We start from the raw sequence: 265,126 nt of genomic DNA, 5'->3' as shown, positions 1-265,126 counted from the left end.
TAAGAATCACTGACCTGTTTAAGAAATTCAACTTTCTTTACTTGTGCAGTAGTAGTAGTAATATTAACCCGAGCATACTTTCGTTGATAGATTAGATATTGATAAATATTTCGTTGATTTTTGTGTATCAGGATCGAAACACCCCTTTTCGCCTTTTTATCTTTTATATTAAAAAAAAGCGATAACCAAGAGAACAAATTGCTTGGCATAATCGGTGCGAAAGAAGACAAATTTAAATCAAGTTCTTCAATTAGCTCTAGAATTCTATTTATTCTATTAGTATTTCTATTGTTTTGAGAGTGTTGATTATGACAAAAGTTTTTCATTTCTAAGGGTATTTGTATTTCCATACTTTAGGAGACAGAATTAGGAGACAGTCTTCTGTTTGCTAATGATTTAGTAGAAATTATTAATTGCAAACTTTGAATCGGAGATGTTTTAAAGGCCCCAGTTGATAGTCTTTGAAGTACTTGATTACTAAGATTTTCTTGTAAGACGGTCTTGCAGAGTCATTAATAAAACATCCATAGTCCATCGGATATTGTTTAGTTTTGGGAAATTTCTTTTTTTGCATAAATATGTTATAGAGATGAAATGTATTATGTATTATAAATGATTTATGTGGGCAGAAACTGAAACCTGTATGCATAGATCATGTATGTAAGTTGTTTTAGCATATTTGAATAACTCTTTCACTGGTTCTAACTACGAAAGAGTAAATCAAAATATCTTCTGGAAAAATGTTGTACGTAATTTCGGTTGAAATAAAGTCTGTCAAAGAGCCCTGGGGGATTGCGTTTTTCACTTTAAAAGTATTTGACAAAGAATTTACTTTGGCATTTAATCGAGGAATCAAGCGTTTTTAATAAGCAATAGAAGATTACCCACAATACTCAATTTCTTCGATTGTAAAAGAATAGAAAAGAAATTGTGTTTGTAACTAATACATCATATGTCTTACTGATGTCAACAGGTGTTTCTTTTGTGCCTGAATATCTATCTCAAAACCTACCAGATGGTGTATTGTAGACCTGTATTGATGAAAAACATACTGGCTTTGCATCTACATTTCCTTTACTTCTAACAACCAGGTAAGGTGACTATTAACCATTCTTTCTAGCTTTTTACATATATGATTTGTCATTGATATAGGTCTGCAGCTACCTATCTGGTTTTTCTGGTTTATAAATGGGAGCTAGACTAGCGAGTCTCCATCTATTTAAAAAAATATTTTCCTTCCTAAAATTTCTAAATTTTTTATGGCAACTTCCTGAAATTCATTTGGGAGATTAGAAATTATAGGAATAAGAATTCCGTCTGGTCAGGGTGCTGCATTTCTTGCTGCCTTTATGAATTTTCTTAGTTCTTCCATGGAAAATGGAAAGTTGTATGATAATATATCCTGAGAAGAAAAATCATTTGGTGTATTTTCACTTGTAGTCTTATAGTGCATGACACTGTTATTCTAGGATCTATCTGATGAATTTACTTTGTAATAATTAGAAAATGCTTGATTTAATAGAATTTTATCCGTGGCCCATGAACCATTAATTAGCAGGCCCGGGATAGAACCAGATGGATGTGATTTAATTTTTCTAATATTCTGACATGCTGCATGATTGGACATAAAGGAGTTTAGTGATGAAGTAAAATTCCTTCAAGAAGATACTTTTGCTTGTTTGATTGATCTTCTTTCTAATGCTCTTTTTTTTAATTTGCACGGTTGGCACATTTTGTCCTTTTGATTTCTGTTTTACATTCCTCAGTTCACCACGGAACTGAAGGTTTGTTTTATGAGAATAATGTTTTAGGAATTGAAATATTATTAGCAGATAGTATTTTTGTTTTATTATCGTTTACAGAAACATTTGTATAGGAGTTAAAAGAAGACCTTTATGCTTGATCTAAAAGAGCTCCATTTGGTTATTTTTGCTGATCCAGTCTATTTAAGTTAATATTTTTTTAAGTCCTTATGTATTTTTAGGATGTCCCATTCGAAATCTAATGCTATTTGAGTACCGGATAAAGAAAGGTCGATGGTAAAAGTGGATCTTGTTGCAGAACTTATGTATTTTAAGCATTTTTTATTGAGTACGACTCTATTTTTTTGGAAATTATGTTTTTTATCATTGTTCCTTTAGTATTTAATGAACCCCATAGAGGGTTGTATGGAAATGGATTAGAAGTTTGTGATATGAGATTAACAAGGTCTTCTTCCTTGACTTAAAAAAAAAACAGGAGGTAGATATACAGAGCATATTGGCTTTAATGATTTCAAGAACGTGGAAATGATAATTGTTTCTAAGTTTAAGTTTAGGATTACTATTTTACATGCTAAGGACTTATATAATTTGACTGTCTATCTGCGATAATCATTTTTTCGTTACGATCGTCCACGAATTTTAAATCTGAGATGGTCTTGACATTTTCAAATCTTTACAAGACAAATCATGTGTCGAGTTAAATAACCCGCTAAATTCAAATATAACATTTTTCTCCCCAATGCTTGATCTACCAGTTTACGGATATACCCCGAGTTCCAGTAATCTACCAGTAATCGATATGCAATTTTGAGTGAACACAAATGATTAAAATATTTTTTTTTCAGTTAATTTTTTAAGAAAAAGTTCTTCCCCAGTTTCCCCCGTCCTCCCCATGGATATAAAACAATGATTATTTATCAAAAAAAGGTTACAAGGAACCCAAAAGTCTCCAAAGACAGATGTGAAAGAAATCTATTCAAAGTATGTACATACGATAAAGATCGTCAATCGACACTTCAAATTGTGTTGTTATACTTGGTTGAGGCACGCTCCTGTAGATCAGCGAATCATGATAAGATCAGGCTTCAGGTATACAGAATAACCGGTCAACCAAAATCTGCCAAAATACCGAGATTTGTCTTTACTAGACGACAATAGTAAACCCAGCCTTTGTTGTACTATTTAACATTTCTCTCGTGGTTATCAGTAACATAAATCGCCTTTAAGACGCTTATTGTTTCCCTTCTTTTATGTATAGTTTCACATTTTGTCACCCCAATTTCTTTTTTAAATAATAAAATATAGGCACATATTAATAACATAATTCAGGTCGAAAGCAATTTACCAGTCATCACATCACTTTGGTCTTAATTATAGTGAAAAGAGTGACTGCTCTGTAATCATAGTGAAAAATGCATTTGGATGACTTGCTACTGACTGACGATGATGATGATGTCTGGGGTTTTTGGCTCAAAAATGACACCGGAGCGCGTGGAAGGGTGGGCCGGGGCTACGCCCCTGCATTAGCCCAAGGCCCAACAGGTAATTATAACCGACTTGCCGACGTCACTGATTCTGATGTTCTTCTGTCAACGGGGAATTACTGTGGAGTGTGAGAGATATGAAGCTGGTTGGAGAAAATTTAACTGTTTAGTTTGGAATAAAATAGAAAGTGGTTTTTAAAAAAGTTTAAATTTAGTTATAAAGCTTCAAAAAATGGAAGCTGCTTGGATGAATAGAGAAAGTTTAAATTTTTTTGCATACAATTGAAAATGATTAAAAAATAAAGTTGTTTCGAAAAATAGAGAAACTTTCAAGTTCAACAGTGGAAAATGGTATTCAAAAAACAGTACATGTACTGTAACATTACTATAACTGCTTTGATCATTGTTCAAAAAATATGAAGTTTTAATCCAGTCAGCATAAGTCGGTCCCTTGAACGTCCCAGTAACGCAAAAGTGGGACATGTAATAAATCCCAAGGATATCCCAGTTACATCTCATAAAATCTTTGGGACGTCCAGGGACGTGCTTTTGGTACGGGTCACAAATGGAATCACCCCAAGTTGATTTCATAGACGTCCTGTGGATACTACTATAAACGTACAGGGGACTTTTTGATTGTCCAGTGGATATATATGGGAAAACAATATTTACGTTTTTTCAATATGTATAGGATATAAAATGATGTAGACAAACTATACAAAGGGGTATATTTCAGAAAAAATCACTTTTATTTTAATAATATACAGTGACGATTTTGTTTTTTCACGTTTTAGTCTGTCAAGGGCATGGCGCAACCACGACATAATCTCAATATCAATATCTTTTCATGTAATTTGTGTAATTTTTTATTTTTTCTAAAATAAAATAATTTTACTTGCATGGGCGTCAGTTTTTATTTTTGAATGAACGGAAAGATAAAATTCAGGTATTTTTCTTATAGCACTATATTGTGGCACCTTAGAATGAAGCTAACGTTGAGGAGGGAAGTCCAGTTCAAAGCCTTCAATTCAGAATCACTTTTGCTTTCTCTTGCAACCATAAAATAATAAAATACCGATATAGCGACCAAATTCAAACTCGCAATATAAAAGTCAGTTATTTATTACAAAAAATTAGTTGCCACTAGGGATCAACCTTTTCAAATCTAATAAGAAAATGGAGTATGCAGAATATCTCAGTCACAACAGCGCAATGAACTGAACGTCGTATCTCTAATTTGTATTGCAATAACAGAGAGAATCGACGATACGAACGACTTCTCCATGTCATGGAGTAGAACTAAACGGAAACGACTTAATAAGGCGCCAAATTTGAATTTTATATCAATTCAAATAATTTATTTTTTTAAGTGCTCAAAATGTGCTGAAATATTCGCGAGACAATAATGAAGTCTGTTTTAAAATTCTTCACGAACATTGGCAAGTGTTTGTCCGCTATAAACATTCGCAAGTAATTCGATCCTTGGGTGAATAGGACTGGGAGGGTGATAGGGCAGTTGACTGCAATACCTCTATCATCGTCGTTATCGACAAAAACAGGCAGTCTTATTATTAACGTAGCAGTGTCGTTGACTTAGCAAAACTGAAACGAAAAAAATCATAAATTATGAAAACCTAGCTATAGAACTGAAGCAAATCTGGCAGTTTAACAAAGTCTCTACAATTCCATTGATAATTTCACCGGCCTTAACACATATGCAGAAGGCAGTAATACTACAAACTTTTCATTTAGTTCATAAATTCCTGAATGATGCCTAAATGAGAGGAACTAAACGTAAAATGTGACATAACAAAAAGAAATGCGATAGAACTGAGAAAAATGTGAAACATTAGTTTTTTCCTAAAGTTTCCTCATTTTCTGATGTGTCTTAGTACGTATGCCGCTTGTAAAAGTTTAGGTAACCATTGGGTCAGGTGAGCAGTCTAGGTAGCTCTTCTATAGTAAGTCTTTTAGAGATTAAATTATGTTTCCTATGCTATTAGACCAAAAGAGCAAATAATAAATCAGACATGGATTGCTAAAAAACTATACGTAATTCAACAAAAACCCTTTTTTTTTACTCTTTAGAAAGAAAAACTCGCTATTGTCCCAAGGACTAAAAGCGTTAAAAGTATTTGAATGAACTGAAAGGGCCTCAGATCGGAGTGGCCATAAAGGGAGCGAATGAGAGAAAGTTATTGTATATCAGTCCTGATTAGTGATAGGACACGATTTAGCGAAGTGCCGATGAAATGCTGACCTGAAAACTTCGATTCATCGACTGTCGGGAGGACAATAGGGCTGACACCGTGCGCTGTAAATTGTCTCTTTAGTGGTTAATACAAAAGGCGGTCGGAACAGTGATGTATAATTTTTTTTAAGGAGAATTTAGTTCATCTATGAGTTTGACGGTGGTCCTAAGGCATTTCAAATGTAAATCAAAAATTAATTTTGGTTTAAGAGTTGATAATAATTTTTGTAGTTCTTGAAACAATTAAAGATATTTTCAAAGAAGAAGAAAAAGAAGAAGTCAATCTCAAAACTTCAAATTTTTATTTAAAGAACTAGTCATTTATTTATTTTCCAGTGACTTTTGTTTTTTAAGTTTTTTCGATTTTTTCCATTTTTTTTTAATTTTAGAAATATATAACATTTTTAACTTTTTAAGAATTCTTATAGCAAAATTCAGACATTTTTTTAAGCAGCATATTTTTTTTAAAATTTCATAGATGTTATTTAATTCATTGAAGACCATTTTTGACTCTATCCAGGAAACTTGATGAAAAAGTTTCTCTATTTTTCCATACGACTTCGCTATTTTCCTAGTAAGCATTTATTATCCTAAGGACGTACTATATTGATGGCAGTTGTCCTGCGTGGTATGGTCCAAATATATATATAGTATAATATATATATACTATATATATATATATAGTAGTAAATATATAAGTATATATTTATAGATAAAAACCAGATCTAAAGAGGTCTGGTATACAGTGTGTTAGGGGTTCGATTTCCGATACTTTACCCACTTGTTGTACGTCCAATTTTATCGACAAAAAACCATATAAATAAGGGTCGTACTCTTCATCCTTCTGAATGGGAGCTATATCAAAATTTTACTTCTCCAATTTTTACGAGTTAACTGAAATTAATTTTTTTATCGCCTTTATGCCCTTCACATGCGTAAAAGTGGTCTTATATTAAATGTGATTACATTTAGCATCCTTTAAAACAAATTTTTTAAATATTTAAAAAATGCCTAAATGGCCTGGCAAAACCAGGTAAAAACTGACAAAAATAATATCCCTATACCGATCTTACCATATTTTTTATCAAAGTTTTTCGTTTATTTATAGTAATCTCTTAGTAAAATTGGTTTTAAAAGCTGGTAAATTTAATCACATTTTAAATAAGCCCACTTCTATGCATGTGGAGGGCATAAAAGTGATAGAAAAATAAGATTCAGTAAACTCGTAAAATAAAATTTTGATATAGTTCCCATGGTTTTTTGTCGATAAAATTGGATCTAGAACACATGGTAAATGGGTTAAAGTATCGAAAACCAAACACCCAACACACTGTATAATTAATAACTAAAGAGGGATATCAATGGTAATTTTGGCTAAAATTTATGGTAATAATTTAAACGATTTTTATTGCACAGCAATTAACACACCAGATCACACTTATTTAAAAAATATTACTGTTCCTGACTCATTCTTCCTTTTAAAACAACAAATATCTGGAGGCATATTGGAAATAAAAACTCTCTTTGTTTTAAATATTAAATAAAGAAAAAAACTTGTTTGCCAGGTAGTTAATGTTAGGTTTATTCGAGGTTAGGTTGAGTCCAAGCAGTTGAGATAATGAATGCAAGGGCTTGACCATAGTTTTCTTGGTTCTTATTTCCTTTCACATCATACTGATAAAAAACATCAAAATAAAACAATGTTTGCGCGAAAAAAGTCAGTAACCCCAATATGAAATCTTCAATTCATGATTTAAATAAGATGACAGTAAGGGCGGTTAATACAGTCCACTTAAAGCGCGGAAAGGGCCCGAATCGAAAGCTCATTAGGGATTTTCGTTGGTGTTAGTGGTGGTGGGTGCCGATGCTGGGCCGCAGCTGGCGTGCCTGGAGCAAACGGCCTCCGCCGATAAGATCGCGGACGCCCTTATGCATTCAGCAGAATTTGAAAGAGATCTCAGATAACATTCTGGGCCCGTGTTTTGGCATGACAGTCGCACGATAACGGCCCCGGCCCTACAATGACTGAGCCCCGGCTCCGAAGGGCTCTTCATCCCTTTGCCCCATTCATTCCCCGTGTTCCCCGTTTGATGTTCTCGTCTATAATGCGCGCAACTACTACGCGACGCATCACTTTTTTTTTTTTTTTGTTGCTGAATAAGACGGGAATAAGTTAAACGAGTTGACCTCAAAAGGTCAAAATAACGTTGCGTATCTTCTGTGTAGATTTGATTGAATTATCTTAATCTTGATGGTCTTTGGTGATGTAATTTGCTTAAAAGGTTTTTTTTTCAATGTGTCTGTTGTAGTTTAACAATTAACTGAAATTAAATTGCATAAAACGTGTCATAAATGGAAGGGCGTTTCGAAGAGAGCATAATAGAGTTTTTTGGAAACTGATAATAACCCAAAACAGGCAATGTACATACACTCTCATTATGCTTTAATATGATGTTTTAATATGGCAAAACTTTAGTTTTCGACATATTAAAGCACCGAAACATTGGTTGGTAACATACAAGGAAAAGTGAAATTGGGAGCCATATAGCACAATGATATACAGTGCTTTCATTTCATAATGAACCACCCTTAATAACTTAAAAAAAAAAAGAAAAACAGATCATTGTCAAATTATGTTTAATAAACAAGAAAAAGCAGACTGTAGGATTTTCATTTTACCTTAACCTACTACTCCACTGCAAGTATGGACTATTTCTTTACTATCTCAACTTTTTCTTTGTAGGTCAGATTATCACAATTCTGATGGATCTGTCAATGATAACTTAATCACCCATTAATTTACATAAAGGGACTTTTGAAATCATAAAAATTATTCACAGGAATTTTATCATTACAGAGCTCTAAGTCTAAATAAAGCCTTCCTCTTCCGTCTCTATTCCGAATAATCACTTGCAATATTAATAATCCTATATTCTCACCATCTGCAAATATCACTTCTCGTATCTCCAGTAAACAAGTTCTACTTAACATCTACCCCAAAAATATAGGTGGAATACAATTTCACCACACACACTTGAACTTATTGTAACTACGACATTCTAGCTATAACTGAATCTTAGCATGATCCATTTATTTCTACTAGTGATTTTATCTCATCTGTCATTTTTGAACTGAGATTAAATAGCACTATACCACCTCTTTCTATAGAAATAGAAAGAGGCGGAGGTGTACTTTTAGCAGTCAACAGGAAAATAATTTCCACTTTGATATCACTTCAACATAAAACTGTATATAATGATTTGTTGCCTGTATTCCTTCTTCTAGCCTAACCACTAATCTTGAATCGGAGTGAATTCTGATTTCACAAGACTTCATCCATCCTAGAGAGGCCTTGCTACTGAATGCCTTGCTACTGAATGACTTTATAGTGACTGCTTATACCAATTATATTGATAATGGTTCTCTGGTAAGTAGCAAGAACTCTTGGATTTCCAAGTCTACTTCAACGCGTAAAAATTAATCTTAGTATAAAAAATAAACTATATTGTAGATATAAAAGATCAAAAGATGCGTCATGCAAAAACATGATTTTTGCAGCACCCAAGGGATATATTATTTATATTGAAGAACAAATTAAAAAAAAAAATCCGAATAAATTCTGGATTTATATAAACTGTAAGCGCTCCACTTTTAGTCGAATTCCTCATACCATGCTGTATAACAGCGCTCAAAATAACTCAATATGATTTTGCAAGATTTTGTTTAGCAGTCTTCTAATACAAAAAGTAACTAAGATACAAATAATCTTATTATTGGTAAGCCACTACTGATATCCTATATTTTTTTGGAAAAAATTATTTGCACTTTGAAATTTATGAAAAATAAAATGACAAGTGGTCCAGATAACTTATCTGCTTTTTAAGCTACTTTCTGCTTCTCAGTTCTATCTGTTCCTAATATCTGGAAGCGCGCAAAAGTAAGTCCTATTTACAGAAATGTGACAAAATGGATTTCACTGATAACAATTATTAATAACTTCACTAAATGTTGAAAATTTTTGTTCATCATTTATTTAGTAAAAAATGAAATTTAGGCGTTATATATACTGACCTATTTAAAGCATTCGATAAATTAGAATATGCCATTTGGTTTTGCTAATAATCTTAAATTTTTAAGGTTATGGCTCTCATAATCATCTTAATTTGTATGTGTTTTTTTCAAGAGACTTTCCTTTAGACATCAGGTTCTCCACATGGATCTTGCTCCATTATTGTTCGAAATCTGTATTGATGATGCGTTAAGAAACTTAATTCAATGATATTATTGTATGCTGATGACCTCAAATTTATTCTTCGACTGTTTAACCCTTCCAGAAGACCTAGATACTTTAGTTCCGTGGCGCTGAAAATGAACATCGATTAATGTCGCGTACATTTGTCACATCAAAAACTAACCAAATTTCAGTGATTTGGGCACAATTTTCAAGTTCATTCTTAAAAAACTAGAAAACAATAATTGCTGAAATAACTAAAACCCTTGCAGACTTAAAACATTATTCTTTTCATTTGTTAGATTATAGTGTTACCTCCGGAGTATATTCACATTTAAGAACTCGAAAGAGTCCAAAGAAGATTTCTTAAGCTCTTGTATTTCAAAACTCATGGTGTTTATCCACCCCTGGGATATCCAGATGATGATTTCCTAAAAGAAGAACCCTGCTTATCCTTTCGTTAAAATGGCACCTTTTCTTTATCAAGAGCAAGAACAATTCCTGATTTACAATTGGATTTTACTTCTAAAAATAAATAAAAAAATATAAGCCAGAGTTTTAATATGTTCTGCTTCATCATCAGATATTAAAGAAACCTTGTTTGCTGCATTTTTTACACTCAAAATTAAAAAAAATCTCGGTTTCGCTGTATCTCGAAGGTGCTAATTTTGGATTGGAACAACAAAGGTTCTTACCACATGAACTATTCAGTCTCTTATTTAAAACATTTATTTGGTATTGTGCCCTTCTCTGCGGGTTTTTGACTGTCATTATATACAGTTTTCTTTTATGTCGTGGGCTCTATTTACTATATGTTACTTCTATTTGTCAGATTGTCAGGGTTTTAAGGTCTTATTGTGGACAAATAGGTCTCAATACGGTTCCAGCTAAGAAGAACAAAGGGGGTTTACCACTCTGGCGTTCTTGCATTGTCGTGGCCTTTTTGGACTTTTGTGTGCGTTTGTATGGGTTCAATATTTAGATGTTCGTCTAAAGATCATGTCATGATATGGTGCTTAAGATAAATTTTCATTTTTTCAAAGGAATATTGTTTATTTAGGTTTTGTATTGGTTTCGGTAGAAGAGGCAAAATCTTGACTTTTTAGCCGGTTTTTCGGCCATATCAGTTAATTAATATCCTCGGTTTCATTCTACAACTGTGATTTTCTATTAAAATTTGTCTAATTACGGATGAAAACACTAATTTTATAATAATTCCTTGCTTATTTTCAAACTGCGTTTAGGTTAAAAATATGATCAGACGAGGCAAAACCTCGACTTTTTTCCGGTTTTTTCGGACATATTTCTGTCTCAGCTCTTTAATATCCTCGGTATCATTCTAAAATTGTGTTTTTCTATTATAGTTTATCTAATTATGTATCAAAACAATCATTTTATAATAATTCTTCGCTAATGTTTAAACTGCGTCCAGGACATAGGTCTTAGGAGAGGCAAAAGCTCGACTTTTTGGCCGGTTTTTCGGAGATATCCCTGTCTCAGTTCCTTAATATCCTCGGCATCAATTTAATATTGTGTGTTTCTGTTGCAGCTTATACAATTACGTATGAAAATACTTATTTCATAATAATTCTTTGCTTACTTTTAAACTGCGTCCAGGACATAGGTCTTAGAAGAGGCAAAATCTCGACTTTTTGATCGATTTTCCGGAAATACCCCTATCTCAGTTCTTTCATATCCTCAGCATCAAAACACTTATTTCATAGTAATTCTTCACTTATTTTTAAACTGCGTTCAAGATATAGGTCACATAAGAGGCGAAATCTCAATCAGACATTTCCCTGTCTCAGTTCATTAATATCCTCGATATGATTCTAAAATTGTGGTTTGCTCTTGTAATTTATCCTATTACATATCAAAACACTCATTTTATAATAATTCCTGGCTTATTTTTAAACAGCGTCTTTTTTCTCAAAATTTCAACGTTTACTATTATATATAGAGGTCATTCGTTTTTATAATTCCATTCTCTATTTCCGAGATGCGTTATTTGCTTTCCAATAGAACACAACCGTGGCTCCCGGTGCATCATTTTTATCTTCATCATTATAATGACTATCCGTTTCACTTCGGGCTGCAGGCCGAGATAAAAATCAAGCCAATTAACCAATCCAATCCGCGGGTAAACGTGCGCCCGATGTAAATCATTTTAAATTTGACAAAAATCTTTCATTTCGAACGGATTCGGGGAGCGACACCTTTCCTTTTCCCGATTACCGATTTTAGATTAGAAATAGAGGACCGAAATAGACGCGTGTAATTGTCGGAAAAAAGATAACGCACCAGATTAGGCTCGCATACCAGTATATTATGAACATTCTCTTTCATTTAATATATTGGACTTTTTCTGTGTTAGATTATTTAGTAAAAAAATATATTTTTGCAAATAAATTGTCATGAATATAGACTTCTTGTTTATGTACCTTTTAACGAAGTTGATTACGAATAACAACCTTTTTGTTTTTAAATCCTTTTACATATTCTTGTATAAAATAAATGAGAAGCTTATCCACCCTAATCACCATAAACCTATTCTCTTCAGTAATGACCGGGTATAAGAGACTCCCGGGCTCAACTTTCTAAATCTTCCGCATGTTTCCCCGCAAAACATAATAAGATCTGGTTGGTTCAAAAAGTCTATAAGGGCATTGTGCGGTCGAGTAGGCACTTCTAGTAAAAAAGAAAAAATAATAATAGAAAATAGACACCTCAGGCGCCAGAGCACAGGTAAGTTTGTTTTGTCCTTTTTTCGAAATCTCCACCGACACGTAATTATCGAATCGTTGCGCCCCTGTCAAAACTTCGGATTAAGAAGTTTCTTATTATGCGCTAGTTTCGGGGGTTTTTAGAGAAACAAGGTGTCGTAGAGAGAGGGATGTACATACTTTGGTTTGCGTAATGATGAAATAATTATCTCAAATATGACATAAATTCTCCAACTTGGAAGAAATAAAACATTTTTCTCAACAGTGATTTTAAGGTCAAGTAGAAAAAACAATTGTTTAAGTATTTGTACGGAAATTGTTCAATATTTATTTAAATTTTATAATATATATATATTTTAGTTATTTTATAATATAATAATAAAAAAAAATTTTATAATTATTATAATAAGCCATGTAGGCAGTAAAAAATTTTATTTCTTATTGGATTAAAAAATGATAAATTTTACATCACAACGCCGATTTCAAAGTGTTACAGTGATTTTGGGGTAGTCAATATTTGTCAACTAAATAGTGATTTTTAAGGTTCATCGATCCAACCTAGTAATATAAACTAGACTTAGTCATGATTTTTTGCAGGTCTGATTTCTATAATTAAAAAAATCAAAGAAATATATTTCTCTGCATTAATTTTATAGTGTCAATAGATACCCAAGCAAAAATAAATTTTTTCTTATAGCTTTTGAAATGATACAATATCTATCTCAATTTAACTATTTTTGGTCACGGTTTCCCTATCGGTTTAATATTTATTTTTGCACTGATTTTTTTGAAAATAACACATTTCAACATTGATTCGTGCATCTGGAACTAACAAAGCTGAGAAATTAAATTTGTTCTATATACCCAAAAATGTATCTCTTTAGTGATTTCTAGTGAGTTTCGATCAAAGTAAGTATGAAAATACTTTGCTAATAAATATATGCTAATGAATATACTTTGCTATAAAATTCTTTATTATTACTATTATTACTAATATTACTATTAAATTCTTTACTTTATTATAGCTTGAAAATGATAAAAACTTAATATCCCAGTTTATCGGCTTAAAACTAGGAGCAACAATATATTTTCTTCAGTAGGTGCTAACCTTAAAATTATTAAATATTTATCACAACAGTGATTCCTAAATGTATATACTTTAAAGTGGTTTTAAAAGTTTCTCAAACTAAAACTTATAAAACATTTCTTGTTTGATAGTTGGACAGTTATGAAATGCCCATTAAAATTCCATCTTATTAGTGATTTTGTATAACAAGCAATAAATTTCAAAATTCGTTACTCTGACAGTGGAACAACATTGCATTCTTATAGGGTTTATTAGAAATGATAAAATATTAATCACAGTTTATCAGCTTACAACCATGAGCAATTATTAATTTTTTTCAGTAGGAACCTTCAAATAATCAAATATTTATCACAACAGTGGCTTTTTAAGATATATGCTAACAAATGATTTGAAAGGCTCGTCAAATTAAATCATAAAAAACTATAATAATAATTAGAACATCTTTAACATGTATATTTTGTATTGATGACTGACTAATATTTAAACACGACTACGACATTAATTTTTAACAAAATTTTATTGGTTCAAGCTGTTTTGTATTTTTAATATGTTTATGTGTTTCGAATGAGCTTTCTTACTTGGATTTTTATTTTTCATTTCTGTTCTCGTCTATATTATATGCAATAATTATTACTAAAATTATATAGTATAGTAGTAAATAAATATATACAGTGTGGTAACTTTAACTGGAATAAATTCAGTTAAAACTAATCAAAATTTATCTCGCAAAATTCCTGAGACCCGTCAATTTTTGTTTATTTTTTTTCACATTTCAAGATAGTTTTTGTATTTTTTCACCTACAGGGGGGGTCCAAATTAACCCCAACTTTTTTTTCCAAATAGAAAGCCACTTTTTTTAAACTCTCATTGAAAAGAGCCCCTTTTCTTGATTAAATTGCCCTATTTACTTTTGTGATTATCTAAAGGAGAAATACGAAAAAAAAAACCATTAAATTATTAAAAGTTGCGTTTAATGTTTAAGATGCTCAAAATGAGCACCATTTACTTGTCGGCAAAGCCCAAGACGATAATAAAATTCGTTTCTGACATTTTCTAACACTTCTGGAGATATTTGTCGGATTTCTTGCCTAATACGTTCTTTGAGTTCGTCTAGGTTTCCTGGTTTGCTCATATAAATTTGACTTTTCAAATGTCCCCGCAGAAAAAAATCAAGTGGGGTGAGATCGGGAGAACGTGCCGGCCACTCGATTGCACCCCTTCTATCAATCCATCTGTTTGGAAAATTGTCATCTAAATACTGGCGTACATTACGGGCATAATGTGGGGGAAGCACAATCTTGTTGCATCCAGATTCTTTCATCATACAAATCTGGATCGAACTGACTCGGATATAAGGCACGTAAGACTGGAACTAGTTCATGTTCAAGAAATTCTAGAAATCTTTTCCCAGTTAAAGTATCATTGAAGAATATGGGCCCTATAACTTGCCAGCCAATTATGCCAGCCCAAAAATTAGTTTTCTGGGGATATTGTGTATTAGTTTCCCTTACCCAGTGTGGGTTCTCGTCAGACCAGTAGCGACAGTTCTGCTTATTAACATGGCCATTTAGGGTGAATGTAGCCTCATCAGAAAAAAGGATCCACTCCAAAGATATGCGATTTTCGTCAATGGCGTTCATCATTAATTCATAGAACTGAATTCTGCGATCTGGATCGTCTTCCAATAACTCTTGAACGGGTTGCTATTTATAAGATCGTTTGTTTGCACTTTTTAAAATTATTAGCACAGATTTACGATGAATTGAGTTTTCGCGAGCTACTCTTCTGGCTGCAGTTACCAGATTTTCTTCCATCGCTAACAATACATTCAATTGGGTGTTTTCATCGATTTTAGACGACCTTTGTCTTGAAACATCCCTCACGTGCCCAACTTCTCGAAATCTGCTTTCGATTTTACTAACCGTACCTTGGTTAATAGGTGGCAAATCTAGATATTTCTGCCTGAATAAGTGGACAACCTCTAGCTGAGTACGACTTCTGTCCCCATAACCAATCATCATTAAGATTTCAATCTTGTGGGATTCAGATAAATAAGGCATTTTTTCAATATAAGTTAACTTATTTAACAACTGGTTGAAATTCACTTTAACAGTGACACTACAACAATGTCAGGAAATGTCTCGATACCAATAAAATAAACAAACACGCCAAAAATTTCAAACACAAAATATTTCGAGACTTTTAATAATTTAATCGTTTTTTTTTTCGTATTTCTCCTTTAAATAATCACAAAAGTAAATAGGGTAATTTAATCAGGAAAAAGGGCTCTTTTCAATGAGAGTATAAAAAATGTGACTTTCCATTTAGAAAAAAAATATTGGGTTAATTTGGACCTACAGGGGTAGGTGAAAAAATACAAAAACTATCTTGAAATGTGAAAAAAAATAAACAAAAATCGACGGGTCTCAGGAATTTTGCGAGATAAAATTTGATTAGTTTTAACTGAATTTATTCCAGTTAAAGTCACCACACTGTATAGTATAGAAACGTTAGGTGATTTGATTTTAATTGCAAAAGTTATAGGTAACAGTAAACATATGTAGGCTTATAAAACATTTCTTATTTAAGAGTTGGAGATAAAAAGTTATTAAATAAATGATTAAATTTTCATCTCAGCACTGATTTTTTAAATTCGCTAGTCCGGAGTTAACAATGTGTAATTTTTGTTTTAAAATGATTTAAATCAATGGCAAATTAGAGATGTTAGAATGATAAGAGATTTATCTTAGTAAATCTCTTTTCCACTGTCAGATTTGTTATTCTGACAGTGGACTAACGTTGTATTCTTATAGATGTTGTTTGGAATGATAAAATATTTATCTCTACAGTTATTTTAAGGTAAATCAGAGAAAAAATTATTTTGTTTTTCTTATTTGTCAGGAAATCAAATATATAATGTAAGCAATAAAAATAATGTTCTTTATCGGTTTGAAAAGTGATAAACTACATATTACAATGGTGATTTCAAAGATTTGAAGGCTTTTTTTGAATATAAACTAGAAAAAATATTTATATTATCTCAGCAGTAATTTTGGGAGAGTCAATATTTCTCTAAATAGTGATTTTTAAGGTTTACCGATAAAATCCAGTAAAAAAACGATTTTCTCATATTGGCTTAGTCATGATGTTTTGCAGGATGTAAAATATAAATATTGGAAAAAAATCAAAGAAATAATTATTTGTTGCAGTGATTTACTTTCAATAAATACCTAAACACTGATCAAACATATTTAAAAACCAGTGAAAACAATTTTTTCTATAGCTTTTGGAATGATGCAATTTTTATCTCAATTTAACTATTTTTTGTCTATCGGCTTAGTATTAATATTTGCAGTGATTTTATTGAAAATTTTGTTGAACATTTTATCAAAAACAACATTGATTTGTGGACCTGAAACTCTAAGAAATTAATTTTGTTGTATGTGTCCTAAAATGTATCTCTACAATGATTTTTAAGGGTTCATACGTAAGGGTAAAAATATTTTGTTTCATTTACTTCTTTGGAAATTATTTAATATTTCTTTATTTAATAAATGTTTGGTTATAAAATTTAAAAAAATATATCATAGCAGTGATTTTAAAAGTTTGTCCAACAAAAATTAATAAAACATTTCTTGCTTGATAGTTAGAGGTTTATAAAATGATTGGTAACACTTATTTTATATTTACAGCAGTAATTTTATAAATTCGCCAGTTTAAAGTTGCAATTGTGCAATTTTTGTTTCAAAAGGCATGAAATCAGTGACAAGTCTGATCGATTATGTCGATGCCTAAATGATAAAATACTTTTCTTAGTAGTAATTTTGAAAAAATCAATAAATACTAAACGATTTATTTAAGGATTTGTTACTCTGACAATGGAACAACATTGTATCCTTATAGACATTGTTTGGAATGATAAAAATATTTATCTCTACGGCGATTTTAAGGTAAAACAGAAAAAAAGATATTTACAAGGTAATCGTTCAATATTTATTGAAATAGTGATTTTAATAAGCAATGTTAGGAATAAACAATATTATTCCTCATCGACTTGAAAATGATAAATTACATATCGCAACAGTGATTTTGAGAGAGCCAATATGTCTCTAAATAGTCATTTTTAAGGTTCATTAACCTATTTCAGGAAGAAAATGATTTTTTTCATATTGGCATGATGTTTTACACGATTGATGCCTTAATTATGATTTCTCGATTATTATCTAATTTAAGCCAAATGTAATTCTTTATATATTCTAAATATTTTAAGTCATTTTAAATTTATATGTCATGAACGAACGCTATTAACTAACTGCTTTAAAGCAATTGATGGTCGATTTATTACAAAGTATAGAAAGTAATCTCTTATATGTTCTATATAAGATGAATTTTCAATATTATTTCAGACATTTTAAATTATTTTAAAATAAGTAAATAATATTGAAAACTGAAGCTATTTCTGATATATTCTAGGCATTTGAAGCCATTTGTAAGCTCTGTCTGGTTTTTGAAGTCATTACTTGAATAACTTTTTTTAAATATTCGATGCATTTAAAACTATTTTTAATCTATACCTAGTATTTGAAGTTACTTCTTTTAATGCAGTTGAAATTTTGCCTAAATTGAGCGAAATAGGAGAAAAAAAATATTAAGAATTTTATTTAACTGAGTCATAAATGTTCCATTTTAAATTTAATTCCAGGCAGTTGAAGTGATAAGTTTTAGTTTCCTCCTTCATAAGTTTAAAGTGCAGTTTTAAATATTTTTTTCGGGTTGTTCCAGACTTTCGGAATCATTTTCCATGAAATTCCAGGCACTTAATATCATTTTAATTTTTTTTTATTATTTAAAATATTTCTTTTCATTCGTTTAAAATTTCTTTAAATTATACATAAATGCAAATAATTTTGACTCATTTTTATTAATTAGACATATCCTCGTACTTAATTACAATTAATTGTGCAATTAATTTATTAGTTTTAATTGGCGTCATTGAGAATTAATTTAATTCATTAAATAGTTTTAATTAGACATAAATAAGTTTCTTACTATTATTATTAGGTTCAGATTAAGCGTTTTCAGTTTAATACTTAACTAAAAACCCATATTATAAAGAGTGAAATAGATGGAATTTTATTCATTGTATTAATTCAAAAAACTGCATTAATTTTTAATTAAAATACAAATATTTTTTAAATTTTATACGGTTTCTTATTTTTTTAAATTTATTCCAATAAATTTTTAAAAGTTTCCTCCCTGTTCTTTTTAGGAACATTTATTTATTCTATATTTTTTGTTTTTTTTTAGCTGTTTTTGTATTTCTTTCAGTGCATGAAAGACCTTTTTTTTCTCTTTAAGGCAATTTTAAGCACCTTCTTCTCCAGGTGCTTTTTTCTGCTACTTGCCAGCCATATCTTCACGAGTTCAATTTCGAAGAAGTTAAGGAATTTATGTACCTGGGAGCGATAATCAAAGACAATCCACTCTCAGCATGAATACGGGCGGGAAATAGGGCGGAATACTCTCTTACAACACTATTGAAGTCTAAACTGTTAAATAGACAATCCAAATTAAGGCAATAATTCGCCCGGTAGTTTACTTATGGCAGCGAAACCTGGAGCTTCTTGTGTATGAAAGAAAAGTTCTTAGAATGATGTTTGGACCCAATAAAAACAAAATAACAAGAGTGTGGAAAAGACGCCACAATGGCCTGACTTGGCGGGAATGTATAGCAGTGAAAACATGGTTGGACACATAAAAGCTAACTGAATAGGATGGGCAGGTGATGTAGTAAGATCGGAAACCACAGATTAATAAAAACACTATTCCTTGAGAGACCAGATAACAGAATATCAATGGGTAGATCGAAAAAAATCTGGAAAGATGCAGCAGTGATAAGTGAAAGACAGGATCGTAGATAAGAAGCAATAATAGATGGGACTAAGACTCACCCTGCCTGAAAGCTAAAAAAACATATTTTCGTTCAATTGCCTGGAAAATATCAAAAACTACTTATTTCTTGATAACTTTTAAAACTTTTGGACCGTATTCGTTGATTCAGACGTCCACTAATGAAAACATTTTCGATTATCTAATCGCTTTAAGACAAGACTGAGCTACGATAATGTCCACTTAACTTATCACAAGAGACCATTAATCATATTTCGGGGTTTTCCGAGAAACGAAAAAACGTGTGGTCCGAGCTATTAAAATCGAAATCTCCCACGGCGTGGGGCGCCCCACTATGTCCCCGTCACTGTTTTGACAATACGGCAATTATGGACAGGAGCCCGTCCCACTGGGAGCCACCACCCAAATGACAGCTGATTAATACCGAAGACCCTTTTTTTATTAAATTATCAATCCCCGGATACTTTAGCTCTCTGTTCTTAACATCTGAATATACAAGTCCCTATGGGCTCATCCATGGTGGTGGGTTTGCAAAGCAAATATTTTGGTTGATTAGAGAGGCGTGGATGGTCGATTTTCATAAAAAGAAAGAGAGAGACATATGTTGGTTTGTGAATTATGAATTTGTAAAATCACTGCTCGAATGAGTTTTTTTATCATATACAGTGTTGTTCCACAGTCTGAGTAACAAACCTTGCCTGACCGAGGAAATATTCCAAGCAATTGTCTCATTTAAAAAGAGTGCTGCAACATTCTTAGACTTTGCAAAGGCCTTCGACACTGTGTATCACGGAGAGCTTTTGCAAAAGCTAAAAAATATGGAAATCCGTGGAACTGCCCTTGAGTTAATAAAAAGCGACTTAGAGCAACGAACCCAGATCATACAAATAGAAAACGATTTAGCGAAAAAAATTTTCAAGTCTCACGAGGTACTATAATCGCTTGAATATTATTTATAATCTAGATAAACGACCTACTAAAAATTGATTTTAATGAAAAAATTGGATCACAAAGTATGATACATCGGAAGAGTGACATAATAAAATTATACACTGGTTAGACACAAACCTATAATCTATTAACACAGAAAAAACAGTGTATGTTCCATTATCTAGTACGTTATCGACCTCCTTACAAATACTCAAATTGCTATTAATTTTGAATTTAGAAACGAACCAGTCATAATTAAAAGTGCTAATTCAACTAATTACCTAGGAATAGAAATAGACTTTCATCTGAAGTGAGATAAGCACATTCAATCGTGTATAAAAAAGCTAAGGTCTTTATTATACTTGTTTAAGCAAATCACATTCATACAATAAAAATGGTGTACATTCCATTTTATATATATAGCATTATTGCTTAGGGTGAAGCATATGATAACATAATAACACCCTTAAAAATAGTACCCAAAAAAATCCTTAGAATCATCTTTAAAATTCCGATACACATTATGGTACAGATGAACTTTTTATTTGCATTGAGGTGTTACAAATAAGAGAAGAAGTAAGTCAGAATTTCACCTCCATTTACAAAGAAGTGACTTCAAATACCAGGAAAAACTTAAAAATGGCTTCAAATGCTTGGAATATTTAAGAAAAATTCAAACCCCAAAAAATTGAAAACTGTGCCTAAAAAATCTGAAGGAAGAAACTTAAATTTATCACTTCAACTGCCTGACATTAAATGGAAAATGGATTCGGAAATATAAGTAACTGAGTTTTACATATGTAAGCTGGACTTTCAAAGGCATTGAAAGTGACTTCGAATAATGACTGCAAACTCCAAGAAGAATCTTACAACTGCACCTTACATTTCGGAAGGAAGACGCTTAACATTATCACTTCAACAGCCTGGAATTAAATCGAAAATTAACGTTGGAATTTAAATGACTTAGTTTAACATAACTTTGAAAATTTTAACTGAAAGAACTTTTATTTTTTATTAACCAGTATTTTAATTGCTTTAGAAAAGTGACTTCAAATATCAGGCGGAACTTAAAAATGGCTTCAAATGCCTCAAATATTTAAGAAAGACTATTCAAGTAGTCATAAATCTGAACTATGACTATTCAAGACGTCAATAAATGTACTTTCCTCATCAGATCTTGGCCAATCTCTGTTCACCTTCAAAATAAAACGTAAAAAAGCTTTGCTTACTGAACATTTGGTTTGATGTAATAAATTCAAGTATCTTGGCTATTAAAAATTTAGAAATAAATCTAAGCAAGATATTTCTTGCTTTTTTTTTTTTTTTTCTTCTTTTCTTCTATTTTTTACCATTAATAATTAATCCATTTTCGCTCTTATTTGTGTTTTTTTTAATATTTATTTGTATTCGAATATCTTATTAGGTCTTTTTGCAATTTTTATTGTTTTTGCATTCATACCTAGTTGTAAGTTTTAGTATAGATTAGATTAATTACATTAATTTAGGCTTATATAGTACCTTGCAGCTCATGTAAGCTAAGAGGCGTCTGATTAGCCTTTTAAAACTAACCACCTATAGTGATATTTTTTTCATTAATTTCTTAGCTATTCTGTATTAGGATTAGTTTTAATAAGCATATTTATTATTATTATTATCATTATTAATATTATTATTATTATTATTATTATTATTATTATTATTATTATTATTATTATTATTATTATTATTATTATTATTATTATTATTATTATTACAACTCGGATTAAACTGGAAAAATTGAGCCAGAATTTAAACTGCATAAAAAGGATCACGTGAAATACCAGGTGGAACCTAAAAATTGCTTCAAATGCCTCAAATATTTAAGAAAGACTATTGAAGTAATTACTTCTAACCCCAAAAGGAAACTTAAAACCTCCCTTTAAACTTCTAAAGAATATAACTAAAAATTATCACTTCAACTACCTAGAATTAATTTGAAAATGAAATAATTTTACTGGAAGAAGTACCATGTATAACTTAGAAATCGCTTTAAATGCCGAATGGAAAATTTAAGAAAAATCATTCAACGAATGACTTTAAACCCCAAACGACTTAAAACGGTACCTTAAACGTCTGAAGGAAGAAACTTAAACTTACCACTTTAACTGCCTGGAATTAAATGGAAAATGAACTCTGGTACAAAAATGACTCAGTTGAACATAACTTTAAATATTTTAACAGGAAAAAGTAAGCCAGAATTTCAACTGCATTAAAAGAAATGGCTTTAAACATCAGGCCGAACTCTAAAAAATGGCTTCAAATGCCTGTAATATTAAAGAAAACTTAGTTAAATAATGACTTTAAAAAAAACTAAAACTGCACTTAAGAAATAAATTTAAAGTTATCATTTAAACTGCCTGGAAATAAATCGAAAATTAACTGTGAAAGTTGTCTTTCATGACTCAATTTAACATAACTGTGAATACTTTAACTCTGAAGAAGTAAGTCAGAAATATCAGGAATTTCATTTGCATTAAAAGAAAAGACTTCAAATGCTAGACAGGACTTGAAAATGACTTCAAATTCCTGGAATATTTAAGAAAAATGATTCAAGTGACTTCAAACCCCAAAAAAACTTAAAACTGCACTTAAGCTTCTGAAGAAAGAAATTTAAAGTTATCATTTAAACTCCCCGGAATTAAATCGAAACCTAATTCTGAAATAGAATTGACTTAGTTTAGCATAAGTCTGAATACGTTGAGGAAGTAAGTCAGAAATATCAAAATTTCAATTGCATTAAAAGAAGTGACTTCAAATACCAGGCAGAACTTTAAAAATGACCTCAAATATTTAAGAAAGACTTTAAATCCTAGGAATAGAGTTAAAACTGCACCTCAAATTTCGACAAAACGAAACATAAACTTAAATCACTTCCACTACCTGGAATTAAACTTAAAAAATGAGCTCTGGAACACAAATAAATCAGCTTAACATAATTCTGAATAATTTAACTAGAAAAAGTACGTCAGCATTTCAACTATATTAAAAGAAGTGACTTTAAATACCAGCGAAAATTAAAAAGGACTTCAAGTGCTCGAAATATTTTAAGAAATTTTGAAAGTAAAGACGTCAGATCCCAAGAAGCATAAAACTGCACCAAAAGGTATAATTCTGAATTTGGGACCCTAGAACATAAATGTTCAGCTTAAATTTTAATTGCTTTAAAAGAAATGACTTTAAACAGAACTGAAAAATTATTGCAAATACTGGGAAAAAATCTAAACTGACTTCAAATATCTGGAAGACAGAACTTTGATCATTTCAACTGCCTCGAAAAAATGAATGATAACAGGAAGACATTTAAAATATCCTCAAATGCTTGGAATAGAATATAATAAATTGAAGTATCCAAGAGCCTAAATGCTAAAAATATTAGAAAAACCTTATAGTGTTTTGAAATACCTAAAATAAAATTAAAACATGTGAAAATAAAAATGGCCATAAAATTTTTTGTCGACAGTTACGTACCTAAAAACTTATGCAGACTACTGCTATATACATGCAGATCATTAGAAAAACAGTGCAGCATGAGGAAATAAAAGAAACTGACAAAAAGTCTGACTGTTACATGACAGCAGCAGCGGCAGCAGCATCCAGGAGACAAACAATACATAGTCAAATACCCAGAATTACTTACAAGCGCTCAATATTTCACAGACAAGTGATAGCAAACAAAAGAATAACAAGCTAGATCGGCTTAACTCCAGTTTAAAAGGAGAAAGAATCAAAAAGAGAGCCAATACCCAGTCATCTACATGAAAAAGGGGGCAGACAATCGTCGATGGGCGTGGCGTCGTGATTTGTGGTCGCCATTTTGTCAAATAGTAGTGTTTTGTTAGAAAACCTTATCTTATTGGACGATCTCCCACCTTCCAGTTTTACTTCAGATCGAAGACGTACGGCTCATCTCCAGTTCTGGAACGGGCCAGACGGATACTTCCAAAACCCTTTTACCCCCAAAAGCTCCTCGGCACATCCCGGCGTCATATATGAAGTTATCCCGCTCAAAAAGTTTACACTTGCATGTCGCGAGTGTTTTAATGTTTGCCATACCGTGGGTCCTGAAAACTTGTGACGACTAAATTTCCATTTCATACTTTTCCTTCCCTACTGATGCTGCCGCGAACAGTTTAAAAATAAAATCGAAACGTCTTTAAAGTTTCACATGGGGCCGCCCATTTAGGTGGCCAAGGACCGCCCCGGCGACCGAAAGCTCGCCAATCAATTCCCCGAGCTTAGTCGAGCTTTTGCGAGCACGATCGAAGGCCGGTTGCCAAGGGATACGGTTTGAAAGCTGTTCGTCCCAAACTTAGTGCTTTCGCGCTGCTCGTAGTTGTTGTATCTGGTCCGCATGTGGGTTTAAGCTCCAGTTTTTCTTTTTTTTTTTGGTTGGTCTTAATGATGACAATGAGACTTTCGGTGGTTTGCAGAAACTGATCTGTGCGCGCGAGATCGAAACTGTGATTTTGTGATTAGATTTATAGATAATAGTAAAAGTGGGTTTTTTAGTTTCATCGTAAAACTCAATAAGGATTTATCAGGAATTGATATGTAAGTACCATTTTTGTTTCGTTTAACACCATTCGTGTTTTGTAAATTTTTCCTCTGGGGTGCATAACTTAATTGGATGCGACTTTCCAATTTTATACACTCTTATATATAATATAATACGTTTACTTGTATTTTCATTTTTTTTTGGGATCCGTCCTTTAAAAGAGATGACTAGAATATGTTTACCTGCCTTTGGAAAAAAGTGATCAAAATAGATTCTGGTTCAAAAGTTTTAATACAAGAGTCTAAATATTGCTTGGAGGGTATTTTTGGAAACTTCTTTTGAAAAAAGTAGCACATACAAAAAATGGACAATTTCCAACTATTTTTCTACCCCATGAAACTATCCATACTCAAATTTCTTATGTGTTCATCAATTGTGGGTATTCTTGAATAAATCCTATATTTGATCTGCGTCTAGAGGCTACTAACTAAAAAAAAACTCTTATTAAGCCAAAGTTTTTCAATGACTTACGTAGTTTTTTTAGATTTTAAAAATTTAGCATCCTTAAATGGGTTTGCACGTCTAAAAGCAGAGAAAAAAACATTTGTTTGAACGTTTCTCCTTTTCTACCATATTTAATCCTAGGTAACAGTGTAAGTCATATAAAAACTGGATTTTTCTCATGTAATTAGGATGCTTATATATATGACAAGCATGATGTTATTGAACATGCTTATGTCATCTTTAAATTGAGTTAACTTTCCGTAGTTTTGCTCTATGTATTCGGATCTGAAATGGGTTAATATGCCTGGAAGTAGAAAAATACTTATTTTTTTTTAACTATTTTTGTTTCTGTTTATTTCTCTAATGCCTAAATAAAAAAAAAATAAAATTAAGATGACTGTACAGGATGTAATAAAATTAATGGAATTTTAAGGGGTGATTCGTTGTAATTTTTTAAGTAAAAAGTTCATATAAAAGTATGTTCGGAGACGATTCATTTTGGAGGTACAAGATGTTAAATTTTCTTTAATCAATTTTTTATTAATATGTGAAAAACGTTTTTTAATTTTTAATTGCTTAATTTGATACAAACGCAGAAAAAATTGTGGCGTACACACAAAACAAATACATTTTAACGCCATTGTAATTATTATTTAAAATTTACACTAAAAGTAGCATCTTATTAATTAGCTTATTCGAAATTTTTAAGTTTTTAAATATTAAACCTATTAGTAATGAAGAATTTTATTTTTTTAATAAAGACCAAAAACCATTGGGAGTGCTGAAATATGAATAAAATAATATAAAAGCAAAGAACCAGATACACAAAATTCAAGCGACAAAAAGTGATATTTTTAGTTGGGTGCAATGAAGCAAATTTTTGGGCTAAATATGAGAATTCCAATAAAAATAGTTAACAAACTATAAGCATTTCACCAAATTGGGCAAACGCTTTTTTTATAAGTCAATAAAAAATAAAAAATCGTTTTATTAAAAAGTTTAAACCCTGTATCTCGAAAACGGAACATCTGCGGACATACGCTTATATCACAGTCTAACAAGTTGAAATCTATATACTTTGCTTATATGAACTTTCTTATTTAAAAAATTACAAGGGATCATCTCTTAAAATTAAAGTCATCACTTATGTTATACACCCTGTTTATATGAAAACCATATTTTTGTTGTGATCCTCTAATATCCTTATGTTTAAGTTTATTAAAGGATTTCATGTTAAAAACTGAGTAAAAAGTGCATTTTTCAATTTCTATCGCATTTCACTTTTCTGGTACGTCTAGGATTACCTTAAAATATTACATTTCTTACGTAGTTATGTCCTCCTAATATGAAAAAAATATTTTTATTATGATCGTCTACGATTTATGGGACAAATGTTATAGTCCATAGTTGAACTGGGTAAAAAGTGCATTTTTTCACTTTCAACCGCATTTCACTCATCTGCTATATCTTGAATTACCTTGAAATGTCACTTTTCTTATATAATGATGTCCACCTTATACAAAAGAAGTCATTTCATTACGATCTTTCGTACCATCAAGCCGAAAAAAATATTTACGAATGAACTTCATCATACTGACAGGCTTTGGGAAAATAAAATTGCAGGGTATTTGAATTTGCCAGGTTCTTGAAGTAATTTGGTATGTAGTCCATGACCATGATATAGAAAATAGAGGCAAAATTTTAATTTTCATTTTTATATCCCTAAATTAGACTGAAAATTATAAAAAAATGGGAATAACACTACTTCCAAGCGATCCGGATACTGCTTTTGACGTCAATCTTATATTTTTTCAACATCAGTCTAAAAAACGCGAAAAGTTATTTTCCGGAAGATATAAAAACAAAGATTAAAAATGCCTGAAATAAATAATTAGTTCCCCTGAATTCCCCTGAATTATTAACCCTGAAATAATAATTTCCTAGGAAAGATTAAAATATACATCGAATTTTTTGAATTTGCACAAAATGACTCCAAATACCTCAAAACCATGACTCAATTAAAGTTGCTCAATTTGCTTAATTACTACAGAGAGTTAGTCCAGAAATTTAAGTTTCTAAATTAAAAAAACTCCTGAAGTAATATTTTTCCTTTAAGCAAAAATGGAATTTTATTCCCGACATTTACATGACTATAAAGTGGCTCAATGACTATTGAAATGACTCAATTTTCTGATAAGTTTTTATATTTATTTAATCTACCCAATGTAATTTTTTTAAATTTAATTTTTATTAAGAAAAAGCCCTGGAAGATATTTTGTACGTCAAATGTCTGGAAAACGGTAAAAATTATTTAAAATTTCGGGAAGACATAAAAAAATATGAAAAATGCCTGGAATTAATAAATTAACTTAATTTGTTTAAGTACTGCAGAGGGTCAATCCAGAAATTGAAGTTCCAATCAATAACCATCAATAACCTCCTGAAATAATATTTTTTCTATCTATTTAGCTTAAAAATGTGCTAATGTATTATTCAACACTTTTTCAAACTTTCGAAGATTTACAATTTTTAATTCAGGTTATTACGTAAATTTTGATATGGATAATATGATAATGTAACTATTTCATATTATACAGGATGTTATTCTTCAGTATTTTTGTATCTAGCCGTAAAACTGCGAATTTTAAGGCACCATATATAATTCAAAAAAAGACTAATGCAGAGAACCTAGACATCCAAACCCAGCTTTCGAATGCTGATAAAGTAATAAAAAAGCTTTAATTAGAGTATTTTGAACAAAAAATACTGGAAATTTATTATTTACTGTAAAACCATTATTTTATTCCAGGCATTTGTATGACTCTAAAGTGGCTCAATGATAATTAAAGTGACTAAATTTAGTGCTAAATAATTAAAAATACTAAAGAAAATCAACCCAGAAATTTAATTTTCTATATCCAAACATGGACAAACATGGAGCTTTATTCCAAGCATTTGCAGGACTCTATTTGGGATATACTTGCATATGCGGGGTGTTTAAATTTGCCAGGTTCTTGAGGTCATTTTGTATGTCGTTCAGGAGTCTTTGACGTCATTTTATATTTCTTCAATGCACTTAATTTCAATTTTTCTAATTAATTTTATCTTAGAAAAATCTCTGAAAGATATTCCTTATGTTTTATGCCTGTAAAACAAGAATAAAAATATTTAAAAATGCCGAAGATAAAAAAAAATCCTGGAACACTATAGTACACTAGAATAATACGTCAAATTCCTGGAATATACCCAAAGTGACTTCAAATTCATAAAAACCACAATCCAGTTGAATTGGATCAATTTGATTAAATACTACAGAGAGTCAATCCAGGAAATTAAATTCCTGCATCAAAAACCTCCTGTAAAAATATTTTTCTTTTGGGCAAATATGCAACTTTATTCCAGGCATTTGTATGAGTCTAGAATGGCTAAATGACAATTGAATTAACTGAATATCCAAAAAAAGAAGAACAATAATAAATCAATTCCTTAACAACCTTTTGAAATCAAATTTTTCTTTTATATTCATTTATTTCTTTCATGGGACTCGGGTGGGTTTCTATATAGAAAATTGATTAAAAAATCCACCTTTTTCACTTTCAACCGCATTTCACTCTTCTGTTACGCCTTGAATTACTTTGAAATGTCACTTTTCTTATATAGCTATGTCCATCTTAGATGAAAGTAGTAATTTCATTATGATTATTCAATTGTAATTTTAACGAATTTCATATATAGCAAAAACGGGAAAATTATTTAAAATTCCCGAAAGACATTAAAAAAATGCTGAGAATAAATGTTTTTTTTATTTTCCTTAAAAACATGAAAAAGTACCTCGAAAATACAAAAAAGACTCCAAATATCTGAAAACCCCGACTCATTCAAGTTCCCACATCAAAAACCTTCTTAAATCATATTTTTCCTTTAGGAAATTATAAAATTTCTTTCCATGCATTTGCATGACTGTATAGTGATTCAATGTGCATTGAAAATACTAGAGAGCGTCATTTCAGGAACTTGAGTGCTCTGGATCAGTTCAGACTACGTTAAAAAACTCTTACGTTTTTTTTTAAAGAGTAAAAAATTTTTTTTACGTGGTTCATATCACTCAGATGGATTTCTATATCGAAAATAGGGTTGAAAGTGTATTTTTTCAATCTCAACCGAAATTTATTCTTCTGCTACGTCTTGAATTACCTTGATGTGTAATTTTTCTTTCGTGGATATGTATATCTTATACGAAAAAAGTCATTTCGCTACGATCGTCCATGATTCATAAGACTCCATGTCAAAAAGTGGGTATCAAGTTAATTTTTTTACTTTCTATATTGCACCCATCACAGATAAAAGAAAAGTATATTTTTACGACTACTTACAAACAACCGGCATAATTTCAATCTAACTCTGATTACTGTACTTGAAAAGTTATTTTTTATAAAAACAAATATTTTATTATCTCTTTTTCCTCGCATACCATTTTCTCTTTTTTCGTTAATAAATGAACGTACTTAATAGAAAAAAAACATGTATACGCCTTTTTTCAAAATACTTGATAAGGAATCACGAATAATTTCCATGCAATTTGAAATATTATTAAATATACTTTATCATCTTCATTGATTGACATAAGAAAGAATTTTAAATTCCTGGCATGTCCAACTTAAAATCCAGAAGAAAATTCCCAGGAGAAACCCAAATGAGTATAATAGTTGCTGCCCTATGCGACTGTTAATGTCTAACCACTAAAATAGTTCAAATGAACATTTAAAATCAGTTTGATAATCTCTCACGTTACTAATCAGGGTCTAAGTCTGATAAGCCAAAAACCTTTACAAAACACGATGACGTATCCATTTCAAGTACCACGATAAGATTAATTCTCAAGCACGAAATAAAAAAAATTAACGAAAATTCTAATTTTATTTCAGATTTGCACTGCAGGACTATGGCACACTAAGAAAGACCTTAATTGCCCTCCAAAAATCAAACCAAAAAACAAAAAAATCGTTTTTTTTTCGCGAGTGTAAGTGTTCAACAATAAACTGTACCCCATGATTATGGAGATGACGAACGAGTACGCGGTTGGGAAGTGGTACGAAGGACCGAGGTCCGGCACGTCCGCGAGCCCTGCGCAGGGCAGTTTAGAAAGTTCGGGAAATTCGTCGGATTTGAACTCGAGTGTCGCCGAGCATATGGGGGCGTTTTTTCTTGACCCTAGCGGCTCTCAAAGGGCGAGGTACTACCATCAGAGTATGCACGCCCCATACGGAGGCGTAAGTCATGGTAAGTTTTATTTTTATGTATACTTTAAGAAACATCTATATAATAATAATAGAGCGTTTATTAACCCGTAAAAAAAAGAAACATTTACATTGATTATAATTGTTATAATAAGTATAGAAGAAAAATCAATAAGACAAGCTAGTAGGCCGGATTATCAGCTTTATCTGTCTTACAAGAGAGCAGTTGAAGCCGACACTATATTAACGAAACATAAGATATAACTATTATTATAGTAGGGGCCCATGAAAAATGAAAATTAAGTAGTTAACAGCCTTCCTATGGTACCCAACTCTAACTAGTTAGGATAAAATTATAAGAATTTAAGCATCAAATATTAGGGGAGAGGAGAGGAAGGGAGATGAGGAAGGAATATCAGATTTACATAAGTTATTAGAAATAATTTAATGGAATATATCCAGATCTAGGTGCAATTAGTATGTATTAACACCACGACACCAGATTAAATACTTTGGGTTGATAAGAAAAATCCCAAAATTCATATTTATTAATACATGTCGACAAATTATATGAAAAAGATCTTTTGAATATTTCTTTAGTATGAAAACTGTGATTAGTGTAGATATATTCTATAAACAATTTTATTAGCCAAGTAGAGTGGAGTTTTGTATTTTAAAAGTTTGAAAAAAAAACATAAGGAGTCTTCCTTTTGTTCTGCATATTTAGCCAATTTATTTCTTTTAGCTTATGGAAAATGCGCTCATGAATTCTGTAACTTTTGAATTCTTTAAATATCCGAAAAGTCCAAACAGAATCCATAAATTTATCACAGAAAGTTATAGGTGAAAGCACTAAGCTTCCCCATAACATTTTTTTTATATCTTGATTTAGATAGTTTTCATTTGGATATAACAGTCTTAATACTAACTAATTTCTATTTCTTCTTTCTTTTTTTAGACTCTAAGTTTAAACATACTTGCTCTTTATACCTCCCTTAAGTCTACATTTTTATCAGAGTTTCTTAATTATATCAAATTAGAACTAAGTTCTATGTTTTCAATATTATTTCTTATGCTTTCGCTATACAAAATTAATGAAATCTACTTTGTAGGGTTAAATTTTACTATATGCTCAGTAGCTGCTTGAAATAGATTTTTTAAATCAAAATTAATTTGAGCACACAATAGAATTTGAGAGCTTGAAAGAAAAATACACCTGTGTGTTGTCTGCGTACATATGACGGTTACGATATTTTATTGATTTAAAGAATTAAGAGGTATATAACATATAGAGCAATAGAAGTTCTATTTGTAAAAAATGAAGAAATCCATTTAATGGATCCGTCACTAAAATTAAAATCATGTAAGATAGATGTCAAGATTTCATGGTTTACCATATCAAACGCCTTAATAAAATCCAACAACATCAATAAATTTATCAAGCTTTTATCCAGACCCTTGAGGATATCTTCATATTCTCATGACGAATTCGTAATTAGTTACCACTTTTGTTGGTTATTACTATTTCAGTAAATATCAATTTAGAAAATATTATCTTATATGTTCAATTAATCAAAAGAAGAAGAAAATAGACTTATTCACGTACTTTGAAGAAATATGACATTAAATCTATGACCATACCTTTCGTTATATTTCATTTCATCTTATTCCAACAATTCTACTTAAGATATAATAGATTTTTTATACACCCAGGAATTAAGGTTTTATCTTTCGACCTATGAGCTCGATTCTCGATTCTCGTAATATCGTTTCTAAGTTTATTTTTTACTGAAATTCAAAGGAAAAAAGATCTATTTATTTATTCTATCTTATTTGAACCATCGTTTCTCCAAATAAATCTACCATAGTTATTAAGGTAAATCAAATATATAATAGTGAAAAACAAAGAAATGGAAGATTATAAACATAATTTAAACTATTTTTAATTTAATTTATTTAAACATGTCATGTTCAGATAATTTACAGATATTTTTTATTGCACCTAGATTGTATGTGCAAAATCCAAGAGAGTTAAATTAATTTCTTTCATTATAATATTGGAAATACTTAGTTTTTATACAACAACGTTAAAGTTCTAATATTGTATTTATAAAAACAGTTATTTAGTGTTATTTATTTTGACAAATTATTATTATTCTCTAGTTTATTTTTCACAATATTTAAAACTTTGTAGTCAAAAAAACATTTTTCGAATTTCAATATGCTGCTTTAAAGAACTAATAAATTGCCTAGGAACAACAAAATAATAAATAAATTGACAAAAGAAAATGTTCCTATCATAAAAATGTGCATTATTCCCACTAAAAAATAAATTAGGATAACTGAAAAAATAAAATATAATCCATCTTATAATTTTATGAACTAAATAGTCCTCTCTGCATATATAGTATATAATATATAGAATGCCACTTTCTACTGATATATATACGAATTACTGACGCTTCAATTCAAAATTTAAAAAAAAAATTATAATTTTTGACGAATGGGGAGTGTCAAAAAATAATTAAATAAAAACACTTTTTTTAATGTAAAAAAATTAAGTATGTACCTAAAATAAAACCTTATATCGAATTACCTAATTAAACATAGGTATATAGATCAAGTGGTACATTATTTACATACAACTATAATTAATCTACATTGATACTACACTTCTGATAGATAAAAATTAATTTTTGAAAAATGAGCCCTAGTACTTAGATTGTAGTACTTTTAAGAAATTTTAATAAAAAAAAAGTATTTTTTAATTTTAATTCTTTAGATATGTAAAATGGTAAATGCGCAGTTTTTTATTTGAGCATCTGTAGTTTTCATTGGAGGTCATTATATCTAAGCTAAGTTTTTTTTTTTAAATTAATTAATGATAATTAAAAAATATTCCTAGAACTTAAATGGGATTTTCAGTTAACATTAGGGAAACTCTTAACAGACAAATTCATATATGAAGAATTCTTGTAGCTTATGGGAGCTAGACCTAGAAAAGACTTAAAATAATTGGAGTACAGTACTTTGATGCGGTACTTCTTCAATGAATTTTCATATATAAAAAAGAATTTGAAGGAATTTTAGAGCATACATTCTAATATATGAAATATTTGTTTAAGGGCAAAATTAATGAGTTGTTTTGGTACTCATTAAAATATTAATTTTTCTAAAAGTGGGAACTGTATACATGATAATTCAAAAATTATTCCTGGAATTTTAGCGAGATTTTCACTCAAAATCAAAGCCATTTCTATCAAATAATTTCATACATGAATAATTTTTGTAGCTTAAGAGCTTTCTGAGTTAGACTAAGATTTACGAGATCTAGAAAAGGAGTTATATTTGTCTTATTTAAAATAATTTTTTTTGCAAGAATTTCTATTCTGTCACTTATAAATCAAAGATTATAGCTGCAAATTAAAGGATTTTTACTCAATTTCTACACAAGCAACAGAAAAATTTTCTGAGTTAGACCCACATATTCGAGGGCTGGCCCCCGGTCATTTGCCAATGAATTTTTGACATTTTCTTAAGCCAATTTAACATAAAATTTAACATATCTTTGGACAAGAATCCAGAAAGAGAAAAGGCTGATATCCAGTAATACAGAATTTCTTTTAAAAACATCTTTAACTAGTATCAGTGTTTAAGCAAAAAGAGATGGAAAACTAAACCTACTTCTTTTAATAAAAATACGCATTTTTAGTTCATAAGGAAATTAAAATAAGCTGTTGTTAGAAAAACATATTATTAATTTATTAATAAGTTGATAGCATCAGTAGGTATGATGCTTTATTTAATTATAGTAAGCAGCTTTGTCTTATCGAGCATCTAATCTGAGCATCGTTTTTTAAGTATATACATGATAATTAAACTCCAACCAACAATAATTTAGGTTGAATTATATAACTGGATTGATCATAAAATCCCCGACCAATTAAATTTGTTTACTTAAACTTAAATATTTACGGTCGTTAGTGGATACTGTGGTACTTTTTTCGTATAATAATTTACCGTCCGGACTCCTTTAACTTTAAAATTCCCCGCATTCCTCACGATTCCTCGCTTCCAAGAAAAGTCGGACGGTTTTAAGAGCCCCGACGGTAAAAGTTATAAATAATAAAACTACCGAATATAAATTCAAGCTTGTTACTGACAGTCCACGAGACGCCGTTCACTATTGATTTAATAAATTTTAAAAGTTTTATAATGTGTGTTTTATTTTGGTTTTATAGCGGTCGAACGGACGATCCTACACAAAACATGAAAAAAAAGAGAGAAACGAAATGCGACGGGTTCCCACAAGTGTCGTAGTTCATTTGAAAAGGGTTATCGGTGATGTGTTTCTTTATTTTGTCTGTTAATTAATTATTTGGTTTATTAAATTTGATTTAATTCAATTAGATTTTCTTACCAGGTGGCATGCAAATCTATTTTATCTGCATAACTTAATTGGGCCCGATGCATATTTTTTTTATGTGGTTTCATTTAAATCAATTTACTTTTTTTAAGGAATAATGTCACTCTGTAGTATTTCGACTGGGCTCAATTTTGCGTTAATTAAAATACGCTTCTTCTGTACACCATGTCAGAGGATTTATTGTAAAGAATGTTTTTTGGGCGTAAATTGCCACATTTTTTGCACACATATACAGAAATGTCTATTCTTGTTTAAGTTCTTAATTTACACAAAAAAACTCAAAATTCACAAAAAACGCCACATACACGTACGATCATATCGACGACGCTACTAACCTTAAAAAAATTAAGATGTTCTAGAATATTCGACGGGACCAAAAATCTAGCAAGTCATAGTGTAATGTAATGCAAAGTTTCCAACGTGACCATAATGGTTAAATTACCAACCACTTTTTAATAAATCCTATATCTCTAAATCCGTTGCCATTCTGCTATAGAATTCAGCACTTCTATCAGCAAGTCAAATATTTTGCCCTTTATTTGGTGAATTTGAAACGGCTTGCCATTCTAACATCACATTTCAGCACCTTTTCGTAATTGAACTTACATTTGAAAGCAGAACCTTAAGTATTTAATCTACAACCGTAATCTTAAATAAAAATACCCAAGAATCTAGTGTCTAAAACGAAAATTTACTTTGAGTAGATTTCCTATTTATTTAATTTTTTTTTAAATTTTAAGTAATTGATTCGTCTAGGTAATAGGGCAATTTTGTTGTTTTTTTTTAAGAATCTATTTCTGGAGTTAAGATAAGCATGCTCTGAATATTTTACCATTTTATTTACCATAGAATTCAGCACTTCAATGAACAGATCCGAATATTCTGACCTTTATTGGTGGTTATTATAATTCCAACATCGTATTATGCTGGGATGTTTCATTTAAAGTTCTTAAATGTTTATCTGAAAATGAAAACGTAGGTACATAATATTTAACTTATAATCGTAAGGAAAATATTAAAAAATGGTGAGGAAATTGTCCATACTTGCAGTGAAGTCTCAGGTTAAGGTAAAATGAAAATCCTTCAGTCTCCCTCCACTTATTTAAATAAGTGGAGGCAAGAAGAAAAAATAAGAAAAGAACCCCACTTATTTTCTTAAATAAGAAAATAGGTGGAGGGAGACTAAAGGATTTTCATTTTACCTTATTCAAAAATGGTTATTTTATTAAACCAAAATTAAATTTGTGTGCTTTTATGGGCAATGGTATCATTAACTGTTTTGTCACTCCCATAAAAAATAATTCCTGAAATAAAAAAAAACAATCTTTACCTCTGAATTCGTTGCCATTCCACCCTAGGACTCAACACTTCTTTCAACAATTACAATATTCTGACCTGTATTTCGTGGGTCGGATGTGCCTTGCCATTCGGGCATCGTATATTTGAAGATATGAAATTAGATAAAAAAGAGAATATTCATATAAGAAATTATTTATTAAAAATCGCATAAATTTCTTCAGAAAATCCTTATTTAAATTGAAAGAATAGTTTGTAAATTATTATAGGTAGAATTTGAAACTGTGGAAAAAAATGCTTTCCAGTATAGGTTAACAAAAACTACCTAAACTGATTTTTAAGTCTCGTTTTTAGATTTTCACAGGTAAAACCCTCATAAATCTGAATCTAACTATTTGAACATCGGTTGACAGATAAGAGCCATGAAGTTTGACAACCATGGCAATTTTGACGTTTGTCTGCATTACAAACAAATGATTAACAGAAATGTCGTCCTAATAACTTAAGAAATATTAATTTTTTACATGATATTGATACAAACATTTCTTACCATCTCACTCTTTCCTCGTACAAGGAGATCCTTATTCTAGGTTGATAAATGACAGCCATGAAGTTTGACAATGTGACAGTTTTGACATTTGTCTGCACTACTATCAAACGATTAAGAAAGATGTCGTCCTAATAGTTAAAGACACATAAAAGTAATTTAAGTAAAATCTGCATTTTTGTGACGAATTCATAATGAGTTTCTTAGTTTGTTGGGTGTTGTAGGGTTTCACTCTGTTTAGAAAAACTGGTATAAAGCTGCGTATTGATAAATTTTAAAATTTTTTACACAATTTGGGCTCTATAACAAACATAAATAATAAAAGTGTTCCCGGGATCGAGCTATGTGCTACGCCCCTCTCGAGAAACAGAAATTTTTAGAATGGAAGTAGGTAAATTCTTTATTGAATGACCAGCTTCGACACCAGATTTCTCATTTCTGGATTTTTTATAGTGGCATCTAAAAGTAAACCTTTACCTTACTGAACGGGAGAAATAAGAAGAGTACCATAGCCATACATCATTTTGAAAAGAACTCGTAGATGTATAGTAAGTAGTATTAGGCACAATTTAAAAATTTAATTAACCTTATTTTAAACCAACATTTTACAATACAATTAATTACTAAAAGATAAATACAAGACAATTTTAATAAATTAATTTTAGCTAGTAAGTTACTAACGCTCCCCTATTTACCAATCTTTAAGACACTGTTGTCAAATAAAAATCCCATGTTACTTGGTTTAATGACTTTTTATTAATAATTATTCTATTCTTACATTCGGTTTGATTTGAATATACTTTTTGACAGTTCAGGAATAAACTGGTGTTATTGTACTCAATATTCTGGGATGTTATTACTCCATTTATTATAATGCTTACTAAACTATTTTAAGGTGAATGTACTTATGGTAACCTAAACCTAACCTAATAAATATGCTTAGGGTACGTCACTGTTATAATTAATTGTTTATTACTATTATAGATTTCGCCCTAATAAGTAAAGAAACATTATTTGTTTAAAGTGATATGGATAAAAAAATTTCATAGTATCTCACTGTTTCTTTGTCCAACGACCTATTAGTTTCCGGTTGACAAATGACAGCTAGAAAGTTTGACAACATGACATTTTTGACATTTGTCTATATTACGATCAAACGATTAAACCAGATGTCGCCCTAATAGTTAAAGAAATATTAATTATTTTATATGATATGGATACAAAATTTTACTTGTACTTGTAAGTATACAAGTACAAGTAAAATTATGTAATACTTGTCCAAGGACATTGTTGTTCTCGATTGACAAATGACAGCCATGAAGATTAGCAAACATGACAGTTTTGACGTTTCTCTGCATTACGATCAAACGATTGAGGGAGATGTCGCTCTAATACCTAAAGAAACATTAAGTTTTTTTATAAATCTCACTCTTTCCTTATCCAAGGATTTAAGTAAAATCAGCATTGTTGTGACGAATTCATAGTTACTTATTTTGTTGGGTTTTACATCACTGTTATAAATATTTGTTTATTAATATTATAGATGTTGCCCTAATAGCTAAAGAAACATATATATATTTTTTAAATGATATGGATAAAAATTTTCATAGCATCTCACTCTTTTCTTGTCAAAGGACGTCGAGGTTCCCAGTTGACAAATAGCAACTATAAAATTTGATATGTGTTAACATTGACAAACGACCGCTATGACGTTCATATAAAACGCCAAAAGATGCCACGCCCAAATAAAAATATCAGCGACTAAAAAATGCCAAAAAATTTTTAAATAATTAAATGTTAATAGATGAATTTTAGAAAATAAAAAAAAGTGATAATCGTTAGTAGAATGTAAAAATTTTTTTTAAGCTAATAGAGATAGCAGAAAGTTCTTAAGCTACAAAAAATCTTCATATATAAAGTCAATTATTAGATATTGTATAAAGTTTTTATGAAAATGTCGATTAAATTGGAAAAATTATTTCTGAATTATTATGGGTAGAATTAAAACTTTTAGAAAAATGCGTTTAAGCATAACTTCAACAAAACTAATTTAGCTCATTAAATTTTGCACCTTCACAGGTATTTTCCACGTACAATGTATGCGACCGATTATTTTTCTAAAGTGCCTGAAACATTTGATAATTTTTCAAGTATTAAAAAATTATTTTAATTCAGAATTAAGAACTAACTCTTAATTATCACTGATAAAATTTCAATTTCTGATTAAAAAATCCATTTTTAGGAACCAAGTGTCAGCCCTCTTCCATACTGAGCCACGATAATAAATAAACACAAAAAAAGATAAAATTATTGAGTAGGCGACGGCAAGATCACCAAACTTAAGTTCACTTGACATCAGTCTGTTTAATGCATAATTTATCGCCTACTGTACATACGTTAAATTATGCATAGTTTATTTTAAAATTATGCATAAAATAATTAGTTTCCTGGCTCGCTTACCATTTTTTCTTTTATCCAAGAATGCGGGGAAATTTATACCCAATTAGCGATGTTTGTTAGTTCAAAATTTCGAATTTTCCTTCATTTAGGTTCTGGCCAGATAAATTAACCTACGAATTAAGCTTTATGGAGGGTCATGCTATAAAAACATAAAAATGCTCAAAAATTCAAATTTTTCTCCAAAAAAACTTTCTTTGTTCAAAAAAAAATTCATTAAAACAAACACAACACATGCTAATTATTTCGTAATAAAAAATCCTCCTCGTTTGTTTTCATTTCATATTAAAGGCCACTCGGCCAAAAATGCCGTCGAATCCGATCTTATCGCGCTCACTTCCTTCCTGATTATTTAAATAACAAAATCGCTGTACCTGGGTGTATTATTACTAATAAAGGAATATATTAATACGGCTAATAATGGTAATATCATGGGTTTTGTATGGATAAAAACGCGAACAGAATGGCTATTTTATGGTGATTTGTTGTAAGTTGATTGCCGTGTGCGACGCGAGCACCATTTATATGAGTTCAACCATATTTGTGCTGTCATCCATGCTGGTCTAGGTCAGTCAATTTATGTGAAAAAGTTTTTTTTTAATGAAACCTTATTGAAATCCCAAAAATAGTTTTTGTAATAAAATTTATTATTTTGGCACTCAGGAATCCTTATATACTCCCTTCTCCCAGAATTTTGTCGATATTTTTGAACTCTATTAGAGTGTAAAGTTGGGTTGATCTACGCCACTGTTTGACGCATGTACAAACTCAAAAAAAGGGGAGCCGATATATAACGAAGCACGAAAATGGGCCTATATACATACATAAACCACTAAAAGCTTCCTGCGTGTGAAAATAATTTATGAAAACAGCGGGAGGGCGCTACGAGCGGGGGCAGTGATTAATTTTTGGTAGTAGTGCAGTTGCTTAATGGGATATTTATTGTTTGACTGAGTTTTTTTGCTTGTACGTTAGCTTTACTAACAGATATGGGGAACTGATAGTTCGAGACTGTACGTAATAATTAATTAGCAATTTGGTCTTTGTCTCTTTTAATGGTTTAACCATATTTTAACTTGCTGGACAGAAAAGGTCTGTTTTGGTCCTTGGAGGCGAGAAATTTAAAAATAAGTAAGAGTTGACTTTTTTAGTATATTCAATAACTAGAAGTTTGTAATAAATTTATAGGGGAACGTAATAAAATATCTAGGGATGCGTGGAAAATACGATGTTACATTAGCTACATTTTTGATGAAAATATTAGGAGGTTAGGCAATACATAAGCAACTAAGGATTAGATAAAACGGTGGTATTGTATATTTCTCTGTTTATTGGGGTAATGTATTTAGAAAATGTGTAATAGTTCATTAATTTCTTAATAAATAACTAGAGGTTTGTAAAAATAAAAATATTTAAAATATTATCTAGGTTTAGTGAGCATCAAGTTCTTGTAAGATAACTATCCCAAAAATAATTGATTCTATGAAAAGATGAGAATTAACCATTTTTATATAGCAGTTTAATGGGTCATCAATTCCTTTTAGATCAAATAACTCAAAAACTATTGATTCTATAAAATATGTTTAAGATATCATTTTTATAAAACTGGATTTCTAATTTTACGTTCTAGCTATTTTTTATTATTAAGTATATGAAGAAATTGTTAGCAATCATTGTTCTAGAGCAGGATTTAAATAATATTTTCAGATCGAAGCAATTTTTTGCATGAACTAATATGAATAAAAATATTGTAAGAAATTTCTAAGGTTAATGGACCTTAATTTCTTCTACGTAAAATATCTCAAAAACTATTTATTCTATAACATTATTTTAAATTAAATTAAATTACTTAATTCTTAAGCATCATTTTTGAGTAATTTTAATATTATATAGGGGAACGTAAGAAAATATCTAGGGGTGCGTCGAAACTGATTTTATATTAGATTTATTTTTGGTGAACTAAAACATAATTAATGCATAAGCAAGCAAGAATTAGATTAAATGGTGCTATTGTATATCTCTCTATAGATTAGTATAATGTATTTATAAGGTGTGAAACATTTCATTATTTTTTTAATAAGTAACTAGAGGTTTGTAATAAATATTTGAAAAATTATCCAGGGTTGGTATAAATATCATAAAAATGATTGATTTTGTGAAAACATTGTAATTAATCATTTTTATAGAGCAGGATCTAAGTGATATTTTGAATTCGAAGCAACTTTTGACCGAACTAATAGAAATAAAAATATTCTAAGAAAAGAATTATGCAGATTTAATTGTCACTTAGTACTTTTAGGCCAAATATCTCAAAAACCATTGATTTTATGGCCAAATTCTTAAACATTACTTTTGTAGAGCATGAAAAAATTGTAATTGATAATTTTTATAGAGCAGGTTAATGGGCAATAATTTATTTGACTCTGACAAATTGTTCTAGGAATAATCTCTAATAATGGTTGTGATGTTCAATGCTTTTAAATTAAGAATAAAGTTGTCTTTCGTTTTCGTTCAAATGCCTGGAATAAGTGCCTTAAATTTATTGTCGCAAATTAAGAAATTTATTCCAAGCAATTGACTATTTTATAACAATCTGTCAATACTATGCACTTCTTCTATCTTTATTTAACTGCTTTGAACAAATAAATGCTTTGATTTTATTTTACTTCCATGCAGCAAATTAATGACTTTTATAAATGTAGTTTTCTAAGCAGAAGCTAATTGGTAATTAGTTTTATTTTACCTCCAGGTCTTTAAAGACATTTAATTATATTAAATTTAATTGACTAAATTAATGCAAAATTAAGTGATTTTCATTTAACTGCCTTAATTGTATTTTACTTCGAGGCGGTTAAGAGTTGATTATTTAGGCACGGTTCTAATCAAAGCATATTGGTAAGATTACTTTTAATTTTCGCTCACTATAAATATATTGATTAGGCCTGGAAAAAGAAAAATATTTAATTTTCCTAAGGATCAAATTCTTTCATTGAAAATTTAATGTCAAATCAACTTCCCTATTTACATATTTTTTTAATAATTGAAGCCACATAATTTCTGGCTTTTGTGTATAAGAAAAATCTAGGTAAATTCCATGCTTGCGTAATTTTAAGTCATAGAGCTACATTAAAATAAAGGAAAATTACGTCAATTTCTTTAATTTCAATCCGAATCTCTACAAAAGAATTTGGTATACTAATCTTAAAATTCCTTAAAAGTATGAACGAGCTCAACATTCATTAATAAATTTAAGGTGTGTCATCTTGTTTATAAACCGTTAATGAGCTTATAACTTCCTGTCGTCTTCACATGCGAAAGCCTTTAATAATAATCACTTGTTCTTCCTATTTACTTACCCAGTTACGACGTATAAGAACTAAACTGACAAAAGTAAGTAACTAACACCTACTTATGGTCATTTAAGATCATATCGGCCGATGTTTGGCTTCCAAACGTCCCATAAAGTATAAAAGATCGACACATTACCACCAGCATCTAAACCAACGTACAGGCGGTTAGATAATCGAAGTAAATGGGCGGGTATGCTTATATCTAAAAATGTGCTGAGGACGATAAGTCCGAAAATGATAGTAATCATCTTCTGGCAAAGCTATACTTATTATACCCCACTTACAACGAGATTTTTTTTTTATTAATTCGATAATATTGGTTATTAGGTTTTTAATGCCCGGCTCGTTCGGCGAGCGTATTAATTCCGAGAGGTCGTGTCCCGTGAACTCGATGTTATTGTCCAAAAGTAGTACCTCGAGAAAAGATTGCTTTTTAACGGTTAATGGGAAGACACACCGCAACACGTATACAACGAGAGGGAATTTTAATTACGGGGTTTCGATGCTCGTTTTGCTCATTCGATTTTTCGATAATGCATTTTCGGACAAAATGTTCGTGGACTTCATTAAGGCGAGTTATTAAAAAAGTTTTAATCTTATGGTGGTTTTACTGATTGAAGTCGTTTAAATTGGACTTTTTTTTTTTGATGGAACGTTTTTAATTACGTTTTTGCAGCACTTACATATTAACATTGTTTTTTTTCAATGGCTATTGTATTATATGCCAAGTGACGAATTTTCTCATAAATTATCATATTTTTCTTGAACGAATTATAGTTCATTTCTACCCATCAGCGAAAACTATTTCCACCTATACGTAAAATTTAGTAAAGCTGCAAATTTCGTAATTCAATTAATTACTTATATTAATTTAAAATGTGTATTACTTTATTTAGTATAATTGGTATTAAATTAATCGTAAAATGCAAATTGTTCATAATTAGACTGGATATGACTCCCATTTTCTTATTTATGCAAATTTGAAAATTTTACCCCTTACTAATATATTTTTAATAAGTATTGCATTTTTTCCAGTTTGACATATTGTTTTATTTGACAATATTGTCTATTTCCCTGAATAATTTTTCTATACTATTCATTAATTGAACAAAATAAAAGATTGAAGCATTGAAAATTCAAAATTTTTATTTCTGTTAATACTTACCAACCTATCTGCCGGTCGCATTTGCTTATTCCGTGCATCTGAAACATTTGTTAAAGCTTCTACTAAAGTCGTAGATCCATAGATCATAGGTAACTCAAATGCGATTGCTCCAGTTTTATTTATGAGTTCCACGGGCTTGGATAAATCTACATTTGGGTAATCCAATAAAACCGCTATTGCTCCAGATATACAGGGTGTTTCAGAACTATGGGATCAAACTTCTAGGGGTTATTCAGTATAACAGTAGAATCCATTTGAGTAAAGGAACCCATGTCCGAAAATGTGTCACTACGCCACTACGGCCCTAAGACGCGTTTAAATTTAGAAAAAATATTAATTACCTAAATAGGATCAGATGCATTTATTTTTACCTTTTGTATATGATACCATCACAACACATGTTCAAAATGTATTCCTCCAACCTCAATACACCGATTTAAACAACGCACATGATTTCGGCGGACTTCACTAAAAATTTGATCCTCGTTTTGAATGATTTCAAATGCTGCTGTTATTCGTACAATTAAGTCTAGCTCTGATGGAGTTTCGTAGACTAAAGATTTTACATGTCCCCACAAGAAAAAAATCGAGCGACGTTAAATCGAGTGACCTAGGAGGCCAAGAAACTGCTCCACCTCTGGCAATCCAACGGTGCCCAAACCGCTGAGCCAAATACTCGCGTACTTGTACAGCAAAGTGAGCCGGCGCTCCATCATGCTGAAACCACATTTGCTGTCTAACGTTTAGTGGAACATTTTCAAGGAGTTCTGGGAGAAAGTCCTGTTAACCGTTCCGGTAGAAGGTATGGCCCAATTAAATAATCATCAACAATGCCTGCCCATACGTTTACAGACCAACAGATGATGTTTTCTTGGAAAAATTGCATAAGGATTTTCTTCGTCCCAAACATGGCTATACCTACTATTAAAAATACCGTCTCTTGTGAAAGAGGCTTCATCGGTCCACAAGACATATCTTAAAAAATTTGGTTGTGCAATGATCCAGAAGCCATCGACAAAATTGAACTCTAGGATGATAATCGGCTGCAGTCATACCTTGAACTTTCTGGAAGTGGTAAGGATGGAGTTGTTGCTCGTGTGGTACCCGCCAGACAGAAGCGTTACTCGTATTCATATTGTTAGCGACGTCACGTGTGCTATTTGATGCTTCATCGGCAACTCGCTGAAGCACCTCTTTTTCAAATTCGACCGTTCTTCTGGTTCGAGCAATACCAGTATCATGCATTTTGGTCTTAAACATGCCTGTCTTAGCGAGCCGCCGATGAACCGCAATACACTTTTTGTATCCAGGATGCTGTCATTCGGGATAACGTTCATGATACAACCGCGATGCTGCTCGTGCATTGCAGTTTGTTGCTCCGTATGCCAAATGCATATCCGCCAATTCTTGATTTGTAAAGTTTTCCATTAGCAATAAATGTTTAAAAATTGTAAGCTATAAAATTTTTAAACATGACATTGAGAATTGACATTGATAAACGTTGATTTTAAACAACTGTTGTTATGGTATCATGTACAAAAGGTAAAAATAAATGCAGCAGATCCTATTTAGGTAATTAATGTTTTTTATAAATTTACAACCCCCAGAGGTTTGATCTCATAGTTCTGAAACACCGCGTATATTCTGGGATCGGAAAGTTATTCTGGAAAAACAGTTTAATTATTTTACAAAAATACTTAAATTCTTACCCTCTTAAAATAATGAAACAGGCTTGCCGCAATAGCTGTACAAACTACACAACTGAATTTGGTTTTTGTTTAATTTTTAATATTTTCCACCAGTGGTATACATTCTGTTTTGTGTTCACTAGTCTAGGTATACAAGTTTTCACCAGTATACTTAGTTCCATGTAAAGCATTTATATAATTTGGCTTTAGTTGATTGGTTTCGCTAATTCTTCCGAACGATAAAAATAAAATTTCCAAATAGAGTATGACTAGCTTAAAAAATCTTACCTAAAATCAGAATGTTTAATAAGGAATAAAATTTGCTCAAATCCTTACAAAATTAATTATCTTAAACAAAGTTACTCTGAGCGACTTGATAAAGATATACCTTTTTTAAGTAGTATATTCCAATCGGAGTGTCGGCGAGAGAGCTCTCTAGGATGTACACATAAATTAACATTGTATTCGAAGTTTTCTACACTAAAAACCATTACTAAATTATGTGCTAATATATTTCTTTTTGTATGAATTATTAAGAGATAATAAAAATCATCCTGTATTTTGGTTATTACAATTTTCCGACTAGACAAATTTGGTCAAATCTTAATATTTTCAAGGAAATGATGTTGCCCTGATGTCCCCTAAGTTATGGGACATCAGGTATATGTATATTGCTTTGCGTGATTTTAACCTGAATAAAGAATTTGAAATTAAAAAATTAATATTCAGTAAGGATATTAAAATGAATTATTACGTGGACCTAGATCTGGCAAAAAGCCATTCTATAGAAACTTCTATTGTAAAAGGCACGAAAAATAAGACAACGTTGACAAAAAGGTGGTTTTACCTTATAGAGAAAGAAAAACTTCATAAGCGCCAATGAAACTAGTGAAATAAAAAAATCACATTAAAACTAAAATCTCACTTGACGAATACATACACAGGTTGTTATTTAAGTATCTGGCCAAACTCCAGGAGATGATTCTATGTGTAATTTCAAGATGAAAAGTTCACATAAACATAGGTCCAGAAATGCTTCATTTTCAAGATGCAGGGTGTCAAACTTTTTTTAAAAATCGATTTTTCCTAAATATCTTAATAAGCTTTCAGTCCATTTTGTCAAAACTAAAAAAAAAACTATTTTTAGATCTACCCTTAAAAATTTATTTCAATAAAAAAATTTTAACAATAAATAACACCTGACTTATAATAGTTGCTGAAAATGCCCTCCTTCAACCTTAATGCAAACATTAGCTCGTCTTAACATTGATTGCCGAACTCGTTAAAATATTCCCGGCGTATATCTTATGTAATCACATAAATCCCATATCTGTTGGATTAATTATTCTTCTTCAGTGTTGACTGGATTTTTGTAAACGAGGGACTTTAAATGCTCCCAAAGAAAAAAATCTAACGGATTTAAATCCGGTGATCTAGATGGTCATGACTGTGACCCTGCGCGCCTGATCCAGTTTTCTCCAAAAGTTGTATCCAAAAATTGGCCAGATACTATGCTGAAATGAGGTGGAGCCCCATCATGCATGAGCCACATTGCTCCTCTTACTTCCAGCGGGACATTTTCTAATAGTCCAGGTAAAATGAATTCCAAAAAATTAGGATATTCTTGACCATTTAATCTCGGGAGTGAAAAATGAAGTCCAATGAGATAATCATCTACAATACAAACCGAAACATTTACGGAAAACTGTTGCTGTAACCGCATGGGGATTTTCTTCAGTCCAGATATGATTATTGCAAAAGTTCATAATTGAATTTTGGGAGAAACACTCTTCATCGGTAAATAAAATACGGGATAGAATTCATGGAAACGTTACCTGTTGTTGCAAAAGCCAAGTACAAGTCGTTGGGAAAAATCGGTAGGTAATAACGTTTGAACACGCTGTATGTGGTAAGGATACAGTTGATATTCTCTTAAAATCTGCCATTCAGTAAAGCGAGAAATATTTAATTCATCATCCATAGCTTCCTCAAATGTGTCTTTGTAAATTGAATCATTTTCCAATACTAGTGTGGGGGTGAGGGCAATAAATTTATGAGAGAAAAAGGATAATAAAAATGAACATACCATAGGCTGGTTGATTCCTTTCGTCTATATACTTGAGCTGCCCGTCACTCCCGCTACCGGCCGGTATTTTCGATAATCGGCGAGTTTTTACGGGATTAGTTACTTAATTTGAGTACTAGTGTACTCAAATTACAGATCAAAATCCAATTAAGTATCATTAAAATGCATCAAATACATGAAAATGGTTCCCTTTTAAGTGCTTGTCCACTCCTCTCACGTCTGGTTCCTCGTTCATTTTTAGGAGGGGAATGAGGAATTTTGGTGGTAGGGAGGAAACATATTTTTAGATATAGGGGTCATTTAAAATTTATTTAGAGAAGTGAGATTAATATAAGTATTTAAACAATTACTGCAAGTAATGCATTAGCATTACTGAACATCTAGTAATTTAATTAGCTTAATACTCTTCGAAACACTTCAAATAATTGCAATCGTTACTATACGCACTATTTTAAGTAAGTTATATCAATGGTAGATTTGTTTGAATAGTAATTGTTTTTCCTTCCATGGCACTCTTATTTTTTGTTACTTTTAGAACATTGCTGTTATAAATTATTACGTTATGCGATTATTTTATATTAATTTGTCTTATCGAAATTAGTTTTAATCTGTGCGAAAAAATTCAAGCGATGACTTTCGTCTAATTTTCATTGCTTAATTAGTTTGGTGGTTCTAATATTTTATTATGTTATTTTCCCGGGGACATGCAATAAAGTCCTTTTGATTTTTTATCTCGCAAACGATGTAAGAAACTCAGTATAGAAAAAAGTTCTATTTTCAGCTGCTTAATTCAAAACATTAAAAAAAGTCTGTGGCGCGCAATTTTTTTGTGAAAAATATTGGTTGAATTGTGGAAGACACCCTTTCTAGGACGCCACTGAATATAATAATTTTAATATAATTGGGGCTAAATTGGCCTCTTACTGCCCTTAATATCACTGTTAAATTTAAACAAAATCGACTGAAAGCTTATTAAGATATTTAGAAAAAACCAATTTTTAAAAAAAGTTTGACACGCTGTATCTTAAAAATGAAGCACTTCTGGACCTATGTTTATGTGAACTTTTCATCTTGAAATTGCTCATAGAATCACCTCCTGGAGTTTGACCCCGTACTTATATAATAACATCCTGTAATTTGTTAATTTCCCCAAAAACATTTATATAACCCTTTCCACGCATCGAGACTTTAGTAGTTTCCACACCCCGACCATCTGCGGAAGTCCGTTAGAATCCCGTCCCGCTAATCTCGTCCTATCTGCCGATGGGATCGCCAAGATAAAATCATTCGCGACGCTGTCAGCCATTGTGAACGCCTTTAAATATGGCTGCCAATGTAGGCAGAGCGCAGGCAACCCGAAAAGCCAGGTGAGAGAGAGCTTCGGGGGTTAATTTTAACCACCCCAATTCCGCTGCGTGTCAACCGGCCAACAGAGGGATGATGAAAAAAACAGATGTATAAACGAGGCGAAACAAAACGCTAGATGGGGGAACTCGTCGGGAGTTTTTAGCGTATTACTTGTGTGTGTATGCGGGTCTTACTTTTTGGCTTAATTAGGTTTTTGTATAGTCAAGGGGTGTGTGTGTGTACGACCCTTATGGCTAAGTGGCTATTGGTTGAAAAGATGCCTAGTTTTGATTTGCTGCTTTGTATTATTTGCCTTTTTAAAGTTTGAAATGGGAAACGTTTTAACAACGATTTTCCCATAGATCCTTTAAAAAAAAATCTCTTAAAAAAATTGTGTTGCTCGAGTCAAAATTAGATGCCTGTAAGCAATACCAAAAACAAGACAACGTTTGTGTATACAGGGACATGAAAAAAACATTAAACAGAAAATTGTCAAAGTTTCTAACAAAAATATAAAAATTTCTTTTAGTTACAATGATATTATTAAGCCATACCATGTTGGTAGAAGAAGAGAAGGAAAAATTTGGCCTACTATTGTAGTGCTAGAAAAATACCAACTCAAAAAAAGCTTTTAAATAATGCAATAAACCTAAAAGGGTCCAAAATTGTGATCTCTGAGTACTTAGTTCTGGGAAAACTAAAGCAGTTTGCTGAAGCAGCAAAGATATTTGAAAGAAAAAAAACGTTTATAGCTTTGATGAAAATGTTTATGTTAAAACGAATGACTAATAAAAAAATTAAAGATTTAGAAGAATTAAGGTTATTAGCGGAAAGTAAATAGTTTGCCATTCATACAAAATTAACTTTACACCCCCCAGAAGTGGCCCCATATCTAATTTAAATGTTTTTACTTTAATATGTAATGATGAAGTAAAGTGCCTTTGATTTGTATTAGTCGCTTTAAGTGGGAATACTTTTCTCTTTTATTTTAACTTATTATTTTATCAAATGCTTTTAGATAAGGATTTTAGGAAATTGATTTATTTGGGTTTGTTTCTTAGATATTTATTCCGAGGATGTTTAAACGGGGTTAAATAATATAATATACATTATGCATAGGAACACATATATTTTTTGCCATATATACTTTTAGCTGGTAGATGAAATTGGCCATTTTATACTTTAATTTAGAATTTGGAAATTGTCAAAATGTCAAACTTTCTATGTTATAATGAGGAGGTGGAGAGAAGCGGTAGTGTGGAGATGAAAATAGTGGATGATTATGCTAGGAAAAAAAATTGTTGTGGGGTTGAAAAACTTTGGCAGTTTACAAAAAAGCCTAATATTTATTTAGATGAACTATATTTAGAAAACATTGATATTATAGTTTTGTCAAGGACTTTCACTTTTAAATTTAAATGATTTATCTAGATTTCAGTTTGACGGTTTTGGTATATTTTATAATAATTCTAAATTAAGCAAGAATGATGGTGTTGTTACGTTCACACGACAAAAATTATATTCAGGTTGTAAAATAATTTGTCGGTCATAAACAAATATATTAAAGTGCACCTTTATTATTGATAACAACTGGGGTTATGCGACTGTACCGACCTCCACTAATGAACATAAATATTTTTTTAAAGATTCTATATACAAAATTTTCTTAAGATTTGCAGTTTTAAAATAATGAAATATTTTAAGAGGACTTAAGTATTAATATATTCAACGAAATTAATTAGAACGTCACTCAATATTTAAATTTCTATCACAAAACAGATTTATATCATGTATTTATTCATCAACTAGAGATTTTGCAAATTCTGCTCCTTGCACCAATGACATATTTTTAAAAAGTAATAGTTCCTATCTCAAAACAGAAAACTTGAAAACAATTATTCAAAGATGCTCATTGATTGATTATAAACGACTAACCATTCAATTAAAGAATTAATTTGGGAAAATGTTATATCGTGCTAAAATGTTTAAGAAGCCTATCTAAATTTTAAATTTTAAATATAAACTTTTAATTTATATTAATATCTATACTAAAATAACTAAAATTAACAGTAAAACAGGGTAAAGAAAACCCGGATGAATGAACGGGATAGAATGACACCGAATTTGCAAAAAACTAATTCATTAGAAAACTGAAATAATTATTACAAGAATGTAATATTTAACTTTAAAAATAACTATAAGAGTATTTTGAGTTTTTTTTAATGTAACTTTTACAACTTTTAACATACGGTCGGACTAGAAAACATCTATTGTAACTACTTTTTTTAAAACTGGATATAAACAATTATAGACTTCTATTGCTAATAAGCAATTCTGCGAAAATTTTCGAAAAATACCTAAAGCAGAGATTAGGTACCTTTTTAAATACTTACAATTTACTTTTTGAGAAACAATATAAGCAAACAATATAAGCTTCAGAGGCCAAAAAAGTACAGAAGATGCAATTTATGACCTATATATTAATATAGTAAATAACATTAATTTAATTTATTAAAATAAACAAAAAAAAATCAACAATTTTTCTGGACTTATCCAAAGCCTTTAACACCGTCGCGCATATTTCATACCAAAGACTTGAAGAAAATGGACTTCGAAATAGACCTCTTAATTAAGTAAAAAACTATTTAAAAGATAGAACACAAGCTGTAAAGATTAATAAAACAATAGAATCCCATATACCACAAGGCATGGTGCTGGGGCTCATACTCTTTCTACTATATATATACAAAATTGGTACCATTTGCCAAAATTGTAGAATTATCTCATACGCGGATGATACTGTTCTCCTTTTTCACGGAAAAACTTGGAAAGAGAGCGGAACAGGACTGTATGTATAATTTTTAGGCATAACTTAAATGGATCTGATGCACATTTCCTTTTAATGATTCTTGTACGCATAATTTAAATGGACCTGACACACATTTTCTCAAAATTAACTCCCTTTTAAATAAAAAAAAGTCTGAGCTGTTTTGAGATTGTATAAAATTCGGCCTGAAATACGATACGTGTCGTTTTCAACGTATATAAGAGCAGGTAAGTTGATATCGCTATATTTTCAACCTTTGCGGCGCGATCATAAAAATGTCCCGTCAGTTCCCAGATCTTCTAACATAAATAGATGTCTCAGAGGTCATAACGTTTATGGAAACTATATGAGGATTATTAAAAAATGAACTTTTATTCCAATAAAAACTCCTTGGGAAAGCAGACCGCAGAAACAAATAGAGTTTTATGAATTAAATTTGATAACTTCCAGGACTAGATTTAGTAAATATATTAAAATAATAAAAAAAATGTGGTTATGTCTATAAGAAAATTAGCATTTAAGAGGCCTGGAGCGCGGTCCGCGTCCGATGATCCTTGCCCGATACAGGCTGTAATTTAATTTGAATATAACCATGGCATTATTTTGCCGGGGCCGGTGCAACATGTGCTTCAAATCATATACCACGCAGACGACCAAACAGCCAAAGCTCTCCTTGTTTATGTTAAGCTGCCCGTCGTAAACTGCATTTTCGAGAATCGGAGTCATGCAATATAATATGGCGTGATACGACAACAAACAACGTATCTTTTCATCGGCTCGGGTAACAGGAATCTTTTTCCTTTTCTTCGACCGGATCGATTTGTTGTTCGGGCCGTATGATTTACTGCCGTATTGTTCCTGTTATGTCGTTACTTGATAACAAATTTGAAGGGTTTTTTTTTCACGTTTTTTTATTGGAAAAAATTGGGGTTTTTGAGGAGATTTCTGCATAAATTTCATGGAGCTTGAAGTACCAAATATACACATCTCCCAACACAAGATTTATGCAGAAAATTGAATTTTTATATGGAGATTTATGCATAACTTAAAAGGATATGACACTCATTTTCCTTATAATTGATATGATTTTTTGGTTATACCAAATAATGTTTGGCCATTTAAAATCTGATTTCTTTCATTTCTGATGCAAATGGCTCTCTTCCTTTATAACGTGAGATTTATGGATTATTAAGTGATATCAAGTGAGGTTATGGCATCTGTTAATATTAGTAAAAATCATTGAACCATTTTTATACAATTAAAATTACATTGAATAAAATAAATTATTTTGAAGAATTTGTTATCACGGTGTAAATTAAATTAAAATAAATTATTTATGTCCTATCTCTCTAAAAAGATTGTAAGAAAATTTAATTAGAATATTATTAATATTGCTTTAAAATCACTATCAAAGGGTTTTTTTCAAAATTAAATACAAAGACACCAAATCAAGTAATCAAATCTATACATTTATATGTTGGAAATGAGATTGAACATAAAAGAAGTACAAAACCTCATGTTCTTATTAAAAGTAATTCAAAACCCGCTTTTGCTGAGCACTTTGAAAATTTTCAACATTCATTTGAACTTGAAAAAACAGAAATTTTATCTAGATAGCAAAATTATAAAAAGAGACACTTAAGTAAAAAATTGAAATTAAAAAACACCCACGTAGCATTAATAAAAATTAATTAAATAAAAGACATTCTGAGTAATGCTTAGTTCAACCTAATTAGGAACATAAAAAATAAAAATTTTAGAGCACGGAAAAACCTATAAATTCTTGTATTGGTTATGATATTACAGTTATTATTATTAACGAGAAAGATCTATAGTATGTTTTAGAAATTGTGTTGAGTGTTATTTTTTAAATTTTAATTATGATCACCACCTATCACCGTAGTAATTAGTACTTCAAAATAATTTATTATATTTATTGATTTTAATTGTATAAAATTGGTTTAATGATTTTTGGTTCAATTATGGATGTAGACAGAGTAGGAAAATAGGAAAATGAACCAATTATAATGATGAAAAATAATTAAGCCACAAAGCATGTGATTTTAAAACCACTAGAAAAAAGAAAGCAATGAAAACCAATAAATGTGGATTAAATGGACAAAACAAACTTAAAGTCATAACTAGTACAAATTGAAGATGATCATAAATATTATTAAAATAAATATTCTATGAGAAATAACAACATGTTAAGCCTTGGTAGGTACCAAAAAATACCAAAACTCAACACTGCATAGCAGTAAACCAGCAAATAATTCAGTACCTAAAAGTATTACAAATATTGAAAATTGTACGAAATGTGTAAAAAATTAAAACAAATTTTTATTGATAAAATAATATAGTTATGTTTCTTAAAGTAACTTGATATAATATATAATCAGAAAACCATAATCTCATAAAATTAATATTATTCCTGTAAAACGAAGTAACCTAAATTAAAATTGTAAAATATAAGATGTTAATCCTAGTATCTATTTATTGTATTCTAACTATTTAAGTTTATAAAGTTATTTGAAAAAAATTCTACCTTCAAATTCTAGCTAAGCAGAGGGAGAAGACAAATTAACAATACCCTTTGAAATTATATTAATATTAACCAAAAAAATTACCTTAATATTAGTAGAAAGAAGGGATTAAAACATTTTATAGTAACATTTATGCATAACTGAAATGGATCTGACTCGCCTTTTCATATTAATTAAAGTAGTAGATAAGACACACACACGTTCATCTACATTCGCGAACCGTAAACCCGAACCATTTCTCAACGTCTATTTTTCTAATCTTCTCCAATGACTGTGCAGAATTATTATGTAAATTTTGACACAGACTTTCAAAACAAACGAAGTCTTTAATTGACTCATGTTGAAGGCGGGTACTTTCTATTGGTACCCGGGCGCATTCGCCGTGTAATACGTGTGTGTGTGCCCGGTACACACAAAATCGTACTTTATGAAAAGGAGCCGAACGTATAATATTAATCGATGATAATAGACGTTTCCTATATCGTAATTTTACAGTTAAAGGTAGGTACCGGCTAAATATTTATCGGTTTGTAATTAATTGTAATTACCGCGTCATTATAAAAGTTAATGTTGCAGATGTAATATATGATGGAAAACGGGTAATTGAACGTGATTTAATGGGAAACACAAGCATTTAATAGCAGTTAAATAAGTAATTTTACTGAAGAAACATTTATTTTTTTTAGCCTCACGTATGTCGTCGAGTCAAGTGTGCAGGCCGCATTTCCACCCGCCCCTTCACCCCTGGCTCTCGGATGCCTCAGCGAAGCCCTTGAGCCATTCGGGGCCCTGGGTGCCCTTCGGTGGGGGCGCAGGAGACCCTGACAAAAGCCAGAGCCCCAACACCGCCCCCACACAGTCACATAATATTTTTTCCTTTCCTCCTACACCGCCCAAGGATTCAACACCCGATTCGGTAAGTTTTAGGTTATTGAATTTATTTATTTTTGATTTTGTTTTTGACTTATTGGTGTGTCATAATTTAAAGGAAGCATCCTGGACCAATTTTAAGTCGAAAAGTTTATTTAAACTCTAAAATACCTAGTTGGTAAGCTACAGTATGTTAATGTTTTGTTAATGTTAAAAAAAATAAATAGTGTTACAATAACTACAAAAATAATGTAATAAGCACGTGAACAAATTGCAATAACAATCAAAATGCAAAAGTTGTGATAATTAGAGAAATTGCGAGATGAAGCGAGGTCTTTGGCTACGCAAGGCGTTTTAAGTAAAAAATTTTAATAGTAATTTGGCCTCAAAAATAATAGAAATAAACTGTAGAGTGACCTTGAAATATTGCCTAATTTTCCAATAAAACTAGATGAGCTAGAGTTTCTAAATCTGATGACAGTGGTATGCGCTCAAGTGCTCACTACAAGAAACTACAGCTAGCGCTAGGTTTGTCCAGGAAGTCTTTATTATAGCGGTAAAAAAATAATAAAAATAAACTATAAAGTAACTTTGAAATATTGCCTAATTTTCCAATAAAACCAGCTGAGCTAAAGTCTATAAACTTGGACAGTGGTGTGCGCTATATTTAAGTGTCACGCATTCTTAGAGTTGAGACTTTTCATGGTATTAGTTTTAGCACTAGCAAGATAAAATGTACAGCTCTGACGGGATGTTCCTCTAGGTATAAGAAAAAACAAATGATGTTATATTTCTGAACAATCAATTTTGCCTTTAAATTTTTCTGTAGTATAATCTGAGACGAACTAGTTCCTCTAGCTGCTAGGGAATAGAGTTTAAATATATTTAAACGTTCAGTTTGAGAATAACCTTGCATTGAATAAACGCCTTCCATCTTAAAATGCAAACATTTTCTCGGGATATTTTCCAAATGATCTTAATAAGTTTGATGTATCGGAGACCAGATTACTGTCAAGTGTTTTATTAATAACGTTGATATTTTTAAAATTATGAGCACACCTTACTAGGAAACCATATATTCTGGATGATTTTAGTGACCACCGACTAAATGTGATCCACAAATGTCAATTTATTGTTAAATAATACACTGCGATCTCTAAAGTTTGGCAACATTAGTTTACTTGGCTTTTTTTAATATCCAAGTGTTTCTTTATACACTATTCGCGCAACATCTATAAATTCCTTATATTATTCTTACGGTATTCTACTGTTTTCACCCTAAACAAAGTCTGGAAATCATCGCAATATTGTAAAAAATCAGTATTTATTTTTTTTAACAATATCATTAATAAATATATCGAAGAACAAAGGTCTCAGTACTGAGCTCTGTGGTATTACCTCTGAGCTGCTTAAGTAGACCTATGACTATGTAACTCCACTGTTTTCGTGTACAAAGGTAAGAACGTAATACTTCTAAATAAAAGTTGTCAAAGTCAAATGAGTCAAGTTTATTAAGTACAATTATATGATCAAGGCGATCGAACGCCTTCGAAAAGTCCGTATATACTAAATCGATCTGTGCTCGTTTGTTTATAGCCTATGTAATATACTGTGGAATACTAGCAAATTAGAAACATAAGAGCAATTTTTAATAAACCCATATTGATGATATGAGATATCACACCATACATACTATTACAGTCCACAGTTTCAAAAACTTTAGCAAAGTTACTCTCTGCAGCTGCCACTTGGCAATGAGTTCCAATAATTTCTCGTATACTAGCACAGTTTTGATCAATCTAAAATTCGAATCCAAAAATTAATAATCAAAGTAAAATTTAGTATCTGGAACCTTCGGCACCAATAATGACTTCCATTCCTGGAAAACGCCTCTTAGAAAATGATGTCATTATAACATCTAATATTCGGTTTCCAACTACTGCAAGTGTATCTTTCAAAACCCATGTTGAAATGCCGGATTCACAGCAATTTTTTACTCTACGCGCAATTCTCCTTAGTTAAACCATTGGAACGTTTTGAAAAGGCTGTGATTTTCGGCATTTGTGCCAGTTTGATATCCTCAATGCTCAATCAGAATTTTTTTTTATAAATAGGATAGACACTAGAGCTTTTCTATATTTCTGGAAAGACTCTGGATCTTAAAACACAAATTAAACAAATAAAAGAGAGGCTGTTATGCTCCATAAACTCAATCATTTTAATATTTTGAGCAGGAGAAGTGTCGAGTCCCCACTTTCCAGTGATCCCAGAATATTTGTTAAATTAATTATCGTAAAATACTTGAGATAATTTAATTTATTTCCATTCAAAAATATATTGTTTGCTATTCCGCTTGATTCCTTTTTACTGTTACAAATGATCAGAAATGTCTTGGATTTGAATCTTTTTAATTTGATGTGTTTTACTTTAGCATGAGATTATTATTTTGTATTATTTAAATTATACCAAATAGGCTTATGCGTGGCCAGAAACCTTGCATCAAATTTAATTTTTTTCTAAGAATCATATCCATTTGAGTTATGCACAAAAAGGTCTTATATACCTCAATAATTAATATTAATAAATAAGCATACATAATAACGAAAAAAGAAAATAAATTATGTAAAAAGTAACGGTAACTATACAGTGTGTATCAGCCAAATGGAATAAATTTGATAATAAATAAATAGGAATCGAAAAAACGCTCAGATACGTCAATCAAAAAAATGATACAGGGTATATCATGTAGCCCTGGCCAATATCAACTTTCTTATTTTAAGTGCAATACCCTGTATATTACTCAATTTTTGGATTTTTCACAATATTCTAGACATGTTTCATGTACAATGGCCTATACCAATTTTCAACTGTTTCGGAGATATTAAGTGTTTTGCGAATTATTGCAAAAATTCGTTACAACACCTTCATGACTTGTATCTTATTTCAGTTTTGATAATAGAAAAATATATAAATATATATAGAAATAAATAAATAAATAAAGTTGTCTGTACTTCACTTTAATTTAAGATGATTGGCCTTAAAAATTATTGCCTGCCAGCAATAATTATTAGTGTAATTTGAATTTGAATTTGGTTAACTAATTGTTAGAAGAATCGTTCATTTAATAAGAACGCATAAAATAATAATTCCACAGATGACTGGTTATTAAAATCAGTCTCAATTTTCCTCTTATATCCCAAGATACCATTAGTAAAATAGAAAAACAGTTTCGCGAACTTCGACATGTAAGGCATATTATAAATGCAGGTGCGAATGCAATAATTGATTATATCAAATTGGTAAATGTGTTCGAGTTTGAGGCACATTTATATACTTCTGGTTGAAAAGCAGTGCCTATGTTCAATATTGGCTATTCACCGATTATTCGAACTTTAAAAGAAAATAGAATGCACACCTATAAATTGATACCAACTCATGGAAGACGATTTTGATAGAAGAACGAATTTTTTTGAATAAATAATGGCAAAGTTAGATAATAATAAAATCCAATAAGAGCATGTTTTCTGATAAGTGCACACTCTTGAAAATAGGTGAATAAAAATTCAACAATTGTATAGATTTTACATAAAATTTGATTCTGGAAATGGTACAGAATCAATTTGTGTAAAATTTCTCTATGCTATTGTGTTTAAACAACTGTGGTTTTATAATCAACAAATTGTGTATCAATTTGATTTATTTTATTGTATATATAGTACACTATTTGTGTACTTAAATTCGACAATATTTTATATTTATTTAATATAATTGTTCAGTAAATAAGCAAACTCTTAGTGTTTTTTTTAACATGGTATGTACAGGAAAAAACACAATTTGTGCATTTTAAATACACACGTTAGTGTAGGTTGTTTTTACAATATATTTTATTTTCTTTCATTTCAACTATAAAATTTTATTACAAATTGTGTATATTAATACTATATATTGTTTTATAAATTTAAATATAGTGTAGGTTACTTATTTTAGGTTTGTATATCAAATTAACATAAGAACTAGAGTTTTTTATTACAATGTTTTGTATTTATATTTATAAAAATTTAAAAATAATCAATATATTTGTATAAAAAATAAACAAATTGTTTAAAAATTTAAAATACATTTTAGAGAATTTCGTCATAAATCTGTGTAATAATAAATTCTAGGGCGCCTGGGAAAAACAGGATAGGTCATAATTTGATTAAAATAAAATAAGTCTTGTAAAAAATGGGAAATTAGTGAGGCCCAACGTTTGGTAAGAAAAGAAGTCATATTAGAAAAATACAGATTGAATATGTATTTTCCTAATTTGACTTATTTTCCATATTGACTATTTTTCCCAAGCACTCTAACATTTATGTTTTATAAAAATTTTAGTTGTATAGGCAGGGTAAAAAAATTCAATTGTTTTAAAGAAACATTTTTTTATTTAAATACCTTTTAAAAAAGTACATATAACCTGCACAACAAAATAAAAAAACTTTAGTAGTAGTATTACAAATACACATTAGAAACGCAAATAGGAACTTAAAATGGAAATTCTTAGTTGTAAAAACAGGATTTTAACCTAAAGGCTAATAAACACATATATTTATGTACAGGGTCATAAACAGGGGTAATGTAAGTGATAGAGAAAAACTTTTTATACAAAAGTTGCATACTTTTTTCCGTATTATCTTCTAGATTTGTAAAGAAAAAACAAAAGCGCATTGCAAAGTTATATCACTAATATTAACCCCTGTATATGGGCTCGCAAATATAAAAAATGACCCTGTACATATAATATGTATGTAGTTACTTAACATCTACAGTATATCAGGCGGATAATTGTTAACCAAACAACAATCATTTACTGCTATCAATTTTTTTTTAACACATGGTGTTGAAAATTGCACTTTTCATAACTTAAGGAGGCTTTAGAGCTAATTCTGTTAAAAATAGAAAAAAAAACCTTAGAAATCATTTAAAAAGTTTAAATTAAAAACACGAAATGGAAAATTGAAATATGTTTTTTCTTCATAACAGAATTAGCTTTAGATCCCTTTCAAAGTCATAAAAAGTGCCGTTTTCAACACCTTATATTAAAAAAATAGTTAACAAGTATGACATTATGATACATGAAAATTTTTAACATTTTATGAAGAATTTAAAAATGTGACTATAAAATTGACTATAGGGTGGTTCGTTTACAATAAGTAAGGTTTTGGCATGTTTACATATACCGGATTTTCATATCCCATGGAAATCAAAATGATTGTTATTTTGTTTTAAATCGCCCTTCATCAATTTATTTCAAAAGGTTTCCAAATCCGGAATAGCAGAGCACGCGTGGCATAATGGACACAATATCCATTGGTCAGAAGCCAAGATTCTGCACAAGGAACAGCACTGGCGGAAGAGGAAGTTCGTAGAGGCAGCTTTCATTTCACAGAATCAGAGGATCTTCAGCCAGCCAAGCGTCGATATACCCAACATCTGGAAGCCTCTACTCTCAGGACAGTGTAGGATCTAGAGAGACGCGTGCCCCCCCCCCCCTCCCCAACTCTTTTCACGGATGACTTTCCCCCCTCCCCCCACCCTTCCACATCGCTGCACACATCTAGTATATAAGCCTATAGAATAGTAGTTTGCTGTCAGTTTACACTTGATAACGGTTGAAGATACTTACCAACCGAAACGTCGTGTTACATTAAATAAATAAGACAATGCAAGTCCGACAAGATGTTTTCAAATAATTTTTAATTAACAACTTTAAATCGACTGCAAATTTTGATGCATACCTTTACAACTGTTTAATATTGAATCTGGCAACATTGACGCTAATAACGAAGTTCTAGCGGCAAAGGCAAGGGCGTCGGGCGCGTCCTCCTTTATACACAATTGTGTATTATAACTACACAATACATGTTTTAAAATTCTATAATTGTGAAGGGCTATTAGCAAGAATCTTTTTTAATCTACACAATTGTGAATGTGAACAAAAAAAATGTGGAATATTTATACACATTATCTTAATAATTAATATCCACTTATGATGTATTAATTTAATATGCAATAATTGTATGAAATATACACATCAAAACATATACAAAATGCCTAAGAATTTTTATACAGGACTGTGAGTTATTATCTAACAATTGTGTATTAAAATTAAAAATTTTTTTTTACACAACAAAATGTGAAAAAATCCATCAGGATTTTTCTGTGTGCACCTTTACACTTCATGGTCATGCTAATCGATAAAATTGCCGCTATTGATCATAAGAAAATCCTCATTGCATAAGAGAATCTTGAAACGGTCAATGTTTGAAATTGTTGGAGATCATATCATAGATTCCTTGTTTATGGATAGAAATTTAAATTATGATAAATATTTAACGCTGCTCTAAAATATTGTCGTGCCAACTTTGACAAACTTATATCCTGATCCAGCAAACCCACAAGTTCCAGCTAAAATCATATGGTTTCAGTAACTTGGAATACTGTCCTATTACCAATTATATTATCAATGTACGGCAGTGCTTTAACCGAACATTTCCAAATCGGTGGATAGGGAGACGAAGACCGATAGAATGGCCAGCCCGATCCCCTGATCTGACAACATTAGACTTTTTTTTTATGGGGATGCGTGAAAAATATTATCTACAAAACTAAACCCCTCGACTTAGCTGATTTAAAAAGACGAATAACGGTTAAGATTAGTTCTGTCACGCATTAGATGTCATGTAACGTTAATTAGAAATTTCTATTTAATATTAGGATAATGCCAAGATGTTTGCCAGGCGAGTATATGTTCAATACCAAGAATATTACTTATTAGTTTTTAAGCGTGTTGTATTGAATTTATGTAAGCAAATAATTTTCTTTGACTGATACACACTGTATATAACTTATTTAAAGAATATTAAAATGTGAAAACAAAAATTATAAATTTTACAGGTGGTACCGTCCGCGGGCGCAGAATACCAAAGCGCGGTGGCGGCTGCGATGGGCGCATTTATGCACGAGAACCCGGGGGCGCAGAGTTGCGCCCTGGACGTGAAACCGTCCGCCGGTTTGGTGGGTTCCAGTAACAGTACCACGGGGAACAACAAACAACGCGAAGGTAGTGAATTCGACGGGACGACGTCGTCCGGTGGCATGTTTAATGGTAACTTTGAGAGTTCGTATGGGGCTTCGCCGTATGGCCACGGTATTCACGGGGGATATTCGCCCCAAAGCAAGGGCGGTTTGGGGGTAGGCGGAGGCGGTGGAGGCGGCGGGGGACCTATACAGTCCCCCAACAAGCCGAGGAATAAATCGAGAACGAGTGCTGGTAAGGGCCTTTGAAAGGTCAAATGGGGGGATGGTGAAGGGAATTTTTTTTAAAGGAAGGAGGGATGGGGAAGGGGCCATTTTTTGCCATTTTAAAGTATTTAGAAGAAATTAAACAGGAAAGAAAATTATATGATTTAATAATAATTCGTTGTTAATAAGGCGAAGCAATAGTCCATTAAGCTTGTTTATTTTTTTTATTGGATATAGATTAAAAAAACTATTTCAGACTATCGAATCATATATTTTCTTTGAGTTTTGATCTCAGGACTCTAAAAGATACACATAGTCATTCTGATATAGTTACAAAAATTAAATTTTTGAATTAAAGTCAAAGTAATAATTTAATGCTCAATTAAAAGTAAGTCTTCTTTAACTATTTTACATAAAATTAATAATTTTGAAAAATTGATTAATATGGTATAGATCACAACTAAAATTAAAAAGAAAAACTTGCATTTCACACAATTTCTAACTTTTTAAATTTAAAAACCAAAAGGTTACAGCAGATAACATCAGAAACATTATATCAAAATCAAAATACTGCATCATTGTTATGAGCCCTTTTACATCCATTAAACATCGCTAGTTCTCTCTGTTCCTCAATTCAAGTTGTCGCTATATTTTTCAGATTATCAGTCCATCGAGCGGGAGGTGTACCTCGACTACGCTTGTCTGCTCTAGGTCTCCATTACAACAGTTTTTTGGTCCATCGTCCATCCTCCATTCTAGTAATATGCCCAGCCTATTTCCGTGCAGTGATTCATTGTATAATAACATCTGCTCCAGTATGTCAACGTTGCATCTGTTCATCTCTCACTCATTCCTCAGGATCAGGCAAAGTATAGATCTCTCCTTTCGCCTTTGTGTTACTCTTAGTTTTTCTACGGTTTTCTTCACTAAAGTTTTGTCCTTCATTTTTCCGTACGTCACCCATCACAAGCTTATTCGTTTGTTTAGTTAGCAGGTTTGGTTATCTTCGGTTATTCTAATCTCTTAATCCAAATATCACCGGGAACCATGTTAGTCATGATTTTAATCTTTTCAAAATTTATTGTCAGTCTAATTTCTTCTTTAATATTGTTAAGTTCTTGAAGCATGTCTTGTAGGCTGCCCCAGATTTTCTGACAAATTAACAGTGTCATCCGCTAAGCGTAGTGGATTGAGTCTCTGTTCATCGATGAGTATTTATTTTTGTTGCCATGCCTTTTCAATGCATACTCGAGGACGGTAATGAACAGCTTTGGCGACATGGTGTCGTCTTGTCTAACTCCCCTTTCCATCTTTATCTTGTTGGTTGTAGAGTATAGATTTACAGTTTTTGTGACATTTTCATATATATTTTTAATTACGTTGCAATACCGGTAGTCGATTTTATAATCTTGCAATACTCTCAAGGTGGCGACTAGTTCTACTATACCACAAACACCAAGGGTCTTTTCTATCAAGGTTTTTAAGCACTGCTAGCTGTCGTTTGTACCGTAATTCGTACTTATACTACGATCAGAAACCAGCTTGCTCCCGTGACTAATAGGCCTATATGTTTCCAGGTCCGTTATATCTCCCTTTTTAAAGGACGGATGTCTAAAAGCATGACCGATAAGGTCGTTTTCCTTACCATTAAAAAATAGTATTAACATTGAAAGAAGTTACATTATATTGAGAGAAAGATCTTTTGGGAATGTAACACTGGTAATATTGAAAGAAGAGCAGTGGTTTTAACGATCCTTCTTAAGGAAGTTGCTGATACTTGCATACTTAAAAGGAAGTTGGAAGGCTTAAAAGGTAAAGTCAATAGAAACATCATTGGCAGAACCACAGAACAATCTTTGGTTGCATTCGTTGAAGATAATTATGGAGAGATCCTTGGATCTTGCCTTACAAGCTGGCTGCATGTAAATTTAAATTAAATCATATTTTTAAGCATGATTGCCGGTGCGAAGTCTATGAACCTTGAAAGCTCTTCGAATGAAATCGTCTCGAAATTTATTCCAGATATGGAATTAGATTCTCTTGAGCAGTCCTTGATTAGAGACCAGGCTCCTGTGTATCATCCAATTGAATCTCTTAATATTGAACTGGAATTAAAAGAAAAAAAAGTGCTAATCTTAAGAAATGCTCATCGGCCAGATGGTAAGCCGAGAATAGTTTAAGAATATGACTATCGTGATTGCTGACTTTCTAACCCGCTTGTTTAATGATTGTTTAAATTTTTCAGTCTTTCCTTGAATTTGAAAACAATGTTATAATAACTATACCGAAACCGGATAAACTGGCTGACGATCTCAAGTCGTTGAGATCGATTATGCTTCTTCCAATCTTAGGAAAGGCACTTGAAAACTATATAGGATTTTAGATGCTGTTGAAGATAATGGGCGTTTGCATCATCCTTAATTTGAATTTGTTCGGAAAAAAGATATCAAAAGAGCTTTTGTAGCTTTATTAAAATACGAGTACACTAAGAATGATAATCAGAAATATAACATTGCTATCCTTTTATATATTAAGGGAGCTTTTAATAATGTTTGGTAGCCTGCCATTTTGGAATCTCTTAAGAATAAGAATTTTCCTTTAAAGTTTTCTAACATGATAATAATTGTTTAATTATTCAGTATATATTTGGTATATAGTTAATAAAAAACTTTAGAGGTATTGTCCTCGGGGTTCAAAGCTTGGTTCAAACTTGTGGAGTCGAAGCATGTAAATGCTCTAAGCCTTATCAAGAGTTTACTAGTTTGAGAGCGATGCTCACCAAACTATTTTTTATATGGTTATAAAAAAAAGGTTGGTTATATGGTTATAAAACATTCTTCTATTAGAAAAACTCATTGTTGAGGACCTGAATAAAAAGAGACACAAGAATAGAGTGGATATTGATACATACGATCAGCAAATTGTGGCTAGATTGTAGCTAGCCGAGACTCTCTAAAACAATACTAAATAGCATTCTCAAAAATCGTACCATTAATAACTGCCAAATCAGATGGCTAGATGCAATTGTCGGCAGAACGACTTTCAAGTTTATTTCTGATTTACAAGCAACACAGAATCTCGATATTTAGGACAACAAGAAAATTACGCAATCAAGGGGGGTGCATAAGGGTGAGACCTTCCTCTTTCTTTCTTTTTGTGTATCTCCCTTCTTAACCAAATTATAGTTATTGTTCCACACTTTTGGGGTATTCTGCTTTCACAGGCTTAGCTTAAAGAGTTTTTGAATTATAGACATTGGTACTAATTCTCCTACATTTATCACATCTGTGACGATACCGTCATTTACTAAGACTCTATTATTCTTTATCTTTTTCAAAACAATATTAATTTTATCCAGAGAGATCTTCGAAACATCCTTGCAACCCTGAATTTGAACCCTTTCCCGCAGATATTCCTTTAGATTTAGAGGAAATTCCGCAATTTGTAACAAATACTCTCCGTTCGACTTGATATTATCATCCTTGTTCTTAAGTTTGACAATTTCTCTTTTCCTGCTTATTGGTCTGCGTCTTATCTTTTTTGGGATTTATTTTCCTTGATAGTTTTAACGATTTTCTCGCCTTTATGGCATTAAAAATTTTAATTAGAAAAAAATTAAATTAAAATAGCCTGCAGATTTAATTTAATTAAAAAAATAAACTGTAATTAATCAAAGCTAGAAACTTCGGAATATGCCTCTTTGTCTTACTAACAACGAATTTTCACTCTACGCAGTGTCTTAAATAGTAAAAATATCCTTAATTTTGATTTTAGCTTGAAAAATACTTTAAATGGTAAACTATTTACAATTTTAGTGTCTCTAGGTGGTGATGGGCGAACTTTGGTTAAAATCAACAAAAAAATAAATATTAGGTCTTAAGACAAAAAAAAAACGATTTCTACAAGTGATAATTATTGAGTTTAGTGGCTTAACATGTACTTTTTTTTATCACTATAATGGTTATGGAGTTAAACTAACACAGTATTAATGTTTTGCACCCTCTACATTAATTAGGCTTTTAAATTTCCAAAAATACCGTTTTCTCGCTTAATGAACATTCAGCATTACCAGATTTAATCCTCATAGACAAGATTATGATTAAATCTAATGGAATTTATTTGTATTTTTCCCATTTAAACGCTTGTCAAAATTTTAATTTAAAAGACTCGTCTAAAGCGCCGATTAAGTTTTAATCTCGCTGTTACTCTCATTATAATGCCACTCGAAAAAAAATCATTATTTTTTTTTTATTAATTAAATTTTATTTACACGAGCTTTTCACCTACACATGCGTGATTTTGCTTTATTTTTATACACAAAAAACCCACTCATACTTAACTACTCATATTTCCAAATAATAAAAAAAAACAGTTTTCTAGATCATTGACCGGCCACACTTGGATTATCTAAAGCTTTTATAGGCTGCACATTTGCTTCGGATCGATTTTTCTAGTCGAGGCTAAACGGACCCTTATAACAGGCAAAACCGATCAATTTCACAGTACATTGAGCATGTTTATAAGCATATTTAAACCGCATATTGGAAACATTTTATTAAATTAGAAACTCGGCCAATTTGGTATGCGCCAACGAGGACATTTATCTTTTGAATACGGTGAGAAGTTCGGTGGCATCTGGTGGTGATTTCGCTATCCTGAGTAAATTCAGTTTTTTGCCCATAAAAAGAATTTAATGTCATTGAAAAGTTGAGTTTGAAATAAGATTGACATACAGCATTCAACATTGATTTTTTCATTTTTCCAAGATTTAGTTTGCTCAAATTTTAAGTAAAACTTAAGGTGACTTAAAAATGCTGCAGAGTGCCTAGTGCGAGATAGTATAACCAACAGAAATCAATATTCTGTCCAATATTTAAAATTATGATGCTGATCATCGTGACCCAAGGGGGTAGACCCGAATGCATTTTGAATCCATCAAAAAAATATTAAAGCCAGATTTTATTCAATCAACATTATATGTACTACATGTACCAGACACACAATGATTGTTATAATTATACAAATGCCAAATGGCAGGAGTCTTCATCAGATCTGTTTAGTACTCTCTTCACTAAATTTTTCAAGCATAATCTTGTAAAAAAAAATTATGATATGAATCAGCAAAGCATTCAAACAATTTTCGACCATCGTTAATCACAGCCGTTACCCTTTTCAATGTACGAAATGTTCTTTTGATTGAACTTATTGTACAAGGTAATGCGAGGGTAATGTGTAGGGTTAACCTCATAGATGGAAAAGTCACTCTAGCTTCTCTGAAAATTTCGCACAAGTTTAAAGATTTTAAGTTTTCAATGGTGATACTAAAATTCTCCTTTTCTAATGAAGCCTTCAAAACCGCACAATTTCATGAAATTTGAAGTCTTGAATCTTCCGTTTCAACATTTTAGCTGAATGTAAGTGAAATGAAGAATACGCTGGCAACTTCTCTTTGGGAAACCTTTTTTTTTTCAAGCTGTATATATGCTGCATTCAAATTAAAAAAATCAATAAGAAACTAATTTATATTTTAGGAAAAAAGTGATATTTTCTTTGTAGATATTTTTTTCAGTTGTCTTCCGGTTTATAGGATAAAAATTCTAAAAGAGGAAATTTTTTTATAATTGACTTTTATCTAAATTAAATATGAAATAAAATAGATATGAGAAATGTAAGCATTTCTTGAGTATAAATGTGAGACTATTATGAAAGTATCATTTAGTTGATAAAATCGACAATAATAAATTTATCTTTAATTACCGTCATTTGATATCAAATACAAAATCTCTTTAAAAAACAATACCCAGCAAATGACCTCTTCAAAGCATTTATTTAGACGTTAATTTCCATATAGGGTATAAGACTTTTATAGGGTGTGTGAACATTAATTTTTTCTGCTGCAATATTTACACATTTGTTTCCCAAACTGAATCTATATCCTACGCAAACGTACTTTTAAATAATAATAAATCAAACTTTAAGTCACAAGTCGCAGTTTCGCCTGTACTAGGCATCATCAGGTCTTGTGTATTCAACAATTAAAAGAAAAACAATTACAACTTGTAAACGTTCAAAATTAACAAAATAGGACGGAGAGTAGTCGCCATATATTAAAAATATATAATTATATTCAAATACCAGTAATGAAGCTAGAAATAAATCTAAATGAGGAATTAAAAGTGACCTTTTTCAAAATTCGAGCAATTTTAACTTGAAATGGTGAAAAATTATCCAAGGTCTACATTTTCTTCAACGATGATAAAGGTTGTTTGACTTACTGCTAAATTAAGCTATAAAGCAATCGTTTTCCAGTTCATCGATAATTAGGGACATATTTTCTCCTTTGTCGATTTTCTCCTTTGCCTCCAATGTCGATAAAAATTCATGACGTCTTTGAATATCGCTACAGTATTGCGAACTTGTGGAACTTCATTTAAATCATTAACAACTACATTGAACTTACATAATGAAAATACAAGACTTGATGACGTTATCTTTTCCGGATATGGTCGAACATCCATTATATCCTTTCTTGTCCCTTGAACTTCATAGAATCCAGTTCTGCTTCTATTATAATACCATCAATTGCAGAGAAAATTGTGTGTGTATCTATGGCTTTTAATTTGACTATGAATTCTTCTTAGATAACTTTTTTTTTGATCATTTAATCGAATGTCTATTGATAGTTGTTCCTTGTTGGCTGTCTTACCTTGTTCCATGTCTCGAATTGCGTCTCCCAATAGACTATATGCAATTGCTTTTGCAACTTTAATAACAACTTCTCTGATAAACTGTCCACACAAACTTATGATCTCATTTCATATTTACATCGAAGTATAAGTAGCGTTTTTCTTTCCTATAGTTTGTATAACTGAAGATAAAATTTTTTGATTTCCATTTTTTCGGAACCACTCTGTTTGGTTAATATATGTTCCTTCCATGAAGCTTTTAGCTTTGTTAGGTGCATCCGTGTGCCATTTAATGATTGCATAACTCTTGCAATCATCGCTTATGTTATATTGTTGAAGAAGTTTTTTGATTAGTAAGTCCATAATCCCTTTTAAAGATTTTTTCGACTAAAAAAGGACACAGTACAAATACAAGGCACCTTTCAGTTTTTCAAATATTAAAGCCAAGAAGAATTTGATGGCCACAATTTAAAGCGCAACAACATAGAGATGCCGCAGTTGAAATAGTTTGTTGAACACTGTCTAATGAATTTCTAGCTTGATAAATTGTAGACTGTATTGGATCTTCAACTGGCTTTCGAGTACTCCCATCAGATTCATAGCTCTCATCTCTTTTCCGTTTTTTTAATGCCTAAAAATGACTAACTGTTAACTGCTGCTAAAGCTACATAAGCCGCAGAAGAGATTTCCATGTAAGTTTTTCTAGTTACAAGCAGAACCTGTCAATTTGTATACTTAATGAATTTTAAAATAGATTGACGAAAAATTATTGTAAATTGTCGTGACCATTTAAATTATGCATCTGTTTTAATTGCAGTTTCATAGTTTTTCAGATTTTAAGGAAAAAAAAAGTTTTTTTAAAATTTTTGCAACTTGAATTTTTCTTTTTGTTATCTGGTAAACAAGAAGGCCAAAGGTCCTTTACTCTTGTACTTTTTCTTTCCCTTTTTCGTAATCTAAAAAATATCCCCATGCTACGGCATTGATTCAAGTGTGCTTGTTAACAAAATCAAATTAAAGTGCGACCCTGTAATAGTATTCTCATGCAAGTAATATCGTCCAAGAAGACCATGAACACCAGAACAAACGCCGTACGAAAACAAAGAAGCTATTTCGTATATTCAGGCGCATACATTTCGCAGTCGCTCTCGTTGTGTGTAATTTTTAATTAAGCGCTGCCTGGCTTCACGGATCGCTTCAACAAAATGGCGGATACTAATGCAATCATTAAGCAGTTAATTGTTGCCGGTTACCGAAGAGAAGAAACTGGGAGAGGAAACGGGCTCTCTGGTTGCGAAAATATGATGAACGAAACGAACAAAAAAAAAATGTAAAACGTATCCCGACAACGGTGGGTGGAATAAGGTGTGTGAAGAAATTGATGTGGATCGCGTGCACGGTGCCATGGGTTTTTGTGCAATCAAATGAGCGTGTTTCATCGTGGAATTGATGTATGAATGAACTTTTGTTGCATAAAATGGTTCTGGTTGCAATTAGGAGGTTCAGGGACCAAAGTTGGTTCTTGACCAACTTTAGTAGACCATGGCAACCTTACTGCTTTGAGATTTTAAAAGCAAGTACAAAATATCATATGTTTAATTTTTGAATGGTCTGCCTGATAAACCAAGGAAATTACGCTTTTCTTACTTAAAAATTTTAGTTGCTACCTCATTTGAAGCTATTGCTTAAGAAAATAATAGAGAACAATCTCGTATTTGCCTGATTTGGAACGTTCATTACAAATGTTTTTGCATAACTTCAATGGCCAAGGCGATCACTTTCATATTTTTGCACATTAAAAGCAGTATTTCGGTCTCTGTTGACTGTAATGCCTCCCTAAAATATTTTGGGTAAATGCCCACCTTACTAAAAAGTTAAAAATTTCCAAAAAGCAAGTTATTCTTTACTCTACTACCTGTATGACGAAAATTGTACTTAAAACAACAATTTTAAAAAGTCTTATCGTTCGAGTGCCTGTGAATTTATTTATAAGTTTATTAAATCATTATCGATCTCCCTCAGATTCTGTGGGACAAACGAGGCAATAAAGAAAAATCCGTGAAGCGCAAGTGGTTTTTATAAGGGTCACTTCAATTAGCGCGAAAATTCTTCACAAGCCCGAAGTATGCGGGTGCAAACAATAGAATTTGCGATGTCGCTTAATTAGCGTTATTTTGCCTAATTTTCTGTCGGGTACACTTTTTATTTATGCCCGTCTCGGTATTTATAAGATTTTGATCCAGCGTTCTATCCTTGTCTCCTTGTTCAGTAGGTTGCATCGCTGGATGTCTAGCTTTTTGTACAACTCTAATAATGCATGTAAATCCTACGGTCTAAAAGTTTATGGTCATAACCAAACGAGAAAATATCCAGGGTAACCTTATCATAGACAATACACCTACAGAGAGAGTAAGGAAATAGCAATTAAAATTTAGAATCTAAGAAGAAATAGAAATTTAGAAACAATTTAAAATTTAGAATACGAATGTTAAGGTGCTACGTATTTTCGACTCTACCTTATGGAGCTGAGGCTTGGACTTTGGAAAAGGCCGAAATGGATAAACTTGGTTCCTTTGAAACGTGGTGGCTATCATCGCATATTAAAAATATCCTGGAAAGATAAAGTCACGAACATGGAACTGCGTCTAAGAATTCAAAAGGAGAAGGAATGGGACATGTTATAAGGGGACCTAAATATGCGTTACTTGAAAACATAATGCAGGGGAAAATAAAAGGTAAAAGAAGCCGGAGAAGAAGAAGAACATCTTGGCTCAAAAATTTAAGAGATTGGTTTGGATTAACATCAAACGAAACGGAACTTGAGGAAGAAAAAAAAAGATAGATGATCAAAGTTAATTATGCATTAGTTACGATACACTTCTCAGAATTATTATCTATTTTTTTGGAAACGTCACCACAGCATGTGCTGTCTTCATTTGCCTTATAGATTCCAGTGACATACGGAGCTGCCACATTGTTATAATCATCACAATGACGTAAGATGAGGTGTTTTTTGAGTACTACCATGCGTAGCTTTGACGAGATTTGCAGAATTCGCACTCGTATATTTTCGAGGACGAGTACTGGCTTGCAATCAATGGATTATATTTAAATGTTTTTAGGGAATAATATAACATGATCAATTAAAGTTTTTCATTAGGTGTTAGGTTTATGGAAGTTGATTCACTGGTGTGTGGATTGAAGAGCAGGTCATATCTGTTGCATAACTTGGACAATTGTATGTCTCTGAGCATACTAAGGGTAGCATACTTTGGCCTGTTTCACTATAGTCTTTCATAGGCAATTTCTTTTTCCTTGAAGTTTTTTCCAGGCACTTATAGCTTCCTTTTCTACTTAATTTTTTTTAAAGCCAACTGCCTGGACGAATTAAATAATTATCTTCATGTGTCTGGAAAAATGGGATATATCTTACAGGCAGTTAAACTCTACACTATCCTACTTATATTTCTAAAAAAAAATATTTAACTGCCTGGAAGAAATAAAACATTATCTCCAACTGTCTGATAAAGACATTTATTTTTTTCAGGCAATTGAAGATTTTTTTCTTTTGATGCAATTTACTAAAAATTTGTTTTCAAATCTAGTCAAGATTTTTTGAAATTAATTATTCAGAAAACTCAAATTCAATACAAAATTATGTTTTTATATTATATATAAAAAATTATATTAATATATGAAAAAAAAACAATATTTTATTCAATTTTTTTATGATTTATGAAACAGAGGAATAAAAATGCAACCTTAGCAATTTTTTCTATATTACTTTTTCAAGTACTGTTTGAATTTATTTTAAAATTGTGTTTTCTGGCATAGTTTGCCCAATTACATATAAAAAATACCATTATTCGTCATACCTCAGAGAAAGTACGTCATATAAGAATAAAAAATTAGTTTTTTCTAAATTTTTTTCTATATTTCTTTATATATAAGCTAGTGTCTAGATCTGCTAAAAATTATAATTTTCTGGCATACCACAACTAGATAAAAACGCAATTTCTTACCGCTTCAGAAAATTGAACTTTTCTACTTTATAAAACCTCTTTTTTGCTTTTTCTGATATAAAATACTTCCCTGACCCTTATAAAACCGATCAAGAAGTTTACTTAATAAAAAAAACACACTACTTCCTAACAAACAAACTCATTTCTCGAGGTTTCCCAACAACAATCCCCAATAGAAATTGGCCCTTAGAACGGGGGTTTAAATCTATTTTTCCGGCCCAGTAGTCAATATAAACTAGCTTAAAATTATGTGCCAGGTGCTCAATAGAGAGAAAAAAACACACACTCGGATCTGGTAACGTTGTCGCATTTCTAATCCGCTTAACCTCCCTTTGACGAAATCCGAAAAATAAACCAAAAATTCTAATTTCTATAAAGTGGCCTCATTCTATTTTTAAGTGGTTTCTCGGTCGGATTGAATAACCAGCTTCCTCTTTCGTATAAAAGAATTAATCCCCTGTGCGACTTGCAAATAAATCGGCATATTTTTGACACACTGATTTGATGTGCAATAAAAATTCGTTTTTTTTTTTGACTACTGTTACAGGTACGTGAAACGATTTAATACCGTGGGCACACGGCCAAAAACCCCCCAAAAAAAATGATGCATGAATTAAAAAAAAAGTGCGCATGTCAATCCTTGATGACTATAGCATGTATATTTATATAGATAAATAAAACGAATACGTTTTGTTACTCAGGTAGTTTAAGTAGCCGTAGCCTTAGGACGTTAATCTACAATCACGTCAATCAAAATCTTTTAGTTTCCGATTCTTATCGGTAGTACTTGACCGGAGATAAATTTACAAGTGGCATTACTAATAATAATTACCGGTGTTTGCTTAAACGATTTCATCATTGCGATATTTTTTTTGTTACACGTGTAAGGAGGCAATTGAAACCCAATTACAAAAGCACACTTACATAATTTTTAAAATGTTTTATTTTAAAACTCACTTCTCTATATGGATATATAAACTTATTTTTAAATTTCTTCATAAACTAGGAGGACCATTAATAATAATATTAAGAAATTAATGCGTACTACCGCAATAGCCTAAAGTTACATTATATATACACGATCGAAAGATCATTCGTCACACTGTCGGGTTTGTCAACCGGATTTTGATAAAAATTTATGCGATCTTGGTGGTCCTAATTATTAGGAAGGAGCTGCTGGTTGGTTATTATTGAGACGAATTAACTGGTAGGAGTTAAAAAAGTGACCTATTTTTTGATCTCACGCTCAAGAGATAGCGCCAAAGTGATGTTTGTCCTAGCCAGTGGGTAAAAAATATGTATACATTTCAAGGTGATTAAGGATCTTTATCTCTAACTGACGAATCATAGATGATCGCAAAAGTGAGTAACAAATAAAATGTTGCAGAGAAACAATCTTTACTCATTTTTTGGTTGAGTCTCTATCTGACGCCCTTGAATCATGCATTATTGAAATAATGTAATTAGCATCGTTTGTAGTAGGCATAGCTATGTAACCAAAATATTATTTGAAGATGATTCAGGGTATGAGTAAAGAGTTGAAGTCGGTAGAAACCTAAAAAAATTTAATATTACCCATTTTTTGGCTCATTCTTTATGATATTGAATCGGAATAAAATGATGATCGTCGTTTATAGTGATTAAAACTACATAATAAAAATTATATTTTAAGATTAGTCAAGGCGTAAGTAAGGAACAAAACGCCGTAAAAACCAAGAACAATATATTTTCATTGCAATAAAAACATGCAGAATCAGGGCTCAGCTCCAATCTTAACCCATTAAATTTCATAGGTTTTCATGCAGAACCTAATCTAACAATGACGTTCTGTAAATATTTTTAAAATTTTACATTGAATGCGGTTAATCAAAAAAAAAAATAAAAATCACCATATACCAATATTTTATAATACAAAAGTCGTATTCACAAAACGATAACGTGCGTCCAATAACGTCCAAAAGTTGTGTTTAATTTTGATAAATCGATTTCCCTTCCCTAATAGCCACTGCATGATGATTGCGCCCTTTTTTTTATTTATTTTTAATGTGCTTTAGCGCATTTCGGTGTAATGGTTTTGTGCATGTGGAATTAGAATTAGCGGTTTAATGACTTGACAGTATTCTTTTGTTGCATGGTACATAAATATATTGTTTCTTTTAGCTTTTTATGTATCAACCTGATTTGGCATTTCTTTCTCTAGAAGGGCGAGAGTGCGTGAACTGTGGTGCCACAAGTACGCCCCTGTGGAGACGGGATGGTACTGGACATTACCTATGTAACGCCTGTGGACTATATTATAAAATGAATGGTCAGAATAGGCCTTTAATCAAACCAAAGAGAAGACTGGTAAGTTGAAAAAATATATTTTCATTAAAATTTGTCTTATTATATCTTTCATTAAAAAAGTCTAAGTATTTGGTTGTTGTTCTGTTTAAGGAAAGTTGAGTCTTATCTATCCTTCACCTCTTCTTGTTTGGTTATGCTTTTTTTTCTTCTTTTGAAGAACTTGCCTCGTCTTGGAACTTGGAAGTGCTTGTAAATCTCAAGTAACTTCCACCCAAACAGATTTCATTAATGTTAATTTGGTTATGCGTGGAAAAAGCAAAAGTCTTGGAGCTTCTGGTTGATCATTTTGAATGTACTTGATCTAGAACCTTGAAATTACTGTTAATGGGTTACCAATAAGCAGCTCTAGTCACTAGACTATTAAAACTCTAAGTTTAAAGATATTGGAAATGACTCACCTGTTAGAGTTCTTCCTTTCAAAGTAGTGACGACATAAAAATTGCTTATATCTTGGTAGTTGATTTACACTTATCAGACTAACAACCAAAGATGAACAGTGAGTGATTATCTACAACTTTTTATTAAAATTATTTTTATTAGACTGATAGTGTAGGAGAAAGAACTGTTTGAATTTTTCTTCACGTCATTAGTATTGGATCAAGCTCAGACTCTTCAGTTGCTAACTCTTAATCTACTTAGTCTAGAATCATTAAATAACTTTAATTAAATTGCCAATAGTTAGCTCTAAAATATATAGGTAATAACTGTTGAAGCTCTAGATCCAAAACGCTTGGAAATATCTCAGCTGATAGAGAAGCTCTTTCTCTCAAAGAAGTGACGACAAAAGAATTGCTTCTATCTTCTTTAGTAGTTGATTTACTCTCGTGAGTATATTAACAAAAGATGAACTATAATAGAATTGAGTAAGAACAGTGAATAATCATCCACAAAATTCTGATTTAATTAGAAGATGTAACTATTTGGATTCTCCTTTACGTTAGCTGTTCTTTATTGGACCAAGCTCATAGTCCACAGTTTATATCTTTTAATCTACTTAGTCTAGAATCATGAGACTACTTTTATTGGGTTATCAATAGTCGGCTCGTAAATATTTATAATAACTCTTAAAGTTCTAAAAATATCCTTGAAGACATCTTAGTTTTTCCTTTTACGGAAGTGACGACAAAAGATGTTGGTCGTTGATTTACACTCATGAGTATAATAACTAAAGATGAACAGTGAGTATATAAGATTCTATTAAAATTATTTCTCTCAGATTGATAGTTTAGGAGATACAACTAGTTTATTTTTCCTTCACGTCAGCTGACCCTTATTGAATCAAGCTCGAAGTCTTCAGTTGATAACTTTTGATCTGCTTAGTCTAGAATTATAAAATCACTTTTATTGGGTTACCAACTTCTTTAGTAGTGATTTACACTTATAAGCATAATAATTAAAGATAAATAATATCTACAAGATTCTATTTAAATTATTTTTATCAGATTGATAGTTTAGACGATGTAACTATTTGAATTTTCCTTCACGTTTACTGTCCCATATTGCACCAAGCTCAGGGCCTTCATTAGATACTTTTAAATCTACTTGGTCTAGAATTATAAAATATATTTTACTGGGTTACCAATAGTTAGTTCTTCAATATTGGAAATTACTACTGAAGCTCTAAATCCAAAGTCACGACACAAGAATGGCTTATATCTTCTTTGGTAGTTGATTTACACTTATGAGTATAACAATTAAAAATAAACACTGAATGAATATCTACAAGACTCTATTAAAATAATTTTTATTTGATTAATAGTCTACGAGTGTAGAATGGCCTTTTATTCGGTTAAACAAATACACAAATTACAACTCATAAATTATAAGTCCATAATTTGAAATACATAAATTAATACGTCTCGCCATAATAGAGTCACGTCATAATCTCTATCTGTCGATCACCTATGCTAACCTAACAAAACGTAATAACTGTCAACACATATGACGTTATATCTAAAGGCGCGAAACTCAAATTTTAAAATTAAATACTACACGAGATAACTATTTGAATTTTACTTCATGTCAATTGACTCTCTGGAGCAAGCTCACAGTCTTCAGTTGATATCTCTTGATCTACTTAGTCTAGAATAATTAAATAACGATGACATAAGAATTGCTTATATTTTGTTTAGAAGTATAATAACCAAAGATGAACAGTGTGAAACGTATTTCTATCAAATTGATAGTTTAGGAGAAACAACTATTAAAATTTTTATTTATGTTAGCTGATCCTTATTTGACCAAGCACAAAGTCTTCGGTTGATAACTTTTGATCTGCTTGGTTTAGAACTATAAAATTACTTGATTACCAGTAGTCAGCTCTTAAATATTTATTATAACTCTTAAATCTCTAAACCCAATAGCATTGAAGATATCTCAATAGTCCTATGGTTGGAACCTTTGGTGTGACGCTCAGATGACGAGACAGTTTTACCACTAACTAAAACTCTTTATTTTTACTTTCTAAAGAGCAAAAATAGAGTTATTAATTTTAGTTAGTGGTGAAACTATCTTATAATTTAAGATATCTCAACTTTAAGAGAAAAGCTCTTCCTTCGAAAGAACTGATGACATAAGAATTGGTCATGTTGAAAGATAGATAATAAGTCAGCTACAGGTTAATTCAATAGAACTGTTTGAATTTTACCTTCACGCCAGCTGACGCTTATCATCTGATCAAGCTCAAAGTCTTTAGTTGATAAGGTTTGATTTGTTTGGTCTGTAATCATTAAATAACTTTTATTGGGTTGGGGAGACCTTTCAATACTCGTAATAACTATTATAACTCTAGATCCACAGGCTTTAGAGATATCTGAGTAATTAGAGAAGCTTTCCTTTTCCAGGAGATTATGATTTAAAAAACACTGATATCTTTTTAGGTAATTAACCTACAGTGATCATCATAACCAAAGATAAAAAGCAAACAATTTTCTCCAAGATTTTATTAAAGTTATTTTAATAGGCCTCACCTTTTGTGAAATAAAATAATTTAAATTTTGCTCCATGCCAGCAAATTTTTACTGGGTCAAGCTCAGAGTTCTTGGTAGATAACTTTGGATTTAAATAAGCTAGACCTACAGAATAAACTTTCTTGGATTCAGATCTATTATGCTAAAATAAAAAAAAATCTACCTAGGAAATTCTTTATTTACAAAAATATAGGACATCCAAGGTTTCCACCCTCATTTTAGGGAAAATCAATGCATCGGCCTATCGATTTCGGCGTGACAGGCACGTCACGAAAATTGGACTACTGTGTGGATCGCTTCTCACCCTTTTTTATTTATTTCTTAATTATCGTAAATGCAATTAGATAAAAAATGTATGATACAAACGCCCTAACCTTTCGAATTCCTTGCCTCCCCCGAAACAATAGTCCTGTCGTAACATTATTGCTAATTAAAATCATATTGTTTCAGCAATATTATGCAAGCAACTTAAAGTCTTTTGTTTCGGCATAAAAATTACGAAATGACTGTTTTATCCCGTTTTACATATTCTCGGATGTTTAAATACCCATTATACGCAAATAACGGGACCGCGCTCATTAATTTATTACTTAATTAATGTTAAACGTTAAATAATTAATTGCTTGGAGTTTATTGTGTTGCTGGGCCAATTAGAATATTACTTTATCTAAGTTTTTATTAAAACATTTGTTAAAGGAAAAGTTACATTAATTACTGTTAACTATAGGGTGCGCGTGCATTGAAGTGGTACTCCAAAGGGTCCTTAAGCACCCAACAAAACATTAAAATGCAACGGTGGCTAAAGAACGTAAACACTCTTGAGGTTACAATACATTAATAAATACTCGAGGTTGAATAAGTTGCTTTTGAGACAAAAATAACAGGGTACTGACAATGGTGGCGCCACTCGACACGAGATTAGTATTTTCGTAATAGAAGGATTAAATTTTGAGGGATTTAACCGGTATTTATCGGATGGGAGAGTGAAAAGGGTCCGCTTAGTTAGAAATTACTGCTCGAAGGTCGGTTTACATCGTGAATGAGGCCACATTGTAAAGTCAACTATATATCCATCAAAAAATTATAGTCAGTTTTGTTATATTAAAACAGTTAATATTTGTTAATTTAGGGCATTCAGTTAGTATAAGTAAATCGCAATCCATAAAATCATACGTCTGCAAAGCAAGCTGAAAAATTATTAAAAATCTTACTTCATTTAACTTATAACAACTAATTATAATAATAATAATATTAAGATATATAATAATATTAATAACTTATTCATCTGTAAATAGTTTACAAGTCTTATGTTTATAGGACGATAGTTACCTATTTCACACTTGATTTGTAAATGGGAGTAACTATTGATATTTTAAATTCTGCAGGTACTTTCCCTGTTTTAAATATTAAATTTATAATATGAACTAGTGGTTCAATAAGATAATTATAAAAGTCTTTTATAAACTTTGTCCTAATACTCTATACGATGATGAAAAATGATCTGTAGATTAGATTATCTTGCGTTTCCATGGCTTAATGTTCTCACATGCCTGGAATTTTCTTATTTACTATACATAAACATAAAAAACTGAACGTTTATTCCATAAAACGACGCGCACAGTATCAATTTCCAGTCAAATCTGTTGAAACTCAAACAAGTTATTAAATTGCTCGGTATCTTCGTGTAAAATCGGTTAAAACTGTACGTATCCAGTTGGAATTTTCGCGGTTTACTAAAGGAAGAAAATAAATTGGCTAATTGGCAACATAATCCCCGAACAAAATGGACCACTTATTCCTTATCACCCTGTAAAACAACCTGTTCGCGACTATATAAAACAGCTTCGGTCACAGAACCAGCTGAGCAACAAAATAAAAATCTACATGATGGGTTTGACATTTAAACAGAACGGACTGTAAAGGTATATTTTTTTTTCTTTTTACTTCTTCGGCCGCGTACCGCAGTATTTGTTTACACGTCGAGCGATCTTGGGCCTTATGAAATATGGAAATAGGGATCACTGTATCCCGATCCCCGTGTAATATATGATAATGTATGTGCTCCACATATTAACTTTGTCGGTAGGTTCACGGGCTAAGCTATGCCGGTTAGTCATATATCTTTTTCAGCATTTGTTTGGAATTTGTTTGATATAGGCCTGGCCAACTGACTCAAGTTACATTCCTGGGAAGTATATATGGGATAATATTTCCTCACCTTATGGGTAAAGATTTATAAAAATAAAAAACAACAAAGAGCCTAATACCGTCCTTATGATACTCGAAACTCCCGAAATTGTTTTTTCATATCGGTTAAAATGGACATATTGGTATCGAACAAAGAGATGCAAGTCAAGAAGCTGAATGGCGTCATCCTGAAAACTGTAGATAGATAGTTTTTTTAAAAGGAGGTTGATGCAAGAGTATCAAGATATTTATCAAAGTATTACTAATATAATAGAATCCAGAGCCTTAGACTTAAAGTAATTGTTAGTTTGATTTTTTAAAATACGTTCATAAACTTTTGAAAATATTGGCAACAGGGATTCGGGACGATTACTATTATAGTCATCAATTGAGCCTGTATTTTTAAAGAGAGGCTCTAACTTTAAGAAATATTGCGCAAGCTATAGATTGGTTTATTAATACAGTAAGAGGTTGAAATATAATTTTTTTGATTCTTGTGTTAATACTGTCTGAATCTTTACTTTTCGGTTCAACGAAACTGGTTATTAAAACTAGTTGCATCGAGTTTTGGATTTGAAATAAAGGTGTCATTTTTCATTTTATTATTATTAAGATTTCATATAGCTTATTGAGGGTTACTAGACTTTTTAATACATTCGTCACTTCCTTTGATTTTTGCAGATCTAATAAATTTCGTGTATTTTTTTATATTCTATTACGGTACTCTTTGGCATAGTACTAGGACCTCAATGCAACAAAAAATATTTAAAAAAATGTATATTCAAAACCATGTGTTAAATATATTTTTAGCTAAAAAGTTTTTTATCTAACCTAATTCAACTCATTTTAATTGCAAAATTTAAGGCATAACTTAAATGGCTATGACAATCGTTTTTCAGTTTTTCTTTATTTGTTAATATTTCTAACAATAGAATGTTGGAGAATATATTACGTTTTTATAGATTGCGCTACTTGGATGATTGATGTTTTACATTTAGCCATTTGGAATTGCACAGTTGTATCCAGAGCAAAGTAGATGAAAATATTTAATTAAGTCCATGAAAAAAATTACTTAAAATAATCATAAATAACAAGTTTAAGTAAAGGTAGTGTGACACTATGGTGAGATTTGTGTATAATTTTTTAATGAAATAATCTTTAAATTTATTTTTGTTTCTGTCCCATACTATTTGTTGTTTTTTTTTGCTAATCTTTTAAGCACTGCTTCAATTAATATCTTGTAAGGTTTATAAGCAATTTTTTAAATTTTAATTGTTTACTTGCATGGAATTAAGACTTAAGGCAGTCAAGGCAGTCGAAATAATTTTTCCCTTAAAATTTCTGACAGAAAATACTTCTAGACAGTCGGAAGTAGGTTTTATTTAAAGTTTTTAAGTAATTAAAAATTGCACCTGTCCAGTTACCTGGGAAAATGACTAAACACGTCCAGGCAGTCGAAATTATTTTTCCTTTAAAGTTTTTAAAAGAAGTTAGATGATCAACTTATCCAACTGCCTGGAATAAAGGGAAAAAATTTAAAAATCCCACTGTCCAGTTGCCTGGAATGGAAAGACTAAATTCATCCATATAGTCGGAAGTTATTTTTCTTTACGGCTTTATTAAAATTTATCAAGACATGAAGTCTATTACAGATATTCTCTAAGTCATCATTAAACCAGCATACTTGCTTATTAGGAAGATTTTAAATAAATAATTTTGATTTTTCCGGACAAGAAATATTAATGAAATTTGACAGTACAATTAGTATTTTTATTTATAAATCGATATTCAAATTATTAACATTATTAAAATTAAAACTTGAAGTTAAGCATGATTTGGTATAGATTAGAGATACCATCTTTTGTTATTGGTCTCTAAGTATAATTTGAGAATTTGTGGTCAAATATTGGATTTCAAAAAAAATACTTTTGTGGTCTGAGTGAGATCAACTGGCTTAGTATATCCACCAGTGTTAGTAATGAAAATAATTCAGATCTCTCATTCCGAGTATCACATTTGACCAGTTCTTTAAGGATTAATAGATAAGATTAAAAGACCGAAAATTAAACAGTTTTAGTATTACTTTGCTAAAAATGAAACTAAAAATCTCCTATTACGTTAAGAGTTCTATGTACAATAATTTTTGTCGATACTTTAGTGTACAATATACAATAGTTGTATAGTAATAGTTGCACTTTGAATCTCTTTAATAAAGTGCAACTTCACAGTGCTGCGAAGTCCACGATTTGTAAATTGTAATAGATTTTGTGTTTGCCTCCTTGATCTATTTGTAGTGCGATTGGGAACTTTCGAAGTCACATCAACTATTTTTTGTTTTTCATTGTTTACAGTTTACATAACATTGAATTTCAATAAAAATTGTGCTGTTGTTACTTTGTTACTTTTACCAAAAGAAGAAGAAATGGGATTGCCCTAACTTCAGGATTGACTGACGTTTGACTGATTGGTTTTAGACAGCCTTATTCTTACATTTTCTTGTGTTTTCTTTAGAAGGTCACTATTATCTTAGACCAATAGGTTTTTCTTTTCCAGACCATAGATAACCATCAAATAATTATTGGCCTTTTTGGTGCAGATCTCTCTTGGAGTCACTGGAGTAGCATTAGTAGTTAGTAATTTCTCAATAAAATTTAAGTAAGAGAGCCTTTGAGAGAAAAGAAGATAGACCTATAAAGGAAAAAGACCGTGTTTTTCGATCTTACAGTGTTTGAAGATCTTCTCATTTTTAATTATTACTTTGAAAATTAATGAATAAATAAACTTACAAAGGGACGGGGCGGAGGAGTGAAGTGTATTCGTTCACCTGCGACGAGAAAGCAGCGAAAAAAACCAATTAAGAAAAAAAGGAACATGATTTCTACCCTCAAGTCAAACAAAAATAACAGTTCGAAAAGACAATGCTCCAATAATAAAATATTACTAAAATATGCAATCGAAAGGTGTAATCAACCGGGGCCCCAAAAACAATGGCACTGGCGAGACCAGGTGTTTATAAGCAACCAGGGGGCCCCCGGGGCATCTCGGGAACTCTTGATGATTAATTACGAACCTACTGTATGCTTTATCTTTACGATCGCGTCCACCAAGATAAATCCACATCATGCAGGTTATAGTTTAGGTGTCATGGTTCGGGTTTTACGGGAGCGAATGGGTAATTTCTGTTTTCTGCGAGACGTAATTAAGTTTCTTCATTTGGGATTTATGGATGTTTTACGGTGATGTTTCTATGAGCTAGAATTGATGAAATATTATATGAATTTCAAAGGGATATTCTTCATTTTTCTATTTTAGACTCAAGTATTACTGCTGATCGTTCGTAGTGCAATAAGCCGGATAAGAAACATTTAATTTGAGAATCCTTCAAGGTATATATATAATAGAGCACTGAAATGTAATGGAGACCAGGACAAATGACATAAGTAGATATTTTTTTGCATTTAAGCCCATTTTAGTCCCAAGGGTATTAAACTACTAAGAAAGATTATTTAAAGTACGATATAAAAATAAAACGCAGTAAAGACAAGGAAAAATATTACCATTAACACCAATTTTAGGCCTAAGTGTCAATTATTCACGTAAAGGAATTATGCTTGTCATATGTAATGAGCCATCTTATATAAGAAAAATACCATTTTAACTTAATTAAGGCCATAGAAGATAAATAAAATGAATCTATATTTTTCCAATTTTTACGCGTAAAAACGCATCTTAGACGAAATGCGGTAAAAATTTAAGAAAATCACTATTTAAGCTCCATTGGGACCCAAGTATCAGTAACCATCAAATTTGGCCTTCCGATGTTGATAAGTCTGTAAGTTTCACGATGACTCTTTGATTACTTACTTCTGTTATTATATGTTACTTTGTTGGTCTGCATTTATGCAAATGCGATAGAGGCCATAGAAAATTTAACAATTTTTAATGACGTATCTCACACCCATTATAATAAAAGATCAGTAAAATAATAAGAGCAAAATATCTCCCCTAAATAAATTTCAGATTGAAAATCTAAACGATAACCACCTATACTACGCTTATTATGATATTTTTCCATATAAATAAACCCATTAAGGATATTACCATACTCAGAAAGGCTTCCATCCGGTCCGGGCACACAAACCCATTCAAACTTTTCATTTAGTTAAATTGATTTGTGCGAGACGAACAAAGGTTTTGTGTACTGTTTTTCGACATACGCTTTTCTGGGAGTCTATTCTTTCCCCTTTTTATCTTAATCTCAGATTACTATCTTTCATATTTTAGACACAATGGTGGACCGAGGTTCACGCCGAGCAGTAGCTCGTACTTATCGCTGGCGACATCTATAACTGAAAATAGACCTTTCCCGATGTGTTAGTGGGCTTACGATGGGGTTAGGCCAAGCATCTGTACTCGCTTATCTTAATTAAGTGCTTGAATTTCATTAAATTTGCTAAATCTAGACCCCTTCCAGAATAATAGAAAAAGATGTTCCAGAACACCTGGTACAGTTGACGTATTTGCATCATTTTTTGGGAAAATTTTTGTAATGCCTACTAGTATCAAGCATTTTTCCACTTAATAGCCAAACTATGCGCAACAAAAGATGCGCATTTTTTTATAAAGTGCCGAAATGAAGCAAATAAAATATTTAATCCGGTCTGCTGAAAAATGGCATCTATGGCATCAAATATAGACTATGTATCCTTATTAAAGTTTTGCAGGTGGTTTCACTGGTAGAACACTCAAAACCTGTGCACACATCTGGGGTCGATGAAATCCTAATTTTTTAAGCTAAGGATTGTATTTCTCTCCTGACTGATTCATTGACTCACATGTTTAACCTAATCCTACCTACAGAGCAAATTCCAAATATGTGGAAGGTTGTCAAAATATTAACCTTATTAAAACTGGAGGATTCTGACCGCGTAGCCAACTACAGAGGCAATCTAAATCCTCTGCAATTTTTTGAAAATTTTTGAAATTATATGGTATCTATTTTTGTTTGACTATGTCAAAGGTCTTATTTCCGTTGATTATCATGATTTTTTCAAAAGTCGATCTTGTATTAGTAATATGTCTTGCCTTTCCAGTCATATTTGTGAATCTATTAATTCCCAGTCTTAGGTTGACATTATATATACCGATTTTTAAGAAGCTTTTGACAAGATTGATAACTGTACTTTATTGAGTAAATTGGATCGCTATGACTTTTTATCCCGGCCAATTAATTGGTTTCATTCGTGCCTACTTTAGATCGCAGTTTGGAAAGTATAAGAACTTTAGATTCAAATTCTCGGGTTAACACAAGGTTCAGATCTGGATCCGTTGTTATTTATTTTGTTTATCAACAATTTGGTTAACTTACTTAACATACATAGACTGGCTTTTGCCAATGACTTAAAGTTATTATAACATAGAAAGTATTATTGCTTCAGAATTGTCTGCATTTCTTGGAGACTTGATGTGTTAATAACAGGCTGAACATACCCATTGCATTCCGACTTTTATAGTGTTTTGATCTCAGCCATAAAGAAACTTCGATTTATAGTTTGAAACTCTTATAGCTTAGTTTTTAGCTGCTTTGTCGAGTCAAAATTTGAATATGGCTGCGGAATCCATGTGGAATCCAATTTACCACAATGCCATATTAATTTGATTTTCTAAGTTTCGTATTAGAAATAAAAGCTTAAATAAAATAAATGCCCACAAGATTATAGTGTACTGTAAATAGAACTTTGGTTGTGGCACCGTGTGCTTGGGCAATTACCAACGTAACCTAAAAAACCGACAAGATCTATGCGTTTTTAAAATTAACCGAAGTAGAATGGTGAATGGGGTCCCTTCATAGGCTAATGAGTGTGGTTGGACGGACGATTTCACCCGTACACTTATCCCATTTGTTTGCTGATATGACACTGAATAAATGGATTCGCCCGCGGACGTTAATTCCCCGACGAGCAGCTTTAAACGACCGTTTTCTAAATCGATTTTCGCTCTTAGTTGCCCGTGCCATAGTTACACATTTTACCGGGGAATATTTTATTTAAAAAAAAAACATTCGGATAAAAATTATTTAGTTATTTTGGAAATTATTGGTATATTGGCAACGTTGCATTGTGTTTTTATCTTCGCATTAGGTAGTGTCTTCAGGATGATCAAGTGAATAGTCGAGACGTCGATAGTAACGATTTCTGTTTAATGTAAAAATTATTTTAGGTATTTTTTTTTCTGTTCGACTAGAATAAAAATTTATCACAGCAGTGATTTTTAAAGTATCTTGACCTGTAATCAGTAATAAAATGTTAATGGATTAGATGAAGTATTTTATTCATAACAACAGTGATATTTAATGCCGATGAAATGCAAAATATTTATTTGCACAATGATTTTTAAAAATGACCTGATCAATTTTACCTATTTCGATGTACTATAATAGTGATTTTTAAAGATCATAATAGTGATTTTTAAAGATCATAAACCTGTGCTGTAATAACATGTTTTTTTAGCGGTTTGTCACAACAGTGATATTTAATAGGAAAAACCTGGTGGATTCAAAAACATTTTTTATGTTGACATTGATGTTATAAATTCACATGAAAAATTAAATATTTTTTTTAACTAAACTTGAATAGTGATTTTGAAAATTCATAAATTATAATCGGTTTCGAGTAATAAATGTTTTTTTAACGGTTTAGCCGTAACATCATAATTATCATAATAACGATTTTTTCATAAAACAACCTGAAAGCCTAACTATTTTTTTCCTATTTGCTTGTATAGAATAACGATTAATCGCAACAGTGATTTTTAATGTTCACGAACTAGTAATAAATGTTTTTTATCGGTTTGGCCGTAGCATTATATTTATCACATCAGTGATTTTTATTGACAAAACTCACAGTGGGTTCAAACACTTACTTAATCTAGAAGTAATTTATATAAGACGACCTGAAAAATAATTATTTGTTTATTCCATATAGTTGATAGGATCTAAGGAATATAATTAACTATTATTTCTTTAACTGCCTGAAAAAGAAACATTATTTTGTAATTCTAGGCAGTTGATAGGAACAAAATATTTTCAAATACCTGATATGTAAGAAGCATATTGAAACATGATTTCTTTCTTAAACTGCCTGGAAGAAAAATATTATATAATTCCAGGCACTGGAAAAACAAAATATGTTCAAGGGCCTGATATCTAAGGAATATATTTCTTTATTCAGTTACCTTGCAGCGAAACGATATTTTATTATTCCAGTTGAAAAAACAAAATATGTTGAAGTGCCTAGTTTCTATGGAACATAATAAAAACATTATTTTATTCTTCAACTGCCTGGAAGACCAACATTATTATATAATTATAGACAGTTGAAGAACAAAGTATATTTAAGTGCCTGATATCTAAGGAACATATTTTATTCTTCAATTGACTAGCAGAGAATTAATATTTTATTATTCCAGGCAGTTAAGAAATAAAATATGTTGAAGTGTCTAATTTCTATGGGACATAATGAAAAGGTAATTTCATTCTTCAACTGCCTGAAATTATACAACAATGTTTTTCTTCCAGGCAGTGGAAGAACAAAATATGTAGTGCCTGATATCTAAGCTACATATTTTATTCTTCAAGTTTCTAGCAGAGAAACAAGATTTTATTATTCCAGGCAGTTAAAAAACGAAATATGTTTAAGTGTCTGATATCTGAGAAGCATATTTTTTTCTTCAACTGCTTGGAAGAAATACATTATTTTATGATTACAGACAGTTGAGAAACAAAAAATGTATTGAAATGCCTAATCTCTATAGAACATAATAAAAACATCAGCTCGTTTTTCAACAATCTTGAAGAAAAACATCGTTGTATAATTCCAGGCAGTTGAGAAATAAAATAGAATGTCCGTTGTGTCATGCCGTCAGGCCGTTGTAGAATAAAATATTTAGTGCCTGATATGTAGAGAACATATTTTATTCCATAATTGCCAAGCAGAGAAACAAGATTTCATTATTCTAGGAAGTTGAAGAAAGAATTAGGTTTATGTGCCTGATATCTAGGGAGATTTTTTTTCCACTGCTTGGAAGAAAAACAATATTTTATTATTACAGGCAGTTGAAAAACAAAAAAATTATTGAAATGCTCAATTTCTACGGAACTTATTGAAAACATCAGTTTATTCTTCAACAATCTTGAAGAGAAACATCGTTGTATAATTCCAGGCAGTTAAGAAATAAAATATGTTTAAGTGTCTGATATTTAAGAAACATATTTGTTTCTTTAATTACCTGAAAGAAAAACATTATAACAGACAGTTGAGAAACAAAAAATATATTGAAATGTCTAATTTCTATGGAACATAGTGAAAACATAATTTCGTTTTTCAACTGCCTGCAAGAAAAGTAGTATTTTGTTATTCCAGACAGTTGCCTGGAAGACAAACATTATTATATAATTCTAGGCAATTGAAGAACAAAATATGTTCCAGTGCCTGATATCGAAGGAACATATTTTTTCTTCAACTGTCTGAAAGAAAAACATTATCTTATTATTACAGGTAGTTAGGAAACAAGATAGTTTTAAGTGCCTAGTGTCTAAAGAAAGTCATGAAATATCATTTCTTTCTTATCAGTTTGGTTCCAATAACCAATATTCAACCTTTATGCAATAATAATAACTTATATATAATAAATATTTCTTAAACTAACTTATATATAATATTATTATAATACAAATTACTGCAGCCACTGCTGTACAGCAGCTATGACTTGCTCTGGACGCTGATTGTGCGGCTGGTAAAATATTTTTTTTTTGTAATAATTAGTTGTAATTAAATTTCCATAACTTTTCTAAAATTTTTGAGGAGGTTGAAATTGGATTGAGAGTTGGAATGATGCTTAATGTTTGTAAGTTGAAAGTCTTTGGGAAAGGCCTTATTTTATCTTTTTTCCACAATGAGGGAAATATGGAATGAGTTAAAAATAATTTATTAGGTGCGTAATATGAGATAACAAAAACGGCAGGTACAGTATTAATGTAAATTTTATTTAAATCCGTAGCCGTTGATTTAATATTAAGGTTTTTTAAAATTCTGCAAATTTTTTTAAATTCTGCTAATAGTCTGTAATTCTAGTTTATTTTTTTATTACATAAATGAAGTAGTTTTAGGGATGACCAAATATCTCTTGTAGTTAGGTCTAAATTAAAATATTTAGACCTAACTACAAGAGATATTTTTTCTTAATTGCAATTGCTCCTAAAATTTTTTTTTATATAAATATGCATAACTTTTCTGGATATAGTTTCTTTACAAGCAGCACTGTTTAGTATTAGAATAAATAGATGACGGTCCTGTGCTCTATTGCTATGCACTTTGTTAATACTATATCGTTTCTCCCTTAAACTAAGCATAACTTCACTGTATAGGATGATAATTTCTTTAATAGCAGCTTTTTTGAGTGTAAAAATAAAAGGATGACGGTCCTGTGCGCCATTGTTATGCATTTTGGCAAAACTGTCTCGTTTCCAGGGTGGCGTTCTTTTTCGTTTTAAAGGTGCAGGCGAGCACGGTGGCTTTCGACAGCAAACCGGCGAAAATATGCGGGTTTTTGTCCCGGGTCTGAATTATTCTTGTCTTGTTGTGTTTGGTCGAATGTAAACCGTCTACTCGGGGCTCGCGGGTCACTTAAAATATGCTGTCGGCCTGCCGGGGTACCGCATATTTACTAACTCGCTTACCACTTTTAACATTTTCTCTACTGAAACAATAGGCGAAAAGTGCCACGGAGTTTGGTCTTTTTAGTCCGGACGTATTAATTATATATGGTCCAAGATTAAACCAATTAAACATGCGCATTTATTAAAAAAGATATTCGATAGCAGAACTGAATTAATAGATATCAATGTCACCTGACATGTAAATATTAATGATTCTTGATCTCGATCAACATTAATTAGCATCGATTCGGAAAGAGTTCAGTGGGCGTTTTATCAATAAGGTTAATTCAGTAGTACAATAAATTTTTAGTGATCTTCAATAACGTTTACATGTAATAATTCAACCTTCATTGTTGCATGCGATTTACTAATAAATATCAAATTTCAAAACACATATTTAACAAATTAATTATTCTTCTTTGAAGTGAAGCAACGTAAACCTGAATAGTCAGCTTTCACATTAAGTATTTCCCGTAACTAACCTCGTAATAATGATTGTTCTAAAGCAGCACCCAAACATTATTTATAAATTATAATTAAAATATAATAAGTATTACCATTTTACCGCAATATAATTTAATAAGAAAGCGCGCCTGCATGTATGTTAAACCTCTAAATAACATTTATTCACTGTAATTTTGTAGAATAAAGATTAAAATCTTTAGATAATGGCTATTTTAGGACAAAATCTGTTTCAATAATATTCAAAAGCAGAACAAGCACGGTCTCATCACAATAGATCATTTATCAAACGTTTTGAAAGGCTTCCAGGAGTCTAAATAGCACTAAATTAATTTTCGGTGAGGAGCTGAGAAGATAAATTGTTTTATTTGATATTATCTTGGTGGCGGTGGGCGTATGCCATTAGGTTGTTGGTAGTCACAATCGGTTTTAAGTTACTTTACTCATGTGTGGGCAAAATCACCTTAGGATTTATTTGTACGGTAGTAAACATGCTTCAGTTAGAAAAACATTAATGCATAACTTAAATGGAAACGATAGACGAATTTTTATCCTTTCATTTATATATACAAAAGTTTGTCATTGTCTTGTAACTTCTTATTACTTTTCTATACTTTAAGTAAGAAGAATATTGTAGGTACTAGCAGGTACAACTAGGCAATATTTTTGTACGTAGATATTATGATTTTTAGCTTTTTCAATTTTCAGTTTGTTAAAATTTCTTTTGCCTTAGTGGCTTTGGATAAGGTAACTTATTTTTAATAACAATGATATTATTGCTTAAAACCAAATGTTCCTACTGGGTTTAAACCTAAAAGAAATATTGACTGGTTCATTGACTCGCAACAGATTTCCTTGGAAGTGAAAATATTTGTATCTCAACCAGTGTCTTTATGTCTTGTTAGTTTGAAAGTGTTTTTCGGTTTTTTTTTTTCAAAGCAAATAATAGATAAACACTATTTTATGCGCCAACATTTACGCGCTTCAAGTTATTTTTGTATTTCAATTTGCATAATTAAAGTTGATTTTTTTTTCTTACTGTCGCAATGCTGTTAAATTTTAGGTACCTTTAATTACTTTTTTTAATTTCTTAATCAACTTTTTTTCTTTATTATTATATGTGGCGAACAATGTAATAATAAAGATAATAAAATCTCTAGTAGTTTTATTAGTAAACCTTCATTGTTCGCCTTTTTTATGCCTGAACACTTAGATGCTACTAGTTATTAATTTTAAGACTTTCTTACTTAACAATGAGTGTATACTGCATTACAAGAGTTACAAAAGTAATGCGATAATATACGTTATAAACATTAAATAAGTATACCAAAACTTGTATATGGATAAGTGTATTGAATTAAAATATATAAAAATTATTTTCTTATTTAAGTTTAAAATAAAGTGACAGAAAAACAGACCAAATCAGTTTGTAAAAGAAATTCAGTTGTTTTTAGCTATAGATATAATAAATAGTTAGCTTTAATGCATATTTCACTGTACTGTAATGTAGACTAGGGCTTTCTTTCTCAAAGCTAGTAGTAGTGCCTTAAAGTATTAATTAAATTAGAGTATATATACAGGGTCTGGCAAAATGATCTCCCACATTTTGATTTTTAATAAAAATGCCAATGTAAATGCTATTTATCTTTTATTTTTATTAACTAAAAATATATGGTATGCCATTTTGTTTTTATTAAGTTTTGAAAATTACAGAGTCCAAGTGGCGACCATTTCTTTCGACACAGATTCGAAGCTGATTTCTGAAAGTTTCCATTACTCGAACAGTAATTTGAGGCGATATTTTTGTAATTTCTTGGCGTATTGCTGCTTTCAATTCGTCAATGGTTCGGGAATGATGTTGAAAAACCTTCTCTTTCACGTAGCCCCAAAGGAAAAAGTCGCATGGGGCAAGATCGGGTGAACGCGCAGGCCACCCAACGTCTCCACGTAACGAGATTACGCGTCCTGGAAACATTTCCCTTAACAGTTTCCATTGTCCTTCTTGCCGTATGAGCTGTAGCCCCATCCTGTTGAAATCACACATCCGGATGTTCAAGTTCCCTAAGTTTTGGTTCCAAAAAAATACGTAGCATGTCGACATATCGATCAGCAGTTACGGTAACCGTTACCCTTCCTTCTACAAAAAAATAGGGACCCCAAACACCAAAAGAACTAACAGCACACCAAACGGTAACACGTTGGCTGTGAAGTAGCCTTTCATGGAGCTGCCGCGGATTTTCTGGTGCCCAGTAGCGAAAATTCTGCTTGTTCACACAGCCAGACAAATGGAAATGAGCCTCATCACTCGTTATTAAAAGCGCATTTTGCGGGACGTTTTGCAGAATATCATTGGAACATTCTCGGCGATTTTCCCAGTCCCGTTCACTAAGTTCTTGCACGATCATCATTTTGTATGGGTGGAACTTCAGATCAGTGTGCAAAATTCTTCTCACAGAACGATCTGGCAAACGCAAAGCAGAAGCATGTTTAACAGCTGAACGTCTAGAAGATCGTTCAACTGCTTCTCTTACAGCTGCAATGTTTTCAGGTGTCCGAACACTTCTGGGTCTACCAGAAGTGTTCCACCAAAATGTGGGAGATCATTTTGCCGGACCCTGTATTATCAAAGAAACATATTGACGTGGTCAGAAAAAAAGCCTTCTACCTAATATAAAACTTACTAATATGACCGATGATGTCTAATTATTTAATTATATCAAGAACCTCTACAAAGGTATTTTTAAGAAGAACTCTTCAAATAATTTCTAATCGCTTTTATCATAAAATAAATATCAAAACATCAAATTTCCACAATTATTGTTAAGTGCTCGCATTAAACTTTCTATACAGTTAGCTTTATAAATTTTTTTTATTTTATACGATGTTGTACATCCAGAATAGGTACTGGGTTATTTACTTATTTATTTATTAGTATTAATATGTTACATTATAAGATTAAGGAGCCAGCCATGACTTATACATCATAATAACCACCCCTAGTCCAAAGTGTAAAGGTAATTTTCTTTTAAAATACAACGAATTTACTTTGTTATAAAATATGTGGCCCTGAAAAGGATCGTACTTTTTTAAATTAAAGTAAAAAAATCTTGGCAATCTCTGGCAATAAAACAGCTTAAACGTGTCTTTGCCACATGTATGTGAAAAATCACCATAGGGTTTATTTGTACGGTAGTAAAAATGCTGCAGTTAGAAAAAATATATGCATAACTTAAATGGATATGAAAGACGAATTGTTTTTGTTTTATTTTTATATAAAAAAAATATATCATAGTCTTGTAACTTCTTATTGGCATGTTCATTACACAAGTAACTAGCAATATCTTATCTCTCCGTGGATATTATAATGTTTGGCCTTTTCAATTTGTAACTATAATTCAACTATCTATTCATATAACTATACATAAATTCAATTTGCAATTTATAGTTCAAATTTCTTTGGCGTTATTGGCTTTGGATGAGGTAACTTATTTGTAATAACAGTGATTTTATTGCTTAAAACCACATGTTTCTATTGGCTTAAAACTTAAGAGAAACATAATCTAAGCAGTGATTTTTGGGTTTCATTGATTCGCAACTGATTTGCTTGGAAGTGAAAATATTTTTGTCTCAACCATTGTTTTTATGTCTTGTTAGTTTTGAAGTAATTTTCAGGTTTTTTGAAAGCAAATAACAGATAAACACATTAAAAATTTAAGATTTTACTCAAAACCTATTCGCCGGAAAGTGATAACATATTTATCTCATCAGTGATTTTTCATATTGCAGTAATTTTATTAGTGCATTATCAGTAAAAGTTTCGTTTTTTCCTATCGGATATAAAGGTAATAATTATAAACTCATCATTTGACTTCGAACTTATTTGCTTGAAAATTAATCAAAGTAAATCGACTTGGATGTGATAATGAGTATATCTCAATAGTGATTATAGCAGAAAATATTACCACTCATAATCAGAAGCAAGAATATTTTATTTATTTGGATGTGATATACCAGTAATTTTATTGATAAAGCAATTTAAATTATTTAGGTCAGTAATCTTTATAGACCACCAAATAATATAAAAAAATATTCTAATGGCTCAAAGGTGATCATTCGTCTACCTCATCAGGAATTTCATAGGTTTAGCAACCTTTTGCCAGTAAAAAAAATGATTATGTAATAATGTCTGCATGAAAAGTCATTTTTAATTTTTTCAATATTAAATAAATGAAATAAAATAATCTAAGTAGCTTAGAATTTTATTTGATCCAATATTCAATTGAAACCTACAAATTTAAAATAATAGGTTTATGCCTTGTAGTCTTGCATCTAGTAATATTTATCTCAAAAGTGATTTTTTATTGTCTAAATTCGACAAAAAATTTATCTCAGAAGTGATTCTTACAACTTAGTGACTTAAAAATATATTTATCACAAGAAAAATTTTTATTGGCCCAAATGTTTTTATATGTTTATCTCATTAGTGATTTTTTAGATTCATCAACCTTTTACCAGTAAAAACATTTAAAAGACTTCTTATTAGTGATTTTAAGACACAAAAAATTAATTTTATGTTTTTGATGCGAACAAAAGAGAACTTTTAAGCAAACGTTTGAATTTCTTTAATATTTTTAATAAATTTCTTTGCAAGCACTTATAACGCATGCATTAAACATATCATAAATCGAACCATAATATAAAGCAGTAATAGTTTATTTATGAAATTTTAATATATAGAAGGCTACAGATGGCATGGCATAAGTAATTTCTTCATTACAAACACAATTATGGTGAAATTTGTCCGACAAGTTCTAAAGATTAAAACTCTCGAGCTAATATAATAAATCATAACGAAGAAACAGGAAATTTATTAATTTATACACGTTTAATTGCTCGGAATATAACGTACGTCAACCAAGCAAAAAAAAAAAGCAGGTAAAAAGACGACGGAGAGCGACAGATGAAAACATGTCCGATTCGCAATATTTATCCGTAAACTGATCCGATTTTTTCCAAATAAAATCCCAGCGACTTGACGTTTTATTCATGAAATGCCATAAGTAATTTTATATAAAGCAACTTGACTTGTTAAATGACGATCATTAGGCAAAAGAAATGGCGCCTACAATATAACGATTCAACGAAAATACTTTGCAGAGTCTGAAATTATTCGCTTTGACTTATTCAGGTTAAAGCTGTCTATAATAATGAAGTTGTACCGTTGATTTATTAAGCTAGAAGTGATTGGAACTGGTTAATCTGAATAATAATAATAACAATTTTAATCCCTGTAGGCCTAAAAAAAGGCGCTGGGCGATAAATTAAATCCGTAAGTAAGCCGCTCGACACCTCTTTAACTCACTACCGAAATTATTATCTATTTTCCCCTCATCAATTCATAACTAATTGTGACAGGTCGACTGCTAAACCCGCAACCATAAATTCGCAACTGCTCACCATTTCGGGTTCTTGGCCACACCACGCGTTAAAATGCAAATTATTTTTTCGATTAGTTTATGGTTCGCTCTCTACAGGGTGTGCTAAACTAACTAACCGATCAGCCAACACCCTCTATAGAACAACACATTCTTAATGATACTCTATCAAAAAAAGAAATACATTAATAACCTCAAAAGGTGCCACTTAAGTATTAAATATTTAACTTTATAATGATAGTTTTAAGGGTGTTATTTGGACACCTGTTGTTTTTTTTATGTATATGATTAGGGGGTGTAACATGTAATACTGGAATACTACTACTACGTAGTATTTGAAGTATTTTATGTTGTAAAACTGGTTTGAATAATGTTATTTATCGTTTTCAAGTTGGTATAATTAGGAAATCACCGGTAAGATGAAAGCAAACGAAACATTCATCTTACCGGTTATAGATTTTTTAAATCCAGAAAAAATATATTATTGGATAATATATAAGAAACAAAATTATTTACAGGTTACTACAGATGCAATAAACATGAAAAATCTTTTTGACGGTGGTCGTTTTTAGAAATTGATGCGGAAATAATTAGGTTTCACATTAGAGGCGATTCTTTTAACGTTAAAAATCACCGTTGTGATGAATATGTTATCCCATATAAACCGTAAAGAATAACAAATACTGGTCACAGGTTTATAACCTTTGAGAATCTTGTGATAAATAGGATGTTAAAATTTTCTGGTTCATTTATATGAAAAATCACTGTGGCAATAAATTGATATCAGCAGGAAATTTTTCTTTTTTAATTCACTGCCGCAACTATTTGACGCCTAATCATAAGAAAAACTGTTTTTTTTTCTGGAGGCAAGTTCAATAAAAACTTTTTAAAAAACACGTTTTGTGATTATATCCAGATTTTTCAGATCCAAAGCAGTAACAAAATGTTAAAAATTACAGCTGCGATAAACTGTTATCGCAATTAGTTTAGTGCAGGATTTTTCTCTCGTTTTTAGAAATCTCTGAGGAAACAATTAGTTTTCGCATTCAAGGTGACTTTTTCAACATCAAAAATCACTCTTTTAATAAATATATTACCCAATATAAACCGTTAAAAAAACATGTTATTACAGCACAGTAATAAACTTACTTTGCTAGTAATGCTTGATTACAGAAAATCCGTTGATGCTCTTTTAAATAAAATATTATCTTTTAAGGACTTGAAAGACAGAGCACGCATGTTGGTCGAGAATTTTTTGAAGGATAGATATCAAATTATATAAATCCTTTATGTATCATGTATGCTCCAAGGCCCAATACTTGGGCCTTTCTTATTTTTATTGTATGTATCAAACCTCATAATGATATTCTCATCATTTAAACAACACTATTATGCCGATAATCTACAAATATATTGTTCAGTTGAACTCTCCGAAAGTTCTCAAATAGTTACCGCTATTAATTATGATCTTGCTGAGGTATATGAGTTTTCTAAAAAACTGATACTCTTTGCGAGTAAGGGCAATCGTGACAAATTGTAAAGAAATGGTTATCATACGCTGTAAAGTTATGCCTATTTTAAGAAAGAAACGATATACGTTTTGCAAAATGTTTAACAGTGGATACGAAGTACAATGGACTCTTTTTCATTTATTTGTGTACTTAGAAAGAAATGATCATCCTTTTATTACTTCCAGGAGCTTCTTGTAAAAAAATGACAAGAAAAGTGGATTACTAAGGATAATATATATTTTTAAATATAAAAATTAAATTAACAACTGTTAAAAAAATTTACAACCAGAACTGGCCATATAGAAATATATATTTAATATATAATATATATATTTAATTAAATTTATTTTATATTAAAAAAATAGTAAATAATGGCATGATAATAAGTAGAAAAGGAAAGTTAATATTCTTCATAAAATTATTTTGGCGTTTTTCTATTAATAAAATTTTATTGAAAATAAGTGCTCCAAATCGTAATCAACGCAAATTTTTTTCAAGTAAGTTCAATATTAACGTCCGAATTTTTTTCCCAAAATATAACAAATATTCTTTACTACCTAATATTGCAAGAAATAATACTTTTCTTCTGCATTAAATACTTCAGGCTATATAGTTATGCTTAGTTTAAGGAAGAACCGATATAGCCTTGCCAAAATGCATATTAATTGAGCATAGCCAAAGTAGGTTAGTAAAATTATGTTCAGTTTTTTGACAGAAAGTGAGACAATTTTGCCAAAATTTATATAAATGGCAAGTCCGGCATCCGTTTATGACTTACAAGTGCTCCTACTAAATAAATGATTACCATAACCAGTAAAGTTATGCCTGATTTAATGAGGAAACGTTTTGCTAAAATGTGTCTATCATTAAATAATTTATTTTATCATTTAAGCGTTGCTAGTAAAAATGGTCAAAATCGTGTTCAATAATGTCACGTGCATAGTTTAATAAAAAACTGCGAGTGGTCAGAGAATCGTTATTTATTAATTTACCCAATAACGTTATGCATATTTTGATAATTTAAACAAATATTAATAGATGAATGATCACCATAATCATATCTATTATGCATCGTTTAATAAATTTCTGGTGTTTTTTCTCAGACTTTCCCTGTAAAGTTGTCTCTTTTTTTCGCATAATACAAAATGTTGCATTTCATTTATTAACTTCAATACACGCACATAATATTTGTCCAATACTGAAGATAATGGATGTATAGGAGCTACTAGCAAAAAACGCCATTTTTAATTCAACCCGGACTCTTTAGAAATTAAGAACGGAGAATAATTCAAGTGCATTATTTCCAGTGTTATTTAAAGCTTTATTTAAAGTTATTAGTTTTCTCGATTGATTAGTTTTCTTGTTCTTTAGGCTTACTATTTTTATCTGTCTTTTTATTAAAAAATGTTTTTTTTAAAGTTAGATTTGAAATCGAGAATAATTTTAACAAATACTTTTAAGGAAAATTTGTTTTAATTTTTGCCCTATATATACCAAGAACTTTACAAAAAAATCCAAAGCATCAAAATGTTCATCAAAAGTTGTTTTTTTGTTTGATGCCAAGTAATTTAAGTTTTAAGTATAAAATGGCAAAAATAGATAGCCAACTTGGAATTCTCCTAATTAAATAGCTGCCTGGAACAGATAATTTTTTTTTGGATAAACTGAAAACCATTAGAATTGTTCGAGCATTATTTTTAATTTTTTGAGAGTTTAAAATGTGTTATTCTTTCTCAACATTTTAAAAAATTTTATTGTTATCACTTTTTCAGTACTTGCTTTCATTAATCGGTAAACATTCTTTTTGAGCATCATATCCAATAAAGTTATGCTTTAAATCGAATAAAATGATTATAGATAATCAGTGGCTGAACCAAACTCAAAACTTTAAAACATCTCTAATCAGTAGAAAACCCATCAGAGTCACAAAAATTATATTCAGCAAGTGTCCATTGTTCGAGTTGCTCACGGCAGAACCGCGCGGCATTCATGCGAGTACCATCGGCAGCAAAATCGTAAAAAAAATCTCGAAAAGCCAAAAAAGGTTCGACCATTGTATCGACGTGATCTACACTGATGGAGATCGATCGCATCAATCCGGCTGTCAATCAATCCCTTACGTGTCAATCACTAAGTGAACAGTTGTTGAGAGTTGTCCTGCTCCGGTTCAGTTTACGGCTCGCCCGCTCTTAGCGATCTGATATTGAATTTTTTATTTTAAATTTGTTTTCGTCGTATGTGATCGCCGGTTGGTTTCCCTTCTATATGTATTACATAGTCATGTTATGTATAGTCTATTCAACAGTCATCGCGATACCTTTTTGATTCTCTTCCACCAAGAATGAAAACACATAATGTAATTAAGAAAAGCGCAGTGGTGCTTTTAACCTCGGGTGCAGCATGGGGACTTGCATTTAATTTTACACACCACAGCAACCACACGATAAGGAAAAACGAGCAAGAAGAAGACATCGCAAGAACTGCCGATAGTCCATTAAGAGAGGCGTTGGACATAAATCTGGTTTTAACATATATTAAATCTTCTTTCTCGTCGATACTTTGGGGTGGATCTAACCGTGTATGGCTGTTGGGGATTTCTGCTTTACAGTGGCGGAACAACAGGTAAAGTTCCATTCATTGCCATTGTAATATATACAGTGTCCTATTTATGTGGTAATTGCAAGGTATCTTTCTTATTATTTTGGAAGAATCTTGAAAATGTGAAATATTTTATGACCCATAAGAGTTTTTGATATAAAACTTAAAATACTACAACATTCCTAAATACTAATGTACATTGTACTTAAGAAAACCTAATTATTATATATAATTTATGTTAAAACTACCCAAAAATTATCATTATTAACTTGCAGTAATTTAAAATTGCTTCTTCGTCTAATAGAATTGATATTTTAGTTATTAAATTAACTTGTTCTTATATACATTTTTTAAAAAATATAAACCACTAATAAAAAAATCACTATTATAATACTACCACTTGGACTTATAAAATCAATGTTCTCTAATATTTAGGATGTTTTTGTAATAATTTAACGCATTTGCACATGTCAGCTATCTCTGTCTGGCGGCGCTTTAGTCCAACTGTTTTCATTAAATAATGACATTTTTATGCGTGTGTTGAGATTTTTTCCGTTAATCCCTCAATTTATTAAACGTCATCTTGTTGAGCATCATATTAAGCAACTTGCAATTTTAGTGTTTTAATGTATTAGTTAATTTACTTTTTACTCCAATTTGAACATGTAATTTAATTTTAATGATTATTACATTGCAATTCGTTCACTGAGATTTTAGATCGCCTACCGAACCTTTACGTAAACTTCTTTCTGAAGTCTTAGGATTCGTCGGATCTACAGAGGAAGAATGAAACACTATTAGTTTAGTACGACGTTAATTCCAGCTTCCTCAGGTAGTGAAGTAAAGATACGGACTTGCATAATAAAATAGAGAGAAGTCGCTTTCTTTAAAATAGACAAAACTACAGCAACAGTACAAAAACTAAAGTATTTTTAATAGAATCCCTTTACAAAAAGAAAAAGATTAATAAAAACATTAAATTTCTCTTCTCTGCTTAAAAATTCAGAGGAACAAAGAAAAAATAAATTATTTTATTAAAATAAGAAAATAATCATGTTCTGAAATAAGATTTAAATTAAACCTATAATTACAATATCTCAAAAATTTGTTTTGTATTCTTATAAACATTAAACTGTGGAGTCCAAATATTTCACTTCGATTTTACTGCGTTAATCGCTTCCAGTGAGAGACACTTGCAATTCCTTAAAGTAAATTATCCTAACATGCTATTGATTGACATGTTTATTTAAATTTCATTAATAATTAAAGAATATTCTAAAATCCTTGGCTTGTTGTTTGTTTTGCAAAAACTGACATCTATTTATTAGGACGGTAAAATCTTATTTCTCTTTTTCATTTAAGGAAATTTTGAAACTTATTAATGTTAAATCAGACAAGTTACACTTACACAAATTACATAAATTGTCTATGTCCCTCTGAAGTAAATTCTGATTCATACCATTTAAAATTATCAAAAATAGCTTAAGATCATCAGCAAACTAAAGTAAAATTCACAATGTCTTATGCAAAGTTATTGACAAATAAACCATATAGCAATTTTATACGGTTTTTCACCTCTGACTAGAGAAACTAGAGCCCACATCAAGTGGTGATTCAGAAATTGTATAATTTTCTTAACTTTCTTGTCTATACCTGTATTTCTCTAATATAGAGTGGTTAGTCATAGTTAGCCTGGATTTGTTGGAAACCCATTTAAGTAATTCGTACAACAGCCACGTAAGACAAACAATTCTTTTGTAAAACAGTAAATGCAAAAAATACTTTTTTAGAATGAATCTAAGAAACGCTACTTTCACATTCTTCATCTCTTATGGAGCAAACGCTGAATGCAAAGAACAAAATAGTGCTGGTGAGAAAGGATTTCCAAATTATATTGGAAATCCTTATGAAGGCTATAGGCCAGAGTGTAATCTTAACTCGGACCGTTAATACATTAAGGCTTGCATTAGAAATAAGTGTCAAGATACAGGTACTGGCAATGCATTATTCTTATAAGTAGAATCTCTACGAGAACTGACCAGCGTTAGAACTTCTCTTTGAGGCAACTCTTGCTCCTACTAAGTCTTTCTCGAAGATTGAGGTGATTCTTCTGTGTCTTGTAACGTAGTTGTCTAAATTTAAATTATTTTGCACAATCCTCCTGATAAACACAATTAGCAAACAGTCATTAATTTACGCATGTATACCTGTAAAGCTGGATTTATCGGAGATCCGTTTCGGTTTTGCAACAATATTCCTAAGCATAGGAATAATTTTTTTGTCAGAAATTAAGACCTTCTCACATAATTGAGTATCGTCCGTGAACACTCTTATCCAAAAACTTTTCTAGGTTTTGAATAAGGAAGTGAACTATCACCTTGATTTTTCAAATTTAAAATTTTCTAATTTTAAAGACCAAACGGATTTTCTAACTAGAATTTATAGAATAAATGTTAGTACTATTTAGTCTTCTTGCCAAAGATTCTTGCTCTCAGATCCCACAATACGAAATAATCAGTTTCTCTAAATTTGCTTTACACAGTACAATACATTCCTCTAATTGTTTATTTTTTTCTTTAAAATGGGCCCCTGACTTTATCTGTCATCGATCTATTCAGACTTGTTAAAGGAAAAAAATTAACGACTGAATCAACTCTTCGTGTTACGGTTGCTCTGTAGCAACTTAGTTAAGTTCTTAGATTCTTTCTTGTGTTTACAGTTTCACTTTACTCTTTATTGTCTTTATTTTGTATTTTGTGACTTTTAACTTTGTTTAATTACGCTCTAAATTAATTGACGCTAAAGAATAATGTACGTAAAATGATTAATGCGTATTTTGTAAGGATCCTTCATACTTCTAATTTATTCTTTTCAAGCAGTCTATGTATAATTTCCTTAAGTTTTGGATAAGGTTAATTAAAAAATGATTGAATTGATATTGTTGTTTTAATAATACTTATTCTTCTTCTTCTTTTTCTTCTTCTTCTATTTTCGGTACTTATTTGCTCTATTTAAAACTCCTTTATTTGTTTTCAAGCCTAGGCTTGGAATTCGGAGTATATGTCTATGTAGCCACATTTAAAATGCATCAAGATGATTATTAATAGCTGTTTTCAGGATTGAAATTTTTGCTCCATACAACAGTATGGAGCAGAGCATGTATGCAACCTTGATCAATCTCTAATGAAGTTTTTAATTAAGATTATTATTGCAGAAGAGTGATCTTATCTTTTGAAAGGTTGCGCGAAGCGATTGGATTTTACACTTGGGTTCTTTATCTGGGTCGAGATGCTCTATAATGTAACAACAAAGATATTTGAAACATGGAACTCTTTTATTGTTTAGGCCATTTATTTGCAGTGCATGGTCATAATATTGCTGACGAGTGAAAATCATGAACTTAGTTTTAGTGTAATTTATGTTTAAACCTAATCAATTCTAAAAGACGTTGAATGTTCATCGGCATAGCGGATGGTATTTATCAGTTTGCCATTAATCTACAATACTCCTACTGATGTTTGGTATAGGTTATTGTGCATGATCGACTTATTATGGTAGTTATTGTACCTCTACCTTGGTATTCTAATGTAGAAAACCAAAGTTTGTTTCCTAGCTTCCTAAGTGATATGGTATGTTCCATATTCTTCTTATCTTTCAATCTGTCTACTGTCTCATTTTCCCTTACATTTGAGTGATCTGGTATGCAGCCTAATTTGATATCAAATTCATTGTTGTTTGCCTCATTAATTATTTGCTGAGGTTGCGGAATGAATTTCTTTAATGGTGCTCTCCGAATCGCTCAATCTTATACACTTCTTTATTAAATATTCAAAAGGATCCAAAATCAGAATAATTCTAAATGTGGTTTGAGATTTTGCCGTTAGGCGCGCCACTGAATAAATTGTCGACATAAAACCGCCTTTCCCATACGGACGCGATTGTGAACCGGATCCCCGACTCTATAACGTGAAACCTGTAATATATAGATCCATTTTTTTACTATTTATTTATGTTACATGCTTCGGGGGTCGATTTTTAATAAAAAGACTCACTTTGCTCGCGCTCTGTAATTATAGGCTAAAATTAAAACGGATCACAATGTGGAAAAAAAGAAACAAAAAGCGATCGATCGCGGTGGAGAACGCTAGAGAGGTCTAACCATAGTCTCGAGGTACATCGGAGTTAATAAGTTACCGCCCAGTTATTTCAAATATGATTTACGAGGATTTTGGAGCAGGTGAGCTGGGGGTAAAGGAACGAAAAACGGGAGAACGTATCGGGGGATTCACCTGTTGTTAGCTTCGAATTATACTTTAACTACTTCCTGTCCGGCAGATGTACCGCATGCGCCGCGTATTACTAAATTAAGATGCACATATCTTAAAAGTGAAGTTTTTTTCTTTTTTTAATTGTGTGGCCTTGAAGAGAAACATTTTTAAAAACGTGGGTCTCGTGGTCATTTAGGTTATGCATTATGGCGAATAAAATGCCTTCAAGGGGTGTTTGGACGAAACCCAGGAAAACCCCATTTTACATACAAATAATATTTTAAGTAACTGTCATTCATTTTTAATAGTGGTCGAGTTAGTAAAATAACCTCATTTGACTTACTTTAAGGTCAAGAGTTCTCCGACGTTGCTTTTGACTGTCAGACTTCAAGCACTGAATTTGATTTTAACTCATCAATATAATAACCAGATATAACAGATATTATGTAACAGATATAATATAAATACCAGAAATTGTAGCAACTCAGTACACAATCACGATAGTCAATGATGTAGCGATTTCAAACAAATAAATTTAAAATTATTTATCAAAAATGAATTTAATTCTCTGGAAAAAAATTAATTAACTGATTTCTTCCAGGCAATTGAGGTAAGTTTCTATTTTTTCCAGGTAGCAGAAAAAAAAAATTACCTGGAATAAATTATCTACTTCTTGGATTATATCTATGGAGAGTGTTAGCTATTGTAAGTAATTAAATTGAAAAGCCTTGAAAGTGGATTTAACTCTCTGAAAAAAAAATTAAATTAATTGACTTGTTTGAGGCTGTTTAAAGGTAGGTTTTAATTTTTTTAAGAAAGTAGGAACAAAATAGACCCAATTGCCTGGAATAACTTGATTATTTTCTTCTTCTATTTTGTGCTCCTGAGATAACATGGACATAAGCTGTTTATATTTAAAATTATTGGAAATAAGTCTAACTGTCTTAAATAATTTAATTGTTTTATTTTAGATGTGAAAAACCTTAATCAAAAAATATTAATTTTTCATAGATTTTCAAAAAAAATTCCAAGAAATTCTTCTTTTTATGACTCTCCTTTTATGAGTTTTTTTATGACTTCTATGGCAAAAAAATTAAATTTCTCTCACGATTTATTTAAAAAAAAAACATGGATTATTGCCTAATTTTCATAAAAAACACTTGACGTTTATTACTTTTATATTTCTTGACCTAATTGATAAAAATTATTTCATGTTAATTATAATGAATTTTAAACTATAGTACATTCTATGTACTTTTATGTTTTTTAATTAAAATGCAACTGCCTGAAAGAAAAGTTAATTAATTAATTTCTACCAATTAGCAGGAAAAAAATAGAGCCAACTACCTGGAATAAATGAATGATTTTGTTTCTTGGATTTTGTGTTTCTGGGGCGTTTTAAGCAATTTAAATTTAAAATTTATAAGAACTAGTTTAGCTAATTTATTCCAGGAACTATTTTTTCAATAATTCACTCGAAGGAATTTTGGGGAAATTAAATAGGGTAGAAACTCAAAAAATTTCAAAAATATTTTTTTCAATGTTATTTTTAATCATTTGAGGATAATAGTTTCTATAAAATAAATTTAATTTATAAAATAAATTACTAAAACGATGCTTCCGGTATAAAATAAGCGAAACTAAGTACAAAGAAAATTCTCATTTTTGGAGAAATGCAAGGCACTCATAAAAAAATCCACCTGATTTCATATCCTATATGCAATAATAGCGAAAAAATGCAATAAAATTCTAATCCAGTACTAAAAGAAATATAATTATATAAAAACAAGGTGATTTAACAGTTTTGAAAAATAAGAAAAAGTAAAAATCTAAAAAACGAAAGAAATAATTAAAATAGGTGTGCATATGATTTTCAATTTTAGAGCTTATTTCACGTAAAAAATTGCAATAAAATAATGTTCCTAGTCTAAAATGAGCATAATATTTAATACATTTTTGGGCATCGCGTTCCCTTTTAGAGCCTTGGATAAATTAATTACTTTTTCTTAGTATATGCTTCTGAGTTAAGTCGGGCATAAGCTGTTTTAAGCAAAGAAAAATTTAAAATTCTTGGAAAGTAGTTCAACTGACTGAAATAAACTTTAATTAATTAATTAATTAATTAATTAATTCCAGGCAATTGAAGTAGGTTACTATTCTTTGCAGGCAGCAGGAATCAAAAATAGACTTATCTGGAAAAAATTATTTATTTCCTTCTTGAATTGTACGCTTCTAGGTTAACATGGGGGTTAGCTGTTTTATATAATTAAATTAAAAATTCTTGGAAATTGGAACAAAATTAAACTAATAAATTTCTTCTACACTACAGGAAAAAATAGAACCAACTGCCTGGAATAAAATAATAATTTTGTATTCCTGAGTTAACAGGGGCGTAAGATGTTTTAAGCAATTTAAATATAAATTTATTGAAAATTAATTTAATTTTCTTGAAAAGAAAATTAAGTTTCAATTCAATATTTTATTTAACCAAAAAACAGAAAAAAACATTACATAGTGAAAACTGTCATAGAAAATGTACCTAGAAAAATAAGGAACATTTAACAATTATGGATAATCGATATACCAAATTATTACAAAGGTAAATTGGTACGAAATGACCCTACAAGCTAAAAAATCTAAAACGTGTCCAATTAATTAATTTCATCCAGGCTTCGAAGAAATTACAAAAATCCATATTTTAAACAATATTTTTATATATAAAAAAATTTTTTCAAAAATTTTCTGTGGCAATTCAAGACATTTTAGGGAAACTAAATAAGGTAGAAGCGTAAAAAATTTGTAACTTTTTTTTTTCGATGTGATTTCTCATCATTTTAGACCAATAGGCGGTAAAATAATTCAATAAAATAATGCTTCTAGTACAAAATGGACAATTTAAGAGAATTTTAAATACTGATTGTCAAAAGAAAATTGATAAACTGACATTCCATCTTATCTGCAAGAATCGCAAAAAAAGGTATGAAATTCTGCTTCTGATCTCAAACAAAAAAACTGATGTTTTAAGACGATTCAAGATTTTTGAAAAATAAAATAACAACTGAAATGCAAAAAAATTTAAAATATTTTTGGATTTGATTTTTGCTTTTAGAGCTCAATATACGTAAACAATTGCATTAAAATTATGTTACTGGTTTAAAATATACCTATTTATAGTTCTATGGTTCCAAATCTAAAAAAATCCAAAAACAACGACACATTTGATAATTTTATGGGCATCACTTTCCCTTTTAGAGCAAATATTTGTAAAACACGTCATAATTTTGTATTTTGTCTATAGTTTCTCATTGACTCCAGTACAAATTGCATTAATTTGAACTGAATTCCAACTTAAAAATATAAATAAGACAATAGAAATAATGGCAATATAAGTTTAAAAAAACAGGTCTAAGTATGACTTGCAACGCGCTATCTAACCTATTATGGTATAACTCATTAGTTGTTTCGTTAACAAGTTAACAAGATGGCAGCATTATCGCGGTCAATCTCGGCGATCGGCGTACCCGATGATGGTATCCACGCACCGTACCATACGATAGCATACCATCGCATCTCTTGCCGGTACCCCGGAACCTTGTTCTGGTTTCTTTCGTTGATTCGGTACAAAATTACAGTCATAGACCCGCTTGTACCAGACCCGTAGTTAACGTTTTTGTTATTTGTACACACCAGCTTTTTATTACAGCATCTCTCGGCGAATAACAAGGAGATCGTGCTCGGGACAAACGGGCGATTTTCTTTCGTGAAGTACGGTTTTTAACCGCAGTATGGTGTGTACCCGCCTTGCTCTTACTATATCTATATTACCGTAAAAACAATAAAATAACTGTATATCTACTCTGTAGTAATATTTATTATGAGCTTTCATAAAAAATGTCTAAGTTGTATCCAGTTATGCATTGAAGTCCAAAATTAATTTGAGAGGCTGGAATTTGACTTAAATACTAATAGATATATTAGTAGTCTACAAACTTCGAAATGTTGTGCCTCTAAAGTTATATCTTATTAGTCTAAATATTAATAAGAACATATACGTATTTGTCGTATACATTTAAATTACTAATTACTTAGGATTACTGGAAAATTTACGGTATTTGCCACTATTCTTTGGCACTGCACAGACTCTTTGCCTCTAAAATAAGCTTTTCTGGCTGATCTTTAAATAGTCAAGTTTTGATATGATTCTAATATGCTTTTGTTAAACCTACGAAAGGCAACTATTTTATCCTTTAGGGGTGACTTGGGGCGTTTTGATATCTTCATTGGGTATTAATCTGAAACCAAGTTTCTTGGAGTAATCATTCACCTTAAACTGAACTTTAAATCCCATATTTTGGCTCTTTCAAATAAAATTTCATCTGGCTGTCTTACAGTTCGAATGGTGCCCATTGAACCTGGATGTTTTTTATTCAGGTTAGTTTATTTTGCCTGTAATCTGTTTTTAGAGAATAGTAATATTGAACACTATTTTTGTTCTTTAGAAGGTACATTTATGTCGTAAATAATGCAGAGCATTGCAGACGACTTTTTATAAAGAATTTTTTTAAACTCTTTATAATTAATTTATCTTGGAAACTGTTACTCTGGATCATGAAAATCCTTAAAAATGAGGTCTTGTAATACAATCTAAATTACACTAACTAATCTAATTACAACTAAATACAATTCTAGAAATGTTTTGGACTTAATGCTAGCAATACCTCACACATCATTGGTTAGGAAGTCTTAAATTTACGAGAGCAGTCAGATTTATAATTAATTGCCGTTATATTTGAGGTTAGAAAAAAGGTAAAGCGGTTTTTAGCTGATATGGCATATTATAGCGAAAATGAGTATAACTGTAATAGTTTCAATTTCTTTACTTTATTTTATTATATTTCTCTTATTATTTTTATTATTTTAATTTTTACTCCCCTACTAAGTATAAAATTTGTTTGTTAAAACTTTTTTGAAGTAATAAATTATATATTGAGACTGTATTTGAATAACACATATGCTAGTCATAATTTAAAGAATTTAAATCTTGTATTACTTAAGTTATAATTTTTTTATCCCAAGATTGATTCACCTAATTATTAATAATAAGAAAATATATGTACCCTGTCCATTTAAATTATGCATATAAGAAAAATAGATAATTAATTTTTGGGTTACACACTAACATTGTTATGGTTTAACTTCACTTATAAATTATTTTTTACTTAAGTATACAAAGTATTGATAGAAACATGTCTGTCGTATGAATTTAAGTTATGTTTGAAAGTAAAAGGTAATTACAGAGGCTATATTTGAATTGCATCTATGCTAATAATAGTTCTACGAACTTTCACCTTAAATCCCTTAAATTCTAATTCTTTTATAAACATAAAACTAGTCTAAATAGTAATGAGAAAATATATTCATCATATCCATTTACGTTATGCATCTGAGTTAAGCAAGTGGTTTAAGTCCTCAATCCTTAAAACTATTATTATTGCCCTAATAAGGGAATATCGATCTAAAAAATGTATGCTTTATAGTCACCTTAAGAGTATATTACCAGTCTTATAAAAATATTTTAGGACCGATATGCGATTAAAAAGTGAACTTCCCCAATTTGAATTTCAAATAACTATAATATGGGCATCGTACCCATTTAAGTTATGCATTAGAATCCCTGATTTTGACTTGATAATTACGTTTTCTTGGTTAATTTAAGATTATTTAATAAAATATTGCTACTGTATTACTTGCATTATTTTCCAAGAGTTTTTAGGGCTTTCCAAGGGCTTTTCAAGTATTTTATAAGATATTTAAGGTAATCCTCAAGGGTGGTTCTTCCCTAGCACAAAAAAACTTCTTTAAAATACCTCATTACTTGCATTGTTTATAATCAAATTCAATTTGACTCAACTGGCAATATAAAACGTATATAATCTGCAAACCCTTTGATTTCCCCATATATGCTCTCCACATCTAAAAAAAAAACTTTTCCTCATTTTCGTTAAAGTTTTATTCAATCTTTTGTAAAAAATTCGCATGCAAGTAAGACACGAACTATTAATCTTAAAGAATTTAACAAATTTCCATTCGAAATTCCGTAACCCGAGTCTCATATATAAATCACCAAAACTGCAAACCCGAAAAAGGTGGTACAAGGTGAAAAAGACCTGTCTGCTTTTAAATATCCATAATTTTTCATGTTTATGGTGTCACACGGAGAGAAAATAATGCTATCAAACATTAATAACTTTATATAGAAAAAGACACACGCTGGGGTTCTTTGGCTCCTGAAGCTTTGCCGGATTGTTATAAATTGTCACACGTGGTGGTCTTTAACGTGCTTCCATATAGCATTTATTTATTTCATTATATTACAATTAATTTGTTAAGAAAATCACTAAAATTACTGACCCATAAATATAAGCCTAGTCTATTTTTAATTGCCCTGGCTTATAAAATTAGTGTATCGTATTCGGTTCAATTATGCATTCCAAAATTGAATTAAAAATTCTTATGTGGTACCGCCCCGACACCCATCACGATACCTTGTTTGTGTTGGGAACGCCATCCAGGTCATTGAGGACGAAATTTATGGTACCCAGTTTATTACCATACAAAAAACAGTGACGATTTTATTAAAATTTATGGCGGGTCTTTATTATCATAATCGCAATAATTTGATTAATCCTGTCGCTTACTGGTTGCCAATGAAATTTTAATGGGTTCTGTTTAAAATAAATTTGTTTTTTCTTTTGATGTACCACAAGAACTGTTCGAATTCGTCGGGTAAAGTAAGGACCAACTGTAAATCGTAACCGGAGCTCAAGAATCCGAAACATTCGGGCGAACAATAAAAATAATTGCAAGTGAATAGTCGAAATTTAAATGTCCGAGTTGAAGAAGGCCGCCTTTTTCAAACTACGCGACGGATTATTAATATTATTGACTTTGATCGATGGTTACCACTCTTGGGCTGCCAGTTTGGTACCGGTTACTTAATGTTAAGTCTCCTTTGATATATTCGTATAAGGTGTATCTACCCGCATTGTGAAAAATCCCGGATTTACATACCCAAGAAGCAGGGATATATTGCATTTAAAATCAAATTGTTTTATATTCAATTGCATGTTTTATAGTTTAATTGAAGCTTCTAAAAAAATTATAAGTGTGATACTGTTAATATCGCGTAAGTATAAGTGAATTGGTCGCGCTAAATTAAGCTCCTTATAGCGCCTAATAAGGAATATAGATTATTTTGCTTTTCTTATGAAAAAAAGCATAATAAGGACAACCTACCTAACAAAACCGAATAATAATGATCGGATAATAACAACAGGCAAATACCTTGGGTGGACGCCATGTCAGCGAGTACAATGGCGTGAAAAGTCGATATTTACCGTTGCCAAGGGGTTGTAAAATCCAACCCTTCTCGGTTGCTTTTAACCCCCCCATTGCAAGAAATGCGCATGCTCGCGATCCACACAATTTGTGGAAATATGCACGCGAGGAAACACGTTTTTACTTCGCGTTTGTTGATTGCTGACATGCTCGATGAGCACAATTCCTAATCCCGTATTATTATCGGTCGAAATAAATTAAGGAATGGTAGAAGGGGAGTAGGGGGCTATTTAGATTTTACGTTCCGTGTTGTTTTGTTCGAGGAATTTAAAAGGCCATTATTAAAAATAAAATTAGAAAAAAATAAATATTAATTGGGTCGAATTGAATTTCATTGAAAAACATGCCAGTAATAAGGTTTTTATGTTTTCAGCTTTTCACTATTTCCGAGTCCAAGAAAATCCTATATTCGCGTTAAAGAATCCTTATAAAATATTACAATTAGAAGATTAAATAATTTCAAAATAGGGACGACAATGTATCTATTAAATCAACATTAGGGATATTAACGCATAACATAAATGGGTACGATGCCCTTATATATATTGTACAATAAAAATTATAGTAAAAAAAGTTGAAAAAATAATCTTTTTTTGAAGACTATTAAGACTAATGATACTATATAATATATTTGCTTTGAATTGAATGATCTACAAAAAAAATTAAAATCAAACAATAATTATAAAAAAAAACATTTAATATCCTCTTAAATTAAGCATTTAATTATAAAATTATTGGTCTTATACTTAAAAAATTCAACTGAAATGCAAAATACTATACTATTCCTTTAAAAAACTGTAACCACCTTCATTTTAATATTGGGGCATCATATCCATTTAAATTATGCATTGAAATATTATACCGGATCTTAGCGAAAGGTTGGAAAATCTTCAAACTGCAGAATCTACAGATTAAAATATGTTGGAATGATCCAACATATTTTATGTTGGAATGATGATGGAATTGATCCAAACATACTTTAGTCCAAAAGCTGATATCTTATCAGATACTGGGTCATAAAGTTGCTATTTTATTTTTTATTTTCCTTATTGCATAAGAAGCATTTCAGATTTTGGCATAAAACTCTATATAGGAAGAGAAAAAACAAGGCATATAATACAGCACTATTTACGTAAATAACCTATCATAATTTGTTTCTGCTACCCTGTATACAACAATTAACAAAAGAATCTTATTTTCTTGTATTTTTACAACAAAAAAAATCCACTTGCGACTAAAACTTCTCAAGCAACAAATCATTATATTATTATCGTTAAATATATATTTCTTCAATGATATTTTACTAAATTTTTGGTTTTTGTTTATTTATCAACTGTGTATAGTCTTTTAAGACCAAAAATGTACACCTGATGTAAACCAAAAATAAAGGCTTAACTATCGTATATTACTTGGGTTAATAATGAGTTTTCGAGATATTTGTTTTTAAAAATTTTAATGCATTATGATAATAATGGACTTTTTGATTTTTTTTTCATTATGCAAGCTAATTTATTCATATTTTTTTATATAGAGGATTTTTTTTAATAGTCAAATTTTACAAAGTAATAAAACATATCTATATTATGGACTAAAAGCCATAGTAAAAAATAATGTTTCTTTAAAAAGTATTAAGGACTAAATTAAAAATTGAAGCATCATATCTGATTAAATTAACCATCAAACAGTTAAAAAAAGTAAAAAAATTAGATCATTTTTTAGATTTTTATTTGCTTCCCATTTAAAAAAAAAAGTTAAACAATTATAGGAAAAAATGTATTATTCTTAAATAATAATTATTATGCATCATATCCAGTTAAATTATGCATTGAAATATTATAAAGCCTCATAAAAAAACTTTATTTAAATGCTATTAATGCCTGATTTATATTTAAACCTAAGTAAAAAACAGTAGCTTACAGTAGATGCTGTCCTAAGAAAACCTTCTATATATAGCAAAAAATAAAAGAAAAAAATTACTAATTAAAGCCTGACCGAATAGTAGGTATATCTAGGGTAAAACAAACTCGTTTATTTTTAAATAAGGATCACAGCCGGTTTCTAATAATCCCATAGTGATTTAACAGTTTTTTAATTTACCTATTGATGGTGTTAGGTCATACATGCGAGGTGATGGATAATGGGAGTAGATTGGTTTTGATGTAAATAAATCCGCCCTGAGGCCCCAGCAACCTTTTCTAGGTTTGATTAATGTTGTTTTTATTATACGAATCAGTTAGGAGGCCAGAGTGTTAATCTGTTAACCAAATCACCCAATGTACCTTCAACTAACCGATAATTGCGTAAATTAATTAACACGAGATGCCTCGCTAATTGTCTACAAATTGAATATTGGGGCTTAAATGCTAACGAGGGTTAAAAAAATAACGATAGAATCTCCCACGATATGCGCTGTCGGAAAATATCGGGACAGAAAGATTGTCACAGATAAGTGAAGAGTGGTTTACTCGCGCATGAATAACCATCACCGAGTGAATCCGCCGATTTGAATGGATTAATCACTTGCCGCTTTTCCATAAACAATGAGACGATCGGGCCGTGCGAAGCAACAAAAAGCAAAAAGCCTCCCAATTGTGTCAAAAAGCTTTTACTGCGACAAAGAACGCTCTCCATTTTTTTTTAAATTCTTTTTCGAAATGTCAGTCGAATAAACGTGTGGCCGATCACCAGAATCATTCCGACTAAGTGGTTTATTGTCATCCTTGATGGGATAGAGAGTAGAGTGTATTTTTTTCTACCTGACGATCATGATCTCTCTCAAAACAGAGGCGGAGATTTTATGGTTATATCGTTCCTTTTTCATTAAATAATATTAAGATTTGTGAATGCTTAAATATGTAATTATTTGCATTATTTCATATTGAACAAAATAATTTGATTAGTGGTAATGTCTTAGAGATTATCACTTCTGATACTCATCACTCAACAGAGATATAAGTGATATAAGCACATTTGCACGGGCTGTGATATATTTAGTGATATTAGGTTTTAAAAGATATTGTAAATCAAGAGTTATCAACCAGAAACTCAACCATGTAATGACCTGAAGCAAATCTAGTGACGTAAAGCAGTATTCAAGTAGACATTTCTAAAGACTTAATAAAATTGATAATTTTATAATATTTTTCTGAATATTATGTATTTTGCTTCATGAGGCTAGTCTCAAGGATTTTTGAGATTTTAGACCTTAAACTGTGGTCACTTGAATATAAAATGCTTATTTAACAGGGTAATTTAATATTGCTGAAATGATTGCTTAAGCTAGCGTATATTATAAGCGACATTTATATAGAATATTCTAAGGAGTATTATATTTTTCATTTCAATAGAATAGTCGCAATATTTTTCTAGATATTGAACTTTAAAATGGTTCAAGATCATACTCTAAAGCACCAAACAATATTCTTAGATTTTCCTCCTTAACAAGGCTAATAATGCATAAGTTCTTGCTTAAACCAACTTAATTTATAATTGACAATTGTAGATATAACTCTAAGGAATATTACACTTCTTATTTTAGGAAAATAATCCAAATGGTCTTAGGTATTGAACTTTAAAGTAGATAGTCATTTTAAAAATCATACTCCTATTTAAAATAGTCAATATTGCTAAATTTCTCGCTGAAACTTACTTAAACCTCAGACACGATCGGTGAGGAAAAATACAAAACTTTTTATTTTTTAAGAATACTTTCAGTAGTTTTCTAGATATTGAACTGTAAAGTGTTTAGTAATCTTGAATCACTAGAATTTTTATCAGCAAGAATTTTACTGTTAAAGTAAGAGTATGATTTCTCTTACTTTAACAGTAAAATTCTTGCTTGGACTAGCTTAAACCCAAAACGCTATCGGTGAAAAATCTTCGAGTTTCTTTATTTTTTGACAATATTTTCAATTTTGACACTTTTCCAGATTTTGCACTTGGAAATAAATAGTCACTTTGAAAATCAAACATCAAGAATTCATATATATGAAAAGTTCTTGCTTGGATTAGCTTGAACCCTTAACACGATCGGTGGAGAATATTCTAAGGAATAAGAAACTTTTTATTTTTTGAAAATATTCAACAGTTTTTCAGATTTTATACTTTGAAGTAACTAATCACCTTAAAAATAAGAGATCAAAAATTTATTAATATAAAAAAGCCAGTATTGCTCAAATTCTTGTTTGGACTAGCTTGAATTCCAAACACTATCGGTGGGCAATATTCTGAAGAATATGAATTTTTTATTTTTTGAGAATACTCCCAACAGTTTTCCAGATTTTGGACTTTAAAGTAAGTACTTACCCTGAAAATGAAAAACTCATTGATATAAAAATGTTAGTATTGGTGAAATTATTGCTTGGGTAAGCTTAAATCCTAAACCCTGTCGGTGAGGAATATTCTGAAATGTGATGATGAATATGAAATGTGAATATGAAGCTTTATAAAACAAGTAGTCACGTTAAAAATCAAACATAGAGACTTCATTAATATAAAAAGGACAACATTGGTAAAATTCTTGCTTGGACTTACTTAAATCCTAAACATGGTCGGTGAGGAATATTCTAAAAAATATGAATCTTTTTATTTTTTGAGAATATTCCCAATAGTTTTCAAAATTGTGAACTTTGGACTAAGTAATCATTTTGAAAATCAAAAATAAAAAATGTATTGATTTAAGGGGTCAGTATTGGTAAGATACTTGCTTAGACTAGCTTGAGTTTCAAACACTATTATTGAGAAATATTTTGAAGATTATGAAACTGTTTAGTTTTTGAGAATAATCCCAATAGTTCTTTAGATTTTGGACTTTGAAGTAACTGGTCACCTTGCAAATCAAACTTAAAAATTCATTGATATAAAAAGGTCACTATTGATAATATTCTTGCTTGGACTAGCTTGACCTCTAAACACGATCGGTGAAAAATATTACGCACAATATGAAACTTTTTATTTTATTGTGTTTTATTGTATATTCCTAATAGTTTTCCAGATTTTTGGACTTTGAAGTAAGTAGTTACCTTGAAAATCAAAAATTAAGTAAATAAAAAGGCCGTCTTGTGAATTGAATCTTTGTAAGATTCGTGCTTAGACTAGCTTGAACGGTAAATAATCTTCTGAAAAATATAAAACTTATATGGATATTTGGGAGAATACTTATCAATAATTTTCTAGATTTTGGATTTTACAGTCACCTTGAAAATCAAACATCAACATTAATTGATATAAAAAGGCGAGTATTGATAGAATTCATGACTGAACTAGCTTATACTCTTAACACTTTCGGTGAGAAATATTCTGACCAATATGCAACTTTTTATTTTTTGAGAATACTCCCAATATTTTTTTAGATATTTAACTTGAAAGTGGTTAGTTATTCTAAAGATCATACTCTTAATTAAAATGGTAAATATTGCTAAAATTGTGGTGTTGGACTAGCTTGAGCCCTACAGATTTTCGGTGGGGAATATTCTGAAGAATATGAAACATGCATTTTAAGATAATGTTCCCAAAAGTTCTTTAGATTTTGGACTTTTAAACCTTGAAGGACTAACATTGTCCTTAGGCACCATCACCTGAACAACGGAGTGAAACTCCAATAAATCCTTAAAGATCAAATATGATTCCAAAATATCATTTGCTCTCTTATTTATGAACGATAATAGGAAAAACGATCTATTTTACTTTATGTTAAGCGACCAACATAAAGAGATGAGGAATCATGGACAAATCTACATAATTTCATTGACAGCTTTGCTGTCTTGAGAAGCGAAATGCTGTTTCTATCATTTCCTTTGATTTTATGAATATTCGCTCATCATTTTAGTCATTCAGTTGCTATCAAGAATTTAATGAGCAGCATCTTGATTAACAGAGTTTTGATTGATTTTGTGGGCTCTTCCTTATTATGGTTTCATCAACTTGCATAGATAGTGGTAATATTTTATAATACTGTAGCGTTTTTCTCCCTATTAGTTAGGTGTGATTTAAGACTCTCGATGCACAAAAATAGTCAACTGATTTATTTACACAATTACTCTACTAGACACGGTTACTTACGACTACTAGAAACATTTACACCTTATTTATTTACTACTATTTATGTCCGATTTAAAATTTCCGCCAATATTCCGACTTACACTGAACTGTCAAATTATTTCCCAGCGTCGCCTCCTTATATACTCGGCTTTTTATATACTCAGCTGACTATGTCCGGAAAAGTTGCTAATCTTTCACGCATCTCCAGAGATGTCGTACGGGGTGCCCACTTGCGTTATTCCGAAATGACGAAGAACAGCTGGTATCTGCGGTGTTGCCAATATCGTTAAACTGCCTTCATCCTAAGCTAATTTTGTCTCGAAATGATTCCAAAAATGGTGGATGTAGATATCGGTAGACGATTATCCTCTTGAAACTGGAGCTTTTGTAGAAACAATAATCAACGCGTTTATTTAGAGAAAAATGTTGAGGAGTATAAAAGTACACCAGAGTTTGCACACCTGTAAACCTAAAAATCACTTTTAACATGCTGAGAATCATCCTCTAGTCCAGATTATTGAGTCTGCATGGGAGTTTGGGAATTGCTATGCTTCTCAAATTCTCAGCAAGCACCTCTCCCTTTAAAGAATACAAAGCAATTATCCTTATAGGCTGACTTTTAATGTGACGCCTCTTTGGTAAGTAGGTAGAATATCTTTTTAACAGTCTTTTCATTAGTTGTCATGAATGCTTACCCAACTCTGGGGTTAGAACAACGCAGCTCGTCAATTTTTTCCAAGTTTTCTGTGGAAAACCTCAGCTATTTCTAGACAATTGTTATGCACAGGACCCGATCACTTGCCAGACAGGAGGCTGGCCCTTTTTTTTGTTCTTAGCAGCTTCGAATTCAAAGCTCTATGTTAGTGTATCTTGTACCTACTAGCTTAGGTAGATGTGCTAGTAATAAGTACCGCCTAATTTCATCGCGAAGTCCATTCAGGAATGCTTCAACTGCCAAAAGTTCCATGTTTCTTTTCAGGATATCTGGATATGCCAGTCAAACCAAATGTGCAGTATCAGCAATGAAAACCAAGGTGTCTTATCTGACCTCCTGGATTTAATACATGTAGATTACCTCTTAAATTCCTGTAATTAAAAATATGAGCTAGCTTCAACTGTTATAAAAACAAATTAAATTATAATTTCTCCGTCACTGGGTTGAGGTGGTTGAATATTCGCCTTTTCTTCTTCGGTCGCGGCTGCGGCGTCATCATTTTTCAAATATCAATCAGAATTAATGTCAAATTTGTTTTTGTTCGATTAGCCAGACCAAATCGGACGAGCCGTCGGAATGTTATACTCCTTTTAGGTCTGACTGATCTTACAAGCCGATTAAGGTCTTTTAGGCAGATGTCAGAGATCAAAGAGAGGCTTTTGAGGTCAAAGTCAATAAACATGAATAAATTTATTGCAGGTTACAATCTCTTTATCGGCTCTATTGATTATTTAACGATGGGTTGTCGCGTGGAGCTCTTTATCACACTTTTCCGACCAAACAAGCCTTCCGATAATAACACTACGTGAACCATCTACTTAAGAGTTAAAATATATCGGCACAGACGGCTACCTGAGCATATTATTACTCATTTCGCGGCCGTTCATCATTTTTTCCATTTGCGGCCGATGCTGGGCCTCTTTCTCATTCGAAAAACTCATAAATAAAGACACTTGATGATAACGTATTGCCATGAGAATAACCGGAATGGTAGAATCAATTTTGAGATGAGATATATACTATAGCTCGTTTCTAGATTATGAGTTATTATTACAGCCTCAAAATTTCAAAGTCACTCCTTCACTCATTTGTATAAATTGATCATCCGTATAACTTACTACCGGGTACCGGTTATACATACATAACCCGTACTTCCTTATCGGTGTTAAATGCAAAACAGCAAAATTACATACACATTTACATTATCAGTTTTGAACCTCCGCACTGGCAATCAACACGTTAACGTGTGGCACTATCAGCTGAAGGTATCGACATTTAAAAATGAAAACTGTTATGGTCCCTCCGAGATTAAACGATAAAGAGGGAAAAGATGCAATGATAATTTTATATCTGATCCCTTTATAAGCGCCAAGAAATAATGTGATTTTATGCTCTTTGCGATTTGTTTTATGCACCGTGTAATTTTTCACTCGGCAGATTGTTTAATTGAGGTGTTTATTACAACCATAAGCAATACTTCTTCTATGGCAGATATGAAGATTACAATATTATGTCTCTATCTCTTTCTGGTTTGTAGCTCCAGTTGGTCAGTTGGTCATTCTACAGCTGATGAACGACATATATGATTCATGATTTTAATTTTTTTATTGTCATCAAGATCCAAAAATTTTCTCATTCTAATAACCGTTTTACTAATCTACAGTTAGTCAACGATACAGACGTAGATTCGTTAACGTTTATGTTTTATCCAAAATAAACAGGACAATCTAAACTAATTATTAACCATTAGAATCGCTGGAAAGCAACCTTTTTTCGTCTGCAGCTGGATAAATACATAGATGATCCAGAATTGGAGCTTTTCATTATATTATAAATCTGCAACGTGTTACGGTCATCATTTGATTACTAACCATCCAAATCATCTCACCCTAATAAGATCCAGTTTCCAGTTTTATTAGTTTACAGCTGGACAATAACGTGGTTCAAGAATTGGGCCTAAATATAGCATAATAAAAAATAAACTCTACTAAGAAACTACTCTTGGGCATACCTTTTGAGATTTTAAGAGTAGCTTAGAAGAATCCAAGAGGTCGGAATAGAATTAAATAAAATTAAAAAGTATACCTTAGTTATTCTTAGAACGACTTCAAATCATCCAAGAGTCTAAACTAGACTTAAACAGTATGCTACTTAGAGGCATTTGCGAGTCATTTGGAGAAATTTAGAGCAATTTTTACTAAATATCTGGATTGAAACAAAAAATATATTATTTACATGCTCTTGGATATAATTTTGAGAATCTTAGAATAATTGGAAACAAATTCAAAAGCCTGGAATAAAATTAAAATAGTATAAGGCGTAATTCTATTCCAGGCTCCAATAGCCTAGAATATAATTATTTTGAGCTGCAAAGTAAGTAAAGTATTTTTTAATTTCAGATACTGAAGTGTCCCCAAATTTCTCTAAAGATCTCCAAATTATATCCAAATGGCTCTAAGTAACATAATTTTGAATTTTATTTTAGGCGCTTGTATTTTTACAAATTATTATAAGCCTCTCAAAATTACCGAGTTAGCCAACAGCCTATAAGTAAATTATTTTTAGTCTTGTTCCAGGTATTTGAGCATATATAAAGTTGCTCCGGAATTTGCGGCATTTAAATTAATTTTTTTTTGAAATTCCGAGCTTGTTGGGCAAGTCAATTTTTTGAGAATTTTAGGCAGTTTAGCCATTTTTCTTTTATTTCAGGCACTTAAATTCCGGATTTAATTGTCTTGGTTTGATTATTTCACGGAGTTAATTTTGTTTTATATTTAATGCAGTTAAGCTTTGAATCCGGGTATTTTTTTGTAATTCTGGATAGCTGATCAAGCATTTTTTTTTAAATTTTAAGCAAACGATAGAATTTTTTAATTTTAGGAAGTTTAGCATTTTTTTTTTTAAATTTTTGGCAGACAAAAAGTGAAAAAATACTTATTTCAGGATAATTTTTTAAAAAAAGTTAAACAGTTTAATATTGGATGAGATTTCTACTGCCTAGATTAAAAAAAAATACCCAAATACCTGAAAATCTATTAAATTCTGGAAAAATTAATCCACTGCATTATATTTAATAAACGAAATTATGACTCAACTGCCTGGAATTAAAAGAATATTCTTTTATTACAGGCAGTTGAACAAATAATGTATTTAATTTCAGGCAAATGATGAATTTTCTTATTACAGAAACTTGAGCAACTTTTTTTAAATTAAACCAGCTAAAAAAAAACAATGATTCTACTGCCGGAAAGTCAAAAAAAAATAAATTTAAATGCTCCAAATTCTAGGCAGGATATATTTTTTTATTTTAGGCAGTTTAAAAATATATGAAAAAAATTAACCCAAATGCCTAAAAATGTATTAAATTCTAGAAAAATTATTCCACTCCAACTAAAAAAATATTTTCTTATTCCAGGCAGTTGAACAAACAACTTTGTTTTTCATTTTAAGCAAATAATGGATTTTCTTATTACAGAAAGTTGAGGATTTTTTTTTACATTCAAGCAGCTAAAAAAAGTGATTTTACTGCCTGGAAAGTTAAAAAACTAAACTCAGATGCCTAAAATTTCAGGCAGTTAAATTTTTTTTTTCTAAATTTTGGGCTGTTTGAAAATATATGATAATTCTACTACCTCGAGTTAAAAAAATGCCTGAAATTTCACAAAATTCTGGAAAAACGTATTCGTGACTAAACTCTTTATGATATTTATTAAGAAAAATTAAAACTTTGTTTACCAGGCTGTTGGAATATTTTAGAAAAAAAATTCAAACAGTTTAAAATTAGACAATTATATTGCCTGGACTAAAAAAAAGTTAACCCAAATAGCTAAAATTCGATTAAATTTTAGAAAATTTAATGTATTGAATAATACTTAATAAAAAAAATTATGACTCAACTGCCTGCAATTAAAAAAATATTCTCTTATTCCAGGCAGTTAAACAAACAATTTTATTTTTAATTTCAGGCAAATGAAGGATTTTCTTATTAGCGTAAATTAACTATTTTTTTTTAAATTGAAGCAGCTACAAAAAATTATGATTCTACTGTCCGAAAAAATAAAAAAAATGAACTCAAATGCCTGAAATTCCAGGCAGTTCGAAATTTTGTTCCAAATTTTAGGCAGTTTAAAAATATATGAAAATTGTACTGTATGGAGTTAAAAAAATGCCTGAAATTTTACAAAATTGTGGAAAAACCTATTCGCAACTAAACTCTATATGATATTTAATAAGAAAAATTAAAACTCAATAGGTGAAACCTGTGTAAAGGGTAATAATAATACCAGTGAGAAGGATATTCGCTATTAAAGAATATCTAACTTTTCAGCAATATGGAGCATCCCCGCATTATGACAAAAAAAATGGAAGAAGAGGTCATATTATATGTTTAAGTCAAGACTTTTGAATTCTTTTGAGTTAATCTAAAATTCTCTAAAAAGTGCCCGGATTGGCAACATCGACACATGCATCGTTGGCCAATTGTAAACTAATGAACCTATAATTCCAATTCTGTATCATCTATATATTTATCCAGCTACAGATGTAAAAATGTTGCTTAAAGCCTACCAATTCTAATGGTCAAAAGTTAGTTCTTCATCATCATCACATTAGTGGATCGTCATGGCAGCTGTAGATGATGAATCATTGCCGTAGAGTCTACATCTGTATCAAGGACTAATTGTAGACTACTGGAAGGCCTGCTAATTACGCCCAAATGCCTCTAAGTGGTATAATTTTTAATTCTATACCATGCTCTTTGATTTTTCCAAATTATTCTCATATTATCTCAAAATACAACCAAGAGCCTGTAAAAAATCAATATTTAGTTATATTTTAGGTACTTGAACAATATCTTGGACAACAAAGGTTCTCAAATTTTTTTTTGGAGAATTTGAAGATCTTTAGAACAATTTCCAAAAAACCAGGAGCCTGAAATAAAATATAATAATTCGAGCTATGCAGTTCGCTGACGCTCCTCAGCTTTTATTCAGTAGATGAATAAATTTTTCTTCAAGAATTATTATTATTATAACTTTTAAAAAAAACTATACTTTAAGGGGACTCAATTGTCAAAGTCATTTGTCAACTATGTCGACTATCATTTCTGTTTAGTGTCATTGTCATTAATAACACTAAAGTGAAATAATGGCACTTCTTGATGCCTTTCACAATAGTCACTCTTTGGAAATCTGGAAGATTGTTCGCATATATTAAAATTATTATTATATTCTAAAAAAATTGTACATCAGCGGGAGTCAACTGTCATTTATCAATATTATTGAATGTCAGTGATAATTCCTAAAATATTTAATCAAATATTTATTGAACATATTAATTGTTTCGTGATCAATAGTGACCGTTAAATTCTTATACGGGATAAAGAAAAATGCTAAAGGAAAATTCTGATGAAATTGATATTTGATAGCATCAAGGGTTCCCTTGGCTTCACCTTCTCACCCTACTTATATGATTCTTCTTTAAAAACAGCATAATAATAAAGTGAGTTCTAGGTGAGTGCTCTTTTAATATAAAACTTATTTTAATACTACCGTTGACCCTTGACTAATTAACACACTATAATACCCGAATGGTACACCCGAAATCTCTCGCGTTCTCGACCATTGCAAACAAACTAACCACTCTTTTGTCCTTTAAAAACATTTATCAGTCCCTCCATTCTCCAAGTTCGAATACGCTCTAAAACTTGTGTCACTGAAGTAAACCCATTGTCAGATTTAATTGGATAGCGATCTCCCGGCGATAAGGTTTGCCCGGATTTAAGGGCCAAATTCGCTTGCGCTTATAACGTGGAATTGTACCGCATGCCGTACGGGTGCGACAGGCGAATTTTATCCTTAAACGCACCGGGTCATCGTGGACTTGATTGATTAGAAGATAAATGGCTTTTAAGTGTGCTCTGGGTGGTATAATCAGAAAAAGGAACAAGATGTCCCTCCGCTGGTTATTTATGATTTTCTGTGCGAATGAAATTAAGAATTATATGTACGTTGTTGTTATTGATATATTGACAATATTCACGTATTGTTTCAGAGTTTACAAAGTGCGGCAAGGAGAGCAGGTACCAGCTGTGCAAACTGTAAAACCACCACGACGACACTGTGGAGGCGGAATCAAAATGGCGAGCCTGTGTGTAATGCCTGCGGACTGTATTATAAATTACATAATGTAAGTAGTCATTACCTCTATATTGTTATTTTCTATCTAACTAGGCCTTGGAAAGGTTCTGGTGTATCACAGAAGTGTGATAGCTTTAGAACCTAAAAGGTTCCCAGTCCAGGCATTTCTTTTAAGCATATATTAAATAGTCTTTTCATGATTTTGATGTCATCGGATCAAATTTTCTGAATGTGTCAAAGATATGTATTCAGAGAATTAAAAAGTGTCTGGGTTAAACAGAAAGGCCGAAAAGCCTGGAAGAAAATAAAAATTAATTTTACTTACAAGCATTTGGGAGTAATTTGGAAATATTCGAGTAACTGGGATAAGACTTGGAATGGGAGAGACTAATGAAAAATGTTTTACTTACAGACTTTAGGGTGTATCTTAGAGATTCTTCGAACAGATTGGAGGGAGCTAAAATCCTGGAATAAAAAATAAAAATTGATTTTATAGGCATTTAAGAGTAATGTAGAGAAATTTAGAGTAATTTGAAAACTCCCAAGAGCACAGAATAAAATAAAAACTTATGTTACTTACAGGCATTTGGGTATAATTTGGAGAAATTTAGAGCAATGTCCCTCAAATTTTGCAAAAAATTATTTAGAGCTTCTTGAATAGAATTTAGAGAATTTTACAGCAATTCGAAAAGGCACAAAAAGCTTGAAATTATTCTACTTAGAGGCTCTTGCATGTAACGGAATTTTAAGGATAGTTTTGAGAAATCCAATTGCCTGGAATAATATAAAAGTTAATTTTAAAGGCATTTAGATGAGCTCAAAAAATTTAGAGCAATTTGGAAAAACCCAAAAGCACAGAATAAAGTAAAAGTGTTCATCACTTAGAGTTATTTGAGTATAATTTCGAGAACTTTAATGCAATCTGAAAACCTCTTAAATTCCTGAAATAAATCCAAATAAATTATTTGCTTAAAGGCCTTTGAATAGAATTTAAAGAATCCTACAGCAATTCGGAAAGACTCAAAAAGCCCGAAATTATTCTACTTAGAGGCTTTTGTTTGTAACTTGACAAATCTAAGGATAGTTTGGATAAACCCAATTGCCTGGAATCATATAAAATTTATAATTATTTGAGAAATTCTAAAATTACTGGAATAAGTCAGTTTTTTTGCATTACTTAGAGATTCTTATAACAATTGGAAAACTTCCCAAATTCCTGCAATAAGTCAAAAAATTCTTTACTTAAAGCATCTTAAATGAATTTTAGAGATTCTGAGAGCAATTGGGAAACACCCAAAAGCCTGGAATAAAATAAAAATTGATTTTGTAAGCATTAAGAGGTAATGTAGATAAACTTAGAGTAATTTGAGAACTCCCAAGAGCATAGAATAAAATAAAAACTTATATTACCTGGAGGTATTTGGGTATGATTTGGAGAAATTTAGAGCAAGTTGAAAGCCTCTAAAGTCTCTTTGTAGAGGTTCTTGGATGGAATTTAGAGAATCTCACTGCAATTCGAAAAGATCCAAACGCCCGGAATAAGGTAAACGTAGTTTACTTAAAGGCTTTTGGGTGTAACTTGGTAATTTTAAGAGCAGTTTTTAATTACCTGAAATAATATAAAAATTAATTTTAAAGGCATTTTCTAGAGAAATTTAGAGCAACTTGAGAACTTTCAAGATTCCTGGAATAACATGTAAGTTCTTTGGTATATCTTAGAGAAATTTGGAAAAACCCAAGAGCATAGAATAAAATAAAAATATCCATCACAATTTCGAGAACTTTAGTGCAATTTGAAAACCTCTTAAATTCCTGAAATAAGTGCAAATAAATTATTTACTTAAAGGTCTTTGGATAGAATTTAGAGAATCCTACAGCAATTCGGAAAGACTCAAAAAGCCCGAAATTATTAGAGCCTCTTAGAGCCTCTTGTATGTAACTTGGCAATTCTAAGGATAGTTTGGAGAAACCCAATTGCCTGGAATAATATAAATATTAATATTAAAGGTATTTAGAAATTTTCTAGAAAAATTTAAAGCTATTTGAGAAATCACTGAAATAATTCCTTTTTTTTGCATTACTTAGAGTCCAAAAATTCTTGACTTAAAGGATTTTGAATGAATTTTAGAGATTCTGAGAGCAATTGGAAAAGACCCAAAAGCCTCGAATAGGACCAAAAATATTTTACTTAGAACCTTTTAAATGTAATTTGTAGATTCCAAGAGCAGTTAAGAGCAACCCATAAAAATGAAATAAAACAAACATTAATGTTAAAGGCGAAAAACTCAAGAAGTCTAAAACTCTAAAAGAAAATAAAAATGTATTTCACTTAGAAGCATTTGGCCTTAATTCAGAAATACTCGAGTAACTGGGACTGACTATAAACTAAAAATGTTTTACTTATAGGCTTTAGGGTTTATCTTAAAGATCCTTAAAACAGTTTGGAGGGAGCCAAAATCCTAGAATAAAATAAAAATTGATTTTATAGGCATTTCGGAGTAATGTAGATAAATTTAAAGTATATTGAGAGCTCCCAAAAGCATAGAATAAAACTTATATATCACTTAGAGGCATTTGGGTATAGTTTGTAGAAATTAAGAGCAAGTTGAAAGCATCTAAAGCTCTCTCTAGAGGTTCTTGGATAGAGTATTAGAGAATCTTATAGCAATTTGGAAAGATTCTAAAGCCCGGAATAAGGTAAACGTAGTTTACTTAGTGGCTATTGAATGTAACTTGGTAATTTTAAGAGCAGTTTTCAATTGCCTGAAATAATATAAAAATTAATTTTAAAGGCATTTTATCGAGAAATTTAGAGCAACTTGAGAACTTTCAAGATTCCTGGAATAAGATGTAAATTATTTGGTATATCTTAGAGCAAATTGGAAAAACTTAAAAGCATAGAATAAAGTAAAAATGTCCATCCCTTAGGGTGATTTGAGTATAATTTCGAGTACTTTAGTGCAATTTAAAAACCTCTTAAATTCCTGAAATAAGTGCAAATAAATTATTTACTTAAGTGCCTTTGGATAGAATTTAGATAATCCTACAGTAATTCGGAAAGACTTAAAAAGCCTGAAATTATTCTATTTAGAGGCTCTTGTATGTAACTTGGCGATTCTAAGGATAGTTCGGAGAAACCCAATTGCCTGGAATAATGTAAAAATTAATTTTAAAGGCATTTAGAAATTTCCTAGAGAAATTTAAAGCTATTTGAGAAAACCCAAAATTACTAGAATAAGTAAATTTTTTTTACATTGCTTAGAGATTCTTAGACCAATTTGAAAATCTCCCAAATTTCTGCAATAAGTCCAAAAATTCTTTACTTTAAGGATCTTGAATGAATTTTAGAGATTCTGAGAGCAATTGGGAAAGACGCAAAAGCCTGTAATATAGGACCAAAAATATTCTACTTAGAACTTTTTGATTGTAACTTGTAGATTCTAAGAGCAGCTTAGAGCAACTCAAAAGAATGAAATAAAATAAAATTTAATTTTAAAGGCATTTTGAAAACCTTGCAAATTTAAACCAACCAATAATTTTTTACTTAGAGGCCTTTGATTGAAACTTAAAGCAGACGAAACTTAATTGAGGAAACAATCTAAAGGGAACTACACAAAGTCTCGATCTCAAAAGTATTTATTAATTTTAACAGTAGATTAGTGTATGTATAATGTGACCGTAAAACATGTTCCCTTTAGATTATTGAATCTAGGTCTCTTTGAAAAAATGGACGACTTCTTTCAATTTAATTGAAGAAACCCAAAAGCCTAGAAGAACTGAAAAATTTAATTAGAGCTATTTGGGAGTCAATTAGAGCTATTTGTTCTTTAGGCTCCTACAGTTGCTCTTTCTCTTTCAGTCCTTTTGAGGGACATACTATTCTCTATACATTTTAAGGGCCTTTACTGAAGAAAAGAGGCAATCACGAGCGCTCCATAAACAATTACCATTGCATCTACTTTAAGTAATAATTTATGAAAATGTTCAATAATTCAGCTTTCCATACATTTACCTACGCCAGAAAATTCAGAACTTCATATTCCAGGGCAAAGTGCTGGCTTAAATATACTAAATACTAGATACCAGAGGCGAGTAACTTTCCAATATGCATTCAGGATAAAAAAAATCATTGTTATTTCTGTTAAGTAAATTCCATCAAATTTTAGTGCAACATCCGTCATAAACGAATTAACAAGGGTTATAAAACCGCGATGCCCATAAAACAAAAATAATATTAAAATGAATAATAATGGGCATTAAAAGGAGAAAAAAAATATGTAACTCGTAAAGACCGGGGGGAAGCTATTAAAGAAGAAGAACCACATGCTTCGAAGGCGAAGTTGTATTTTTCGCATCCTTTAAGTCTATGCAAATAAAGCTTTGTCCGTGGCTATCAGACCGCATTAAAAATCCGAATAAAGAGACAGTTGTTCATGTTAAAAGGAGTTTTCGAGTGATGTGTGGTAGAAACCGTATGGAAAACAGTTAAATATGCGAGCTACGGTTTGTCTTCAAAATAAACCAACAAAAAATCGTTAAGTAAAAAATGTCTGCGCACCTAACAAGCCTAACAAATTGAGTCGTCCAAAATTTCAAGATTTATACAGTGATAGAGGCGCACCATTTTTTTTCTACCCACTAAAGCTCATCTTTGGCTCGATAGTAATCTGTTTTATTTCTTTCATAATTGTCTTCATTCATAATTTTGTGGCCTACCTTATTTGGGTATGTAGATGAGAAACTACTGAAATATTGCATGTAAATTTAACCGTAGTCAATTTGACGTAATGAGCTTGAGGATAAGATAAAATTCCTTGGAACTAATGAGAACTAGTGCTGAAACTGATTCATCAAATTTCACTTATGTAACTCCTAAATTATTAACAACATAATTCACGTTAGGCCATTGTCGGTCTGTTAAATTGCACTTCTGAGATTCCGAAACACCTCTGCACACATTCCGCGACAACTCAAATTACTCTTTTTTTGTCTGAAAACGCCGACTAAATGAGTAAAACGTTGTTACAAGTTAATTGAATCAGACAAGTGCAGTTTGAGATGCATCACAGGGTTTTATGCCTTGTTTTCTAAGGGTAACCTAGTAACCTATAAAGTTGGTTTATAAGAGTAATCCTTGGTATGTATACAAGCTTGTTTTAGCTCTTCTAGTATGATAATTAGCTGGCCATTCATATCATCATAATTTGATTAAGTTCACTTCCAGGGTCTTTCTTATCCGAGAATTTGAGGAAATAACTATGTCGTCGCAAGGATAACTTACGTTAAAACTTGCAATAATTTCATTCCCCCGTTAAAGACGTACGGCTCATCAAAAATTCAGGATGTTAAAGAGTCGCGGTCAGTGGACCTATGCAATTCCTCATAAACCGTCCGTTTTATTGTTGCCGACTTTTATACGGTGTCACGTACATTTTATACATTTTACGCTGTATAAGACCGTCGGACTTTGACGTAGGTTGGATTACTCAAGTGCATTCTTGCAATTTAAAAATGTTAATTTTTCTGTCCCAGTGTTGTTTAGTTAAGGATATTTTTGCCTCAAAGAACTCTACCAGATAAAAATCCAATTTCCATATAATCCCCTATAAGGAAAACCGCCCAAAGAATAAAATACATTCCCGAAATCGCTGTGCTTACAAAACGCTGACTCGATGTTCATGAACACTTATAAAAATCAAAAGAATTAGTTATCAGATCCGGAAGATCTCCGGAACAATCCGGAGACGTTCTCCGGCAACTGACCGGAATAATGCTGAATTTGTCCCGGCTATTGCCGTTTCCGGGATCACTTCTTGCATTGATGAGAAAAGTTCCGGGCCATTGCCTTTTGTTTTATCGGGTCGGATCAGGAAGTTTCGCGCCACCCCACATATCACTTTAAGGGTGTTTAAGGACAGCACATAAACAATCCTGGATATAATTTTTTACAGGCTATTTGTTCTATTCATGAAAGAGCCAAATTTCATGCTTAAAATAGAGTTAAACACTTTTTTCTGCGAAATGTGTGGATGATGTGAATGTGTGGTCGAATAAGCAGCAACAATCCTGTGCGCTTCTCTATATATTTTTGTATGCACTCCTACTTATTTTTTTGAAATTGAGCAGGTGAAAATGTAGATGTTGAGATGATTTTTCCTGAAAATGAGTGATGACATTCTATTAACGTTTTTATTGAGAAAAACATAATTGAGAGCATAAAAAAGAACAAAAATGTACTATTGGACGATGATCTCGCCGAAACGTTAAAAGAACATTGAAGAATTTGAGGTTGAATAAGCACCAACAATCGTGTGCGCTCTACAATATTCTGGTACATACCCCTACCTATTTTTTGTCTTGAAACGGAGTGATTCTATTACACTCTTGAAAGATACAAACAAATATGTGCTGCAGCTCGACGTTCGAATAAGCAGTACCAACATGTATACTACACTAAGACAAAAAAATCGACAATTTTCTTTTTTGAAAAATATATTAAAAATATTGTTTAAGGTGACAAAAAAACATCGTATTAACTAACTTACTATATACCAATATTTAAAGCTTGGTTAGTCGGAAAAGGCTCGTCTAACGAAAATTTTTAAAGAAAGTTTTTTTGTAGGGAAATTAAATGTACAGATAAATTTTTTATTCCGACAGTTTGGCAGTTTTGATGCAAAAATGAAAGCATAAACAAAAAATTAAAATTTAAGGTGATACATCTCTTAATATTAATATTGGGAGCTCGAACATTCACGATATTTTTTTGTCACCTTGAACAATATTTTCGATATATTTTTCAAAAAACAAACAGCCGATTTTTTGACCCAGTCTAATGTATCTAATCCTCTAAATATTTTTGTTCATACTCCTACTTTTTTTTTTGGAAAATGAGCAGTTTGGTCCATGTTCTTATAAAAAGAACAAAATTACTCACTACAACTTGACACTTACTACAATAAAAAAACGTTAAGGAATTTAAATCGAATAAGTAGCAACAATCCTATTCGTTCTACCATATTTTTGTACACTCCCCTATCTATTTTTTGTCTTGAAACAGAGTGATGGTTCTATTATTACACGCTTAAAAGATGCTTGTAAACGCCGGTCGAATAAACAGTTTCAACATGTAAGCTCCTCTACATATTTTTGTACACACCCCTACCTATTTTTTTTTAAAGCAGAGTAATGATTTTATTACACGCTTGATAGATATAAAAATGTGCTCTAGGACGGCGGTCGAATAAGCAGAATCAACATGTACACTTCTCTCTTGCTCCATTAAAATGAGTAAAATTACTCCTCTAAACGTTAAAAGTACCTTGCGGAATTTGAGGTCGAATAAGCAGCAACAATCGTATTCATTCTATCAAATTTTTGTACAGACCCCTACCTATTTTTTGTTATTTAAACGGTGTGATAGTCCTATTATACCCTTAAGAGGTATAATAAATAATAGTTTTAAGAAACTAATAGAACACGCTTTTATTGCAATTCGAACTAAAAAGTAAAAAATAATGTTTTATTACGAAGAGTTTTTATTACAGTAGTAGAAGGTCGGACAATCAATCATAATTAATTATCTCAAATAAAAATCATAATAAAATTTAATTTATTAACAGAATAATTTAGATCAGAGTAAAAAGCGTGGGGTGTTCGATATATTAAATATGACAATTATTCTATTGGTAACTCTATATGAGTGAAGAGTTATGAAAATGAAGTAAAATGCCCCTCACGCTTTTTACTTTTATTTGAATTATTCTGTTAATAACTTAAATTTTATTATGATTTTTATTTGAGGTAATTAATTATGATTGATTGTCCGACCTTCTACTACTGTAATAAAAACCCTTTGTAATTAAAAATTATTTTCTACTTTTCAGTTCGATTAGCAATAAAAGCGTGTTCTTTTAGTTTTTTCAAACTTTTATTGATTTTCTACTTTTTAGTTCGACTAGCAATAAAAGCGTATGTTTATAGTTTTTTTAAACTATTATTTATTAATCCTGGCAGTCCTAATAAGAATAATGGAGAACTGGTATCAAATTATTTCATTGTCATCGGTCCTTAATACGTATGCAAAGATTCAAGTTGATCAGACTTTTAGAAATGAGGGAAAATTAAGCTCAAAGATTCCGTTACATACGTACATAGATACAACTCGAGCTAATATAAGCGTGTTCAAAATATTCTCTAGGGCGGCGATCCAATAAGCAGTATCAACTTGTACATACGTTCCTCTACATATTTTTGTACAGACGTCTATTTTTTTTTTACTTAGAAATGACCTCCATGTATTGGTAAGAAAAATGCAAAATTATGCACACCCACAAAGGAATGTTGAGAATTTTGAGGTCGAATAAGCAGCAACTATCACACAAAAACAAGGAAAAAAAGAGAATCAAAATAAAAAAAATGTATCTAATTCGAGACGAAATCGCACAGGGATCACTTTCAGTAGTAAAGTGAAACGACGTGCCGCTATCTCAGGATCTAGAATGAAGCTTATTACGGCCTTTCCGTAACAAATTGTTATTGTTGTTCGGGTAACGACGTTGTTTGAAATGGGCGTGGGCTTCCAGCATTATATGATATACGTTACTACTACTATACATGTACGGAGAAGCTTAAGGCATATTATTGGAAGGTACTGCTGGTACCCAATGTTATCATTAGAATGATTTCGCTATGAAATTCCTTATAGAAGATCCCTACATGCTTTAACATTGAATTTTACAAAAAAAAATCAAATAAATTACTTAAAATGATCATTTAAAATACATATAATTACGCTACCGCTTCTCCGCTTGCGCCTGTAAATCATTATTTACGACGCGGAATTATTATTATTCTATAGTAAATCAACCATACAGACTTAAGGCGAGTATAATATTTCTTAATCATTAAAGCTAATAACTTGATTTTGTAGGGTTAGAGCCAATTAAACATGTTGATTAGTATGACAAACTAAGTCTTCCATCCGGTCTATTCTTCATGGTAATTTATTTGGTTTCTCTTTTTTTTTGGCGTATTTGGTAACATTTTAGGAATGTTCCCTCAAGATATTTTTGTCTTTAAAGGTACCATATATATCTGATTTAGGAGGATCCAGGCAAAAACCAAAACATGATGCGATAAAACGTCCAAGAATTTACTCGATTTTTTAAAACTACATAAGAAAAATTACATTTTAAGAATATTCAGGGATTTATTAGGACTTTGAGGTCGAATAAACAGAAACAATCCTGTGCGTTCTACGATATTTCTGTACATACTCCCATCTTTTTTTTTTTTTTGAAACCGTGATGGTTTTATTATTACACGCATGAATGATACAAAAATGTGCTTTAGGATGGCGGTCGAATAAGCAGCACGCTTCTCTACGTACGTATTTTTGTACATACTCCTACTTACTTTTCCTTAAAAATTGGCAATTTGTTTTACGTTTCGACTAAAAAGAAGAATACTACTCAATTAAAAGATATAAGAATGTTGAGCCATTTGAGTTCGAATAAGCAACAACAATCGTATACGCACTCCCACTTATCTTTTGCCTTAAAAATTAGCATTTTGGTTTATGCCTTGATTAAAATTTGATATAAATTTTAGGCACATAATAATAATAATAATACTTTTATTATTTCATAAAAATAATGCAATATTACAATAATAATAACAATACACTGTATACAAAAAAAAACAAAATCAAAATTCCATGGAATAAAAGGCAATTGAAGCCATGAATTGACAAAATTCTATAAATAACGGTATATTCATTGGCACTGCTGATCAAATATTAAAACTATAGAATAGTTAATAATACTTTACGGCAATTAGCACTATAAAATTTTAAATACTAGATACTATTAATATAAATTAATACATAATAAGAACTAAAAAAAAATTATAAAGAAAATAAGAATCATAAATCTAGACTACTTCTCAGGGACCAGAGAGAAGGTTTTGTTTCATATAGTTTTTAAAACACCCTGCAGATCCAGTAAAATCATGTATTTTAAATTTGTTTATGGTTGATGCGATCACATATGAATAGGACTTCTTAAAAAGTTGTTTTTATGATTTGGCACTGTTAAAATGTATTGTCGTCGAATATTTAGATTATGAACATCCGTCCGAAATCTAATCTTATTATACAAGTAGGGTGGACTTTTAAATTTTATTATTTTATAAAATAAACACAAAGAACTCAGCCACCCCAATTCTTTTAGCTTATAAGAGACAGGTTGTCTTCGTCGTATTCCATATATAAGACGTAAGCAAGATTTTTGCATTTTTTCAATACGGTTTATATCAACGACATCCAAAAAGGGACCATAGACCAAATCCTCAAAATTAAAATTTGATAGTATTAAAGATTCACATAATAAGGCTTTAGTCTTAGAAGTCAGTGAATGACGGTGTGTATAAATTAATTTTAGTTTTGAAAATGCTTTTTTTAAGCAGAGACTCACGGTTATCTAAGATGAGCGCTAGGTTTCTCGCAGAATCCTTAAAAGATATATAATCATCCCCTAATTTAATGCTCAGTATCCATGAGAATCGTGCGATAATTTGCAGGACAAAATAATATAGCCACGCTTTTGCTATGATTTATTTTAAGTAAATGATCATTTGATACAGTTAATAATTTGTTTAAATCATAATTGATAATTTGCATTAATAGAGTTAATGGGAAAAGACTTGTATATTTGCGTGTCATCAGCGTATAATGACTGACAGTATTGCAGGGATTTTACGATATTTGAGCTAAAGATACTATAAAACAAAGGTCCCAATATTGATTTACACTAAACTCTACCTAGATCCTAGAAGTAATGAACAACTTCCCCCAAAATCAAATCAAATCATAAAGGAGCCTATAAAACATGCTTTACTGCTCTTAAAGAAACCACAATTAATTAATAATCAATAATTTCCTAAGAAAACTATTGGCTTAAATTGTGCAACTAAATTTAAAATTTACCATTATGACAGCAATACAAGATTAATATGTCATACCCAGACAGATTGTTACAAATTAACCCAGCCTTGTCCATTACAATAATTTTCGAAGGTAGCAGCACCACGAAAGAAAAAATTTATTATTATCATTAAGTAGCAGGTATCCTGCCAAGCTTGCCTATAAGAAATCTTGCTATCTGTCAACCGTAGGAACTACCGAAACGATCAAGTGTATAATTTAATGGTTCTCAAGATTTATGCGGGTGTGGTACCTTCGTCGGCTATATAAGTTCGAATAATATCTGATTATCTCTTTACGGTAGTTTCATGTAGCACGGTAATTGTCTATCTTAACGTCAATGGTTCATTAGTTTTGATAAATTGGCCTGTTGGCTTAAATGGGAGTTTTTCCCGATTTTATTTAAAAATCCGGATACAATGGCGGTGCCATCGTGCCGAACAAACGCAATCACAAGCCCGAACAAAAACGTAAAGCGATATTTTGGCAAACAAAAGCTGTTATTCCACGCCCTATCTTTTGCTACTTGTACTACAAACATTATACAGTAATTGTCCCTAATCTATCGGGAGAATCTTTGCGAGGAAGCGGCAAGACTTAAGGAAAGAATATAGGGGGATCCTTGAGAGTCCTTGTAATTTAGTCGCCGACAGTGGCATAATGTCCTTTATGCCCTAGAGGGTACATTACCGGATATAAGAAAATCTTTTGATACAGTTACAGTGGTGATTTATATACAATGAATCGTACAAAGAACAATAAAATGATAATTAAACAATTCAGGCACATAGTTACTCGCTAAAGGAATCCCATATTCGACCCCAAGGAACGTCGAAAACGTGATCGGAAAAACTCGCGCGATTCAGACTGATTTACTGATCGAGATGTTGCCGGGTTTTTTTGTTCGTGCGATGCGTTTCAGAATTCGCGTTTCTTGCCTCTCAGGACCTCGCGGTATTTGATGGCGATTTAGCTGCAAATGAACACGTATAAAAATTTTTGAATCCCAATGAATTAAAATAACGTTCAAAGTTCTCCTTTCTCGGTTTAATACAAGTCGAACGGAGTAAATAATTTTCAATTGGTCTTTATAACTCATGAAAGAATGCCTATTCATTCGACACCACCTTACAAGCAACTTGGTACTCTATAAATATAAATACAGTCAATAGTTGCACCAACACATACATGCATTCTTTGAACAGATATATTATGTTGTAGAGGCTATACATTTAAAATAATGTTGATTTCTCTTGTTGCAGGTAAACCGACCCCTAACAATGAAGAAAGAGGGGATCCAAACGAGAAACCGGAAGCTATCATCAAAAAGTAAGAAGAAAAAATCGGGGGCTGCATGTTTATCATTAGGAGGGATGATGGGAGATATGATGAAACCTCTGGATGCCAAAGGTACTAAATAACGTACCTTTTAAAAATTTTCTTTCATTAAATCTCCAACTTAATCAAGACTCTCGAGATTAATCGTAATTTTCTTGTTCCAGGAGGCTTTGGACAATTTAACTCAATGGGTGGAGGCCACCCTCACCTCAACGCCGCCCTTCATCCCCATCACGCCATGAGCCACTGGTACCAAAACAGTGCGCACCCCCACGGGTTCGTCAGCGGTCCTCCACCCCCTGCTCCTCCACCCACAGCTTCTTACCATCATCATATGAGTTCCTTAAGTGCAGCAGGATTGGGACTTACGTCTAATGGAATGGTAAGTTTCTTTAAGGATTTAAATAAAGTCATAGTAGTAATTGATTATTCTAAGATGTGATAGTGATTTCTTTATGTGAATAATCAGGGGGTTTAATAAGTTCTATGAAATGTGGTATTCTTCCATGGTTGTTTAGCTGTAGGTGGTTTAGATTTTCTAACTATGTTCAATTGAGTCTGTTCCAGGCCCAAATGTTTGGTTCTTTTTGCTAAGAACAAGGACAGTTAGATGCTTAAAAATTGTGTTTTAGGATAGTGCTCGAGTAAGCAGCATCAATATTACGTTCCACTAATTATTTTCGTAAACACTTCTGCTCATTTTTCTTTGAAATTAAGCGACTCGATCTAATTAGGCGAACTCGATCCATATTTTCACTCGAAAAAGTAAAAAAACATGCCTAAAAAATGCGGGTTAGAATGGTGATCCAATAAGCGGTATCAACCTTTACGTTCCCCTACATATTTTTGAACACACTCCTACTTATCTTTAGTGCTTTAAATTGAGCGACAATTTGATTTATGTTTTGATTAAAAAAAGTAAAATAACATGCATAAAAAATAAAAAAGAAGGTGTTTTACGATGCCGGTCAATAGCATCAACTTTCACGTTGCCCTATATATTTTTAAACACACATCTACCTATTTTATATTTTCTTTAAAATGAGTTAATGTTCGATTAATGTTTTGATTGTAACAAGTAAAATAACATGAATAAATAATTTTAAAAATGTGTTTCAGTATGACGGTAGAATAAGCAGCATCAACCTTTACGTTCCACTACATATTTTTGAATACACTCTTATATTTTTCCCTAAAAATGTTGTAATGGGAAACTTTGATTGGGACAGTTGTGATGGGACACTTTGATTGATGTGTTGATTAGTAAAAGTAAAATAATTCTCATAAAAGATAGAAAATGTGTTGGTGGTCAAATAAGCAGCTGCAATCCTGCTATTTATTTTTTACCTTAAAAGTCGAATAAGCAACATCAACCTGTACATTCTTCGTATATTTTATACACTCCTACTTATTTTTTCCCGTAACCGATGTTTCTATCCAATTAACGGTTGAAAGGGGCAATATGAATTAAAAATGTGTTTTGTTGGAGATGACCATTTTCAACCAATTACTGTACTGCTTTAATATCTTACATGTAGCTTTCTCCTGATCATACTTTTGTCGATTTCTCCTCAAGCTCTAATTCTTCAACTGGAAAACCTTTGAACACGAAGAAAGGAGTTCTTTATTGCTTTTTTTCAGCAACAGATTATGTAAGAAAGGAGCTGAAATACATGTGTACATTGGAAGATATCAATGGAACTACTGTAGATCAAATCTGGTTTCAATCCACAATATTTCTTTTACTTTTGCTATAATAAAAATGAATATTCACTTACACTGTGCTATGATGATACTAACTGTGATTTCTCTTTTGTTTCAGGCTGGCTGGAGATCAGAGTACACGTGATAAGGAAACGTAATCGATCAGCAAGTTTCCTATGACCCCGACCTGTATAGCTTAGCACAAATGCCATTAAAGTCATATTAGATAAACAAATGAGAGTTGTAAAACGTCAAAGTAATGACAACTGTCAATATTATAAGCTTTATCATTTGAAACTTTGACTTTAAGGTCTGTGATCTATCGCATATGTAAATTTGAATTGTATTTATTTCTTTTGTAAATACGATGATGGTTTTTTTTGTACAGTATTTTAGAAGTAACTTAAGGTGTTTACAGTGAATTTTTGACCAGGTTGAAAATTTGTAATTAAGTACAAAGTTGAACTTGTAAATAATAGCCGTGTAATTCTACTAGGGAATTTTTCTAAATTATTGTATATAGATAAGTTTATTTAAATTACATTTAATGTGCAATCTTAAGTTGTCGATTTATTTATTTTCGAAAGACTGGAAGAATAAATAAGCCGCAGTGGTAATTCTTTTGTCTTTAACGTTGTATAAAATGGCGAAATTTTATTTTTTAAAAACGTATCTGAGAAGAATCGTACTGTTTCTTTTTTTTGTTAATTAATAAACTTGTAATAAAATTGATACCGTTTAAAGTGTAATATTAATTAGAAAATAATTCGAGAAATAAATTGTGTACATAAAATTGATGTATGTATATGCTCTTCGTGTGATATATTAAAGATATTTAATCTTACTAACTGTCGTATTATTTACTGCGTATTTCCTTAATATCTTAAGTCAGTATGTTGAAGAAATCTAAAGATGGCGGTCAAATAAGCAGCATCGACCTATACGTTCCTCTGCATATTTTTCCACATTCTCCTACTTGTTTCTTCTTTAAAATTAAGCGACAATGATTTTGATCGAAATAATATGCGTAAGAAAAAATTATTTTAGGATGATGGTCGAATAAGCAGCATCAATCTTTACGCTCCCCTATATATTCTTAAACACACTCCTATTTATTTTTTTCTTAAAAATGGGCAGCAATTTTATTCATGTTTGGATTGGAAAATGAAAGGTAGAAATATGTTTTTGCCTGGATAGAAAAAACATACTTTGGCTCATAATAATTCAGGAATTGTATCTGGTAAGGACTCCTTGAAAATCCCTTTATCACTCTAATTTTATTAAGATCTTGGCAGGATTTTAATGGAACATTCTAATAATGTTCTGTGGTATAAGAAACATGAACTAAAAAAAAGAGTGAAAAATTTTATGGAATTTAATGTGGGAACTTAAGAGTATCACATTTATGATATCGGTCACAATCTCACCTTAATCTACTAAACACGTAAAAGTAAATCATGCAACAGTCTGCAAACGAAACGATCACAAGGCATCAGACCATCACGTTCCCGATTTATTACGACTAAATGAAAGAATTCAAAAGCCATAACTTTGCAATCCAGACAATATACAATGCGTAATTACGTCTACGTTCGGCCACATGTCATTTGAATATAAATATTGTAATTTTTTTTAAATAATTTATTTTTATTTCTACTTAAATGCGAGTCCGCGGTACGTCGCGTGAATTTCAACGAAGTGGTTATTCATGTCGGAGGGCTTCTTTTTTTTATGGACGCGAAACGTTCAGGTTTCTGGGAAATACGAAATTTTTATTTCATTTTTTTTTTGTTTGTTGTGTGCTAATTTGATGTGACTAAGGTTTTGCTAGATTTTTGGGTATTTAATAAGGTTTAATTCTAGGTATTTAATTACCTGATTTTGTAAACAAGTCACTTACTTAACCTAGAAAAACTATTATTAAATTTGTGGAAATGTAGTGGTTTCAATTGCAAGGTACCGAAAGAAAGAGAGGGATTTTATGAACATTATATACAAGGGATAAAGATGGATCAATGTTGGTCAGTTCAGTGGGTTCTCTGCGGGTTTACTGCTTTTCTGGTTTTTTTCTTAAGAATTTTGAAAATTGGCAACTATGCAAGGAAGATTCCATTATTTAACCTTGGTTATTTTAGAGTTTTTTAAGTGGTAAAATTCAATAAAGTCGATCACATGAGAAATAGACATGTGATTTTTTTCTCGGGTATATCACGGATACAGGTGAGTTTTTACGTTAATAACTTTCCTTGATTACTGTCGCATAAGCAATCTTAATTACCTTGATTAAAGTAAAAAAAGAGTGCACTAAATCACAGTGTTTTGAAGCTTTGTACTGAAGTAATCGAAGTCGAGCACAAGTCCTCTTGCAAAAAAAATCTAAATAACTGACGTTTTACTGCCAAAATTGGAAGAATTTTCTTTATCGAAATTAAAGAAGACGTCAAAGAATCTCAGTTATTAAGAATCTTATCATTTTGATATTTTAGAATGAAGTTACTCATTTATTAAGTAAAAATTATTGGCATTGCATAGTACAGGCACTCCTGTAGCAATAATCTGAATAAGTCATGTTTTACTGTCAGGATTTTAGGTATTTTTTTGATCCTATTTAAAAAAGAAGTCAAGAAATTCCACTTATTAAGAATGTTACCATTTAGAGTGAAGTTGTTCACTTTAATTAATGCCCGTTAGCACAGACTCTCCTATAAGAGAAATCTTAGTAACTCATATTTTACTGCTAGGATTTAAGGATTTCCTTGATCACAATTAAACAAGAGTTCGAGAAATCTAATTATCAAGAATATCGCTATTTTAAGACATTGAGAGAAGTTATTCAGTAATTAATTAGGGATTCATTTTAATGCCAGAATTCCAAGGATTTTCTTGATCACAGTTAAAGAAGCCTTCGAAAAATCATAAATATTAAGAATCACAGCGAGGTTTTAGAGTGAAGTTATTTACTAATTAATTAAAAGTTATTGGCGTTATTTGCCCAACTACTCCTATAAGAAAAATCTGAATAACTGATGTGTCACTGCTAGAATTTTAAGGATTGTCTTGATTAAGCTTATAGACGACTTAAAAGATTCTCAGTGTTAAAAATCTTATTATTTTAAAGCTTTGGAGTGAAGTTATTAACTTATTAATTAGAAAATAATTATTATGTTGCACAAGCACTCCTGTAGGACATAATTCATATTTTCTTGTCAAGACTTCCTCGACTACAGTTAAAGAAAACTTCTATGAATCGCAGCTATCAAGAATCTCATCAATTTGAGATTTTGGAGTGAAGGTATTCACGAATTAATTGAAAATTAATGATGTTGTATAGCATAGGTACTCAGGATTTTAGAGATTTGCTTAACCACAAAAGAAGAAGTCTTCAAGGAGTCCTAGTTATTAAGAATCTCACCATTTTGAGTCGTTGGAGTAAAGTTATTTACTAATTAGTTAGACATGAATGATAGCCAAGAAGACAAGAAGTATAACACACGAACTTATGTAAGAAATATCTTAATAAATCATGTTTTTCTACTGGAATGTTGAGGATTTTACTGATCATAGTTAAAGAAAGTTTCAAGGAGTCCCGGTTATCAAGAACCTCACCATTTTGAGGCTTTACAGTAAAATATTCCCGATTGTTAATATCCTAAAGAGTAATTTCAAAATTAAATTCTTTATACTTTCTATATGGGTTCTCCAAAAATTTTTTTTTTCATTTTGGCAATAAAAATTTCGATTTTTTAACAGTTTTATTGTCCATCCAATTTTTTTTTTTTTTTTTAAAGTTAAAGCCTACAAAATTCATATTTTTTTAATTTTTAGCTTATAAGCCAAAATATGTGTGTTCCTTAGAGATATTTAACATTTGACAACATCGCGCACAAGAAATATTCTTAACCAAGTATTTATGCCTTTCTGTATATATTTTAAAATTTTCCATTATTTGGCAACTATGCAACGAAGATTTTAGTCAAGGTCTAGAGAACATAAGTATTTACTTTAGTATCCTGGATAACATGAAAAATTATTTTTAAGTAATTGTCCTCAAATGCCTGGAATAAAATGAAAAGCCTGCCAAATCAGAAAAAAAAAATTTAATTACTTGGAAATCATAAAAAGAATACATAGTGAACCTAAAACCAGACAATAAGAACAATAAGATACCAGCAGGGCCTTGAAAGCTTGGGCGATTAACAGAACACAAGCTTTTTAAGCTTCTACTCCTCGACATTGAAAATTAAAAACTGGTCCTACCATAGCTATAATATGGCAAAATGGAGAAAAAAAAATTTTTTTTCATTGATTTTAAAATTTAATACCTCAAAATGTGCATTCTATTTATAGACATTGCATATCAAAATACATTACCCAGTGAAGCTCAATATGGAGCAGAATTCATCTCGTTTCTATATAGACTTTTTGACAGCTGCAATTTCAAAAGTTACTCAAAATGCGATGCCTAACGTGTGAGAAAAGCAATTTTAGCAGTTTCAATGTATAAACAATTTTGAATCCTATACAAATCTTGGAGCCTAAAATTTTCAAAGGCAAATAGAAAAATGGTAACTCCTGTAAATTTGTCTTTTAACATATTTACTTATTGCCTTTTTCATTACTGATTTATTGGTAGCTATTTAATTCATAATAATTACTACCTGTCACACCTGTCACTTTTGACACACCCTGTATAAATTTTATTTTGCAAACTTTACTCTTCATACAACAAATCTCCTCATGAAATTATGTTGTAAGTTTATCCATTATGGAATTTGGAAGAATTTTTATATTTTATCTAATATTTTAATTATGTTAATTGTGTACATTTTTAAATTATTATAACAGATACCGCAAGATTTACAGAAACTCAATCAAAATGGCTAAGTGGACCTACTTTCAAAGGAGGATAAATAATTCCTCCAACAGAGCAAAAGAGTCTTGGAAAATTTTAAATGAGCTAAGGAGCAAAAATAATGTCTTGGTTATTCCAATGTCCTCAATTCCTTCTACTGTGATATTGCTAGTAACCTTGCAGCCAATCTCTCACAAAAAATAGATCCCAGGAGCTATCTCAGCAATGTGGTAGTAGCCGAATCTTTCTTTTTTGCCTCCACAAGTGTAGAAGAGCTTAAACAGTTAATGGTTAATATTAAGAATAAGAGTTCATCAGGTTGGGATGGGCTTTCTCTTAAAATATTTTCTGCTTTACCTCTTGTTGCTTTGCAAGTCTTGGCCGAGTCAATTAACTTTTCATTTATGTCTGGAGTTTTCCCAGAGTGCTTAAAAAGAGCAATGATTGTTTCTCTTTACAAGGGTGGCGATCGCGACTGTCCTAACTTTAGACCTATAGCGTTATTGCCTACTTTAGCCAAGATAGTGGAATGGCTCGTTAAGGTGAGGATGGTCTCATTTTTAAATAGGTTTGGCCTATTAAGTCTTCAGCAGTTTGGCTTTCGTGAATCTGTGAGCACAAATGATGCTATATTTAGCTTTCTAGAGCACCTGTACAATCGACTGAATGTTGGTGAAGTTGCAGCAGCGGTATTCTATGACTTGTCCAAGGCATTTGACTGCGTGAGTCACAGAGTGCTGCTGACAAAACTGGAGCTCTATGGTTTCAGAGGAACTGCCCTTGAGTGGTTTCGTTCCTACTTATCAAATCGTGTCCAGGCTGTCAAATTTAATGGTGGTATCTCTAAGGAACTTAATATAAATGTGGGTGTTCCGCAAGGATCGGTACTTGGTCCTTTACTTTTTCTCATTTATGTGAACGACCTGCCACAACTGCAGGTAACTGGCAAATTTACATTGTTTGCCGATGATACCACCATCCTCTGGCACGACTCTGATGTTTCTCAAATGGAGGCCAATATACGTGCAGATTTGTTAAAAATAAAAGACTGGTGTGATGCACATTTCTTAACATTTAATGTTTCCAAAACAAATATCATTAATTTTAAATGTAATACAAATAATATATGTTTAAATAATGAAGCCATCACCATGCCACCGTTCAGTAAGTTTTTGGGTCTTTCCATAGACAGGTTCCTTAAATTTGAAGACCATATTGTGAATGTATGTAGAAAAGTCTTATCAGGCTGCTACACCCTAAGGGTTATTGCCACCAGTCTTAATTTCTCCATTGCCAGATCTGCATACTTCGCGATTATCGAGTCGCACCTTCGATATGGAATTTGCTTTTGGGGTTCATGTCCAAATTCACTTTTTAGTTCAGTGGTTGTACTCCAGAAAAGGGCCATTAGATATCTATGTGGGGCCAAGCCTCGTGACTCATGTCGCCTGCTTTTTGTAAGTCATAATATTTTAAGCCTGTGTTGTATTTTTATTTTGGAAACAGTTTGCTTAGTTTTTAAAAAAAAAATAAACAGGAACTCCACTTAGGAAGCCACTATAATACGCGACAAAATTATTTGTTGAGGCTACCCATTCCTCATTTTGAACTTGTCCGTAGCTCTATCATATGTGGAGGTAGAAAGCTGTTTAATAAACTTTCACTAGAAATAAGACAACTTAAGACTGAAAAAAGCCTATGTACAAGGACGAAAATAAACGAAAAAGGACGAAAACAGGGAGACTAGACAGTACTGTAGGTACGCTTTACTAGCAAGAAATATAATAGAATATATAATAGTATTGTAGTAAAGCGTTTAGGTGATTTTTTTAATGATTAGCATTTAAGTATTTTTCAAAGTTTTATATAATTTTATTTTATTTTAAATTAGTTTTTCGTTTTTATTCCTTTAATGTACAGTCTATTAGCTTTGTCTACATTTTCTATGTTTATATTGACAATAGAGCATTTTTGAGTTTGAGTTGTTTATATAATTAAAAAAAAATGTACCTACATAATTATAGAAATAGAAATAATCTCTTTATAATAAAGTAATACATTTATGACTTTTTTATCTTTTGTTTCTGCTGCAATAATGTTTACTTATTGGCTCTTTCATCGCTAATTTGTAAATCGTTATTTAATTTATAATATTTACAACAATTCATAACATTCCTGGTGTATTGAGTATGCGGTAATTTCTTGGTGATCTTATAAAATCTTTATTGACCTTTACACATTTACTATAAATTTTTGTAATATCCTCAATAAATCCAAACTTACAAAGTTTTAAGTTATACATTATGCAATTTGGTAGAATTTTTATATTTAATTAATGTTTTAACAAGTCTGTACAACTGTTAATTTGAATTGTGTAACTTGTGAATTTTCTTCTTTTCTTTTTATAATATAGTAATACATGCTGCAAACATTACTTGTGACCTTGCAGAAATTACAGCACGCAAATAGAAAAAGTGACAAATCGAGAACTTTATTATGAGGACGAAAAAATGCCCGATTTAACAATTTTTCAATCTGGCTACTATAATTTCCGAAAGAAGAAAAAACACCTTTCCCACTAATTTTGAGCCCACGGTATAATAAATTCAAATTTAGAGCCATAATCAAATTTTAAATTACCCGCTACTGTGACCTCATAAACCCATTTTCACTTCTTGTTAGTACTACTCCTCGACATTCAGAGGGCGCCACATTCAATCAACGTTCAGTGTCCTATTGGCTCCTATGGAAGTTTCCTATCTAAGAAGTACTAATCTATGAATACCAGTAGTCTAGGTAAAAAATTTTGTAAAGGTTCTACGAGAATTATATTAAAATTCCACCTTCTTTACGCAATTTGCTAACAGGTCAGGTTAGACTCACCTTACGTAGGAAAAATGAATATGTGAGGTTATATGTTCTGAGACCAGAAAAAACAGCTTTCTATTGCTGACTTGAAAATTCTCAATTTTTTTTCTAAATCACTAATTAAGACCTAAGAAAACCAATCGATTATCTCAAACACCAAACGAAATTCGTCCCGGCTATTTTAAATTTTCCACCCGGATGACTATCGACTCGTGTATAAATTGGGAATTCGCCTCGCAGCCCCGCATTTAAACAAAATTAAAGGCGACTAGAATAGCGGCCTGACGTCTTCATTTGGGTCATTGTATTCGCCCGAAACGCGGCTTAACTTTAATTTAATATTGAATCATTACTGAAAAATTTCCGCCGGCATGTGATGTGAACGTCTCACCTGTCTGGTTTGGTTAACACCAGGCAGGCAAAAGCGGTTGGATTTTTTTCTATTTAATATACTTATTAAAAATATGCAAATTTTTCTTCGTATTTCTTATGACGACCCCCTAACCCGATCCTAGAGCTTAAAAAGGTGTTTAATATTCATCTGACATCCCTGGCCGATGAAATTCCTCACTCCTTTTACCTACTTCTCGATTCTTCTTAAAACGGAAATGTCTATAGAAAAATTTATGTGGTCAATGGAAGTGCATCCTGCATCGAAAACAGGGAGACTAGACAGACCCATCTACAGATTTTTATCTGGTTCCGTTTAATGAAAAATTTAAAATTCCCACCCTGTACTTTTCTCTCTCTTTTTTTTTAACGACTTAGGAGACAGGATTTTCCAATTGGCTTTTTGTCATATTAAATAGGCGTTTAAATGGCATTTTTACAGACTGCCTTTAATTAAGCATTTTAGTTGAATTATTAATGTTTTGTTTGTGTGCTTATATTCGGAACTTTGAAATTTTAATGGCGCGTGAGCATTACATGCAAAAAGATTAAATTACATTAGTAAGAGAGATTTTTATAATGTTTTTGTAATTTTTCAATAACTTAAATATATATATATATATATATTTTCTTTATTCTTTTAGGCAATTAGACTCATTTTTTATTTATTTCACTCAAATAAACTCGTTTGTTTACCTTTCTAGTTAGTCAAAGTAGTTTTGTTTCTTTCAGAGGTTAGTGGTTTTTTGAGGACTTATGACTTGAATTGCTTAGAGAAAAATAGTAAAAGTATTATGCTTAGTCCAGGTAGATTATAACATATTTCATTTATTCTAGGCACTTGAAGTTTCTTCTTTATTTTGCTTAGCCATTGAAAATGGTTTTTCGATAAACTTTATTGCATTCGTTTTTGAGAAAAAGTAATTTTTAAATAGAGTTTTTTAGGAATGTGACTTTATAGTAAAATAAAATAAATTCTTCCAGGCAGTTGAATGTTTTTTTAATCAGGTACTTTCAGTTCCTAGCAAGTTAAGGAGGAAGTCTAGGCATTGGCAAGCATTTGTTTCATATTCGAAGGAGATTTTTCAAAAAACAGTTTCAACTACCTAAAAAAAAGTTCAAAATCTTTATTTAAATATTGCAGGCAACAAGAATATTTTTCTATTTATTCAGGTAGATGAACAAATTGTTTCTTTGCACTTGATAGTCATACTTATCATTGCAGGCAATTAACCAAATATTAAAAATAAATTTTTCGGCGAAAATTTTAAACGGCCTTTGAAAAAAATTAAATATTCAAAGTAAATCTACGTATTTCTTGTTTTTTTATTTAGGTATTTGACGTCGTTATTTTATTAAATAACAGTCAAAATTGCAAATTTCTTATAAAATTTAAAATAGCCTTTTTGGTTTGATTTTGGTTAATACCAAGGATTTGATACATTATCAAAGAGTGGTAGGGGAGACCGGGGACAATTGAAACAGGGGACGGTTGAAACAGTCGCCATTTTTTTTAGACGCGAGGGTAAAAACTCGTGTACGCAGCCTCACAACGTTTGACTAATTCCACAATATTCCACATTTTTGGTAGACAGTGTGAAACTAGCAGTTGAGCAAAGTGGGTGTGTTTGCGCTCGGCTCTCTTATTTTATGTCAACAAAGTAATTTTTACGTTTCATCTAAAAAGTGTGGAAACAAGAAATTTAAGTGTAATTACACCACTTTATTGTTTTTAATCAATGTTTTTATGTTTTTGCTTAGGTTAACAGGCTAAACTTGTTAGTTTTAATTAAAGAGTTTAAAGTAAAATAATATTTTGCCAAAAAAAACCTGAAGGGGACAATTGAAACAAGATATAAATAATTTTACGGGGACGGTTAAAACATAATTTATAGAAGGCTTTTGGTATTATTTTTGTGTAAACTGATTAACTGATTGTAACAAACTCTCTGAGGGCTATTATTTTGTTATAGAATGCCACGTGAAAGGGTTAGGAAAACAAATAGAGGTTTGGTACCTCCAACTTGGTTTACGAAAATGCGTATAGGGAGGTTATTGAAAATGGAGCGTCCGTAAGGTCTGCGACAGATTTGTTTGAACTGAATCATGTTACATTAGGCAGATTTTTTAAGAAAAAGAAAGAATCTATTGAATAAGGGTCCACTGAAACTATAACAATGGGATATAGGTGCGTACGACGAGTATCTAACGTTGAGCAGGAAAAATCCATTGTTAAATACATAATAAAGGCATCTCAAATACTTTACGGTCTATCGCCAAAAGAAATGCGTCAACTGGCCTACTAAATAGCCGTAAAATATTCATTGAATATGCCGAATACATGGACTAAAAACTCATTGGCAGGAGAAGATTGGTTTTCCGGGTTTATAAAACGTAATCCTGAACTATCAATCCGTTGTCCCCAGGCTACAAGCCTTTCAAGAGCGACCAGTTTTAACCCAACAAATGTACAACTTCTCTTTGACAATCTTGCCACAGTAATAGACAGATATAAATTCCAAGTGAAGGACATTTATAATATAGATAAAACCGGTGTTACGATGGTACAAAAACCTGCTAAAATCGTAGAAGAAAAAGGACGCAAACAGGTAGAGGCACTTACATCACGAGAACGTGGCACTTTGGTTACAGTGGCAATAGCGGTAAATGCAATTGGAAATACTATCCCATCCCATCAATCTTTATCTTTCCAAGATTAAGACATCAGGATCATTTCGTTTGTGACGGTCCACCTGGGTGCATTGGAGCAGGAAATGCTAGTGGATGGATGCAAAAAGATGAATTCTTGCTATACTTAAGACATTTTCAAAAACATACCAACAGTTCAATTGAAAATAAAGTTTTGTTTTTAATAGATAACCATCAATCTCAAAATGAAAAATGTAAAAATGCATTTACATTTTTACATTTTTCATTTTTACATTTTGCAAAGAAAACGGCATTGTTGTCCTCTCATTTCCCCCACACTGTTCACATAACAACCTTTGGATCGATCGATTTATGGTCCATTTAAAAAAGCTGTAAATTCAACTTTCTTCGCGATTCTTGGATGAGAAACAACCCAGGCAAAACGATGACAATTTATGACATCCCCAGCATCGTTAAACAGAGTCTCTCTATGGTTTTAACACAATCTAATATTGTTGCTGGATTCCAGTGCACTGGTATATGGCCGTTTAATCGAGATATTTTTACGGCTTTAGATTTTGCTCCATCATATGTAACTGACGGACCTGCTCCCGAAAATTTGCAGTTAAATATCCTCCAAGAAATTCAGGCAGTAGGTTCAAAAGAGAATAAAAATTTAAGCAGCACTGATTCTTTTCCAAAATTAGTAAATTCTAACTCTACAAGAGCGTCAACGAGCGGAACTGTTTCGTTAGAGCCACCAAGCACCCCACCTCCAGTTGCATCTACAATACATAAAAAAGAAGAAAGTGAAAAAAAAATTGGTGATCCAAAAAATTGGTGATCCAAAAAATACATCAAAAACACCGGTGTCCAAAAAAACTCGTCAACAGAATAGTCAGGACGATAGCAGCAGTGACAATGAAGACTGTTTTTTGTCTAGTATGTTTGGAATCGTATAGAAATAGCCGTCCAGGGGAAAAATGGGTGCAATGCGTTGATTGCCACCAATGGTCACATGTAGAATGTACTCGTCAAGAAGATTTGTATATCTGTCATAACTGCATGTCAGATAAATATTCTACTTTGCTAATTTATTGCTTTCTTTTAGCATTAGGATGATTATTATGTTGTTTAAAACTTTTGAATAAAATATTTGGTTTTATTTAAGTCTAAATATTATATGTATCAATATTTTTTCTTCGTATTTCTAAATTGAATAATATTTTAGTATTAAAATAAATATTTTCTTTATTCTTAATGGTGTTTCAACTATCCCTGGTATATATTTAAACTGTCCCCATCTCCGGGATAATTGAAACAATATACAAGGCTATATATTTCCTTTAATATCTTACAGGCATTATATAATAAGTAAAATAACCTGATTTAAAATATACAAGGTATTAATAAATGTCCTTGTAAAAAATTTTTTAGCTGTAAATATGATCTTCCCTAAAAAAAATAAATATTTGGAAATTGTTTCAATTGTCCCCGGTCTCCCCTACTTGTAGACCCTTAAAAGCACGCAGAGTTTAGCACCTAAGTAAACTCTCTTATAGCATAACATATAACAATAGCTTTAGTCCAAAGTCTAGCTCTAAAATCCTTTAACAAGTAACTTCTATCGACCTGATTTTCTTGAATATATCTATAATATTAGTGAGCTTAACTATAAGTTCTCTTGTTCGGGTATACAAGTAAGTCTTAATAGACCTTATGTTCTATTACATAAGAGACTGTACAATTTTGTAATTAACATCTTTTCTGATTGATGCTATTGTGTGTCTGCCTTTGCAACGTTAAATAAATTATAACCTATTTTCAGGTTTCAACTTTTGTGACAATTTTGTAGTCAATGTATCTAGAACGATCTGTCACTACTACTCAACTATTCTTTTGACAGGTTTAACGCTGATTCTGAAGTAAACTTGACCTTAGAATGAGTTTAACCTATTTTAAGAAAATACTATGACATCAATACCAAATCAATACGGAAATGTTCCCAGCAATTTAAGAAACAAGTTCCCAGGAAGTTTAAATTGCAGGAAATTAAAGCATTTGTTTAATATTGAAAGCAGATTTTTGAAAGAACTGCTTCAACTGCCTGGATAAGAATTTAAAAAGTTTACGTTCTTTGCCTTCCTTATTCAAATATTTCAGTCAATTAGAATATTTCTTTTATTAATTTCAGGCAGTTTAAATATATATTTTTTTATTTCTTACAGGCAGTTGAAGTCATTTTCGAATCAAATCTTAAACTTCCACTTCTTGAAATAAATATTTTTTTGATCAAGTAATTTCGGTCAAAAATAAAGGAATGTTCACATGAAATTAAGGAGGAAGTTCCAGGCAAATAAAGCATTTGTTTAATATGGGAAGCAGATTTCTCAACGAACATCTTTAATTATCTGGAAAAAAAATTCATTTTCGGTTTCTTTTGACTTCTTTATTTAAATATTTCACGCAATTAGAATTATTTTTGTATTTATTCCAGGCAGTTCAAAGAATTGTTTCTATAGACTTGGTAGTCAGAGAAAATGGTTTTATTTCTTTCAGACATTAAAACCCGCATTCGTAGTTCTTTTTGACAGCTTTATTAAATAATTAGATTTGCAGTCCAAAGAATAATATACTTCTTTTCCAGGCAAATAACCAAACATTGGAAATAAATTTGTTGATGAACATTTTTAAGTATCTTAAAAGAATTAAAAGTATTTAAAGCAATACTTATTTTTTAAGTTATGTCTAGACAGTTGGCGTTATTATTTTAGGCAGTTTAAATATTTTTTTAAAATTTCTGCCAGACAGTTAAAGTCATTTTTAATCAAGCTAAGGCTTCAACTGTCTAAAAAAACTGTAAGTCTTTCAGATAGTCTTAAAATAACTAGAAAAATCTATACTAAAATAAGAATGTTCTCAGGAAGTTTAAGTTCCAGGTAATTAAAGTATTTGTTTAATATTGGAAGCCGATTTTTCGAAAAACCATTTTCAACTGCCTGAAAAAAAATCAAATCAAATACTTCAAATGAAATTCCCTGATTTTTTATTTCCTTTAGCTTCTTTATTCAAATATTTCAGGCAACTAGAATCTATTTTTTTATTAATTTCAAGTAATTCAAATCATTTTCTTTATTTCCTTCAGGCAGTAGTCGTCATTTTCGAGTCAAGACTTTAAAAACAAACCAATCAAAAGCAATGCAAAAACTGCCTGGATTTTTTTTAATCACCTAGTTTCAGAAAGTCAAAAAATTACTGCGATATTAATACCAATACAAAAATGTTTCTAATAAGTTAAGAATAAAGTTCCTAGGTAGTTTATGTTCCAGGCAATTAAAGAATTTGTTTACTATTGGAACCAGATTTTTCAAAAAAACATCTACAACTGCCTCGAAAAAAAAATTTTCAAATAAAGTTGACGGATTTTCTGTTTCTTGTAGCTTCTTTATTTAAATGTTCAAGGCAATGATACTTATCTTTTATTTATTCCAGGCAGTAGCACTCATTTCTTCATCTTTCTAGTTAGTTAAAGTATTTTTGTTTCTTTCAGAGGTTAGTGGATTTTGAGAACTTAAGACTTCGCTTGCTTGTTAAATAATTAAGCACTTCAGAGCATATATACTTACTCCAGGCAGTTGAAGTTTGTTTTTTGCTCTTCTTGGCCAGTGTTTTTTGAGAAACTTATTCATTGTATTCATTTCAGAGAAAAAGTAATTTTAAATATTTATTACAATTTAAGAGGAATAAGACTTTGTAGTAAAAAAATTCCAGGAAGTTGAAGTTATTTTCAGGTCATGCTAAGAAGACTTCAGTTGCCTGAAAAAATTTTGTTTTTTTTTCTTGATCAGCTAGTCAAAAAATCACGACTATATCTATACGAATAAATAGGAATATTCGTAGGAAATTAAGAAGTAAGTTCTCAGGAAACTTAAGTGATATGCGATTAATTAAAGCATTTGTTCAATATTGAAAGCAAATTTTTCAAGGAACATCCCCACTGCTTGAAAAAAAATTCAAGACCTTTGAACTGATTTTTGTTTCTTGTGCTTTATCCAAATATTTCAGGTTATTGGAATATTTTTTTATTTATTCCAGGTAGTTGAAAAAAAAATTCTTTACCCTTGATAGTCATACTTATTTTTTCAGGCAATTAATATAATATTGGAAGTAAATTTTTCGACGAACCTTTTCAAGTGCTTCAATTAAAAGTATTCAAGGCAATACTTATTTTTTATTTAATTTTAGGTAGTAGACATTATTATTTGACTTAAGACTCTAACTGCCTGGATTTTCTTTTAATCATCTAGTGTTAGAGAGTCAAAGAATTAGGATTCTAAATATTGCTTGAATATTCCTCTTGAAAAAGATATGCCTAACTGCTGACCAAGGATGGATGAAGGCAGTTCCACACTTCGTCACACCAAATTTACTTCAAGGGATCCCAATTACATAAAAAATAACTGACTTTGACTATCCTTTTCATAATTGTACCCAAGCAACACATCATATATTATTATCGTTAAATATATATTTATTTAACGATTTTTTAGTTTAACTTTTAGTTATGATATATTTATCAACCGCTTATGGTCAAGGTACATATTTATTAAACTGTAAAATATGCGTATATCATATACTATTCTGTTTACAAAAAGAAGAAAATTTTGGCATTTAAGAAAATTAACACGGTATTTACATATCCAGTTTTTAAACTAGATTACTACCCCTTAGATATTTGATGAAATATTTCAATATCACAAATATGTCACCGTATTCATACGATATACTTTATCATATATGTATTTATCTTATACTGTTATAACATAAACAGGAAAATCTGGAAAAAGGCAGGAAATGCATTAACGTGAAGAAACACAATATTTATAGTTTATACCAAATAAGATATACAAATACAACAAAACTTAAGAATACAAATTTGCTCAAAACTAAATAAGGATTTAAAAAATAAAATGTATTTTAGAAAAATGCGGTGGTGTACTATTTTTGTATTAACAAATATTTCCGATAAACCCCTTATGGACGCCACTGATAAAAAGATTTTTTTCTTGTACGTCTAAAAATGTCGCCTAATGCATAGAATATATTTGCAAAATATATATATTGGTAGTAAAGTTACTTAAAAGAAAAAAACTTATTTAACGATTAAGATAACTGTTTTATACTAGGTAGTTTTCTATAACTAGAAACTCAACATTTTGTTGATGGTAAGTATATTTTTTTAAAAACTCATTCTATTCAACGCGTTTTGTAGACATCTTTAAATGGCATATAATATACCATACTTAAACGTTTAACTTGGTTTACTAAATTAATTTGTTGGTTTGTTTTGGTGTTGGTTAACTAAATTATTAAATTGGCGATTAATAATATTTACTATTTTCATTTTTAATTTTAGTGCTGTAAAAGGAGCTTTACATTTTACGTAACAATAAACTTTTTAATGAGTTATATTTATTCGAGCTATTTTGAATAAAATAATTGCCACAGACCCAAGATACTTTCTATTTAAATAATCGACAAAATTCTGGATTTTTTAACAAAAAAAATGCCTACACAAGCTCTCCTGACATCAGAGAACCAACCATCCTTTTGTTAGCATTTCCGGATGACTCTCTCCCTGCTATAAAAAAACCAGCCATAGAAAACCTGATAAGTTTATAAGAAGACGGCGATGTGATAGACATGGCCTTTGTGCATAAGTTTTATACTGAAGGCCGTGAAATTGCGATGTTCCCTTGCCCGATGTCAATTGTATACAGGTTTTACTTTACAGGAATTATTTAAATTACTTGCTCGGTGGTCTTTATACATAATATGGAACCCGAATCTTATCACAAATATCATGTCTTTTAGTATAATTACCCAGTTTATAATTTTTTAAAACCAGAAGTATGTCGTGGAATGTTAAATGGCGTAACGAGTGTTGCCCACATGCTTTACATGATATGATTATGTTCTATTATTCTGTTAAAACATGAATGAAAGTTTGTCGACGATTTTGTTAGACGGTCTATGGCACGTGCTAAAATTGTATTGTTAATTAAAACCACTGATAGAAATAATGAATGAATTCTGAAGAGTTAAATATTTTTTGTGAAGTGTGTTAAGAAATATATTTAAAAAAAAATGAAAGGTGAATCCTAAAAAGATGGGCAGCATTTTTACACGGTATATTATAACTGCTAATCAAACGATCAGTCGCGCAGCGGGTAGCTAAACTGCCAACCCAACCAAATTAATACAGTGATGTAGCGTTAAAAGTCCTATTTACTACATTTGAGTTCACGTCAGGCCCAGATTTTTGGTTTGAGAGAAAGGTGCTACTTTTTAATTACCCATAACACGAGATTTCGTTTTTGATCATTATCTTATTTATTTATTAACGGGTCATCTTCAACCTCTAAGGTTGAAAGAAATCAAGGCTATGTAGCCCATTGGTTAGTTTTGAAGGAATTAATGCATTTTTGGCGTAATTAGTTGGAAAGTTTGACTGGAACGTGTATTACGAGATGATACATGTAAAGTGAGATATGGACAATCTATGGTTAGTTGAATGGATTAACCTATAGCGAGTTTTTAGGTATTTCTTCTAGCTAATTAGGTTTCAAGATTTCTTGAGCAGAGAGTGGAATTCTTGATCATTGCATAATTTGTAGTAAACGCATATATCTGAAAAATTACGCAACTTTTTCCAGTCTGTATAGTTTGATTTTAGATTCTAACAAAGACAAAGTAGAATGTCTTAATGGAGGTACTCTGACAAAAATTTCTGGTCCTACCTAGCAACTTTAGAGGTTTATTAATAATTTGATTCATAAGCATTTTTCATTCATATACCAAAGCCTAAGTTCAAGTGGGTTTTGCGCAGCAGCATTCATCGACCTGGCAAAGGCATTTGATACGGTTGATCATTGCATGCTTTTATCTAGATTGGAAGACCTGGGTATCCGAGAACCAGCACTTTTACTCATGGAAAGCTACTTAAACCATCGAGTACAGAAAGTCAGTACAGAAGGAAGTTCGTGGACAGATGTAAAAGAAAAGATTAATTTACACCTCCATCAAATAGTCCACTGGTTCGATAAACACTTATTATCGATTAATTTAGAAAAAACCACATACTTACCCTTTTCTAGGAATATTATTGGATTACCTGCTGAAACAGACATGGTATTAGTAAATGTGTCTTTTAGGAAAAATGGTAATTGGATAATTAAAGGTTCCAATCAAGCTAACTACCTGGGAATGAATATAGATAGACTTGCCCTTATTTCTGCTCAAATCCCGTTATAACCCGATGTTTTCGTAATATTGGTGATGGGAGCAAGCGACTCGTAAAGTTAGTTCAATTTTTTTTTAATCAATTTTTGGTGAAAAAATTCGGTAAGGGGTATATACCCGCAAAATGAAAAATCCCAACTTTTGGAGATCGATATCTCGGCTTCTATAGACACTATCAGGAAAATTCCAACGGTTTTGACTTGACTGAAACAGTTTTGTCCTTCGGAACCTAACGAGAACATCTGCAAGGTAGTAGCTTTTACATTAGCTGAGATATCGCATTTTATTGCTTATTTTTGGGCTCAAATATAAAGCCGAAAAATGAATCTTTTTCGAATATTTAAAGTATGTCATTCTCTTATTTCTGCGCGAATCCGAAAAATTAAAAATCCAAAACTTTTGAGGTCGATATCTCGAATTTTATGGGCACTATCGAGAAAATTCCAACGGTTTTAGCTTAGTTTCGTCTTTCCGAATCCAATGAGAATATTCGCAAGGTTGTAGCTCTCATATTGCATATTTAGAGCCTATTTTTGGGCTCAGAAACGAGGTCGAAAACTGACTTTTTTCTAATTTTCCAAGTGCTCTGATTCCCTTTAAAGTACTTTAAAGAAGTCGGTGTGATAGAATGAATTTCCTTATCGGCCTCCAAGGCACCTGCCAGCATGTCAACATACATGAGAAAGTTAAGTTCTGTTAATGAATTCTCTTTAAAACCAAATTGTTCCGGAATAATTTCTGAGCCTAAAGAGGGAATAAACGTTGCAACTAAATTTTCAAAAATTTGAGGAAGGTGTTTAAAATACATATTGGCCGATATTTGTTCACATCTGCCTTATGGATGGGAATCTGGAAATAAATAGGAAAGTGACCTATGTTTAGTGACTAAATAAATACAAAATATAAAGGTCTAGAGAGAATAAAACAAAATTTTTTAAGGGATGTATGTTGTAAAGACCAGGTTCTTTGTGATGGTCTAGACTTCTTTAAGTTCCTCGTCTTCTTCTTTTTAAGTTGTGAGTATTGAAATTTTTTGTATATTCATGGCCTGACTGGTGTAGACTGAGCCAAATTAATTAGCAAAAAGTTGTGCAGATTGCGATCCCATAACAGCCTTTCTGTCATCGAGAAAAGTAGATGGAACCTTACCAAACCTCTGCAAAGAATTAGTATAAGACCAGAATTCCCAGGGATTCTACTTTCTTTGTATTTTTTGTAAGGAGGCTTTTTCGCAATAAGTTGTGATTTAATATCCCAAACATATCCAAAATCCAATATCCATGGAAATCAAATACTCGCCAACATCTAGTTTGAAGACGAGGCTTTCTGATTGATGCAGGACAACATTGTTTATATTTAGAATATTATTGAGGTAAGACAAGTTGTACAACGAACAAGTTTCAAGCATGTGCCTGATCTTATTAATTTGTTGTTGTTGCACAGTTGTTGACTGTTACATGAGTAGTAGAAAAAAATCATCAAAGGGTCATGTGGCTTTAGGAAGATTGAAGTCACCCAGAATGCAAATCTCTAGATTGGAAAATAGCTGAGTGGTAGACAAACACACCCTAGGAGCATCTGATGCTTTTCTGTTCTTGTTTTTACAAAGACCTGTTCAATGTTGCCCTGAGATGGGATAAAACAGGTTGCTATTGATGTGAGGACTGCTATCACAGCTGTCTGGTTACAGCGATATACATTCAAAGAGTAGAAACCCAGCTCACAAAGAGCAATTTTATCAAAGCATAAGGTTAAAACATTGCTGCATTACATAGAAATCGGCTTGGTCCTTAGACTACAAGCATTCTGATAACACACATTCAGTATTGATCTTGATCTTGCTAGTGATGTTCTGAAAAAGCTCGATCCTTGTATTTCTTTCTAAATCTTTTTGTTTTGAGGTTAGATCAATTTAAGTTTGTGGCGGTTTCGTAATACATTCTGGACTTCATATGGAGAGCCTAAAATAGGGCGAGCACTTCTACTGTTGGGCTTTTCAAAGCATAATACCGTAATTGTTGGTGCAATATTCATATCATTCTGAAGAAGAAAGCGGACTTGCACGTCATCATTATCGGGCTCTCTGGTCTGTCAATTTAACATCTGTATTATATTTACAGTTTTAAGGTTATCTTCTAAACAAAAAATTATTAAAAGAACCAAATAAATTCCTAAGTGAAAAACCTGATAATGTATTTTGAATACGTTTGTGTTTTTGGTACCGAGCAGGTGATCGAAAAAATAATGATCAGCTGCCGGCACGCGTCTCATACACCTGAGCTTAATTAGTATAGTCCGATCACCTGTCTGGTGAGGCTACTTATATGACACACATTATAATCAGAAAAGGTTAATAGACCTAAGATCCCGTCTGGTAAAGTTTATCTATATTGGGTTTTTACAGGAAAAAAACGGTATTACTAAAAATGTTCTCTATTTAATTGTTTTGCATATTTACAGTGTTTCTTTTTAATATTTTGTTTTAAATTAATTATAATATGACTTTTTTACATTTACTACAAAAAAGTCAGATACTACCTGAATTTGTCCTTAAAATAGTTTGAACCTCTCTAATCAACTGGGACCGATGTATGAGAAAAGGCGTCTCGTGAACCTAATTTTTTGTTCTGATAAAAAAATTCGTAGTAAGCACTAATGTTGATCTAATTTTTTTTATTGACATACAGGAACCTTAGAAATTTTGAAAAGATTAATTTTATAATGATATATTTTACTTGACAGGTATTAATGACAAGGTTAAGATTATTTGTATTCTAATAACAAAATGGAAGAGTCATTGGATTACAGACAATATCAAAAGGCTCTATCAGGCTCTTTCAAAATATAAAAGAGTAAAATACGAAATAACACGAACTTTTACCAAGAATTTTTTCTTAAATGCTGCAAACTCGCATGCTCGAGAGAGTTGGAAATCTTTCAAGGAAGTTCTATAAAATCTGAATCTGTTGGTAAAAATGGGATAAGCTTGGTTATGCTACTATACTTTTGTCCATTTATTGTGCATCTCTTTAAGAATATAAAATCTATGTAGACTCGCCTACTTTTCCAGAAGCTTAGAAATCTTTTTATCTACTCATTTAATTCCAAAAGGTGCATTACCAAGTCAATTATCAGTGTACTACTTAGAAAGGACTGCAGTTTTTCCACTGCCCTCATTTGCAACCAGCTGAAGATAATGAATTAATAACTTTAGTATTATTGTACTATTCCAAAGACTTGACAAACTAAATCATAAATTAATATTGGCGATCTTGAGCTATTTGGAGTGAACAAATACGTGTTAATGGCCAATTATCTTCCTTTTTGATCATTTTTTTCAGCATACCACAAGGATCCATCCTTGGAGCTTTCTAAAAAATCTCAAATACTCGTTGCTCTATACAGGGTATTACAAAATTCGGTACAAATATTTTAACAGCGTATTGTTGGAGTTAAAATAAGGCTTTTTTTCCTATATACATGTGTTTTAAAATGCACCTTCTTACAGCTACAGCCCGCGTAAATTTGCGTTAAGATAATTTATTATTTGAACCACTGACTACAGTTATGCGTTAAATCTTTTAAAAATTTGCCCCATTTTTGGGTTTTTAATATTTTCTGTTCCCAAAATTGGATTAAATCCAGTTTTAGGAGGAAGGAATCAGGGGGATTACCCTTATGATGGCCCTTATCTTATGTATTGAATAAAAAATTTTAAAATCTAGAACACTATTTATTTAGTCATGAAACACTCTAAAATTATCCACTGCAAGTATGGACTATTTCTTCATTATCTAAAATTATCGTTTTTTGCATTTTTTCGATAAAATTAATTTAATTTAATAGAAATTAAAGCAATCACAACCCACTTCCTTTCTGATAGTTTAATCGGGTTTAATAATGCTCCCTTTTCGTTTATCAGCGATTTTATCAAAATCACTTAATTATATCGAAAAAATACAAAATACAGAAATCTTAGAACTTTTCATGGCTAATTACGTTGTGTTGCTAGATTTTCAAATTTTTTATTGGAAATATAAGATTAAGGGCCATCAGAAGGGTAAGCTCCTCTGAGTCATCGCCTAAAATTGGATTTACACCATTTTTAGGATAGAGAATCAAAAAAGCACCCAAAAAACGGGGACATGCAAATTTTCAGAAGGTTTGACGCATAACTGTAATTACGGTTGCAAATAATCGATTTTCTTCAAGCAATTTGTGCGGGGTATAGCTCTGAGGAGACGCATTTTAGGATACACGTTTATAGGAAAAAAAGTCTTATTTTGACTCTAACAATACGCTCTTAACATTTGCACCGAATTTTGTAACACCCTGTATATGTGCTCATAACACACAAATTTACTTATCATTGTACTTGATAAAATTAAACAACGTATTTGTCACGACCTTGCTCTGCTTGCCAGAACCTCCAAAGGTTACTGTTTCACCTAAAATCCGAATAAATTTTTAAGTTTTTCTCTTTGGTAAGATTCAGTGTAGAGACAAGTATGAAAACCTTGTAAAAATTGATGTAGATAGTGAAACGATAAAATGTACTACTGTAGCTAAAAATCTTGTTGTGTTATTGGATATGAACTTAAGATTTCGAGAACTTTTTGACAATACTTTACAGTCAAAAACATTTACTTAATAAAAACATGAAGACAAGAAAATCTCTGTAAGACAGTCTTGTATTGTCCCACTTTATTTATTGTGTAGTCATATATGGTCCTTGCCTTCTGGCAAGCATATTGTTGTCATTTCTGCCCAAAAATACGTCCATTTTCATATTGATCATCAGCAACTTCTAAGACATGCAATATCTATCATGGGTTGTACAAACTGTTCAATAAATACGTTTAATTATTCTGAACGTACTTAGAATGTTACGTGCATTTCTTTAGTGTTATTACTGTATGTACATTTGACCAAGGATTTCGATGATTGGCTACATATTTTATTAACACACTGCAGAAGTTATGCCTACTAAAAAATTTAATCTATTATCCATTTTTTTGATTTTAAAAACTATTTTAGCAACAATGTAACATTCCATATCGGTAAATCTTTTTGTTTAACTAAAACAATAGAATTTGAAACATAATAGAGATCACCGGCGGCACACATATAGGTAGAGCGGGCCAACTTTTTGCGAATTTTCGATAAATTAAGAGAAAAACGAGTGAATGGGGGAGGGGGGTAGAGTCCTATCAGTTGTCAATGGACCGTCGTCGTCCGAATTTGCCTGTTTTGTTTGCGATAGTGGGCCATTGTGGCGGTAACAAAAGGCCATCTACAAATTGCATTGCGATTCAACCAATCAGAAAGACATTGTGCCGATGTGCACTGTTTTTTGTTTCAACTTTAAATTAATAAACCGACTGGCAAAAATAACGGATATACGCGGTTTGAAGTATTTTTGTTTTAAACCTTTGGACGGTGTTCAGTCGCTTGTAATAAATTTAAATGTTATCGGGTGCCCCGTGTTAACCGTATGTGCCGGCCAGGCCTTTTAACAAACTAAATAGTAATCGGACTAATGCAGATGACAATGCTTTTATATCCACTCAATCGATGTTTTTGCATAAATGACAATATTTGTTGTTAGAAACTTACCCCATTAGATAACCTATGTCGATCAACTGTGGAAATGACACATGATTTACCAACTTGGGATGATGAAGTTGATGAAAGCTTTGATAAAATATGATTTTCGGTTTATGCAGGCAAGAGACAAACAAGCTTTTAGATGAAGAAAATAATCAGTTCTTAAGAGATATTTTGCATACTGGAATATTTTTTCAAATATCAGTAGCAGCTCTTCTATTACGTCATGGAAATTGAAATTACGTCAAATATCTGGAAAAAACTATTTATTTTAAATATTTAAAGCGGCCTACAGACGATCAATATTCCAAAATAAATGATTCAGAACGTAGTGGATATCAGGTATATCAATGACGTAGTGGAACCCACATTGTGGTATTTTAATGAAATGAAGTTTCTAATCGGTATTGAAGAACCATGTAGATCCCAAAATACCATGGAAAATGAGGACATTGAGAGCGCGAATGTAGAAAATAATACCAATAAATCAGCAAGAATAGAAGAAAAAACAGTAAGTACTTAAAATATATATATTTAAATGCTTTTTATGTATTATGCAAATTTATTTTGCCATGCAACTTGGCTTTCATTATTAAAGTAGTGGCAATAATTATCCCTGACATATTTTGCGTACACAGTTGGATTCCGGGAGTGGGATGTCTGCAATAATGTTGTTGGTGTAGTGACTCTCCATACGCCTTGAATTATTTTACCCTACTCCTGATCTTCAATGTCGATGGTAGCTTTATCAATGTATGTATTCGATTGTTTCCTTCTTAAATAATTATGTAAATAGCAACACGCTAAAGTAATTATCTGAGCTTTTTCAGGGCTTTAGGTCGTTGAAACACGCCAAATACAGAAACTAAAATTCCAAAAGTGTTCTCTACAATAAGTCGAGCAGGACTTAGGCGGTAATTAAATATCCGTTGTTCTGCAGTTAATCCAGTTTGTGCATAAGGTTTCATAAGATTTTTTGTTATTGCGAAAGCATTATCACCTATGAAAACAAAGGGCAGTGTTTTATCACTATTCTCTAATACAGTAGGTTCTGGAATTTTAAGTTTGTTATCCGATAAGGCTCTGCCAAATGCAGTGCCACTCAAAACACCTCCATCAGATATTCGTCCATTAATTCCAGCATCGACCATTAAAAATTTATAATTTGAATTAACAACGGCCAACAACACAATATGTACTAAAACGTTTCTTATAGTTATAATAGTATGAACCGCTGTGGGGTGGTTGCTTAATGGACACGTGGTTCATATCTACTGTCCCCAAACAATTCGGAAAATTCCATTGATTTTCAAATCCTCTCGCAACAGCCTTCCATTCTTCTTCTGTCTCTGGAATCTAAAATGAAAAGAAGAGAATTAGACTAGTTGTTTCAAATAGTATAATAAGTTCCCAAAACATTATTATTTACAGAAAGCAGATGGTCCTCTCAAGAAAAAAAAGAAAACAAATGATACGACTGGGTTACTAGCTTTAGCTCGCAAAGAATTGGAGAAACCAGAGAGTGACTTCCAGAAAATTGCTGCTGCCTGAGCAATAGAACTTGCAAAAATTAAACCAAACCAACAGTTATTTGCAAAGAAAGGTATCAATGACATTTTATTTGAAGGCCAGTTAGGAACTCTTCACAGAGATTCCATACAAATTAATGTAAGTCGTACATCTACTCCCTTCACCTATGTCCCACCAGGCCGGGCAAGCATCGCTTTATCGTATGAATCATTGCAATACTCATCACCTGGGTACAATAACCAAATGCAGTCTGGTAATCAGTCAACTGATACTTCTAGTAATTTTTTTCCAACTTTGCAGATATTTAGTAATGTAAATTTAATTATGAAATAAACTAGTTAAGTTCTATTCGCATGTTGGTTTTAAATTGTCTTGACTTACCTTTATATTATAATCCTTTAGCTTGTAAATTATAGCTGCACAAGTTTCCATAATAATTTCACCTATGGATTGTGGAGATATGGCACTGGTAAATTTTAAATCTTGAAAACTGTTGCCTGTAGCTAAATATCGTTGTGTGATTGACAGTCGCTGACTAGCAGGAATAGCATCTCTCATAGTGGTATTCATTTTTTCTATTTCAGGTGTAACCATTTTTAATAATTCACTAAATGTTGTATAATCCATTCGTAGAATGTTTTTAAAATCAGCAGGTTCACTAACTTTTAATTCCCTTAATAGATATTCATGACTATACTGTTTCCTTTCTTTTTTTTGTATTTCCTTTTCTTAAACCATTCTTTCATCCATTTACTTCTAGGCTTTTTTTTCCTTTTCAAACATTTTGCCAAAACAATGACTATAGCAGCTACTTTTTTCTTATTAATTTTTCTTACATATATTACCAACAAAGTGGAAAACAAAACTAATTATTGCGCCATATATTGAATATAGTTATTGCACAAATATATTGCACTGTTTGGGAACGACTAGCAATATTATTGTACAATATTTTGCGCAATAGTATTGATCGTCTGTAGGCCGCTTAAAAGGCAAAAGGAAAATAATATCAATTGGCTGAAATAAAATAACAATTACTCTAAATACATAATTCCAAGTGCCTGGAGTAAAATTGAAAAAACTCCTCAAATTCCTGAATTATAATGAACGTATTTCCTCAAATAGAGGGGGCACAATTGCTTATTTATACCATTGGAACGTACTAATGGACTATATTTATTTACTTTTTATTTTTATCGAAGAACCACAGCTTATATAATGCTAAACTAATTAGATAATAACTAATAAATGAAACCAAGTTATACAAAATATGCTCATATATTAAATTTATAGAAAGGAAAATCGAGCAGTTGTTCAGTAGGGCAGTTGTAAACTATGGATTGTTTTTGCTGTCTTTACGTATACCTAATTTAACCTTATTTACAGTAACTTTTGCTTATTAGCAGGTAAGTTCACTCACTTCTTACTAACTAGGTACTTTTCACAATGGGCTCAGTACTTTAACCTATTGCATCAACACACAATGATCGAACTCATTACTAGAGATATTTATGCTCTGAGTTCAGAGTGTAAGAGCATTTACGGACCTTTATCAGATCAGTAAGAGTGTGAAGAGAAAAACCCATCTTGGATATTAAAGGTAATAGGGAATTAGGGAAAAACTCTCTAAGGATATGATGTCTAAAAAATAATAAAAAGTAATAAAAAATACGTCTAATTCCTGTATTACAATAAAAAATTACCTGAAATAATAAATGGCTGAACAATATGAAAAGAAATCCTGAATCCTGGAATATTGTCTTTGAGACATACAAATAACCTAAAGTTCCTGAAATAAAATAGAAAATCATGTCAAGTGCCTGGAAGAAAACAATATCAAATATCTAAAAGGTATAAAAAATTACGTCAATTGCCTGAAATAAAAAAAATTACTCTAAACGCCCGAAATATATAAGTGCTTAAAGTAAAATTGAAAAAATACTTCAAATACCTGGGTTATAAAGAAAAAACTGACCTTAAATAAAATGACAATTGACAGGTAGATATAATAATTGATTTATCCTGAAAGAAAGTCTGATAGACATACAATTTATTAATTGCTAGAGTAAAATAAAAAATTATGTCAAATTCCTAGAAAAAAAAATTACTCTAAATGCCCGAAATACAAAATTCCAAGAGCCTTAAGTAAAATTTACAAAATACGTCAAATGCCTGAAAGGCATGAAAATTGAACCTGAATCATGGAATAAAGACTGGTAGACGTACAATTTACCTAAAACTCTTGGAACAAAATGAAAAATAATGTCAAGTGCCTGGAAGAAAAAAATATTTATTTCAAATAGAAAATGACACGCATACCCCGTAATAAAAAATAGCTAAAACATATGTATAATAATTTTTATGAACCTGGAACATAAAAAAATATTTAATTTACATATTTACAATGCCTGATAAAATAAAGAAATGACTAGAGTTCCATAAAAACCATCAATAGAACGTGTGAGTGCAAAAAGTCATTTTCCAGCCTAAAAAAGACTGAATTAGGATCATTTTTAATTATTTAATTAAGAGAGTAGTTTTTAACTCATATGAGCAAAGTATACCTTTAAAACAATAAAAGAAAACGATAATAATTTTTATTAAAAATCAACATAAACTCCATTATACTCTTCCTCTTCCATAATGCAAAAAAAAATGTATATTCTACATTCCGTGCATAAAGTCTCGCATGGGAGAGCTGCAACATAAGAATAGCAATTATTAAGCGAATACACTTAGAAAATCTTTAGTTAGTTTTTGATTAATACCTTAATAGGCCTCGGGGACTTTATACTCACTGGATTAGAAAATTTGTAAAATATTAAAGAAGAAAAAAAAAGGCTACGGCAGCCGTCAATTTTGTAATTAGTTCACTTATAACGACCGGAGTATAGTAGTGATTTATTAAAGTACTTAAACGTTCTTTACTTGCGGCCTTTAGAAACTTTCAAACACCCGGAACGTGTAATTAAACACAGGGGAAAATTATGGTTTGTGAACGGAACACCTGAATTCTTTTAATTATTTTATGATAATTATGCAAAATTTAGGATTCTTGTATTTTAGTCAATTGGAAAAATTCCTGGTTTTGTCCAGGCAGTTAAAGATTCAGGACAATTCTTGGATTGTTAACTATTCTTTTTGTTTCTTACAGTTTGTTGGAAAAAATTTCGTATTTCTTCCAGGCAGTTGAAAATTTATGAAAATTCTTGGAGTGCCTGGAAAAAATCAAGAATTTTTGAAAAGCCAGGACGATCAATTAATGAATTTGTTCCAGGAAATTAAGAGATGCCATTTTTAATATAAAAGTAGGTATCAGTTCTCGGTTAACTATTATTCTTGTTAATCACATTTAATTAGAAAATTATTGTAAAAGTTTCGTATTTAGATGCACTTGAAAAAATTCTTTATTAATTTCTTCTAGGCAGTTGAAGCTTTGGGCAAGTTCTTGGAGTATCTGGAAAAAAATCAAGAATTTTTGAAAAATCAGGACGAATGAATTTGTTCTAGGAAATTACGAGCTAACATTTTTAATATAAAAGTAGGTATCACTTCTCGGTTAACTATTATTTCTGTTAATCACACTTAATTAAAAAAATATCGTATTTCTTCCAGGCATTTGAAGCCATTTCCCATGTTCTCCAAGGGAATTGGATAAGTTTCGTATTTAGAAGCACTTAGAAAAATTCTTTATTAATTTTCTTCTGGGCAGTTGAAGCTTTAGGCAAGTTCTTGGAGTATCTGGAAAAAAATCAAGAAATTTTGAAAAATGAGGACGATCAATTAATGAATTTGTTCTAGGAAATTACGAGCTATCATTTTTAATATAAAAGTAGATATCACTTCTTCGTTAACTATTATTTTTGTTAATCACACTGAATTAAAAAATATCGTATTTGTTCCAGGCATTTGCAGCCATTTCCTATTGCTCCAAGCGAATTATATAAGCTTCATATTTAGAAGCACTTAAAAAAATTCCTTATTAATTTCTTCTAGGCAGTTGAAGATTTAGGCAAACTCTTGGAGTGCCTGGAAGAAATCAATAAAATATTAGTGCTTATATAAGTCCTTTATGGAAGGAATTTTAAAAAATCAGCAAGATTAATTAATGAACTGCCCCCAGGAAGTTTGAGCCAAAGATCATTGTCATCTGTTTGAGCTGCAAAAACCCCCGATCAGAATAGCCCAAAGCAGAATTCGATTGTTTTTTTACATCGTAATATAATTGACCGCCATATGTTGAAAAAAAAATTCTAACGGATACGAATATGCTAATCACGGTATAAATTAATATGTCGTTCACATGCATATGCATTTTCGTATACGTCCTGCCGGTCAAAACGTTTCGCGTTATGAGGTATTGTAGGACCTGACCAAGCAGATATTTAAAACACTTATTTATTTTTTTATGTTTATTTCGTTATTATTAAATGAATATGCCTATTTAGCAGATAGGCAATCCTCTGCCAAATTGGTTGAAGATAATTTAAAAAATCTTGAAATAGTTGATAAAACGAGTAGAACTTGTAGAAAACCTGATGATATCCATGCACCTCAAATTATTAAAATTCCTGGATTTTTACCGAAAAGAATCAATAAATAAAAAGATTATACGCCACTGTGCACTTTGCTCCCGCCCATCGCTTTGGCCATCATCAATATTAAACCAATCAAAAATAAACGGGGGCGGGCCTACCATGGGCGTCCTATTACTATACGTCACTTCAAATAATTAAAATTAATTCTTCTTTAAATTCCGAAACCATTTAAATTAAATTTAAAACCTCCTAGACAAAAAATATAAAAAAATCTAATTAAAATCTAGCTTATTCTCAACTATTCTGACAAAAGAATTCCTTTAGGATATATGAGGGATAATGGCTTATCATAATACAACTCCAACGAATGCCCTACTAATATATATGCTTGGCTCTACACCATTATAATGCGAAGTTATAAGGTCTATTGCATGTAGACAATGCTCTCCAACACCGAAAATTCACTTGCCCGACCACATGTACATAATTCTCGGCTTCCCACTGGAAAGTTAGTCAAGTTTAAAGATCGTTAGATAATTTACGAAATTAACACTATAACCACCGAGGAAAAGTAGCGGCTGTGTTTCGGCGCCAATAACTCCTGATGGCCCTTGTTTTGTTTTGGTTTTTCGAAGCATACGTTAAAGTTTCGGCCCGTTATTAAACTTCCGTTAATAGAGATTTACTATTTGGCTTATTCTCTTTAAGGTGATAATGATCAAAATTATAATGATGGTAATGGTGGTGGTGATGATCATATTCATGATGAAGAATATGATTAGGAAAGTGTGTTAATAGTGTTTTGTGCATTTTAGTGTCAAGTTTCAGCATGTTTTTTTTTAAATTAGCAAATATTTATTTGCTAATCTAATCTCTCCCAGATTTTTATGTTAACGAATTTTCCTGCTCTACATGATACATATTTCAGTCCAACTGATGCATACGTTAATCTTATATCTCAGCTTTTTCCTTTCTAACTTTCTTCCTCCATAATCATCAACCTCCTAGCATCAAATATCAAAAAAAAAATTATTTGCTTCACTTTCTTTGGCATTAGGAACTACTTCTTCATTGAGAAACGTCAATGGTAGTTTATGTTTTTATGATAATATTTAACACTCCAATAACAGTGTTAAAGATATTGAAGATGGAGATGTTAGTCTTAAAATTTTTAAACGTTGATGACTATGTTAAAATAGTGGAGTAGGCTTGGAAAAATTGAACCGTCCTTTTTCTTCTTCTGCTTCTACTTATACTTACTCTTCTTCTTCTTATTTTTTTTCTACTTTTTCTTCTTCTTCTTCTTCTTCTTCTTCTTTTCTTCTTCTTTTATTATAATTTTTTATACAGGCATTTGGGTTACTACAGTAGGGGTTGTTATTGTTCTTCTTTTTTTCTCTAATGGTGCCTGTAGTGCCTGGAACAAATGGTTCAATTTTTCTTTTACAGACAGTTCAGTTACTACGACACTAAGGTATTTTTTTTCTTCTTGTTTTTCTTTAATTATGTCAACTACCTGGATGAAATGATAAAAGTTTTCTTTTAAACGAAGTTTAGTTACAACAGCTTTGAGGCATTTTTCTTTTTCTTCTTCTTTAATAATGACAACCTCTTGGAAGAAATAATAATTTTTTTACGGTGGGTTGCTACAATAGAGGGTTATTGTTCTTCTTTTCCTTAATGACGTCGATTGCCTGAAAAAGATTGAATTGTTCTTTTACAGAGAGTTTAGTAATTATAGCAAAGGGTTGTTGTTGTTGTACTTCTTCTTCTCTTTCTTTTTTTCTTCTTCTTTACTGACAACAACTGCTTGGAGAAAATAATTGAATTTTTCATTTACAGGAAGTTCAGTTACTATAGCAGAGAGTTGTTGTTGTTGTTCTTCTTTTTCTTTAATGACATCTATATTGCCTGGAATAAATGATTGAATTTTTCTCTTAAAGACATTTTAGTTAGTATAGAACTGTAGTGTTTTTTTTCTTCTTTAATAATTACTGTCTGGAAGAAATTATGCTTTTGAGTTACTACAGCACTAATGCGTTTTTCTTTTTCTTAATGATATCAACTGCCTTCAGAAAATGATTGAATTTTTTTTCATACAGTTCAGATACGACAGCACTGATGTGTTTTTAAAGCACTGAAATATTTTTCTTATTTTTCCTCATTTTCTTCTTTTTTCCTTGTTCTTTAATGGCAACAATTGCCTGGAAGAAATTATTATTTTTTTTTATTACAGGTGTGTGCAATTATTATAGCTTTGAGGTGTTTTCTCTTCTTCTTCTTTTTCTTTAATAATAATAACTACTTGGAAGATATTAATTATTTTAAAAGTTTTTAGATTAGGTAAATTTGTCATTACTACAGCACTCAGCTATCTTCTTTTTTTCTTCTTCTTGTTTAATGATAACAATTGCCTAGAAGAAATTATTATTTATTTATCAGGTTGTTCAGTTATAACAATACTGATGTGACAACTGTCTGAAGAAATGATTAAATTTTTCTTTTGCAAGTTCAAGTTCAGTTATTACAACAGAGGGTTGTTGCTCTTTTTTTTCTATATTAACGTCAACTGCCTGGAAAAAATTATTGTTTTTTTTTTTCAAAAGATAAACTTTTAGAGTAAAAGAGTAACTTTTTAAGAACGTTTCAAGGATCTCAACTGTTTTACCCTAGATTTTCGAAGTATCCCAAGAATTTAGAATTTTAATGTTTTCTAGCGAATTCACATTGAAAATGGGGAAAAATTGGTAGTTCAGCCTCATAAGGCATACATACATATATATTGTACCAATAAGTAAATTGGAAATATAAAATTAAGTAAGATCATCGGATCAATAATATTAATTTAACGTCCGGTGTAGTATTTTAAAATCAGTAATATCATGAAAATTAATATGAAAATATTCACATTATTTAATCGTTATCATACGAAAAACTTAGTTAATAAGTATGAGGTCATTTTGTCACCTTAAAACTAAATAATGCTTATCATACGTACTAAGCCAGATTGTGCACCAAAAATGCCATTTCTAGACAGTTTCAATAAATACTCTCCTATAAAGTTAAATTTATTATTCTTAAAAAAACTTTAAATTCAAACTTCAATCAAATCATTTTTGTAAATTTTTTAATGCAAAAACCAATTTAATGTCACATTTCTCCAATCTAGTCTAAATTAGTGATGTCTGACTTCAATTTAACTTCCCCTATTTATTTCCTTCCCCCTCACGCGTTCCTAACAATATTAGGAACGCGTGTGAGCGATATTATGGTCTATGTTCCCTATAGTTTAGTTTAATAGCGTTCTTCTTTTTCTTTTTCTTGTTCTTCTGTATATACTTATAATTCTACTTATAATATTACTTACTTATAATACTACAGCTTTAAGGTGTTTTTCCTTTTCTGCTTTTTCTTCTTCTTTATTGCCGTTATCTGAAAGAATTTTTAATTTTTTTAAAGGCTTCTGAGCTGCTACAGCAAAAGGTTATTGTTGCTCTTCTTCTTTATGTTCTTAGAGCATTGAAAGGCTAGAATTAGCATTGCCGAGGAACTATGGGCAGTTCGTTTGCTTGTAACATCTCTGATGCAATGATGCCAAATGCTTATGTAGAAATAGCAAAAGGTTAATAAAAAAACCACTTTATAATATCATTAAAATTTGTCACTTATTTCGACAGGCACAAAACAATACTAAATTATGAAGTATTTTCCTAATTACAATATGATAAAATACTCTATGAAGAAGTCAATATTTAAAGTTAAATGAATGCAGGTAATGTATATCGAAGAAAAAGGCTACAACATCGCAACGCTGCTCGATAGCATCGTTGATCCTATCGGTGGGATCAACGATGAGGTAGGGAATCTTTACCAGTGACGTCGTCAAAAATATTTATATGATAAATATTTATTAATAATAGAGTATTCTGTAAATTATAAACAATATTAGGGTTTATGAAGTTTTTATACGTTTTTTAACGTACTTCATTAGGGTAAAGGTATGGAAATTAAATATTTTATAATTATTATAGATTTTTTAGTAAGGTTTATGATGACAGTATCCAAGATGACTTGACAAGATGACACATGACACAGTTTTTGCTTGCGTAGTTGCCGTTCCAAATTTTTTAGAAGCGGTTTTAGGAATAAGAATGGTAATATTTTTTTTGCTTTGAAGATCTTATTTTTGCGCTTAGAATAAAATATATTTATTTCTAATTTTTATTTTTAATCCAAAATCTAACAACAATAAGTTAAATTAACAAGCGTTGATTTATAGCTGAAAATTTCCTCTTTTGAAAATGTGTGTAAACTTGACAACAGAGAATCGATGAATATGTTTGTTAACAAAACACCCCCCTTGCCCCTGTGCACATGTTGAACACAGAAAAAGTTGTTGTTTACTAAATCTACTTTTACGGCTGCTTACTACAGCACTGATGTGGGAATTTTTTTTTTTGCTTCTTGTTGGTCTTTTTCTTCTTCATTAATGACAAGAACCGCTTAGAAGACATTATTATTTATTATCCAGGCAGTTCAGTTACTATACATATCAGTTACTATGCGTTGTTCTTCATCTTCTTTTACTTAATGACGTCAATTGCCTGGAAGAAATTATTGAACTTTTATTTTATACAAAGTTCAGTTACTACAGCCTTGAGATGTTCTTATTCTTCTTCTCCTTCTTTTTGTTTAATGACATCCGTAGTACTTGTAAGAAATGATGATTGGGTTTTCTTTTACATATTACTTTACCACCGAAGTATTTTGTTATTTTTTCTTCTTTTTTATTGGAAGAAATTATATTTCTATATAGGCTTTTGAGTTAGTAGGGTAAAGGGTTGTTGTAGTTCTTCTTCTTTTTTTTTAATGGCGTCTGTAGCGCCTAAAAGAAATGATTGATATTTTCTTTTAGAGAAAGTTCAATTGCTACAGCTTTGAGATGGTTTTTTCTTCTTCTTCTCCTTTAATAATTCCATGTGCATGGAAGAAATTATTTAATTTTTTATAGAAATTGGGGTTACTACAGCAAAGGGTTATTGTTGTTTTTCTTCTTTTTCTTTAAGAACCTCTGTAGAGCCTGGAAGAAATTATTGAAATTTTCTTACAGAGAAAGTTCAGTTACTACAACTTTGCGGTGATTTTCTTCTTTTTCTTCTTCCTTTTTTCTTTTTTAATATTATCAACTGCCTGGAATAATTTTTTTTCAAAAAATAATCTTAGAAGAAGAACTTTTCAAGAATTTTGAATGACAAGATTTTTGGACTTTTAATACTTTCTAGGGCATTCATCTTAAAAGGAAAAAAATTAGTGTTCCAGCCTCATTAGGCATGCAGATTGTATCAACAAGTAAATACTGCATACAACAGCAATAGCATCTGTGGCAGCAATATCTGTGGGAGTCAATACAGACATATAAGCCATATTTGCCAAGACATATATACCAGTTACTAATGGCAATGGAGATATGGAAATGGCCCTTGGAAGATTTCTGCAATAAAAACTAGTTAAAAACTGATAATATATATTATATTATTACATACACAAAAGGGTTTTGCAGCTCTTCTGTCATGAAATTTAAATAGTTCCTGTAAAATAATCTTTTTAATCAAATGGTGTACACTTAAGTTTAGATTTACCATCCAGAATAAGAAAAAATCCCACTATAAAATGCTTTGGCAATTTTTCCAGGATTATTTGTGGTATGGGCAAAAGCATTTGAGAAATTCTTCACATGTCCCAAAGACATCCACACCACTTCCATGAGAACAATTAAAACTAAAGCACCCAATTTACAAAACATGAAAACATTTTGTAGTTTCATGGTGGCCTTCACATTATAACCATTCAAAAATGTTAGAAAACCTGAAAAAAAGGTTAAATTACTTTTTTTAAATACAAATTTATAAATCCATACAAATGACTGCGGCTGCCACAAGTCTCACTCCCAAATCAGGCATATCACATTCAGGGAAAAACGGTTGTATCACATATTTAGCAAATGTGAGTCCCATAATTGAGTTTGTTGTGGGTCTAAAACATATGACGAAGAATGAATTCATTTGACAGAAAAGTATTTTATTATGCAAGGTGTCCCAAGGTGGCAATTATAGTAATTAATCAGAAATACTAGAACTTTCCTCTGTAATAGTAGATTAGGACTCATTATACTAAGAATTAAAAGGTCTCTTACACAAAAACTACATTTGCCGCCCACAAATACAAAAATGAGGGCAAAGAACCATATGCTTCATTGATATATGTATAATCTCCACCAGATTTTGGTATGCAAGTGCTCAATTCTGCATAGCACAGGGCACCTATCAGAGATAAGAGCCCACATAACACATATACAACTAATGAGAATCCTACTGAACCAACTTCTTGTTAGGTTATATGGAGAGATCCCATTCATATTTTCATGTCAAAAGAACGTTAGCACGAGACGTTATATGGATGTATGCACGTAAATTAATAAGTAATATTGGCGATAAATTATTTTTTTTAATAATATTAATAACGCGTGAGAGCGATAATATGGTCCATGTTCCCTATAGTTTACTTTAATAGCGTTAGACATAAAAAGAGTTAAAAGGAGGCATCAATTAAAAACACTATACACCAAACCAAAACCGCTTTTCTCGGTATCGTACCGCGGAGAAAAAAGGGTGGATCGGCCACTCGATTGGTTTTTGATTTATAATATCGGAACGCCTTTAATATAATATAAGCGGATCTTTAAAGCCCTATATTAATTCTCAGGCAAATTAGTTTTTGCTGGGTCAAGTACACCGATGAAATATCGACCGAATATGTGGTTCACTTGCGTTACAATTTTTTAATCACATCTACAGTGAAGCTACAGTTTCTACGATAGATTCGAAAAATCGTGATCGGAAATCGTGACATCGATATACCCGAGACATTAAATGTTTTCCTACTCGGTAAACGCGGCCTGTGGCTCGACGATCTCGCTGAAATATATACTTATAATTCTATAAGCAATTTAATGTTATATTAATGTTTATTTATTGTTGTTTAAGATCGATCTGATTCATGAACAGAGAGAGAAAGAGAGAGACCCGTCGTTGGTTGGGCATGATTTGCGTTTTATTGTTCGCAACTCTATGGGCTTCCAACTGGTGCATTTTCTTGAAGAAGTACCTTTAGTCTTAAGGAATTTTGATTTTTAAGAAATTATGTGGAAAAATGGCATTGCAAGGCGATTTATTAAAAAATATTTTTGCCAAGCACACATAAATCATATCAGAAATATTATGGAAATTATGCTGAAGAATATGAAACATAAAATATTTGTGCTACTTCCAGGCATGAAAACCTATTTCAGACCCATGTATCATAGAGGATTCTAATAAAACGATGGTTGAAGCATAAGTATTGAGCTAAATTATATGAGAAAAATGCCCGTACAAGAAGATTTAAATATTAACAGAGAAATTAAATGCGGTAGAGTAAATTAAAGGTTCAAAAATTCCATATTTTTTATACGTATCTTAGACCCAAATATCATGGAGGATCTTAATGAAATAATATTAAAAAAACCATTTTAAGGAAATTTAGACATTAATGAAAAAATGAAATGAGGTAGAGACAGTATTCAAAAATTTTATATTTTTCATAGTTTTCAGCATGAAAACTCGTGGGCCAGGACCAGGAAAGATACAGACAAAATATTTTAAAAAATTATGGTAGAACTAAAACATTTTTTGACTTAGCATTTAATAACCAAATTTAAATTCCCTATGTGTAATATATACTACCTCTGACCTAAAAACTCCATTTGACTTGCCGACATATGATTTATAATATCCCCTCTCTATTAAGGTCCTAACTTATAATTATTATGCCTATAAAAGCCCATTATAGAGTATTTATTATAATTTGATAAATTTGAGAAAGTTTATTACCCCTCATTTGGACAAACAACTATGCATCATAAAAATGCTAATTTAAGTAATTTTTTATGCTTATACAAGGGAGGTGTCTGTCTTAAGTTAACTTTTATAGCGGAATTTTCAATATAAAGTCCTTTTAATAATATCAAAATAACCCGACGTGAGTGGACGTTCCAAAATGGGATTTCGTTTCAATGTAATCACAGAAATAAATCAGGTCTTCCTTTTAAATCCCGGAATCGAACGGAGAATCCTTCGGAAATAAGTTTATTCAGCGAGGTGTGATGTCCAGCGAAAATACAATGGACCCTCTTATGTGTATTAGCTACCCCCTATAGTAGTTCTCGCACCACTTGGCAATTAGGTCTGCCTCGGACAGTTTTATATTTATTGCGATTTTGGAGGCTAAATTGGATTTTTGTTAGGAATAAAGTCCCTAAGATCATATCGGAGGAAATGACATTAGCTGTCTAAAAATCTAAAATTTGATTCTCGCTCAGTATAAATGATCCTGAACATATTAGGCTTCAGCTTGGACGTGATGAAATATTTATCTCACCAGTGATTTTCACAATTTTTTAAAAATTATTCTTAGGATTTATTTGTATACGCAATACACATTTTTCAACAAAAAATGGTTAAACTTGTAAATTTACCGCAACTGTTATGTCGAGCCATTAAAATCATTTATTCTATTAAAGTCAAAGTCAAGTTTATTGAAGTCCTAATCCTTGATATAGGATTAGGAAATAAAGACATAAAAAATACACACATAAATAAGACTTAGATGCCTAAAATATAACATGTATACATATAGAACATACAGATACAGATTGGCGAATGGATCACTACACATATAAAGTTCCTAATAGGCGAGATGTTGCAACGCCGCCACTGCGATAATCCGCTGGTGTTCGAGGTTCGAGCTTTTTATGCTTTGCGTTGCGTTGTTCTTATTAAATTAAAATATAAACTCTAATAAAAATAGAATGTAAACATTATTAAAAAAGTAGAAAATAAAACTCTAAATAATAAACCTTGAACAAAAGGTTAGCCTATTGTAAAAGCTGCTTCTTCCTTTCAAAAGAGTTTAAGGTAAAATGGAATTGGCAATTTTTGGATTCGACAATTTTGTTTCTCAATACCTCTAAATTCGTTGGCCTACTATTATCATGTTTATAAAATATAACTACTAATGTTTATATGATATTCTTAAGATAACCGCACAAATAGAAGTCATTAAGTGACAAATCGGAAGATCTTGGAGGCCATTTAATATTGCCAGTCCCACTAATAAGGCGATTAGGAAATCATTTGTTAAAAATCCTTTTACTCTAACCGCATTATAGGACAGCCACCTTGTTAAAAAAACTGATCCCAGGTCTATATTAGGGAGGAGTTAAATGGCAGGAAAAACTTGGTTTTGTAGCAACTCAAGGTATTTTTCGGCATTCAAAGTACCAACAATGAAAGAGGGCCCAACAATATAGTCGCCTAAAATAGCAGCCCGAAAATTCAACTTTTGAAAGTACTGAGTACGAAACTGAAAACTTCTGTGCTCGTTTTCCTGAGACGAGCAACGACTATAACAATGGAAGCATTTTTTTACTATGCAATGGAAAAGAAAACCTTGTAGGAAATTTTTATTTTTATTTGCCTTTTCCATCATAGTTTCACAAAATGCCATTCTTCGCCACTGGTCTTCAGAAAATACCTCCTAAGTTTTGGAATATTTAAAGCATTTGTATCCATGTTTTTTTCCAAATACTTGTAACACTTTTATGGTTATAGTTCCTCTCCAACACTTCTGCTCGATCCTATTGTATCCCAAACAAAAGCACTACAAACCATTTCTTCCAGCCGTTCTGTACCCTTTCACCAGGTGGTTCATGAGCTTTGATGTGACAATTTCTACATTCTTGGCAAAAAGATGTCTGAAAATTTGACACGACATTTAAAATAGTTTTAGCACAAGGAATCGGTCTATTTTCAAAATTTACCGAGAATAAATCCCTGCATTGTACTGCCGAATTGCCTCCATAAAACCATTTTATCAATTGAGCTTTCTGAGAAGGGATATAAACAGCCATGATGATAAATATTTACTGTTTCCATTTATTATACCTATGTGTAGTCTTCTATTCGCCAACCAGTATACATATATATGCACACACATTTACATATACAAAATATTAACAATATATACAAAAACATATAGATATAGAATCTAGATGGATGGACAGAACATAATATATGCGTTTAGTTGTACAAAAAATTCAAACATTCACAGTCGTGTCAAAGATACCTCAACGAATTCAATAAAAAAATAGTTTGCGGATCTTAGCGAACTACTCTTTAGAAGAGTATGCAGTTTGTCTTTACTTACATTTCGAATCCCTAATGGTAGCATATTGTATAATAATTTTCCATAATGAAAAACTGTGTTTCTAGTTAAGGCCCTTTGGATTGTGTCTAGATCGTGTTAGATAGGTATGGATGCTTTCTCTTTACTGAAGGCATCACCATGGCGGAACGAAACATTTCATACAGGATTAGATCCCAAAGTGTTAGAATTTCAAGTTGCCAGAATAATGGTTTGCAGTGGTCCCTGTAACCTGCCTTAGTCATAACTCTCACGGCCCTTCTTTGCAGAATAAATAAAGCGTCCAACCTTGTTGCAGCACAGAACCCATAAAAAAGTACACCATACCGGAGGTGAGAGTCAAATAGGGCATGATATACCTCTTTTGGTTATTGCTGGATTATTTATTTCCTGAACCACTGTTTTAATTGCAACTATAGCTGATGCCAAAGACGTTATCAGTTTATTAATATGAAGAACCCACTTCAGGTTCTGATCAATCATCACCCCAAGAAACTTATATTCACCCACTCTCTGAATAACAGTATAAAACTATTGGAAGAGAGAGTTGTGAAACCTTAAAACCTTTGTTTGTGAAAACCTTATATTTTGTCTTGAAATCATTCAAAGCCAGCCTATTTTGGTCAAATCAAGATCTTATTTTAAGAAGATCACAGTTTACAGTGTCCTGCAAAACATCCAGATCCTGCCCCTGTCACCTCACCTTCACTGCCCCTTATACGGACAAACCGTTGTCTTCCTTCAAGACATGATGCTGCACCCACACGAATGCAATTTATCAAGGAGAATTTCATGATTTACGCAATCGAAAGCTTTAGCAATGTGTCAAAACACAGCTACAGCAAAAAATTTGTCGTTTACCGTTTTGTGTACATATTTTAGCAACTCATATACTGCATCCCTTTTGCTGGTGTTGCTAACAGCTAATCGAACTAATTTCGAAAGCCAAACTGAGAAGAACTTAACAATTTTTTTGTTCTATAAAGTCGATAAAACGGACCTAAGCCAAAGACATAATTTTTGAAAGAACTGATTACAAACATATAAGACGGAAGGTTGCCAGACCTTTATAACTTTCACCTTTATGTATCGGAATGACCACACAAGATTTTAGTTCATCAGAAAAAATCTCTTCAGAAAAGGAACAATTTATTAAATAGGCCAGTGTCTGAATGACTTTAAAAGACAGGTTTTCGAGAAACCTAGGAGTAATTTCATCTACACTTGCAGATGATTTTTTACTGATACTTTTTAATATTTTTACAACCTCTTCTGGAGTAATAGGCTTAAAGTAAAGACTGTTAAAGGGTGTATTTACACAGAATTTCTTTGGGGAAACTAGTCGAGAATAAGTGTTTGATAGTGTTTTCTGCTAAGTTAACGTAAAAGTCTTTAAGTTTTTCAGCAATGGTAACATGATTTGATATTACTGTATCAACTTTGAATTCTATGGATTTGTTTGGCTTCGTTTTCCGACTAGTATTATTGACAATAGAATATTTCAAGAATTTACAATTTCCTTGGCATAGAATCTATTTCTGACAGCTAGTATGATTCTTTTAGCAATGAGACGTATAAAAGAAGGTGCCTATTTTCTGCAAATTTTGCAAGATAAGAAAGGCATCTCTTATTTTTGCAAGAAACTCTAATTGCCGGAATTAATTTCTTTTCTTCGCAACTTTCTTAAACGAAACTACTGACTTAAAGGTATTTGTGAGTGTTTTATAAACGATCTAAATTTTTCCGCAAAAAACCTTGGGGTCGCATTTAACTTTATCCCATGAAACTAAATTAAGACTATTTTTGAATATTTCTATCGCTGTTGCACAGTGCTTTGTTACTCTGATAAAGAAAAATAGACATAAAAAACATCCGAGTTTAAGTAAAAAGTCATCAATATATGTTTTAGATCGGTACATTCTCGAGAACTCGGGACTACTAAGGCGTTTGACACTGTGGATCATCGCATCCTACTAAATAAATTATATAATACCGCTATTAGGGAAATTGTACTTGACCTATTTAAGTCATATCTTACAAACAGATCTTAAAAGGCAAATCTGAAATCAGTTTCAAGTTCTTATATAAGTGTGGGTTATGGTATTCCACAGGGTACAGTACTTGGCCCAATACTCTTCTTAATCTACATTAACGATATTCCACATGTAGTTCCGAAAGTAAAAGTAGTATGTTTCGCTGATGACACAGTCCTGTTATGTAAAGGGGATTGTTGGAATGAAGCTTTTTTAAAGGCTGAAAGTGCAATGTGTAGTCAAACATGGATGGATGTTAACTTACTGACAGTAAATGTCAAAAAAACTAACTTTATGTGTTTTTTAATGAGTATAGTGGGATTACCAAGCAAGCATGTTCTTAGGATTCATACCCCAGATTGTAAAATAAATATTGACTGTACTTGTTCTGGCAACATCACATCAACAAACAAAATTAAATAGTTAGGTGTTTATTTTGACAATTATTTAAAATGGCAGCATTACAGTGATTATATTCAAATCAAACTAAAAAACCTAATATATAAATTTTATGAGTTACGTAATATACTCAGTAAAAAAATAATAATAAATGTGTACAAAGCGCTAGCTGAATCATGCCTACCTAAGCTATGGCATAATATATTGGGGTGCTGCCTACAATGAAAATGTAAAGAATATTAATATTGTACAGAAATATTTTTTTAAAGTTATTTTATGTTAATCCACACTGTTTCCCTCCAACCTTTTACTTGAACAATCTGGAATATTTACTGTGTTACCCAACTTTATATTAAAAATGTACTTCTTAATTAAAAATTCAAATGATTCTCAATTTGAAGTAACCTTTTCAAAAATTTTATTAGTCATAATGTTAATACTAGAGTAAATACACATCAACATCTAATAATACCCATGCCCCATTTTAGTGTAGTCGAAAATGTCTAACATATATAGCTCCCAAATTATTAAATATGTTGCCGGAACAATTTAAAAACAAAAAATATTATACTGTAAAGAAGAAATTGTACTCATGGATTAAAGATAACATAAATTCCATCAAGCGCGCCATTAACTTCCATTAAATTATAACTAATTAGCATTTAGTCAATTTAATATTTTTGAATTTGATAATATTATTTAAGCAGGTATATGTTATTATTATTAGTGTTAGGTTGAAGTTCATTATGAACTAATTGTTGATGAGCTTGATGTGCATACACACAGACACATTATGTCCATTGTATGCATATAACATCTCATAATAATTGTAAATTAATATGTAATTGATTGATTAAATAAATAAATAAAACTGTCTATATTTAGGACTACCACTAGTACAGTTTTTTGGGACCTGAAAAGGGTTTTCAAGAAATATATTCATATTACCTAAGGGAGATCGATAGATGTTTAGAATATATAAGTCGCAGAAGTTTACAAGAGAACATGCTGATTCAAAGTTTGTCTCTTGATTTAAATATTCATATTTGACAACATCAGTATAGATCTAGTTTTCCTTAGCTAAAATGACAGGCCCCACCGCGTTTAAAGTGAAGTATGCTAAAACAAGAAGTATACGCCTCTATAATAATTTTTTATTCGCGAGTGATGTGATGTTCATCTAAGTATATTACATGAGGATTATTTGAAGGGACGCTAATAAATAGAAAATTCTGTAATCTTATCTAGTTCTTATACTACAAATATTTAGTGATAATATGCGTAATAAAGAACCAGGTTTTTAAGGTCTAGGCTTTTGCTACAGGGACTATATTTTGAGATAAAAAAAACTTCAGTGATATTACAGCTAGAGTCTGCTGCCAACACTACATCTAAAAACAGAGTAAAATATTCATTGCTTTTTCTGTTTTTCGTGCAAAACATCGTCCATGTTGAAATGTATTTATCAAATCAGTAATAGTTTTTATAAAAATGAAGGGTTTTACACATATTCTAGAACTTGACCGAACATCAAATACAATAGGAGAACAAAACTGGGCTCAAACATTCGAATTTTTCTGAGTTCACTGATCAAATAATAATTGTCAATTTTTACGATATCTTATCCTTTAAGAAACACTGCTGAGATAAACCTATTTATCACGACAGTGAGTTCCATAAATTTATAATTTTTTCTCGTAAAATATGAGCGCTGCTGTAACATTAAATGGTTCCACAATACGGTCCCTATTTCTTGTTTTTGCGCTCAGACTAAGGCGGTAACACTTATTACGAATCAAATAGCAAATCGTCGGTCGGGATCTGAGGAAAACGAAAGAAATGTGCCATAAATTTAACTAGACGCTAAATAAATTTCTTGCATTTATTTATTTTTAAATCAGATTGCAACTCCCCTAAGAATTGACCATTGGCGTCCAGAAATTGTATCTAAGTCATACAGTAACAGATATGAAAATTAAGTGAGAAGTTTAGCACTCACGTTTCGTTGTAGTTCTAGTGGTCAAAAGTTTGAGGCTAGCAAAAGAAAAAGCAAGAAACTATAATTAACTTTTGTCATCTATTCACAACTGTGAATATAAATCTTCTATATAATTAACAAACATATTTTCAACTTTCTGCTATAATAGACGTTGTTTTAGGATTTAATATAGTTCTTATCAAAAATTTTCCAAGAATATTTTTGGTTATAAAAGAATGTGTTAATCCAGTAGGTAACTTGACTTAGTTGTGGTAAGTGGCAAGTTGTTTCGCGTGAACAAGCATTTGTTTGCGCTCTCGATCGGTAATTCGCGTGCGTCATAATGTAGCCCGTTTAACGTTACAACCCCCGGCGGGCTCACGAATATTAGCTTAAAACACGCCACCCGTTATTATTACCTATTTTTATATAATTTATAAATTTTCAAGACAGATCGCGCGTTTTTGTTTTGTTGATCGTCCCGGATAACGGATTTTATCCACCATAAATGGGGTTTTCCTGACTTATCCAGGCCTTGATCGAATTAGAGCATTAAACACTTGAAAATGTTTTCTTTTATGGATGATGGTTTGGGGTGGGCAGTAATATTGAGGGAAAAAGATCACTGACTTCTAACTCATTTTTTAATCCCAATTATTATAATGAAGTTTCTTAATAAAATCAACTTACTCTCTCACTCACTGAGGAAAAAACTCATTACAGGAACTGAAAATTCTGCAGTTTTTAAATGAATTATTTATTTCTCAGAAAAAGAAAAACTTATTTCTCTAAAGCATAGGTTGACTTAAAGTCCTTAAAAATCAATAGAAATTCAAAAAAAAAAAAAATGTTCAAGTTTTACTCTAAAAAAGCTAGAAAACTTTTAACGATTTTCAAATCAGTTAAATATATTACATTTGTCATTCATACAATTTTACCTAATAATCTTCCAAAAAAAATTCCACGATTTTTGAATCAATTTCATTAATTCTATTTTATATTTAAGCAATTTTGTAAAATTCTAAAACCTTTTAAAACATGAAAATTTTTACTCTTACAACCTTAAGAAATTCCATAACTTTTAAATTATTCAACATATTATAAAGTAAATAATCCAGTTAATATTTAATAAAATTCCTTAAAAAATTAATTCTTCCACTATTTTTAAATCAATTCCATATAGTCTATAAAATAAGTAAATTTCAAAAATTCCAAGACATCTTAAAACTCCTGAAAATGTTTACTCAAAAAACCTAGAAAAATTGCACAATTATATAGTAAATATTCAAATCTACACTCAAAAATTAAAATTCTTCCACAATATTTAGCTCATTTCCATATATTCCATTTAATATTTAAACAATTTTCCAAAATTCTCAAAGATTTAAAAACTTTTCCTTAAAAAAAAACATAAAAAAATTGCACAATTCTTAAATTGCCTAATAATTTATGCAGTAGATATTCCATTTTATATTTAATAAAATACAAAACACAAAGACAGAGAAAGATTTCATTAAATATAAATAACGTCCATAAGATATATCGGAGTATCATCAGGCCTAAACCTAGGCCTAATCACACAGATCACATTACTATTCAATAAAAATTCTAATAAAAAAAATGTATAATTGACATATGTTGCAGTTTACATTAAAAAATTTATTTTTAAATTCCAAAATATCTTAAAAATTAATATTTTTGCTCTAAAAACCTAAGAAAGTTCTATAATTTTTTTAATATTCACCAATCTATGGAATAATTTTTCCAGTTAATATTCAACAAAATTTAATTAAAAAAAATTGTTTTTTCAACAATTTTTTAATTGAATTCCATATATTCCATTTAACGTTCAAGCAAATTTCCAAAACTCCAAGAAATCTTGATATTTAAGAATTTTTACTCTAAGACCCTTAAAGAATTCCACAATTTCTAAATTGTTTAACAGTCTATGAAGTAAATATTCTAATTTATACTCAAAAAAAAAAAAAGTCTTTTTCCTAAATTTTATTTTTTATTCAAACAATTTTCCATAATTCCAAAACATTTCAGGCGTAGTCCTATATCTACACAGGTCACATTAAATTAATAAAAAAAAATTAATATTCGACTATTTTTGAATATTTTCCATATATTGCATATCACATTAAAATATTTTATAAAAATTATATAACATCCTAATAATTTGTACTCTAAAAACCTAAGAATATTCCATAATTTTTAAATTATTCACCAATATATGGAATAAATATTTCAGTTAATATTCAAAAAAATTCCAATAAAAAAATTAATTCCTTTACAATTTTTAATTCAATTTCATTTAACATCTAACCAAATTTCCAAAATTCCTGAAACCTAAAAAAATCCAAAATTTTTAAATTATTCAATATTCTATCGAGTAAATATTCAAGTTATTATTTCATAAAAAAAATTAACTGATAAACGATTTTTAATTCAATTTCATATATTCCATTTAACATTCAAGCAAATTTCCAAAATTCCAAGAAATCTTAAAATTTGAAACTGTTCCACAATTCCTAAATTGTTCAACAGTCTATGAAGTAAATATTCTAATTTATACTCAAAAAATAAATAAAAGTATTTTTCCAAAATTCCAAAACATTTTGAAATATAAAATTTTTTATTTACAAAAATCTTAAAAAATTGCATAACAATCTATCAATTTAATTGTTTAACAATTTATGCAGTAGATATTCCAGTTTATAATCTCATTAAATATATTTTATATACAGTGACCGCCTAAAGTTCCGCATAAATTCGATAAAAATTAAAGACATAATTTTTTGAGAAAACGCTCGAACCCGTCGATTTTTATTTTAAGTTGCGCATTATTTCACATAAATGTTTGTATGCAGGGTGGAACAAAAAAAAGATATGACGTCATCGGTCATTTTTTTAAATGGAATGCTATACTTTTTATTGCATTTATGAAATATAGGCGAAATTCCAAGCAAGTTTTATATAACACACCTTATCTCAAAACTCAACTGTTTCAGAAATATTCACATTTAACCAACAAGAAAGCAAGTAAGTACGTCTATTCACAAATTAAGATAAAATGGAGGATAAAATGTTATAAACTGTGAAAACTCTTATTAATGTATCAAGTGTTCAAACTGATCCCCATTTACTTCTTGGCAGAAAGCAAGACGGTTTACAAACTCATGTAAAACAGTATCAATTATTTCGGGTGATATACGTCTAATTTCATATCTAATTCTATTTTTCAATTCTTCTAGGTTGTTTGGCTTCTCAATATAAACTTTACTTTTCAGGTACCCCCATAGAAAATAGTCGTAGGGATTTAGGTCTGGTGACCTGGCCGGCCACTCTATTGGCCCTCTTCGTCCTATCCATCATCCTGAGAACACTGTATCCAAGTAATTACGGACACCTCGAAAGAAATGTGGCGGTGCGCTGTCTTGCTGAAACCACAAATTATCTGTCGGGACAGCAGGGTCTTGTTCGTCTGGGTAAGGGGAGCCAAAGTTTAATTTTGTTACTTCAGAAATTTTTGGACGACCAGATCTTGGCAAATCCCTAACATGACCTGAGGTTATGAATTTGTGCTCTATTCTACTAACTGTAGACTGAGAAATAGGATGGTTTGGGTATTTGGCATTAAACAGTTCACTTACTTGGAATTTTGCCTATATTTCATAAAATGCAATAAAAAATGACCGATGACATATCTTTTTTTTTTTGTTCCACCATGTATACAAAAATTCATGTGAAATAATGCGAGACTTAAAATAAAAATCGACGGGTCCGAGCGATTTCTCAAAAAATCGATGTCTCTAATTTTTATCGGATTTATGCAGAACTTTAGGCGGTCACTGTATAATTTTCATAAACTAGACGGGTTTCATTCCTATCGGAGTAGCATCAGGCTTAGGCATATAGATCACATTACAATTTGATAAAATTCAAATAAAAAAATTAATCTTCAAAAAATTCCATTTTAAAAATTCCAAAATATCCTAAAAATTGAAAGTTCCATAATTTTTGAATTATTCTCTTAAACAATCTATGGATTTATTAATTCAGTTATGAAATTTTCTAAAAAAAAATTATTTTTGTACAATTTTTAATTCAATTCCATATATTTCATTTAACATAAGGAAAATTCCAAAATTTCAAGACATTAAAATTTGAATATGTTTACCCTAAAAACCTAAAAAAAAAATCTACAATTCTTAAATTGTTTAACAATCTATGCAGTAAATAAATATCATTTTATATTTAATAAAAGTCTACACTATTTTTAAATTTATTCCGTATATTTCATTTTACATTCAGGAATTTTTCCAAAATTCCAATACATACTAAGATTTTAAAATGTTTACTCAAAAAAAACATAACAAAACTCCACTTCTTTAACAATATTAGGAGGATTTAATTGTCAAAATTCCAAAAAAAACAAATCTTCCATAAAAAAAGGAATTGACGAAAATGAATAAATAATCGAAACAAGAGACTGAAGAAATAATTAAATCGTATGCTTTCTAAGTTGAACCTACATAAAAACATGGAAAACTCGAAGAAATAAAAATGGAAACATTGCTGCTTAATGAAGACAAAAGTGAACATGGCAGTTAGAAGAACTAAAAAGAAGAACATATCCAAAAACCCATCAAAAAATTCTACAATTTAACCTGCAGCTTATGTTTCAGAAATTGAAAAGAGCATAGAGCAAAATCATAATTTTCTGTTCAATTTTCAAAACCCGACGGAAAAATAAAAGAAAAACAGAGAGACAACCAAAACAAGCATCCGTGGTATTTTTATCGGACACAATCGCAAAATATTCCAGCTATAATTTAGACGAAGAGAGGTACTTAAAGTACGACTTGAACGGCGTAGCCCCAATGGCAAATACCGGGAATCGAGGCCGAGGAGAGATCGATCGTCCAGGTGGGGTTCGCTTAATAAATATATTTATTGTCCGAGCATTTTAATTGTGGGGCTCAGCGCTAGATGTCAGGTGGGTAATTAAAAGCCACGCTGGGAAGCTGACTTTGACACCTCGGTACATTGTTAAATAACGATCGACGCAAACTACAGGACCGTATTTCTAATTTCCTTCAATGTCTTCTTGCATCACATGATCAAGTGGGACATGCTTCATAGCAATTGCTGAACAGCAATAACATGACAACATACAAGAGCTTTATTGTGTTAGTCTATTTACTAGATAAGGTGAAACTCTGTTGATCATTGTGTAAGGAAAAAAGTACAAGGGAAACTCAACTTAAAGAAATGGTGTTATCGCTATCTTATGTTCCATGAGCTAATTATCCTATATATTAATAATAGATGGAAAATCACTTGATTCAGAAAAACAATGATTCGGCTCCGGACCTGTAAATCTCTTGGCTGGACCACCGCTCATTTGTTTATCTCATTCTTGAGCGAAACTTACTATCGTGGAATAATAAACACGCACTCTTTTGTTAGTACCTTTCACGTAGCTTCTGCAATGCCTTTTGCTTTTTCTTCTTCGTCTTCTTCTTCTTCTACATCGTGCCTCGACTTAAGTTCTTTTACGTTTTGTTGCTGCTGGTAAGTAATGGCGGCCAAGATGGCTTCCTAGAATAGGCGTTCGCTGATGCTAAATCACGATTTACGATTTTTTTCGACGACCCTGTATAGGCTCTTGTAACGTATTAATTGGCCAGTTAGGCGCCGGTACGTGGTAAAATTTTTTCACGAAACTTCCCAGGATTTCTTATAAATTCATTGATCGATATGGCGAAAGGGCAAACAGTTTAACACAAGGTGTGCCCATGAATTTAGATTGCTTCGCGGCAGTTTTCCCTCGTAGAAGTTTTAAGCGCCTCCGCTACCTTATTGAAACTGCGACATTAAAGAAACTCTTAATTCGTTCATAAAAAAAGTTACGGCGGGGGCGTGAGGACGAAAAGAAATTGAAAATTAATAGGACGGATATAATATTGGATGTTGTTTTTTTGCTGGGATAACTAGTAAAAAATAATTAAAGGGGGCTTTTGGGTGTAATTTATAGAGCAATCTTGAAGGACTCTAAAGCCTGGGAAAAAATACAAATTTACTTTACTTAAAGGGATTCGGGTGTACTTTAGAACAATTTATATATACCCCAAAAACATGGAGTAACACTAAAAATGCTTCACATTTAAGCTGTTTTGGTGAATTTTAAAAATTATTAATAGAGCTAATTACACAAATTGGTTGTTGGCTCCTGATCGTGATCCCTTTCTCCGTTTCTTTTTTTCTTCACTTTTTTTTTCCTTTGGTTTTCTGGTTGCCCAACCCTGAAGAAGCCAAAAAGCAGAAACACGTGTTCGTAAATATCATCTCTACTTGTTCTACTTCCCGTTTTATGGAGTATCCCGACAAACGCATTTTCTTGCGATTTCACTCTCCGTGCTAGCTTTTGGAGAATCCCGAGAGCTTGGAACAAGGCAAAACGTTCTATATTTAGAAACTTTTGTGTGGAATTTAGAGATTTTTAGAGCAGTTCAGCCTGGAATAAAGCAAATATTTACATTACTTATTGGCATTTGAATATAATTTGGAAAACTTTAGAGCAATTGAAAAGCATTAAAATTCTTGAAATAAATCATAAAGATATTCTTTGAGGCTTTTGAGTGAAATTTAAATATTTTTAGAGCAGTTTGGAGAAACTCAAGAGCCTGAAATAAAATAAATATTTATATTACTTATAAGCATTTGAATGTAGTTTAGAAAACTTTAGAGCAATTGGAAACTATCAAAGTTCTTGAGACAAATCATAAAGTTCTTCTTCTTTGAGGCTTTTGAGTGAAATTTAGAGATTCTTAGAGCAGTTTGGAGAAACCCAAGAGCCTAAAATAAAATAAAAATTTACGGTACTTAGAGGCATTTGAGTTTTATTTGGAAAACATTAGAGAAATTAGAAAACACCCAAATTCTTGAAATATCACACCCAAAAAAAATCTTTTTCTTAGAGGCTCCTAGGTGAAATTAAAAGATTTTCGGAACAGCTTGAAGGAATCCAAGAGTCTGGAATAAAATAATTATTTACATTACTTATAGGCATTTGAATGTAATTTGGAAAACTTAAGAGAAATTTCAAAATACCCAAGTTTTTGGAATAATTCACAAAAATCTTTTTCTTAGAGGCTGCTGGGTGAAATTAAAAGATTTTCGGAACAGTTTGGAGGAACCCAAGAGCCTGGAATAAAATAAATATTTACATTACTTATAAGCATTTGAGTTTAATTTGGAAAACTTTAGAGAAATTAGAAAACACTAAAATTCTTGGAATATCTAATTCAAGAAAAAAATATTTTTCTTAGAGACTCCTGGGTAAAGTTTAGAGATTCTTAGAGCGGTTTGAATAGATCCAAGAGCCTGGAATAAAATAAATATTTATATTACTTACATTAATTATAATGCAAATGTAATTTAGGAAACTTTAGAGTAATTGAAAAGCATCAAAGTTCTTGGAATAAATCATAAAGTTCTTCTTCTTTGACGCTTTTGAGTAGAATTTAGAGATTCTTAGAGCAGTTTGAAAAAACTCAAGAGTCTGAAATAAAATAAAAAGTTACATTACTTAGAGGCATTTGAGTGTATTTTGGAGAACTTTAGAGCAATTGAAAGACATTCATATTCCTGGAATAAGAAAAAAAATTGTCCAAGAGGCTTCGGGTGTAATTTAAAGATAATAAGAGCAGTTTGAAGAAACCCAAGAGCCTGGAATAAAATGAAAATTTACCTTACTTAACCGCATGGGAATGTAATTTGGAAAACTTGGTAAGCCATTGGAAGACATATGCAAGCATATGCAATTGGAAGACATCTAGATTCCTGCAATAACAGTCAAAAACAACTTTTTCTTCGAGACTTTTAGGTATATATAATTTAAAGATTTTTAGAGCAATTTGGAGAAACCTTAGGTTTCAAAAACTTTAGAACCACTAGAAGACATTTAAGCTCTTGGAAAAGGTCTTCTTTTAGGTTTTTGGATTTAATTTAAAGATTCTTAAAGAAGTTGAAAGAAGTTCAAGATCCTAGAATAAGGCTAAGTTTTTGGGTAAAATGTGAGTATTTTAGAGAATCTTAAGAGCCTGGAATAATATTAAAAATTTACTTTAGTAAATTTGAAAACCTTTAGAAGAACAATTCCAACAAGGTCCAGCTTGGATGCCAAAATTTTAATTGTTGATGTAAAATTAACTCAGTTGTGACTTGAGTACTTTGAAATAACAACTGTGATAAATATTTATCTGAACTATGATTTAGGTGGCGCGTAATCACAATTGAGATAAGTTTAATATATTTAACTGCAAAAATAATAGAGCGAAACTCTATTGTCTGACGAGCATATCTGAAAAGAAAGAAAGCGAATAAACTCGTGGAAATCACTGGTGAGAAAAATATTTAAACACATTCTAAGTTGATGATGGATGTGTGCATCCCAGCGATAATTTTAAGATCAATGTTGATAAAATATTTATTTGATCACTTAAATATTTAAACGGCCTTTCACATGAGGGGTCTAGTATCAAAGTCGGCAATCTCCACTTTTTACCAAAAATAAGTTAGTTACTTCGAACTCTTCGTTTTTTAAAGCTCTCTACAAAAAAGGTGGTCATGAGAATCAAAAGCGGCATTATCCGCATATTAAATAGCATGCAATTATGGCATAAGAATCAAACGCGGCAATCTCCATAAGTCGTTAAGTATCAAAGTCGGCTATCTCCACTTTGACCAATAAGAAGACGCCTCGTAGCGGCCTAACAGAAAGAGCTAACAGAAAAGATTAAAAGATCTACAGACGAAGATGAAAAAAAAATAGCTACTGAGAAAAAAATTCATAAGCTAAGAGCTAATGCCTTTTTTGAATTGCTTAAGGAGTCCTGGGATGATTTAATAACACTATCTTTCGATTGCCAAAAAAACCTTGTGCTTCCAAAGGTACCAGATCAAAGTGCGTATTATTCCAGGCAAATATATTTGTATAATTTTACCATAGTCCAGGGGACATCTAAATTGAAGCTTACTCAAAAAATGTCTTTTCTTATTATTGGACGGAGAACGAGTTCGGCAAAGGTTCCAACGAAATTTCTTCAGCAGTATTCGACAGGCTTAACAAAATTGATTTTAAACCTGAGGTCACCACCGTTAGATTAATGACAGATGGTTGTAGTGGCCAAAACAAGAATACTACTCTTATCGGTATGTGTTGCAAATGGCTTTCGTCAAAAGGACCAAAACATGTTGAGACCATAGAGGTAATTTTTCCGGTAGTTGGTCATTCAAAAAACGCCACAGTTAGTTACTTAGGTCAAAATTGTAAGGTTTTCAATTGGAAAGAAACAATCTCGAGTGTTTTAAGACCAACTGGTACATGGCATTTTTCTTTTAAAAATACAAAACTGTTCATCCTACGAAAATGTAAAACTGGAAATGTTACCAACAGAGGAGAATTACATTACAAAAATAATTTGCAAACATTTAAAAGTGTTTTAAAGAAAGGAGTCTTCATAATACGATTGACCTTGTTATTATAGAAAGTGGTCTGCAAAAAGTTAATTCGCTGAAACTTAAAGATGTCGATAAACTACTTACTAAGCACTTTGATAATAACTGGAGGTCCCTGGAAGAGCTTAGATTTTATAAAGATGTTCTCTCTAATGATATCGAACAAGAGGAACTAGTAGTTAAAGAAGGAGAAGATAATATTACGTTAACAGTTGATGAAGAAACTGAAGAAGCCACCTGTGAATTTATTGAAGAAGTTTCTTCTATTTTCATATATATCATTCATTTATGTTTCAAAATGTTTTCTAGTTACGTCATTTTGATAATATGTTTTCTTTAATTATATAATAAATAAAATTATTTGTAAAAACTCTTCAAAATATTATATAAGATTTAGCATTTCATTTCAACTAGTTTTGGTATCAAAAACGGCATTCTCCATCAGTTTTTCCTATTTTTTCTTAAAATGGTTAGAAATTTAGCTAAACTTTCTTTACAATTTGCCGTAGTTTGCCATTTTCTGTTATATGAAGCCTTTTTGCTTTAATATCAGGAAGAATAAGAGTATAGCAAAATGTTGTGCTTTGCTCAAAAGTCAAAATGATGGAGATTGCCATCTTTGATACTAGGTCCTTCACATGTAACATTGCTTTCCAAATTAATTCTAAAAATCGTGTGATAATTATCGCAAAAAAATTACGTCAATTCCAATACCTTTAAGTACTAAACAATAAAGGGTGTTAATAGAATTTCAAGTATTTGCATTAAAAATACCATGCTAATATATTTCCTCTAGCGATTGAAGACTTAAGATCACGGGACGGGATTTTACGGGACAAATGTGAGAAGTATATCCTGCCTCATATTCTTACTTTCAATATACATGAACAAATTATATAATGAATACGTATACAGGGAATTAAAATATGGTGCATTAGCAATGGTTAAATTTGAAGACATTAAAACATATCTCTTAATAAAATCTGAATAGAAACCCATTGCGAGCTCCCCCTGTCCCGGTTCGTTCCATTATAATGGTTGCTCCAGTTATTATCTTGTTTTATTTAAAAGTCACGACAGAACATTGTTATTAAATTAATAAAATCACAGAATAATTGGTGATTAATCGTCAAACCGCCATTATGGCGTTTTAACGATCTTTTATGCGCCGAAATGTCAACATCATGGGAGAAACAGTTGAGGAGTGAGGGCAGGACATTCCATTCTCAACCTACTCTACGAAATGTTGAAATTAATTTTGAAATGTGGACGGGTTTTTTTTTTGTTGTACGAAGATTAACGATGCATTAAGGACGGCCACGATTCGTTTAGTCGTCCTTTTGTTTTCCGTTGTCACCGGGTTTAATCTTCACCAAATTAATTGATCGTCGGTATTTAGATGTTCAAAGTTCGGTTTTAGGGTTCCGATCGATGGTCCGAGCGGGTTTTCTTATCTTAAAATGCTACTCTTTGGGTTCAGTTCTTCACTTAAGGAGGCACAGATTGTTTTCAGTTGTATAGGAACAAATTGTGCACAACACCCGTTTTAAGGAATATTTATTAATTGAAATTAATATGAAATCTAATGCACTGCATCTTAAATATATTCAAACAAAAAAACCAATTAAGTTGTTGTTTTATTAATTTCTCTAGTAAGCAGATTACCTGATTTATTTAATATTAATACAGATGTATCGTCCGCAGAAGATGTGGTAAACACTTTACATAACATTCGGCAGTTCAATTACATAAAACAAAAAAAGGATAGGACACAGCTCGGAGCCCTGCAGAACATATTTGTATCAATATTTTCCGATCAAAGTTGAATTTTACTGATTGCAGAGTAATGAGTAATAGAAACATGCCAGGTAAAAATGATTCTATCCAGTTAAATGATTGGTCCCTAAAACCATAATTATGCAACTTGTTTAACAATGTTTTATGATCCACACAATCAAAAGCCCTGCTAAGGTCTTAAAATAGCCCATCAGTAGTCTCACTTAAGTCAATGAACTCCACAAGTTCTTTCTATAATCTGTGAGTAGCAGTACCAAGGAATTTATCTTACTGAAAATCGTGCTGAATTCAAATATCTTCAAAAAAGACGAATATAAACTTGTACGTCAAAGGTTTTCCGTGGCATGCTTATCTGATTTTTTAAAGATTGATATAATTTCACCTATTTTAAAAATTTCCGAATCCACTGTATACGGACAATTAACGAATTTTTCTGCATTATTTATTCGAATACTAATATTTTTTCAACGGTTGTCTTATCTGGCAAATTATTTATAACAGTCCAAGCGTCTTTTGCAGGATTAGGTACTTGAAAAACTCTTTTAAATTAATTCTGTATGTTTTTTTTTCATTAATATAAATTGGTTTTAACGTAACATTGTCCTTAGCCAAAGAGATAAATATTTTAGTCCTGTTGCACGGTGTATAGCGTTTCAAAATGATATTAATGGATTTTTGCCCAATTAAAGAAAAATTTAGCGAATTCCGTCTGTCGAATAGTAAAATGTATGCCATTTTTGTTAAAATTTTAAAACAATTCGATCAATATTGGCTGCTTGTCAAAAACTTGTTGAAACTGTCACGAATTACTTGAATTAAATATCAACCTTTCCTATATTATTCGAACAGTCAGGCCTTAAAACGTAATTTTACCTTAAATTTAAATTATTGTGAATCGAATACATTTGAGTTATGCTTAATTTAAGGCTATTTAACGCACTCGTAATGCGTCATAAAAGTGAATTTTGTCAAGTCCGGTTGGTACGTATTCCATTAAAAGCATGATAAAATTACTCACGGAGATATCGATCTTAACGATGAACAAAACGCATTATCTGATGTCTACTGATTATTAAATTTTATGTATTTTCCTCGGTCTACTTGCTTCTGTTCCCCCTCGTTCTATATATACATATACTAATGGATAAATACGGTTTTTGTTCGTCCATGGACAACTTTTTTAATTAAAACAAACAGAATTTTGAAAAATTGCATTTTTTATATTTTATGGTATCAATAAGGTTTTCATGTCCATCTAAGTTATGCACAATACATCAGATTTTTTATATTTTATTTAATATTTATATAAATGGAAACATTAGGAATTTAATTATATATGAAAGGGCAATTTTACTCGAAAATCTGTTAAACTAATAGGAATATGCACACGTAACAAAGTGTTTTTATACTCCTACAATGATCTCAAACTGCAGCTCATCAATAATTGACTTATTGTGTGGTAATTTACCTTATTTACAGGATGTCGAGAATATAAGCCAGTCAGATCATTTGTTAATTTATGCAAATTTTGATTTGAAACAAAATATGGCATATTCAAATATCGGTCAATAAAAGTGGAATTTATCTTGAAAATTTATAAAGAGACCTTGAAAGTATAGACTGGGATTTAATTTATATAGCAGACGATTTAGATGAAAAATTAAACTTCTTTACCAGTTCTATTCTGGATATTTTTTATATACATGCACAATTAAAGATAAGGAATATAACAAATAAAAAACATAGTCCTTGATTGGTTGACTGACAATGTCAGACTGTTAATAGGATTCAGAAATCAGGCACTAAATCTTTAGAGATGTACTAAATAGGCTGAGTACTACTGGAATTATTATAGGCAACTGAGAACCTTTACAACTAACGCTATTAGATTGAAAAAAAGGCTAATTTTAATAGTAAATTTGAAAAGAGTGACGCTAAGAAACAGTAGAGAGAATTAAAGAAATTAAACATGCTAAGTAATAAATCTAATAGGCAAACTAGAATCAACATTGTTGATTCTAGTTTGCCCACAATAACACACGCTCCGCAATATTGACGATATTGGGTCACAAACACGAAATTCAAAATCATTTTAATATTTCCACTATATTTTCACTTAATATTGTTCCTGAAGAGCAGATTTCCAATATACTTCTTAAAATAAAATATAGAGCTTTTGGAATTGATCTTCTTAATATAACCCTGGTAACCGTCTATCTGCTATCCATTTATAATTCCATATTTAATTGATATATTGAGTTCATGTATAATTAAATCATATTTTCCCACATCGTGGAAAATTGCAAATGCCTTTTCCCAAAAATAAATAATCCCACCTATTTTAGTCATTGGCGCTCAATATTTATTGTGCGAATAATATTAGAAAAAAAAAATGAAATAATAATCATAATAATTTTATTAGATTACACTAAAGTATTTGATATGATTATTCATCACCTATTGCTTGCAATCTTAGCTTATATTGGTTTTGACAAGCCTGCCATCGAACTTATTTCATCATTTTTAAGTAATAAGGCACAGAGAGTAATGGTAGATGACAAAATTTTAGACATATAAGAAGTGACTGTTTGTGAGTTACTCAGGGCTCAATATTGGGTCATTTACTCTATATAACATTAAAATTTACACCGTAGATACACAGATATAATAATATAAAGCTTTTCCCATAAATCAGGTTCATATTGTCAAAAATGACATAGAAAACGATCTTAGTTATGTACTTCCTTAAAACATTGAAAGGCTAGAATAAGCATTGCCCTGAAACTAGGTTCAGTTTGTTTGTTTGCAACATCTCTAATGCAATTAAGCCAAATGCTTATGTACAAATGGCAAAAAAACACAATTTAAAAATTAAATAGGGAATGAAAATATTGCCTTTAAAAATTCTGTCAGTAATTTATTTTGGATAATAAATTGGAATTTAGAGAACATGTAAGTCTATGTTTAAGAAGAGCATTTTCTTAGCCTAAATTAATTTACGCACAGCGACATTTCTTACTTCAAAAACAAAGGCTCTTATAAGATTGTCAAATTTTAATTTTGTGGACGTCATTTATTTTCTTCCTAGACTCAGAAAGAGTGCAAAGAATGCAAAAATCTTGTTTACGTCTGATATCGACAAGACAGCCTGTATCCTCCAAATTAAGAGAATTGAGATGGCTTACTATGCCTAAGAGACGCCTATTGCACTCTCTTTGCTTATTTTACAAAATAATTAAATTTAAATGTCTACCTTACCTCTATAATAAAATTAGATGTACAGATGTTTATAATCTAAACATTCGGCTGCAGTATCTCTGATAATAAACAAATATTTCGAAAGTCTTATTCATACTTAATTATCTCAACTTTGAATTAATATAGAGCTACGAATTTTACAATCGGATGTCTTTTGTAAGACTAAGGAAACAAAATTGTTGTTGGGAGTCATAAATGCTATATTATTATTATTATTGCTATTATTTTCAACAAATATTATTTTGGTTCCAATCCAATTCAAATTAAAATCTCTCTCCTTTTTGGCTATTCTAAGCCATAACTGGGTATCCAAAAGAGTCCACCCTGAATGCCATCATCTTATTATGCAAAGGAAAATTATTTCTTAAAAAGGTATCAGAGTCAAGGGACATTCTGGTAAATTACAAGTGATCCAACATATGGCAATAACAACTACGCAATAACTCTCTAGTACTATTGGCGTACCATTAAAGCACCATAATACATTCTTCGTACCGAAACCGACGAGGTTCCATCAGCATCCAGCGTCAATATATTAAAATTAATGGTACTTGCACGCACGACGCCTCGGCTGCTCCATCGCCAGACCGCTTGGCTGATACCGAGAAATCTTTAAATCTTCCCCGGACGGTACCGAGAGAGCGGGTACTACCACCGCGCGTATAGCGGGCGGATATCGTCCCAACTACTTACTGATTGGTCCGGTACTTCCCAGCATCCATGCTGCGTTGGGAGGAGCACAGCCGCCACGGTGGTACCCGACCGACAACCGGAGTTATAAGAAGAGTGGTACTACGCGGATGGTGACTGTATCGTCACGCTTACTTGTCGCTTAGGTACCACACATGTTTATAATTGGTTTTATAACGTTATCAGGCATGTTAGTTTATTACAAGCTATTTATAGTAGAGGAACTAGCTCAAGAAAGCTACAGAAACGAGAGTGAAATGAGCAAACCTACAGCATCTAAATCTGATTTGCATGAAAACTCTGTAACTGACTCTAAGAAACGCATGAGTACAGGATCAGGTTCCAAGGATATTAAAAGTTCGAATAATGCAAATTGTAAAAAGCCGAAAAAAGTCCAGACAAGACAATGGACACTCTCAAAAAAAGATTGGTGCAGACGGTTAAGTTAAATTTTAAATTTTGAATAATCTTATTTTATCTGTATATGTATTGTATTAGTTTTTTTGTTCCTTTTATTCCGTAAAAATAAATATAGTTTTATAGATATACCTATATTTAGACTAGAAACATTATAGGATATAGAATTTGACCGTTCTGTGTTGAATATGGATAGATGTCTTGCAGGTTTTGATGATTTTGAGCCAAACATTTCAGAAGTTAACAAAATAAAATTAGAAAAAGAAAAATTACGACAAAATTAAAGAGTACTTGGAATTTTGCACAAATATTTTCAGTTAGACCAATTACAAATTACTGTTGATATGATAGAGAACTTTCATATAATGGTTGTTACAAAAACTAGGATTTTACAAAATCCCGCTTTATTTAATATCAAGGGTTGTTTGTTTCTCCGTATACAGTGAAGGGAAATACAATCAAAATAATGGGAGTGCTAGTAGACATAGGACAAAAAAAATTTAATAAACTACCACCGGAATTAAAACATGATGCACAAAAGAATAACTTAAAAAAAAATTAAATAATTAAAAAGAGTTTAATTATTTAATTTATTTTATCTCATATTTCAGAAAATAATATTGGATTCTTTATCCATTTAGGATTCAATTCAAATTTATTTACTTCCAAAATACAACCTTATCCTAACCATGCATAAATCATATATTTGTGCGTGGGTTAAATGCATATTTATAATTACATAATTTAATTGTACGTTCCATAGTACAATTTCGATTAACTTCTCTGTAACTCTTGTTATCCAATGCATCCGTATCTCATCTAGGTAGCCAATGTATGTACGATCTATAAATACTTTTAGTGACATTTTGGTATTAATTTTCCTTTTTTGCTATTAAATTATTATCGAATACATAATACATGTCTTTTTTTAGTAAATGAGCTTAAATTAATACATTTATATATTTTTAAATTTATGTTATTTAGTTCTTATAAAGCGGTATTCGTAGGGTCCTGAAAATTCCAAATTTTTGTCCTAGCCCAAAAAAGTCCAACTTTTTGAAATGTCCTATCAGTTTTGTTTATTTTGTTCTTTTTTGTCTCTTTTGGTGATCGAGTGCAATGTTTTGTAGGTCGGTTCTATTCTTTTGTTGCCTTGTTATCACCTTAAACCAAAATATTTGGCGAATATCCAACAAACCACTCTCCTCATATAATAAATCGCTAAAGTATTGTCTTTCCTTATTAAGCATTATTTTAAAAAAAAGTGTTTGCATTATTTCCGGCTTTTTAAGACATAATTCGTATGCTTTCCCCCCAAGTTAAAATTCCATATTGAATATGAGAATATACTAATGACTAATATACTTAGTACTTTAATTTGGTAAGGGTCTAATATTTGTTCAATTTGATTAAATTTAAATATAATTACTTTTCCGATATATATGTCCTACTTCAATAAATTATCAGTATATATTCCTAGCTATTTAATGTTTTATGCTTCTTCGATAGTCACTTGGTGTTGATTTATATACAAGACTAAAAATCCGGTTCTGTTATTTTTAGAACAACTAAATGTCATCAAAACATCTCGTCAAAAATTTCTGTCATAGAGTATAACGGTATCATCGGTAAATATCAATAGATTTATCCTTCGTATTTAACTTGCAAGAGTCCGTTTATATAAATAGAAAACAGTAATGGCCCAAAGAACTCTTCGTTGAGGTAGGCCATATTCAAATTTGATTTCTTCGCCTAGGTCATCTCTATTTGTACCTGTTTTTTATTAGAGAGGTATGATAGAAATATACATATAAGTTTTTTTCGTTTTTATCTAAATCGGAATGAATTTTATTGGTTAGGTATAAATTAGGGTCTTCTGTTGAATTTTGGTTTAAACCCAAATTGCTTTAGAAATAGGACATTGCATTTTCATAAGAAAGCACCTATTTTTTCTTTTAATAATTTTAGTTGAAATTGAGGCAAAAGGTCTTTAATTGGACATAAGTGTTTTGTCTCTCCTTTTATAGGGTGGCTTAATTATTTCTAATTTGAGAGCTTGGGGACCTTTTCTTGTTAAAATTATTTGATTAAAAAGGTATATTAATGGCTTTTTAATATAGTAATAAGTTGTATGTAGTGTATTGATATAGGTACTATGTTTACCAGGAGCTTTATTAGGTTTAAGTTGCTTTATTGCATTTGTCTTTAATTTATTTTCAGAATATTACCTATTATTATAGATTAACTCTAGATATATTATATTGAGAAAAGCTAGAAATTACAAACTAGTTTTTAATTTTTTGGATCTTAGCCTATTCTTGCTCCAGTGAAATAGTTAGATACATTTACTATACGAAAATAATCTTTATATTTATTTATATTTATAGATCATCATCAATCATATTATAAATATTAGTACTATGTACATGTATAAATGAATATTATGAATAAAATACTCTGAAGGATATTTAGCAAGGTAAGATAAATCGCTTAGATTTGATAGAAAAGGTTTTGCTAGAAACCTTGTTCTTACAGGCAAGCATAGTTTATTTGAAAGTCGTTTAGGTGTTATATCAATATCTCCAGAACCTCCTAGTATATCATTTGGTAATATCTGTTCATAATATTGTCATGACTAAAGCTACATTCAGTTATAAAACACTTGAGTTATATTCTATTAAAAAAGTAAAATATATTAGCTGGATGTAGGGTTTTTGAATCTTGATTGTAAATAGAAAAATCTATAGATTTTTTAATAGATATTAATTACCTGTTATACGCTGAAGAAATAAAGTTGTATTGAAAAATTAAATTTATTAATGATTGTTTGACTATTTAAACATAAACCTAATTAATGTTTGATGTTATATGAATAATCTTTATTTAAATATACAAAAATTTCTTGTCGTATCTTACACAAGGAAAAACAATAAATTATCTATGACTAAAGACTTAAGCATAGAACTACTTACTTGGAGATAAATTTAGGACCTTAAAGGACCTGTTTGACAGTATGTTGTCTTTTATAACACACTAAATTTTAATTACACCTGAGGTCTTAAAAATGCTTAGATTCATTGTATGCTCTACTAAAGAATTTCAACATATTGATGCTACTCTGAAGATTCTATTTTATAGTTACATTCGTTTTAAGCTTGAATATGCAGGCGTGGTATGGTCCTCTGGTTATATCGTTCATTGTTCTACCCTAGAGCATGTTCAAAGAAATTTTTTGAAATATTTAAGCAGTTGTATGGAAAGGTTGAACTTTAAATCGTATATAAATTTATTAGTATGTTTATATAAACCAGTAAACAATATGTTAGACTCGCCCGTGTTTACCTCAAAAATTAAATCTTATGGTACCACAGTTCAATTCTCGCATAATTAATAATTTCTACTTGCAGACTATACGAATGTTTTGAAGTTTTTACCATTACATGCAATGTGAAATTATTATAATGCTTTATTAGAGGATGTCGATCTATTTGCGGAATCTTTGGCCACTTTTAGAACATTGTTATAAATAGGTTGTTAAAATATGTATCTATTTTTATTAACAGAAATTATTTCATTATTGTTTAGGTTAGTATGTATTGATTTTGTTGTGTCTTGTAATTGGGTTTTCACCTTTAAAGTAGTGTTAGTAAATAAATAAATAAAAGAAAACAAGAACTCCTCGAATCATTAATCTGAATCACGTTTTCATCTTATAGTTTATCCCTTTTATATATATTTATATGAAAAAAATTATGAAAATATGTCAAGTGGTTTCTAAGTAATTGTTAAAAATGTCCGTCAATGAACAAAAATCTTTAAAAAATGCTACAATTTGGTCTCTTGACAAAAATGCCTTTAGTTCAAAATGTTTCATAGATACAAGAACAGTTCTTACTTACATCAGCGAAAAAAATTGCCACACGTTTGCACCCTCAAATCCAGAGGATGCAACAAGCATTGCTAAACTCCAAAAAGCTCTTAGACCTTGCTTACCAAACCATTGGGACAGAAATGCTCTTTTCTTGCATTCCTAATCAATTCACGGAATATACAGGACAACATCCCCCTGAACTAACCCTTTCAATCATTTCAAATGGCTCATCAGATGTCAATTTCAATATAATTCACACCAGTTTTATTTTTCTACTAATTTATCGAATATTATATAAAATAGCCGAAATTGTAACGGTTCGCGCGTGGCTGGAGGGCTAATTACCGGCCGCGCATATGAAGATAAGATCAAAGATGACGGTCGGATAAGAGTTGAGCACCGGAAGGAAGCAGATGCCAAGAAGACGGCGAGCCGCACCTGCTGCCAGTACTGACCGGTGACCAAATTGTTTGTGCCCATGGTAGAATACCACTTAATTGAAAAAAAATGGTGAGAAACATGTTATTGTGAGAAATGACCATTGGGCGCATAGTTGGCAAGTTCTGTTAATACAAAACAAAATAAAAACGCAAGGGCATAGGCAAAGAAGTGTATTATGTTGATTACGCGTGTTTCGCCCTCTATCAGGGTATCATCAGATCTAAAAGTAAGACAAATAAATTACAAACGTAAGCCTAATCAAAAATATATACTTCTAGAACTTACTTCCTAAGAAAATACACAACTTTGAGTTTAAAGTTGTCTAAAAAATTCAAATTATTAAAAATACTGCAAAAAATAAACAGTACATAGTATATACATTGCAAAAACAAAAATAGTAGGCTCGACGTAGAAGGTGGTATGATAAGACCGCATTGTTAGGCTACTAGGCTATATTAACCATGTCGTAGAATATCAACTAAGATAATAAAGCCATATTATTAAAAATTAAATAAGGCTCATAGTTATAAACATCATTGACATGAGGTAAAATAATTATGCTTTTCTAGGCTTTAGTAATTTCCACCTTCTCCAATAAATCAAGCCTAATAACTTAAGAACATTTATGTAACACCGCAACATCATCCACTATATTAGTGGAATTTTGGTAGGATAGCAGATTTTGTATCCACTATATCAAGAGTTTTTAGATTTATTATAATAGGGCATGTGTTCCTGAACTTTTGTAGATTGTTTTTTTCGATTGTTCTATGTAAATAGAGTCGCAATCTTCACAACTTATTGAATAAGCTCCTGATTTTAAAAAGGGATCTTTTTTATAATAATTTTTAAGGGTTAAGTTGGATAAAATCCAACCTTTTCAAAACTTTTCTTATTGTCATTATTTCATTCATTATTGTTGTCACTTTCACACCAGCGGCTATATATCCTCTAAAATAAATCAAATGGTATAATTTCAAGCATACAGCTATGTTCCACTTTTCACATCCTGAAGCGAACGAGAAGCTCCGACTTTTTTCTTCGCCCTGAAGAAGGCAGCAACGTTGGCAATAATAGAAAAAAGTTTTGAAAACCTTGGATTTTAATTGACCCCTTATCCAACTTAATCCTTAAAAATTAACAAAATTAAACTGGGTCACTAAAAAAACACACACGATATTTTTTATCTTTAATATTAATGGGGTGTGTCTATAAAGTATTCAAAGGTTTTAATGAAATTGAACGTAAGAAAATGGTACCAAAATAAGTAAATTACTATAGATTGTACTTATTATCAATATTATTATAGTGTATGATATTGGAGGATAATTTGTATTTATTATAAAATTTAAAAAAATAGTACTACAAAAAAATACAACACAATAGATAGTAAAACAATAGAAGGAGTCCAACTAATCCAACAAAAAAACTTAAATTATGTATCCATGACAATTATCGCTGCTGCTTAAGGAAAGGACAAAAGTAAAATTAGTTTTAGCGTAATAAAATATTTTTGACGTTTCTTTTAAAATCATTAGGAGATAAATTAAATAAATCTACTGAATTGTAAAACGTGTTTGGAGTTTTTGTTATGCTGCACAATGGGGAATTCTGTAAACAATTTATTTATAAATGGAATAAAAAAGGCTTCATTTGATCTTAAATTAATTAGAAGAACATTCAAAGAGACAGTCAATAATATTTCAGAATAATAAGAGTTAACCAATCGATAAAGAAATACCCCATCTATTAATTATTGTAAGTTGCCAGAAAGTAACAACACACCAAAGTGGCTTATGACAACTTTTGCGCCGAGATATGAATTTTAAAATCTTATTTTGTATACTTTCTATATGGTTAATATAGACAACACATATTGGGTTCTATATCACGCTTCCAGAGTCGATCTTGAACAGTTGAATTATACAGGCAAATAATTGCTTTAATATCTGAAACCCAACAGCGATTTTTTGAAAATATAACCTAACAGTAATCTAGAAGCAGTTGAAAACATTAAATTTAACTGTATATCAAAAAACAGTTTTGATTCGAGTGTCATTCCCAAATCTCGTATATGTTTCATTTTCGGAAAATCTGAATTATTTATTTTATAATTAAAATTAATGATATGTTTATTTCTAGTAAACGTAATTATTGACATTTTTAAATATTTAAAAATAAACTATTTTGGTCGCACCAAATAGCGAGTCTATGAAGGTCAGTTTGAACCTGGTAATAGTTCACAACAGAGAATATTTGAGCCTGATGTGACAGAGGACCAAATTATTACTTTTTAAAAAAGCCAAAACCTGGATACTGATTATCGATGTGAAATGATTCAAATAAAGAAGGGCAAACATTGTACTTTTATTTTAATGTTTTTTACATTTTAGTGGGAGATCTTTAAGAAATAAGGTAAACTAAATTGAATCATTTATTACAGGGAAAAATATTGGCATAATAATCATAATATGCATTACGAATCATTGGTTAAAACCAGAAAAAATCATCTACACTTATCTTGAGGCTTTCGAATTAGCAGCATACTATACTAGAACCTATCATTCTGGTAGAGGTACTCTAATATATGTGAAAGACTGTTCAGATATCATAAGAAAAAATAAATTTTCCGACAAACATTGAAAAATGTTTTGAGTATTGCTCAACTTACATTTTTGTCAAACGGTGAGGATCTTAAAACCAAAGCAAGGCTTAGATTTGCATGTAATTTTAACATTAAATTTGACATAGATAATTCTCTAGTTCTTCTCTAAGTTTCTCTAACTTATTAGTAAGTTTTGGCCTTTAACAAACCATTTTGAACCTACCCGACAAAACACATGCTTAGATAATATTTTTGTAAGTCACGACATCGATTTATATTTTGTCAATGTGAATAAGATTAATGTATCTGATCATAAAAGTCAAATTGAATGTATGGAACTTGTTTCTGTAAATGAATTTGTTATATCACATAAGACTTATAAACCAATTACTCAATAGGGTCCTAATAAATTTTTTAATTTAATCGAAAATGCTCCTTAAGATTTTAAAACTAAGGTTATGGATGCTGCAAGAGCATTTGAACAGTTTCTGGGCATTCTTGAAAGTGCATACCAAACCGCTTTTCCTGAAAAGACATACCATACAGTATCACAATGTTATAAACAAAAAATATCCAAACAACTCCAAAATATAACAATTTAGTAATTATAGAAAACTTTATAAGGAGGCCATTAACTCTATCAAAATTGAGGCAAACAATAATTTCATTCGTTCTTCGACAAAAGCTGTGTGGAATATAATAAGCAATAACAGGTGCAAAATGGCACATCAAGGAACATAAATATAACATCATTTGAATTAAACAACTTTTTCTGGAAAATTCCCATGGACTTCTCTTTCACTCAAGTTACTTACTATTGCAGTAGCCATATAATTAATAATCTTAAAAACAAGCAAAGTCACAATATTTATGGATTGGACAGTAAAATAATCATCACTCATCATACTCTAACGAAACTAATAAATCTCTGTTTTATGCAAAGCATATTTTCAGCTAAACTGAAGTAATATTCTTACCCTACTTTTGCCTGCAGTATCTCAGATCTTTGAAAAGTGTATGACTCTTGTACCCAACCCAATTCTGGCTATTGGTTATCTACTATCGGATATAATTGAGAGATTTTATATCATGAAATTTGCTTCGGTTCTGTTCTGTAATTTGGGCAAAGCCTTTGATTGTGTCGACCATGTCATAGCATTAAACTGATAAAGTCAGCAGGTTGTCCGTTCGTCTGGGGTGACATCGGCAGATCGTGTTATTAATACTGATGTTCCTCAAGGATCTGTACTTGGTTCTATTTTAGTTCTTATTTATATAAATGACTTGCCAGTGAGTGTCACCAGTTGAGTATCCGCGGTTTGTTGATGACACAACAATTTTGCACACTACCAAGGGGCTTTGGAGGGGTGCGTAGAGGTACAGATCAGAATACAGGACTGGTTTTCCGCCTGCTAAATGCGGAAAAAACAAATTTCATATTTTTGACCTTTAGAAAACTCTCCAGTAATAAACTACAACCACAATTGCGGTCTTTGGAAGTAGAGGTAGGTTTCTAGAAAAATCATGGTGATGCGCTTTCAGGTAAACTTAATAGAGGGCTATATGTAGTAAGAAATCGGAGAAATTGTGTTTCTGTGGATATCTTAAACACTACTGTTATACAATATTTCATACATATCTTTCCTAGGCAATTCTGGTATAGGGTCATACACACCAGATACACAGGGTATCCAGAATACTGAGGAAAGCTGTGAGGATAATGATACGTTTAGGTTTCAGAGATGATTGCAAGGATATGTGTGTTAGTGTTAGTTTGATGACTGCGCTTTGTGTGTATATTTTGGAATGTTTGCTTTATATTAGATTGAATATAAAGATGTATCCACGATGATGGATGTCCACTCCTACCATACATGCAGTGGGTCTTCATACTGGCGACTAAAGAGGTGTCATCAGAGCATAGTTTATAAAGCAGTATTTCATTAAAAACTCTTTTTATTTATTTAAGCATTACTTAACTTCTAATTTTAGTAGAATATTATAAAAGTTTTTTATTCTTGTAGGCGCCCAAGTTAAGTTATTTTAAAGTTTTAAGATTTATTTATGAGTTTGATATATGCTTTTTTCTTTGAGATGTGTAAACTGATTTTTGTATTAACATAAATGAACTATTTGTATTTGTCTTTATAACACTTTAAGTCATCTGCGAAATAAAAATTTAATTAGACCCCTGAGTAACGTCTGATGTTGATAAGTATGACTTGAATGAATGAAAACCCTGAAATGAGACAAAAACTTCCCACACCCAGACATCAGATTCGATCAGCCTCAGGAGTACACCGTCAACACCAACCTCAGTCATTCGTTTTAAAAGTATGTTGTGAGTTATTTTGTCAAAAGCCTGTCTGAAGTCCGTGTAGATGGCATCCACAATTTAAATAGGTGGTATTTAAGCATTTGTCTGATATAAATTAAATTAATTTAATAAACAAAAAGTAACGTTGCATTATGGCATTGATGTATGAACGAGTGAAAGTTCAGATACTACAGCCTTGAGGTGTTCTTATTCTACTTCTTTTTCTTTAATAACGTCTGTAGTGCTTGTAAGAACTGATGATTAAATTTTTCTTACAGGTTACTACAGCACTGAAATATTTTGTCACTTTTTCTTCGTCTTTATTGCAACAACTGCCTGGCAGAACTGATTAAATTGTTCTTTTACAGGAAGTTCAGTAACTATAGCAAAGGGTTGTTGTTGTTCTTATTCTTCTTCTCTTTCTTTTTTTCTTCTTCTTTACTGACAACAACTGCTTGGAAGAAATGGTTGGATTTTTCTTTTAAAGGAAGTTCAGTTACTATAGCAGAAAGTTTTTGTTGTTGTCCTTCTTCTTTTTCTTTAATGACATCTATATTGCCTGGAATAAATTATTGAATTTTTCTCTTAAAGACATTTTAGTTATTATAGAACTGTGCTGTTTTTCTTCTTCTTTAATAACAACTGTCTGGAAGAAATTATAACTTTTTTATAGGCTTTTGAGTTACTACAACACTGATGTATTTTTCTGCTTGTTCCTCATTTTCTTCTTCTTTCCATCTTCTTTAATGGCAACAATTGCCTGGAAGCATTATTAAGTCTTTTAAAGCCTTTTAGATTAAGTAAATTTGTCGTTACAACAGCACTCAGGTATCTCCTTCTTTTTCTTCTTCTTAATGATAGCAACTGCTTAGAAGAAATTATTATTTATTTATCAGGCAGTTTAGTTACTATAATACTAGTGTGTGTTTTATTGTTATTTTTTCTTAATGACGACAACTGCCTGAAGAAATGATTGAATTTTTCTTCTACAGTTACAAGTTCAGTTACTACAGCAGAAGGTTGTTGCTTGCAAAAACCAAAAGAAATTCAGGTTTCAGTGGCATGCTGTTAATTCCTTAAATATTTACAATTTACTCCTTGAACTCCATTAATTTTATGGAGTTTCGCATGAAAAGTGGTATAAAAAAGAAATTATGCGTAGTAAGGTAATATATTATACGAAAGTAATGTTTGAATAGGCAGTAAGGGTAAAAGTGGTATATATAGGCGACCTAAACTGACCGCTATGACGTATGTCGCTGGTTACTGCATAAAGCGCGCTCACGCGATCTTAATTTATGGCGCCATATTTATATCGGACACGCGATTGCTTTTGTTTTAAAAACGTGTCATGGCTGCCTATGAGTTTCACCGGACGGAGGAACTATACGAAACAAAGGAACCCCTAGAAAGTGGAAATGAAAGAACAAAAGAAAATCGCATCGGAATTCGTAGAAAAGTTGCAAATGTAATACTGTAGATTTTATTTATTTAAAATAGGGCCCACGTCGAAGCGAAATACCTCTCGCATGTAAAACATGGTCTTCTTGTCAAGAGCGAGCCGAACCCACGAAAATATTTGCGAAATTTGTCGTTTTGACAGGACGAACCGCGGTGGCACGAAAGCGGGAAAAACAATAAAATTTTTGAATTACAAATTTGCCAAATATATAAAATACGTCGAAAATAATCGAGGCGGGCCCTCGGATTCTTGCTCTTATCATTTTACAATCGCAGACTGCGGGTCGAAACTTCGACGGAGGGCCCCCATATCTTAACATTTAGTCCGTAAGCAATTGTACTTACACGGAAAAAAGCAAACTCTTAAAATGTCCCTTTAACTTATTTTTAAGATATTTTAGATTGACATATTGGTTAGACGACATTTGCTTTGTTTAGGTATACAAAATACTCAAGTTCTAATTCTTATATCTAGAGTATACGTTATCAAAATAAAAATATACTTCTTATTGATTAAAATATACATAACTTCAAAATTAATTTATTTTAGTTCGGAAATAATAAAATAAATGTTTAGAAATGTCAATTTAAAAAAAAATCCAGGCTGTCTGCAAGAAATTGGTAAATCTCGAAACTGGAGATACTACAGACCAAAATATGTGAATTCACCTAAAAATATTTTGGTCCAAAAATTGATAGTTTGCAAGATACAGGGTGTCAAAAATACAATTTTATTTTTTAAAATTTTTCCTTATTGCTTGAGAAGCATTTCAGATTTTGGCATAAAACTCGATATAGAATGTTCTGAAGGGCGCCACTTACAGCACTATTTCGGTAAATAACTTATCATAACTTTTTTGTATATATCAATTGTGTACAAAAACCTGTATATAACAACTAACCGAAAAATATTATTTTCTCGTATTTCCACAACAAAGAAAGGTATCTACCTGTTAGAAATGACTAAAATTAATAATTTTAGAGATATTTATTTTTAAAAGTTCCAATGCATTATATATACATTAAATAATTACCCAGAAAGGGTTGAATTTTGTATATGACTCTTAAGGAAATTTAGGTACGACAATGGATTTACTTCGATAATATTGTTTTCGGATATAGCAGGATTTTGAAGGGGTGGTCCGATTAACTCGCGTAATCGTTCACATTTATGCAGACGAAAATTCTCATGCAATAAGACAAACCCACCTCCAAGGACAATTTCAAATTCTAATAATAATACAATTTTTTTCCTCAGTACAAAGCACATACCTAAAGTTCTCTGACTGAAGAAAAAGTCACATTTACAGTTCAAGAAGGAAAAAATACAAATATTATTAAAGCATCTTACATCAACATACATACATATATGTACATGTACCTTATATACCATATAAATTATTTAAAGTTCCCATTTACAAATAGATACAACTAATCAAATTCCAGCAAATTACCCCGCAATACAAACATGTGCTGATGGAAATTTTAGAAAAAAAGCTCATTGAGAAAGTACGAGTAGCAGCATTTCTCGAACAGGAAATTCTTGAGCCTTTTCTTAAATATAAATATATTTGAGGCATTTGTTATATTATAGTGTAAGTGACTAAAATCTTACAAGCATTGTAAATAATATTTTTTTGATAAAATGCTGTTTGGTGAGCATCTGGCAATAAAAGTTCTCGCCTACGGGTATTGTATACCTGGGCAGATTTATTTGCTTGGAAAATCGGTTTATTTTTATATACGTAAATACCTATTTCAAGAATGTAAACTCCAATCAATGTAACGATTTTATTTTCTTTACAGTGCTCTCTGCATGAGTCTCTAAATTTAATTTTAATAATGATCCTGGTGGCATATTTCTGAATAAGAAATATCCTTAAAGCTAGAGGACTCAGTCTCCAATTCAGAATCCCATATCGTATGAAGGAATGAAAATTGAAAATTGGCATAATGTAAAGTTAAAAGAGTGGCTTTAATATAATGCTGTATTTTAACGCATAGCAATTAGTTTTTAGTTTATTGCAAAGAATACCTACATGACAATTCTATTGTAGATTATAATCAAAAGTAATGCCCAATAGTTTAGAACTGCTTGATGAACGTAACTCTCGTTGTTTATCTTTAAATAAAATAATAGAATCTACTGCCTGCCTATTTCGTGAAAAACCAACAAAAGTGAAAAATCATACACTGTTTTAGTCAATGCTACCATATTCTCTAAGTTATTACCTTCAACCAAGTTATTTGTAACATCTGCATAAGATACGACTTTTATGATAGGTGCAATGCCCTCTATAAAAGATCCAGATCATTAGCATACTCCAAAAAAAAGAACTAGGATACAGCCCTGAGGCACACACTGAGTTATTAAGCAAGACTTGTTATTCTCTAAAAATGGGATGGCAACAATGTGAATGATGATTCTCTAACAATCTATCTAAAAAGTTTATGAAGTAAAATGCCATGATCCACAAAAACAAAAGCACGGGTAAAATCTATAAATAATCCCAAAATATGTTTTCCCTTGTCAATTACCGCTACAACTTGATTTTGAAATTGGCATAAAGCTATTTCTGTATTATAAGTAAAACCATGCTGAGTAGAGTTTAATAGTATATACTTTGCAAAATAAGAAAATAAACAATTTCTTATATCCAACTCAAGAACGGTTGAATAACTCCACAATAGACCAAGCTTGATAATTTGTGCAATCATTAAAATTCCCGTTCTTAAACGGAGGCATTACTTTAGCTACTTTTAATTTATCAGAAAAAATTGCTTGCTCTAAACACAAATTTATAATAAGCGCTAAGACAGCACATAAAGCAAATCTACATTTTTTGAGAAAATTATTAGGGATTTCATCAAAACCTGCAGCATTTGATACATTTGTGCAATATATGCTTAGACAAAATTATAATGAATAAAGGTTCTAAACTGCGAAGGAGAACTTGTAAAATGTTTGTTAAAATTATTAGCAAGTTTCAAGAACAATGTTAGGGCATATTTGCTTATAAACATTGTACCAATCTTCATCCTGTAATGATGATTAAAATGCAGAAAAATTATCATTTGAAAAAATTCGTCTGTATGATATAGATTTTACTTTAGTTTTTTTAATTTTTTGAATGTCAAAACATAAAAATTGAGCAAAGTGATCTAAGGTTTAAATCCACAACCTCAAAATTCTAGTTTCAAAAGTCTCAAAAGAAACGACATCTGAAACTAAAAATTGATTTATGTTTAGGAATAATTGAACAATATTTAATAGGTCTCATTGAGTTACCAGCTAGACTAAATAACCACAGATATTTACAATTTCTTGAAGAACAATTGTCCGTTCTGCTGGAATTACAAACACGCATGAATATTCGGGTTATATATGATGGCCTTCTACTTCATTTTAGTTTATTAGGTAGAGAGCATCTAAAAAGAGTTTATCCAGAACAGTGAATAGGCCGATCAGGACCTATACTGTGACCGGCTAAATCACCAGATTTAAATCCTACGAGTTTCTTCTTCTGGAGTGATTTAAACCGACGCGTTCACAATACGCAACAGAACAATGAAACAGAAAATAATCTTCGACAAAGAATTTTCTACCATAACCAAAATTTGAAAAATAACATCCAAAAGCTTTGCAAAGCAACAGGCAAAGTGGTGCTCACTTTGAGAAATTTTGGTATTAGTATTTTCTTTCATTACTTTTGTAGCCATCCTCATTTGTTATTATTAGAAACGAAGCAGCACTTTTCAAAAAACCTACCTACCTACTAAAGGGGCCTATTTTTTTCTACTTTATTTGTAAGCTAAAATAAGTATTCTATGCAAAAATCAAATTGATTAGAGTTAACATAATAGAGTTATAAAGTTTTTTTAATTTAAAAAAAAATTATACCTAACAAAACAATTTGCAGATACTCATTTTAGTAGGAACTATTATCTTCACAATATATTTAGGGTCACTAAAGTGAATACTGTACAATATTTGATGTGTAGCGAGCGATGAAAAACGCTGATAGATATATTTTTGAATTGTCTAATGAGTTTACCTACATTGTTGTGATCTCCTGAGTAACTACCCAACTTGAAAGGGCCTCAATTTGATTATGACTGTCTAAAAGCCCGAACTTTCTACACAGAAGTATGTGTCAAAAATGAGTAAGAAAGCTAAAATTAAACGAATTTTTAATATATGGATTTTACTCTAATTAAGCAAATGTCTATTTAAATGCCTCGAGTTAATGATTTTTTTTCATACTTTAAATTAATTAAGAAATATTATAAAATATCTGCTTACAAAAAGTAAATGAAATTATTGAAATGAAGAAGAAAAAAACGATTTTATACGATATGATTGGTTAAAACCAATTATCAATATTACATTATTAATTTGACTAAATATACAACTAACATGGACAAAATACACAGATAATTAAATGTGAAATAAAATAATTTATTAAAAAGCTGGTCGAGCGGCGAGGTGGAGTGGTCCGTGCAGTGACACATTGAAATAGTATTGTCTCTACTTGTAGTTAATGGGGTTTATCTGGGGATCGAGGCAGCAGACGAGAGCAGCGGGCTGCAGCTTCCTAGAATCCTCCGACCAGGTTGACAATTTATTTTATAGGTGGGTGTGTAGGATGCACAGGTACGAGAACAAATCGAACTCGCTTACATACGAGGGACAGTCGTTAAAAAATTATTTACAAGATGGCCTTGTGACAATATTCGTTGTTAGAAAGTCTTTTAAGAAGCACCATAGAGGAAACATTTTCAAACAATCAATGCATAATTTAAATGGATGTGGCCTTAATATTTTTGGAATGCGATTAATGGACTATCTCTGAAGAACTTTTCGTTTACTAATGCAGGAAAATAAATGTCTTTACCTAACCTGTCCTGACCTACGTGACCTATTAATGTGATAATGATATCCTTATTTTCGATTCAGCTATTAATTATTCAGTATATTGGAAATAAACAAAAACGAGAGAAGGTATAGGCCAAATTAGAGGGACGTTTCTTTTGGGTTTCTAAGCCAAACTGTTTTGAAATATCAGACTAGGTCTCGTACATTTTTTTTCGACATTGATTTGTGCATCATATTGCTTGTGATTTAAATGATCACTTTTGTTGTTTGGAACAAACAAAAATTTAGTTGTACAAGTTTTATATACTTAAAGATTCATATAAAGCAACAGCCAATAAAGATAGTTTTAGAGGCAACAATTTTTGTATTTTCGGCTTCTTATGAATCGCATATTAGGGGGAAACTTGGACATGGTTGCGGCTAAAATATATTCTCTTAAAAAACACCTCTGTCATCTAAAGTTAAGTATCCTTGTATATAACATGTTAATTCTAAGTCTTGCTTACGGTTTTCTTTCAATATTCCATTTAAAAGACAAATTTGTTAGACAGCGGTAGTCTATGGCATTTTTTCAAAAAGCTTTTAGATTTCTTGCTATTCAAATATGGATCCACTTTTCAACTTAGGCTTAGGGGTCTGATTTGGTCTCTTTCTAAGATTTTTTTTATTCGATTGAGTTTTTCCGTAATATATTAAATATAATTTTTGCTTTTTTGCGAAACATGCACTGTTTCAACAATTACAATGAATGCATAATTTAAATGGATGTGGCGTTAATATTTATGGAAACTTTTCGTTTACTTTGGAACAAAAATTTAATAGTATAAGTTTTAACTACTTTAAAGATTCATATAAATCAACAGCCAATAAAAATAGTTTTAGAGGAAAAAATTTTTGTATTCTCGGCTTCTTATGAATCGCATATTAGGGGGAAACTTGGACATGGTTATATATTCTCTTAAAAAACACCTGTCATCTAAAGTTAAGTATCGTGTTATATAACATGTTAATTCTATCTTTATTTGATTATGAAGACATTGCTTTCCACAGATATCTAACGGCGGGATATTCTGATACAATACAAAAAATGCAGAACTATTGTTTACTTACTACTTGGTTCTCTTTCAGTATTTCATTTAAATGGCACTTAAATCCATTCTTATGGACAATAGAATTTTATCAATGTCTAACTGTCGTGAATATCCTATATTTTCATCTACCTATAGAATTTTAAGCTGGAAATCCACCTGACCTAAGGGCCTTCTTTGTTCCTGGTCAATATTCCTATTTGAGTAGAAATAAAGACAAATTTGTTATACAGCGGTACTCTATGGCATCTTTTCAAAAAGCTTTTAGATTTTTTGCTTTTCAAATGTGGATCCACTTCCCAAATGGTGCTTAGGGGTCTGCTATGGTCTCTTTCTAAGTTTTTTTTTTATTTGATTGATTTTTTCGCACTCTATCAAATTTAATTTTTGCATTTTTGCGAAACATGCACTGTTTCGTGTATATTTTCTTCTACGTCTTTCCTCATCGCCGTAGACCTGTAGGTACTCAATTTACAGTATTATTTTTTACTAAACAGAAGTCAATACCGCCCTGTTCGTGGGTGGGAATAAACTGAAATATCTTCTTTTGTACTTCGTCTTAGTTTAGTTTTAGTTTTTTTAGGTTGTAGGGTCGCATTTCGCACCGATATATCCTCGCGATGATTTGGTATATCGGTTATCTATACTTGTGAAATGTTCCTTATTTGTCTGAGTACATTTTGTATTATTATCTTTCTCATTATGTAATGTATTTTTTTGTGTATTGGGCAAATAAAAAACTTTTGAATTTAAATTTAAAATTGAATATTATATCCAAAAATAGACTTCAGAACTTACTACGATTTATCCGTTTTCCAGATAGGGAAATCCAAGTTAAAAAAATCGACGTTATAAAATCAAACCTCTTATATATCAATGGTACCGAGGTAATTTCCTATTTAGGCAATATATTCCAAAAAATGGATCAAAGTACGACAGATAGACTTTTAAGCTGGGCGTTGAGATTAAATATACTTAGGAAAAAGAATTATTTAAAAGAAAAACGATATTGTAACAGCAGGACGTAGTAATAGAGTTGTATTACTATATACATCCAAGAATATTCCGTATAACAATATTCGCTACTAGAAAGTCTACTAAGCTGTTTTCAATATTTAAAATTAATGCATTACTTAAATAGATGTGGCGTCGATAATTTTATACCTATTTTAGACAGGAATACTATGATTATATAGTAAAATTAAAGGGTTTATTATGCTAAAATGTGTGATTTTATTTTGTTGGTGCCTTTTATATCCAAGCCCATATATTTTTTTGTGAATTGGTATTTTGTCATAGGCAAATATATCAATTTATTCTGAACACTGTATATTTTTTAAGAAATTTATAAGGCGTTCAATGAAATTGGTAAAATAAATTTTATACCTATTTTGAATCTTAAGTTTTGATTTTTGTTAACCCTCTGTATATTTTTTAGAAAATCCTACATAAAAAATAAAAATTAACTTAAAAACAATTATACGGAATGAAACAATTATGAAACAATTATAAGGCAACATGTTTCTTTCTTTTTATATGGGTTATCTTTCTCCGTCTTGCTTGGAATTCCTTGTATTTCGTTTTGCTTAATATCACTTTCAATATTTTATCCCATCAGTAAGGTTTTCTTTGTTGTTTCTTTTCTTGGTATCCCTAGTGCTTCCCTTGCCGCGTTATGAATACAGTCTTTAATATAGTGATAATACTGTTCTGTACCTCTCTGTCTAGCCTTTTCCAGTACAATTTTTTAACATTTGGTATATTTCAAATGAAATCCTGAAATTGAGGTGCATTAAAAATCTTAAAGAATCTGCACATAAATTTTAAATCCTGAATTTTGCTTGACTTTTGAATTATAGGCATTATATGATTATTGATTATTGATTTTTTTAACACTTGGTATATCTTTTGAAATATTCTAAAACGGATGTTCAATGAAATTATTTAAAAATTTGTATTGAATTGTAATTGCTTAAAGGTTCTGTATACAGGCTTTCAAATTTTTATATTGCTTACTACTATTTGAGTTTTGGGTATTTTATCAAATTTTTCAATAAATTTTATTTTTTCAAAAATTCCAACTTATTAGTAAGTTTTTGAAGAGTTTTTTAAGTAGGGGTGCAATCAAATATTCTTAAGAATTGGTATACAAATTTTTAAACTTGAATTTTCCCTAATTTTTGAATTATAAACATTTTTAAAATAAAAAAAGAATCTGTATACAAACTTTTAAATATCGCTTACTTTTTGAGTTATGAGTATTTGCTGAATTCACTTAAGTAATGCACCAATTAAAAACCTCCTAGTACACTTCTAATCCCTCTATATTCTCCCAAACTCTCTTCTAATAATACTCAAACTCCTCATCGATAAATGGCTTTATTTACTGTACAAACAAAAGAACAGTATATCATATCCATTTATATTATGCCTTTTAGTCTGCTAATATTTCATAAATACGTTCAGAAAATGTCACTTTTCATTTATCCCCGGTACCAGCATGAAAACAAAGATGAGGAATTCAGATAACGTAGCAATTGGAATCCGTGTCCGAGGTTTTCGTTACAACTTGTACGCCACTGTTATTTAAACTCCCCATAAGAGGATGCATAATTTTGTTTCCCATGCCCGCCTATATATGTGTGTGTTTCCATTAAAAATAAATAAATAAACATTCATGCTGAAAGACCAACCACTTTATGGTTTTATGCGGTTTTAATTAGCGACACTCTCGTATATGCAACATGCCTAACAAGGTTCAGTTATTTCTTCTTATGCCCATTATGCGACCCTAGGATTGACAAATTCAGTGTTACTGGCGCACCTGGGTATGTAAACGATATGGTTTTGAAACACATTCTTTCTTTGTAACTTTCAAGCTTATAAGAGGTCATGTAAAGTTTAAAAAAGTACCTATTTATTCACTTCGAATTGCTAAGGACTATACTCATAAAAGGTTGCTTGTCATTGTTTCCCTTATACATGATTTAGATGTCTGTCCTTGCATTGAAAATTTTACGCTCTTTATCCATGGCGCCCCCAAGTAAAAAATCCCAAAGGGCACACGCTTTCACAATTGCCGAATTCCGAAAATTTACCTTGAAGGGAACAAAGGGCCTCAGGTCGTTTAAAACAATAATTCTCCTAGGGGGATGTAGAAAAAAAATGCTAAGGGCACAAAATTGTGTCAAACAAACCACAATAACTCAGCCAGTTAACGACTTGTGCGCTCGAAACAGGTTCATGAACGACCCGAAAAAATATCGCTGTTGCCCAAGAAACTGACTAGTAACGGCAGCTTTTCTAGGAAGCCCTACGAAAAGTTATGTCCTAGAGAATCACGGTTTGAAAAAGGTTAAATGTGATGTAACAAGTTAGTTATTGAGGTTTTTTTTTGGTTTAATGGTGGGCCCAAGAAAAATATTTAGGATGACGTTTTTTGCATAATAAGGGGGTAAGCAAGGGCATCGAAACGAATAAATTAGAGTTTTATTAATAAAAAATTGACTAGCTTATAGCCAGTAGAAAATTGTTTTTCTTTTATGTCTTTATACAGGGTGTCCTATTTGCCATGTGTGGCTATTGCTAGTTCCGAAACTATAGGAGATACGAGGGCGGTTAAATTAGAAAAAAGTTGCCAATTTCGATGCTTACTTTAAATCCATTTACAGCGTTCCAAAATATATTTTTTTTAGTTCGTGATTTACAGGGTGACTCCAGAGTGATTTTCCAGCGTTTCGACATATTAATAACCATCATCAGGAATTTTTCCTTAATGCAGGCCTGATTTTTCTTTAATTGTAAATTAATTATTTATTAATTTAGTAAAAGTAGTTTATCTTTTTGGTTGTTCCATTTAAATTTCAATTCCATTTTAGACACAAAATTACTTGGTTTTTTAATTAACCTTTAAAGAGTGTACAATTTGTTTAACTGTCGTCAATTTATTTATTTAATTAATATTCATCTACTGAAAAACATTATTGCTACTAAATGTTAAATATTAATATTAAAAGGAGACATTTAAAAAAATTAATATTACAACAATGATCTGACTAACTTTATAATAAATTTATTTTTAATAAACAATATAATAATGGACAAAAATAAATGCAAAACTTCTTTAAAATAAATAAATGCTATTAAATAATATGTACATAATTATGAAATAAATTGTTATTAATCTGAATGTTCGAAATGACCACCATTATTTTGTAAGCATTTGCGCGCATTGGTTACAATTTTTCTTTAAATGTTGTTGAATGAATTGAAATTTTATTGCACGCTTCTCTTATTTTTAAACTTAGATCCTTTAAATTTTGAGACATCGTTTGATAAACCTGGTCCTTAATAAAACCCTATATGGAAAATCCATGGCTGTTATAGCCAATTTATAGGAGCGTTATTACCAATCGAGAATGAGATACATCATTTTAAAGGGAATAAAAAATGCTTTTAAAATGAGTTAAAAAAATACAGGTTAGTATTTAAAAAAAAGAAGTTGTTAGCCGTTACCAAGATACCAAACGTCATTAAAAAAAATTTAAGGTAAAGTTTTGTATAGCACAAAAAATTATAAAACTTTTTAATTAAAAGTAAGTTTCTAAAACCAATAGTTTTGGAAATATTAATTAAAATAAAATTTGGCGTTTTTTATAAATCACCCTGTAATTCACGGACTAGTAAACATTTTGCAACGCTGTAAAACGATTTAGAATAAGCATCAAAATTGGCAACTTTTTTCTAATTTAACCGCCCTCGTATCTCCTATAGTTTCAGAAATAGCAATAGTCATACATAGCAAATAGGACACCCTGTATATGATGCTTCAATCTGGAAGCAGAACAAATCTATTTTTTGCCATATATTTATCTTAAAGATGTTTTTAGTGATTAACACTTTAGTGATTAACAATTTTTAATTTTCAGAAAACCCCCATTTAATATTGGAATGAGCACTAAAAATACACCCTTTTTTTTAGATTGCTGATGTATTATTAGGATTGGTCACCGTTCGAGTTGCAAATTAAATTTATATTGATTTTTAATTTTTTAATTTATGTTCTTTAAGAGAGCAAGCACATCGTTGTTTTGGCATATAGGCAAAAAACTGAAAATTTACACATTCGTGGTTTTAGCATTAAAGCAACGCCATATTAACTAAGCTTTCGATAATGTATACTGAAGGCTTATTAATAAATAAGAAATTGCGTTTAGTATTCATTTTTATTTTTTATGGATATTCTAATAATTTTAAAAAACTTTATTTATTTCTTAAATGAACTACTTCTGAAATTTTATAAAGAAATTTACATTTACTAAGAGCTAATGAGCTTATCCATGTTGATGCAGTAAAAAAATTATATTTCCCTAATCGGTTTCAATGCAATAAAAATGAAATATTCATCTCAGCACTGAATTTAAAGATATGGACCATGTATTACATTAATCTGTAAATTGGTTCCTAAATATTTGGAACACATTAAAAAAAATACGTCAAATTAATTTTTAAATGCAAAAAATTACTTCCAAAAGGCACGAAAAAATACTTGCAATACCTGGAAGAAATCAAAATTGACGTCAAATGCCTGGAACAAAAATTAGTTTTGTTTCATGATGCTTTTGTTCCGCTATGAATTTTTGTGAAAAAAAAAATTGACTTAAAATAACTGCAAATATATGAAGTATGAAGAGTCAGGGGGAAGAACGATGAAAGTCCACATTTAACGAAAAATTAAGTATTCAATGCAAAACGATGCTTATAGCCTCTATTTTGTCGGGTTACAGTATAAGAAGAAACAAAGATGACAGTCCAAAGTTATAATCGAAATAAAATTAGATGTACTAGGAAAGAACGCTGAAAGTCCGATATGGATTGAATGGCGCCTTTAAAAATATTCCTTCATAATATTATAAAAATATCACTTTTAAATCAGTGCGACTGTGTTGTTGTGAGTGATAACTGATAAATATTGTAAAGACGTGCATTTTTGAGGTTATGGAAAATAGTTTGCCTAGCGCTCTGACGAAAAAACGAAGGAAAGATAGACGTATTTGTGATGCTACAAAGAAACTTCGCTTGAAATCTAATGAGACTGGCAGTGATTGTAAGTGTAAGAATTTGAAATGTTTTTCTGTTGTAAACGAAGAAACGCGTCGTATAATTTTGCGTGAATTCAACAATTCTTTATCATCATACAATGAGCAGAACTCGTATCTTGCCGGACTAATTTCCGTAGTGCTCATTCAGCGACGACGACCCCGTAAACCGCAAAATGAAGTCACTAAGTTTAATCAGTCATCATACAAATATAGAGTTAGAGTCTTGGGGCAAGACGGTGTCACTTCTGACGTTCAGATATGCTTAAAAGCGTTCCTGTCAATTCACGGAATAAGTGGGCGGCGTGTCCAAACAGTTCAAAGGTCATTAAAAATGATATCAGGTGTTTCTCCAGTTGACAACAGAGGTAAGCACAGAAATAGAAAGCATGCTCTGTCCAAGGAAACAATTGCGTGTGTAAAGCAGCACATCTCGTCTTTCAAATCCCGTAGCAGCCATTACAGCTTAAGTAAGTCCAAGAAAACATATCTATCGGAGGACCTAAATGTTGCATGAACTGTTTAAACAAAAACATCATGATATGAAATTATCTTACGACAGCTATCGAGAAATTTTTAACAAGAACTTCAACATTAGTTTTGGGTACCCTCGTTCAGATACCTGTTCTTTCTGTGACGAGATAAACGTCAAAACACAAAATCTTCAATCAAAACTTTCAAAGACGGAAAAAAGTACTGCTAAAATTCTCAGAGAACTGAAGAAACTGCAACTGGATAAAGATATTCATTTGAGGAAAGCAGATACCTTTTACAAAAAGAAAACAGCTGCGAAGAATGAGAGTAGAAAGACAATGGAAATGGAATCAATATGCATCGATTATGCCGAGAACTTGCCAGTTCCAAACATTTCCACAAATGACGTGTATTATTGCCGTCAATTGTCAATTTACACATTTATTATTCACATTTTATCGGATAATCAAGCTATTTTCTATACGTATCCAGAAGTAATAGGCAAAAAGGGAAGCTCGGATGTTTGTTCGTTATTGCATCATATGCTGTACAATCATCTAAATCAGCAAACGAGGAAACTAAACATTTTCTGTGACTCATGCCCAGGACAAAATAAAAATTGGAATATGTTTAGATACGTGCATTATGTTATAAATTTCCAGAAACGTTTGGACTTTATTCAAATGACATTTCCGATTCGAGGCCATTCATATATGGAGTGCGACAAGGACTTCGCCGCAGTGAATCAAAAGCATAGAACAGAAATACCGCAAGACTGGATAGAGGCTTTCGAGTCAAGTCGGAATAAAGCATCGCCCTTTAAAACTGAAAATGTTCAACAACACTTTTGCCGGCAATGGGAAGTGCTTCTAAATACATTTTACAAAAAAAATGTCCCTTTCCAACTAGAGTTATAAGGGAAATAAAATTTTCAAAGGAAAATCCAAGGCTTGTGTATTTCCGGACAACATTCAACGGGGAGTGGCAGTCAGCTGATATCGTCGGAAAACCATTGGTGCCAAACAATAGAGGGGGAGTTTGAATTACCTGGAAATTCTTACGAAGGTATAAATTTGTATGCATTTTCCGATGAGATTTTACCTTATCCAGTTTGTCTTGTTTCAGGTTACTCCCTTTATCAGGTGCTAAGTTCAAAGATCTAACTAAGCTTGCAAGATTTTGTGGAGAATCGGCACAGGAGTACATTTGCAGCCTGCCACACAATTGAGAATTTCTATTTTATTTCGTAGTCTCTATTTTGTCACCAAAAAATAAAGATTTATTTTGTAAAATTGAGCTTTTATTGAAAAACCGTATAAGTTCTTGATAATAAGAGGAAATATCGATGAAAGTCACTGGACCCTCATCTTTCTTTCTCAGTTTTTTGCGATCTCTGCTAGAATTTGTTGTTTCTTATTGTTCTAGAGCCTTACAATTTTTTTTCGGGTAGTAACGCCGTTGAACTACCCAATAGTACATATTTATTCATTGAATAGTTTTTACGCTAAATATAGAATGGTTTCAAACTTAATTTTATCGATATTTCGATTTTATGTTTCATGGACTTTCATCCTTATTCCCCTTGGCTCTTCATATGGAATGAAATTGAAAATACAAGGTCCAAAGGTCTGGAATATATCCCCCTTTATCCTTCTGACTGGCGCAGCGCATGTTTATCTCAACATTGGTTTAATAAATAAAACTCAGCAATGATTTAAATGTTTAATGATCCGAGTGTGGTAAACTAAATTATATTTCCTATATCTGATTGAATGCATTAAAATATTAATCTTATCAATGATTTTAAGCCAAAGTCTAATTGAGTGATAAATGTTATTTTATTACAAATTCATCTGTGCAGTGATTATAAATGGATCTTCTTATAAACAAATCTTTATTGATTTATCTCAACAGTAATTTTAAAGTTATTTGGGTTCATACTCTTTAAAAAAATAGTGTTATTCAGTAGCACCTTAATTTTTGAAAATGCCTGAAAAGCATTTGAAAAATTATGTCAAATGCCTGGAATAAATTCAAAAATAACTACCCAAGCCTGATCGTTGAGAGCAATGCATTTCAGTGCCTGAAAGAAATTAAATATGACCACAAATTCCTGGGACTAAAAATTATTTTATTATTTAGGAGACATAATAAATGCACGGAATTATCAGAAAAATTATTTTAAATGCCTGGAATATGCGAAAATATTTTCTGTGTTTGAAATTTCCAGGTCTAGAACGACACAAAAAAACCGCCCTCCAAGATCTGGAAAGTTTTATTTAACTCGATTACGAAAATAAAATTGAAAATTATTCCAAAAGACAAATAAAAATTTTATTTAACTTCCTATCCCACTGACTTAGCTTAACATATTTATTTCAGTAATTTTAAAGCTTGATCGAGTAATAATTCTTAATGGGCATTGTTCACTTATAAATTTAGAAAAAACAACAAATTTAGCTCTGTAGTGAGTATGACTAAGTATTATTTTATTTATAATATATTTCTTAACACATGAAAAAAAGTAAAAGTTGCTAAGCAAACACAAAATTTTAAAGTGTTTTACTCCATTTAATATAAAAAACTACAAAAAATCAAATTGGTTTATTTAAAACAATTTTTGTTTAATTAGTTTTCAGATCTTTATACAATCGTACGAAGGTGCGTTATCATTAAGCAGTATTGTATTAATAATATAGTCTTTAACAACATTTAATTTTTACAAAAAATAAATAAAAATTACCCTTATACAAAAATAGTTTTAAAAATATAAATGTTAACATAATTATGAAAATTTCAGCAAATTTGCTTGCTAAAATCCGTTTGGCAACGTTGAAAGTTTATGAATTAACATTGCGATATTTATTTGCTAAGTTTTCGAGTATTATTATAAAAGTTGTGTTAATTTTTTTTTGTAAAAAATTATTAAAATTTACCTGGAACTATTCCTGTAGATAATAAAATAAATTTAATAATTGTTAAGGCAAATTACTTCTTGGTCGCTATTTAATAATGTAGGAAACACTGAGAACACCAAAAAGTCACAAAAAAATCTTTAAAAAAGTAGTGATAATGTTGAACAAAATCTAAATTGAAAGAAGCTGCTGTTTTTAAAATCTTAAAAAAAAATCTTAATTTTTTATAAAAACTTACGTAGAAATAACCCTGGTTGATTGATCTTTCCCATTAAAAAAAATGGGTTCAATACTTACCTCAGCAGTGACTTAAAACATGTCATCTATAAACCTTAAAAATCTCTACGTCAAATGCCTGGAATAAAATTAAAATTACTCCCAAGAGCCTGGACATCGAAAAATCATTCCAATGCCTGGAAGTAAAGAAATATGACCTCGAATACCTGGAATATAAAATTAATGCCTGAAAAACGATATATCCAGATCCTGGACGACATAAAAAACTCCTTCCAAAGCCTGGAAAAGTCGATTTAAAACCCATCGAATAAAATTAAAGCTTATTCCCCTTATTCTGGCTGGGTTACCATATTTATCTCAGCAGTAATTTTAATTGATATCATGACCCATAATAATGTTTTTCTCTTTTAAATTAATAATATATATATTCCAGGATTATAACTGCCCTAAGTAATCTCGAAATCGTAGAACAGAACGCCACTTACATAAAAACAGTGGATGCCTTATTGAATTTATCCAAGTAATTAACCAAATTAATAGGACCCCAACATGTAAACTGATAACCATATCTGAAAAAGTAAATCTTTCACAAAAAAAAAGAAGTGGTTGCGTTATCTTAATAACCCTGTAAACACTAAATAGTAGCAACCGCGATGGGTGTCAAACCACTTAATCTTATCACTAAAGCAACGATGATAGCATTAACATTATAAAAATCCCCCAAGAAGAAGCACTTGGAGATTCATTTAAAGGACTATCGAAGTCGAATCTGTGTGGTTTTCGGGCTTGGTAACTTGAGTGCGTTTACACACATCAGTGTTAATCACAAGACAAGTGAAGGGATTTTACTATTACCGCACTAAAACTAACCAGTTAAGTAACCTGATTCGACATTGATGGGCTAAAGAAATCGGTTAAGATGGAGCTGACGTAACTCTTTTGTTAATGAAGAAGAATATGATGTTATTGATGATGATGATGATAAGGAAGAAGAATTTTATCTGACATCCTGGGTTCTTCAAGAGGAAGAACAAGTGCTGAAGTAAACCGACTTAAAATGAACGTCGTTTCGTTACGATGAGTGCATTTAAATCTGTCGTCCGCGTTGTCTCCAAACCTGTCAGACTCAAACAAAACAAAAAAAAAATGCAACGCCTACTGCGCCCGTTGCGTCGCTACCTGAGAGGAGAGTGTTACGTCAGAGCCCACCATAAATCAACTGGACATATACCCTTGTTAAGTTTACTAACATCTGATTACCGTGAGATGATCCTTTCTTAGTTTTTTTTCAGTATGTAACCATCAACATTGATAGTAAAGGTGCTAAGAAGTTTTTCTTAATTACGATCGCTACCTGTTTCAATGACAAAACTCCCAACGGGTTATCCAACCCTCCAACTAATAACTTAACTGAAAAAAACAGTCGAGAAGGTTATTAATTATTAAGGCCGTCATTTAGATAGACAACTTCCAATAAATTCGACAAACGGTCCCATCGGTTTTCTACACGCCAATTAAAATCTGTGGTGACGGTATTTTATTTCCTAAACGGACAAGACAGTTTATTCTTTTTGACAAAGGACAGCGCATTCCTTCGAAATTTTGGGGTTTTAACTCTTGTCTTAAAAAGTTACGTGGTGCTTTTTTATGGTTTATGGTTGATGGACCAATGGCTGACAAGAATTCGAAATGAATGGTGGTTCTTGTTGGAGACGTCACTGGACACTTGCCTTGGTACTAGTCAGGGTAAAGAATTATGGAAATTTGAAGGGTGAAGCCCATTTGGTGCATATATTCTGGCCAAAAAACAATGATGTAATTAGCATCTTCCTAAGAAGAAGATTCTTCTCAATCTAAAGTAAAAAATATAAATCAATTATTGCAAGAAACCAAGAGTTTCGAGAAAGTTTTGCGACAGTTTTTAAGCCTTTTTTCTAGTTTAATTTATAGTAAAAACTGGTGAATTTTTGAAGATGTTCCAAAATTTCTGTTTCACTCGCTCTTATAAAAATGATATTTTTTGTGTTTCCTATCAAAAAAGAAATTAATGCTTTTTTACACTTACTGGAATCAACATTTGGGCCATAGGCTCATATCTCGTAAAAAATTATATAATATTAACGGCATATCGACCTGGGTTCAATAAAAAAATATATTTCCCTTGTTTGATTGAATACAATAAAATATATATCTCAAGTATTTTGATCCATAAGCCTTTAAAAAAAATTTTTTTTTTATCCTGTATTAAGGAATTTATCTCTAAAATAGTTTTTAAATTCCTGGAAATATTACTTCCAATTTCGTGTAAGTCATAAAAACGGCGTCAAATGCCTAAAATAAAAGAAAAATTAATTTCAAAAACTTAGAAGTCATGAAAAATTTATTTCAATGGTCAAAAGAGATCAAACATACCTGGAAACCGCCCCTAAAAGCTTGAAAAAAAAATTGCGTTTAATATCTGGAAGGCATTTTAAATGCTTGAAAAATTACTTTCAATGCGTTAAAAATATGATGGAAAAATATTTTCCAATTCGTGAAAGTTACTGTAAAAGCCTGGAAATTACGAAAAAGTATATTCAGTTCCTTTTTAAGTGCATAGAGTAAATTTGGAAATTATTCCCAAAATATTTAGAAAATATAAAAAATTACGTCAAATGCCTGGAATAAAATAAAAAATTACTCCCAAAAGGCTGGATATCACGAGATTCTAATGCCCGAAAAAGATTTAAAATTACGTTGAATACTTCATATAAAAATGACTTCTAAGATCTAGGAAACATTGAAGTACTTTAATGCCTAACAAATATAATATTTAATTATATTATTTTTTAGATCTTAAATTCGGAAAGATCTAAAAAATTATTGCGAAATGATTACACATCAGTTTTTCTTTAAATTTTTCATTAGTTTCGAGAAAATTTTTTCTCAAAAAATTAATTTTTTTTTCGGTGTTAATTTATAATAAAAAATTTTTGAAAAATGTTCTATTTCCCTCATTATTATTTTTATATTCACACTTATGGAAATTGTTTAGGAAAAATGCCAATATATCCCAAAAAAGCGTGATACATAATTTGATTTTTTTTTTTAAGGAACCACCTATATTTTTTTGCGAAATGGGATTCTTATTAGACTCTAAAACTATTTTGCTCAAAAATGCGACGCTGCCTAGGTAATAACAATTTAAAGAAATTTTCACGAAAATCAATCAATTAATCAGCTATTTTTTAAACGAAACACCCTGAATCTAACGCGTTTTGATAGAACATTCTTTTATCTTCAATTTGATAACAACTCCCTATTAAAGGTTTTTTTCTGTTTTAACCCACAGTCGAGCCTCATGATATTAAATGGACACCCTGTATAGCAAAGATATTATATTTTATATTTTTTACAGAAACTGTAATTTTCGCTAAATTTACTTTTGAATTCGGAAGTTGGTCATTTGCAAAATTTGGATTTAAAATTAATTTAGAATATACAACAACCTCATCAAAAGTATTATAGTCACCAGCATTATAATAACAATGAAAACCTGGTATATTAAATTGTTGCAGATATTCTAATTTATGACACTCTCAACACAAATATATCACAAAAATCATAAATTTTGTATATTTCTAAAAATACTGATCCTGAAGAAAGCCTATTTATTAATATTTGTGGCTGTATTAATACCTAATGTTCATATGTATATATTATTTTAAAGTTTTGTCTCAATATTTATCCAATTTGCCAGAATATCTGGACTAACATTTAAAGAAGCATTTGAAGACTTAGGAGTAATTACTAGTTGGATCAGCCATAGTTGATTCTTGATTTTGCGTTCATTAGACGGTACTAATAAGTAGGGCCGTCCTCATCACTTGCTTTATGATTTATGATGTTGTACTTATTTATTTGCTATATCACAGTTATTGCATTTAGGGCTTTGATTTTTGGAGACGAGGACAGTCATTTGTATTATGCTTCCCCGCAAAGTTACAATAAATAGATTGATTAGGACAGTCATTAGAATTTTGATTAAATTAGGATGCTATTATCAAAGTGTATATTTCAACCAAGTTAAAATATATAGACTTTGCCGGAAGCCTCTGCCAACCCACATAAATCTTTTTGTCATAAAATTGCGAATGATAAAAGTGCGAATTAGCCTGGGTGAACATTCCGCATACAGTGCATCCCAAAAGTTATATCTAAATTCATTTAAAATTCGGGGGTGTGTTCGAAAAAAAACGCTCGGCCCCGTCGATTGTTATTTCAAGTTGCGCATGTTTGTACGTAAGGTTTATATATACAGGGTTGCTCAAACATAAATTACGACCATCAACTTCATTTTTTCAAATGAAAGCACCTTTTTTTTATTTCATCTTTGAATTTCGCGTGGAATTCTACGTATGTTTCATGCATCATGTCCTATACCTAAAGTCAAGGTAACAAATAAAAAAAGAACAAAAATTAAGTTAAATGTTCAAAATGGTTGCCATTCACGGCTTGACAATATCCAAGGCGATCAATAAAGTCTCGTTCCACATTTTCATTAATTTTCGGAGTTATGGCGCGCACTTCTCTACGAATTCTCTCTTTCAAGTCGTCTAGATTGTTTGGCCTATTAACAAATACCTTCGACTTGAGGTATCCCCACAAAAAAAGTCCATTGGTGTTAGGTCAGGCGACCTAGCAGGCCATTCGATGGGTCCTCTCCTTACGATCCACCGATTGGGAAAGGTTTCATCCAAAAATGTACGCACAGTGGCAGCATAGTGCGGAGGAGCGCCATCTTGCTGGAAAATTAGTTCTTCGTTAGGATAGTCTAGGTCCAATGGATTAAAGCTAGTAATGCTGGAACTAATTTAAATTGGAGAAAATCGAGATATACTTGTTCCGTTAAAGTCTGTTCAAAGAAAAGGGGACCTATTACTCTTCCACACACTATTCCACACCACACATTTAGTTTTTGAGGGTACTGGGTGTTTACCACCATCATCCAATGCGGATTTTCTGTTGCCCAATATCGACAATTTTGTCTGTTCACACTATCATTCAAACAGAACGTGGCTTCATCGGAAAAAATAATATTTGTTACTAAATTATTATTTAGATTGCACATGTTTTGTAAGCGTCCACAAAACTCATTTCGCCTATCAAAATCGTCATCAAATAACTCTTGCACAGGAATAACTTTTTAGGGGTGATATTTGTGCTTTTTAACTATTCGGTGAACTATAGATTTCACCATGTGTAAATTTGCCCCAATCTGCGACAGAGAAGTGCATGGATTTTCTTCCAAAGAAAGCAAAATGCCAAGTTGTTCATTTTCGGCAGATCTATAACATGACAGAATTCTCTAAATTTAGCCTATATTCTACTCACTACCTTTTGACATATCGGAGGACGCTCAGGATGGATTTCATTAAATAATTGAGCAGCTTCTCTTTGAGTACGTGTTCTATCACCAAACCCAACCATGCACAGAATTTCTATTTTTTCTCGTTCCGTTAACTTTACCATTGTGCAAACCGCAACTTTGCTCGTACACTTCACAATTGACAATATCTGTTTGGCGTACAACTGTCATACACTTTCTATGAAAATTCACGGTCACCAGCCAACAATAAAAAAACACGAATGAATGGACTTTTGCTCTGTATAAAAATTCTCAAAGATAAGGTGACTCGTAAGGTGAACTTCAATAATAATGTTTGGTCGTCTTTTTTTCGATAACTGTTGACTTTAGGTATAGGACATGATGCATGAAACATACGTAGAATTCCACGCAAATATCAAAAATGAAATAAAAAAAAGGTGCTTTCATTTAAAAAATTAAGTTGATGGTCGCAATTTATTTTTGCGCAACCCTGTATATACAAACTTTACGTACAAAAAAGCGCAACTTGAAATAAAAATCGACGGGTCCGAACACACCGCTGAATTTTAAATGAATTTAGACATAACTTTTAGGATGCACTGTATACAGTTTTATAGGTTTTTGTTTTTAGGACTTAATATAAGTTACGTTAAAGTATTCCTTACCAATAAATATTTTTGTATTTTTATTGCAGATTGCATATTTTCTTCACTGCAGGCTTGTAGAAAACCTAGAATTTTTACCTGAGGATTTTTCAGTGTAGTTGTATTATTTCATAATTTTTTCCGAATACTTTGGTTGCAATAACCATTTTTTTCCATGTCGAATTTTGATGGAAATTTTAGAAGAGCTTTTATAAGGTCTTTTTTGGTGTTAATCCTGACACCAATTTCCATAGGTTTAATCTTCTCCATATCGTGCTTAGATTTTTGCTTGCCTTGTCTATTGTTTGGCCTAATAATCAAATTAGGTAAATTAGTTGGTCATAGATTCCTCCTTAGCAACTCGTGAATAAGTAGGCTTAGATTTTACCAGATTCTCTCTCTGAAATGTTGTACACTTTCTCTTCCATACTTGCAAATTTACCTGAAAAGTGACATATTTAGGTGCATCCATGTCAACAATAAGATCGAACACCTTATATTTAACAACTGATCTAATTTAAATTAAGAAGAAAAGTTAAGTGTTCGTTTTGGATGGTTAAAACTGATGAAAAAAATCAGGTGGGGCGCCCCGTCGGGTCCCCCGCATGGGGCTCAGCCACCGGACCAACCTTCGACAAATTGTAATTTATCGGATCCCAGCGATTCGGCTCGAAATTTTCCCAAAATAAATCCGTTGGTTTTGTGTGGCCCCGTCGCGTTCGCTTCTCTCCCTGTCCAATTTCTAACGGATTTACTGCATTTTATTAAGATTCTTCTTTTCACAAATATTTCGTGCCTATTAGGCAATAACCATTTCAACTTCCGAAGGTTCTGAAAGGAAATAACGTTATGAAAGTAACAGAACCAATTTTATGCACCATCATCCTTATTATATCAGATGAATAGGGCGATCTAAGGAGTAATTAGTTGAACGAGCTGATGATTTGTTATAGAAAGGCAATTAAAGGTCTTTTATTTCATTATGTATGCGTTGTTTTTTTTTTGTTTATTTACTCTCAATTTCTTTCAGCTAATTACTAATTAGTTAAACCTGGGCTTGGGTATAGCCATTACAAGCATATATTATGTCCTATTGTTAAAGCTCTAAATTATGTATGTGATATTTTGTAATAATCCCAACCATTAAATTGAAGAAGAATAAACTAAAATTTTAGGCGATTAATGAACATAAATACAAAATATTTATAAATTCGTCAAAGAAACTAATGTAAAGTGTAAATCTTCGAAATCAGAACAGCGATTTTGAAGATTCGTCGACCGGCAATTTTTTCATAAATTACTGTTGTCATTTTAATTGTTGAAATTATTGTTGTCATTAACTAAATTTTTAATTTCCGGGCATTTTTTTATGCTGTAATAACATTTAACCAGACAAGACGAAGAAATGTTTTGAATAGTGACAGGTCGAAAGCTTTCAAATCACTGTTGAGATTTTCTTATTTATCAGAGCAGTACTTTTAAGTTAATAAAAGATAAATATAATAATAAAGTCATTTGCTAAATATAAATGCTAAATTATTGTTTTTTATCACACAATATATATAATGTCAATAAATATATTGTAGTTATCATAGGAAGGATAACAAAATTGATTGATGAAAATTAAATTAATGAATTGATTATGTATTTATTGTATATGATATTTATCTCAGCAGAGGTTTTAAAGATTCATCAACAAGCTAGTGGGAAAAATATTTTTTTCTCAGGCAAATAGTAATTATGAATACACAAAAAAAATCCTAATAATCTTTTCAAAGGTTAGTCAAAAAAAATCCGAAAAAGTATGATTTTTTATCTCAGCAGTGACTTTGAAAGTAAACGGTTTTATCTAAAAATCACTGATGTGATAATTATATTTTTCATTTCTAGGTAATTTTTTTTATTTACTAACTTTTAGAAAGAAAAAAAAACAAATAAAAAAATTATCTTTTCAAAGGTTAGTCAAAAAAAATCCTAAAAAGTATGATTTTTTATCTCAGCAGTGACTTTGAAAGTAAACGGTTTTATCCAAAAATCACTGATGTGATAATTATATTTTTCATTTCTAGGCAATTTTTTTTATTTACTAACTTTTAGAAAGAAAAAAAAACAAATACAAAAATTATTTTTTCAATGATGGCATGTTATTGAATCTTTGAGATTACTATTGGGAATTTTTTAATGTATGTTTTCTTATTTATCATAACAGTGATATTAAAGATTCATCCACCAGCAGCTGGGAAAAAAAAATTCTTTTCAGGTAAATAATAATTATCAATACACAAAAAAAATTCCTAATAATCCGTTCAAAGAAAAATCAAAAAATACTAAAAAAGGGTAAATTTTTTATCTCATCAGTGACTTTGAAAGCAAACGTTTTTTTTTACAAAAATCACTGATGTGACGTGTTCATTGACTCATTACTAGAAAAAAATGTTTTTTTTATTACAGAAAATATAAAATTATTAGGCGATTAATGAAAGACTTTTTTATCTCAAAGATTCGTCAAAGAAATCAGTGTGCATTTTTTATTTCAGTACTGATTTTGAAGGTTTGTCGATCGGTAATTTTCTTTTCAAAAATGACTGTTGTATAATTAATTTATTTTTGATTTCCGGGCATTTTCCTAATGGTATAATAACGTTTTAGCAGACAAGATGTAAACAAATTTAAAAAAAAAAATAATTTTTTGGTGGCAGGTCAAAATCTTCCAAATCACTGTTTAGATTTTCTTACGAGCATTTTTTAGCAGTGACTTTGAACGTAAACGGTTTTTTTTAATCAGAAATCATTACTGTGATTAATATATTTATAATTTCGCTTTTTATAAGTGTAATAACGGTTAAGCAGCAAAAAAAAGTTAAAAAAATTTAATTGTGGTGGATTAAAAGCTTTTTCATCAATCACTCTTAAGATTTTCCTATTTATCATAGCAGTGATTTTAAGTAAAAGAAAGTACAAATATAATTTTAGTCTTATAATATCTTAAAAATCTAAATAATATCTTAGCTACACAAAATTAATATAGTGATTTTAAAGGCTGAATAATATAATTTATGATTAAATATATATTATGAAATATTTATCTTAACAAAGACTCTGAAAATATACATAAAACAAATCTTCATTGAAGAACTATTAAAACAATTGATTTTTCCTTTTACTGATTGGAATACAATCAAATATCTTTATCACAATAGAGATTTTGAGCAAATAAATAATAAATATAATTTCAACTATTAAATTATTGCTTTTTATCACACAATATATCAAATTTATCACGGCAATGATTTCATACATTTGTCAATCAGGAATGAGTAAAAAATTTTATTGATTGAAAAACAAATAAACAAATTAAATTTTCTTAATGGTGGCAGGTCGAAACCTTTTAAATCACTGTTAAGATTTCTTTTATCTATATTTTCTTTTTTATCATAACAGTGATTTTAAGAAATAAAACACAAATATAATTTTAAAGACGTTTAAATAAGCCATAATGATTACAAATAAAAAATATGTATCACGTTAACTGCTTCCTAGATTCATTAATCAGTAATAAGAAAATTATTTTATAATCTCAGCTATATAAAAGGAATAATCTCAACAGTGATTTAAAAGATTCGTTGACCCTGAAGAAGGGTTCTTTTATTATATAAAATTTAACATATTTAGGTGAGTAATGAACGTAAATTCAAATTATTTATCTCAAAGTTTCCTCAAAGACATAGTGCAATAGTGCACAAAGTGCATTTTTTATATCAGCAGTAATTTTGAAGGTTCGTCGATAAGTAAATTTTTTTGCAGTAACCATTCCTGTCATTAATATTTATTTTATTGCCAGACATTCTTTTAATGTATACGCAATTTTAATTTTTACGAAGACAAAAAAAAACAATTTAAAAAATTCAATTTTTTTAGTGGTGATAATTCAAAACTTTTCAAGTCACCATTGAAATTTATTTTATGTATATTTTCCTATTTATCAGAGCAGTGATTTCAGGCACATTAAACATAAATATAGTTTTAAAAGCATTTAGTAATTGTAAATACAAAAAGTTTATCACATCAATTGCATCATATATTCATCAACCAGGCACTAGTAAGAAAATTGTTTTATTTTTTTAGCTAAATTTAAATAATAATCTCAGCAATGATTTTAAAGGTTTGTCAACCGATAAGTTTTTTTTCAGAAATCACTGTTGTGATTATTATATTTTTTATTTCTAGGCATTTTGGTGCAAATGGTGTAATAACGTTTAAGCAGACAAGAGAAAAAACATTAAACAACTGGAATTTTTTCAATGCTAGCTGGTCCAAACCTTTCACATCACTGTTGACGTTTTTTATGTGTATTTTCTTATTTATCATAACAGTGATTTTAAGTAAAATAGGTACAAATATAATTTTAAAAGCATTTAATGATTATAAATATTTATCACAGATTCATCAACCAGGAGTTAGTAAGAAAATTGTTTTGTAATCTCAACTACATAAAAATAGTTATCTCTGCAGTGATTTTAAATATTGAACAATTTCATTTATTATTAAAAATTTTATATAAAATATTTAGCACAGCAATGACTCTTGTTAGAATATGATCAAATTTCTTTATCACAACAGTGATTTTATTAAGCAATTAACAAATAAATAGAATATTAAAGTCATTTATTAAATATAAAGACAAAATTATTATTTTTACACAGCGATGATTTCCTCATTTGTCAAGCACGAATAAGTAAAGAAAATTATTGATCAAAATTGAATTGATGAATTAATTATATTGTCAGCTTGGATGTCAGAACATATTTATCTCAGCAGTGATTTTAAATGGAAACGGTAGTTTTTTTCAAAAAATGAGCTGTGATTAATATTTTTTATTTTCATTTTTGTTTTTGTTTGTATCATAGGCTTTGATTAAATATGTATGAAAAGTGACTTTATAAGTAATCATAAGCAAGAATAAATAAGAATGTTTTATTTTTTTTACCTGTTTAGATGTGTTCAAGCAGGTAAAAAAAATAAAACAAAAGTATTATAATATTAATTTATCTTAAAGCATTTATTAAAAATACATTATTTATCAAGTATTTATCATAGCAATGACTTGTCAACCGAAAGCCAGTAAAAATACTATTTTTTTTCTATTTTTATCTCTATCTTTTGGTTTATCTTAGCAAGGATTTTAATGCTACTTGGCATTTTAAATGTAGTACTTTTGTACCTACTAAAATGACGAATCCATTAGTGATTGTAGTATGAACTGTTTTATAAAAATTCTCTTAAAATATGTTAAAAAGTTCATATGTCTACCACCTAAAACGTTACCTAAAAAAAGAACCGTCAGCATGGTCCATCAATCGGGTCCAAGAATCAAGATGAGCCGATGATTAGATTGCAGTAATGGTTCAATTTTTAACACCGCGGGATTCCCATTCAACCGAACAAAGGTACGATTATACAGGAGACGAAAACACAAAGAACCTAATACATATATATTAAATACATTTAATATTTATTTTCCGGCAGTTCACACAATGGGTATTCGGTGGTGGTGGTGGTGTACCGGATAAGTAGCCACCATGACCAAAGAGAACAAAATGTCCAGCGATGGCGATACCAACCCTTAATTAATATAAATGACTTTAAGAAGCGCTTGATTAATGTACGAAACGATTAATTTAAGTTAAATAAGCCTTTTCGAATAATATAAAAATAAAAAGGCACCTATCGATGGCCCTGTGGTTAGATCCACCACTTGATAAGGTTTCGAACATGTGTGACCTGAGATACGGACGGGAACTGGCCACTAAAACTGAGGTAAGTTGTATATGCAGGACCAGACTTGGTTCGTTTTTCTTCAATAATTATTACTTACAATAATTCAATCTTTTTAAGTAGGAAATGACACAGTAGCTCTTAATCCTAAAAAGTTCCGTCAAGGCTTTTCTAGAAACACAATGAGCTCTTAACAATTTTATGAGTTGAATTTCCATATTATTTAGTTCAAAGAACTTTATCCGACTCTCATTTCAAGTATAACTCAATTTTCCTTGGATTTACACAATTTTCCAGTTATTTTTGTGACAGAATGCCATAAAAAATCAATTTAAATTTGAAAATTCACTGTTGACATTTTTTCAAATTTTAATTTCAATGCAGGATTTACTTATAAGTAATCTGCAAATCCTTAAAATCACCGTTGACATTTATTTACCGTAAAACGGGGTAACTTTGCACTGAGCAGGGAAACTTTGCACCGAACATGTAAAATGATATTTTCTGTAATCCTCCTCATAATTTTGTTCGGATATTTCTACTACCTCTAGAACACATAGGCAACATCGCAATACGTCACCAACAAGCGCGTGAATATCCTCCTGGTCGCCAGTTGTTTATCAGCAACCGTCCGAATATTAACCTAGAAATTCTATGATTTTCTGGCTTTGCAAAATCATACTGTGCAGAAAGTCCCAGAGTACAAAAATTGGTAAGTACACGTCTAAAGGCTTATACTATAAATTATTATTATTTAAGTATCCCCTATTTGTCACGTCCAAACTATTTTCATTCGCAAGAGTAAAAGTTAAATGGTTTTCAGAAAATGCCCAGACGTTATAAAAGGAAACTGGCATCTCACAGATATGCAGACTACGCAGAAGAAGATTTGAAGGCATGTTTGTCAGCAATACAAGATGGCATGAGCACAAGAGTTGCCGCTGAATCCTTTAACATTCCAAGGGGAACTATTTTTTACAAATTAAAAGGAACACACGCTAGAAAACCTGGATACCCATCAATATTCTCTTATGAAGAGGAAAGATGTTTCGTACAATGCATTCTTAGCCTTAGTGATTCTGGTTTCCCTGTTACTGGAATGGAATTGCGACAAATAATCAAGAGCTATTTAAATCGCAAAGGAAAAAAAATAACTCGTTTTAGGGATAATACTCCAGGTATCGATTGGGTCAAATCATTTTTAACTCTTCATAAGGAGCCCTCTGCAAGGATAGCCTCGAACATAAAAAGAAGTAGAGCAGCATTCAATGCAAACCAAATGACTGAATACATAGAAAATCTAAAACAAACATTAACTGGTGTAGAGCCGCATGCTATTTTGAAATATGACGAGACAAACTTAACCGATGACCTCGGTCAAAAACAGATATTAACTAAACGTGGTGTTAAGTATCCCGAACGAATTTGTAATTCCTCAATGAGTAGCATTTGTCTTATGATTTGTAGAAATGCAGCTGGTGAGCCTCTACCTCCTTATGTGGTTGACAAACCCAAGCATTTGTGGGATACCTGGACTGAGAATGGTCACCCTGGTACGCGTTATGCAAATACTGCATCTGGTTGGTTCGAATCACAGACATTTGCAAATTGGTTCAGCACTCTCCTATTATTGCCCAGGCTTAAAAAAATTCAGGAAAAGAAGGTCGTTTTAGGAGACAATTTGTCTTCTCATATTAATGATGAAGTCCTCGATTTATGTCGAAGACACGACATTGATTTTGTATGTTTGCCTCCGAACAGCACCCACGTTACACAACCGCTAGATGTCGCATTATTTACCCCCATGAAAAGAGCCTGAAGAGACATTTTATGTCAATATAAGGAAATTCATGTAGGGAGTAGGTCAAATGTACTTGAGAAACAGCATTTTCCAATGCTTTTACGATCATTAATGGGAAAAATTCAAAAGAATAGCGCTGAGATATTAAAGTCGGGATTTAGGAAATGCGGTATCGTCCCTTGCGATGTAACACCGCTCTTGGAGCGGTTAACAACAACTAAGCAATCTAATACGATAATTGCTATCGACACAAATAAATCAAGTTCGTCGGATATCAAAAACACTTTCATTAAGTATTTAGAAGATAAAAGACAAGAAGCCACACAGTTTAAGCCACGTAGGAAGAAGAAAATAACGGTTTCAGCAGGATACAGTATTGCCCACTCTGAAATTAGTTTAACAGATCTAACTGGAGCATCTACATCCACACCTCTTCAAGCTGTTGAACCAGAAATCGTAGATGATTCAGAGAAGGACATTGTTTTGGACGACCACTTTCCACTAGGCAGGGATTCATCAGATGACGAAATAAATGAGATGCAAGAGATGGAAGAAGAAAAAGAATTTAATGAAAAACTCGTCTCAGGTTCTCTAAAAAGGTCAAAAACTCTGGATTAGATGATGTTAAAAAAGTTGTTGGTGAGTACGTTTTATTTTCCTATAAAGATTATGTTTATCCTGGAGTGATAACAGCAATAGAAAACCATGGAGCAATGATCAATGCTATGGCCAGATCGATAAAGTTTTGGAAATGGCCAGAAAGACGTGACGAAATATGGTATTCGTGGGACAACGTAATTGGCGCCATTAGCCCTCCCAAGAAAATGTCCAAACGAGAATTGTACATTGTCCCAGAATGCGACAAATTGTGGTGGGATTAGTTTCAAACGTTGTATTTTTACTATTACAATGTTATAATAAAGTTCGTTCATTTAAATTGTAGCAATTTTCTTTACTTTTATGCTTGTTTCATAAATATATGTAGGTAGGTAGATTTAAATTCACAAAACTTGGCCCACGAACATTTTTTCACATTTAATTGGTGCAAAGTTTGAAATAATAAGGGTTTTCTATGCACCAGCAAGCATTTAGTAGCCAAATATTAATAAAATATTGAGTGGTGCAAAGTATGACTTTTTTGGGGTATACTTTGCACCACTAATAAAACTAATAAAGTTGTTCTCTTGATTAAGCAATATACGTAACAAATTGCTATAATCAGAGTTATATTACAACTTGCTCAATTGATATTTATAATAAAAAGTTCAGATCTTCTTTCGAGTGACGTTACATCCTAACTAATAAAATAAAACTAAAAAAATGGTGCAAAGTAACCCCGTTTTACGGTATGTCATTTTCAAGCATAAAATTTACAAAAATTATGTCGACGCTTTAAAATTACTACTGCGATTAATATTTCCAAACAATATCCAAGAAAATATATTTTTCACTAATTATAATAAATTTACCTTTAAAATCACCACCGAGATTTATTTTTAATTACGTAATTTTAAGGCACATAATTATTATTTTTTAAGTAAGTTGATAATTACAGGTCGTCAACAAATTAAAATTACTGTTAGGATTAATATATTCCCTTCCAAGAACCTAAGGTTAAAATATGTTTATAAATATCAAGCATATAATGAAAAAACTGTTCTTTTTACTGGTTTCATAGAACCATTTAAATCACAGTAAAGATTTACATTTTTATTATTTGTCTGCAGGTAAAGAAAAAACCAAATTTCTTAATGGTTGCAGGTCATCACACCTATAAAATCACTGTGATGATTAGCATATTTTCCCTTCCAAAAATTTTATGAAAACATTTTTTTTTCATTATTTGCTTCCAAAAAATTCATGGAGCTTTTTAAATCACTGTCAAGATTTTGAATTTTTTATTATTTCTTTGCATATAAAGGAGAAACTAAAGTTCCTTATAGGTATAGGTCATCAAACCTTTAATATCTTTATGAGCAGATAAGAGAAAAACAAAACTTTAAACAGAGAAAAACGAATAAAAAAATCCTTTAATAATCGTAAAAAAATCACTGCTTTTTTTGAATTTTAATTTTTTTTTATTTTAAGCATATAGTAAAAAATAAGAATTTTTTCAATGGTTGTAGTTTATCAAACCTTTAAAATCACTACTAAGATTTTTTCTTTATAATCAGGAAAGTAAAAAAAATTTAATGGTCGTAGGATATTAAACTCTTGAAATCACTGTCGTGGTTTATGTTCTAATAAACTTATTAAATGACTATTTAGATTGTTATTTTTAGGCAGATAATTTCTCGTTTTAGGTTCTTTTTTAACCGTAAAATCACTGCAGAAATTATTGTATTGAATTATTTCCAATCGTGTTCGAATTTTTTAAATAGCTTTAGGACGTCAAGCAATTGAAATCACTACTGTGATTAACATATCTTTCACATACGGGCGAACTAAATCATTCTCAAACAGAAAAAAAGACTTCAACAATTCCCATAAGTATTTTTTTAATGGTTGCAGAATACAGAACCTTTGAAATAACTGCTGAGATTATTATATTGAACCATTTAGATTATATAACAATTATTTTAATAGCAACGAGTTTCCATATTGTTAAAATCACTGCTGAGATTTTTTTATTCCAGACATGTAAATAAAATAATATTCTTTGTAATGGTTGCCCATCTATTTAACTTTTTAAAATACTGTCGTAATTTATTAGATTTTAATGAACCTTTTAAATTACTATGAAAGATTTATTATTTTTAACTGAAAAATCACTGGTGTGATTTTTTTTATTTCCAGGCATATGAAGTAGAAATCTAAGTAAAGGTAGTTTTTTAGATTTTCGCATTTTAGTAAGTGGTTCCCTCATACTTAAACCCCTCGACCAAAAAAATCCAATATTTATGGAACTTCTTCTTGGATCATTTTGATCTTAAAACAGCATTTGTAGAGCATATTTTTTTGAATTTATTTTTTATATCAAACTATTCGCGGTAGTTTTGTAGATTTTGGACCTTTAATGAGTGGTCCTCACCCTCGGACACCTCGATAAAAAAAGTCCAATATTTGAAAAGATTCTGCTTAAATATATTTAGACCCAAAAACAACTTTTGCAGACAATATGTTTATGAATAATATGATTTTTATTTCATGGGAATTTACATTTATATTTTTAGAATTTTTTAGACACGACGACCAAAAAAATCCAATATTTCTAAATCTTCTTCTTGGATCATTTTGGACTCATAACAACTTATGTAGAGAATATTTTTCTGAATGTCACACTTTTTGTTTCATTAGAATATTCTCAGTAATTTCATAGTGGATGCCCTCCTCCTTAAACACTGACGAGACATCGCGGCTGAGATTTTTAATTTTCAAGCACATAGGTGAAAAACATTTTTCTATTCATTCCTGCAATGATCTCAATAGGATGCTTTTAAATATCCTTGATGCACATATTACCTGGGTCAGTCTGAGTTTATGAAAAACTGCCTTAAACAATTAAGGACACATCCGGTTTTCCCTGCAACAAAGTCTGATTTCACTCATATTGTACACTCCTAAAATACTCCAATTCCACCTCTGGTCAGTATAGTTAATTAAATAAAGAACACGGTAACGAGCACGAGAGAGAGAAAAAAGAGGAAAAATAAAGGTAAAGGGGACACACCAACCAAAGGGGCCTTAACAATGTAAAAATAAAAGAGGGATTAAATGGTATACGAAGAAACGCAGCAGTGTTGTATATACGGATGTTCGACTAATGTATTTTTTCCAAGAAAACGGGAATTAATTGATTCGATTTTGTTTTATTGTTGGTATTCGAGTTTTAATTGTCGAGGGAAGGTATTATTTGGGTTTTAAGTGGTTTGGTTTATTATTCAAGTGGGTCAGTTAATGAGGTGATTTGGACCCTAGTGGGTAGATAAGTGTCAATGGTGTAACGGGGAATGAGTCGTTACATTATAATTAACACCAACATTATCGTTTTTTTTAATACAAGTAGATCTTAAAGTGCTTAAATGGATAAATAAAATAAGGATAATGTTCTGAGTCTTTTATGCATTTATGAAAACAGTTTCAAAGTAGTCCATCAAGAGATATAATAGAACTTGGAAGTACTGTAATTCGACCCTTGCAGAAAGATTTTTGGAAAGTGCATTATATGATGGCGATTGTACATGATTGATGGATTTGAGATGAAAAATCAGCCCAAAAAAAGTGTAATATGTTTATATTTTGGGTTTCTATTATATTTCATTTTTCACTTACGCTCTGGATCGCTTTGAAATGTCATTTTTTGATTTTTATACTTACTTCAGATGATATGCATGATTTTATTGCGGTCGTATAAGTGAGATGCAGAATTTAGCCCAAACCAGAGTAAAACTATTAATTTTTTGAGTTTCTCAGTAGTGTTGGTTAATTACTGGCTTATGCGGTATGTTAAAGTTAAAAGCAAACTAAAACAAGCTATTACTTTAAAATACAAAAAGTACCTATATGTTCAGGCTGTTTTGATTGCTGATCTCAAGTATATGTAAGTTTTGTTTAAGTCATAGAAATGAACCCGAAATCCTTGTAACTTTAAATTACAATAACTTATCTGACACCGGATTTCAAAACATTGCTAACATTTTTGGTACCTACTTTGGTAATGTCTTTTCTCATCCCAATTATTGGAAGGCTGACTCCCATTTCGGCTATTTTTGTTACGAGCCCATATTGGAAAATGACGTTATCAGTGCAATAAATAAATTAAAGGGCAATAGGGCTTTTGGCTTTGATGGTGTTCTTGGATATAAAACTCTGTGGTGACTTACTAACTCAGCCTCTGACATTTGTGTTTAATCTTTATCTTAAAACATCTCCAATAAATGAAAAGTTAGTAAAATAATTCCTTTTCAAGGGAGTTAAAAACAGAAGATGGTAAACTATAGACCAATATCAGTTCTGAATTCTTTTCTAAGGTGATTGAAATTGTCCTTTTTGAAAGGCTGTATAGAGATATTAGATCTCATATACCTGAGCAACAACATGACGTCCTTCCCCAAAAAAACTTACAATATCGAACTAGTGATTTTTTCTCAGTATATACATAATTCACGAAACAAAAGGTCCCAAGTTGATATGATATTCACCGACTTTGAAAAACCTTTTGACAAAGTTAAATACGCTTGCTCTTATTATGTTGTTAATGTCCTACTTGTTAGAGAGGAAAAATATTGTGGAGATCAGCGGTTTTAGGTTGAATTCTTATCTTAGTGATTCGGGTGTTCCCCAAGGTTCAAATTTGAGACCATTACTGCGGCAATAAATGGCATGAGAAAATCATGCAAATATTCTACTGCTTAATCGGTCAAATGTTAAACGTCCTTAGACAACTATTTCTTTATATTATGTCGACGTTTTGAATTCTATGAGATCATCCTCACGACAACTAATTTATTGACAAATTTCGCACTTCAGGTTCGTAAATCGGGAAAGGAAGTGAAAGAAATTATCAGAATTTTCCAGGCAGTTGCGGTAGTTTTGTCTCTTTCTAACTAAATTTAATTGCCCAGAATAGCGAGAGAAATTATGATAATTTTCCAAGCAATTGAGGTCATTTGTCCCTTTCTAACTAATTTCAATTGCCTGGAGAAGTGAGAGAAATTCTGATTTTTTTAGGCAGTTCAGGATATTTTTGTCTCTATTAATATATTTCATCTGCTTGGAAAAGTGGGAGAAATTATTATAATTTTGCAAGCAGTTGAGACTATTTTTGTCTCTTTTTAAATTAGTTCAATTGCCTTGAATAGTGAGAGACATAATGGCAATTTAAAGAAAATTGTCCAGGCAGTTGAAACTTTTTCTGTCTTTTTCTAACTAATTTTCAACCACGTCCTGGATCTTTTCCAAATATAATTTTTTTTATCTATCCTGGTAACTGTGCCATTATATAGTTAAATAATCATTAGAAACCCGACCAGAAGGAGCAAAAATAAATGGTATTATGATCAAGAAAATAAGTTATGCAGAAGATACTGCATTCATGTGAAAATCTAAAGTAGTATTCGATGGAAACCCACAAGAACAACATGTAAACAGCGTCACTTCCCAGACTGCTCACCTGAGAAGAGAAATGAATCATCTGCTGAAAAACTGTAAAGCCAGGGCAGCTTTTCTAAAAATGCAAAATATACTGTAAAATGCAAGTTTATCCCTCGAGGTGAGACTAAGAACAGTAAATTGCTAGTGGGTGATTTCTACTCCTATATGGTTGTAATACATGGACGGTGAAGCAGGAATAACTTCGGAAATTGGACGCCTTCGAAATGTGAATAATAAATTCAGTTTTTACTAGAATGGATACCTCAAGGTAAACGAGGTATAAGAGAAAAGGCTAAGAAACGAAAGAGATTGTACAAACAAAATCATCATGATCCATCGAGCATAGAAAAGAATTTGCCAAAGTGATCGCCACCCTCAGGAGAGAAAGCACCTGAGAGAAGAAAGGATTGGTCCCTCTTACAGACGAGGAGTATAACATTATTACTATCGTGGATGATGCGTACAACTGAGATGCAAAATTTGGCCGAAAAATAAGTAAAATTATTAGTTTTTCAAGTTTCAATCGGATTTCCTCCTACACCTATGCCCTGGATCTGGAGATTCTTACTACATGCATAACCAGGCCAAAAATTTAAAAAAAAAATTTTTGGCTTCTATTAAAAATTCTTAAATTACGTCTTGAAAGGTTGTAGGACCAAATTATAAGAAAACTATGGGCCGATTAAACCCCGTACAGTACCTTTCGTATAATTTAGCCACGCATCACTAGATAACTGATAAGGCAGGTTCTCAACACCTATTGGCTCGTTACCGCTTCATCGGCATTCAGCGATTTTATTTCTTATTATCCTCTCGTATTTCGTATTTTCCATTCTTCCTGGAACTTCTTCACGTGTGAGTGCACTTTAAATTAGCGCCCGTTAATGTCAACAAAGAGCCAATGCATGATGCCTTTAACCCGTAACACACGCCCCTGATATCCCATTTCCACCAATAAGAGCGGTACCGTGAGGCTGCAGACTTCTTGCATGCAGATAAGTACTGCTTGCCCCAAGTGCGCTTTTGATTTTACTATAAATGGCATGGTATTTGCGGATAAAACTTTTTAGCCAATCAGGGATTTATGTTTGAGTAAGGGATGAAGAGTTACCAAATAAGTATGTGGGTCATCTTATATTCTTATGTTGTAATTCATATGATAATAAAAGTCCCATTAAGAAAACTGAAGAGCCGCCAGTCATTGCAATACTCACAAAAACCATAACATTGCCGACGTAAAATGGAACATGGTATCTAATCAATTCATTTAACGTACATCTTCGGTGGATACCGGGGTAATAAAAATATTTATGGTACCGACACGTACCATATAAGGTAAGCGAATTAGCCTTCCTCACCAATAAAATGCCTTATCTTTACGAGCTGTCAAGATTTTTGCCGGCGTTGAGGCAAGCTTGGATGTCGGTAAAATCGGACAAAAATTAAATTTGGTTTAATGTGTAATAAATAGAAATCCTGATGGAATAATCATAGAAAGTTTCTTTAGGAAGGTTGTTGGAAAGTTTGGAGTTAATGAAAAGAGAGAAACACGTTTATGGATGTTTACAAAGAACAGTGGTAGAATATGTATATTCCATCAAGATTCCCCTTCCTATAAATCAGATCACACAGAGTGTCCGGTCAAACTGGGACCACACGCACTCGTCCTTCCGAAATTCTCCGAAAGCGAATGTGAAGTGTTTTTAAATCAGTAAATGTTTGAAATGTTAAAAAAGCGCCTTCTTAAACGTATTTCTTAAGAATCAGCGGGCAATATCTTCTTCGTAAGCAAGTAACTTACTTATGCTTAAATCGTATTGACGGTCTACGTGCTTCACACGATGGTACTGATATATTTGATTGTACACAGAAATAATCATCTTGAATTATTATGTTTCTTATGTATTTATTCCCTATATATTCGTAGCCGTGAGGTGGACAATCAGGCCAAAAATTGAAGGTAAGAGTATTTAATTTTTTTTGTTTCCACCGCATTTCATCCTTTACTCACATCCTGAATTAATCTGACATATAATTTTGTTTTATCTACTATGATGAGACTGAGATGGAAAATCAGACCAAAAGTTATGAATTGTTTGTTTAATATTCTACCGCATTTGATTCTTCACTGACATATTAAATTAATATAAAGTATTGTTTTACTTATGATACAGACGATGAGCATTAATTTATTATAATCGTGAATAATTCATGGCTCTAAGATGGAAAACCAGGCCATAAATGACAATTTTTCTTTTATCTTCTAAAGCAATTAATTGTTCACTCACGTCTTGAATCAACTTACAAACGATGGCCATTATTTTATTGCGATCGTTCATGATTCTTGACTGTGGCAAGAATAAAACCAAAAAATGAGTAAAACGTTCACCTCTTGAATATATGAAATGGCCCTATATTAGGAACGAAAAATTGAATAAAAGAACGCTCAAAACAGTTTCTCTAAAACGAAGAGGTAACGAAAACAAGCATGTTATCCCACCCCTATCTGCAACCCCTTGGACAGGGTGAGATACATTTTGATTGATACATCATCTTGAAGTTCTTGAAAAATGCTTTTGAATGATATTATAAAAAGACACATTTCAGAACATTCATCTCTGTTTATCAAGGAAGACAATAAATAAAAACACTATTTTTACATTTTATTATTATATTATTAAATGTTGAAAATTATTTACGTTATTTTGAAAACAAAAATTAGTGCGCTTGAGACCACAAGATTGAAGTAAAACCTCTTTATTTCATAGACTGACTATGAGAGCAAGAGAAAAAGGAAATGTGCTACGGCTTTCTCTTGCTCCTACGGTAATATATGAATCGTAACTGTCGCTCTTTCTATCTCCACTAATTCATATCTCCTTCTTAACTTTCGTTCGCCTCGCCGAATCACACTTTTCGTAACACATTCGCCAACTTACTCCCCAACTCAAGCGTTCGTAAAGAAGTTTTACTTCAATAATAAATCCTACTTTTAAATTCTTCACGAATTCCTGAACTATTCTATGCTGGAGTTGCTCTAGTGAATCAGACTGCATTTCAAAAAGCACAAATTTTAGGTAATCCCACAAAAGGAAGTCAAGTGGTGTTAGGTCCGGGGATCTAGGTAGCCGTTCAACAGGACCTCTGCTTCTGATTTACTGGTTAGGATAATGATCCTCCAACCATTGCCTAACGGGAACTACATAATGCGAAGGTGCTCCAGCCAGTTGGAATTGTAATAAGCGTAAGTCCTTTTAAAAGTAAATTTCCGAATATTTTCCTCTGATTTTATTAATAATTTTAATTTTTATTAATTTTAAATGCCTTTCTCTAAAAATGAGGGTTCTGGTCATTCCAGTAACGACAATTTTGCTTATTAATATGTCTATTCTATCTGTCATTATTTTACAAAGTTGAATTCCTTTGTCCGGGTCATCGTCACCAAGTTGCTGCAGTATTTGCAGTTAATAGGGATAAAACTTATGAAATTTAAGTACCTTTCTTATTGATTTACAAGATTTAGTTGCTACAGCTGCTTGACGAGTTGAACTTATTGCAAACTAACTCAGATTTCAACTTGCGCTGTTTCGTCTACTAATCTCGATTGACTTATCTTTTTATTCTTGACAGAATCAGTTTCTTCACATTTGGCTACTAGTTGGCGAACATACTTTGGGTTTACATTTTGACCTGGATGCCTTTCGTTAAAACATGAACCTGTCCTTAAACATTTATCCTATGAACATCATTGTTTAAGATGAAAGAAGTGCTGCATTTTATTTAAACTTAACCGAACGTCAACTGTTCTATAAAATAATACAAAACACCTATATGCTTAGAATTCTTAAGAAACATGTCAGTATATCAGTAACCATCATTTTGCACATTTAATTAAATGATAATAAAAAAATTTAAAAATGCGTTTTCATTTATTGTTTTCGTTGATAAACAGAGAACATTTGTCTGGAATGTGGCTTTCTATGGTATCATTGGAAAGTATTTTTAAGAGCTTCAACATGATGTATCACTCAACCCCTCTTTCTATTTAAGATTCTAAGGGAGTATCTCACCCTTTCCAAGAGGCAGATAAAGGTGGGATAATATGCTTGTTTTTGTTCTCTCTTTGTTTTATAGAAACCGTTTTCAGCGTTTTTTTTTTGTTCAGTTTTTCGTTACTAATATATGGAGATTTTAGGTTTTTAAATTGTCAACCACATTATTACTTACATAAGAACGTCTCCTACAGATGATGAGCCTATATCTATTGTAATCGTCGAAAATTCTGATGTTAGAAATTCCAAAAAAAAATTCTCAACATTTCGTCATCATTTTCTTCTAAAGAACCACCCCTGAATTGTTATAAATATTAACATCCTATATAATTAATTTTATTAGCTAATTTTTCGATTTTGACACTAGGTACTAACTCCCAATATAAATGACCGTAGTACCACGGGTTATTAATCAATGAGGGACAAGTAAACCTAAATGGCCGCTTAAAGTTATGAGACCATTTCGACCAAACCCACACCACTTCGCGATTATTAATGATGATGTCCCCGCACTGAAGAACTGTTTTACTTTTTATTCTCGTTTGCTCACATTCCCAATTAGTTAACGTAGTAAATACATTTAATATTCAATCATTTTTTTTCTCTTTTAGTTAATCCCATTTTCTCGCAATTAAGTTTAAAATAAACGAGCCTGTAGGGCCCCGCAGTGGGGCCAGTTAACGCACAATAGCTGAGGGAAGTGCTGGTCATGTTGGGCATTAGAGTAGCTGCGGGGAGTCATATAGTGATCCTTATGAACTTTTAAGGTTTATTAAATGCCATATACGATTTTTATATACAATTAATATATAGGGCAAAAAGTTTGCTCTATGGTGAGGATCGGGAAGTTATTAAGGCCATGCTTGTGAAAGTCTGATCAGTTTGTGATTTTGTGCACTAAAATCGAAGAATTTTCGGATTTTCCACTACGTCCCATGAAGATTTAAAATGACTCGTGTAAATTTACAACAAAGATAAAATTGTTATTATTTGTAAGCCACTATTGTGACTAAATGAAGGAAATTAAATAATATTGAATTTTTCAAGGATTCCTTTTTTTGTAAAAATTAACTTTTATATTACAGGCAGTTGGACCAATTTTTTCCCTTCACAATGCTTCTTTCAACACTAAGGTGAAATGCTAATCACCCTAAAAGCGAGCAAAATTATTATTCACTTTTTCTCAATAAGGCAGTCAAAGAGTAGTTTGATTTTACTTGAGTATTATTTAGTATTGAGTACTATGATTTTATTTGTAGGATTCAAAAAAGACAATAAAACATCAACAGTGTAACAGAAATTTAAGTTAAAATTAAATTAAATTGGAAATTGAACAATGAAGTCAGCTGATTTAATATTTCAGTTCACCTTAACGTTTGTTTTTATAATTCAGCATCATAAAGAATTATATTTTATTATTTTGTTTATTTGAATAATGAGTTATATACAGGGTGATTTGATACGATAAGAAATAGAAGTAAAAATTATATTAAAATACAAAAATAACTTGCTTAATTTTATGAAATTTGTCATATTGCTAGATTTATTTATTGAAAATTAGCATTTTTCAAATCCAGGGAAAAGAAGTAATTTCTGTTTCCTCTCAGACAGTTAGTGTCTCTTATGGAAAAACCTCGTGAAAACGTGATTCTTCCTTCAAAATTAAATTATTTTCAATTTTTTTTTCTTGGTTTTCTCAAAAAAAAGCATTATTTCCTTCGAGGCAGTTGAAAATTGTTATTTCCAGGTTTTTTAACAGTTCATAATTGTTTTCTTTTTTACTTGGTTTTAACTTCCTGATCTCAAAACCTGGATGAAGTGTTAATCACCCAGGGCCGAGCCGTGCCGGGGGTGCAAGGGGTGCGCCCGGGCGGCGCTCATTTGGGGCTGCAAAATATCCGAAAAATAAAATAAAAAAGCGCCAAGTAATGAAAAAAAAATTATGAATAACAAAAATTTATAAAATTTAAAACTTATAATTAAGACGCCAACAGAATACAATGTTTACTGAAACCGAGCATTGTTCCCCGAATCGTTGCTATAATAATTATAATCTATATAGATAAATAAATAGGTACCAGGACCAGGTAATAAAAACAATAGCACCGCAATTATTATGGTGGGTTCAGCCAGGGCGGCGCCGGCGCCGCCGCCGGTGCTGATGGTGTTATAAGGGTGGCGTAATTAAAAGAGCCGCGTAAAGTACCACCAATAGTAATTCCTCGAAATTTATTTCTTGCGGAATTTCAATACTTTTGGGTAATAAATAATATGTATTTTGGAGCTGCAGAAATAAGCGGGGGTGTAATGTTTAGAAATTCCCACCCTTTTGTTTTTAATTTATTTTAATTTGCGAGTTTTAAAGCGACTTATCGATTAGTGTTTATTTTTAATACATTTTATATAAAAATTGTGTTTGTGTTGTTAACGGTAAGTTTAAAATATTTTATTAATATCTTCTAAATATTTAGAACTTCATGCCTTAAGCAATTTTTCATTGAAAAAAGTAATGTCTGATTTTTGTGCCAATTCTAAAAAAAATATTTGTTAATTTAGATGGCTGATGGTCGAAAGAGGCTTTCTGGTTCCCAATACCGGAAAAGGAAGCTAGAAAAGGAGGAAGATGACAGGCGGTTAGCAGGTTCGTTAAAAAAGTTTTTTTGCGTCATCAACGAACCCACAACCGGCACAACCTCAACCTTCAACAAGCCAAAGGCCGGATGTTCAACCTTTGACGTCAACTGAAGCCGATGCCGATGTAGAACAACCAAATGATGGAGATCAACAACCATCAGGAGATGAACTGAAACAAGATGATCACTCGACGAATACGCCAGCAAATACGCAAACTGAGAACATTGAAGCTATTCAGGTAAATGAAGAAAGATTTAAAGATCCCGCATATTGGCCCGAAATATTAACGGATAATATTAGAGTATTGATTTTAGGAATAGGACCTGTTCAAATTAAAAATATTAATTATCCCATTAATAATTTAAATAGATGTTTTAGCGCTGCTTACTTTGAAAAAAATTCATCATTTTTTAAAACACTTTTTATAAAAATCACTGCAGAAGGGGCGGCAAAATTAGCTCTTGCACCCGGGCGGCAAATACACTAGGCTCGGCCCTGTAATCACCTCTCAAGAACAGATCAAATGCCTGGAAATATTAAAAACAATTTAAAAATTTAAAAAAATTTTTTTATGTAACTGAAAAGTGAATTTTGATCAACTGCCTGGAAGAAAATATTAATTTTTGGGGAAAAACCAAAGAATTCCCTGGAAAAGTAAAAATTACTATAATCATCAAAAATCACCTCCAGGTTTTGAGAAAAGAAACATGAACTGTCTAGCAAGAAAAAAACTACTTCAATAAAAGACATAATTTGATTTATCTGTGCCTGCAAATCATTTTTTTCAACCACCTGTGAGGAAAAATATTCATTTTTCTAGGGAATTGAACTCCTTTACTTAAGGAATGAAAATTGTATAAAAAATTAAAAAAAAAACAGAGTATTTTAATTAAAAGTGTGAGTGGTGGAGCAGAAATACTGTGATGAATAAAATCATAGATATATCAAATGCATTTAATAACTTTTTTGCAGACTTAAGAAAAAATTTACCAATAAAATAAGTTAAAAAAGCGAAAAGGTATCATCTGAGTGTTCTTGATTGTGAACTGTTACGATGGTAAAAACGTGTGTCGTTTGTGCCACAGCATTAAAAAAAGGCAATTAAATCCGATCTTTCCAAGTAAATATCGATACTTTCATAAAATCACATCATGGGGAACCGTCTTCATAAGCCTAAATAAAAACTTAAGTGTGAATGTGTGTGTGAAGTATAAGTATAAGTAAAATAAGAATATATTTTTAACCCTAAACATTTTTTTTAAATACTTTACTATTAATGGACCAGAAAAAAAGAAAACTGGAGTTTTATCCATGGTTTTACTAACAGAACTCATTTCATGATTTGTTGTCTTGGCAGAAAAATGGATACACCTATATATAGTTACTATGTATTTTCAATAAAGACATTAGATAGATTAGTTTCCGATATCGCAATACTGTCCCTTTAAATCTCCTTGTCAGCACATTTATTATCTGATGTGATATAAAATAAATGATGTAAAACTGATATTTGTGTAATACGATAAAATTATGCAAAATGTTAAAAATTTATATCTTAAAACATGAATTATTAAGAAATCTATTAAATATTTTATTTACACAAAAATGCTTTTTATTAGGTAGGCACCTTATTTTAATGAAGTTAAATTTAAAAAACACACACATTTAAAAAACACAATAGTTTATAAACAATAATATTACTTATATTTAAAGAATTCTATTATTAATCAATATTTATCAAGTAAATTTGTTTTGACGACGTCACTGGTAGTGATTCCTTGTGTCCCTGGCATCAACAATGAGATCGAGCGGCAATGCCCTGTTATTACCCCTTTTTTTTAAATATATCATCTACATTCATTTAACGTTTAATATCGAGTTCACTAACGGGTATCTTATCATAGTTTAATAAAAAACAAATTAATATTTTATTGAGGATTGTAAAAAGATTTGATGATGATTGTAATAAAGTGTTTTTTTGCATTAATACATCAGAGATATTACAAGCAAACGAACTGCCCGTAAATTCACGGCATGCTACTTCTAGCCTTTCAATGTTTTAAGAAGATAACTAAATTATTTGTCACTTTTTCTCAATATATTTTCTCCTTCTAGACAGTTCAATGATTAAATTATTATTTACTTTTCTTAGCAATTGGTTTTCTTTCCCTGAAAATTCGTTTTTACCTTTGAGGCGTGTTTTCTGTGACCCAACATTTTGTTATGCTTTTGCCAAGTGAACTGGATATGGTGTCAAATAAAACTCAGGTTTTAATTTTTTATATAGCCGACATCAGGACTATAAAAAGTGAAATCATATTTTACATGAACAAATAAAGAAATATAGTGAACCATAAAAAAAGTATTATAAACAATAGTCTTCCTGGTTCTTAAACAGAGGTGGAATCAACAAATGATTTAATTATAATGATAATATAATTAAATCATTATAATTGTTTTCATACAGTTAAAGCCTGTTTTCTTTCTATTAGGTAGTATTATATGTTTCTTTTCTCAAAACCTGGATGAAACTCATCTCATCTCCCAAGATGATTTTAATTCAGAAAGTGAAAGCTGCTGCAGGGATCTCCTTTTGTTTAGTGTCTTTATTAACGATATTTCTAAGTGTTTTCTTTATTTAACCCTCGCCGTACCGAATATGGGTCTTCGATGATCCGAAACTTAAAAATCCTGAAATATCTTTTGCTTCCCTGATTTTTTTTCAGTGAGCGTCCATGAATTCTCAAATTTTATCATAACAATGCTTTATTTGGCAAAATTTAAGAAAAAACTAATTTTTTCTTCAAAAAATGATGGATGGGTCACCGACGACCCGGTTTTGGTATAAATAGGTATATGCTAAAACTCCCCTTTTTAGAGATCTAAACAAGATAAGTTGCGTATATTTCCAATTTATTGCTTTGTTGTTCAGTTTACTGTCGAACGTTACTATGAGAGGGTTATTTTATTTTTCAATAATAAATAGTAAATGCCATGTGGTCTAAAAATAAGGGTTTATCCGACAAGGAACTCTACGAAATATTGATGCATTCTTCAGACGACGAGTGCGAAACCGAAATACCTTTGGAACAAGCATTTAGTGATTTGTCAGATGACGAGGACACCTCGGATGAAGAGCCTGAGATACATGACGGCAATCTTTCATTTCAAGAGTTAGAAGAAGAACAAATACATTTACTTGATCCATTAGAAGACGAAACAGTGAGCAATAAACAGTCATACGATGTTGATAATCGCACTTGGTATACTGTTGCACATAAAACAGGAAAATACAGAACATGCAATATCTTGCAAGAAAATAAAGGTCTCACAGATAAAAGCAAAGATATAAATTCTGTCATTGACTGTTTTAAGCTGTTCTTTTCTAATGATTTATTAGATATTATTATAAAATACATGAACAAAAAAGAGTTTATAAACAAGACTTTATAAACAGCTATAATGAAAGTCATGAAGTCAAAATGGAATCATGGATTGAGGTAGACACTACAGAATTTCTCGCTTTCCTTGGAATCCTTATTCTTACTGGTAGATTTCAATAATTAAAAGAAAGTGTACGTAGTTTATGATCGACTACAAACAATGCATTCACCAGGCCTATTTATCAGGCTACTATGTCCAGAAATAGGTTCACTGACATTTTACGTCACCTTCGTTTCGATGATCTATCTACAAGGGCTGAGAGAAAAAAGGAGGATAAACTTGATGAGCAATTGGTAACTTTCAGGGGTCGTTGCTCATTCAAAGTTTACATACCAAGTAAACCGGGCAAATATGGTATAAAAGTATGGGCGCTTTGTGATGCTGAACATTTTTATTGTTGCAATTTTGAAGTGTATTTAGGAAAAATAAATGGAATAGTAGAAAAGAATCACGGACCTCGAGTTGTTAAAACTTTAGCAAGCCACTGGTATCGTAGTGGACGAAATATAGCCATCTTTTGTCCCAGAATCTAACAATTGTGGAGACGGTCCGCAAAACTCGCAAAGACCTGCCAAAGTGCTTACTGGATATTCGCGAAAGAGCAACGTATTCTTCACAGTTTCTTTTCACACGAAATCTTACTTTAGTATCCTACGGTACGAAACCCAAAAAATTTGTGGTACTGCTATCTTCAATGCATCACCAACATGACATTACGGCGGAGGATTTGAAATTTATAGACAAAAAGTGTGGTCGATTACTTGGATAAAATTGTACGTGAGTACTCTTCCAAAAGATGCACAAGAAGATGGCCTCTACGTCTATTTTTTAATTGGCTTGATGTCGCTTCATATAATGCCTTTGTCATCTGGAATACAAAAAACCCAGACTGGAAAAGTTCTAATGGTAACTTGAAAATAAGATGGAAACTTTTTTTAGAAGAACTAGGTAACATATTGGTAATAGGTAATATATTGTTCGGCGAGCAGAAAAAATTCATGAGGATGGTAGAGGGTTTTCCGCAGCTACATGTCAAGCTATTAAAACTACTGGAGCTCCAGTAAAAAAGAAGCAGTCCAATTCCCACGCGGGCGCAAAAAGAAGTAGATGTTTTCAGTGCCGGGGAAAGGATTATTTTGATTCCCATATTTTTTTAAATAAAAATTTTACAAAAAAAAGGTCAATTTTGACCCGGTTCTGGGATCCAAAAAAATATTATTATTTTGGGACGGCTAGGGTTAAGATTTCTTTGTTTTGCTGATGACCTCAGGTGCTTTATTCATGAATGCCTGGCTGATTTGTAAAGGCTGGAGCTGTGGTGTCAATGTAATAAATAACATGGAATTGAATATATCTAAGTGCCATTTGCTCTGTTTCTCAAAGAAGAAAAGTAATTTAATTTTGTATTAATTAACAAGTGCCCTCCATTGTGGACTTAAGAATTACTATTTATCACTGGCTATCTTTTGTAGAACATATTAAGAAAATGATCCAAGGCTCTAAAGATGCTAGGATTTGTAAAACGTTGTAGTATTGATTTTAATGATCCTTTATCTGTGAGATAAATATACAATTACTTAAATTAATTAAATATACAATTCCTTAACTAGGCCTATTATTGAGTACTATTCTTCTGTATGGAATTCCGCTTATACTTCTCATATTCACTGAATTGAACAAAAACAAAGAAAGTTTTTACGTTTTATGGCCTTTAAGTTTGATATTATGCTTCTAGGGGATTTTCATTATGAGTATAGAACTCTTCATGAGCGCTTTTCTTTGCCCACTCTAAGAATCACTCTAAGAAGCTGATTTTAAATTTTTTTTAAGTTATTAACTCCAACAAAGCAAACGAAATATAGCGCACTAATCTGGGCCTAAACAGATTCATTTCAAGATCTTCTCAATTAGCGAATTCTCAGTCTCTCGACAGGTCATTTGTCAGATTAATTAGGAGTGTTTCTTGAAAAATATTGATTAAGTTGATATTCAGGTTTGGTAAATATAATGTATTGTGATTGTACTGATTAGCATATGATAAAGATTATTTAAGTATTTTATGCTCATGTTTTGATTGTTCTGTAATATTATTAATGTACGTAGTTACTTTGTCCAATGTTTGCTACAAATGTGTAATTTACTGTTAATAATTACAGTGATTTAGAATGATATTTTGCACGTTCTTTTAAATTGTGAGAAAAATTAGATCAAATTCGTGGATAAATTAAAGATAATTAAAACATCTTTGAAGAGGGAAAATATAGCATACAGGAATGGAAAAACTCCTGGAAGAAAATCTATTTTTGCGAAAAAATTGAGCAATTCTCTTGAAAGGTAAAAAATAATTTAGGCAAGAAAAGTCACGTTTTCGCAGAATGAAAAAAAAACATTAGCCTGCAAATTAGACTTTTTCAACTGTCTGGAAGGAAAAACCTCATTTTTCCAGGGGATTGATTTCCTTAGATACAGGGAAAGGAAACTGTATAAAAAAATTCAAAAAAAGTTCAAAAAAAGCCCACCGAAACATACTACAATATTTAATTATATGCATTACTTAATTGGAATGGATGATCCTTTCATATTTACTTTTCACATTTACACTTCCTTTTAAGGACATTGGTAACTTCTGCTTGGCAACAGTATTTTCTATTTGGACTATAAAAAAAATTACATTATTTATTGCTAGATTCAATCTTAGGTATAGCTCTTTTTTGTCTCAATATTTCACGTGAATAACTCTCCTTAATCTTTCGAAAAAATTAATAAAAATAAAAAGACAAAAGACCAAGCGTACAAAAAATACAACTTTTTTTTCGAAATTCTATCGAGCACCACACACCACCTATCAATTATGTATTAAAAGATTAACGACTATCAGAACGCTTTTGGCTAAGTATGTGTATATACATACATAATTATATAGAGTCGGTTTTTATCGAGCGGGTTTTTCAGAGGGTTGCCCGAGTGTAGCCTCGGGTTCGGCTGTAGCAGTCACACTCCCCTGCACTCGCACATTTTATAATGGCTTTCATTTAAATATTGAGTCCGCTCTCTATTGGCCTTTAATGGTATTGTTGCCTTTGGCGGGATTCCCTTTTTTACAACTTGTAATTTTTTTTCTTTCGCTTTTTAAAATGCGTTTTAAGAGCGCTGACCCTCGAGAGTCGAATATTTTGGACGAACGATATGGCTCCTAAACTTAAATAAAAAAAAAAGTTCATTTTGTTTGTCGTCGTGTTGAAGACAGGGATACCAAAAGAATTTTTAGCAATTTGGTTTGTAAGTTGGTCCAGTAAAATAAGAATAATAATATTAAGACGTTTATTAGATACCAATAGTTACAGTTACTACTATCTTCAACTTACATTCTCAGTAACTAATAGGTCTTTGACTCAGACTTACAGGAGCAGTCAGCACTTACTACGGTCAATCTATGATAGGCGAAATCTCGATACTTTGACAAAAGTTAGTATCCCCTATGAAAAGACCAAAAACAAAAAGTTGCGATCCCTCCCCCTGTACTTTTTCGGAAAACACGAATTTTCGGAAACGTATTCATTTTTTTTCAATATCTCGTTACCGAGATACAGTTACCGTTTATTTTCCAAAAATCGCATTATATCAATATGAATGGCACGTAATAATTTACTGGAGCTGTTCTATTTCACTTAACGTTCCCGGAGCATGTAATTGTGTAAAAAAATTGTGTTATTTCCCCTCCTTGGATGATTTTTGGTTTACTCAAAAATTTCTTGGATTCTATTTCTTACGAAAACTACTTAATTAAAAAAAAAATCTAAGTCAAAAAAGTTTGGAATACAGGGTCTTAGTAAATAAGTGCGACTTCAGGGGGTGATTCTGCATGGAAAAATAATGACAGTTTGCGCATATTTTTCATTTCTTTAATAAACAAGAACTATCTAATACAACAACATTAAACCAGAACAATAATAGAAAATAACAATACTAAATTTTAAATAGGCGCAAAACTACAACTGTTCAAAATGACCTCCCTCAGACGTTACACAAGATTCAACTCTCCGCCTCATTGATTCTCGTATTCGCGAAAATATTCCTAATGTATTTCTTATTATCTCACAGCCGACGGGAGTAATGACTTAAGAAAACCCTAAATGCAAAAATCTAGAGGATTTAAATCTGACGATCGAGCAGGCCAATGTTCTGAACCTCCCCTACCTATCCAACGATTTAAAAATACTGTATCTAAATGATTACGTACATTGATACTAAAATGGGCTGGTGCACCCTCATGCATGAAGTATAAGTGTTGCCTCAGCTGTAGAGGAATTTCTTCAAAGAGAACAGGTAAGTCTTCCTGTAGCAAATGAAGGTAAGATTCTCCTGTTAGGCGTTGTGGGAGGAACAAAAAATTGAGATCATTACCCGTATGCGCGCCAATAGTGAACATAAAATTCTTAATTGCATGTCAAAAAATGCGTGATAACTACCTCTTAAAACCCTTTAAGTTTCATTTGCATATCTCGACCGGTTTCAGAGCAATAAATAAATCGTCAATTTTTAAGATAAACTTTAGCACTCCATATCTCGGTAAACGAAGCATTTGTGTATATAGCAAACTGTCATTATTTTTCCATGCCGAATCACCCCCTGAAGTTTGTCGCACTTATTTGCTAACACCCTGTATAATTGTCTACAACCCGTGTTTGTCGCTATACATCAATAATACACAAGATAGAGGGCGACAAAAATTAATTAAAGAGTTACAGCAGTTAAAAAGGATGACACTAAAACTATAGCAGATTCACTAAAACCCATATCAAAAGTCTTAGTAAAACCCAAAGGGACCAATACCGTAGCATTATTATTGTCAGAAGCTTTAATAATATCATCCGTTACCTGATATAATGCGGATGACAACTATAATCCTTACGAAACCCTGGTTGATATTCAGGAATCAAATTATTCTCGATATTGTTCTCCAAATCTTTTGGAAGTATGGATATAGATCGAATATGAATACATTTTGTAGGGCTTCCAGCTTTAGGTAGAGGAATATTATTCGCTTCTTTCCACTGCTCGAAAAAAATGGCCTTCTTCCAAGCAAATTTTATGATGTGACTTAAAGGATCTATTATGGCAGGGCAGTAAAGGAAAATAAAGGTAATGTTTCATGCTGATCAATTGATCAGCTCCAAATGTTTTGCTTTTTATATTTTTCAATGTATTTATTATCGTAGTATTGTGCTTCTTGGAAATATTAATATTTTTTAGTTCATGCCATGCTTCCTTCCTAAATGTTAAATAGGCTTTCTTTTTTCCTTTAATTGAACTAGTTGCAAGATTTTGGTATTTTAAGTTTCCAATCTTTTCGTTTATGTGTATCATATATTTATTTACAAGCAGCTTCTCAAACACATATACGAAAATGCGACAATCACCGTTAAAATCTCGGAAGAGATAGAAACAAATAAAATTCAAATAAAAAGAGGAGTAAGACAAGGGGACACCATCTACCCAAAGCTGTTTACACTGGCACTGGAAGACGTTTTTAAAACTCTGGACTAGAACGAGAGAGGCATCAAAATCGACGGCAGACATCTGAGCCATTTACGCTTTGCGGATGATATAGTACTCTTTAGCCAGAATATAATAGAATTACAGGAGATGTTGGCAGAACTTCAAAGAGAATCGAAAAGAATAGGTTTAACCATGAATTTAAATAAAACAAAAGTCATGTATATTTGGGACATTGCATCAAATTGGGCAAAGAAAATCAAACTGCCGAAATAAACAGACGTGTTCGTTTCACATGGGCAGCCACGGGTAAACTGTCACACGTCTTGAGAAATGAAACTATTCCAATTAATTTGAAAAGAAAGGTCTTCAATGCCTGCTTACTGCCCGTGATTACTTACGGAATGGAAACCATGACACTCACTGTTAAATCAGCCAACAAGCTTAGGACCACCCAAAGAGCCATAGAGCGGATGATGCTAGGAATAAGCCTGAAAGACCATATCACAAATGAGAGTATTAGACAAAGAACTAAAGTTGAAAACGTCATAACACGCATAGCCCACCTGAAATGGAGCTGGGTAGGACACGTCGCCCGATAGGACGACTTGAGATAGTCAAGACACATCGTTCAATGGAGACCTCGCATATATAAACGCAGCGTTGGCAGACCACAGTTACGCTGGCTCGATGATGTCAAAAACAAAGTGGGCAACAGATGGCACCAACTGGCACAGAACTAAGAAACATGGAAGAATATAGGGGATACCTATGTCCAGGAGTGGACTGTGAAGGGTTGCTGAAAGAAGAAGAAGAAGAAGAAGATATTTATTTAGAGCCTTGTTCCTCAGTATCTGCATAAGTCTTATCTACAGACAGTAAGGTTTATTTTTACCTTAGAACATTGAAAGGCTAGAATTAGCATTGCCGTAGAACAATGTTTACTTGCAATATCTCTGATGCAATAATATCAAATGCTTATGTAGAAATGGTAAAAAAACTTTATAATATTAGTCAAATTTTTTGACAGCCACAAAACAATACTACTCTTCCTCTTCAATGAAATATAAAGCATTTTCTTTAACAACATATGATAAGATACACTATAAAGTAGTCAATATTCAAAGTAAAATGAATGCAGATTACGTATTTTTGAGAAAAAGGCAACAACATCACAACGCCGCTCAATTCCATTGTTGATTCCACCGACTCAAGAAATCTTTACCAGTGACGTCGACAAAAAATATTCACAGAATAAATATTTACTAATAATAGATTATGCTCTACATTATAAACAATATTACCATTTATAAACTCTTTATGCGTTTTTTAAACATATTTCATTAGAGTAAAGGTACCTATCTAATAAAGAGTATTTTTATGGAAATTAAATATTTTATAATTACTATAGATTTCTTAATAACTTTTAATTATTCTATGTTTATGATTACGATCGTAACAGTTTACAACACTCAAATGCGTCCTTTTTTCCATTTTCAACTGTGTATTTCCGGACCTATGTTTCTAGAAACTTTTTCTCATATTTTCTTACAAGGAATCACCCATTGAAATATCTCCGTCTATTTTTCTAACACCCTGTAAACTAAAGAAAAAAGACACTTCACAAATACAGGCACTCAAAGAAAATTTTAGAAATGCTGAATGTAAACACAAAACCGTTTGACATTTCGCAAGATGACATCAGCTTTTGCTTGCGGTATTGCTATTTCAAATTTTTTAGAAGGGGTTTTAGGAATAAGAATATTGATATTTTTTTTGCTTAAAAGACGTTATTTTTGCGCCCAAAATAAGATATACCTATTTCTACTTTTTATATGTAATACAAAATCTAACACCAATAAGTTAACTTAACATTAATATATGTGTTACAATTACATTTTTTAAGGGAGCATGGTAATTTATTACATCCATTTCTGATCTAACGAAAAAAATCTACTTTTCTTATTTAACTTCATTCATATTAAACATTAGATGGCATGGTATTGCGTTCAAATCAAAATTTTTTATGATGAATGCTCTGTAATTGACTGTATGTAAAGTCTCTTAAGAGTATGGAGTCATAAACAGCATAAAATCAGTTATTATAAGATAGATCAAGATCACCCTTAGGAGGATGATATAAGTTTAATCTATTAAAATATTATTATTCAGCTTAACATACATTTTCTATGAATATGCATATATATTTAAGTAGAACACGAAAATCAAGGAATGCAAGCACAACTCTGAAACACCAATCGCATAATAGTGTAAATTAGCAACAGGAATTTTAAAAGTATCAAAATGATTTATAAACGATCTAGCAATTATATACACATAGGAAAACAGTGACAAAACAAGATAAAAAAACCTATATTTTTATTTTTTCTATTTTTATCCCGTGTACGTATAATTCTCTTGTTCTGATAGCTTCGATGGAGATCTTCCGTCTGGTTCCTAGATTTACTTCTTTAAATTCTTCTAGGGTATAAGTTATGTGTGGCTTTTTATTTTTGCTCAAAACTTACTCGTTCTCTTCTGTGTTCTCTCTATCTCTATATTTATTTATACCCTTCAACTTCTTGGGCGTTTTCTAAGATGTCTTTGCTCAAGAAGGAATTATTGGTTTCTATGGAAAATGGCCGAGTTCTAGAACTTCTTCTTCCGACTTCTACCACTGCCTGATTTGCCTACGCGATAAAAATTTGTGAAAGTACTGAAGAAACAGTCAACTCCAAAAATGGTTAATTTTTGTAATTAAAGGAGTAAAATATCGTTTACAATTCTGTTACAGAACTTATTGTTTTTCTTTGCTATTGGAAATTAAGATTTTTTTACTTTAACCCATCGACAGCTTTTGATCAACTAATCCACTGATAAAATTAGATTTTTGATACCATCACATTAAAAAAAAACAAAATAATCTGTCGATATGGTGGGGACGAAAGTCAAATTTTCAATGCGGTATATAAGCAAAGAACCTATAATAAGAATTTAAAAGATGAAAGTTATTAAAAACCCATCAAAAACAAGTAGACTGTTTTCACTCGCGCATCGGGTGGTAAACAATTAATACTAACTACCTGCTAACAATATGCATCAATAAGTGAAACGATTTTTCTTCCACTCGAGCCATAGGGTCTAACAAAAGCAACATCATTAGAAATAATAAGCTTTGAGCTTCTTCATAGGTGGTAAGTAATGGAATAAATTACCGTAAGTCATAATATTTAACGATCTTCCGATGGTAATTTTTTAAGATATTTTCGTTATAAAAAAGCAGGCAAAGTAATAAAAAGCGAAAATTTCCCAGCATACTTATGACCCTATAAGGACCAAAAGTGGCTTCAGATGGTGGCCGCCGGTCCGATGTCCACGGTGACCCTTCATGTGACCCTCCTCGTTGAGAAAACCATTTTGTCAAAAATCTACAAAGAGAACACCGAGAGCACGGAATTTCTATGAAACAAGTGCGTTCATTCGCGAGAAAAAACGATAAAAAGCCATTGAAGGAGATGCGGGGGCGAGATAGGCATTTGCGGCACTCTATGATGTCCCCGGTCGGCGTGATACTATGCCAACAAATGACAGAACGTGAACGTACGTGATCTGCACCGTATACATAAATTTCACGTCGTCATGATCGTCTTGTGTGAGAAATATTTTTTTTTTACTTGTCCAGTAGAAAAAGCATTTAATATATAAGACGTCGCTCTTTTGCTTTGTAGCCCAGTTGTTTCGTAATCGGCGATACCTTTAAAATTTCAGCAACACCTAAATAGCAAAAAATCAAAATAAAAAAAAACCACTATAGTGCATCATTATTATTGGTTTTTTAACCGTCTGGTAATCTCGGGTTATTCAGGTTTGGAAATCGAAGTCAAGAGTACTCTCAATTTGGAACCCCTAATTCAAATTTGATATATCATTATCCGTGAGTTTAGTAACCCTGGATTAAAAGAAAAAATTATTAAAAAATGTTTAATATAAAAATTGGGTTTTTAATCTAGATTGGTCAGAGCTGATCTAGAAGCTGTTCTTGAGTTATCACCTGCTATATTAGCTATCGGATAAACTTCATAATAGAAGATATTTTAAATTCTGATGTTTAAATTCAAATTCAACATTGTACAACAGAAAACAATCTATCTGAAAGAGCAAATTTGAAATTATCTAAATTGCTATAGATAAAATCAAAACCCTAACTACAATACAATGAATCAGTTGCATATATTGATTCTTTTTTG

At 31.2% G+C, this 265,126-nt stretch overlaps 2 protein-coding genes across 4 annotated transcripts; one reads left to right on the top strand and one right to left on the bottom strand.

The window, feature by feature from the left end:
* Positions 1 to 24,723: 24,723 nt before the first annotated feature.
* LOC126742405 (GATA-binding factor C-like) lies at positions 24,724 to 139,721 on the top strand. Of its 3 annotated transcripts, none has more exons than XM_050449059.1 (9): positions 24,724 to 24,969; positions 30,343 to 30,697; positions 55,073 to 55,302; positions 62,193 to 62,403; positions 75,449 to 75,594; positions 124,943 to 125,077; positions 137,275 to 137,422; positions 137,515 to 137,732; positions 139,173 to 139,721. In XM_050449059.1, the coding sequence occupies exons 2-9, from the start codon at positions 30,466 to 30,468 to the stop codon at positions 139,197 to 139,199; spliced, it is 1,347 nt and encodes a 448-aa protein (XP_050305016.1). In that variant the 5' UTR covers positions 24,724 to 24,969; positions 30,343 to 30,465; the 3' UTR covers positions 139,200 to 139,721. The 3 variants fall into 3 exon arrangements, with proteins under 3 accessions (XP_050305016.1, XP_050305017.1, XP_050305015.1); XM_050449060.1 differs by having other exon boundaries at positions 24,725 to 24,969; positions 62,193 to 62,358; XM_050449058.1 differs by having other exon boundaries at positions 24,725 to 24,969; positions 62,193 to 62,568.
* Positions 139,722 to 173,813: 34,092 nt separating this feature from the next.
* On the bottom strand, positions 173,814 to 251,186 carry LOC126742484 (large neutral amino acids transporter small subunit 1-like). Its single transcript, XM_050449125.1, has 7 exons — positions 251,135 to 251,186; positions 174,984 to 175,173; positions 174,708 to 174,823; positions 174,430 to 174,655; positions 174,334 to 174,378; positions 174,155 to 174,281; positions 173,814 to 173,870 (listed from the first exon to the last, which is right to left on the bottom strand). The coding sequence occupies exons 1-7, from the start codon at positions 251,184 to 251,186 to the stop codon at positions 173,814 to 173,816; spliced, it is 813 nt and encodes a 270-aa protein (XP_050305082.1).
* Between the last annotated feature and the right edge of the window lie 13,940 nt (positions 251,187 to 265,126).

This window comes from Anthonomus grandis, chromosome 11 (assembly GCF_022605725.1).
Source record: "Anthonomus grandis grandis chromosome 11, icAntGran1.3, whole genome shotgun sequence".
In the NCBI taxonomy this organism is placed as follows: Eukaryota; Metazoa; Arthropoda; class Insecta; order Coleoptera; family Curculionidae; genus Anthonomus; species Anthonomus grandis.
This window is presented reverse-complemented; position numbering and strand designations above follow the sequence as displayed.

What these genes read in the sequence shown, in the direction of transcription:
- LOC126742405 (XM_050449058.1), top strand. Translation starts at nt 30,466, where the DNA reads ATGATTATGGAGATGACGAACGAGTACGCGGTTGGGAAGTGGTACGAA. An exon ending in TAAATCGAGAACGAGTGCTG is followed by an intron (nt 62,569 to 75,448) that starts GTAAGGGCCTTT and finishes TTCTTTCTCTAG; the next exon opens with AAGGGCGAGAGTGCGTGAAC. An exon ending in TGTATTATAAATTACATAAT is followed by an intron (nt 125,078 to 137,274) that starts GTAAGTAGTCAT and finishes CTCTTGTTGCAG; the next exon opens with GTAAACCGACCCCTAACAAT.
- LOC126742484 (XM_050449125.1), bottom strand. Translation starts at nt 251,186, where the DNA reads ATGAGCGCCGCCCGGGCGCACCCCTTGCACCCCCGGCACGGCTCGGCC. An exon ending in ATTTTTTCTTATTCTGGATG is followed by an intron (nt 174,379 to 174,429) that starts GTAAATCTAAAC and finishes ATTATTTTACAG; the next exon opens with GAACTATTTAAATTTCATGA. An exon ending in CCACAGATGCTATTGCTGTT is followed by an intron (nt 173,871 to 174,154) that starts GTATGCAGTATT and finishes AATTTCTTCCAG; the next exon opens with GCTCTACAGAGGTTCTTAAA.